Source organism: Corvus cornix, chromosome 10 (assembly GCF_000738735.6).
Source record: "Corvus cornix cornix isolate S_Up_H32 chromosome 10, ASM73873v5, whole genome shotgun sequence".
Classification (NCBI taxonomy): domain Eukaryota; kingdom Metazoa; phylum Chordata; class Aves; order Passeriformes; family Corvidae; genus Corvus; species Corvus cornix.
In genome coordinates this window covers 6,708,266-6,974,597 of record NC_046340.1, presented here as the reverse complement: position 1 = coordinate 6,974,597, position 266,332 = coordinate 6,708,266, and the positions used below count along the sequence as shown (strand labels likewise).

The 266,332-nt window shown below is 44.6% G+C and overlaps 1 protein-coding gene across 1 annotated transcript; it reads right to left on the bottom strand.

Annotated features, from left to right (window-relative positions):
- Positions 1–44,216: 44,216 nt before the first annotated feature.
- Positions 44,217–181,912, bottom strand: SLCO3A1 (solute carrier organic anion transporter family member 3A1). Its single transcript, XM_039557597.1, has 10 exons — positions 181,526–181,912; positions 158,222–158,687; positions 79,974–80,072; positions 76,828–77,091; positions 68,133–68,297; positions 65,996–66,194; positions 64,988–65,126; positions 60,459–60,634; positions 57,772–57,836; positions 44,217–53,330 (listed from the first exon to the last, which is right to left on the bottom strand). Exons 1-10 carry the CDS (start codon positions 181,697–181,699, stop codon positions 52,951–52,953), a joined length of 2,127 nt encoding a protein of 708 aa, XP_039413531.1. The 5' UTR covers positions 181,700–181,912; the 3' UTR covers positions 44,217–52,950.
- Positions 181,913–266,332: the final 84,420 nt, after the last annotated feature.

Below are 266,332 nucleotides of genomic sequence, written 5' to 3'. Positions count from 1 at the left end.
ATATCCCTGTTATCTGTTAGTCCAGTGCCCGGAGAGGAGAGGCCAGCTGTGTCAGGGTTTAGGCAAGGCCAGCCTGGCAGAGCGTCACCAAATCCAGGCACAACTCTTTCAGACCAGAAAGTTGCTGAAAATCAGAATATCTGGTGATATATGCACTGCTGAGCTGGAGAGGGACGAGATGGGTTTATAATGCAGCAGAGAGAAGCAGCACAGATGTGTTGAGAGCGAGAGATACTAATTGCTTACATATTTAAAACAGCATCTTTAGTCTGAATGGGAGGCACCATTAAGCAAAACAGAGCTATTAACTGGGGCCACTTGGAAAGCTGCCATTTTCCCTTCTGTGCACGGCTTTTTGCATCAATTCAAAAGTACAGTGTGATACACTGTCAGTGTTGTGTGATTCCTGCCGAGGTGCCTTGCACCAGGATAAACCTGTCCATATGTACAGGGATGCCTAACACTGGCATTGTGTATGGGAGGGCAGACTCAGCACAAGACTTTTCTCTTTATCTGGATTAAATGGTGGAAGGAAGGTGTTATGGCCCATGTGCTTTCCTGGGGATTCTGAAACTCTTGTAGAAAGAGGAGACAAACAAATCACCATTACATTTATAGGTAAAAAATACAATGCAGGTGAGCCTGGTACAATTATACTGTAGTATATATGGCAAATCTACACTCCAGTATACAGCTTTCATGATACAGCATATTAAGGACCCTGGGGAGAAAGTGATTTTAGGTGGTGTAAGTAGCCCCATAATTTACCTTCTGCATAAATCTGAGAAAAGCCTCATTTTCCTTCTGTTTTATTCATCTTGGACTCCTTTTGCCCACCCTGTTCTGGAGTTTCACAGCAGTGTGACTGGCCTGAGGATGAGGAAACAGGCTTTGAGGTGACCTTGCTGGTGCAGGGACTGACATTGGGGTTTCCCGAGATGCAGCGGGGCAGAGCACCAGTCCCCTGTGATTCAGGAGCACCACACTGCAGCTGGCTTCTCGTACACATCCTCGAGAATACAGATGGAGATATCTGCTCCTGCATCTTTTTCAGCTCCATCCCAGGTGGTGTTTCAGCCTCTTTTGTCTGATCTTTGTGTTTCAGTTGCCAATCACAGTGGCGATGTGCAAGAACAGAAATCTCGATGGAGGCTGAGCAATAAGTGGGGGGATTGTTCAGTGCACAGTGGGAGTTGGTTTGCCTGGACAAGGACTCTCAGGGGCAAGGGCATCCTATCTTCTGAGATGCATCTTCTGCTGAGGAGTAGCTTTTCTTAAAAGACACTCTGGGATTTGGCTCTGCTCCTGTGTAAGTCAATGGAAATGCTGCTGTTAACAGAAATTGAAAAAAAAAATCCTCCTTGCAGGGTGAGCTGAGAGTTAAGCTTGATGCCCTCACTGGAGAGCTTCATTGCTAGAGGCTCACACAAAGAGCTCTGTGAATCCTCTACTTGGTGTCATCTGTTGCTTTATTTCTCTGAAAGATGTAGGTGAAAGAAAAAGGTCATTCTTCGGCTGATTTGGCTTCAGACACGGGGACCAGGACCTTGAAGTGTATCTGGTTTGAGGTGAGGAGGCAGCAAGCTGGATGGAAGATGCAGGAACAGTGCAGCTTGCTGAATTATTTTGTAATCAATTAACAAGGCTGTATAACACCACCAAGTGTGACTCTGTGACGAAAACCTCGAGATCTTGTTGCACTGCTGAGGGCTAAATTCTGCACAGTCAGGAGTCTTACTGCAGTGATAAAAGGAAATTAATATAATAATACTGACTACAGAGAGGACAGTTTACTCTGCATTCACTCCAAGTCCATCCTTTACAGCATCCTGGCCAGATTTGGGGGAGGAGCAGATAATCCACCCTGATAATGCACCAGTTTCATGCATTGCTCATTATCCTGAACTGCAGACTGCTTTGGAGCAATTACCATAGTTCCTCAAGTGTTAGTCATTCTGCACATTCAATTCACCATGAATCTTTACATTATTCAGCTTAAACAGGTGCATAAATGTTGCAGGATTGGGTCCATAAGCATCCACAGCCTCAATTTTATGTCTCATTTGTAAGATGGGTTGCAGGAAGATGAGAGCAAACTGTCGCAAATAGACTGTTGTGGTAGAGTAATATATTCTAAAACAGAATAAAAGCTGATTATATCTTCTAGTTCCTAATAATTTGAGGAAGTAATTCTGTATCCAGAACATTTGCAGTAAATACAATAAGGTCTACTTAAAAAAAAATAAAAGCTTAGCATAACAGCTAAAGTAACTGCACCAGAACAATATTGCATTTTCTGCTTTGTAAGGAGAAGAGAAAAGAAATGGCATTTTTACGTTTTCTTTTGACCTTTGAGAAATATCAGGAATATGTAATAGCCACGCTCACCAGCAATAGCTCAGAGGATTCAGAAAATAAGAGTTAAACACCTGGGGACATTTACAAACAACTGGCAGAGAGGTGATGAATTTAAGATGTGGGTATGAAAGGCACAGATACACAGAGAGTGCAAAAATAATACATATTTTAAATGCTTTTAATCTATGTGAGAAGCATCATTGAGGTGGGTAGTGACTCCTGAACAAGCAAAGGAGAGGCAGGGAAGATGACCCATGAGGTCCCTGCTACGCTGTGGCAAATGCTAAGACTGGTGCAGCGAGAGGTCTCAGGGGACCTTTCTCCATCAAATTCCTAATGCTGTAAAGCACACATAACCTTTATCGTATCTGTCAGCCAAAATGAGCAAAGTTTACAGCCCGTTTTATACAGCTGAGCACTGCTCTGATGTGACGCACGGGCACAGGAGCCTGTGGTACCCAGGGTTGTCATTGTCCATCGTGTCACTGCTGACACCAAACCTGCCTCTCGCTGCTTTCGCCAGCACAGCCCTCCCACGAAAGACAGGCGACTCCCAAGGGCCATGAAGTGTCTTTTCCTCCCCAGAAAGTTCACTGGCAGGAAGGAAGGATGCTGATTCAGTAGGTTTGATGCACTTATCTACTCCTGAATGCTCTTGCTGGTCTCCACACTGACAAAGGTATTGGAGACTACCACCCCAGCAGCTCTGCTCATGGATGGAGGATGCTGGTAACAACTCAGCAGCTTCCAGAGCCATCAGTCCCCTCACCTGGCTTAATCTACCCTTGGGTAGATGTTTTCCAGCTGGATCCTGAAGTGGCTATGTCCCTTACTGAAGTGCATTCACCTGGCTCCTGGAGGAGCTCCCAGACACTGGACAAGCTGTTTGTCCGTGGTTGGGGAATATGAATAGGGCTCTTTTTTTTTTATCAGCAGAGGGCACTGAGATGCAGCTCCAGCAGAGGGATTTACACCTGTCCTAAAGTCAGTGAATCTGAATTTTGCCACATTACAGGGGTCCATAACTTTCTGTGGTCCATAACTTTCTGTGGTCCATCCCCTATTGAAATGGGTAAAGAAGCATCCCCTGGTCCTCATCTTCTAGACAGGAAGGGAGAGCCTTTACATCATTGGATAAAGAGCCAAAACCCTCCTGATTTTCTCTTTTCAAGGATTTTTGCCATTAGAAGGAGGATGCCAAGTCTGTCATCTTCTTTGTACCCAGAGTGGTGTAGCAGCAATAAGAAAGCTTTGTTGTTCACAAGAAAGGGAGAAGAAAATTAAACAGTATTAATTTCAAGCTCTATTAGGATTTTAAGAAAGTAAAATCAATAGAAAAGGATGGACTCAGTAGGGAACGTGACCTTATCTTCCCAGTGTCTGAAGGGGAAGTGCACACAATAGAGAGATAAAAATACATATATAAAACCAGATCAGTGTCTTTGATGTTGTTAAAAAAAAAGAAGTTAAAATGCTTATGTGAACTTGCATCACTTGACTGGCATTTAGAAGCATCTTAAAGATAAAAAGAACAAAACCAAAAAAAACCAACCCCAAATCCATCAAATAATCCCCAAACCCCACCCCATCCATTAGTCCTTTCTATTTCTTTCTCTCCTGCACTAAATTGTAAAAATGGTGTGATCCATGCAATATTTCATCAAATATGACTCGCTGTTGTCAGAGCAAAATGTTTGATAAAAAACAAGAATGATCTTTCTTTTCTTTTTGGTCAGATAAGCTGGTTTGGATTAATAAAAATGCCACATTCACAATGATATCAATAATTTGCATGTGAAAAGCCTTCCACCTGGTAATGAAAACAATTTTTCAGTTTTGCCACCACTAGTCAAGAGAGATAAGGTCTGCCGTCCTCCCCCTTGCAATTAACCACAGACACACAAAAAAGGGAAAAGGGAGAAAAAAGGGAAAAGGCAGGATATGTGTGACAATTGCAAATTGCCTGTTACCTGAACCTGATGCCAAGGAATTGATATTTCCACCTGCAGCTGCACAGCTGGCTCACTCCTACAGCCTGGTCCTGGTGCCTGCCAAGCCGGGCACCTCCAGGCTGGGAAGGCAGAGCTGGGTATGTGTTTACATTAAATTTGTCCACCATGTTAATGGCATTTAGGGGAGAAAAAGCCCTCCCTAAACCAAGTTTGCACCCCCCCTTTGTGGTTAGCAAGCCACTGGGTGGCAGTGCTGTGTGCGCACGGGTGTTTATGTACGCACACATAATGGAGGGGCCTCTCTTTTTGGGGGGTGTTGTGAACCTGGGTATGTTTTGCTCATTCTGTGAAGCCACTGTGATGCCCAGGGCAGAAGGCAGGAGAAGAAAGATGTTTCAGCTTTGAAGAGTGTGGACAATTGCTTCATCTCCATGGGCCTGTGCGAAGCTCCGCAGCCAAGGAGGTGTGAGTGCCCAAATGCCACTCCCAGTGTTGGCATTCCAGACTATCCAAGCTGTCCCAGCCTTTCCTTCAAACCTGCACTTGCAGTGTTTGTCTGGCACAGTAACCAGAGGAACAAAGAAGCCTTTTGCTGATAGTCCTGAAACAGAAAAAACACAAGACTCCTCTCTGTTCTCTGCTTCTACCCTTACCCACATGCTTCACCCTTTTTTTCCCACCTCACAGAGAAGTATTTAACCCAGCAAGGCCGTGTTTTCAGGGACTCAGAAGATGCCCACGTTCTCGGTGTGTATGAAGGATGCACATTTCTTGCACACAACCAGCAATGATTTGAATTTAACAACACATCCCCCCCGAAATAATTCCAAACTGATATATAATTCTCACTTGTGATTCTAGATTTCAAGTGGCTGATAAACAGATAGAGGGTTCAGATGCCAAACTGAGACCTTAACAGTTTTGAATTTTGTTTTTTATCTCTGATTAAATCTGCTAAGACGTGGCATTTCTTTCAGCTTTGTTTCTGCAGCACCTCCAGCACGGTATTCCTGCATTTCATGGCCCTCAAAGCACAGGTCATATTTGACTCTAGTTTTGACCTGTTTCAGGCTGGCAGGTTTGATTAGTCTTGTCCTATACTTGACAGAAAACCAATTACTCTCTACAGCCATGTTGAGGAGGTAAATCTACCTAGTTTGGATAAACAATCTTACACGTAGGATGAAGGAACAAGCTGTGTATGGGCACTGCAAGGTGTGGGAAGGGGTTTCTTGCAAGAATAATTTGAGATTTCAGATTGTTCCCACCTGTGAGAAGTCAGAGTGAAAAAGAGGGCTGGAGGTGACAACACAGGAATAGATGAAGGGAAATCTTTATAACCCTCCTTTGGGCTGTCCAAGACAGCACTGTTAACCACTCAAAAATCTATCACCTTAGTGAGGAGGCTTAGTGAGGAGTGACCTGAAGCTCTCTTGCTTTTTCCTGGGTCTCTAAGGGTGTTTTGGAAAACTTTGATTGAAATATTTGCAAAATGTGCAGGTTACAACAGCAATTAAAACAACCAAAAAAAGAAAAGAAAAAGGAAAATTCACATGCACACATGGTCCTTTGCAAATGAGAACTTTTCTGCCAGGAAAACACGAGATCTGACAATATGTTCCATTTAGCAAAGATGACAAAACCTAAAAGGGTAACATTAAGAATGTAACTTTTTCTTCTCTCCACCTCTTGCTAACAGCTAAAAAACTGCTGTGCAAAAGGCCTTTAATGTGGAGCCTCATTTCAGCTCTAGAAAGGCACTTGATTTCTGTAACTACAGTGACTGTCGTTCTGCCCCCCATCAATAATAAATGCTTTTTTTCCTTCTCTTTTCTGCTAGTATTTCTTTCTCATCCTTCCTGGCCTTTGTGGTGGGCAGAGCCACCGAGGGTATTGCTTAGGCTTTGAAATAAAGGGAATTTTGAAAGAGTAAAGTAGGGCAAAAGGATTTCCCCTGAAGAGCTCTAGCCAGAAGGTGCAAGGAGAGCATGGCCCCCAGGTTAGATCCTCCTGCAAAGCAAGAACGGAACTTCTTGGCTAGGACTCACCAAGAAAAAATCACCTATATTGATCCCAAAACCTCTTAAGGAACTGCAAACACCCCAGTCACATTAGGAGCAGCCAGGACAGGATTTTTTCAAGAACATACTTCCCTTCTGGGTTCCAAAATTGAACTTTTGAATACCTGATCCTCGTCGTGCAGCACCACACACTTGAAAACCCACCTCTGTGGGAATCTGATTTGTCAGCTCAGCGAGCACATTCCCTGGGAGGGAAAACTTCAGTGCAGCTTGTGCCAAAATGTGATTTTTGCTCTGATCTGGGATCATTAGTGTCCTCTGTGGTGAGGAATATGAATGACCTGCTGCCAGATCACACCTAGCACTGAACACCCGCAGCAGGGGGGCTGCATGTAGCACTCCTTACAGGCTGAAGTGCTCTGTACATATGTAGAAGGAGGAAGGAGAGAGAAAAAGAGCCAGTGTGGGGGAGAGCAACCACAGGCATGTAACAGCCTCCCTGACCTAGTGATTTATTTATGGCAGTCCTGGAGGGGAAGAAGCCATACAAAGATCATGAGCCTGCGTGCTGCAGTAAGTGGTGTATATGTGCTTGCATATATTTAGCAAGCAAGAGTACAAGGCACAAAATCTACAGAGGATGGGGAAATGCTTCCACTCCCTGCAAGGTTTTTGAATGATTCGAGTCAAGCAAGGGGAGAGGTTTATTTGGAGGAACATGAGAGATTTCCCTTGCTTCTTCCTATAAATGAATTACAGAGAGATTCTTGGTTTTACTTCCTTGACAAGCCAGGGTGTTTCCTCTCCCAGCTCACACCTCACCGTGCCTCACTCTTGGGCTCGCCAGCAACTTCAGGGGCTCTGCAGGGAGTTTTGGGTGCTGAGAGCCCACTCAGGTCTATAAAAGAAAAGGCTCTGCCTGGAATGAGGTGCCTGAGAGAGGTATTTCACAGTGAGCTACTGTCTCCAGGGTAGGTAAAAAACAAAAGGAGCATTGCAGGCAATAGGCCTCCAATACAGCACAAAAAAAGCAGAATCTGTGTCAGCTGAAACCAGTTGCAATGTTCATCGGCCTGACAAATACCTGCTCTGGCAGGTGGGAAGCTTTATGAAGTACAGTATCACACGAGGGGGCTGCACAAAGGTTTACTCTGCACTCACTGGTGCTGCCTGGTGCTGAGGCCCTGCAGCCCTGGGGAAGAGCCCATCACTGTGGGCACCATAAATAGATGTTATCAAAGTGGTTCTCCTTCACTTCCCACTGGAGTGAGCCCTGATTCCACCAGGATGCTGCAGCCACCAGTGGGACCTGGAGCAGCACAGCAGGGGCTGCACTGTGCATGGGGAGACCAGGGGGAACACGGGGTGTTTGGTAGCACTCATCAGACCTTGCACACCACCAAATATTGAGCCCTAAATGAGAACACAGTGTCACTTTAGAGCTCTTGGCTCTGTTGTCTAAATTAAACCTCATCAGAAATAGGATCTTAAACAAAAGCCTGCAACACCCTCTTTGGTTTCTGAATTTAGCTCCTGCTTCAGCTTCAGGGATTTCAGAACCCTGGTGGCCTGAGCTCCTGGAGATCTGTGGGGACACAGAGCACCATGTGTCCCAGCTGCCTCTCCAGCTGTGTAAAGCTGAGGGTCTGATGGGTTGAGGAAGGCTCATAAGCATCATTAGGCTTATCCTGTACAGGGCCAGGACTTTGATGATTCCTGTGGGTTCCTCCCAACTCAGCATATTCTATGGTTCCATCAGCATTGACTTGATTTGAGGAGCTGGATTTGATTACTCCAGGAGTGGACTTAATGCTTGGACTTGCATCTCAATCAAACTTTTCTGTCATTCATAGATTCTAGTGGAAAAAAATAATCTCTGTTTATATATGGGAATATAACAATCAATCAAACTTTATAGCTCCTGTTTCCATTCTAGCAGCTTATAACCACATAATAAAAGCATATAATGAAAACATCATAAAAACACACAGTAAAAACACATTCGCCATGCAAGTATTGCCATCTTAACACATCCTGGATAGAAATGCTGGAGAGTTCTTGAGGCTTCTGGTATGTACTAATAGCCTCCATAACACTACATCACACTCACCCTTCCCACTTGAGGAGTGCTCTCTATTTAAACAGCAGTGGTTACGGAAGATGCATGTAAATGTTTGGATTCAGCAAATTAAGAACATGAAAGATCTCCAGAAGAATTTTGCCTTCCTGGCTTTACAAAGTTAGTTAGAAGATTCTGTGAGAAAAGCCTCTTCAGCTGCTTTTGTTGTATTATAGCCCTTATTGGAAAAGCTGCATGAGGTGGGTGTTGCATTAACACTCTTCTTCCCTGTGGTTTAAATTAAAGTTCATCTTCACAGGCAGTCCTCTACTTCACTTGAAGGATGCAAACAGCTTGTTCTGCCTCCCTGCTCTTGCTTCATTTCCCTGACACTTTTCCATAAATCCTTGCTCTAGCAGAGCATGGTTTGCTCACTGTGGAGGAACCAACGCCCTGATCCTGCAATAGGGGAATGATTCTGCACCCTGATAAAAGGTATTGGTCCCTGCTAACTCTGCCTTGCACCCAAGCTGCTGTGATTCATCCCAGCTGACTCTCGGTGTGTGGCATTGACGTACCAGTGGTAGGGCAGTAGCACTCTTGGAGTTCTTTTCCCACCCCATATAGCAGAGACTCCTTTGTCTGGGGAAATCTGCTGAGGTCAAAGCCTTGTGTGGCTGGCCAGTGGACTTGCCCACTTGTCCCTTCACGTGTTTTCCAAGTTTCTCACGAAGTTATTTCAGTGAGTGAATAAACCAGAAATTAATCATCAGTCCTATCACAGTGACTTTCACTTCAATAGTGCCAGAATAGTCACCTCTCACTTTAATAAGAGCCTCTTGAAATCTTCTCACTTTCAAAGATTTTCATTTCAGTTTGAAGCCAGCATCACAGTAACACTGTGGACCTAATGGCTCAGCTGCAGGTTGATTTTAGTATTTTTTTTAAAGCCACAGATGTTACTGTAATATCTAAGCTGACTGAACCTGTTTATCTTAGAGATTAAAGGCAATATAGTTCCCAGTTTTTCCCAGCTGCTTATTTTGTGGCTTTGGGAAGCACTTTGTACTCACATGGCTTTGCTTTTTTCCTCCATTACTTCCCTCTCCTTTGTTTGCTTGGCACTTTCATGCAGAGAAAGGGCAGAAACCTAAACTGGGCAAATGTGATTTGATCACGGAGCTGGTGGGGGGCAGGTGCAGTCAATCACACTGCCATGAGCGCTCTTGTGTGCGATCAGCTGGAGCTTGTCTGGGGAGAGCCCCCTGAAATGATGCCGTGCAAAGATGCCACTCCAAAGCCTGTGATCCAGGGATACCTTTGCATGGACTCCGGATCTGGTGTAGCGTGTCAATACTCCCCCTATAGTTTGCAGATGTGTCAAAGCTAGAGGTTGGTTTACCAAAAACTGCAGATTGATTCAGCCGCAGAGCAGAAATTCCTGGCCCGAGCCCTTCAGTTCCTCTCATGAAACACAAAACCACCATCAGAGGCACTTTTTTTTTCCAAGTTCTCAGCCTCTTCAGAGACACACACTAAATTAACCTGAACTCCCTTGGCTTCCCTTAATCTTACAAAAATGCGAGACACAAGCACCAGCATTACAGACGAAGGCAGCGAAGCTGCCCCCCTTACCCCAGCTCAGAAGTTGGTCCCTGGGATTTTAACTGTTCCTTTATCTACTGAAAAGGAATGTTGAAAAGTTTAATTGGCATGTAATGAGATAACTATAACAAGTTAATTAGTTCTCAATTAAATTGCGTTTACCATACGTTCTGAATATGTTGTTAGCAATTAACAACACCTAATGAACTTGCAATAGTGACTGAGTTTACAGCGATAAGAGAAATAATAATAATAATTCTCACATGTGGTTTCATAGAGCATTAGAAGCAACAAATGATTTAATAAGTATGTGGTTAAATCATCGTATCTGGTGCAGCCACTGGAAGGGAAACATCCAGGAAATTTATTCTGGCACATCTAGCAGGGTCTGTGAGGAAACAATTGGCTTTCAGGATGGGTCATCTTGGGGAAAAAAATTCCCTGAGAACTATAGGAGAACTGCAGAGGAAAAGGGAAAGCAGAGCTGCAGGATAAGGTGTTTCAATTTAGATATAAGAAATCATGACAAGAAGTTCAGGTTGGACAGGGCTTTGAGCAACCTGGTCTAGTGAAAGGTGTCCCTGACCATGGCCAGGGGGCTGGAATGAGATGATTTTTGAGGTCCTTTCCAACCCAAACCATTCTGTGATCCTGTGATGATTTAATGACAAAGAAAGGTCATAGAAAACAAATGGAATAAGGTGGAAACCCCTGCAGATGAAAGAAAAGGGTTAAATTATTTTCCAAGATCACTTCAGCAGGTGAGTATACTGAGAGCAATTTGTCTCTGTGCTGCCAGTTAACCTCCCCTTAATGCTTTGTGCCATTAGAGTGTCACACTGAACAGGCATTAGAAGGAAAAAACCCTACAAAGTAATTTACATTTTAATGAATTTTTAATTGAACCAAAATCTGTTGTTTCTGTTTAAAGATGCAGTGTTGACTTTGTGGTCTGTGCTGCTGAGAGCCAAGTGGGATCTTAATGTGATAAAAACAATGATAACGCTAAGCTTAATTAGGTTTGAAAGAATCCCTGGTAAAGTGGTGGGGAATAAAAATGTTACCTTCCCACATGGAAGCCAAGGAGGAGGCTAGGGAGAGCCTGGACCACTTGCCCAGCCTGGCTGCCATGAAGCAAGATCCAGAGCTGCTACTTCTTGCCTGTGTAAAGCTCAGCCTGTGGCCTGAGTGGGTTCAGAGAGACAAACCTGACACAATAACTTTAGTTCCTCCTTTTCCTGCCATCAGATCCAGCTTTAATGACTGGCAGGACGGACTGGGGTTTCTCTAATCACTTTCCCCTTCATAACAGGGTATATCAAAATGCCAAAGCCTGGCAATCACACTTTCCATGGCTGGGGCTTGGAGGCATGGGTTCTCATGCCCTTCTCCATCCTGAAGCATGTCCTCAGCAAAATAAACATATCCTCCTCTATGTATCCAGCCGGCCTAGAGCTTGGAGACAAGAGAGCTCACTGCACTTGGATTTAACCAAAAATGCTCCCTAGCATTGAGGTGCATGCATTTGCTCTCTCTCTGGGGTACCTGTGATCCCAATCCAGACATTATGAGGCATTTTGTTGTGGTTTTAGTGTCTTGCATGGAGCGATTTGCCAAGCTGACCGTGGCACACACCTAGCCAAGGAGCTCAGTGAAATGGCAGCGAAGCAGCTTTTTAACACTAGTTGCACATCCTCTACTTTCATCTTTCCTCTGGCTGCCTCTGCTCCTGGGAGGATTGCTCTGTTCATAACATGCTCACAGTTTCGCATAATTAAACCTTGGTTTTTTTAGTTATCATTTATTAGGTTATTGTTGATTTGGTTGTAGCATGAGCACAAGCTGAATACACCCCTCACCTCCACAGAGAGCCCGAGCATCTGACACTCTAACGAGCCCAAATAAAATCACAGCAATTGAAAACAAGCTATGGCAGCAGGTTTCAAAACCTGTTAAAATCACTTTGTGAGCTTTGTCTTCAATATCCTGCTGCTACTTAGCAGGTCCTGCTTCTTGCAGCAATTTGCTCCACTCTTGCTCTGTTATGACACTGAATTCATACTGCACAGGAGTCCCTAGCCTCAATGCTCAACTTTGAACTTTGTATTATATACCATGTTATTTCTGGCTTTTAAAAGTAAGGGTTCCCTTGACCAATTTATTTCATACCTCCTCCTGCTACCATGGGCAGTAATTTGGTTCCCTGTTAGCATGGGCTGGAAGTATATTCCTTTCTAAAGCAAGCAAGTTTGTCATTAAAAACATCTTTGCATGCATAGTGGGTGCAGAACAGTTAAGACAGGGACCTTGCACCTCATCACATGCCTGAAACTCTCCTTATTTCTAGTTGGAAGCAAGGAACTTTTCACTGCTACATCAATTTTTCAACTGCTGCTGTTTTCGCCTTCAGAGGCATTAAACTCCAAACTCACTTTCCCTACTTTGCCGCTGTATCTGAGCTGCTTCTCTCTGGAGCTACTGAACAGAGAGAGCCACAGCACTCCTCACATTGCCTTGGCCTGGGAAATTATTCCTGCTTGCCCTTCCGTGCTTTGGAACAGCAGGAGTTGTCAGTGCAGGCTGCTGTTGCTGGGTGTGATCAGCAGAGCGGTCCAAGAATAGCCCTTGGTCCTGACAGAGCATAATCCCAGAATAGCTGGGGTGTTAGGAAGTTAGTAGAAGGGGAAAGAAGTCACTGAGAATTTTGACTTTCAAGCAGGGACACCAGGACTCCCAAAGCCACGTGTACTGAGAGAAGCAATGAACTGAGCACAGGACTCAGCAGCTCTTGCCCTCACACATCACAGAGGGGATTCACCTGCCTGAGGGAGGTTATCAGGACCCCTCTGGGCAGGGAGGTGCTGATGCATGTTACCTCTCCCCAAGAGTAGCTCTGGAAGGGGTCAGAGGGTTTCCAGTGTATTGTGGTCTCTCTAAACTCTTTTTTCATCTTGGCCACTGAGCAAGAGCAGCTCTAGAGCTGGAAGGCTGGGTGCAAACCCAGTTAGCAGGGCTGGGAAACTCTCAGGGGACAGAAAAGATGGAGGAGAGGCCTTTTTACTCATCTCTCTGCTGTACTTGTACAGGAACTGTCACTCTCTAGCCCATAGGAACAAACTATCTTGAAATCCAGGAAACAGCTGTTAAATGACAGAGATGTCTTTGCATTTATACGATGATCATTACTTAGCTCCTGCAAATAAGCTCCAAGTGTGGGAGGGTGCCACTTCATTTTGATTCTTCCTTCAGAAAGGGTCTTTCAACAAATTGTGTCCTCCTCCCCTTCTTCTCTTCTCTTCTCTTCTCTTCTCTTCTCTTCTCTTCTCTTCTCTTCTCTTCTCTTCTCTTCTCTTCTCTTCTCTTCTCTTCTCTTCTCTTCTCTTCTCTTCTCTTCTCTTCTCTTCTCTTTTCTCTTCTCTTCCCTTCTCTTCCCTTCTCTTCCCTTCTCCTCCCTTCCCTTCCCTTCCCTTCCCTTCCTTCCTTCCCTTCCTTCCCTTCCCTTCCCTTCCCTTCCCTTCCCTTCCCTTCCCTTCCCTTCCCTTCCCTTCCCTTCCCTTCCCTTCCCTTCCCTTCCCTTCCCTTCCCTTCCCTTCCCTTCCCTTCCCTTCCCTTCCCTTCCCTTCCCTTCCCTTCCTTCCCTTCCCTTCCTTCCCTTCCCTTCCCCACTCCCTTGCTGTTGCTGTGGGAAGTTAAATGTCAAGTCAATGGAATGATTTTCCATTTTGCCCTGACAGTTGCAGACTCTTGAGGCCATCTGGATATCCTGTGGCCCCAAGTGATGGACCAGGCCAAGGGACCACTGTCTCCCTCTCAGATGAGCCTCAGTGTGTGCCTGGCAGGTCCTGGTGAGCGCCACAGCAGAGTCTCTGCTTTTGTGATGAGATGAAAAATAAATGAAAAGGAAAAAAAGCTGACTAATTGCCTTTTTGCATATTTAGATGACTATGGCCCAGGTCTACAGAAAAGGCTTTTCTGAAGTGAAGCATCTCTTTGAGATTGTTTTTTTACCATAGCTTTATGTAAAATCTCTCTGCTTCTCCCCCAGAGTTGAATCAGATCATTGATCTTACACTGAGAGCTTTGCCTCTCCCTTTTCACCTGCTCCTGCCTCTGTTCCACATAGCCTGGTAATGATTCTGAGATACAAAAGCTCACTGCCTTCCTCATAATGAGTCCACTTCTGTCACAAAGCCTAATTTTGGGTACCTGGATGGAAAATATTGTCCAGATCCCATTTATGAAAATGTCTTTAATTCTGAAAGAAGGATGATTTTGCAGTTCTATTAAGGAAAAATGAGGACAACAAAGGGAATTTAGTGCAGAAGGGCCTAGAAAAGATATATTCCACATGCTGCAGGCCACAAAACACTCTCCATCTTCTTTGTCTAACTTAATGTCTTCAGGGAAGAATAGGCTCACAATGCCTTGTGCTGCAGAAGGTCTCCCACCCTCCTAAGTCAGCATGTTTGGGAGAGAAAGGTACCTGAAAGATGGATTTATGTGTATGTTGCTGCGGTGGTTTAGGCTGTTGCCTCCTCCTCAGAAGGGCACAAGGACCTGGACCTCAGTTGCACCCAGGCAGGCTCTGGCATCCTTCTTCAAAGCCACCATTGCCACGTGTGAGAGACAGACCTGTTGCAGAAGAGGCTGAGGTGCTGAGCTTTGGCAGAGAGGCAGCAGAACAGCCAAAGGCTATAATGTCTTAAGCTGCTGCAGCAGGAATTCACCTGGCAATGCTCTGTAACCAGGAGGTCCCAGTGAGTAGGTGGCTGCACACCCATGTCCAGCAAGACTTAGGTCAATTGTGATAATTTTGTTCCCCAGCTCTGTAATGTGATTAGGCATAGAAAAGCTGTCTTTCTAAGTGGATGGATATAATTGACACTTACAGACATCAAAAATTCCTAGGAGACTACGAGTATGATCTTCTTTGAATGCAAATAATTCCTAGCACAACAGCCCTGACTTTGGTTAGGCCTAATGCAAACTAATAAGCAAAAGAAATTATATAACGGATGGAAGAACTTCAAAAAAACACCAAGAAAGTAGAAGTGATTTTTCAATAGCACACTTTCCAGGTTTTCACCAAGCTTCAGCTGCTTTTTGAATAATGAAAGAGATGAACAAGTGAAATACATATACTTAAACCACAATCCTAATTGAAATACATTATGGTCAAACAGGGTATGTTCTACAGAGGCAGAGATCAGTGTGATAAAACCAGGAACAAGATGGAATAGCGCTTCAGAAGTGTTTAAAAGCTCTTCCCATTCTGCAGGAGTGGCTCACATTTGCAAAACATTTATTCAAGTCTCGGTTGAAAATAAATCCTCGAACGTAGCTATGGTACTGAGAGGTTGCAGAGTGGCAGTGGCCTCTTTAATCATTGTCCCATTCAAGTCCTAATCAGGGCAGCATATGCAGGAACGAGTGGAAGGAGCTGAGAATTCACCTCCTCAGCAGGGTGAGTTTGTCTGTCTCTTCTTTCTAATTAGAAGCTCTATTCAAATGTTAATCAGCAACCCCATGATTAAGGAGGATTAAAGAGAACACTTGGCCATCACTTCACTGATGTGGCTAAAGAGGTTGTTTTTCTTTCTTGTAACAAATAAGGGTGTTCTGCTCCTGGTGGAAGTCAGTGTTGTTTGATTCCACCTTAGCATCAAGGATGCCACCCCTACTCCAGAATGCTGCCGTGATGGAGGGCAGTTGTTTTACTTCCAAGACCTTCTGCCAACCATCTGAGCCGCACTGGTGCTTGGTAAACACTGCTGATGTGTGAGGAGTGATAAGGCACTCGTCCACCACAGCTGAGAGGAATTTAGGAAGTACTCAAGACAAAGATGGCCTGAGAGAAGGTCACAGGAATAATCTCTGCTCCCCTGACGTTTGTTTTGAGCTCACTCTGCGGTTATTCCAGTGCTTTAATAGCCTTCTTATCCTATCTTCTCTGCCAGTATAGGCTCCTAAATGGTTCTGTTTGGATTTTTCTTTAGAGAAAGGAAGAAAAAAATCACTGTCAGGGTAAGATGAAATCAAATTGATCTGAGACAAATGGGAGAAGCCAGTGAAGAAGTAGTCTTAAAACTGATGGAAATGGACATAACCCTGCAACTGGAAGGGACAAAACCACTGGAGAATACACCGGGATGACTCCAGACCAGGCAGAATAGAGATGGACCACAGAACCAATGGGCACTTTTCCACCCACAATTTCTCTGCTTATTCGAAGGAAAAAGGTGCTACATGATTAGAGACCATGTCCTTCTCCAGTATCCTCTGCTGAGGTGCCTGCCTCACATGCCATGCCTTGCCCAGTGACATCACATCATTCCCAATGCCTTCCCCTGCCCATAATTAGGAGAAACAAAAAGCTCTCTTGTGTTTGTTTCTTCTGAGAAATAAGATCAGCTGGCATAAAAGGAAACCATTTGTCTAATGGTCTTGTATTTGGAAAAAATCTTTTCAAAGAGACTGTACTGGAACTGGTTATTCTTCCAAATACATGAAATGAATTAATTAAAGGTGACAATTTAAACAGAAATTTTAGTGCATAGTGACCTCATTGTAAGTCTGTATTTTGCTTTTATAAAGAGTTAGCTCCAGGTGAGGCTGCCCTCCCAAATCAACTGTCAAAATGTAACCAAGGTCCTAACACAAAAACCTTTCTCTGAACTCTGAGGCCAGGGGGAACTCCCTGTATTTGCATATTTCAGGAAAAAAAAAAAAAAGCCAACAAGAAAGAAAAATTGAAAGCAATCAGCTCATTTCTGATAGAGAATTTGGATGCTGCCTCCTGCATCCACGAATAATCCTCAGCATCCATTAAGCCCTGATGATTCATGACTGACTTCTCCAGCTGAGACACAGGATGGGTTCAGCCCTGAATTGCCCTCCCTGTCTGGAGGCATTTAACTCTAGGGGTGACAACACAGACAGCTGTGAATATTTTGAGGCTGGCTCTGCTCTGCAAATTTAACTGTTGAGTTCAGCTGTGTTTCTGACAATACCAAAGCAGGCAAGCAGGAATTTAATCCTGCACTCCATATTGTACATGAAATATGATTGTTTGGGCCAAAAGAACTACCAGGGTCTTTAATTCTTCTTGGTATTGTAGAGGAAAGAAAAGTGGTGGCAACAATGGGCTCTGTGTTTGTAGAGTCCTTCCAGGCTGGAGGTTAGCTCAGAGTCATCAGGGGCTTCTGAAAATTAGGGGTTTTCAAAGCATCCAATTCCCATGCTGAGATGCTGTTTGCAGTCAATATCCAGCCCAAAACTTCAAATATCAGCTGGGCCTTCAGCATGCCTTTAGTCCCACTGATAGACATTCACATCTCAGACACCAGCACTGAAAGGATGACTCCTTGAACTGGAATCCTGTCCTATCTAATGGAGATAGGCTGTAGTCTTGGGAAGCACATCCAAGCTGGATACATTTGATGTATCCAGCACGGACAACAACAATAGTGGAGGTCCCATGGAATAGACAGCTGTGTAAGCTACACAGACTCACAGTCTACTGACCCATGGCAACATCCACATCCCTCCACTGTCACAGCTCACTGCTACCTGCACTAGGTAGATTAAGCACAGCGCAGCTACACAGAAAAATCTGGGGAGAACTGGAATTGTAGCAAAGTGTGCCAGAGGGAAGGTGAGTAGGAAACAATTATTCGCTGCTCTTGCAGCAGAAGAACAAGGGATCATTACGTGAAGCTCTGAAATTGCAGAGTCAAGCAAATGAGCATTTTGCACACAGTGAAACTGGAACATACTGCCACAGGATTGCATGGGGGCCGAAAATATTCATGACCAGGAAAACCTGTCAAGAGTCATTAAAAAGAAAGGCTTACACATTGCCTGAAGAAGTGCATACAGTACTACAGCCTGAAGGTGAAAGGGCACAGAGAGATGTTTCCTCTCTTCCTATAGAAAAAGCTTCTGCTGCTGTTCATTGTCAGACAGAAACAAGAGCAAAGCTGATGTTTGGTTCAGATGAGTACAGCCATTTTTATATCCTTGTAAAAAATTGTTCTGTTCATGGACTTGTCCTTCCTGGGGAAGGTCAGGATCTCCAGATATCTTTTTGACAAATTTTGGAAACTAATCAGATAATCAAATATGCCTTTGACTGATGCTGAACAAGGAGCGTCTTCTTGGCTGGTGGCAATTAATCCCAAGAGTCCCTCCATAGCCTAATGGATTACCAGGACTCCTAAAGGTCATCTCCTACCAGCAGAGCTCTCGCAGGATAGATGGGCCTCACGTCAGCAATGCCATCCATGTCCTCACACAGCCAGGGTAGCAGTGCCTGCTTCTCCTCACACTCAGGGTCCCCGTTCCTGTCCCTCAGCTCGAGCCAGCAGACTGAGAGGAGCCTGTCTCAGCCTCACACCTGCCCAGGTCCCTGACATTTTACTGCTGTCACCATGGCCGTGTCTAGGCAGCATAATTCAGCACTCTGCAGAGCTGTCTGAGCCAGCTCAAGCCAGGCAGAGTCTGCACTGTTGGTATCTGAACCACAGGCACGTGGAGCTCCCTGGCACTTCCCACCAATATTTCTACCCACAGGGCTACTTTGGTGTCTCTTGCACCTTTGCTTGATTTTAATCTCACAGTGATGAGGCCTAACATCCCCTTTGCACATCTCTGAGACTGCAAAGAATGACAGTGTTGGTCTGTGCCATCTCTGCACATCTCACTGCCCTCCCTGCCAGCCTCAGGGAGGCGAGGAACGAGCCTGGCAGGACTGACAGTGCACCAGGAGCGCAGACTGACAGCTTCAGTTGTGGCACAGCACCAGCCGAGTCAGGGGCAAAGCTCTGCAGGAACCCTCAGGAGCCCTGCCAGCCTGTCTGGTGCCACACTGGTCCCAGGTAGTCCAGTGAGCATTTCTGGCCACATCAAAAGCCCATGCTTGGAGATGCTGTGTCTGCAGCTTAGCTGAGTCATAGCTTGGGGCAACCTCAGGCCTCTCCTTGTGCTCACTGTGGCCAAGGGTGAAATACTCTCACTAAGGAGCTGGCTCTTCTTACTGAGATTGAGATCACCTGGTGCCACTTAGCTTGGGACACCCAGTAGCTAACTTTAGCACTTTCCTTAGGAAAGAGATTGGGAAAAGTTGAATTTCCTGTCTCTGTATCTTTTGCTTAACACATGGCTTTGCATCAGAGCCTTTCCAGTGTTGGACACTTTGATCTGGCAATAAAATTCTCTTAAAGCATTTAAAATAAAAACATCACAGAGTTACAAAACACCAAGGTTTTGATCTGAAATCATTACATTCCCACATGCTTAGTAACATATTCATATTATTCTTTCTTGCTTCTTTCAGCTAATAGTATCTCCAGAGGGGTTCTTCCAACATCACCTATTTCTTGGCTTGAAAAGAAATAAAAATCCTGATTGATGATTGCAGGCAGACGTGATGAAAGCATTCCAATCAGAGGCACAACCCTGGTGCCTGAGTAATGGGTTTCCCACGCCCACAGGAGGCACAGCACGTACCAAGTGATGAGGTTGCTCTTCTAGCAGGCAAAATCCTGCACCATCAGAGCTACACAAACTGCCACAAGTTCACGTCACTGGACCAAAGAAAGCAAGTAGATAAAATACCTCCCTGCTCTTGTCTTTCCTCTTGTTAACATCCAGGCGGGAGCAGTAGCCTGTTGCAGTAGGTCATTTGTTTTAAGATTGCATTTGGCTTGACAGGGAGTCTAGACCGAAGAGAACTCAGTTAATCTGTCAAATTCCCATTGCTCTTCCATGCATCAAGCAAATCTTGGATGAGCTGGTGCCTCGAAGGTGAAGCAAGGAGGCTGAGGCAGAGGCTTTACTGCAGAGTAACCCAGAGGAAAGGTCCTGGCAGACCATGCCAAGACTCCTCTGGAAGCAGGGGAGGAAGGAACTCATTTTCCTCTGGAGCAGAGCTGAGACCTTTCAGGTCTCAGAAAGGCACAAAACCTTTCTCCAAATCATGAGTTAAAGGACTGGTAAAGTTAAAGCTCCTCAGGCTGGTGTGAATGGATAGGCTTCTTTTTAGAGCAAGACTTTGCTTTACAAACGTTATAAAGGACATTTCTGTTTAAGGCACTGGGTCCTACCTAAGCCCAGTGGGACCCAAACTGGGTCCCTTTGCTGCTTGCAAAAATCAGCACTAAGAGAAAACAGCTGCATCTCTTTGTAGTGCCCTCCATGACGCTGTAATTCTCACTCCCAGGCTCATCTTTGCCACCCTCCTAGTGTGTCATTTTTTGGCACCAGCAGGTAGCCTCTGCCATGAAATGCTCACCACGTGGCTGCTTTCTTTTAGAAACATCCATTGCCATAGTCCCAGACAGCTCTGACCAGCCAACACAAACCCTTTTAGGGGTCACCAGGGAATTTGGATCCCCATCTTGCATGCATGGTTAAGAAACAGTCAGCCCACCAGGTAGAGTGGTTCCACTTTTATGTCAGGCTCCTAACACTGAATCTGTAGTTCTTACAGCAGCAATAATCAGCCACAGAGCCTTGGAAAGACAGGCAGACCAGGTTCATTTTAGATAAGGGAACTGTGAAATATGACAGCATGACAGACAACTGCACGAGGGAGAACTCTTTCCACAGTTAAAGCTTTACTGACAAAATGCTGCAACTTCCCAGCAAGAGCTGCTCAGTCAGCTCCAGAGCTTCATCTGCTGTTATGCCTCAGCTGACACCTTCCAGGTGGGATTCTTCTCCAAGGAAAAGGAGATGGGAAGTGGAAGTTATGACAGATGTAGCTATTTTGGGGTAGAGAGCTCTGAAGGTCCTGGAAGTAAAGATGAACATGCCCATGGCACTGTGAAATCTGGTTAGGGTTTGTATTTGCTTCGTTGGAAGATGCCAAGTGCACCTTCAGCGAGGTCAGGAACAGGGTGTTCATCTACAAGCACCCATCCTCTGTCTTCTCACCCCATTTCTCCCCCCCCCACACAAAAATGCACAAAATTTTCTAAAAATGGCCAAAGCCTGCTTCTGGGGGACAGTATTAAGTCCAAACCTCTGGACATTGCACAGGGCAGGGTGTACCAGCTTTATCCAGCTACTCCAGCTAAAGGGCAGCCTGCAAAAACTGCTGAGCACTGGTTCAGGCATGATGCTGGCTGAGAAGCCCACGCCTCTGTCCTGTATGATCCTGGTCATCCCTTCTCTGTGTGAGAGCCAGAGCTGGTGTGTGCTGCTGCACTCCTGAGGGAATGTGAGCAAAAGAGACCATGGAGGCAGCTCCAGACAAAGATTTTTGGCTGCATCTCTGAACACTCCTCTGCCAATGAAATATTTATGATGACATGTTGCCTAGCAATGACCAGATTGCCCTGAACAGGCAGGAGATAAAATATACCATGGGATGTGGGAACCAGGGAGAGATTGTGAAAGGGGGGAAAAAAAAATCAAAATAAAACCAACTCCAAATGGGCACGGATTTTGCTGGGCTTAGAACCTTTTACTAGTAAGAGATGAAAAATAGGTTTTGTTCCGTAAAGAACTGGATTGGTCAGACTGACTTCACCAGCTAGGTAGAAGTGTACAGGGATAAAAGCAGGCAGTCAGGAAGCTGTTATGTAGCTGTTATGCTACGTTATGTAGCAAAATGGTTTATTTTTGTCACTGCTTGGCGATGTGTGTCCAGACAGCACTGTCCTGTAGTGTTTTCCTTCCTCTCCTTGTCAAGGTGCCAAAGCTAATTAAAGTGAGCTGGGTCTATCTGTGAAGTGGGATTTACTGAAACAAACTAATCAGGAAGGCAAAAATAGCATGTATTTTTGTCATTTGGAGGGAATTGGTTGGCTCAGAAAGAGGATGGATGGGAGAGCTGAGAGCTACCGGATGTCGTCTGGTTTGCCATCTGATTCTCCTCAATCATCCTGCTGTATGTGCAGAGAACTCTCAGGTTGTTTTCGTGTTTTTCACCTCCTAGATTTAACCCCATTTCCAACAAGGTGGAGAGCCAACAGGTGAGCCAATAGTGTTTCTGAAAAACAACCACTTAAAAAAAAGCTGGTGGTGCATTTGCTTTTTTGGTGGTTCTCAACATAAAGAGGAGAGAAGAGGAAAGAGAGGAGTTCTTTTCCTGTAGAAAGAGATCATCTTGCAACAGCATTTGTTTGCTGGAGCCCTTGCAGAGGCCAGCTGTTAATAGATGGGCTACATGAGCCTTCTCATTCAATTTATCACCAGTCTTGCACAGAATGATTCTGCTGCTTTCACAAGGGCAGTCAATGCAACTACCTCACAGATCTAGAGCAGCCCTGATTGCTTGACCTTCCATTGCCTGGCAGTCTTTATTCTTCCCACATCCTTGTGGGGAAGGGATGCTTGCTTGCTCCATTTTGCAGATTTGAAGAGACGTAGTGCTTAAAGCCAGACAGGAGCTTTGCATCACCCAGCCTAACACGGGTCAGGACAGTTCATTGCTCACCTCAATTCTTTGTGCATGACTGATACCATCCTTCCTCAGAGCATCCCATCCCACCACCAAGCCGTGGAGACTCCTTGGAAAGCTTGATGCTTTTGGTTAAACCTCCTGGAAAACCTGTTTGATTTCAAATCAATGCATATCTAATTGAAAAAGTATAAAATATAAAGGGCAAAGATGGACAGCTGCAGGCAGGTGCATGGCAATGTGCCAGGGAGAAGTGTGGGCCCCTCTCAGCAGGGAGGTTGTGGTGCACTGAGAAATGGTCTCCAGAGAAGTCAGAAGACCCAACATGTGATCCTCACTGTAATAATCACTCTGGAAGCACACCCCAAACAAACCCCCAAGTCTATGGAAGGGACTTCTCTGGCCAGACCAGGTGAAGTGCTGTTGGGGGGATCAGTGTTCTCCTTGCCAGGGCTTTGGCACGCTCATGGGCTTTGGTTCCAGCAGGCTCCTTCAAGCATTTTGTCAACAGCTTGAATTTCTGCATTGCTCTGGCTTCATGAAAGCTTTTTCAGCTTTGTCATTTTGACATTTCTCCTTTGCTGGGTTTGCCAGGCAGAGGTGACACAACACTCTTGTCTAGCTCCCAGCACTGTCTCTGCACAAAGTAACCCCCAGGCACCTGCCTGGGCTGCAGCAGTGTTTGCCAAACTTGCAGTTTTTTCCCTCAGCTTTTATCCAAAGCAGCTGCTTAGCTGGGCCCTTGGAGATATTCAGTCAACTGCTTGCACTTTGGGAAAAAAAATCCCTTTCTCCAAGGTGGGTGATCACTGTGGAGCCGTACAAAGGCATTGGGGTGTTTGTGTTATCCTCTCACAGCAACTTTGGGGACAAGGTTACCTCACTCCCTCCCAGCTCTCACTAAGAGTCAGCGTGGGGGAACTAATTGCTGCCACCTTTAATGGGTAAACCAAGGGCTGTTTAATCTTTGATGACTGAGCAGATCTGGGAAATAAATTCAACAATCTTAAACACAACAAATTATATGGTCAAAAAGACGCCGAATGCGATGGCAGGTCCACTGAGCTGCTGAAATTGAGGGGCCAGAACGTGACCCTCTCTCCTCCATCCAGATAAAAGGCTGTCCATGAGAATGGGAGTTCAGGGTGCGGCGATCACAGATGGCACATCTGTGTCAGGAGCCAGGCTCATCAATTACCATTGACAGGCTGTCACCAGCGAGATATTCCCCTCGACACAGAATCAGATAATGCTGAGTCAAAACCACGTCCTTCAGGAGACTTCAAAGGCCCCCACTTCCTGCCCGATGCTATCGCTGTTATGAGCAGCTGGAAGGGTGAGATGCAGTGAGAAAGCACCAGCTCCCTTGGGTTCAGTGGCTGGCTTGGCCAGTGATTTGCTGGATGCCCTTGGAAAAGCCAATTAAGTTTTGCTGCCTTGGAATTCTCAGTTATACAATCCAGAGCTGTACTCAAGCATAATTAACTCATGATCTGACCGCAGTTTCAGGCATGTGGTTCATAAGAAGGAGGTGTGATGGTTAAAAAAAGCAGGAATTGAAAGTATTAATAGATTTTTAGGGCCTGAAACAATGACTGTGCTAATTTATTTATAGAGCATTTGTTAACCAGACCGCAGAACCTCTTCCAGCAGTATCTACACTGCAGGCATGCCTGTGAGTCCTGCCTGTGCATCCAAAGAGATGCTGAATCTTGGCTTAGACATCTCAAGTGACAGAGACTTCATCACATCTGCAGGTCTGCTGTTGAAAGGCTTATTTACCTGCCCCTCTAACACACACCACATTGGCAGTCTGAGCATATCCAGGATCAGCTCCCACTGAGATGGGATTAAAGAGCCGTAAATGTGAGCAATCTCTAACCCAAGTGGAAGGCTGCAGGCGGTGACTGAGCAAGCTCTTTGCATTCTGGTGGATAAACTGAATAGATTAGGGTTTAAGCCACTCACAATAAAGAAGGTTTTGAAGGTCTTAAATCATTCTCCAATTCTCTCCAATTGGAATTCTCTCAATTTTCCCAGCATCTTTCTTTGAGTTTTAGATACCCAAACTGAAGAAAGGACCAAACTCATCTCACTGACCTTTCATTTACAGGTAACATTTCTGCACTACTTTTAATCTCTTTCCTTATTCATTCATGGCTTATATTTGTCCCTTTAGCTACAGCTTTGTGCTGAGAGTTTGTGTTTGAATGGTTTTCTACTGTGATGCCCTATTTCTATTCCAACAGAGTTTTTGAACGCTCTCAGAATATCTGTTTTACAACCTGAGCAATGTTTAGACATAAGGGTAGGATGAATAACTTGATATTTTGATCTAAGATAATGTAACAAGTGCCCCAAAGTCAGTCTGAGTTGGAGAGAGGGAGTCAAATTCACAGCTGGAGTTGTTCAAACAAGACTTGAAAGGATACCCTGGATGGAGACTGGAATTAAATTTCAAGGTGGGGTTTCTGTTGGAGCACATCAAATCCGGCATTAAATGTGCTTTTTTCCTTTTCCTTCACTGTGGCTTTGAGCAAGAACCAGCTCAGGGAATTACAGGCAAAATGTTGCAGACATTTATTCTAAACTTTTTTTTGCTGAAATGGAAACGTAAGGAGGATCCCTGACCTGAGAGAGTAAACCAAAATATAGCCAGGGGCAGGTGAGTGTGGGATACCCATAGAGGAGAGAAGATGGACAGGGAGAACTGAGTTTCACTGGTGTACATGCTACACCTGTTCTTTGCTGGCATCTTATTTAAATAGAAAGTTGCTGTGGGACCACCAATGACCTCCTGTATATCCAATAAGGACCCATTTCAAGTGCCTGGCTGTGGGGTCACAACATAAGAAATTACCAAAAAATCTCTGTGTCACCAGCCTTTGGAAGTAAGTTAGAAATAAAACGTGTCCATTAAAAATCAATTTAAAAAACCCCCGCTGCTTCAACATGATACAGAAATTATGGCTCCAAGGAGCATCCATCAATGAAGCTGTTGTCTGTGGAGGAGGGCAGAAATCAGGAGAAAGGATGCAAGAAAGATGCAGGACAGTGGAAGAACATATTGAGGAATCGTCTCTGGGAAAAAATTCTGTGGGAAGTGAAGGGTTTTGGCAGGTAGAAAAAGGGGTTTTCACTAAACAGAATGTGAATGGTAAGTACCTAAAATGCCAGGACTTTCTCTAATGAAAAAAACAAACAACAAACAAACAAACAAAATAAAGAGATGCTTGCAGAGAAATCTGGAGCTGAAAACTGCTTGCTTACATGAATAACTAATTCCGATTAATAAATCCAAGTTAAGAATTCCATTTTCTTGTCAAGTGGATATATCAGGCTAAGTAGGATGGACAGTGAGGAAAGAGAGTGGGCAGAAAATAAAAAAAAGAAGACAGCATACACCGAGTGTGAGGTGTCGGATGGATAGACTAGAGGCTACACCAAAGAAACAACATTTGAGTGTTTGCTTTTGAAGTGAATAAATGGGAAACTGGGGGAATGGAGAAATAGAGATGAGAATTGTCCAAACGAAATGATGGCTGAAAATCAGGAACTGAAACCAGTGGAAAGGGAAGCTGAAGGGAGTAGGGACAAAATCCTATTTGACAATCAGGGAAAGAAAGACACAGTGCTGGCAGAGGTGGAAGGGAGAATTGTTGGCAAGGGTGAAAGGGAAGTTCCTCTGCAAAATCTTGTACTCAAAAATCACAATCAAAGATATAATGAAACATTTCTACCTATGGGAAAGTCCCTGAGGAGCTTCATACAGACTTTCAGCTGCTGTGGTCAGATAAACAAACATCTTCTGGGAGGTTTTGCATTGTATATTTGTATCAGGTGGGACAGAGCTGGACAGAGCAGGAGGCAGGGCCGTGATTTACTGTGTCATACATTAATAGTATCAAATTATGGCTCTGTGGTTATTGGGGTATATGGTGGAGTGTGTTTTACTCCTGGCAATAAATGTAGCGTTTGCCTTGGGATGTCAATCAATAAACTATCTGCCTTAATTGGTATCGATTTATTCATTCATTATAACATTGTACAATGAAAACCAACACTCCTGCATCGTCACAGCCCCTGCAGCAACAGAGCTCTCACCAAACCCGTTTTGCACAGCAAAACTCAGGGTTTCAGATGGGGACAAACCTCTGAAACTTGCGGTGATTCCAGCTCTCCCCATGGACACCAAGGGGCTGCCCTCCATCACTTCTGATTGCTACAGACAAGAGGCTCATGTTCAATTTTGCCTTTTCCATGATCCGCTGCTGAATGGGAAGAGAAAACCTCTCTCTCCTTTCTTTCTACCTCAATTCAGCAGTGGAGAACAAAGCTCTCCCTAAGTGGAGGTGTAAATGTGGATACCCTGTGGTTCCGAGGCGCGTTCGCAGCCTGCAGAGATGCTCAGCCGTGCAGTGATTGGCTTTGCTTAATAATGGTGACAAAAGCTCCTCATCCTGCCAAAGCAGCACTAAAACCTGCCCTGCACACAGGACTGGGTGGCAGGGGCAGTGCTGGGGGCTCATGGTCTCTCCCAGGAAGACACCTGGAGTCTGCTGTGCCATCTGTACAAGGTGAGTGGCTTTCATGCTACTCTTGGCTCAGTGGGATGCTGCCACTGTAACAACATCTCCTGTCTTTTACCTGGGAGGAGGCAAAACACTTGAGTCAAAAGATTAACTCTGACACAGCTCAGAAGCTGCTCCAGAGGGGCAGAAGGGATGCAGCAGTGCATCCAGCCTGGAGAGCATGGGCTCAGGATGGGGTGAGCACTGTTTGCTCCACTATGGCTCGCTTTCTTTTAAGTTAAAAATGATGACTGAAAAGCAGGAACCGTAGAATCAGTGGAAAGGTAACAGGGGCAATACCCTGTATGACAACACTGAAAGAAAAGAGGACTGATGGCAGTGGGGGGAGGAAGAATAGTTTCCAAGGGTTTTAGTTATAATGAATAAATAAAGAAATCTTTTTTTTGCTAATTCCGTACTTTAAACAGTGCTCATATAGAATACCAGGCAGTCCCAGAACTTATGGCATGATACAGAAAGAGGAACCTCTTTTCCTGCCTTGCTGGTACCCTCAGTCATGGCTTTGTGCTTTGTTCTGGGGATGCCTCTCACAGACAGGAATGTATGTGCTGGCAATTAGAGTTAGCACAGACAATTACACTTCTGGGGTTTCCCTCTCGTCTCACCTCATCTGAGCAAGTCAATTAATCTCCCTGCTTCTCAGTTTCTCTGCCTGTAAAACAGATAATCATGTGGGCACCACCCAGAGTGGCTTAATCGAAGTGCTGGCATCTCCCCTGGCCACAGAGGTACTGTGGATTCTTTATCTGAAGCCAAGTAAAGCGCTGCTGTCTGACTGGTCATTATACCTGCCAAACCAGCAGCAGCCTCTGCCCACCCCTGGGATTTGCTGGGTCACCTCCCAGGACCTCCTGCCTGCTGTGGCTCTGAGCCATGGGAGACCCTGCTAAAAATAGCAGTGCTGGCACTTCATCTCTGGATGCTGCAGTTCATCTATTTTTCTTTTTTAAAGAGCTGATTTTACTGACATTTCTTTTGGGGAAAAAAGTGAGGAAGGGAGAGAAAGAAATAATTCAATTAGAGATGAAAATAATGGCCCCATTAGGCGGTCAGTGCTGGATCAGGCAGGAGGGAGGTGAACATGCAAAGTTCTCATGTTGGGAGGGAGGGTGTGTGGGGTGTGAGGGGCTCCCTTGCAAAAAGTGCCAGCGTGATGTGAGAAGAACAAGGCTGCAAAGGGAAACAGCCCCAGAGTGATGATGGAACTTGCCCAGGGTTGTGCACCACAGATAGGAACAATATCCATCTCTGCTGGGAGGACAGACCACCCCAGATCACTCTCCACAGCTCCCCCACCCTCACTGTTATTCCTCACAACGCTACAGAGCATTCCTCTGAGCCTCTTGAGCAGTGAAAAGCCACCCAGTTAGGTCCCAGGATGAAAATTTACCAACTAAACAACTTTTCTACTGAGGAAACTGCTGCAGACATGCCACATCCCTTCAGAAGGAGATGTCCACTAGTGCTGAATGTGCTGGTGGCCCTGGCAATGGAGACACTGGCCTGTTTGGAGGGGGATGGACGAGCTTAATCTGATTTCAGTTACGCTACCAAACGGATAGCGGCTGTTAATTACTTTAGCCACTAATTATTTGTATCACAGTATAACCCACGACCCTGAGGGGAAAAGTTTTGTACCCCAGTATCATATCTCTTGCATCAACTAATGATTCCAAAGATAGACATGTTTAAATTACAAGTAATTTCTACGTGCTTTGTGACAACTCTCTTTCCAGCATACGGTCTTTACATGCTCCCCATTTTTATGCAGAAAACGTATTGTGTTAAAGCTGGGAGAGCTTTTTATTGGGTATTTTTGGTATGCAATGAGTGCTCTTCTGGCACTAGTCCATCTTATGCCCACTTGGATTTTGAGGAGAGACTAAATGGCTCTGACATGAGTAGAGGAGGGTGAGCAAATGGAAGAAAGCATAATTGGAGCGGATGAACTTTTCAAGGCTCAAAGAGGACTGTAAGAAGAACCACTCCAGAGTTTGGAGAATCTCCACATTTCCCAACAACCTACTCCAAGAAAAAGGCAGTAGGTCAGCAGCTAGTGGTGGGTACACAAGCAGCACATGGGAGCTGTGTCAGGCTGGAGCCCTTCTCTGGAAAATCCTTTGTGCTCTCAGCAAACATCTCCTTCCACACAATACATCAGCCATCCTCCCAAGATTTCAAATTTTCATTGGAAAACCATAGTTTTTTTATGGAAATCAATTGGTTCTCATGATTTGTGGTTTAGGGGTGGGGAAACATCGATTTACTACAAAACAATAATAAAAAATGTCCAAATTCCCACCTCTTCTCATTTTCTCATCCAGCTCCCATTAGTCTGTGCTCATCCATCTTAAAGCACAATAGGAAGGGTTCTTTTGGGTGGGGTTCATCTTTTTAAAATGCAACCCCAAAACAACATTCGAAAATCAGGTGCTGACGTGTCTGAATGGGCGTGCTGAGCCTTCAGGACAATTTTTGTAACAGGCAGACAGGTGAAAGGGAGAAGTCACAGGAGGATTCAAACGTCTCATAAAACGCAAGAACCAACCTGAGAGCTCACATGGTGCTGAAACAGATGGCTTTCTGAGAGGTAATCTGTTTTCTCAATTTGGTGCTGTGGAAGGCACATAAACATTTCCTAAGGAGAAGATGACTCCTTGTCTTTTGATAAAAGGCACCTGCCCTCCATGCAGCCACTACCTGAACAAGGACAAAGAGAGAGAAAACCGAAAAAAAAAAAAATTATATAAAAATCATGTTGTGTTTTTCAAGTCTTTGTTGGAAAAAGGATGTAGAGAGGGTGAATATTCCTAATTATTATCTGAGCAGCATTCACAGGCAGTAGCTTTGGGGAAGCCTGTGGCAGGTTAAGAGAGCACATCAGCAAGCGCACACAAATGAGAAGGTACCTGCTCAAAGGAAAACAATGCATAAAACATCCTGCTTATGCAAATGTGTGATGATGACATTACCAGGTGCTGATTAGAAAATAAATCTGATTTGCTCAGGGCCCTTTTTTTCAGCAATCCACTGTTTTTTAAAAGGTGTCTGGTGGCTGTAACCTTGGCTCGTTCCTCCATATTTGTCTGTCCCCTGAGGTGAGGTCCAGTCATTTGGAAATCAGCAGAGGAGGGAAGGCTCCTGCTCTCAGGGTGTCCTGCAAGTGAGGCTCCAGGCATGGCTGGTGAACAGGCCAGGGTGGTTTTTGTGCTTGCCACAGAGGAAATGGCTCTTTATGCATCCTGTAATCTGAGTTCCTGCTCCTAAGGATGCTCACACACACACCAATTCCTCTCCAGCCTCGCCCTGAGCCTCTAGTCATGCAGCAGAGGGATAAATACTGAAACAACTTATAGAGTAGGCTGGTTAGAAGTTCACTTCTAGCTGTGTTTACAAAGGTTTAGAACTTTCCTGTTTTCTCTGCAGGGGCAGAGACATCAGGACATGGCAGGAACGCTCCATCTGTATGGGCTGCTGTGGTCCCGGTCACCAAAGAGCAGCACTGTCTCCTTTGATGGCATTCATTTCTAGCAAGATTTTTCTGATAAACGCTGGCCATTAGCACATCCTGCAAGTGCCTTTTCTAAGCCCATCTCTTCTTGGCATCCATGACCTGCAGAGACTGGTTCCTAGCTCCACAAATTGGCACCGGATCACATTAACAGATGGCCCCGAGTACGCGTGTGCCAGGACTCATTATGCACCTCTTTTTTTCTAAGAGCTGTGTATGGACTCTGTCCAAGTATGTGGCAACATCTCTCACATCTGGGATCACGGTGATAGCTCCTTTCTTGTATAACAAAGGTGTGTCTCGTCTGTGATGTGCTCCACAGTCCTCACACTCGAAGGGAGAGAAGCATCTGTCTGACTGGAGTAAACAGCTGTGCATTCCTCTTCTCCAGGGGTGAGCTGCTGGCGGCCACAACAAAACGCAGCTACTGGGATCCATCCAGTCCTCAGTCCACCCCCATCCTTGGTAGCTCTTCCCAGCCAAACACAACCTCAAATGTTCCCTCATCTGATATTCCTGTGGAAGCCACAGCACAGGGAAAACCGGGCACAGAGTAGGAATTTTCTGGCAAACAGCAGCAGGTGGCTGACAATGGAAACGGCAAATGGAGCCTGCAGCCTCCTTCCTTGGTGATACTCAAAAGCTGTGTGGGCACAATCCTGAGTAAGGTGCTCTCAGGGATCCTGCTTGAGCAAGGAGGTTGGACCAGAAGGTTTCCAGGTCCCTTCCAACCTTACCCATCTGTAAACTTGTGATTTTACTGCTCAGGGTGCATTGCTGGGGTTGCCTCCGCTGCAGAGCTGGTCAGGGAATGTCTTTGAGGCGGCAGCTAAAGGGCACAGACACCACGGCCCCATCCTGATCCAACAGACACTGGTTTTGAAGCTTTTAGCTTAATTTGCAAAACTTCAGGTCTGTGTTATTTACCTGATGGAGAAAGACTCATCCCTTTGTCTTCCTGAAGATCATCATGACTCTGCTGCTGCCCCTTTGTGTCAACCACAATTTTTTTTCCTTGGGAAAAATATGTTGTGCACTGATCTGTCAGTCACTTCTTCAGGGATATGGAATCTATAAAAAAGAAAAGCCTGGTTTTAAATGACATGTCACACTAAACTGCCTCATTACCTCCAAAGTGAGATGAAATGCATTCTTTCTACGTATTATTTTTTCCCCTACTTCTCAGTATTATTCTTCATTCATGGGAATGATGTTTAGCCTGGAAGATTATAGACTGGTCATAACCAAAGAAAAGGAGAGAAAGATTTACTCCAATCATGTCAAAGGGACCTCAGTGAGTATTAACTGATAAAGCATACACAGGTCTCAGCACCCCCTCACAGCCTGCCTGTGAATTTATCCAGCTTGATAAATGGGAGCAGTTTACAGAGCAGGCAGAAATTGATACGGGAGAGGTTTCTATCTGGAATGCTCTGTATAAATTACTGGATGCTTATCTGTGAGTAATTCCCTTGCATATGCTAACTGTCCAGACACTTAGAGCCCATGGCAAAGACATTAGATAACCTTCGATTCGCAATTGCTGGGGGCAATCTTCAAGCTAAATAAATAGTTCATCTCTTTCAGACCCAAATGATGTATCTGTTTGCAAGCACCACAAATACTGGTCTAGAAATGGATACTTCAGCTGTAATTTTTGAGCTGTCCTTCCTTTTGTTTTGTGCCTGCAATTTGTGCCTGCATTTTATGTAATTTGGCAGCCTGCTACTCCTGCCTTGCCTATTTTATCCATCAGGTTTCTAATGTCCCCATTCAGGTGTCTGTCAGGTAGATGGACAGTTAAAAAGATGATTTTTGATCTTTCTCTTTCTTGCCATACATGCTCTATTGAGGCCACAAACCACCCCAAGCACCTTCCTTTATTTGCCTGCTTGGCAATTTTGCCACAGCTCTTCCTTGCTACAAACTTACGTGCTGAGCTGAAAAGGAAATATTTTTCTACTGAGCTTTGCAGTCTTGAGATCAGAATTCATCTGAGCAAAAAGTGAGGCCAGGATGCAGGCAGGGTGAAAATCAAGCAGTCAGTACATAAAGACAAGAGCATTTTCAGCACTCAGACAGGTGAGTGACAAATATCATCCTTTTCTGATATAACTCCCCCACCCCACCCTAACACAGACATTGCATAGTGTTTGTTCGGCATCAGCCGAATTTATAGCTCTATTTTCTAGAAAAAAAATCACTATCTCTGCCTGAAAGTCAAAGCAGATTTTTTTTTCCCCCAAAGGAATTGCATTGGCACTCTCAGCCCATCTCGCAGCCCAGGGCCAACCAAGTGTAAATGAACCAGGAGGAGGAAGTTCATTGCACAAAGAGGAAACTTCAGGCTGCTGGCAGTGTACAGCAGCAGATCTAAACCAGATGGGTGGAAGCTGCTACTTCTCCAGCCACCAAGAGCCAAGCCAGGGATGCCCAGCCTGTTGTCACCCAGCTGCTGAGCCATGGAAAGTTTGTGCCTCACTCTGGGGGTGAACTGGAGCTGTGAACAGCACGTGGCCAAAAGCCACGGTGTGCTGGGACATGAGTCCCACATGGAACTGCTGTCCCTGCCTGGAGAGACACAGCCCTCCATGGAGGACAAGCACAAGACTCAGGGGGTCCCAGCTGCTGCCTTTGATTTAAATCTGCACCTTCAAGCTGAGCTGCAATAAGTTGAACAAGATGGTCCGTACCAGCTTCCTCACCCCAGCCATGAAATAAACTGGAAATTATTAAAACCTTGAGATACTCTTCACCCAGCAATATTCTTTGCTCTAACTTTTGCTGCCTAACAAGCTGTGCTGGTAAGTCCAGTTTCCCAGTGAAGCTGGCTCTGTGTGTGTGCTGGATTTGTATTTCTCAGCTCTGGAAGAGGTGCTGATCCCATGCCTCATTCTTGGCATTGCCAGGGTCCCTGGCAGAAAGCTGTGCACAGATCCTTCCACAGGGGAATACTTCATTAATTGAGTGCTGACAGTCCTTCTCACTGGGCTTCTTTTCCACATGATAGTCAAACACATAATTTTTGCTCCTGAAAGACATTGCCTGCAATCCTGCACGGCTCAACTGCATCACACAGGCCCTAGCAGTGGCAGAAGGTCTGGAGCTCAGCCTGTACCTCTGGGGAAGGGAGCAGTTCTTCCCAACATGCAGCCAGGATCTTGTACAGATGCAGAGACAGAGATTGTCTTTTGATGATCTTCTTCCACCTTGTGGGTTTTACAGCCAGTGACAGCCCATCTCTGCTGGTCAGAGCCCTTGAATGCTGCAGGCTGTGGCACCATCTCCGGCTTGGCTGCCCTCTCTCTCAAAGCCAAAACTATCCCTTCCTTTCCTCAATTTTCTGTGTGAAAGCAGCACTCAGCAGCTGTCCAGAACTGCAAGGCACAGCTAAATATCCGGAGTCCATACCTGCAACGAGGGGTATCCCACCCCCAGAATGGGGGTATCCCAAGGTTTTATATGGAGGCAAAACAACTCTCTCATGTTCAATGGCATCCCTGATATTTTGCAAGCTTTTTTTGGCTGCCACTGCACATGGAGCTAATGATACTGGAGAACTGCCAAAACTGAATCCAGCTATGCCCAGTCCAAGCTCAGCACGTGCAGAGATGGCCCAGATTGTTTCTCCCCACATCCATTACGGTCAGTTACACCGGTGCTCAGATTTACCTATTCACACAGATTTCTGAAATCCTTCGGAGCTTCCCCGCTATTGGGATGGCATTTGACTGCCCAGATGCCCAGAAGACCTGAGATCTTCCCCCTCACTCCAGCTGTGTTGTGAGCAAAGGCACAGCTGGAGGGAAGTCCAGTTGGGATGGCTATTGGAGGAGCTCAGCCCTCTTTGGCCTCTTGCCCACCAGTTCTTGCTCCTAAGAACCTGAAGGCAGACTTTACTCCACAATTACTTTTTTTCATAAAAAGCTGACATCATTGATTATTAAAGGTCAGTGAAAGGAAGAAATATCTTTGCATTTGTCTCTTTAGCTGAAATCTGGGAGCTACTGCCCATCTGCCAGGGTAGTGCTGGACATAAGGCCAAAGTCCAAACTCAGCAGCAAGCTACAACCCCTCTAGATCTGGCCAGAGCAAATAACATCTCTTGCCACTGCTACATGCCTGTGATTTGGGTCAAATAAACCTTTTGCTGCATGCTTGCAACAATTTGCATGAATTTCTTTAGACTCAGGGTCCAACAAGTGTTCTGTGCAGAAGGGAATTGGGCACAAGTTTCTTTTCTCTGTCTCAGCAGAAACATTTACATTTCCATCTCACAGAAGAGAAAATCTAGATGCTATTTTTTCCTCCTCATGGCTTGTTGCAACAAGGACTCTCCCTACTACCTTTCCCAGAGGAGAGAAGAGTTGCCTTCATTTCTAAATTTAGATTTAATGAGTGCAAAATGAATAAGACAGCAGGGGAACCTAATCTGGTTAGCAGAGCAGCAGCAGAAAGCACAAGATGCTTGAGTACAGTGTTGGGCTGTGATTTCCTGTGCTGAGCCCACAGGAGCACTGGTTTTGTGGATAAACAGCTAAGTATGAATTCTGCAGGCAGTCCTTACTGCTGGTGATGACAGCAGAGCTGAAGTTGGCCCTGGGCAAACACGCCTTCCTGCTGATCCTGCTGCTTGGATGCTGTTTATGAAGGGAGAAATAGCACAGGCTGGAATATATAAAGTTCTGTGTAAAACCAGCCCCTTGACACAGCTTGCAGATGTACTTGGCTCCCAACAGGCACCCTCTGGCCATCCCTGCCATCGTCCTGCTCTTGGGTCTGGGAGGGCCTAGTGTGGTGCCTCTCTCCTCCAGTCCTGGAGCACTATAGAGCTCAGATCATTCACTGATTTAAAGCAAAATTATTTGCTGCATTCATTCAACTCCAAGATCCCAAACCAAGTCTATCAGCACACCTCAGTTTTGCTCCAGACCTGATTTTCCAAGTCCCTACTGATACCCTTCACTCCTGACTTGCCTTATCCTTATTATCCTTCCCATCCCTCACACCCCAAAAGGAGAGTGCTGCTGAGCTCAGCTCTCCTGCATGGCTGTACTGATCTGCAAAACACCTAAATGGGTAGGATGTCCTGACTTTTGCAGCTGGGGTTTAGGATTCTCAGAAAATGTTTCCTCCAAGAACCCAAACATTACAACCCCAAATTGCTTCGTGGAGGTCGTTCTTGGGGAGTAGCTCCATGAGGAAAAAAAAAAAAAAAAGAAAATTGCCACCATTGTAGCCAAAGTAGCTTCACTGCCCAAAAGTACAAAGAAGAATGTGTACACAGAGATAAAATATTTGGATTCCACTGCAGGGCATTTTAAGGCAGAATCAGCACCTGGCACTCGTCAGAAATGGCAGAGGATGGCTCATGATGTTAAATGATCCAGGCACTTGCTTTGGTCTCATGTGAAAGCCGAAACTATCTTCAGAAACCATAAATTCTGCTAATCCTGTGCTGATGCCACCACTTTCTGTGGTGTCCTGGGGCTTCCTTAGAGGTCTGTGGACCAGAGACGCATAAAGGATGCACAGACTGAATTTCAAAAGCATCTCTGCTCCCACAGTTTCTAGTGAAGTCATCTGCAGAGACTGCAATGCTCCAATCCTTTCCTAATTAGATCAGCAGTCTCATCACCTCCTGAGAGGGCTTGGTATATCCTCTGGCTTTTAAAGGAATTCTGTATCAAAAGCAGAGATCCAACAAATTGGAGCCTCCTTAAATACAGAAAGAAATGTAAAGAAAATAAAGAGCTTCCCCCATCACAATTTTGAATAATGACAGCTGGAGAAATAACACTTGTTTGTAAATAACCCATGACCCTTTTCATCCAAAGGGATCTTGGTAGCAAATTAATCAATGCTTTTCTCTGGACATAGAGGGCATTAATAACATGCTTGGTCAGTTTTCTCACTTGAATTTTAACTTTTTCAAGGCTGTGACCACACATTCCCAGAAGAAGAAATAGATAAGGTTATCTTTAATTTCTCACTAAATTACAATGGCCTTATTTTCAGGGGATGGAGCCGATACTATTTATTTTTATACACACTTTATTTCAGGGGATGAATGCAAACAGCACCATCAATTATTCAATCAAGCATGGAGTTGGCAAATCAGCTGCATATGAGCAAACTGCTCATATGACCACGAGGGTCAATGATCCCCCTGTATAAGATATTTCTGCAGTATATAAATTAATACAAAAGGATGGATTTGTGTTTCAGTGTTCTCACGTTGCCTGGTGTCACACAGATACTGCATGTTGATTTGTCATTGTTGGGATGAGGGTTCCTTTGTACCAGTGGCTGTAAAGATGACCCTGGATCTGTGGCTTGTAGCATTTGCAGGGTGAGCTGACAGGACAAGGGAAGGGAAACTGAGAAAAAGGAATTGTTATTACTCCCATTTTATGGGTGAAGAGTGAAGGTCTAAGGAAACAAGGCCAGGTGGAAGCAGGTAAAGGGCCGAGAGGTGACTCCTGTGCTCCAGTCACAGTGTGTGTCCTCTCAAGAAGCTCTACAACTCAGAAATTCAGTGAGCAGCTGGGAAACTGCAGCTCTGTCCTCTCCACCTCCAACAAAATGAATGGGATTAGAGATGCTCAGAGATAACAGGTGGCCCAGAGGTCACCGGGAGCCAAATCCTCACATCTGTAAACCCTGTGAGTGATTTCTGTGCAAGCCAAAATGAGCAAAGAACGGTAAAGTGTTTGTAAAGATTTATATAAATGATGCTTGAATGTTTTCCTTGGGGATGTTCCTGCCCTTTGCCATGAATCTTCATACAAATGATATTTTTGTGTACAAGACCAATTGTACAAAGGCAAATGCTCAGAAATACGCATCTAAGTGAGGTTTCACTACAAAGAAATCTTTGTGGTGCATAAAAGTTGCAGTCCCTCAGAGAGAGAGTTGAAGAAATACAATCTAGGTAATACATTTTGCAGACCAGAAAATAGCAACAAAAGGCTGGCAAATAGCCAGGTGCCATAGACATGAACTTGAGGACTGAGATACATCACAGACTGTGTTTGAATAAGGAACACTGTCATAAAAAACAGGCCTGATCATTCATGAATAATACAGGACCAAGGGACAGGTCTGAATTTGTCATGTAAATTATTTACTGTAACTATGAAATGGCCACCTGTCTGGACTTGTTGCAGCATTTGAAACACAGCCCATTTAATAAAAAAAAGAAAAAGTTGATTAAGCTGAAGAGGAACTTCTTTGGTCCTGCGGAGTAGCTCACTCCCGGCCTCGTGCACTGAAGTGTGACTGGGGGTGGGACCTCCACTGGGCTGAGCTCCCCTCGTTATTATGCTGGGGAGCACCTTCAGGGGGACTTTTCGCTTTGCTCTGCTGGTGAGGTCAGTGATGAGTTTGTCCATGGGGCCCAAGTTTGGGGCCAGGCCACCAAAGTGACCCCAAGGTATCCTAGACCCCTGAAGCCACGAGCAGGATGGTGCCAGGAGGCAGTGGCAAGACCCAGCTTCAGAGAGGAGTCTGGGTTTAGGCTTAGTGAGATGGTAACACTTAATATAGAACAGTTGTGGATTTGGGGCAGAGATGTCTTGATTTGCAGAGGCACGTCCTCAGTGGGATGGAGACCCGTCTGCCAAAGCCAGTCTGACCCAAAGCTGGTGAGACAGCAGCTCTTAAAAACACAGCATCTTCAGGGCCAGCATTAGCAGTTGTTAAAGATGGGATAAAATCTGCACTGGAAGAAGTCTAAAAGACATTTCTCTGGGTTCTGGATACGCCCTTCCATGCCTCCCCCAGCCTGTTCCCACCATCTCACCTCAGTCAGCTCCTCCATGGGGACAGGCAGCTCTGTGCAATCGGAGCTGGAAGACAGCTGAGCTGCTCAGGATCTCAGTGTGGTCTTTTGTTTCTTGGTTTTCTTTTCTTTTTTTTTTAAACCTTTGGCTCTATAAAGTGCTTCCAAAAAATCCCAGCAGATCAATAATGAACAAGAGTTACTTCAGAAAGCCACTCGGCATTCTTGTTTAAATAACTTCTTCTACTTCTCAATTGCCTTGTTTTTCTCAGGGTTGTCATAGAGAGGAAGATATTGATGAGTTGGTGGTGTGTGAGGGAGCATGGATGAGAGCAAAGTCATTTACTCTGTTCTCAAAAGCATTTATTTTTGACCTATTTATCTCGTCTGTGTAGCTACAGCATCCCTCTGCTCCTTCATGTCAGTTTGTTCATTGGGAAGAGCATCCTGCAGCAGAAGCAGTGCACAGACATGGTTAATGTTGCATTTTCTGGGGACTAGAGGAGTGTCTGTCATGTTTAATACATCCTGAGAAAGCAGACGCCTTGTAGCAGGCAAGTCAATAGGTTGTTTAGTTAGACACAGCTTCCGGAAGGCAAAACCTCATTTTCACCTCTCTAAAGAAAGGAGAGGTTTTAGGTGTCTGTGCATTAGATCTTAAGAATGTCCCATCAAAACACAGGCTGCTGCAAAGGTTGCTACCTTGTAAGAGAAATGTCTTACTGAAATCAGCAAGGTCTCTGCTCTCTCCTACGAGAAAGGAGATGAATGAAAGCAGGCAGTAGGTTCTAAGACTGCTTTCCCCAGGAATAGCCCGAAACTTTTCTTCCTGGTGCACTGCAGCCTTGTTTGCACTTACCTAGAAAACTGGAAAAGAGCTAAAAGGTGAATGATGCCAGGCCAGGCTGTCTCTGAGTTTTAACCATCAAAAGGCTTCTTCAGCAGCAGTAGCATTATGAAAAGTGCAAGACAGAATGTATGATGTGGATCAAGAGCTACCCACAAACTCTAGTTCTCCTGGAAGCTACACTCTCTGTTGAAGACTTTCCTCTGGATATTTTTTCCTGCCCTTGCTGAAACAGAGCTTTATTTCCAACCCACACAACACACTTGTCCTCTTCAGGTCTCACAATTCCTCTGTTCACGCTGAAAGGCAGCACTGCCAGCGGAAGAGTACAGTAGCAGAGAGAGAGAGAGTGTAGCAGTACATTAACTAAACATCCTAATTAACTGATTCACCCTTTTATTGTCTCACATCTCCACTATCACTGGGCCTGCTGTGCTCTAACAATGCTTTAAAATTCTAACTTGTTTTTTTCTCCCCTGGCTTTTAAACACCCTCGCATTCCCATCTGCAGCTTCGTATGGGGATACACATGCAAAAACAAATAAACATGCTTCTAGCAGGCTCCTTCTTCTGAACACAGCCCCCAGAAGGCGGCTGCCCTACATGTTTCTAAAGCTTTAACCCAAACTATGACCACATAAATACAGCTACAGCGATACCAGGTAGCTAACAATGGCAATAAGAGAGCAGGGAAAAGAGGGAGGGAAAAGGGAACCAGCTCAAATAATATTTTCTGAAAGATGATCCTAAATGTTATTAACCTGATTCTCCCCTGCCATCAAAATTACACCAAGGGATCTCTGGTTCAATGAGATTCAGACCATGAAAGACCAACAAAATCCTTTCTGTTAACAAGCCCATAAACTAATGGCACTTGAAAAACTCAGCACACCAGGCTTTATGACCCACGGTGAAACGGATTAGAAGTAACACAAGGGCAAAGAGGGTTCCCTAAAACCTTATCTTTAGCTACAAAGAGTGTTCCTCTGCTGAGCAGGTTTTGGTTTGCAGCTCAGCACCCTCTTCTGTATCTTCAGAGGCATTTGTGGTCCAGCAGCATGTTTCCACAATACTAGAAAAAAGTAAAATAAATAAAAAAACTTGTCATTTCAAGAAAATATTCTGGCTTCATCCAGAAGTCTAGATGTTTCTCAAGCTGCTCTGCTCCTTTCCAGACGCATTTGTAAGTTGTGTGGGTGTTGGCACTGGATGAGTGCTGTTTTCAGTGGGGAATTAGTATATGTCCTGAATGGTGAAGATATGCTTTGTATACACCCAAGGCTTGCAGGAAAAGGTCTCCAGGATTTCAGGTGAAAGCATTCCTAATTAATCTAAGGGGAAGGGTAGCATTCAGCATTGTCTAAGGGCTGCCACAAACACATCACCATATCAATCATTCATATCACTGGCTCAGCAGTCCCTTTCTTCCTGCATGCAAAGGGAGGGTTGGAGAGGTAAGTTTAATTCCAGAAGCCATCTCTAAGACAGACAATCAGGATGAGGCTCCATTCCATCCCAAGGATTTCTTAGACTCCTAGATTTCTGCTTGCTGACTTTCTCTACTCATCTGCTGGCAGCAGCCTGAGGACCTCTGCTCATTTTGCACAGGCCACCCTGCAGCATTTGGGGCACGTTCACTCCTCACTGCCATCCCGAGTCCACCCAAGAATAAGATAAAAATTTCCATCCCCTCTGCTCTCCCATCTCTCAGCAGAAATTTTCCTAACTTGCTGTATAATGAGACCATTTTTATTCTTTCTGGCCATCTCCTAAAGGTGAAAATGGGCCCTCTGCTGAGCTTCAGCTTCCCAGGCTCAAGGCTTTTAATGAAGACCTCAAATTCCTTTATTTAAGGCCAGCAAGGTGACTAATGGACTAAACAGCCTGAGAGATGGAGGGCTGGCTCTGCAGAAAAGCACCGTGGCAGCCAGCAAGGTCCTTGTGCTGAGCTAATGTTCACAACACCCAGCTGGCCCCATGGACCTCAGGCAGGGAGCAAACTCCCCTGAGCTGCACTTTGTTCTCCTCAAGCAGCTCTTTCGCACCTACAAGGCCAGTAAAAACACCCTATTTCTACAGCTGCCCTTCAGCTTTATGGATTTTCACTCCTAAAATAAGGGTTCTCCTACAGAGAACTCTGCATGCTGAAAAATCCAGGCTGGAGCTCTGCAGCCTGTGCTCAAAGGCAGTGGGACACGAGCAGGCTCAGCCCCTGAACATGGTGCTGCCAGTCTGAGGATGAGCCCTGCTCAAGCATCTTCCCATCCCCTGCTGGGAGGACCAGGAAGGGAAGATGCAAATTTGCAAAAGAGCAGCCACAAAGCCAATTTTAAAACCAATGTTGGCCTCAAGCTAACAGGAAAAAGTGCACCATTAGCTTTGATTTTTAAATACATTAGTTATTCTCTCAAAGGCTGGATCAATGGAAAAAGGAAACTGAGCAATGGATAAACCTTTAATTGCTTATAGGATTCATCCTCACACTGCCTGGCCAGAGCATGGCCTTCTGCTGGGTGACTGTGTGCTCCTGCATTCCCTCACAGCAGCTGTGTCTGCTCCCATGTCCCAGGCGACCACTAGGCCAGTCAGGCACTCAAAGTATTTTTCTGGTGGGGTCTGGATTGGCAAAGAGGCATCTGTGAAAAGTTCCAGAAGGTTTATGTGCACTTGTGTTTCAAAATAGAACAAAACACTGAATTTCAGAATTTCCACAGAAGTGTAACGTTAAGCAGAAAATATTGCTTGAAGGCAATCAAAATATTTCATTTTGATAAAAGCCCAAATATTCCAATTTATTTTATATGCTGAGAGAATTCAAGCTACAGCTTCCCAAAGAAAACTTGAAATGCTCCAATTTCAACAAGATACTGTGAGCTTTTGTTTGAATGAAATAGCATTGAAATGGAGATATTCCCACAAAAAGTCGTAATTCCCTCACAGGGAATATTCTGACTGGCTGTATGTAGCAGTTTGGTTTTGCATTTTGCCGGCATAGCCAAAGGCATTTGTGTGGAAGGACACACATCTATCACAGGAGTGACAGGAACACAGAAACACCTAACTTTGCCCTGCTGTGAACAACATGGGATCCGTCCCGCTTCTCTGGCTGGCTGAGCAAGGCTCTTCAAAGAAGGTTTGTGGTACAGAGTCACAATCCTAAGGATGTGTTTTATCCATCCAACATTCTCCACTCTGCACCACCGGACTGCTCTTTGCAGTCACACACAACCGAGGGAACACCACAACCCAAAACCAAAACAGGTTCTCCCAAGCCCTCACAGCTCCTCCAGGCCACTCAGCCAGCTCAGGAGCACACAGATCATCTAAAGCTTTGGGAGCTGAGCAAACGTGGTGCAGAGCTAAGATCTCCTGTGGAGCTCACTGCCTGAACACCACAACCTTCTCCACTTGGAGCTCCCCAGAATTCACCACCGGTCACTGCCTTAGATCCAGCTCAGGATGGCCTGGGGTGGGCACAATAACATCAAGATTTACCCAAGGTCCTGGGACACCAAGGAGGAGAAAGATCAGAGAAGGTTGAAGGGGGCAGGTAAACTGATGCTGTTGATGTGACCCATCTGTGAGTCCTTTCTAATTAAAGCAGGGCTCACAGCACAGCCACACAGGGCCCTGTTGCTAATTAGGGAGGGCTGAGCACTGACACATTAGCCTCCCAGTCTCAAAACATTAACTTTACCAGGTGTAATATCTTCTGGGTGACATAAAGGTTAATAATCTGCATCCACAACAGAATTCAGCTCGGTAAATACCCAATTAACCAGATTCTGTCAGAGGTAGCAGCAAAAATGAAAGGTCTAGGACGGCTGAAGGGAGGCCCTGAAATGCTGGGTGTGATGTGTGCTGGTTCACCCACTGTGGGGGACAGTGGGGACCTGCCAGGAATGGACAGCAGACCAAACAGGAACGATTCCTTCAGAGGGAGCTTGCACAAACCTCAACACTACCAGGAGCTGGGCTGAGGGAAAGCAATGAAGTGAAATAAATAAAAGATTCTTCGCTTTCAACATTTAACAAAACATTTTTTTCCCAGCCTTCCTCCCTCATTCCTCCTGAACTATTCTCCAAAGCTCTTGTTGTTGGAAAGTGAATTCAAAGAAACAGTGGTTGGATTCAACTCGTATGCAACAAAATTGGTGGTGTTTTTTTGTTGGTTTTTTTTGGTGTGATTTTTTTTTTCTGACTTTTAATCTTTGTTTTGCTCACTGCCTTCCAGAAGAGGGAACTGGAACAGGGAAGGATGAAAAATGGAACAAACAAGGAATAACTGAATATTCAACTCAGTTGGAATGCAATTGCCTTATTTAACATCATTTTGTAGAAGCTCAGGAGAAAACTACCCTATGATACACCAGATTTGAAACATTTAAAAATAATGGGTCAAAGAAGTGCTTACTTTTATTCTGACCAGTACAGCAGCTGGAACAAGTGAAGTGTGTGTCACTGAATCCTCAGCAATGTGTCGCCCTCTCGGCCTGGTCCCACAGCAGTGGGAGCATTAATGGAGATGGAGAAGCTTCTGCAGCTGCAAGGGCTCAGGGTGCACAGCAGGGCTGAGCCACTTCACTCAGCTGTTGCTATTGCAGCTAAAAGCTGTTTTTTTTCTTTCCTCCACAGCTGAACTGACTCAAAGAGTGTGAGACATTCATCACCCCTAACACATCCAGCATTTTCCTGCCCAAATCATGTTCCTTCTGAGCTCCTCCTCATTTTAGTGTCTTCCAGGTGTTCAAGTTCCTCTGTCGTGCAAGAATCTAGGATGCCCTTGTTCTCTCCTTCCTTTCTCCATTAATTAGACTTCATCTTGCCCTTCCCCCAAACCTGCTTAACCTTCTCTGTCACAACCACTGCTTCACTGGACCTCCCCTCTGAAGGCACTGCACATGCACAGAACACAGTCACCCTCACTGTCATTTCTAGCAATCTTTCAACATCAGCATCAGAACCTCCAACCTGAACTCTCAACCCTGCTTTTACTGAGACTGAAAACTTTCTGGGACAGTCAGAACACCAGCCCAGCCAGCCAGCCTGGGAGAACCAAAGAGATCATCCAGTGAGACAGGAGAAGAATGAAAATAGTGTTTTTAATATCATTTACAGCAAACTTACAGTATGTATTTCACATCACATATTTCTAAACTGCTCATCTGGAAAATATAAGCTGCAAAAATACAGAACACAGTACTCAAAATATATCGAGCATGTGGCTTCTCTTTCTTTTTTTCTCTTTTTTTTCTTTTTCTTTAAAGTCAATTGTACAGTGAAACATTTCCTTTTCCAAACCAGGTTTTGGTTTACTTTGGAAGTGTTGCTAAACATCTGAAAAATTACCAGCAGTCAAACCAGCACAGTTCAAAGACCCTTCTGAGGCCCACTTTCCCTTGGGCACTGCAGGAAAACAGTGACCCCCAGCCCGAGGCAGGGGCAGTGGCACGTGGGCTCATGCAGGTCCCACGCACCGCTCCAGACTATTGGTGGAGATGCTCTGTGCAGGAAGAACCTTCTCCACAACCCACAAATGCTGCTCTGCCCAGGTGACTGTGAAGGACAGCAATGGTATGAGGGACAAACACCACAGACTGGTCTGGTACAGAGGCAGGTAAATAACTCCTCCAGTGCTGTGGATCTTGCCACAGCCAGGGCTCTGCAGGTGAGGTTTGAACCACAGCTGTGACAAACCGCATGCGGTGGTCTTGTTCTCCGACAAGACAACCAGTGTGGAAGCACCCTCCATGCACTGATGGAAGATTACATCCACACACCAGCTGCAAGCACTTGTCAGAGAAGTCCTGAGCTTCTGAAGCCCAGAGAAACTCCCACCAACAACCCTGCTGAGAGATGCATCAGGATTTGGAGGGCACATGGCAGGCCTGCCTCATGAAAATGCATTATTTTCTTTATTTACACCACAGAGAAAGAGAAGGATGGATAAGGGAGTGGGTTAAGGAACAAAGTAAGTTCCTAATATTCTTATTAGCTAAAACTCCAAGCCCCTCAATCTCTACCAGAGACACAGAGGAGCCAGCTGGTTAAAGAACAGAACTTCTTTCCCAATCTGCCTTGAATTTTAAGCTCTCGAGTTTGCTCATCTGTAGCTGCCATTAAGGGCTGTCAGGGGTGGGGGATAACCAGGTTACACAGGCAGGGCATGTGCTGCTGGTCAACCCCTGCAGGAGGAAAACAAGCAAAGAGAGATCAGCCAACCCAAAACCTCGCTGTTTCTCCACCATGCATGAGGCATGGCCAAGGACTGGCTGGGCAGTCGCTTCTGCTCACACACCACATCCAGAGCTGCTCTCCTCCTGCCTGTGTCAACTGCCCCCACTCCCTCCCCTCTGATTTCAGATGGTGCTCGTGTGTCTCATCTGCACAGGGCAAAAGGAATTTAAAAACAGCCTTACTGCAAACATGCCCCATCTATTGCCATTTATGCACTGCTACCTCACATGACTCCAAATGTCCCCGTGCCTGGAATGTGATATAAGTACATACAGCAGGGAAAAAAACATTTCTGCAGACTGCATTTGACTTGTATCAAAATCCTGACGAACACCACGTTTATTGTACTTGATTTACATGGTAGTCACGTATAATATAATACAACACAGCGTTCCATTTGCAGTGGTAGGCACTATGGGTTTTAGAAGGTCACAGCTCTTCCCCTGCTCCATCCCACCCCCTCCTCCCTACGGATGTGGTACCAAAGTGAACCAAGAGCTCCCTGTTGTGCGGTCCCAGCGCTGCTCCAGTTTCCCTCTGAACCTGCTCTGGGATGGCTCCTTCCCAAAAGCAGGTGAGGGAAGCTGCTTTCATACGTTAACAAGGAGACTCCAAAACTTTGGTGGTCACAGACCACTGGCAGCCCTTAGCACTTGTCAGGGGCAGTCATGTGCAGCCTCCTCACCACGCTTTGCACCAAAACACCATGAAGGCAACGTGGGGCTGTGGCTGAGCTGCAGACCCCTAGCACAGGGAATAGGCCACCCGTGATCACAGAGCACCGTTTGGTCGTGCTGCAGTAAGACTTTAGGAAAACAGCTGTGAGCCTCCAAGAGGGATCATCCTCCTCCTCTGATCAGGCAGGAAGCATCACGGGTGAAGAACAGGGCTCATTTCTTCCTTTCAAGTTCACAGTTAGAGTTGTGAGGCACCAAAAATATAGCACTGTTTGCACTGAGGGGTAAATGCACTGGTACTTGTGCGATGTCAGAGTACCCGGCTTTCGGGAGCTGAGATACCCGCGGCAGGGGAAGAGGCCTTTTGCTGTCCCACCCACGGGCAATTCAGTTGGGAAGAACTAAGATATGTTAGGCCATATGCAACTCTCTTGATGCCCGAGAGGTTTCTGCTTCTGATCCAAGAGCTGTGCAAACATCGCAAATAAAATTTACACCACCTGCTTCACCTCAATACCCATCTGGTTTTGTCTGGGTTCATACCCTTCTGGTGTTTGCTCTCAGTAATTACTCAAATGAGTGCATTAACCGGTAGGAACACTGGGAGAGGCTGAGAATTTCAAGCATCTGTGAGAGAATGTTCCTGGAAAGTGGACTGGGAGTTGGAAGCCAGCACTTTGGCTGTCCTGGAGCACTGTGTGTCCAGCGGCGCTCAGCCCACTGGCACCGAGCAAGGATCCTCTTACTCAATTCCTAATCACGTATTTTTGAACTAAATATTTTTACTAATGAGAAAATTCCAGCCTAGGTAACTCAAGGAGCAGAAATATCCCCTGTGAGTCTTATGTCCATCCAGAACAAATCCCTGTGTATGAATTACAAGAAAGCTTTTCCAACTCCTCCACACCACAGATGATACGCAGAAACGACCTTGCAAATACACTGGAGGCATTTTCTTGGTTTTCTCAGCAAGTTGCAAGGAAGAAATAAAAGGGAAAATTCATTCATGAAGTTGCTATAAATTATTTGCTGAGTTGGAGCCAACAAGTTTCTTATTGCTTTCTGCCATATGCAGACACCAACTTTGTGTAGAACAAGTCCAGCACTACAAACTGTTCAGGGTATGACAAATCTTTTCCTGTTTAGGGTTTAACACCCTGCTCTGCCACACTGAATCCAAATATAAAGTGGGGGAAACATCACAAACTCGTCCCATCCCAAAGACCCCATTCCCTGGGGTCACTCCATTCATCAAACAAATACAGACTGAAGCAAAGCTTTGACAAGCAAAACAACATAAACACTACAAACATCCTAAAGTCCTACTTTTGCAGCCATCTAAATGGATTGCATCCACATGGCTTCTCCTGAATTCCCTGTGTCCTTCTGGGACCAAGCAGCTCAGAGCCAAGCAGCTGTGGCAAGACTGAAGATGAAAGAAAAGCAGTCCATGTTCAAACTCTGCCCCAGGAAACAGCAGTATTGCATCTGAGCAGGCAGAGCTTCCATCTGCTCCCCTGGAGTCAGGGAACAGACAATGGCCAAAGATTTTACTTGGCATCACTACTTAATAAAGAAGTACCTCATGTCTAAGAACTGCCGAAAGGCCATTTTTCAGCAAAGCAATTGTATTAAGACTCAGATTAGCTAGAAATGTCAATGGAATAATAGAAAACATCGTTTGCAGCCTAGAAGTTATAGATTTAGGGTACATAAGCAGAACAAATGATAATATTTTGAACATATGTAAAACTAAGTGAGACCTGCTGGCATCCCAGGCAAATTTAAATGCCACTCAGTAATTCTTGCTACCTTGTATTGGCTTGGTATAGCCAAGCTGTGCTTTGTCATCAGGGGAAGGAAGAACTGTGGCTGGAGAAAGGAAGCTGATGGTCAGTTTGGAAGAAACACCCACAAACCATGGGTCTGGTGGAGGTAGGGCTATCCAGGAGCACAGAAGGGTGGATAATCCTTTCAGGGACACCGAGTGGCTCAGTTACAATGTTCCTTCTGCCTTGGATCAATCTCAACCAGATAACCATGGCTGAACCTGGCTCACACCAAAGGTTCCCATCTTAATAAACTGCTACCTATGTTCCCAGCAATTAGCTTGGCTGCCAACAAAACAGGTGAGTCACAGCAGCAGTGTGGGATGCTGGGAGAGGTGAACCCAGATTTAGGTAAGAAAAGCCAGAACCTCTAATGCAAATGGGAGCAGGTCAGTATTACTTCTTGTAATCAGGGGTGCTCTGCCCTGTGCACAGGAAGCTTGAGAGCTTTGCACATATTAATCAGATCTAGAGAGAGAACAACAACAAACCTACTCCTGTCTGCAAACACAGTTCACATGAAATTAGGGGGATAGATGAGCACGGCGGCATTTAAAGGCAGAGCAGGAGTAAGTCTGGAAACCCTTGTGAATAAAGAACAAAGCTGTTATCACATCAGTCCAGTGAAGCATCTGCATGGGTCTTTTACACTGACAACTCCCCACATCACCTGCCAAGAATAAAGCAAACATCACACCAAGAACACCCAAGTCTGAAGAAAATACCAAGCCCAACACACCCAGCTGAGACAAATTCTCACATGGCAGCAACAGCTGTGGCTGACTCGGGGGCTAAAGCTTCACAGTGCTGGTAGGGTTCAGGTTGTTGTGGGTTGGCTGTGGAGTGAAACTGCTGGTTGTGAGATGGAGTTGCCTTTCTGCGTCCCAGGACCTCACTTACGGAGAAAAAATGTGAGTCTGTCTGAGACACAAAGGTGAACCTTAAGCACATTGCCTCCACTGCAATGTGATGAACACAAAACTCTGATGGGGATAGGAGAGGGTCCAAATCTCATTCATTCCCTTAATTTAAATTTTTTTTTTTTTTGCCAGGAAAAAGAAGTCAATGCATCTCAGCCATTTGGAAATACTCCAATCACTTTCCAAATGTCTGCAGACCATCAGTTCAATTTGGAAGCATTTTGAAGCGTAGCTAACTCAGATAATGGAAGCTAATTCCTCTCTGCATCTTTCTCTTCTCACCTTCTGAGCAGGGTGAGACCCAACCACAATTAACAATAGCAGCACTGAGGAGTTCAGTGCATCTCACAGGGGAATGGCAGAGGAAGGTCACTGTTAGCTGAATTGCCAAGAATGGAAGGTTTGTGATATTCAAGTGATAATTCAAGTGATGGACTTTTCAGTCCCACTCTACATCCAAGATGTGCTGGGCAAAGTCAGAAAAATGGATGATTTCTATATATATTGAAAAAAGGTTCTGGAAATGCATCACCTTGTTAACAAGGATGCAAAGGAAATTATTCCAGTGTCATCTGCACCAGGTTTAGATTGGGGTCCCCTTTTGATTCCACTGGGGCTATGCCAAAGTGGGATCTGTGCAAGGGAAAGGAAACCCCAACCTGAAGTCATGCAAGGCAACTGGTCAATCCCAGAGAGACTGCTGAATCTCAAGTTTGTTTTTCCAAACGTCCCATTCCTTAGCAGACAGCCACACAGGAACACAGTGCTTGGAAACACCAGAATAACATTTCTGCTGAGACTGAGGCCTCAACAAACCCCTGAATTTCAATGCCCTTGAATATGAAGGAACAATATCCACCATTGGATCTGGACCACACAGCTCAGACCATGCCCCCGTTTCTGTTCCTGGGAATGGGCATCTTTCTAACTCCATCCTTGTTTTTAAGCTTCCTGCACGGTTAAGGCAGTTGCAGGATGGGGGTGAAGTGCTGACAGGTGAAGGCCCATAATGCCATTTGGGAAGCAGAAGGATGTCTGACACCCTTCATTTGTTCTTCTATAACAAAAATTGGGTTTCAGGCAAAAATGGCTTGTGGTTCTGAACCCAAAATGCCTGCTGGTGTGGATGAAGGGTTTGGTCTGTGTATTTTCTTTAAACTAAAGCTCCGTTCTTAAATCAGTACCAAAGCACTGACAGCAAAACCCTTCACGATGTAGGCATCAGACCTAACCAGGGAAAAAAAAAGCGTGGCATTGGGGGCAGGGGGGAAAGCTTTTCAAAAGTTCCATTACCAAAAGAAATAAAATAACAATCATGCAGGAGGAGTTCCAAGTTGCAGCTTAAAAATAACTAAGTAACCTCATTCAACTGCATCTCCCACACAAACTAAGAGAACAAATGAAAAAGGTAAAGAAAAATAAAATAGAAAATGTTATGTGCCCTGTTTCTATAACGCCAGTCAAGGGGGACTTTTGACTGTACCAACAAACCACAGCTTGAGAATGCTGGGAGTTTGTTTTACCTCATGTCAATCAGCATGCTATTCTCCTTCACCTTGGACTTTCAGAGGGGAAAATCATGAAATTGTGAAAGGGGTTATGAAATTTCAAGCAATCAGGCTTTTAGAAAGGTTCTATTCTGTGACATTTGTGTTCTAGTCTGAAAGTGTGTGTAGAGTATAAAATTATGAGCTAACATTTGCAAAGACAGCAGTCTAAGTAATAAATCTGCAGAATGAAGAGAACTGTATAGAATGATTTCAAAGGCTTATACTTGACAATTATATATATTTTATGAGACAGTTATGCACCCTGTGCCTTTTTTGAATTCATTGTTTTATGGATGCAGTATCTCTATTTTAGCAGACAGGATATACTAAACCCATGTAATGGTCTAAAAAGCATCATTTACCACCCAACCCAACAATGGCACTGCATAGCTTAATACTTTTTTTTCCTTAAACTCCTTCATCAATTGAGTGATTCTTAACATGGCTGAAAACCAGGAATTAAATATCTGCAGTTACAACATTTGTCGAGTATTTGGCACAGTGGAGTTTATTTGATACACCCTTTTTTCCTGCCCTTATTGTTGCTGAACATGTAATTCTGTGCATAAATTACAAACACACATGTAAAGTCAGTCAGGTGGAAGCAGTTTGATGCACCACACCCATGTTGCAAAGCCTGGATAAGAGCAAAGTCTGCTAAAAAGGTGCTGAACATGAGTGGTGAATTATTAACTCTCTGTAATTGTGCCAGCTCTGGGGTGTCCACTGCCAGCAATGGACAAGGACTTGGGGAAGATCAGCCCCTCTGCCACCTGTGTGGAAGTGACACCCAGCATTTGACTCAACATGCCAGGTTACTTCTCTAAACATCCTCAAGTCCACAACAGCTTCAAAATTCACACAGAAAAGGAACTTTTAATTATGATGCTAACCCTTAAAACCCTTCTGACATTTAGTCCATCAGAAACAAGTCTGGTTCCTGGGGAAAAACTCATCAAATGCCACCAATTTGTATTGCTTCCCAGCAGGAATGTTTTGGAAAACAAAAATATGCATGCAAAGTAAGTCTGACCCCCACGCTTCTTGTAATCAGATGAAAGTTTCCCCACGGTTTCTGCAGGTTTAGGTAAAACTGCATTGCAAGAGCCAAGCCAAATCTGCTCCTGCATGGATGCTTTGTGGGGAGCTGAATGGAAGTTTGAATTGCTCAGTGCTGGCCAGCCTCTGCTCCCATTACCCAGCCTTCCAGAGGAACACTATTCCCACGTGTAAGAGCAAAATGCGGCATCCAGGAGAGGAGATTATTCCATCTTCCTCACACAGCTTCCACTGAAAGTCAGTGGAATTGCTCAGGTGAAAAGTAAAATACCAATTGTGAGGGTTGAAGGATTAAGGTCAGTATCCCTCTCATCTTGTAAACACACACACACGCACGCACACACACACACTTACTTTAAAGAAAACATCCACCACACAATTTCTAGATTGCAAATTATATATATATATATCTTTAAAAACTGGAGAGAACATAAACAGCCTCTCCACATATATATGTATTCACTGAGTCACATAGAATATGAAAAAACTATATTATGTAAATCATCATATTATCTATAATTCTCCAACTGACAATTGTTTTTATAGAGACACAGTGCATTCATTCTCTTTTTTAAAAACATATTATGTGTCTTCATTGGCTTGGTAGCATATTAGAATGAAGGCGTATGGATAAAAATGCAGAGGATTAAACAAACCCCTTGAGTCACATCACGTTTGGGTGAATTAAACAGGATCCTTTCCCAAACTAGCATAAATAAATCCTCCTCATGGAAAAGTGTCAGCGATTTAAGGGTTAACATAGATTTGAAAATAATTTTAAAAAACATCTTATTAGAGGACTACACAGATAAGTATTTGGAACTCATCCCCCTTTAAAAATGACAGCACGTTTGGCAAGTGTGAGCAAATGTCTTGAACTCTACTGGGTTTGAGATTTGAGCGCAGCTATTCACAGACAGCCACAAAGCTGCAATCTGCGAATAAGCCTGGGCTGGAAGGACTTGGATACCCCTGACAGCAGTGCTCGCCACCGGGAAGGTTTCCAGCAGCTTTCAAGGTATTTATCGTGGACTCGTGGCTGGTGACAGAGTGTGACTGGTGGAAGGACTCCAGCACCGCTCCCTCTTCGCCATCGCAGACACAGCAGGTTGGAGCAGCACCCAGCCTGGCCAACCCTGCAGGGCTCCACACACCTCATCTCAACTGGGAAAAACCTATTGCTGTTATCACCTTGCTGTTATCACCTGGCTTTCTCTATGCCTCGTGCCCAAGCCTGTGCCGAGCTCTCCGGTGAACCTCTGCAGATGCCCTCCTTGGAAGCTCGTACTGTCATCAAAAGGGCTGGTACCCAGCCACAAGGGCTCCCTGCTTTCTACATCACCCTGCAGGATGTCACAAGTGATCCCACTGAAAGATGCTGTTCTCAAGAATCCTGGCTGGGTCTGACTTTGAGAAAAAGACAAAAGTTTCCTGTGTTGCCGTTGCTGTTTTGCAGTTGTGTTTCTTCTTTCATTCGTGCTCTCTCCTTGTTTTTATTAAAAAGGACCCTTGTATTATTAATATAGTTCACCCCTCCACAGTCACTATAAAACAGACTCCATATTTTCACACCACTCATGATCTTCAAGGTTATAGATAAATTTTGTCCTATGTGGTTGATTTTGGGGCACCGAGTCCCGCCCCAGATTGTCTAGGGTGAGAGTAGAGGCAAAAAACTCACTAGTGCTGAGACCACCTTCGTGGTTCTTGATGTATCTTTTATAGTTTTTCCTCAAGCACTGCCAGGTGGTTGTGTACAGGATGAATGCAAAGGACTTGAGGGCGATAGCAATGCTGACATACAGGTATCTGTAGACCACGTTGTCGTACAGAGCGCAGGCTCCTTGCTCGCCACAGAACGTGCTCCAGAACAGACACGTGGAGTCAATCCCGGCCCCGAAGATCAGCGGAGGTGGGATAAAACCTGCCAAAATAAGAGAGACAAATCATGCTTTTATGATCCCTGTGATAAAGAGAGAAGACGTGACTGCAGTGAGTGGAAAGAGGGTACTTTATCAAGGTTAATAGTGCCAGCTGCAGCCTGTGATTCTAATTTTTAAAGTTCTACATCAGCCTAAATGAAGTCTGTGGATGAGCTTTTAGCTTGGACTTAATGTCTACAGAAGAGATTCCTGCTGATATCAACACGCAGCAAGGATCTTATTCAAGTTTGAGCGGCTTTTATTAAGCTTCTTGTTTGCCTAATGAGACTAAGTGGAGGGGTGAATGAAAGAGGAGGAGGAGGAGGACAGTCTTGCAGCTCACTCTCTGTTTAAACACTGGCAATTCTGCACTTTAGGGTGTTCACCTGAAGGATCTCACAACACTCAAGCACCTAAACAGCTGGGGCACTGAGATCCAGTTCTGGACTGTACCTTGACATAGCAAAAGCTTTCCTCTGGGTCTAAGGAGAAGAAACAATAGCCTCTAATAGATGTCAAAGATGCCCTCTGAAAAGAAGGGAGAATTTCAGAGTGCCATTAAATGAAATATCACAGCAGGACTCTCCCACAGCCATTGCAGCTGACTACCAATGACTGTTTCTCAATCATAGTTTGCAGCAGAGCTGCAATCTTAAAGCAAAATAATCACTCCAGTCTCCTTTAACTAATAAATGCAATGTTTTTCTTCTCTACTTTTCCCCATCCCACAGGGACACTGCAGCAAGCCCCCATTTCCCATTAGCCTGATGGCGATTAGGACATCCACGTTCCAGCTCGAGACTCCCCAGCCAGCGCACGTGCACCGAGTGTGCAGCACTGGGAAGAAAATGTGAACATTCTACATAATGTAACCATTTCTCTACCTTCTGCTGTATTTATGGGCAGAGGCTAGAAGCAAATAAACCCTGAAAAAACCCCTGACTGATAAAGTCACTGCTGTGGGTTAAGACACAGGAGCATTGCATCTACTGAAATCCAACAGCAGGCAGGCACAACACCCCCCTGACAGTATCAATGCATCTGTCTAGGTGCTGTGATGCCTGAGACTCTATAAATACCTGTGAAAGCAGACACAAGGACTGCAGTTTTTAGACAAGAGAGTGTTTAATCTTGGATCCAGTTTCATCATTAACCTGGATTTCCAGGCTTAAAGAAGATACCTTCCTTCAGCTTGTCACGAGCAAAGTAGTGACATTCATGACATGTATCCTAAGACTACAAATAAATTGGCTGTCTTCACTGTTTCCCTGTGGTAACTGAGATCTCTTTATTTTATTTTGTTGATGACTGGGGCTGTGCAGATTTTGTTTGATCTTCCTTTACGTTGATAAATGCAGGAATTAAGAAAGGCTATATGGGCTTTTGGTGCTCATTTTAACCAGTCATTAATAGCACAAATGTAGTAAATAAACCAGATGATAAAGAAGCAAGACAATCTGTTTGTTAGAAATACTAGTCTCAGTCATCATATCTAAAAACATGTCTACCTTCTGGAAAAAAATATCAGCATCAGCTCTTTGTTCATCATTTCAATGACTGGAAATTCCAGGCTGGGCTGGTTCTGCTCCTAAGTTAAAAGATGCTTTTTTTGTTGAAACCTGTGAATAAATGCACACTCAACCTGGATTTTAAAAATTCAGCTGGGCTCCTGCCACAAACAAGCAAGAGGCTGTGCTGCTGACTGCAGTTTGTGTGCCCAGTGCTGCTAGATGGCACCTCAGGGGTAGCACCCAAATGTGGCAGTGACTGAGGAGCCACCTTCTTTCTGGAATAGCAGAAAACCGCATTTGGATCATAATTTTGAGTTGAGAGCCCCTACTTGTTAACATGCTGAGACATGTTGACACAAAGCTTTGGAGACGTGCAGGCTGAACTTCAGAGAGAGCTGCCATCCCCACCTGCTGGCTTCAGCTGGCCTGCCTGGTGTCCACGACAATTTGGCCTGGAAAGTGCTCCTCATAAGACTTGAGAAAGGACTTATTTCCCTTGAACTGCAAAGCTACTCCCATGTGAATACAGGCATGGATGTGGATGTGAAAAACTTTAGCAACCAGTGAGTATTTCAGGTTGTTTTAGCAGAGGAGAGGACAAGAGACTCACAGGAGTGACTTGGTGCCCAGAACTCCTGAGACACGGGAGCTGAGGGGTTGCACTACACACCAGAAACTCCTCCTGGAACACTGTGGGGTTTTGTTATGTTAAAATAAGAGGCAAACAACATGAGCTTGTAGGAAAGAAACCTAAGGAAGTGCCCTGGTAAGCAGAGGCTCTTTTAGGATGCACAGTGAACACCACCCAAAAAGTGATGCACCCAGGATCTTAAAGGCCTGAAACTCTTTGCCATTCCAGACAATTCCATTCCAAACCTTTGGCTCCAATGGCACTGCTTTACTCTCTTCTCTGGGAAACTGCAGTAATGCTTTTATATGGAGACATTGTTAAGCTGCCCTCTCACAGCAGAGTTCCTATAAAATAAGATAATACATGCAGGAGGATACCAGGAGAATTCAGTCATGTTTCATGTTATTACAGTGAATATTAGAGAGAGTCAATCATGTTCTACCTCTTACTGCAAAGTGTTGCAAAAATTTCTGCTATATATATGTGTATATATATATATATTTCATTGCAGAAACTGTAGGGCTGCATAAAAAAAGGTGCTTCTGTCTTACTGAAATCTATTAGCTACTATTGCACCTTCAGGTCTCATAGCTCTTCCATTTAATTCTCTCCTTTGGTTTGAGAAGCAGCTATTACCACTGTCTTCTTAAGTCAAAGCTTAAAGGTGAACTGAAAAGCTTTTAAAATAAATCAGTAAAGCTATTCTCAAACCTCAGGTTGATAGGGGCACAATTTGGGTACCTTTGCTCACATGGAAAAGTATCTTTCTCTTCATTTTCTGTGCGTTCCAGCTACCTTGCTGATATGCTGCAGGATGTATTGTCTTATTTCATGGGAATCCCGTAGTGACAGAGCAACATATAAAGATGTGAGTTTAAAGTCTCACTACAGCTTCTTTACTGGAATGAAAAGAAGAAATTTGTTCAACTTAAGCATACATGTCTGAGCCTGGTTTTAGAGGAATTCAGGATGCTGCTATCCTTGAGAGGCTTCTCTCTTTTGAAAGGAAGAAACGAAAGAGAAAAATCTCTCCCCTTAAGTATTTTTCCTTTGGAAACAACAGCCCACAGCCATCCCCCTTGCACACTTGCCTGCTGACACTCCACATCCAGTCAGTCAGAGCTGAAGACAGGCCAAAATCCATGAGGAGCAGCACCAGCAGCTAAAGAAAATGCTGCATTTGCAAGGTTTGAACCACAGCTGACCCAGGTCATCCCAGAAACTTCCCTTTGAGTTATCTGAGCTCTGGGTAAGTTAACTTGATGGAGCTTTTTGTATGACTGCAGGTACTGCACCAAAACCAATGGGCATCTAATTGGCTTTGTAAACTGGTCTGGGAGCATCATTTCCTGTTCAGCTAACAGGGAATAAGGTGTTAAGAGAGTAAGTTAAAAAATGAGATAACTTATTCAAAGCAATGTCTGGTACTGCTGGATTTTCGGTCCTGTACTTGCCAGTGTCTTGCTGTAGCCTAAGAGATGGCACTTTAGTCTCCAACTCATTCCTTTGGGACCAAGGGAGCCATGCAGGGAAGATGCTCCCTGTGCCCTGCTAAAAAAAGTAAATTCCACTCCCACAACATGCAGAAACCCTGGGCGTGAGATGGACCCACACAATGACGGATCAGAGCATCCCTGAATCACTGAGACTAATGAGCTGAAATAAAAGAGCTTAAAAATAGGAGCCACCTCTTCCAGAGGAGAGAAAAACTCCACCCAGAAACAAGCAGCATGTGAACAACAGCCTGGTGTGTTCCCTTTAATTCATACCTGAGAAGCACATACTGGTCCGGAGGAGGAGCCATGTGCATTTTAATGGGATATTAACCCACAGGAGGATACAAGGACTCAGCCTGTCTCATTTTCCTGGTTTCCTTTCCGTGACACCCAAAGGAAGGGGCAAGCCCACCATGTAACACAGGTCCTGTCCCTCAAAGGAGGGTGAAAATCCATATCCCTCTACTTCAGCAATATGCAATACAGCAATAATTCTGCAAGCTGCTGACACGTTAGTAACAGCTACAGAAGAGAAACTGGTTGTGTGGGACCATGGGAGAATCAGTCATTTCTCATGCAACACTGCATTTTCTTCCATTAGCACAACAAAATAGCAGGAAAAGTGCCTTCAGGAGCCTTGATGTGAAATTCTTCATGGAAAGGTCTTGGGCCCCAGTGTGTCAGACCCCACTCACGGCAACGACAGGTCTACAGGGACTAGAAATCAACTTCTTCATGTTAAAAAAAGAGTCTTCCATGAGGGAGCAAAGGTTAGGAGAGAAGGACATACAACTTTTGTACCTACCTAGCAACCGGAGCAGCAGGAAAAGCACCCCCAGAGCGTAGGACTTGAGTTCGGGGCTCACGGTTCTGCAAGGAGGAGGGAGGGAGAGAGAAGAGAGAGAGAGAAATCGATTCCTGTTGCTCTGCTTTGATTAACACACCCCGTGGCCATTCTGTGCTGTCAGCCAGGATGCCACCAGCACCTCTTCAAAAAGTCATTAATGGGGCTTTTCTTCTGCCTTCTCCTGAACTGCCTACAGCCCCAGAAGTAATTGCATCGGTGACAGGTTAGGAATTAGCCAAGTCATTAATAACAACAGCTAATCTTGTCACTGGATGCGGAAAAATGGAATTCCCATCTCATTAAATCATTGTTTACAAGCTCCCTATCATGTTTTCAAGGCTCCAGATGTTGAGAACTGGAGGGAGAGAAAACTTTTGGTTCTGAAACTCCCCAGGCAAGAACAAGAGAGGGAAGGCAGGATGGTGGGCCAAAAGGTTCAGCCTGTTGATTCAAGCCTCCCAGTGAGAAGTGCTCGACAGTAGTGACTTTAGCATGACACTTTTTTTATCTTGGGAAGACAGTGTTTGCAATGTCTTCTGCTATGGACACAACCACTGTTGCATTAAGTGCCATCCTTCAAAGGTGCTTTAAAAAAACCAGTCATGGCAGGGGTGGTTCTCTGTATAAATACACTGGAGGGCCATCAGCCAAAACTGATAAAACAGAACCAGCAAGAGCTTTTAAGTTAAGACAAGACAATTCTGATCACCTGCCCTCCTTTCACACACTCATGGGCCATACCACATGGGTAAGACCACGCCATGGCTTCTGCATGAAGCCTGTGACCTTGGGATGAATTTCATCAGTTTTCAGGCAGACCCCCATGCTCTAAATAAAGCCTTTTTGCCAGGAATTATCTAACCTTGGAAAAATGTTCCAGTGGTTAATGGCTTGGCTCAAATAGGATTCTACAGTTGAGTGGGAAATGAAGGAAACAGAGCATTAAAAGTTTATTTTAATGAAAAAATAGATTACCACATGAAATAGTCACAGTGGGTTTTTAATTGGTGGTGGTGTCCTTCCATCCACTTTTCTGTATTTAAAACCAAAGTCAATCCCCATACCTTAGGGTGCAGTAAAAATTGCTACCTGAAGACATCTCCTTTCCTCACCGACTACAGCAGGTGACTTGCTTAGACAAGACATTTAATTTGTAGACACTGAGCTCATTTTTAAATGACTATGGGAGCTGCCAGTGTCACTTGTCACTGCTCTGGACACCGAGAACACACTGATATGCCACAACTTTCTTTAAGCAATGGAAGATGGCAGCTGCAAGAGAGCATGAGGTGGTATCTAGCTCAGAGCTCTCCCCTGTACATTTGCTAGCTATCAGTGATTCTGAGTGAAGTTACAAATCTGGACATGTGAATTGTTTACTTCCTACAGCTTCCTTCCCCCTTTGCTTTCCTTATTCTCTGGTATTCTTCTTCCAGGCTGGTGCTGGGCTTATCTCATTTGAAGGCAACACTAGGATGTCTCCATGCAGGATCCTAAAGGTGCTGGCAGCTTCCTTGAACAAAGAACTCTTCAAACTTCAAATTGCTTTTGTCACAATATTTATCATGAGGAATTTGATTTCCCTTTAGCTAGCGGAGATGCAAAGAGAGAAATGAACTAGTAGGTGGAATATCTCATTTTGTATCCTGCAGGGAGACATGCCCTCACAGAACTGTTCTGTCCAAAATCTACTCAAGAGTGTGTTTCTAATACAGACCTTATTGATTGAATTTTATTGGAATTTTCCAGGCAGCAGAATGGATCTGCTATTTATGCCTCTGGTTATTATTCTCAGTAAGTGACAGCTTGGACAGCTAAGTAATTCTGGATAAATGTGAGCTTATATATATATGTATATCATAAGGTGAAGTGTTCCATATGTCTGGAAATAACACAAGGTCAGTTCTTTGAATAAGCTACTTTTGCCCACCTATTCACATTGGTTTAACTCAGACATGTCCTTCAGACTTCCAAGTTCCTTATGTTCTTGGACTTGGTCCAGGGTGAGGGAAGTTAAACTCCAGTCAGGGAGGTATTCACCAAAGCTAGTCTTTGCCACAGCTTTTCATTTTTCTGTGGTTTCTATGGTCTTCAGGCCATCTCAAAAGGTGAGCCTAAGCCTCTTTCTAAGCCATTATGTGCTGAGAACATAGGGGGGCAATTCTGCCCCTCTCCTGATGCAGCTGTAACTTCCTCGCTTCCTGGATTGGAAACTGCACATCTGTATTTCCATGTTAATCCCAGAAGAACAACCCCTGCCACCATTTTCTGCAACGTCCCTGCAGGAATCTTGTCCACTTGCAGGCCCAGTTCCACCTCACTCCCTCACTTTACCAAAGGAGAGCTCGAGCAATTCCTGTTTTCTCTCTAGCAACTCCATACTGCAGGCTCTGAACTGGGGCCACGCCATGGCTAAACCAGGTGCTATAAAGTGAAAAAGTGGCTTAGGGAGAAATTGGCTTGAATGCAGGCTCAGTATGAAATCATGGATCTGGGGACAGCAAGTTCGGTGTAAAGGGCAGAGGCCAGGAGCTGCGTGGGACCCTCAGCTCCTTGCAGCTCCTGGCCGTGCCCTACAGTCCCTCCAGCTCTGATCCCATGCCAAGAGCAGCCCCAGCTGATGAGGATGGTGACTGGAGCCCTACCTGATGAGGATGATGACTGACGGCGTCTGCGCCATGGCCCCGATCATGCTGCAGACACACATCACACACAGGAATGTCAGGAAGGCCTCTTCGCACCCAGGGCTGGGGCATTTGCCAGGAACGACGGTGGCGTTTTCGGCAGGGACCGAGGTGAGGCACGAACAGCCACTGAGGTTCTGCAGAGGAGCAAAACGAGTCAGGAGAAGGGAGAGCTGTGATCTCCACTGCTGCCCTCTGCAGCAGGGCTTGTCAGCAGCAACGCCTAATCCTCTAATGGTCAATTAAATAACTCCTAAGTGCTTGTTGGAGGGGGGTTTGGAAATAATTTCAGGAGCGTCAGAGCTGACGCATGTTGCCAGCAAGGGAAAGCTGTCCCTTGGCTTGTTCCTTTCCTTCTGCTCCTTTCAAGTCTCTCCCATAAATGTCACCGTGACAAAATTATTACCGAGTTATACCTCTTTGGAGGAGAATAAAGAAACAATCTGTGTCTCTGTGACAAGGAAGATCCCCCCATTATGGTTCTAATTACTTTCTTATTTACCTCCGTCCTCTTGGCTGTTGCAGTTAGACTGAAGTACATTAAATGCAGGTAAATCTGCAGCCCTGTTCTTGGCTGCAGGTTCGGAGCCTGCTTCCAGCACCTCAAACCCTGGGAAGCCGCCACCCACGATGGGCACTGCAGCTCACCCCGAGCTGAACTACCACAGCCTGGCAGCACGGACACTGCTGGACTTCAGTGCACTCCAGGGCTAGTAAATGACATCTGGTTCAGAAGGATTTATGTTGAGCTAAAAGCTCAAGTCAAGCGAGGTAAACTTTATCAATATGTGATCAGAAGGAGGGAGGAATGACTGCATTTTGCTTTGATCTCTCCACCAAGTGCAGGATGTGAAGAGAAGCTTTGTTTGCCAGTCACAGATTCAAGGATTTACTTTTTTTTCTTATTTTCCAACTTGCGCTCCTGAATTTCTGAGTGGGGGATGTCAGTGCAATTAAGGCACACAATACTACCAAGAAATCCCTTAACGAATACAGAATGAAATGGTCATAAATGATTCATGGCTTGTCTTCATATACCCGCTGGGTTTGCAGGTCACGTGTTTGTGTGAGGAGTAATGCCATAAAATACAACGTTGAAAAGCAGCTAAATCTCCTCCCCTTCCCCTCTACCATGTGCAAGCAGAAATTCTTTTGCTTTTCTGCAAAAGGGGTTCCCTTAGGACCATACAAAAACACACTTTCTGGTTCACTGCATTCAAAGATAAGGATCAGCAGGGATACTACTCCAACCTTTCTGACACCAATCTCTTTCTTCTACATAGGAGTCAAATCATTTTCTTCCAACTAAGTGCACAGAGGGCAAGAGACACCATGGTGCAGAACTCCAGGAGAGCTGGAGCAAACATGCAGGTGCCTTTCTGCTGGCAAGCAATAATTAATGTAACAAATTCCTGTGCCGTTAGAAGCTGACACCTGAAGGCTCCAGAATGGTGACAATTAGCACCACTGAAGTGGTGTTTGCACAGACAACAGGAATTTGTAGCTCCTGGCTCCTACTGCAGTGCACTGCTAGCCACCAGCCTGGACACGGCTCTGTGGATCAAAACCCAGGTAAGTCTGGAAAAGTATATACCTGCACTGAAATATCCTTGGACAAAACTCCCATCACAGCAAACACGCAGAACTGGGTGCTTATTTCCCATGGCTTCTCATCAAGGGACATAAAGTACCTGTTTTGGGCAGTGGTGGGGCAGATTCTCCCTCCACCAGGGTGATTTTTTTACAAAGCACAAGGCAGATCCCACCTTCACTGCCTGAAAATTTGTCCCCAATTCCAATTTTTTGACCATTTTGCGTCAAGATGCTGGCCCGAAGCAGTGTGAGTGGTTTGTACCAACTACATCAGCTTGCTTAGCACTGCACCTCATCCTTACCTGGGAGATCTTTGATCTTTTATTACTGACACAGTATGCAACTCACAGACATCAAACAAGGCAACATCAAAGATGGAGTTACAACTTTGTCCTGTGGAGAGGCAACTTTTTGCTACCTGTACCAAACTCTTACAGATTCCCCTTGTCTGCAATCCCACTGCATCCAGCCACTTGTTATCAGAACCTTCTGCTTCCCAGCAAGCTGCACACCCAGATTTCTGTGTGCCTGTGAGGCTACACAGATGCAGAGTTTACACCTTTAACAGCATCCTGAGTTTGGTGTGATTATCCATGCAAATTACCCATGGTTTTAATTACTCATTTTTTAAGCCCTGGCTCTGACAGGGAAGGGACAGGCTGGTACTTCAATGCAAAGCTGTGAGGTGCCAGCACAGTAACTCCAGGCTGGAATTCATGTGTCTCCAGCCAAAATGCTGAGAGTCAATGGCATCAAACAAACAAGATGCACAGTCCAACATGTGGTATGCAAGGGTCACTCCCAGGAATGGCTTGAAAGAAAAGTTCTTGGGGGTGCCAGAGCTCTGCCTACCAGCACTACCTATGGCTTTTTGGATAAGTGCACGTCTGGAATCACCTCAGTATGAGAGAAGGAATGAAGAAGAAAAAAATAACTGAGCTACACATTGCTTTTAGAAATTGTTCACAGAGGAAAAGTGAAGGGAAGCAGTCAGAAACGCACAATGTAGTAAAGTTAAATAAAGCATTCAGAGAATTTTATGTCCCAGTAAAAAGCAATCCTTGGCTCATCACAAGCGTATAACGTTCACAAGACCCTCCAGACAGGACATTACCTGGATTATGGGTTTAAAACTTGGTTTGGCAATTTGGCTTTGCCTCAAGGCCATTGCATGGCCAAACTGGTCCATAATTCTTCATAATGCCCTTTCCAGCAGATGCTATTGCTTCACCTGTTTGTGTTCAAAATGTTACTGCAAAAAACCCCCACAAAACAAAGAGATGAGAAGAACCCCAAGGATGACAACGAAAAGGCCAAATAAGAAGGAATGAGTAAGAGAAAGCGTGAGGGAGAGTGAGTTTTTTGCTGACAGGTTTGCTCTTGCAGAGCAGGAGGTCAGGCACCTGCAGACTGAAGGGGAAGAGCTGAATTTTCATTACCATGCTCCTTCCAGAGGAGCCAGAGCTTTGCTCTGAACTGCGCAGTGAGGAGATCGCTCCCATGCTCCTGCCACAGACTAACACCAGCTGTACACTTGCTGAAGGCTTGGTGAACTGGTGAGACACAATTCTGTGTGCCTGAAACAAGCTGGTTCCTTGTTAAAATCATCCTGCTCCCTTCTCAGGTGTTGACTTATTGTGAGGAGGAGGAAGAAGAGGGGAGGAGGTAACACCTTCATGTGTCACACACTGATGTAGATCCTTGCAGGGCTGCTGAAAGCTCAAAACTGTGGTGTTTCAAAGGAATGCCTGCATCTCTGAGGCTGGGGAGAGAATGGAGGAGACAAGATGTTTAAGCAGGACAACCTCAGGTGATCTGGGCAGGGCTGCACAGCCAGCAGCAAGTGTCTGCTCAGCAGCACTCACATGTGCTTTGTCTCCAGGGCAGGAAGGGAGGTTTGATGTCTCCTCGAAGAGGACAGATGAAGCCATGGAGGGATAATTGCATGTGGTGAGCACTGATGTCCCTGCAGGCACAAACAGTCCCTGTGACCAGGCTGACCTCCCACAGACTCCACACAGAAGTGATCACCATGCCTGGCACAGCCCCAGGCAGGGAGCAAGGAAGCAGGAATCCCACCAGTCCCACCCACAGGAGCAGCAAGCACTCATTTTCAGTGTAACCCAGAAGACATTAACATTTTAGCAGCAAAAAATGAAAAAGCTGACTTTTAAGATATTCCCCACATCTTCTTTATACAGAGATAGTTTGGTCTTTAAGAGTTTTCTGAGGGAAATAAACTCTTAGATAGAGAGAACTGAAAAATGCAGAATGTCTTTGGATGGAATGTCTGCTCCCCTGACAACTGCCCTTGCTGCCTCAGAGCAAAGCAAGGAAAGAGAGAGAAGCAAGAGGAATTAAAGGAAAGCTTACACAAGGGTGAATAAAACCAGAATCTGCTCACAACTGTCTAGGAACCAGACCAGGGAAAGAGCAAGAGGAAAAAGACTAAAAGGATTGGGCAGGGCAAACATGGGCAGGTGGAGAAGAGGGGAGAAAGGGAGCTGCAGGATAAAAGAGAAGCTGGTTCCTCAGCTGGTCCCTCCTGGGCTAGGAATCTCCTGCAGAGGATGTGTTCTGCTACAGGACACTTGTGCAGATTTCCTATCATGTTCCTTGCTTCTGTGCTGAGGAGGAAGACCAGGGCAGGAGAATGTGAGATCCCATCCTGCTCCATGGGTGACCCTGGCCCCTGCTGCCAGAAAGAGTGGGCATTTATGGAGCAGAGTGAAAAACAACAGGGGCTCAGGCCCACCTGAGATGTGAGGTCAGCTTTGGGGGTGCAGCCACTGCTGGCTGTAGATGAGATAGTCTGTACCAGACACGCATGAACCTCACTCACTTGAGCTCACAGAACCGTTCCTACAGGCAAGAGGTCCTCAGGAAAGCCCACTCACCGTGCTGCTGCAGCCAGCAAAGCAGGCAGATAAGTATGTGACCCCATCTGCCCCACACACTGGAGTGAAGGAATCAGTTTGGCATTCACAGTTGTTATTGCAGGGGGAATATGGGTCCAGAGATGAGGTTGGAGTTGAACTGTAAGAGAAAAAGAAAAATAAATTAATGGACAGTGTGGTATCAGTCAACTTTTCCAATTGTTGGCTCACAAAGATGGCTTTGAGGGGGACAGTTAAGGCAAACACATTACAAAAAGGCAGTGGGCAGGCTAGCTGTGTTCCAGCTCTAAGAAATCCAGGCTACAGCCTCTCCTTGGGGACTGAAATGCCACGGCCAGTGTGCCTCTGCAAAAGAGAATCTAATGCAAGGCTTGGGCTGCCCTGTAACCTCAACAAGAAGCCCCAAGGAAACACAAAGAGATGCTGTGGAGATTGCTCTGTATTTTTCTGGAACACTGCAAGGAGCTGACAGGCTGAAGTTGTCATCTAAAGAACTGCCACTGCATACAGGAGCACTCAGAAGGAAAATACCGAATAACTTTCTACAAGTCCTGCAGGGTTATGTGGGCCTCATTTCTCACAGTAAAATGGGCTTGCAGCCACAAACACTCTCTCTTCACCATATCTGTACTTCCAGGCATCTAAAACCTGGTTCTACAAATTCCCGTCAGGGACTTAAATCAATGTACAAAGCAGTTCTCCCTTGGTGCTGGGAGAAACCAGACAGTGCCATGGACCTAATGCTATAGAGGTGGGTAGAGAATTAGGTCTGGCACCTTTTGACTCAGTTTGATTATTTTAGTGAAACTCTGCTGTCATCTGCAGGTACTGAACTCTCACAGTTGAGAGTGGCATGGAAACATCCCAAACTAAGAGCCCCATACAACACTGCCTTCTCTGTGCTTGCTCTATGGTTGTCTGAAGGCCAGCACTGCCTGTCGAGGACAGTAACATGAATTTATGTTGGTAAAGCTCCCTTCCTGCCCTGGAAACTCTCTGTGGACTCACTTGTTTCCATAGGGAACAGTAACCCCTGCCACAGGTCCTGTGTCGCAGCCCAGGAACAGGAAAGACACATAGCAAGCTGTGGACACCAGGTTCACCAGCATGGCCATCCTGATGGCTCCCAGAGCAGACAGGCTGAGCTTCTTCACCAAGAGACCACCCAGGAATATGCCCAGACACGCACACGGGATTGCTGTCATCCCTGCAAGAGGAAAAATCAGTTAGCAAGAGGCATGAGCAAGGCCCAGTGAACTACACTGTGACAGGGTTGAACTCTCCAGCAGGCAGATCTGTGCACTGGCATGAGGAAACCTGGTAATGACCAACTGCTGGAGTAGCACCAGGCTGGGGTTGCCCAAAAAAAGGAACAGATGCAAACGGGCATGCTGCTTTGCACAGAGGAAGCGGAATCTCCTGCCAGTTCCCATCCATGCTGGAGGGAATGCCAGACTTGCTGAGATTGGCCCAGCCTGACCTAAGCAGCAGCATCTCTAATGCTTCTTGCAACAGTCAGCACACAAATAAAGTCAAGAATTTTCCAAGGTGTGTGGAGGCTTTGGATGAGCTCTGCTGGTGCGACTCTCAGAAGTCTGATCTTCAGAGACTAGGCAGGAGCAGCATTTGAGAATATAAAATCTTCCTAAAAGAATTTTCTTTAACTGTGAAATGCAAAATCACTGCCAGAAGAGACTCCCATTCCAGCACAGACAGGAACTGCTCTAAGTGTCTGGGGTCACTTTTACCCCTTTGCTGCAAGTTATACTCCAGATCTCACCCGCCTGAACTGTGCTTAGAAGAGAAACCCAGTCCTGGCATTTCTAGACTCCCTTAAATGCCATGTGAGAAATCTGGTAACAACTTTGTTTTAACAAGTTGCTGTGAAAAACACAGAGGAATCCAAGTCTCCTTTCCCACTGTCAGGTCAGAAGCAGGATGTGCTCTGGCTCACGGGTGATGCCCTCTCTGCTGGCCACCCAGCTGTACTCACATGCTGACTGCCCAGCCAGCTCCCACCAAACAGCTTTTCTCCTTCTCCCACTGAGTCAACAGTGAAGCTACTTTCCTTTGCCAAACTTTTAATTTTCAGGAAAGATGGAACAGCCTAACAACTTTGAGATCTCTGGCCTTCTGTCAAATTGTATTAAAATTCACTAGCAAATTCCTGTGTTGCTGGGGGAGGCAAGGCTGACTGCAGGGGATTGATTATTTTGGAAAACCAGGCCAAAACCAAAATATATTGATGAGTTTAACAGGAAAATAAACAACTGTCAGGAGAGGAGCTTGCAAACTCCTTGTTATGATATGGAGATCCACCCATTTCCTGATGTCCCAGTTTTTGACAGATCACTGCCAGCTGCCCATCTGGCGAGCTGTGGTCGCAGATCATCCAAGATCAACTTGCAGATATCTTTATTGGGTGCTGCTGATAGAAGGGCTGTCATAAACAAATCGCTGGGCCTGCCTGGGATGAGCAGCAGCAGAAAATAAATGAAGGTCCTGCCATCAGTGTCCTGACAGGGAAAAAATGAACACTGAGAAATGTAGAACGTGAAATCATAGCAGCATAGAACAGTCAGAGAGAAGGGACGTTTGAAAGACAACCAAGCTGCACTAACTCAGGTACTTGAACTGCTCATTGCAATCTCGTCATTTCCAGGCCAAGGGGAGAGGAGTGACTAACAGGAGAAATTGGGCTTCCTAACCCAGATGGGGATGGGGTGCAGAACTGCACCAGAACCATGAGAAAAGCAGTTCAATGGGCCCCAGGATCACTTGGCAACCAACTGCAGCCTCAGGCAATCAGATGGCCCATTTCTGTGGCATGCAAGGCTCTCACACTTTCCTATCCTGGCTGTCCCATACCACTTCCCACAAGGGGTTGGGCCACAGGGGAAGTGAGGGCAGCAGGATGCAGTGGAGAGCACAGTCAAGGAGGAGGGATGCTGGAGGTCTGCTCTGGGCTCTGCAGCCATGGCACAGCTGAAGCCCAACCCTCCCACTCAGAGACACATTTCTACATGTCAGACAAGTCACTTCTTGGGCAGCCTAACCAGTGAGACTGGCAGCAGTTACCAGCCATGCTGAATGCTTTTAAATACCTTTGGATGCTGGAGGTTTGGTGCCCCCTGTGGTTACTCACCCAGGAGCTGGTTGGCAGATGAGGTGGTGAGGTTGAACTGCTGCTCCAGGTACTTCCCCAGGAAGGCAGCGAAGCCAGCCACCACCGCGATCTCCATGCAGGCTGCCAGGATGATGCAGGTGAACACAGGATTGGAGAGCAGGTGCTTAGTCACTTTGGGGATCACTAGGAGAGAGGAAAAAGGGAGAGGTGCTTTTGTGTAGACTTTACTTGAGGTGCTGGAGGTGCCTCTCTCCTCTCCTGAAGGGTAAAACTCACTTCGCATCGGGAGTAATTTCCTGTTCTGCACAGACAGCTGCTTGAAATGTGAGAACACCAAAACAAAGTGGAACACCCAAACAGTGCCATCTAAAGATTCAAGCACCAAGAGAGTGCAAAAAGAAATCACCTGCCATTATTTACTCTTACAGACAATTTTGAAAACTGGAAGAATGAGCAAAATTTCCATATTGCTATTTTGTTTCCCCCATAGGGAAGTCAATCAAAACCTGGCGTGCTCTTTCTTCCCCTTCTCCTTTCCCAACCTGCCCCCCATGAATAACGCTGAGCCAGCTGAAGGGTGCCATCAGTGCTGTATTCAGCATAAACTCTTGCAAGCTTTCAGACACCAATGAACCCAGCTCACATCTGGCTTTTCCTTCCCCTGCCATCCAGATTTGCTTCATTTTCCTATTCCAAACTGGCTCATTCGCTGATGGTCACCTGCTTGCAGCACACAGGGGTGTTCTCACAAGCTGAAACTCTCTGGCTTAACACGGCCCATGGATACCCACAGCACAAGGGTCCTCCTGCCTGGGACAGGCATATCAGTCTGAGTGTTCCCATAACCTAAAGCTTCTCCAGCCAACCAACGCCTTCCATGTAGACCCTCCCATCCTTGTTGGCTGAGAGGGTGGAAGAGGATGCGCTGAGCTGCTCACTGTCTAGGACACACACACATGGCTCTGCCTTCATAATCCCTTGGCTCTCCCCTTCCAAATCATCAGTGTCCAGAATCCTGTTTCCTCCAAGCCTGTCTCAGTTTCCCAAAGGCAAACATGGGTTACCCTACAAAAGGAAATCTGGCTAATGAATCAGATCGCGCGTTTTCTACTCCAGCGAACATTTTAATTATTGTCGAGATAACACAGCTTGAAGAGGAGAGCATCCCAGTACAGAAGAGAGCCTTGCTTTGTCTCAATACCTGGTGACTAATTTCTCCCTGAATTAAATGTGAAAATCATTAAGTTTGAAAATTACCTTGATGTAGTGTAGTGAAGCCTTAATAGACCCCTATTTTCATTTTGAAAATCCACCCCCCACATTCCCTATGGTGCACCAGGGGCTGGCAGATGATGTTTCTCTGGTGCTGGCTTCTGTTTTCCCTCAGGGATTTTTTTGCACTGGCCTCAGCAGAGAATGCACAGCTCTTTGTCAAAGCTCTGCTTGGGTGCCCTTGGTTCTTTCTTGGGGACAGTGGAAAAAAGGGTTATAATTAGGTTTGATCTAACCTTTTCGGAAGAGGTCACTCCACTGTTTCTATCTCTTTATATCAGAAACGTTTTCCAAGCTATATAAAATTCTTGCTTCCTGAAGATTTACTGAACATAATTAAGGTGCAAGAGGCATAGTACTTTTTAGTAGAACAGGGGAAAAAAGAAAAGAAAAAAGAGAAAAAAAAAACTGTGTGGGAGGAATGGGGATGGGGGAATTCAGACATGGATAAATTTCAGAAGCCACCTGCTGCTTCCTTCAGTTCTTTGGTGGCCACCTACAGAATTTCCCCTTCTTGCCAGGAAAAATATAGAAAATGCAAAGGTGGACTTGGCAGTACTGAGACTGAAAAGCCATATTTAAGGTATTAATGCCTGTTGTGCCCCGGCAGTTCAGTTTGTTCAAGATTAATGGACTCCTTGAGATGTAGCTTTGTGCCAATTTAAATCCAAAGACACTAAGGTCTAGCTCTAACTTCATCCACCAAACAATAGTGATGACAGCCTGCCTTTTGCAAGAGGGAGTTAAAGATCACGGACATTTATTTCTGAAGTTGGCACCCAACCATCATGCACTACCAAGGTCAAAATCCATCTTCTGTGCTTGGGGTGGACAATGAAAAATTTGCAGAGTTATTGCAGCATCTCACACAGGAGAGGAACCCCTCACTTGCCTGGCAGTGCTGGGCTGCAAGTCACAGCACTTCATCACCTAAAGGGGCTACAGGAGAGCTGGAGAAGGACTTTTTGTCAAGAGCTTCTAGTGACAGGACAACGAGTAATGGCTTAAAACTGAAAGAGGGAGGGATTAGATTAGATAGAAGGAAGGAATTATTTACTGTGAGGGTGGTGAGACACTGGCACAGGTTGCCCAGAGAAGCTCTGGATACCCCTGGAAGTGTTCAAGGCCAGGCTGGATGGGGCTTTGAGCAACCTGGTCTTATGGAAGGTGTCCCTGTCCATGGTGAGGTGTCAAGATGATCTTTAAGGTCCCTTCTGACCCTCAGTGATTCCACGATCTTTACCTCTCCTCCCTGTGAGTTTTCTGGGACAGATTCTGTCCTCCCCTGCATGCCTGACCACTGTCTACTGCAACAGGACTCTGTACCAGCAGGCAGGTGTGACACAAAACCCAGTGCAAAGAGTGCACAGACAACTCAAGCAGTGTCTGGCAGCCTCCACCATCTCCTCAGCCAGGGCCAGCTTGCTCTCTCTTTCATCTTCTAAGGCAAATGACAGGAGAATCCCCATGGAATTGAATACCCTTTCATCTTGCTACTGCCATTCGTTAAGATCAATCATTTGACACCTGCTGCTGCCTTATATGTCTCAGCTCTTGGGGTGAAATACCTCTGGGAAAAAGATTAAAAGTCAGCAGTGAAGTTTAAAAATCTTTCTGTGGACTAGAGTGACATCCTTTCAGCTGCCTGGCATATGGTGCTGGTATGGAGCAGGAATGGAAACATCTGATGAGGGACAGTGAAGCCCTAGGGAACACAACAGCTAAGGATGGTGCTTCTTCACTGGACTCAACCCAGAAGGAGTCATGGTAAAAGTCACCCTACACCTTACGGACCCAAAGGTTACGTGAACACTTTGGAGCAGCAAATCTCAACTGAAGTCCATTTGCCAAGTGGGAAAAGTCTTTTGGAGTCCAAAGAGTCTCAAACATCTACTCAGAGAACCCACAGGCTGTACCAGACACAGCACACAGACAGACTCATCCTCCCACTCCCAGAAGGACGAGCTCATTTAACATCCTCATGCTGCTGCACCCAATATGCTCCAGAAACGGCAGCAGAAAAGCGATTCCCACTGCCCTGCCAAGATGCACTGAGGAGAACATGACACCTTTTTTCACTGCTGAAGTATTTTCAACCCAACTCTTCAGACCATCCATGTGCAGCGTTTGGTCACAGGATCATCCACAGGCTGGGAGGGACCTGGGTGGATATCCCGAAGCTCTCCAACACCCCCCACCAACCCCTTGACTTCTGACCTTCTCACACTCCAGCAACACCCGTGCGTGCCAAGGCATCAAACATCCTTCCCTGTCTCCCTCTGTGGGGCCTCTGAGGGTGACAGGCCAGGGGCTTGACAAACGCACATACTTACATACACCAAGTAGCTTTGATTTGTCACTGCACATCGGGGAGTACCGGGGATAATTGGCAACCTCATTACACGAGGTTTAACTACTCTCCAGAAACGACAAACTATAATCATCACGTTGGTGCTTGAAATGAATTGTTAGGAACATTACAATCACCAAGGCCCCTGTTTCTGGTTGGAGCACCCTACAGAGACATGTTTTCAATTTGCAGTAAAGATGAAGAACACAGAAAGCAAAGTAATAAATTAGAGGGAGGTTTACAGCCCAGTCCACCTAGGACAGTGTGGTGAGAGAAAGGCAAAATGTAGCATTGAGCCAAAATACGACTTTCTACTACCCATGTCAGCAGCAAGCCTCAGATCTGAAGAGAAAACAAAAGGCAAAACCTCCACCTGGCTTGAGGAAAAAGGGATGAAGAAAACAGCATAGACAGCAAGAAAATACATTCTGGAAAGAGGTAGCTCCTGTAAAAGAGAATATGGAGTAAGGCAAGAGGTGCTGAAGATATCTTAGATAAATTCAATATGCTGAAGTTCCATGTAGCCTTGGCAAAATTCTCATGAAGGATATGAAGAAAAAGGAAGACAGCTAAGTAAAAAGAGCCTTCCTGACAAGATCCAAGCTTGAAGCAGCAGTAACATGCTCAAACATGGAAAGCAAGTCCCTCTAGTCCATCGTCTTCCTTGCAGGAACCACATTTACTCATCTTCAGAGTGGGATATAAACCTCCCTCACCTGTGACACAGAAGTAATGGGAAAGCATTTTTTGGAGACAGGCTCTGCCAGCCTTCAGCTGCTGCTCAGCTTGGGCCCTGAGGTGTGCAGGCTGAATGGTGCTGACAACAAGATGCTGGTTTGGAAACAGCCACGAAGAACCCGACAACAATACCTGCACTCTCATGAAACACAAGCCAAAGGAAACTCAGAGACTGATGGGACTCGATGCCTTTTTTGATCACCTGCCACCTTCTCACCTCAGACCTGGGTTTCTCAGCAAGCCTTTAAGATGTTCGCAGGGGGACAAGACCCAAATCCAAAAAGGCATTGAAGTCTAAACCTGGACCAGAGCCTCACCACTGTGGCCATGAATGTGTAAGATGGAGCCCTCTCCAAAACGTTGTCACTATTGCTCATGAGAGTCAGCAGTTAAAAACTACTCCTGTTAGCCTTTAATCCTGCCCAATCCTATGAACTCCCACTGAGGATTACAGGCTCCCCATGGTCCAGGCCCTCCCTGCACAGCTGGGAGCTTTTGGCCTAGCACTATGTGTCTGCTCCCAGAGAGCACTTTGTGGGAGAGAAATCCCAGATTCAGAGCGGCTCCCCCCCTTAGATATTCAGCAGACTGGTACACAAAGAAGGAAGGAATCGAACAGAAGACAAGGCAGCTGTCAGCTGTACATCCCAGCTCTCCTACACTCTTGAAAATGAAGCTGGAAAGAAACCAAAATGTTTCCAAATCTAGGGAATTTGCAGTTCTGAAATTCATTTATTACACAGCGAGTTTGCTTTCAGTTCCTTGTGAATGAGATTCTCTTTCCAAACCTGGAGGATTCCATATAAATTTCAACCCTTTTAGGGTTTTAATCTCTTCTGCTAGACAGAGTGGCAGAATGTAATGAATTTCTGTTTTAAATCATTGCAAAACAGAATGCATCTAGGGCAGAGTGTTTCAGAGGTGTTAAAGATCACACCAAGGAAGCATTCCGAAATCAAATTTCATCAGAACTGGCCGCTCAATTTAATAGACATGACATTTCTGTTTAAAAAAAAAAAAAAAAGGTTTTAATGAACTATTTCCAAGCACGTCCCAGAGCAGGTGGTGTGTCAGAGGCAGTGAGTGAGAGGGCAGATGCTGGACAGACACGAGCAGAGGGCACAGGTGCCCCGACACAGCAGAGCATCTTCTCTGGCCCCAAGGAGCAGAGAGGTCCCCAAGGCACAGCAGAGGCAGGAAAGCAAAGCTTTTACCCCAGGAGAGCAGGGACTGCACAGCTCATGCCTGAAGCTCTCTCACAGACCACACGGAGAGCGCAGGGCTGGAACAACCCTGCCAGGCAGGAGCAAAGAGCAATGGCAGCATTTATCCAGACTTCTGCTGCTGTTAATCCTTCACTTCTCTGTGCTCCCAAATGGATTTGCTCTGCTGAGCTGAAATACTAATTAGGCAAAGCGGTGCAGCAGTCACGTGCCAGTTTAGCAACGGGAAGCAGCTCTCAGGACTGTCCCAAAGCTTTCCTGCCTGAGCTGCCATGCCCCAATGCAGAGCCCCCTGCTGCCTCTGCTACCTTTGATTGCCTCTCCACCTTGTGCCATTCAAAGGCACCACTTTCATTTCAAGTTTGCAGCTCCTCTTAAGAATGTTTCTTTTCCTGGCATGAAAATACCCCACAGGAAGAGATCCCAGGGCTTCCCAAAAGCTGAGCCCTCCCTCCTGCTTAGACCTTGACAGAGGTGTAAAAGATTGAGCATGTTCCTTTTATATTAGTCCTGGCTTTTTTTGCATGCTAAGGCTAGAGAAAAGCCAAAGAATCTCAGCCAGCCCTCCATCTCACTGACTTTCAGCAGAACTTGTGGTGTCTGGAGCATCCTCCCACGTGCCAGCCGTGCCACGTCTCTAGCTGACAGCCATGACCCAGCTCAGAGCATGTCCCCAGCTGACACTACCCTGCTTCCTCTCCTACCATGTCCTTTCTCTTGTGGCAGTCACTGCAAGGGTTGGAAAAAATGTAATAGAAAATGATAAAGCTCATTCAGTAGCAAAAAAGGAGACGCAGTTCATTCTCTAAGGATGTGCTTGATACAGAGGGTGTTTGCATAATCAATCCAGAGAAACAACTCTTCCTCCCCACACTTGCACGAGAGATGGACAATCTGCACCTCCATGCAGACATGGACTTACAGCAGGAACAGCCCTGCCCGGGACAAGCTGCAGAGACAACGCTTGCTAAGAATGAGGCACGGTTATAGCCATACAAACACCAAGGAGCATTTCTGGTCCCAGCCCCTGGTACAGATAAGAAAAGCCCAGAAAAGCTGTCGTTGTCCCATCCCTGGAAGTGTTCAGGGCCAGAATGGATGGAGCTCTGAGCAACCTGGTCTAGTGAAAGGTGTCCTTGCCCATGGCAGGGGGATTGGAACTACATGATCTTTAAGGTCCCTTCCAACTCATGCCATTCTATGATTCCACAGATTCTGTTCAGCTTCACAAATGCATGCAAAATCCAAGGCCATATTAGGACAGAAGACATGACTATGCATGCACATGTATACTTTTAAGCTCTGTATATAATTAAAAGTCCTTTTTATTCTAGGAAAAAGCTTAAACAGTCTTGACTTCCTCCAAAGGAGAATCAACAAATAGATTACAGATACTAGGAGCTGCCACAAAGGAATGCATACAGATATTCCAGCTGCTACGGAAGTAATGTATACCCACAGGAAGATTTAACCATCACCTGAAACACTGCTCCTCAGGAAGGACGAGGTGTGTTTGCCTTCCCTCATGGAATGTCTGAACATCTCCAGGCAGGCACTTCAGCCACACGACTCTTGACCACATTCCGACTGTGACAACAGTGGCAAGGGACTTGAAAGGAGATGTCAGCTACCAACCCCGTGTTGTCTGTGACAACCTCAAAGGAATAACTAAAAAGGTCATTCCTTGTCTTATTTGATGTGATGTAAATTTTATTTCAAAGTCCATCTACAAAGAGGCTCCTGGAATACCGACTGATCCAAAATGGGGTTACCTGCAGAGAGAGGACTAACATGGAGGACTGTGGTGCCTCCTAATGCAATCAATACTTGAAGCATATGGACGTGGCAGTTTCATTTCTCTACTTCAATGAGCAACAGATGCTCAGTGAACCCCCCATGGCCTCCCTGTGTGCAAGATGCTCAGCATCATCCTCAGGCTGAACTGCTGCCCCTCCGTGCAGCAGGGATACGTCATATTCTTTCATTTTTCTGTATGAAAACCTGCAAACATTTCCAGTGTGTACTCCAAAAGCTCAGTGGCCACAAGCAGACACTCTGATGTGTACACAACAAAAGCCACAGAACTATTCATATGGACCTACCATGGGAAAAGCCCATGCAAGAGAAAATCCTTGCAACAAGGATGAAAGGATGAAGAAATTAATTTTACTGACAGAGTTTCAAACTATTTATCCCTCTACCTTTCTTTTGAATTTCCTCATCAAGTCAAAATTTCACATCTTTGACCTTCCCTTAATGAACAACCGCATCAACTATTCAAGGCTTTTTTTTTTTTTTTAGACAACACTTTTTTCCCCAAAGTCTCTTCTTCCTTCCCACCCGCTCTTCATTCAACTCCCAATTAAGGTGACTGCACAGGGAGTAAGTGATTTTGTCCTCGTTTATCTAAATGCATCAGGCAGTAATGAAACTCGCTCTGCCACAGCAACAGGGAGTGGGAAGCAGCCACCAGTGCTACAGAAACACCCTCTCAGATGAAGGATTTTCCAGCGCAGCCTAGAGAAAGGGTATTTGCCCACACTCTCCCACGAAATGCTGGATCCTCAGCTGACTTTAATTAGAGTCACCTCCATTTCCATCACTGCAGGACATGATGTGAGGCTTTCTCTCTAATTTGCTACAAATCACGCTCTGCCCTGCCATTTTGCTGCTATTCTGGGCTGGCATCTCCCTCTTCCCATTTCAGTTTACGAGCTGTGGTGATGCCCAGCACTCGTTGCTTTGTATCTGGGATTGCACTAAGCTGAAGCTCAGATGCTGGGAGCTCCCAATTTCTTTTAAGTGCCCTTGCTGGCTCGCTCTCTGTTTTGGGAGGCAGATGGGAGCAGGGACAGCACGCTGGAGAGCAGTTCACAAATTGCTCTGGCAACTATGCTGCCCTTCATTTTTTTACCAACTCTATAGGACTAGCATACGTTTCTGAAGCTCTGCAGCTTAAAAAAACCCAACGCCTTCAAGTGGAACAAAGTCTCTCTTTCAAATGCAGACACCACCAGCGATAATTAGAAGCTGGGGACTGAAACTTCAGGCCACTGATTTTTTGGAGGACTTTTGGGGGGGACAGAGGACCTGCTGCTGAGCCTCACAGACAACACAACGAGCGTCTCACCTCTCAGCTGCTGGAAGCAGGTCGTGCTGCTCTCCCCATCCAGCGGGTGCCGCAGGACCCCGTTGCTGGGCTTGGGCCGCTCGTATTCCCGCTCGGGCAGCATGGCCTGCTCGCTCTCCCCGGCGCGCTCCGGCCGCGGCGGCAGCGACTGCGGGAACCCGAACATCGGCAGGGACGAGAAGAAGAGTAAGGCACCACAGAGCAGGAAGCCTCCCCACCACGCTCCGATCCACCGAGGGTCGTCCGGGGTTATGTCCAGCTTACCTGTGGGGGGAGCAAACACCAGTCAGGGGTTTGGCCATGGGGAGAGGAAGACAACGGTGTGAGGATCCCGTGGGCTGCAAGGTGGTTGTAGGGGCCTTTGCTGGCTGATGAGGAGCATGAGACACAAGGTGGGAGCCCACAGTGCACCCCGCAGCTGTAGCATGTAGCCACCAGTGCACAGTGACCTCCACATCCAAGATCACCTCTTCTATCTAGATGGTACTTCCAGCTTCTGCAACACCCTGTAATCAGAGCTTCTCTCCAGTGTTTTTGGCTCTGCCAGCTCTAGGAAGCTGCTGTACACCAGTCAGTGTCCCCTGTGCTGGCACTGAGGTTTTGGACATCCCTGTCCCAGTGTGTCACACTCCCCTGACACACCTGCACAGAGAAGCAGCAGCACACACAAGGACACTGCATCTCCATCCCTGCTTACCCTGTTTTCCCAGGAGCTCAATGCTCCCCCTGCTTTGAATTCACATGTCTTTTCAGCAAAAGAAAGATTGGCATTTGGGCTTTAGGGACACCTGTGAATGTGTGGAGGGTGAAACAGTCCTAAATATTGGAAAAGAAACCCACCCACTGCATCAAATGGGCTCAGGAAGGTAGAGAAATAATCAGAAAATGAAGAAAAGCAAAATAAAAGGCAAGGGTATGCTGTAGGCCACCACTCAGTAGAGATAAGGTATAAGAAGGGTCTGAGTCAGTGTGGGGAAATAAAAATAAACAGCAGGAGAGGAAAAACTGTGTTCCTAACTGCTGCCTTGCTGCCACAGCCACAAGGGTGCCCTGTGCTGGAGCTGATTCCTGGGGGAGATCCAGGTCCATGGGGCTGGAATAACAAGTTCCTCTGTTCATGGTGACTCTCTGGTTACTGCCACTCTGAAAAATCTGTCTCAAGTGAGGCAATCGAGTTGTCTCTCAAGCAGAGACAGAAGGAAACTCTTTTCTCCTTAGGGAAAATAACATGTAGCTCTCAAACACAGATAAAGTTTGAAAAATAGTGTTGTGGAGGGACTGGATTCTTGTGCTGTCACTTCCTCCTGCCTGAAGCGCACTTTTTTCAGGTTCTTGGGAACACAACAGTGTGAACAGTCAGGCAAATCAGAGTCTTCTTCATATTCCCTTCCTAAAATAGCTGCTGGGTGACAGCGAGTGCAGCACCATGCCCTGCCATCCCACACCTGCCCAAAACAGGACAAGGCTCAACCCCCTGGAGCTTGTTCTCCTTGTGCCACCTTGAGCTGCAAGGCAGAGCCAGCTGCAAAGTGGAAATTCTTTCCCATACATAAATCAACAGAGGCCATGTGTGCCCCCAGCTTTTGCATGACAGCAACTGACCACGGCCAAAGCCAGCAGGACCTGGAGCTGGGCAGCTCTGCACCCTCCCTGTGAAGTGGCTGAGGCACAGCCCTTCCAGGCTTCTCAGCAGTAACATTTTACAGTTCTCCTCTGTGGCTCTGTATTTGTCTGGGCTTTTTGAGCTGTAAATACTGAGAGCAATGTCTTATGTTAAAAATGGCCAGAAGACATCAAATTAACTTTTTAGCTAGGTCAGCGTCTTGCCTCTGATGGTAACCAGCTGCAGCTGCCCAGAAAGTCTACAAGAATAAAGTCAGCATGTATTTTTCTTGTGGCTCGGGGGCTTTCTAAGCTAAATTTGGTGTTGTGTTCATTTTTTGTGTATATAAACTTGTCCAATTGCTTTAAAATCCATTTGGAGATTTTTAGCACCTTATGGTGAGGAGTTCTACTGGGAGATAAAGTATTTTGCTATGTACATTCATATTTCAGTGTAAATTATACTAAATGGTCAAATATCTAACAGGTTTCACACAGCTCCTCTGTCAAACAAGGCTTTGGTAAAGCCAAGGAATGAAAAGGGGCCGTGTGGTGTTTGACCAAACTGCAGCCAAATGCTTCAGCCATCCCAAAAGATACTTCTTTCTCATTTGATGTTATTTACAATTCTTCAGCTGCCATGTGCACGTGAGACCAAAAAAGGCAGTAACACTTTTGCAGATTTGCACAATTCTGTTCTGAGTCCTGCAAGGTTCAACTCCATCCAAATGCACCCTGTGACAATGTATTTGCAACATTACAGAGATGAAATGCACCCTCAAAGGGACAAAACCCCTGCATAAGGGTCTGTGAGGTTCAGTGGAGCTGAGAACTGTGGAAAAAGCATCTGAACAACTGAGGAAAGGAATGAAGCATCAGGTTTGCTGTGTTGCCAGAGGGCCGGGGAAGCAACGGAGAACAGCCTGTTACATGTTGCCCTCTCATGGCGAAGAACACATAGTGCAGGTACCAATAAGAGCAGAATTCGATCTAAATGAACGAAAGGACAATTTGCAAACAATCTGCTTTAACCCGAGTGAAGTCGAGGTGAGCAATAATTATTTAGTGCTTTGGAGAAAAGCGATAATGCTGTGGGACTGAAGCTACCCATCCAAGCAGGGTCAAGGGCAGAAGGTGCTGGGCATGGGTCTTACTGGTGTGCCTCCATCGGAACGTGGATGGTTCCCCCATGCCCTGGGATGGCAGCTCTCCAGTTTTCACCCCACAGCTCTGGACACAGCTCCCCTGGTATGACAATGCCACAGTGCTATTTCGAGGTGTCCTCTAAGAGCTGGGCTGAAACCCATCTCACAGCAGAAAACCCACAGAAGGGAATAAATTTTAACCACTACAAATCTGTTATTTATCAGGACAGAGCTGAAACCTTTTGAATCCCAGTCTTAAAACCCTTCTAAAGTGATGCTCATACATGCAAGAGGCACTCAAGATGGAATGACAGTTTCCTGCTTATGAGCATCTACATTTCTGTCCTGCTGGTACAACTTCAGCGTATTTGATTTGAAACCAAAGCCAGTTCTCCTTACTTGTGTCAATGAAGACCGCATCCACATAGATTTTGGTACAGAAGGAGCCCAAGATAAATCCACAGGCTGGTCCAAATACCAGCATCGTAAACAGGATGCCTACAAGGAGAGAGAAAAGAGAAGATTAGTACTAGGCTCTGGTTATTCATTGCAAGTTGTTCTGCTTGTCTCCTGTGAGATGGCATCACCTTACTGATGCCAAATAGATAGGGATAGTCTCTGTGTTGACTGCTCCAGGCAAAAGAGCACCCTAAATGTGTTTTACTTTTCCATATCTCTTCTGGAAAATGAACAGATGGAGGTGTGATAATGCTGAAGGATTTCTATTGAGCTGAGAAGACAGTGTGGACATATGCCGTGTTTTGGTCGGCTGGCTGCTCTAAAAGATGTCTTACTCAACAGCACAAGGTAAAGCAAACCTGCCTTCTCCCCACAGGCAAGTCTGTCTTTGCCACCTCCAGCTAAAATCCTGGTAGACAGAATTTTCAGACATTAGGGACAGCAAATCTATGAAACGAGCATTGTCACAGACTGCTGGATAAAGTCCCTTTACAGAAGTAGGAGCACTTTCCCAAATCTGTGAAGCCCTTCTCCCCATCAGACACACACGGAAAATATTCATGAAGGTGTGTGGATCTTCCAGCCTCTCATAACTGCTTGTTCTTTCTGCAAAACCTGCATGAAATTGCCAGTGTAATGCCAGGAGAAGAGCTATTATGAATAAATTACTTATTTGTTTCCATACAGTACTTAGAAGCATTTATTTTCACTCCCATTTTGGCCCTGAAACAGGAATGCTACAGGCACAGTGCCAGCTCTCAATTATCCAGGGAAGAAAGGTGGGGGGACACAAGGATAATCCAGAAAAAGAAGCAGCAAAAATAAAACAAAACATTTTCAAATTAGACAATAAGAACATATTTGGTACCTTCACATTTGGGATAACAACAACATTTGGGAAAAACAACAAAAAGTCCCCCAAGGACCCTTGTAAATGGATTTCTGAAGGGAGCAGGGACAGTCTGAGCAGTATGGAGCAGAGCAAGAGCCTGCTTGTTCCCTCTGAGCAAGGCATTGCTGATGGACTCATGCGCCTGGTGAGGGGGGGACCCCAGCAGAGATGTGCCAGCCTGTGCCAGCACCAGTCTTGGTGTCACTGCACTTCAGAAATGGCCCATGAAGGAGCTTACTTGCATCTGGGTGCTTTGCTCACTCTCCTGATCTCTCTGGGGGTGTTGCCTGGCATCTCAGTGCATTTATAATGCACTTCAACACAGCTATCTCAGCCCTCAAGTTCCTTATCTGGAAACTTTTAATTCCCAAGTTCCCTCTCTGTGCATTTCTCAGGAGCTGGAGAAATCATCAGAGCTGCAAAAAAAATTCCCAGACCACCATCCCCAGGCAAGGCAAACCTCACCTGCTGATGATGGCGTAGCCAAGCAGAATAAACTGGTATGGTGAGAAGCAACTTCACCTTCATTTTTAAAATGCAGGGTGCAAACTAATTCCTCCAGGTTGCTGGCACTGGGACTTGGCTGGATTAATAACCAGGGGCAAAGCAGAGGTGCCTCCAGCCAGCTGCTCACATAGGAAGCCGGCACATTAATGCCTTCATGGCTCTCACCTACAGCAGCACGAGGGACAAACGAAGGTGGTGGGAGGGAAAGAAGTGCCAGGTTGTATGAGCTGCAGTGAGGAGTCACTGCTGTCAGGGCAGCAGCAGGAGCTGCCAGCCCCAGCCCTGTCTCTGCCAAGCTCAAAGCTGCAGCAATGGCACCACACTGCAGCCCATGCTTAAATCAGTCCCCAGGGTCTCTGCCTGTGATGTCCATGTCACAAGTGGACCAGCCGTCTCCTCTCCTGCAGTCACCTTGTCCTGGGGTGCTGGGTTTGTGCTCCATGATCCAGCATTAATTGGGGAATTTGTGCTCCTCGAGCAAGAGAGCTGCTCAGGAAACCCGTGCCTTGCTCCTTTGGGGATCTATAAAGCCTCATGTGGGATTTCCCTGGTTACCCGCAGAAATACTTCATGGGATGTGAAATGAGGCAAGAGACCGGCTGGGAGAGCAGAGAAAAAGGGATTTAATTTCCCAGCACACTCAGCCCCATCTCCCCTCCTTCCCAGCCCTGCTTGGGGCTATACAATTTCCAACAGGATTTTATAAAATATCCATGTCACTTTTTTTTTTGTCACTAGATGGCATCAGTGTTTGTCATTCAGCCCCCAAACGCCACGTGGAGCAGGCTGGGTAACAGTGCTGCTCATCCTTGTTCCCAAAACACGATGGTGGTTCCCGGGGTCCTGCAGCCCCATGGAGGATGGCACTGACACAGGGCACTGTTGTCACCCACGTATCTGCCAAATACACACTCAGTCTGTGCCCCTTCCCGTTTGTGTGAAGAAAATCACAGGTTTTAGGACAAACTGTTCTGTAACTGTTAAGTTTTTAGTCACAGAGTTTAAGGAGACAGCATCTAGCAGAGATTGCCATGGCTATTCCTGTGATGAATGAGACAGCATTCAAATATCATTGAAAACTGAACATTAATTACAAATTTCTACGTAATTATGGTCAAGCACATAAAGACATGCTGGGCCCCATATCATCTGGGGAGATGACAAATGGAGCTACTCAGGCAGAAGGACAAGGGCCAGTTCTACCCTTTAGGCAACACCTTTGGATGCACCAGTGTTGGGTCAAGGAGGGCTGGAAGTCTGCCCCGTGATCTCCAAAGCACAGAGCTGTCTGACCATGTGTGTACAGGGAAAACCACAGAAATGGTGTTTTTTTCATGGAGCAAAGTGCCAAGACAAAGAACATGGAAAAAGATCATCCTTCACTGAAACCAAAAAGGAATTATTTCCCCCTTTTCCCAAAGCAGAAGAGAGCAGGGACCTGTGGCTGGTGATCCAGCAGCAGCAGGGAGATGCTTGCAGACAACTAGCTCAGAAAAAGGCAAACATTGAGAAAGCCATGGCCAGTGTAGGTACAGGCACAGGTGACAGCTGAACACTGCCCCTCCTCACACTACTGCATCTCAAAATCACTATGTAAGAAACAAGCCCTGTCCCCAGTTATTAAAATACCACATTTTACATCCTCGTGGCTGCAGGAAGGCACGATTTGCTCTGCAACATCCTCACTAGAGGGCAATGTGGGATAGAGCATCCACTGAAACACCTATCTAACATCTTACAAAAGCTATTAAATTATTATTCACCTCTAGGCTAGCTTAAAAAAACCCTTAATTGTGTTTTATCTTTTTCTGTAGTTTGTCCTAAAATCAAGAAAACAACCAGTTTACCCCATGCCCTTTTTTACCGTTTTTTAAGACTCCAGCAAACTCCTAGGGTTGCAGTAATAGTATTTTACACTTTAATTCACTAATCAAGCAGATTGTGGAAAAACCCAAGGCATGGAATGTCACAATGAATAGTCCAGGGTCTGTACAGAGCAGGAGCATGCTCAAGGATCAATGGAGCATGCTGCTGGGCACAAAAAGTAGGCTATTAAGCAATTGTGGATAGTGCCTGTGGTTGAACATTTATGCAGAATTGAGGACACAAGGGGAAATTAGGCAAGTTAGAATTAGCTTAAGACATCCTTCCCTCTTTTGAGAAATGCTGCACAACTGCTACCACCCTGGCTATTAGGAGAACACTTTCCACATCACCCACCTCGTCATGCAACCACAAAGCTGCTGCTTAGTGGAGAAGGAGTTCCTGCAAAAGCCCTCTTCCCAGTGCCGGGGCTGCTGCTACGGATTAAGATGTGCTAAATTTGTGGCTGGCTTTAATACCACTTGCTTCGTTTTTTACCATGTTTCCCTCTGACTTTTAGATCAGTCTGATTTAATGGAGCCAGAGGACACTGATACCCAGAGAGAACACATCAAAGGTCCTATCCTGGCTCCACGAGGCTCTTGGGAAATTCCCACTGATGCCAATAAAACCAGTGATCAAGTATAGGTACTGAAATTTCATGGTATTTTTATTTTTAATCTCAGAGTTGTTTTTAAAATTCTTTCTAAATTATGGCAATTCTTAGAAATACTCCAGAGAAGTGAGTTAAAGAACAAAGCAACTCTCTTGGGACAATTCAAATGTTTTGTTTGGTAACTCTCAAATACTTCCTTCCAGTTTGTGTCCTTTTAGAGCACAATTACATCTCAGTTTGAAAACAGCTAACAGTTTTCAGTTTAACTGCTCTACCCCCCTCATCAGTCTCCCTGCCTCCCAAAAAGGCAGGAAAAAAAAAAAAAAGTAGCAAGTAGGGCTGCACTGAGAAATCAGAACTATCTTCCTCCCCCATCTTTTCAAATGGAACAATTTGCTAAATCCTACTTTGTCCTGTCAACTGACATTTTCCAGGGGCTGAGGAAAGGATTGGGACAGAGGGAGTATTAGATCTGACATTTTGTGATGAGATTTTATCACTAGTAAGGTCCAAGAGTGATGATGCAGTTTGCCATCAGAGCAAAGGGAAGGAGCAGCAGCAGGTACCACATCTGTGGAGAGACAGTGGCACAGAGATGCTCAGTGAGTCATGCAAAGTGCACAGGAACCCAACTGCAGACACAGAGTTAACGGCTGTCAGTATTTCGGTAATAAAGACCTGTCCCTTGGTGTTTCAAGTTGCTTTCCAGTAGCAACAGGATCCTGAAACATGAGCAAACCTGTGTTGTTTGCAGGGTAAAACAGGTGAAGCATCAACTCAATCCCTGTAATGAATTAACTGGGGACAGCAACTCCCAGGCTGGAAATAAGGTGTCGAGGGAGACACTGCAAGGCTTGCCAGTCTCACCGAGGTGCAGCCAGAGGCATCTCAGGTACAGTTCACTGAGGAATGAGAGCAGGTTCAGCACAGTCATGGGCTCAGGAAAAAACACACGTGGGCAGCTAAACAACACCAAGTCATTTCGCTTCAAAGCCTCAGCCCTACCAGAGGCTGAGGACATGAGGAAATTTATTTTGGAGGGCTGCCAACATACTCCAGGCAAAGGTGAGCTGGGTAGGTGAGACAGGAGAAGGAAAAGGAGCATCTCCCACAGCGGGGCTGGCTATCAGAGCAGGAACCATCAGCAGTGACTCACACAGTGCTTCCCAACCATGGGCAAACCCCTGGTGCAGCAGAGAATCCTGTTTTATTTTAGCTATGGAGTTGTCACTGGTATCTGCTGGGTCCCCTGGAGCCAGGTTGCTCCTGCCTTGGCATTTCCATGAAATTGGAAAGTGTAGGAGATTATTCACTGTGCTCCAAAGGATCAGCACACCTTCAGCAAAGCACATGGTCAGAGAAATGCCTCCTCCCCCTTGCACCATCCCAGGGGACAGCTTTGGTGGGCAAAAAGCTGATCAGTTTGGAAGATGTGGGAAACTTTTGCAAAACAGTTTGTCCTTGCATCAAGTAACTACATCCCTGTAGAGGAAGGGATCAGGGAGCTAAATGCGATCTCTGTCAGCAACTGGGTGTTAAAGTGACCATCACAAAACACAGGTTCTGGGGTGTGTGGGGGAGGGCACAGCACAGACCCCACCTGCCATGGCCATGGGAGTGCTGCTGTGGTCATGGGACAGCATCCGGCCAGGAATGTCACCCCCAGGCTCCTGCCTGTGCAGGACCAAGCTCTTTCTAAAAGCACAAAGGGAACTGGCTTTGCAAAGCACGAGATAATCTCAAAACCCTGCTTGTCCCACATTTCCCGATGCGTGGAGGACCAGGCAGGCCAATGGACAGGGATTACTGGAATATGGTAATTCATGTGCTCTGTGACCTGCCCTTAAAGAGACACCAGCCCAGCACAGCCTGTGGGAACCAAAGGCATCCTGGTACAGACTGGGGATGCTGCATCCTCCTGCACACCACGTAGCGGCTCTCAAGGGCTTGGGATAAAGGTTCCACACTCACACCTGGTGGGCAAAGCTTCAGTGGGTTTTCTCTGACTTCTATCAGTTGCTGTAACCTCAAAAACGCACAGTAAGGGTAGAGGGAGGCTGTTTGCTACACAGATGGCTTCTTTCCACAGCAAAACCTGCTGGAGTCATCCAGCACTGCCCAGCCTCCCGGGCAGACAGCGTGCCCATGAGCTGCCCATGCCCACAGGAGTGCAGGGATGCCTACATTCCTTCTCAGCCCTTGGTCTCTCATTCCCAGCTTTGCTCATTTACCATGGAAAGACATAATTTTTCCTGCCATTCAGCTCCCTCTCTACACAACCAGCTGCCCATCACCACCTCCTGTTCCCTTATGGCTCCTGCTTACTTGCACCGGCTGTAGGAAAGGTGAAGAGGTGGTGTTGGACCAGTGGCGTGTTTTGATTTGTTCTGCTTCCTCAGTGCAACCATTGAAGCGAAGGAAATGTTCAAACAGTCTGGACAGACATTTCCAAGTGCCTGCAGCTGTTGATTAATGAGGAATAACGTTGGGATAATTCACTTTAATGTTTAGCCTTTGTCCTGATGGGGATCAAGGCGGTTCCAGCCCTGTATTGGCATGAGGTGGGGAGGAGTGAAGAGGTTGGGGGTTCATCCCATCTGTACAGTAGCACACATATTATTTATTAGTTCTGCCTTCAGGAGCTCAACACCAGCAGACCCCTCAGACACCTATTTAGGGTTGCTCAAGTGACGCCAAAGACAGGGATGGATGTCCTGCCACTCCCAAGGCATGAGAGGCTGGAATCCCTGCTCAGCCATCCCCTTCCCACGGACCATTCACTGCATCTCATTACTTTTCTACCTTTTACTTGGGACGTGCTGCAAGATGCACAAATACTATGCATGCTTTAGTAATCAGGAACACAAAATGTATTAGAATAAACTGCGTTTTAGTTCTGAGCTCTTCTCATTGATTCCACCGTTACAGCTCACTGCCTGCATCTGAGTGTGCAACACAACACCTGGAGAAAGGTCCGACAGCACTGTCCCAAGACATCCTATTTCTCACTGACAGACTTGCAGCTGCTTTTGGGCCAGTGGAGCAGCTCCAGAAAGCCTGCAAAGCAAAAGTTTTGGATTGAATCTGACTCCTCTCATTTCCATGTGACCATTTGTGATGCGAGAGCCATGGTTTAGTTCTTTCAGCCAGTGAAAAAAATTATTACAGAGTTTGAAACCAGGCAGCCTTGGACATCTCCCATCCTCCCCTCTTCGCTGATCAAACATTTCCATCAATACAACAAATCAGTTTCAGCAGCCTCTAGAATCTGCTCTTGCTTCATGAAGATGTGGGGGTTTAATGCAAGCCACCACTGCATGGAAGTGCTGCAGACTTCCTTATTTACCTCCAAGTTTAATAAGACTTAGTAACTGTAGCTAAGCTGGTTGGGGAGTTTCATTTACTTATCAAGATGCAATAAAAACATGCACTCATGCTACAGACATAACAAACTTCTAATATGATTCTTCCAGGGCTGCAGAGAGAGCCCATGGAAGTGGCCTGCCTCCTGCCCCCTGGAAAAGACTATTTCACTAGTTCAGCACAGTTTTTGTTCTAGCCTATATTTAACATTCAGATGTTAATCCCTGAAGAGATTGCTTGCACTTGAAAGTACATTACATGGCAGTCTCTCCCCGGACTATCAGGGTCCTTTTAAATATTGATATCCATCAAAATTCAGGATTTCTCTAAGGAAATGTCTGTTGACTTTGAGGTGAAATCTGTTTTCTATAAGCAGGTACTTTGCCTGGTGAACCACCGTGCATTTTCAATTATTACCAAGCCTTAGGTTTGTTTTATCAGCAAATCCCTGTCCCCAGCACTATCAAGGCTACATGTGAAAGGATCAGTGTTATACCAACAACTGACAGTCCCAGGGGATCCTGATGCACACATGGAATGTTTGCAGAGTGGCACAGAAGGGGATTGGACTTCTGCATTTAGGAGCACAAGCTCAGCATCCAGCCCCAGATTTTCCATAATGACTAGGTGCACTTGTGGCAGCTCAAAAGCACACTGATTAGCTAGTTTGTGCCCTCATTCTGATGAGCACAGAAATAAGGAAAACCCAAGCAAAACAAAACCAACACCCTCCCCCCCACAAAATAGAAAAAACTCTCACAAAACAAAATACAACCCCAAATCAACCAAAAACGCAACCCAGAGCCCTAAGTCTATTGGCTTTTAGGTCCCTCCTTTATCCAGCTGCTGAAACAGGATCACCAAAAAGATGGCAGAGAAACAAATCACACGATGAAAAAAGCTCCACAACCCTCAAAACTGCGTTTGCAAGAAAACAAAAATTAAAGCAGCCAATTTGTGAGCTCTGCAAGGTAAACTATGGGGATGTGCTCCCTACAGAAATCTTGGGATTAATTTGGTTGCACCAGTTAACACTGGGAACGAACTGTTCCCACTCCAGTTTTCCTCCCCAGCATTCCAGTCCCCTCCTAGGCAGCGGAGGGACCTCTTGCTGCATTTCTCTCCTCACTGATGGGAAGCTGGAGAAGAAATTTGCTTATGCTAATCAATCCCTGGCACCAGTCACACGAGAGCTAATCCACTGGCAGTCTCCATCAGTCTCTGCATATTTAACCAAAGCAGCGAACACTCACAGAGGATTATGAACGCAGTGGCATTGTTGTAGCAGTGTTTTCCTACTTAAGCTGCAATCACTCTGATGCTCTGTCTCTTAATATTTATACACACTCTACACACAAACAGTGTGCAGAATCACATCAGTGCATGCATGCATCCTGGTCAGACAGTGCCTACGAAAACACACGCACCACACGGTGATTTAATACATCTCCCTGCACTCAGTGCTGTCTCCGCCCTCTTCCAAAATGCTCACCTTCATGCTTGTTATTTCTATAAACCAGCATCCCTTAAGATAGGCATATTGCTTAATCCTCACAAAAGATTTGTCTCCTTCTGCAAAGGTTTTACAGGTAGTTTGGACATACATGGCAAGAGATTAGAGACTCAGGCTGGGTTAGGAGAAGTCTTGAGAAAGAAGCTTAAGAGTCAATTTTTCTGCCACTTTCTGCAAAAAGGAAACAATGAAACAAACAAAGTATGAACCCATGTCCTGTCCAGTCAGGGGTGTCATGAAAAGCTGGCGCTGAGCGATCTCTGAAAAATAAGGACGAGGCACTTGTTCCACCTACCCTGCTGGCTCACATTCCTGTCCCTGAAACTTGCTTGTTATCACATCAGAAGAAGTCAGCTCAGTTTAAGAAGTGGGTACAAGCACGTTCCTAACTATAGCGTGCAAATCCAGGGCAGGCTATTTACACCCTGACGCACGAGCCCACGAGCCACGGATTCCACACCTTCAACATACGGTGCAAACACACCAGCCGTAGCCGTGGGCTTGAACCAGCAATTTCCACCTTGCAAGCAATTTTCCCCTTGTGCTAATTACCTTGGGAGGCAGCCACCAAAGAGACTTTGGAAGAAAAGAAGCCACATGCTCCAGCGCCAAGTACGGGTTTTTGAAAGGCTGAAGTCACACGCCTTCGAGCTGTGCTCGTCTCCTCCCAGCAGTTAAACACAAACACCTGTTCCACCAAATCCACGACGCCTCTGTAGCTACAGACGGGCAGATTTCCTTGTGCTGTTTCCCAGGAATTGTGCCAACTGTAGGTTTGTATGGAAATATACTTTTAGGGCACTTTCCTCTGTCTCTACAGGACTGCAACTCTGCTCTGAGTTTGTTGACTGATGTCCCCTTTAATACTGGGTGGTTTTGATCCTACAGAGGAGTGTAGGGATACATTAAAGACCTGCACAAAATTGTTCCCAGCCTTCTCTCCCCTGCTCAGATGAGCTGTCCACCCCACCTGCGAGCACAACCTGAGTTTGCTCAACAGACATGAGCCCCTTTTGAGGCTCTTGCACATTTTGACCTCTATCACCTGAATTCTGCACAAGTCAGCACCTCCTTATACTCTAAAATACACTAGGGGGGAAAAAACCCCAACAGCTCATACATCTGAGAGTACAATGAGCTATTCACACATACGATTCTCAGAGCCTGTAAAATGTGAATTTTGGCACTTGGAGGTTGGTGTAACACCACCTTCCCTTTTTATTTATTTATTTTCAGCTGTGTACTGAGTTCAGAACAGACACAACACGTTCTTTTGAGGAAAGAGCTGCCAGAACTGCCTCCCTCTCTCTCTAACCTCTGCCTTGGGGGTATCCCTTCCCACCCCACATACCTTAAATGAGAACACGTTCCATTTCTAACTGAGCTTTTATGTCAATACAGACAGCTTGCTTCTTTTCTTAGCAACGATGAGTGAGGAAGAAAAGTTCAGCTCTGTTTCCTCCCTGCTGGACTTCCTACATGTCTGTCTCACCATTGGAAGAACTCTTCCCTGCAGAATTCCCCACTGCTCCTTCCCACCTCTCACCTGACTGCAGCAGAGGGCCACTGCTGCATTTCCAGTCTTTTTCATGTCTGTAAAAGCATTTGCCATTTCTTTCTTGTGCTGACAGCACCTGGGATTTCAAGACCTTTCTTTCCTCTTAGCATCATCATCCAGAGAAGGGATTTTTCAGGGTTAGAGGACACAGACTCATCAGGTATGGTGCTGGATACCCCAACAGCCCACAGCTCCTCAAATCCCACTCTCCTCCCAGTTGATCAAGCTGTTACACGCACATCCATGAGTAATTCTCCATCCCAAACACAGCACCTGCCACAGAGTGTGACGCTCTGAACAATGGGTGAAAAGTTCATATTCCTGCTGTTCAGGCATTTCCATGCCAAGCAAACCCTCCCACTGGCCCACATCACCCCTGCTCCAGTGCTTCTGGCTCAGCTGATGGCTCCCTGGGAACATAAGCAATTCTAATTTATTTTTCTCCTTTTGTTTCATGTTTTTTCAAAAGGTCTTGAAGGAAAAACCCAGAACAATTAATGAGCAACGCAATATATGGTTTGTTCATCTGTGAAGGAAAGCAGGAAGAAAAGAGTGTCCAAAAAGCAACAGTTCCCTAAGAACTGCCTGGGCAGCTCCTGCCCTCCCCAAAAGCCATCAGCAAAGCTTTCACTTTTAGCAAGAGCAGTTCTCACACATTTTCAGATGTCTCTTCAAACCTCCCTTTGCTTGGCTGCTGTGCAGGTACAGACTATGCTGCACCGTGGAGGATGACTCGCAGGCAACTGGCACTGGGTAAGCCCATCCCAAATTTCTGAGGCAAGGAGAGGCCTGGGAATCACCAATGATGTCAGGCAAGCTGCTGGGAAGCCAGTACTGATAACAGTTATCTGTAGGCACCATTTAGGAAAGCGCCGCGCTTTCCTCTGCACAATAGATTTAATCTACTCTGGTAATGGCTGAGCTCTCAGGAAGGAAAGGAAATTAAAAACAAAACTTGTGTTGTTCTGCTTCCTCATATTGCAAACGCCATCAGAAAAAAGCATTTGCTCTTGACAATAGTCATTCTTTGCCCTGATCCAAATCTCACTGAAGTTTAGGGGAACTCTTACACTGATCGTAACTGGCTTTGGATCAAATCCACCATTTGCTTCTTAGAGCAGATAAATATTTGTTCTTACAGACGTTTAGGGTGCTGGCCTGGGACCTGCCAGACTTGGCTTGACGCAGGTGTCTCACACCTCCTTCTCACCCACCTCCTCCCTTTGAGGTCCCTCACTGCAGAGGCTGCTCAGCCCTTGGCCATACAGCTCCACCTGCTTCCTTTGGACAGTGGCAGGACTAGGCCAAGGTGTCTCCAAAGCATCCATGGGGATCCCCGTGGGAAATGTGGGGTTGGGGCTTTAGCTGTGCTTTGCTTCTTGGCAAGGCTACTTCTCAACAAGGTCTATGTAAACTTCTCACCAAAGGAAATTTGGGAAGCCTAAATACATATCATTTATGGGTGGGACAGCACTACGCTCCCACTAAACCTTCCAGGGAAGGCAAGGGGGGGGATCCAGTCTGACAACCCCCTCCAAACATCCCCCCGCACCAATTACCCCATGTGGGGAAGTCTGAGGGATGCCAGATGCCAGTCTGTTCTGGGGGATGGGGAGACTGGCTCGATGCAGGATAATCCCCCAGTCTGACTTCCAATGTAATTGTTTAGCAGTCGCTTGCGCTATCAGCACAAACCCTGCAGACTGCATCCAGAGGAGTGTGTTCCTGAGAGAGTGTTATTCAGCATTTCATCCCTAGTGCTCAGCCCTCCTTCCACTTGCCAAAACTACAGGCCACATGGGTTTTCCTGAGGTTTCTTACAAAGTCAGAAGCCATGGGGAGCTGCCAGCCTCTTCAGGGCTATTTTCATAAGAGTATTTCCTTTTGTGCCAAGGAGGACCCTGTCCCTGAAGTCTTTTTCCGCCCAGGGGAGAGAACAGCTGCTGCTATCATTATGGGCTTGTCTCCCTTAATTAAGCATCCACAGTCACAGCTGAAAGATGAAACAAAGCCCTTTTCCAGCCCTTCAGGAAAGGGGTTGGATGGAGGCTCTGGGAGAGGACAGCAATTCTCCCACAGTAGACCTGGAATTGCCTTTTAAGTTGAGAAGGGAATTAAAAGCAGCTGAATATCCCATCTAAAATCAATCACATCAGAATGGCCCAGTTAAGGGTGTTTAGTGGGAGGTCACCCTTGCCTTGGGGAAGCAACCCTAGTTGGCTAGGTAGGATGAACATAGGAAGGTCCATGATGGCCTCTAATTACTGAAACAGATTTTTCAAAATTGTTTCTATTACTCCTCCTCACTGCCCTTTCATGAGTTGGTGTGACTCTGCAAGGTCACTCTTCTGGGAGTAATGGCTTTAAGGATAAATACTCAATTTCTACTTTGTTCAGAGATGTCCATCTCTGAATTTGCTAACTTTTTGATGGGCTTTATGTTTTCAAGATGGTGAAGGCGTGGATTTGTTCTGCCTTTTTTTTCTTTTATTTGCTGGCTTGGTTTAAAAAAAAATAATTAATTTTTAAATTAATACGAGCATCTTCATTCCAAAATCTTTGGCTTCAAGTAGATTCTCTTTGTAAGCATCCCTTCATCCTGGTTAGATGACAAATGGAGCTGCAACCAACCAAATAACTGGCATATCTCTGAGTAGTATTTCTGGTGCTGTCACTCCTTCTCATCTCCATTTCTCATTCCTCTGTTAATGAATTCCTGGTAACTCTCTTATTTTTCTGACTGTTTATTACCTCTCTTCCAGCAAGCACCTCCTGGAAGATGTTAACCCCTTAAGACTGCATAGGCAAATGAGCTGCTCAGAAAATGAAACCAGTTTCAGACCATGCTACTCTGGCTGGACCTGAGCTGGACTCAGAGGTTTACAGTGCTTGTTAGCACCCACATGCTGCAAGTGCTGCCAGCTGAGCTGCCAATGCTGCCATTTCCAAGCCCAATCCTGTGAAGCAATCCAAGTTAAGATACTCATACTTTTAAAATAATCCAGCTAAAAAAACTGCTACAGGGAGGAATTCTAGAGAGCCTGTGACACGAAGCTGGAAATGGCAATTTCCAAACCAGCAAATACAGCTGTCTCTTATCGTCATTTCACAAGGTTTATCTCTACTGCAAAGTCCTGGTAAGTGGAATTGGTCAGAAAGCCTTTGATGGACCAGTGTGCCACTGGAAAAATGCAGTGGACGAAGCCAGGAAGCTTTATGAGACTGTGGCTACTTATCCTTACTTTAGTTTTTGGGAGGGGAAAGAAAAAAGACAGGATGTTAAAAATTCTCCCCAGAAATTCAAAACGGATCACATTATTATTTTTGGGGCTGAAAAAACACTGTCACTTCTGCGTGATGAATTTCCAGAGTGTGTGATACAGAGCCAAACAGAAAAACCCGAAGAGTTAACAAAACCACTGATCTCTCAGACACTTGGTTCTCAAAACATTCTGTATGGAAAGTTTTGAAGTTTGCCCCTTTTCCCTGCTCGCAGAGGAAGGCAGAGCTGCTCCACGCGGAGCCAGGCCCTCGCAGGCCGCGGAGCCGCCGCTCCCGCCCCGGCGCTGCCAAGCCCCGCGGGATGCGCTTGGCCGGCCCCCACAAACTGCCACATGTTTCAGCTGGTGTGGCTTTGGACGATGATCTACTTTCATTATTTTTGGCAGAGTTTGTCGCATTCTTTTGGACAGTAATTACATTTTCCAGGGCAGGCTTTCTGCCAGAGCTTGAAACGATGACCAACAGGCCCTTTTTAACCACCTGCTACAATTCCAGCCTTGATTAGTTATTAATGTGCTGTGAAAACCCATTGCAGAAACCACCCTTTCTGGTTATGTTACCAGGCTGGCTTCAGGAGAGGGAGGCTTGAAAGGAGAACAGGGAAATACCATAAGCAACAAAGACAGAAATTTGGAAGGCCTGAAATCATAGAGACTTTGTAGAACAGTACATGAGTGGGGACCAATTCGTAAGTGGGAACTTGCTTTGTCCCCACTGTTCCCACATCAGCTAGGACTGAGCAGCTGTGATATGATATGAGCAGCCCAACGCTAATGATACCTAAAATTAAGAACAAAACTCCTTGTAAAAATCTGGGATCTTTTTCACCCAGCAAGTATCAGGCTCCCATCTTCTTCTTGTGCTATAGCTGACTGTGGGAAACAGGAGGCTTGAAAGCATTGGGTTTCTGCAGATGTATTGGCACCTTCTGACTGCTTCCACCCAACAAATACCAGCTTCATGGGCTCATTCAAATTTGACAGAGAGCAGGGGTCTTAAACACACTAAATTATTATGACTGGAATGAATACGTGGTCCTGGAATAGCTGTGTGCTAGCTCCAAAGTAGCAACAGCCTGGCCACAAATGTTGTCTGTATTTATACGTATTGTAGATGCTTATTATGGGGTATCACAGAGAGATTTCAAAGCACAGAAGTTAATCTGTGGGCTGGTAGGATGTAGCAAGTTCATCCTGTCAGGAAAACTGGTCTTTCAGTCAGAAGAAAACCTCTAATTTCCTCCACCTTTTAATTTCTACCCTCTAATTTTTACCATCTCCTTGTTTCCAAAAAAAGAAATGATGGTTCCGTGGCACATGGGGATCAAGCCTTACATGAGGACAAATCACACTGTCTCTTGCTGAAGGGAAGTAAGAGGCTCCTGTCACTGCATATCACACAGTACAGGTACTTTCTTCATTAAACCACAGAAGACAGAGGATTGAGGCACCAAGAGGCTAAGGCATATGACCAAGGATACTCCAAGGGTTTTAGGGAATGATGATCCTAATCTTCCACCTCTTTTCTCCAGAGCTGGTGCCCAGAAATGCCCAGATTCCACATTAGATACTTTAAAGTCTGCTCTGATGGATCCCGTCTCATAGTTTGTGCAGTCACCCATTGAAGTGTATGTCCTTCTCCTTTTAATAATCAAGTCTTAATTTAATTTTCACTCATCGAGCACAGAAACAAGTCAAGGGCTTGGCACACATCACAGGCACAAAGGACACAGGTACCTGGTACCTTCTCAGTGCAGCAGTCCCAAAACAAGTAATCACAATTACACTCAGCAGGAATTTCTATTCTCTAGAGGTACCAAATTTTAAAAGAAACGTGACCAACAACATTGCTGGTGTCCTGCATAGCATGTAAAACCCAGCAAAACCCCCATTAATCCTGATTTAGGCCCACTTAAATAGCACATTTCTCTGTAGACTTGGTCATGAGTATGTATTGTCCAGGGTATATCAAGCTCCCTGACAACTCTCTTACTCCTTCAAAGCCATCAGGATTTCTCCAGCCAGGCTTTCCACAGCATCCTCCCAGCCTCTCAGGCTGCAGCTGCAGGGTGCCAGGGCTGGTTTGCAGCTTCCCTCTGAGTAGATCTCAGTAAAGCTACCCACATGATCTTGATAAAAATTAATGTGAAACTCTGCCATATGCCACCAAATCTGCATCCTGGGGGGGATACAGGAAAACTACAAACTTGGTTTCGTAGTAAAGCATCACCAATGAAATGGCCATCTCAGGGGAACATTCCACCTTCACTTTCAGTCTGCTCTTTTATCCTCTCCCCGAAGTTTTTATTAATAAAGCCAGCACTATGTTTATAAGGATCCAGAGCAGACACACAGAAGGCACTCTGTATGTATTGTGATGATTTCTGCTTTGCAAGACAGGCATATGTCTGCCAGAAAGCTCCCTGCTCTGCCCTTGCCAGTGTAACCTGAACCACGGGGAGGAGAAGGGGACTTGGTTTTTCACATTATCCAGGTTCTGCTCCTTTTCTCAACTCTAAAAGCATTTAAAGTTAATTCTTCTCATCACTTTTTTCCTTCACCTGATCAAATCCATGATTTAATAAGGAGACAAACATCTACAGACACCTTGGAGGTTCCTCAGTGCACGAGAAGTTGCCAAGAGAAGAAAAGCACACCACTGCTCACAGCTTTAGAGGCTTAGATTGTTCTATGGAAGGTTTGGCAAAGTAGCACAGAAAAAAGAAAAGATTTTTCCATCCCTGTGAAAATAATTCCTTTAGTCCAACGTTGAGACAAATCATCAGCCCTTGTGATTTATTTTGCCAAAAGAAACATTCCCATGACACTTCACTGAAATTACTGAAACATTATGTGTTGATAGAGGGGAAAAATAGCTACTTAAAGTTTGTTTCATCTCAATACTAAGTTATATAACAAGATCTTTTGTCTCCACCCAAATAACACAATGTTGGCAATCTCCTGTTGAGTATGTGGATAAATTTGATGCAAAACACCTCAGTTTGAATGAAGTGACCTTATAGAACACGTGCCACAGTAAGAAGTGTCCAGCAGACCTAACCCAACAATCACCCTGCAAGGTTCCCTCCACAAACCTGATGTGCCTTATTTTCCCAGCAGTAAGGTGCAAAAATCACAAGGGGGTTTCTGATCTGGATGTGACCTTTATGAACATCCTTAAACATGGACGTCGTAGCAGAAAGTTTTAATCACTGCATTTTGGCAGTGCACAAGACTATAGCAGGGCATTTGTTTGAAGGAAACTACCTGGGCACTGAAGTCATAGAGTGTTTTCATCTCCAGTGACTAACTGAAGCCTTCAGGCAAATTATTACACCTTTCCACTTAGGAAAGAGAAAAGTTTTCCTTGACACTAAATGACGATTAAGCACATAATACTAATAGGGGACAGTAGCCATTCAGAATGGCAATTAAAGTGTGTGTGCCACAAAGGACAGTTAGGAAATATGCAATTTTCACAGTCTAAATAGGTTAGAGTCCATCTAGTTCATGACTTCAGTAAGTGTATCACTGCTCTGCAGTATTACAGCAAAGCTGCTGGGTCACATCTACTTTTATCACCACAGTCAGTGCAGGACTGTTCCCTGGCTTTTGCAAGGGGATTATTTTCAGGTGTCCAGATGTACAATTTTACTACGTGGAACCGAGCATTCATGCTCACTGTTAATACCGAACTAGCGAACAAGGGGAGAAAATGTAGATAGGGAAAAAATGTACTTGATGCTGCATGTGAAAACCACCATTCCTTTCAGTAGCAGCTGTAATACAAAAAGAGGTGCTGACTGACACAGTCTGAAATTTGAAAATCCTTCTGGAGACACAGAGATCTATGATACTGTTAATAAAGGACCCTTCATCCATCCTGAAGTGACAACACTACACAGGCACTGCTGCCAACAGCATGTTTAATCCTGCCTTTTGAGTTCTCTGTAGCAGTGATCCTGCTTTCTACACACTGCTGGATAAGAAACGTGCTCCAACCTCCCCATCTGGCCATGGCAGGCAGTGAACAGAGCCCTGTTCCCCAAACCACCACTTTGTGCCACCCCTCCTCCTCCACAGCTCACAGAGGAAAGCGTTTGCAATCCTGTCACAACAAGAAAAGATAACGTGGAGGAAACCAGGTTGCCTCTTGGTACACAGAGGAGACAAGCCATTCCACAAACCTTTATAGCCCTTTAATACTGGCATTTGGAGTAACTGGGCTTGCACAGAAGCGCTGAAGAGAGGTTTTAATTTGTTTGAAAGGGGAAAAAGGAACTTGATGAGATCCATGCTGCACATCCCAGATACAACACCTACAGCTCTCCTCACCTGTCCCTGAGACAGGCACAGAAAGCCCATCCCTTTGCATGGGGGAGCTTGCTTTTGTTTAACTGTTCTCACAGCTTTTGCCATGGGTGATTATGAGACCTGAAAAACCCTCCAGACTCAGCAACTGCACTTCAAATCTCCTGGATGCTGCTCACCCAGTGCCTCCAGAAAAAAACTCCCAGTGAGGACTACTTTTTTTATAACCTGCCAAAGGATGAAGAGGCAACATCACCCAGGTATTAGAGTATTCCTCCCTCATCTGCCTCCAGGAGACCCCATCTTGATTGTTTCCCTTGACAGGGAAGTACATGCATCACTCCCTGTCTGATCCCAAATTTCACATGTGACTGTTCCTGAACTGGAAGCAAGCCAAAGGTTTCCAAACTTCTCCCTACCTCATATGCTGTCCTAGGGTTTGAACTTAATTGCTCAGAAAGCAAACGGGGGAAAAAAAAAAAGAAAAAGTATCAGGAGCAGTCAGAAAAATCACATTTGATACACACTAAGAATCTACCCCTTTCACTAACGAGTGCTTCTCTCTCCACAGAGGTTCTCAGACACATCTACATAAGAGGCTTGATTGAGCTTAGCTCTCTGGAATATGTGTCACGCCAGACCCAAATCACAGCGCTGTGATGTCACGGCCAGCAGCAGAGCTCAGTTCCCAAGACTTGCCTTTTTTGCACCAAAATAGCAGTTAAGCCTGAACAGGAAGTTCTGAAATATTCATAACGATGGAATTAGAGGTAACACTTAATCCTCATTACTCACTATTGGTATTTAGGCAGCATACTGTCTGGCTCCTGAATAATCCAGAGGCAGAAGGCAAAAGAAGTTAATATATGTGAACAGGGCACTGTCATTTCTGAAAAGTGACTCTGCGCTGCCTGTTGGCTCTGTGTAATCTTTGTGGGCAGAGGCAATGCAAATTCCTCTCCCGTTATCTGTCACTGTAAGAAAAATTAGAGCTGGCATGAATAAAGAAAAGACTAGACAGTTCCATCATATTCTGCTTGCAGCTACCTGGAGCTGCATTTACAGCGTACGAGTCGCATCGAAACTCCTCAGATTATTTAAGAACATTTTGGTGCGGGGCTCTCCATGCCTACACCACCAGGTCTGCCCAACAGCAGTAACAAATGTTGCTCTAAGACTTAAGCCACAGATAAATATTCCCTCTCAAGCGCAGCCATGACCTCTTTTTTACTTCTCATTATTCTTTTTGCTAGCAGTCAGGGCAGCTGGCCAAGCTGTCAGTGCAAAGGCATCCTACCTCCTTCTAGTCAAGAGCAGCCAGATTATCAAAGACCTGTTCATATGCTCAGTCACCTGTCTCATTTTGGTTTAGGGACAGATCAGAGGAGCAACTCTGTTCGCTGGGATCAAGGGTCAGCATCTCCTAAATACCAGCTAGAGAACTAAACTGCAGCTGACACAGCAGAGGCTAGAAAGGTCACATCTCTGTGGCCTCGGTTTAGCAACAACACTCATTTCAGGGGCTGCACATTCCACAGTCCTTGATCTCAGATTATTTTGGGAAAAAAAAGGTCAAAATATTGCCTTTCTTCCCTCTGAAGAAAGAACAAACTGAGAACAGAACACCTACATCGCTTTCCACTGCTGGCCAACAGCAGAGAAGACAATACAAGCCAAGACCCCAAGTTCTGCGGCCTCCCCAGCACCAAACATCTCACACACCTTGTGCTGGGTACCATCCTACCCATTTCTGGCTCTGCTGTATCTTCCCTCTTCTTCTACAAGGACATGAAAGCAGCAGCCAAGCTGAGGGTCCATCTGCCCCCATCACACAGATTTCCTTACCCTTCAGCCATGCTTTCCTCTCTCTCTCTCTCCTAGATGAAAGCTCCTGTTTCATCCCACTGCCATGACCAAGGCATCCCACTTCCACTCAACACATTAAAGCCCTTCAAGAATAGAGGTTGCTGCCTTCTGATAAAGCCAGCAAGCACCACGGTTTTGAGCAGAAACTTTGAGGTCACCGTCTATCGTGTCAGAGGGGCGAGGGAAAGAGGGGACATCCACAGAGGCTCTGTACCAATAAAAAAAGGCCTAAAAATGGACTGTCAGCTAGTAAAGCCCTTCAAAGAACTGCAGGAAAAGCACTTCTTACTCTCAGGAGTATAAAGATTCATGTTTCAGTGCTGCCACTGTAAATGAGGACACGTTGGGTACCACCATGTACTTCACAGGTTCTGCAAGCCATCTCTGTGATGGGGTGACTAAGGCACAAATTCAGGATATTGCCACCACAGAAAGGGCTGTGACAAAGTTTTGACTGGAGCACAGTCACTCCAGCTGGCTTCCAGCCTGCCAAGGGTCAGAGAACTGATCTCCAAAGCAACCTCAGTGATGAAAGTAAAACCTGATTCTCAGCTTGTGAGTCGTGGCTTGCATCAAGCAAGTTTAAAGGCAGTTCAGCTACCTGTCGCATTGCAGAGCAGCCTCTGTCCTAAAATGACAGGTGATGTGGGTCAGTGCTCAGGTATCTCCATCTGGTTGTGAAATGCTCTACAGATGTGGGAGAGCAGGCAGTGTGACAGCCCTCTGGTTTGCGTAGAGGATGCTGCAAGGTAACAGAGAAAAAAGAAAAGGAGATTCACTCATCAGCAGGCAAGAGTGTCAAACCGTCAGAGCCTGTCCTTTCCACCACTGGATTCTGCCCTGTGGAGACAGAGATCTCTAAGTACAGAACAAAGCAGGATTTTCACCTGTGACATTACAGAAAGAAAAAGAGCAAAAAGCCTGCTGCTTACTCACAGCTCCTCTAGGCCATCCCTGTTGTGTGGGCAGCAAAAGCTGATTGCAGATTGCTAACAGTAGTTGCCACCGCCATCTTCAAAATTGCCATTTGCAACTGATTAATTAATGCTGCCTGGGTACAGACTGTATTGTTAATTAAGCTAAGGGGGACTTTTCAAAAGCAATACTGATGAGTGCTACACTGTGCTGTAAGGGGCTGAACGTGGTTGTCTTTCCCCTCCAGAAACAGGGAAAACAAACAAACAAGTAAAGTATAGACCTGAACAAAACGGGTCCCAGTACATTTTTAAACAGATCACATTTGGTTAATTTCAAATAAATGCTATGCAATTTAATTTCCAGGGCTAGAGGCAAGAATAATACAGTCCTGCTGTGTTGTCTTCATCTGTCTTCTAATAAACTGATTAGAGCCCAACACGTTAAAAGCCCTGTGCACCATTATCTATTATTCAGGTCCCTAAAAGATGTTAATTAACCCGCATGTTCTGAGGAGCTCCATTGTAACACATACAATAGAGAGCCACATGGCACAGTCAAAGCACGTGTTGCTTACTCGTTTTGACTTAATTACATGGGCATGATGCCAGGGTGGTACTGGAAGAAAAAATACAGTATGGCAGAGACAATGTCCAGACAAACACGTCAGCTTACAGTTCATTATTTTACCAGGAAAAAAAAAAAAACAAATAAACCCACCTTTCTCTGTTCTTAGCAACAAAAAAACTCCATGTAGCTTAGTCAGAACTAGGTTATGTCAGGAAAATCTGATACTAAACAAGACAAGTTTGGGTTCAAAAAGCAGCACTCAAAAGAGTTGATCCTACCATGAAGAAGATCTGAAAGAAAAGTTCTTTTTAGGTCAAAATGCAAACTAAAAACTAAGAGAATTGAGAGAATTGTAGAAGGAGATGAATGGGGTTTTGACTTGGCCCCTGGTCCCTAAGCCACTGAGAGATGAGTGGAAAGACTAAGAAAAAGAAGCCTCTGCATTAGCTCCTGGAGCCATGTGCATGCCCATCACAAAGGAAGATCTGGAGAAGATTCATTACTCAGACCCCCACCAAGCATATACAAAATAGAATCTTTCAGAGGTTCAGCACAAAATAAAGCCTTTCAGACTGCAAAGTTCAGCATGCCTAAGTGACTAAAAAAATCCTCCTAAGGCAACAAAACTCTCTCTCACCGGACTGCAAGGCTTGGGAGTATGTGATAACTAAGAATTGTATTTCTATTTGAACATGATAAAATAACATGTGTTCAACCAAAAACACTGAGCCACAGCTGTTTGCACTGCAAACTGTATTTCTTCCTAAAATCTCACCCTGAGGTAGACACTGCATGGAAAACCTTGGGTCAAGCTCTGAAAGTTGGAAAAGCTGTAAGCACTAAAGCCAACACAGTGCAAAGGGACACAATCAGCTGTAACGCTGCTTGATCCATCTCCAACACTGCAGAGCCAAGATTTAACAGGACATCAGGTAGGCACCCAAGCTCCTGCAAAGCCCGAGGTGCTTGAATGGTGTCTTTTAAGCCCAGTCCTCAAACACAGAGGTAATCAATGCACACGGAGAAGGTGTTTGAACTGCTGGTGACTGGTTTCCCAGCGTGGAGTCCCTGCTTTATGTGTTGGGCAGTTGGTGCTGCACTGGTGAGAAAAACACTGTGCTGAACACCCATGCACTGCATGGGTTAAATACCTAACCTGTGAAACTGAGGTTCTGGGTATCAACATAAACCACTGACAGGTGTACACTGATGATTTCGGGCCAGTCCAATAATCAAGGGATAAAACTAACATCACCCCATACACCAGATCAGAGGGGATGACAGCCAGCACTTTGGACATTAAGCTAACTCACCTCTGTCTTGCAAACCTCTCCCTTTTTCTTGTTTTACAACACTTCCAGAAGAAAGTAAAAGGCAAAAAAAAAACCTCCACAAAACCACAGACTTTTCCTATAAGGCTTCAAGGATCATGGGCTGGTGAGGTTGCAGGAGAAGCACTGCAATCCCTGGCAGGAACAGGTCCTCCCACTGGATGCACCCAGAGTAACTCAAGCAACTCGGCAGGACTTGGGCAGGAGCACACGAAGCTCTTGTTGGAAGGGGTCACAAACAGCAGCTGGCCCCACATGAGCTCTCTGCAGCCCAGCACCTGGCTCAGGGCCTGCTGATAAGGGCAGGACTTTGCTCAGGGGCAGGAACTGACGCTGTCCCCCAGGGCTTCCATGCTCCGTTTCCCTGCCATAAATCTAAGCCAGCTCCATAAATCTGCTAACACAAACTGCTGGTGGGAGCTATGCAAACACAACACATGCAATGGGGAGTTTGGAGGGAGCCTACCTTTTGTTCATCTCCTAGTGCTGCTGGTATGTTTTTTTAAAGCTGTTTCAGAGCTGCTCCATCTGCCAAGCACTTGTGATTTCAGCCAGCATAACCACCCAGCCACTGGGAGCATATTACTTTGTGCCATACAAGACTTGTGGTGGACTTTCAGATGTACATGGTGCTGGGATTTTGTACTTAACAGCAGAAGGACAATTTTTTCCTTGCTCTAAGGCAAATGGAACTTGAAGACATGACAAAATTTGTAGAAGAATTTAATGTTAAATGAAAAATCTGCAAAGGTTACTTAATCTGTCCTTAAGCCCTTTTGTGTTCTAGGGAACCAAGTACCAGGATCAAGTTATCCCACGTGAATTTACCACAGATCTCATTCTTTCCTGACACACATAGAAATTTGGAGAGGAAAAGGCAATTTGAGGTTCTCTTCCCACTTATCCTGATGAATCAAAGATCTCTCTTTACCTGTTCGGCTCCTGCTTTCTCTAATACAAATGTTGAGTTCTTCCTGTGCTTCCTCTGAAGTCTGAACAGTGCAGCCTTTAGAGAGAGGCCACTGGACAGATGATGGGTTTGACCCCTCCTTTTTTAAAAATAAAAGAAAAATCAAACAGAAGAACTTAGGAGGTGCTGAAGTAGCTACTCAGCAACACAGAAAGTTCCCATCTGAGGTTTATTCTTCTGGAAGAACTGTGAACGTGGAGCAGGTCCCCTGGCAGGAAGGGTTTGCACCAGTACCACCAGGATTTTATTCTATCTTATGTTGACCCTTCTGCACATCCACCCAGCAATTCCTACTGCTGACAATGGCAGTATTTTTACAGCCACCCCGTATCAATGCAGATGCCATTAATATGTCTGTATCTATCAGTGTAAGTAATAACACAGTGTTAATTGAACAGCTGAGTGTTCCTTTCATCACACATTAACACTGTTAAAAGTTATATAATTCAGTTCCCAGGGAACATTTTACCATACACTATAAACCACCTCAAGAAGAAAGAAGGCCAAGACAAAGCAAACCAGCTCCTAGCGGCTTTTCCCCTCTTGGAGGGCTGTTATTTAATCAGCTTTTACTTCCATTATTTATCATGTGGAAGCAACTGTGCCATTTCAGTGGCTGTTGCTTAAAATGTAATAAAATATGGTTGTGACACAACAAGACCTGGATCCTTCAGCCAAACCCCGCATTTCAGTGTCAGGATGTACAAAATATTAATCACCTGATGCAGCTGCTGCCGCCTTTGTGAACAGAGCATATATTTCACTGCACCCTGGCACGTCTCTTCTCCTGAGGGCTTTTATTAAAAAGAGCCTGTGAGTTACTGAACCATTAAGGTTTCCAAGCCAGAAATTTGACCCAATATCCAGGTTTATAATGCTCTTGGAAAATATTTAAATCAACGAGCAGACCCAGACCCTTAAATAACAGCAAAATACCACCCGACACACCATTATACAACAAATCTTTTTTAAGAAGAGGCGGCTGATAAAGCTCAGCTCCTGGCATCATTCTTTGCAATGTTTTATAACCAAGGAGGCCAGGTTCCTACTTACAGATTAGGTCACCAGACAGAGTCAGAAAACATTAGGGCTGACAAACCAATTCTTAGACTTCATCTTTGAGTCATGAGTTTCACAACACTTTAATTAAGGAGAATGTTAGCACAATGCAACTGGGCAGTAGGAACAATGCTTTGCTTGGAGGGGAGCACTGAAGGGCATTCTCTGATGAGGATGATGATGAGGACAATGACCATGCAGTTGGGCTGCCAAGGCTGGGTCAAGGTTCTGCTCTTGCCTTGGCCTGGCACAGCAGTAGCAGCCCAAGAGAAGCGGCTCCAGTTCCTTGGAGCATTGCAGCTTTTGGACAAAGCTCACGTGTCTGTTCAGCCCAGACTTTCAGAAAAAGGAATACAGAAACACAAAGGAGGATCAGAACACTTCTTTTCGTGCCAGCGTCACTCCTGATGAGAACTGGGTCATTCAAGAAGAACTATTTCAGCCATTATATCCAATTACAAAAAGGAATCAGCATCTAAAAATAAAGCTTTGGGTGCCTGAACAGATAATTCACAATCAAATAGAAGAGGCCACCTTCCCCAACATGTTGAATCTCTGCTGAGATGTCACTGAAATGCATCACTAACGTGGGAGCTGCAAGCAAACGACAACAGCCACAGCTCCTGAAGGATGACACCACTATACAGGAACCTCATTCTTGGAGATTTTGAAAACAAAGAACTCCACGGCACTTCTGTAATTACTGCTGCTGAACAGAACTTGTCTGCTTTGAATTCACTGGTATAACTGACCCATAAATTGGCCAGATATCTGTTACCTGTCTCCATCATCCCTCCTGTTTAGACATGTAAATGATATATCCACAGATACTCCATCCTCCAAGGAATAAGAAACATGCTCAGAGGCAAATCAGTCTACTGAAACACAAACCACCCTCTGGCAATGCCTGAGTCTTCCCACAGGCTCCATACTCAGCCTTCTAGCTCTGAAAAAAGTGCCATTGTCTCTCCAGAGAAGGATGTCTCAAGGCCACCCTATATCCCAACTTAAGTGGACACTGCCAAGCTAAAATTTCTGGTGGAAGTCAGGAGCAAAATACCTTTGGAACAAGAACGTGGGAAACTGGGTGCACGATTGTACAGCCAGCAACGGGCAGAGCCTCAAAGCTTGTTTGATATATGCAAACATGCCAAAGATCAGACGTAGATTTGAAACACTTGGAATTGCAAAGCTGGATTGAAGTTGCACAAAAATAATCTTCATGGTACATCTTGTTCTTCCTATTTCTGAATGTGATGGAAACACTGCGAGAACAGCCTCTGCCATCACAGAGCAGCATATTGTATTCCCAGGCCGCGCCGCAACGGAAAAGCAGACGTGAATGGAGCAGAAAAAAGCATAACACTTTGCCATTATCATCCCCAGAAACACTGTTTTTTCTTTTCCTAGTATGCCATTTGAAAGTTTTTTACACCTGTTTTATCCTGAGAGAACTCCTCTTGAGGGCAATTTCACAGAGAGGACCTAAAAGTGAAATCAGATTTGAGAAATTCATCCATGTTGGGGTGGATACCCCACCTCTTCTCCAGAAAAGTGTGGATGCAATTTATCTGTGCAAGCTCAAAAAAAGGGCAGGGAGGACAAGAGGGAGGGTCCCAGTCCAGCTGAAGGAGGGACATCAAACACAATAGGAAGACCAGAACAGCACTGACACTGATGGGGCATCATCAACTGATGGGGCAGTTCTTGCTCACACCTGAGGGAGTGCAAATTAAAAAGCTGCCTTTAGAGGATCATCATCTTACATCCTTCCCTCTCTTGCTTTTAGCCAAACTCCTTTCATTCCTCTCCACCTCCTTCTGACACACAACTTTTACACACCCTGTTCACCTGTCCCTGTATCACACCTTGCTCTGTGTTCATCCCATCTCCTCAGATCCCAACACTACAAAGATGCTCATTACATCACACTTGCAACATTAGCCAGACTTTCAAGAGCTTACAAGAGGGATTAAATAGCACCCAGTAGATAGGGAGCTGTGGGAAATCAGCAAGTTTTTCACACAGGCCCAATTCAGGGTAATTACTAATCACATGTTCATTACAGATGCAACCTTTTCTGACCCAATTCTCAACAGGCAACATCTGTCTGCCTGCAAAAATGTGCATCATTGTGCTGTGACTCTTGTATGTGTAAAAAGAAGTCATTATGTACAAAAAGCTCCCCTTCTGCTCAGACATGTTTCTACAGATTGGATGGGTTTTGCCAGTCTCTGCCTTCCTTCCTTTGCCAACAGTCAAGGAACTTGCATCACTTGTCACTGCATCTCTTCATGGCCATGGGCTGTCCTGTCCCACACTTCACTGCTTACCAAAAACTTGCCCTTATATTCTGTGGGATGCTCCTTCCTGGGCCTAAAAAGCAGGACTGTCAGGGCTGCTTCTGAGGCTTAAAGCTCTTGAAGGTAGGGAAGAAGCAGAGGAGGGTTGTTTAGCATCTGATCCTTTCTATTTCTCTGCAAACATCTCACAGCTCCAGCCAAGCTGCTCTGTGCTAGCTACCTGCTAATCCAAATTTGCTCACTGCTCACAGGTTGGCCACCTCCTCCAGGATCTGTTCTAACAGATACTAAAAGAAAGATGAAACTAATGTGTAGCCATTTTCTCACTGGTTAACACAGAGCAATTACCACAATGTTCGTGCTCCGTAACAGGCAACAAACTCTTAACAAAGCGATGTTGTACAGAAGGCTCCTGTAGATCACAGCTGGGAGCAGGGCTGAGAGCTTGGAAGCCCTCCTGGTTAAAAATAGGACAGTGCATGGAAGAGGTAGGATTTGTAACTTCTAAAAATAGTCTTCCCTAAAAGGATGCTTTTTACCTTGCTCACAGATCCCATGCGCATCAGGCCTCTTGCTAGTAACAGCTGTTACATCAGGATTTTTGCCTGGTCCGAACTTATTATTTCAGAAACATGTAATCCTAACTTGCAAACTTAAAAAAAGGAAAATATTTACCATAATGACTCGTTCTGAGAACTACATTCACAAATGCTCCCTTCCCCCTACCGGGAGACACATTCCAGGACCATGTGAGCAAGGAAATGCAGTGGCAGTCTCCAAACAACAGGCCTCTGCTTATTTAACAATTTTGGCAAGCCTCTGTTTCCTGATTCGGTGCTTCAGATTTGCAACAACAGAAGTGAGAGATTACCGAGCAGGTTCGTGTGGAGGCTGGGATAAATGTAGGTCGACCAAACTGCATTTCCTATGAGGTGCAGGAGAGCAGTGTTGTCACACCATAATGGTCTCCAGCTGTTACGCCACCAAAATACACAGCTAACACTTAAAATACACGCATATAGTGCTTAACAGCATGTACAAAGCTGGCTCATCTGACAGCAGGTCCTGCAGGGCAGAGTCACTAACACAGGACCGGGTATTTATAGAAAGCACAGAGAGCCATCACTGGGTGACACTGTTTACATGGGGCTGATTCTGCTGTGGAACTACCTCAACTAAATCATACAGGGATGAGCAGGATTAAATGAAACTATTCTCCAAATTCCTGCCTCCTTCTATTGCTCTGCCAGCATCCTTGCTAAACCTGATGTTAATGCATAGCATCAAAGCTGTTATTCCACAGGAGGAAGGAAAGCCCAATCCGCACCGCTGGGCAGTGCAAAAGGGAAGGGAATGTGACCCAGCAGACCCAGCATGAAACTAGCAATGGAGCTGCTGTTCCCAGCCCTGCCACTGGCCCACAGTGCATCCCTGTGCAATGAAATCTGCCTTTTTGTGCTCTAATTTCCCAATCTCCAAAGCCAGGCTTCTCTGTTAAGATCTTTCAGATCCATGCATGTTCAAGAGCTAGACTGGTTTCTAAAACGAGGGCAGCAAAGCCTCAGGGCCAGTAAAGACACAGGGACCACCCAAGCAAAATGCGTGGGTCAGTGGAATTCCTCCAGTTTTCATTTGTCCACAGTAACCAATGAGCCATGATGCTGGCAGGTTGCCACAGGACTCTGACAGCAGCCGCTAAAAATTATGGGTTTGGTTTTTCCCTTGGTTTGGGCATAATGAAGTAAGAGCACTGAAGGTACTGATCTATTTTTAAGCCAGTACAGTAACCAGCAACATCTGACAAAAGTGCTGGGCACCACAGATTTCCAAAAGGAAAAGCTGCCTCAGTTTGGACTGCTCAAATGATACTGCCTTTCTCTCTGTGGGCTCCACAGCCCTGGCTACAAGACAGGTAGGATTCCAGAAAACACGAGGTATAAAGGCCACCAGAATTAGTATCTTCCAAAATATAGCTCTAAAGACTCTTTTTATAGGTGCTTTGACTTAGCCTTTGGCAGAATAGGAAGGAAAGACAAATATAAGCACTTCTTTCCCTACTACCTCCTGTGCTGGCTATATTTATACTGCCACACAGATTGCTGACAGGTTGGTTCAAATGTCTTAGTAGGAATACCTGAAAAAGCCTCAATTTTCTCAACAGCCTCCTTCAAGCGACAAATAAAGATAAACTACACACAGTGATACAACTGCTGTGTAACCAGGACTCGAGGTTTGCACTCCTGGTAGACAAGAGATGCATTTGCACTATTTGTTACTCCCACATGAGCTCTAGGAGGTAGCTCAGGAAAAGTTTACCTGGTAGAACTTGCCTCAGGGGTTTATGCTTTAGCATTTTACAGAGTGGAATGGCCTGGGAGCAACTTCAGACACAAGTCTGTCTATATGTTAGTGACAGAGCACTGAAAGGAAAAGCGCTGGCAAAGCTGACGTATTATGAGCAGCTGTCCTGCTATGCAATGTCCTGGCTCCAATGGCCAGTCTGGCAGAGCAGTTTCTATAGCACCTAATTTTACAACTTTGTCCAAGAGCTGAAAGATTGTTCAGGAACAACAAACAATGGAGATCTGAGGAAGACACCTGCAATTGAGCTTGCTCATTGCATTATGTTGGAAAAAACCCCAGAGCTATCAACTCCCATGTGGGAGGAGACATTTAGCAATTCCTCTATACTGTGTAATAAGCTGGAAGAATCAGAGGGAATTTTTGTTGACCAAAGGAAGTAATTGCTTGTTCCTGGGATAGAGGTGTAACTGAGGGCCCATGTTTGTATTTTGAGACTGAAAACAGAGCAGGTGTACTGTACAGGTTGTACTATACCTGTGGGCAGAAACACCTACTGCATCTCATCAGATCCACCACTGAGACAGAAGTGACCATAAGGCATCAATATTCAGTAGAGTGTAAAAAGCAGCAAGAAGATTTCTGTATTTTATTTGCCTTAGTTACAGCAACAGGCAAGTGTTTGGGCAAGCAGCTCTGGTGCCATGCAAATCTGTGGCCTCTCCGTATATCTGAAAGAAAGGAATTTATTAAAGGATACAGTGACATGCCTTTGATGCTTCCAAAGCTACGCTGTCTGCCTCTCTGAATAACTGAGTCATAATCACAAAGGAAACTCTTCTGAAGTTTATTTCTTCTATAATTTGCATCCTGTTTTCTTGCTCCTCTTTTGTAAGTTGTGCTTTGAAAGCACATTTCCCTGCCAGCAGCAGAGCAGAGCTGGGAGGCGAGAAAGCTCCCTCCCACCACCGCAAGGATTCCTTGCTCGCTGCCTACGTTGTCTCCCATCGCTGGGCTGACCCTGCCCACTGGTGGGAAGGGGAAGCTCCCTCTCAGAGCTCACCCACTACCCACCTGCGAGGGCTCTGGAGAGATCTCCATTCCCTGTGCTGCACCGCAACACTTGTGAATAAATTGTGCTTCATCAGAAGGACACAAATATAGATGCTTACTGTTGATTCACATGCACCCCATCACTGTTATACTCCTGTGCTTTCCTTAGCCTGGTTTCCAGGAGTGTGGCTGGCCTAGAGCAAACTCTGCAGCTGGCTGAGATTGCTACTCTGAGCTCAACTGTCCGACCATGACAGAGCATTACATTCTTGGGCCACAGTCCTTGCATTTGATTGGAAAAAATAAAGTATTTATTTATCAAGATATTTAGTGCATAAGGGCAGCGAGGTACAGGTCTATGACAAAGCGTTCCATTTATCTGACACCCTTTACACAGTGTAATGTGCTTCCATTACAAATTCCAACATCTCTCTAAGCCAGAAGTTTCACTTTTGCTCTTTCCAAGGGGCCATGTTGCAGCCCTGAGGGTAACAGGGTGGTCCTACTCTATACCCCAACCCTTGTCCTTGTGACTGTGGCCTGGCAAGATGTGGTTCAAAACACATTCACTGTTTTCTGAAGGGATTTTAAATGTAACAGCATCTGATGCTGACGAATTCCAGGGGAAAAAAAATGCAATGGACAGGCATAATTTTTCAGTATCTCTACTACTGCAGGCCTCTGCTTGAACCTAGAACTCATTTTTATAGGAAGTTATTAAAACAACCAGAAGACCATGACAGAAAGATATTTCAGTCCTAACTGTCTGCAGTTATGCCCTGCAGGACTGTCTATGCTGACCTTCACACTCCTCCTTCAACGGGCAACCCATGGGCTGGACAGAGCTGTGCCCACCTCTCCAAGATCAGGGGCGACCCTAGAACTCAGTAAAATTGACAACTCCAAAATTATGCTAAGTTTTTGCCTGGGAAAGACAGCTTTATCCAGTTTCTCAAATCCCATTAATGGCTCCTTGACTACAGTCTATGTGTTTAACTCTAAATGCAGAAAGAAGAGGAAAAAAAAAAAAGAAAAAGAAAAAAGAGATTTAAAGAAAAAAAAAAAAAAGAGATTTCAAGGTCAAAACTTTGTGTTTAATTTTTTCATGAATAATGCAATGGCAGCAGTATGACATCGTGCCTTCTGCCCCCATCATGGTTTCTCAATCATCAGAATTCTAAAGGTGTCTTTCCATCTCTCTCCAACATTCATAGGTAGATAACTTGACAATTCAGTAAACTAAACTGAAATGAAGGCTCAACAGAGCACAAAATTTGAGGCTAGTTGGAGCCTTTGAACCAGACCATTATGGTATTTTGGGTCAGTGAGTAGGAAAACAAGTTGGGATAGCAAAATGTCAAAGTGTAAAACTGTCAGAAAAAAAAAGATGTCAGAAACAATATACTTTCATTCCTCCCTGAAGATGACTCTGTGATACAATACCAAAATCATTTTACACACCAGAGATCCATGAAGTCCTTTTCAGCTGGAATGGCAGCAACTGATATCTCCCTCTGGAGTGTGCACATTGAGCTTCGTCACTCCTGATCTTGTGCTTCAAGAGCTGACTTCGACCATGAAATTTTCTTGGTAGCACAAAAAAATTCTTCGACAAAGCTAAACTGATGGTTTTGCACTGCTGAGAAAAGGAGATGTGTTTATTTTGATCATTTTATCTCCTCAGAGATAAAACTAAGAATTTAGAGAAAGATGCAAACATCAAATCACAGATCTTCTACATCGGTACCTTGAAAGTTCCAGTATTTTCTTAGCTAGGAAAGACAGAAGTGCAATTTGATGAGCATTCAAGACTTGCAGCAGTGTGTTTTATTTTTTAATCAACATGAAATATAGAAACTACAGTGCCATTCCTATAAATATTCCTCTAAAAAGGTAGCAAAGATACTTGTTAAACCCTTTAGGATAAATTGGCACTCACTCATGTATTAAAATCAATGACAAGAGATAGAAGCATCTGAAGCGATGCATGAAATAACTTGGCTGAAGTTTCTCCAATTAGGCAGCGCTGGGATTCAACAATTAACTTCAGCCATTCATTGTGTGAAGTATCTGGTGTAACCTCACTGTAAAAGAGCAAATAATTTGTAATTGGAGCAAGAATGTGTCCCTTGACAAACAATTATGAGTACATATAATATGAGGGGAAAAGACAGCTTGAAGACTCTTAGAGCCTCAGAAAATCATGAAAGATGGAGGGTTTCAGATTTCAGACCCTGATCATCAGTGAACACAAAGGATCATGATCATTCTATGCCTATTAATGGATTTATATAAAAACACCTGTGAAGGGCTCCTACCAGAGCCCTATGTGCCCATCCCACCACAGTTTAACTGGAGTCTTTGCTGAAAACTTGGTGTCAACACCAGAATAAATCTGAAGAGATGCAAATTTGAGTTTGCCATGGGATGCCCAGTGAAGGACCACACAGAGCAACATCAGAAGCTGCACATGTGGGGCTCTCCTCACCACCAGATGGAGAAGGACACTCTTCAGGTCAGACAATCTGGCACTAGTGACCATTAAACTAATTTCAAATAGCTTAAAATGACAGCTTTAAGTTAGGATCCATTTTCTTCTGCACACTGACTATAGAAATGAGTAATCTCCTTCTTCAGCTCCCAGGAGAAAGCCAGGACAAATACACTTTGTCAATCACAATATATCATTCTGCAGCCCCAGCTTCCCTAGAGAACCTCAGCATACGAGCCATTTACTGGACTGGATGGGCCATGAGCGTACACACTGTTGAAAATCATCTTGCATTCGACCCTGAGAGGACAATTGTAATAAATATTTCCAAACTCTCATTTCTGTGGTTCCACTCCATGTACTTCTGTTAAAAAGATAAAAGGTAAGAGAACAAGTGGAGTTAAAATAGCCACTTGCAGGCAATGCCTAGCATGATCCATCCAGGTCAAGGATCCTGGAACATAAATACAATGCAACAGAGGCTACAAAATAATGGACTTGATTGTTTTCAAGTGGGTCTTTCTACCTCTAGGAGAACTGCTGTTACATAAGCCATGGAAATGCAGGGCCCTCCATCAGCAGAAGCAGCCTTTGAGTGAATCTGTTGAATTTAATCTCAGATCTACAAGTCTGCGCTTTTCTCATGCTTATTCCCTAATCTGATATGTTATTCAGAAGGAGAGACCAGCAAAGACAATTGTCAAGTGTTTTCATCGGCAGAAGTGATGCCTTGGAGATGACCTCCACCCCATCTGTAATCACACAGCCTGTCACCCCCTCACTGTGCCAACCAAAGTGATGCCTTCCCAAGAAAAGAAACGCCAGGTATGTATCTGGCAAGGTATTACAGGCCACTTAACTAAGAGGAAGACCAAACACCAAGTAATCAAGCAGGGATGAGTCAGCTGCTGCTTGCAGGTAGCTCACAGGGAACAATTTGGCCAATTCTAGTATTTATTATATACATAATACTAATGTATTCCCAAAGATCTTAAACAAATGGAAGAAAATACGTTTTTGCCCCAATTAATTTTGAAGTTGTGGAACTCACTGTCAGGTGATGAGAGCCAAAAGTTTAGATGGATTCAGAAAGCAATTGGACAAAATAAGCAATCTCTCTTCCTGTCAAATAACACAGTATATGTGTGCAGACAGGAGGGAGCAGGGTTTCACTTCCCCTGCTATGAGATGCGGCCAAAGGCAATTCAATGAGGAGTTAACAAACCACCAGCATTCAAAATCCCAGCCCTGGTCAGGATAGGAATTTGAAGAGACAGACACTCAGTTTCTACAACCCAAGTGTACTCTGTTGCTTTATATTTGCTCAACATTTGGCCCATGGATCTTCCATCATGGGGAAGCTCTCGTGCAGCCACAGGAATGTGACAGCACACACAAAGTGGGCTCCTCCTAGTGACCAAGTCTGTATTGATGGCATTGAGTCACAGGTTTGCTGACATCGGTTCTGACAGACACTAGAGAACCCCAGCAAGCCCCCAGACAGCTTTTGGGAACAAAGAAGCACTAGTAATTTTGCACATACACGTACAGGTGAGCTACAGGGTTGCAAACAAGCAGTAGCACAGCAACAACCACCCAGATCCCAGTCCAAGGATCCCCAATCCAGTAATTTAGACATACCAGCATGAAAGCCCTTCGAGTGGATTCTGGCTGCAGCCACCACGCTTAGAAGCTCTTTTCTTTGTCATTCCCCTTTAATCAAATGTTTTACTTTGCAGAGACAAATTACATTCCTAGCTTTTATTTACTCAGGAACTGCTGTGACCAAGCAATCAGCTCCGACACTCTCCTGTCAGGTTTAAAAATGCTGATGGTCAAATAACACAAGGGATGATTCATCTTTCAAATACATCAAGCTGCTTGCAATTGCCCGACTGCTTTTCACACAACAAGGAATGCCTGGCTTAAGGGGTCTGTTATTCACAACAAACAGGGTTCCTCCAAGTGACTTTCCCATATGTTCACAGTTGTCCCACACTGTTATATGTAGGCTCTTCTTGAGTTGCATTGCACAGGGGAAGGTATGGAAGTCATACATCAACAGGCAGCATCCCTGTGAAACAGTAAACAGGTTCCAGGAGCAGTTAGATCCAAACACCTTTCCTGTCACCCCCTGTACAAGATGCTGGAGCAGCCTCTTTTTGCTCCCAGCCACAGTCAAACTGGAGTCACACACCACAGCTGACAACAAAGTGGGTGAAAACCAGGCTACAAGTTGGCCAAAATTCTCCCGTATCTTATTTAATTTAGAAGAAGTTTTCCAGCAAAAAGGTAAAAAAATAATTTCAATATTGCCTTTTTCCCTAATAAAAACTTTCTGAGAGACAAAAAAAAAAAAAAAAAATCAGGAAATTTGAGAGGGGAAGAGTGACTGTCAAAAAACTGTTTCAGTGGCAGAAAGAAAACTCAGTTTATCCCCTTCCTACTACCATTGTGGGAGCATGATGCAATTCACTGGGAGGCCTCAGTCCCACACACTGGCTGCTCATAACCATTATGAAGAACATCCAAGCTCAAAGTCCCTCTTTCTGTCCCAAGTGCTCCTTCCACCACAGAGGATGAAGCTGAGGCACAAAGATCTGGATAGATGTCTTTGTTCCAGCTGTTCAGTGGATAAAGAAATCAGGGCAGGTAATTAGTGCTGGCAGCTGGCACAAATGTAACTTTTTTTTTTTTGAGATGTGGACTATATATTAGACAGGTTACATCTCCATCCCAAATTCAAACCACTGCAAAGGATGCACATCAGGCTGTGGCTCAGCATATTCTCTTAAACTTCTGCATGTGAATAAAGAGGGTTCAGCACTAATTCTTGTCTTTATCAGAAGTCAGTGCAGACCATATGTGATCCAACTTTCTGGACTCAAGACAGCCACCTGGCACTAAAGCACTGCATTCAATTAGTGTGATGGATTGATTTCTCCAAGAGGCCAAATTAATGCAAAGCATTAGTGTTATCCAGCTTGTATCAGCATCTCACAGTTCACAGAGCAGGTGACACCAGCATGGCAACACTATGAAGATACAGGGAAAATGTGCATCCCTAATGCTGGCCAGCTGGTCAAGCCCACAGCCAAGATTTGAGGAAACCTCGAGAGGCTGTCACAGGACCTGTGCTTAGGTAGGAAACTTCACTCAGCCCCTGATGTCAGCAGCCCTGACTGCAACCTGCAAGCAAGTCATTTCATTACCCTCTTTCTCTTTGCCCAGTAAACCCCATGCCTTACCTCACACACTGCAGCATCTTGCCAGAAAGGCCACCTTTTCCTTCTGCCATTTATGTACAGACAACACATTTCTCTGCTTCTCATCCTTATTACATGCAACCTTGGGGTCCCATGTTTTGTTCACACAAGAAGTGCTTTCTGCAGACAAGGGAACTGGGTAAATTCATCTGCCAAACCCTCACAACAGCCGGAACATGGATCATACTTGAAGAGACTCCTAGCAGGTCACAAAGTTTTTTCAAACTAGAAGCAAAGAGCACTTCAGAAACTCTCACTGCAAAAATAGCCCAGGAGACCCAACTGCTGTAACAGACTCAACAGCTACAGCTTCAAAAATTCGGCAGAATTTTACATTTCCATAAACCTAAAAGCATATTTCTTTTTTTCTTTGTGAAGTCAAAAGTGGAAGCAAACCATACAAAAAGGAGGCAAGGCAGTACAGTGAAGCTCTCCTCTGTGCTCAAGTTTGTAGGCAGTGCTGCAGTAGACTTCACTGTACAAGAACAGTAGACTCTTCTTGTGGTAGAAGAGTCATTCATTTGGGCTGCTGCAGCTTTAGCTGGAGTACAAACATGTACTGAAAACCAAATAAAGAATAATGAAAATAAATCATTATTTTTTAAAAGCTGAAAAAAATCAATTTGCATATGGAATTCGTGTTTATTTTAATTTAAAACTGCGACAGCTGCACCAGCAAACTTATTACAGCCTCTTCACGAACAGGTTCAGGGCAACCAAATGTTAAATTATGACCACAGACCTGCAAAACTGCAGGTGCTAAACACACACTCAGCGAGCCCAGTTCACATTCAAGAGTAAAGCCCTACAGACATAGCTATAATTTAAAGGAATAACAGATTTCCAAAGAACATCAATAAAAAACATACTTGTTTTGGTTTTGATGGGTACATTGGGCCAGATCTGCAGGTCCAGTAACACTGAGTCTTTTACAATAACTGATGCTGCAAACTGTACAGCACAGAGGCATTTTGCTCCCACCTGTGAGCTCCAGGCTCCCCAAAGTGGCTGCTCCAGTGTGATTTTGTAGCTAGCAGAGCATCAGAACAGACAGTGCAGGAACCAGCTTGGTCCTTTTGGAGGAAATTACTTGGTACCTTATTACAAGAATCAATTCAAGGGTAAATCAAGAGTTGTATCAAAAGCCTGATTTACTGATAAATCGGTATTTTTTTCCTATATTATCTTTATGGCACAAGAAAAAAGGAAGAAAAATAGGAACTAAATAAAATAGGATTTCACAAGTAGAATAATTTACTCAGGCAAGTATCTTAAGAGACACCCATTAACAGAACGGCTTAGCAAGTCCAGCCAAGCAGTGATCACCAAGCCAAGCAGAACAACCCCTAACATGAGGAGCTATGGTGAGGAAGGGAATAAGCATCACTTAAAAATGGACAAGGGAAAAAGTATTGATGGTTTTGTAACTCAGAAAAACATGAAGAAGGAAACATCTACAAATTTACGCATGGGTAAAGGTCACCAAGGCTTCTAACTGCCATGTTTCCTCCTTCCTTCTCCTCTCCCCTGAGATCCTTGCTAAAAAGGAATTTACAACCTCCTTTAAGGGCTTTGTTGTAAAGTGGCTCCTTAGTTTCCTCTTTTTAGGTTCCTTCTGACAGCCCTGCCATAGGGCATGTTGGAGCAGCACCTCACTGACAGCTGTTGCTCTGGTTCCCTTCTCAAGCTTGCAAAGAGACATCAACTGCATTAGCAAATACAGATGGGAAGGTGCAACCTACAGGTATAACCTCAGTGGCATCCCTTTTATAGGTAAAAATAATAAAAACAGCCAATGTGCAAACTCCAGTCCCTGCCTTTTTACAATACCATGTTCTGGTAACACCTTAGCCACTTCTGCTAATCCTTTGTTCTTTGGCAAAATGGAAAGCAGAAGCTTACCTACAGAGATCATAAACCAGAAGGCTTTCATCTCCTGGAAACTATGCATGCCACGAACAGTCATGACTGAAAAATCACCCAATGACTGTTTGCAGAGCACAAAAACCCAAGTTCAGCCTTCCCCACAGCACCATTTGCAGAAACCTCACTCTCAGATGCCAACCCCTCAGCTCTCAGCTTGACATCACCAACATCCCATCTCTCTTTTCTGCTAACAAGATGCCCACATTTCCCTGGCAGGGAATTCTTCACAAAAGAGGCAGCTCCCTACTTCACATGAGACTGAGTCCCACCATCACTGCCCAGTGCAGATGCCACCTTCCAGAAACAGTCTGAGGGCACAGCGGTGACTCCCACACTCAGATGTAAGGACTGAACTAAAACTGGGTTTTGGAGGCAGCACCTGAGTTGCGGTCTCAAAGCATTTAGGTGCCTGTCCATGGGACTGGGAGTGTGCTGCTCAACAGCCAGCACCAGGAGCAGGACAAAGAACAGCAACCACAAGCACTGATGTGAAGACAGACGGACAGAAAGGCTGTGGTCAAGGCTGTGGAGAGTGTTAATGGGGACTGATGGGAGTGCCGATGGTTACACAGCAAAGTTTTGCCCTCTGCTGGGGATAACAGCATTGCCCTCTGAGCAGCTCCACTGCCAGTGCAAAACCTGTTCTTGCTCAGGGTCTTGTTGATGAATATTTGCACCCTGGTCCTCCCACACTGGTGCCACGTAATGATGCACAAGCCCAGCTGCTGCAGTGGCCACAGGGAGGGGAGCTCTCAGTCACCCACAAATAAAGTGTTTGTCTTGCAGTTTAGATCTAAATAAGCCATTTGGAAACCTGCCCTGGTGATTCTGGTATTCTGTACACTCTGTCAAATGCCTCAGTGAGAAGGCAGGTGCCTGGTTCCTATGGATGGGAAAGGTTTGCCTGCATGTGTCTGTGCATACAAGCACGGGATGATCCAGGCAGCCTAAAATAACTGCCTTAAGCACTGGCAGTCAGGGGCAGATGTCTCTGATGACCTTGATACTGAATTTTTTGGAGGTTATGAAAAACCCGTGTTTGAGTCTTAAGTCACTGTGAACCTGAGGAATAACTGGAGAAATGGTCCAGTCAGACCAAACTTACACAACTGTAGATACAGGGTCACCAAAACAAGTCCCTCCACACCACAGGATCTGTGATACCAAAATACCATTACTTTGTCCTCCCCGATCACACCCAAGGCCAAGCTCTCAGCCTCTGGTAATGAGGAAAACAGAGGAAGGATTATCCTCTTGCCTTGATGCACACAGATTTGGGCTGCCATGTCAGTGAAAAATCACAGAATCAATCCACTGCAGTAGTATCATTAAAAAATACTGACTCAAAAAGCAAGTTCAGTATGTGAAGAAAAATATTTGCAGCATGTCAGTGGGGAATACATCACTGCTCCTCATGCACAGAGTAAATGTTATTCCCACCTTGCAGTTCTCCAGCACAAGAATTCCCAAAGCTTCATCCCCTTCTCTAGGAAAGGCAGTGAACAGCACATTAAAATGGGCTGCTGCTCACAAAAAATCCCAGGCAGAACTTCCAGCTTCTACATCCACGTTCATGCACTAATGACACCACAGCCACGTGGGATGTATAAAATTACAGCTCTAAGATTACAGCACCAGTGATGATATAAATAGGTGGTGATGCACAGATGACGACAAAGATGAAGGGTCAGGGATTTATGGTCTGTCAGGTGTTGCATGAGCAGATGGTGGCCAGGCAGCAGCAAAGAAGCCCACAGCCATGCCAGACAGTTTTGTTCCATTCATATCTCAAGCTCCACATCTGCTGTAAGAGTTTCCACTTCCTGAGCAGCTTCCCAGAATTGGCACGGTGGTATTTCCTGTCCACACTATTCAGAGATGAAGCTGCTGCCTGACCTCACACATGGCAAAAGGGACGTGTCCAGACCCCCAGCACGCACTCAAAAGCCCAGTGCTGTGCAGTGACCTACATCAACCAGCCTGGCTACAGAGGTAGGCTGCTTAGAGCTAAATGAAAGGCCTAAAAACTTGAAGATTTGGAGGATTACAAGGGAGATGAGGCTGAGTCAGGTCCTAATCCTAAGTATTTGCCCGATTTTGTGTGCTAAAATGAGATCTCTGTGACACTATGTACTGCAAGTTTTCTTTCTAGTTTGAATTTGTTCCCAACCTTTTAGCATTTGCCACCTCAGCGTCTCTTCTTACCATAAATTTCAGCACTGGAAGACGACACATCACTGGAAGACTAAGCAGTATGAGTAGGATGCCCTGGTTTGGTCCTCTGGATTCAGTGTTATCTTGAGATAGAGACCCGAACACGCAAATCCTCCCTTTCCCTGCTGCTCTGACAATAGTGCTCCTTCATGCCAAAAGTCAAAGCAACAAAAATCCCCAACTGCTGAGAGAGGTATAAAAAAAAAAAAAAATTGTTTTTTCACAACATCTTCTCGACCAGGTACATGTAGAAACATCTTAATGAAGAAAACCAGGATCTTGAGCTGCATTCCAGAGGTGCTGGCAGAATACTGACTGCTCAAAACATGTAGAAATGGATGCAGCGCCACATGGCATAATCAGTCCTGCCTGACACCAGGCAGTGGTCAAACAGTCCTCGGACTAAGGAAATTTAAATATCTTAATTAGGCACTCTGCTTACTCCCACATATGTAACAGGACATGCAAATGCAGGTCAGTGGCATGGAAAGAGGAGGAGGAAGCTCAAGGGAGGAAGGAAGAGTACACTCAACCATAAACTGCCCAGCTAAGGACAAGAAATTTAGAAGTGTGAACTTCAGTTTAAGCATCCTATTTCCATTACATTTTCATGGGAAAAGAAATATCCATGCTCTAAAGGTTCAATTACTGACAGGACAGCATCAATGTAGGAAAAGAACTCAGCTTCCCTGAAAAGTCAGGAAACCTTAACTATGGTTTAAAAACTAATCCGCCACCACCACATTCTTAAGACCCCGATGAAACTCGTACAGGGCTTTAAGGCTTTCAAGGGAAATTTTAGACAGAGCACTAGCATTTCATGGATCAGACAATCCAATTTAAGGGTTTGTCTAGGCTAGAAGTTCACTGCTTTTACCTGCCTGCAGTGGTTAGAGCGGCATCCTGCTCAGCCAGGCACATGCCCCAGTATGGGTGCAGTTGTGCATGTAATAGTAATTGCATTTGTAGGGCTTATTCGCTTTTGTAGGCAAAATAAACCATTCCAAATAAGACAGTGTTTCCCTCAGCCCAGCACTGCGAAAACCACAGGTACAAAAATAAAATTCTATCTCTGACAACACCGTTTTTTATCAGTCCGTGTTTTCTAGTAGGCCAATATCTGAACACTTGCAGAGACAGGAGGTGACCAGAGAACCAGGAGAGAAGATAAAATACCTCCTTTCCAATTTGCATGGATTTACTAGTGCCCCAGTGGTGATGTTTCACAGCGTATTTTCTCCCAGGAATGGAGCAAATGGGCTGACATCCCACTGTCTTTTCCACCCTGTGCTGTATCACCTCCAAATTAGCCCTACATGGGAATAAACTCTCTCCTAAAGCAAATAAAACATTTCCTCATAGCACAGTAAGTTTTCTTCTAGCTCGAGACTCTGTAATTTTAAATACAAACTTGCTCCCTTTACACCACTTTCTTGACATTTATGGTGTGACCCACAGGCACGAAACAGGATTCCCAATAACACCAACTCTTCATGCAGCTTTGACCCTTGGTCAGGATGTCCTACTAGCAGAGCCCAGATAACTATTTATTTGAGCCATTTTCACATGAGAAAACTTGGTTTCTCATGGTGCAAAATGAAAGGGAGAGTTTGAAGTCCCTTCTCTTTCCAAACAAAGTTTGGAAATATTTTTTTAATTGCTCCTGTATTTTCTCCAAGATGCCTTCAAAATGAGCAATATCATCTTTTCCAGTCTGACACAATGTTCTGCCCAGAAATTCCAAATGAAAAGAAAAATTTAACAGTAAATAAACATTCAAAAATATAACCTTTGACTTAGTATTTGGAACCTGCTTTTTTCATCTCATATCTCACCAAGTGACACCTTCATTCTGGAGGATGAAAGCAAGGCAAGCCAGAAACACCACCCTCCTGCTGACTCCCTGCTTTATCCATTTGGTTGCATTATCTTCTGCAACTTGAGGTTTTGTAGGATTGGTGTGTGTTTGAGTCCAGGCAGCATCCTGCCTCCCTCCTCTGCCGTTCCCGCTGCAGCACGAGGGTGCCAATGCTCAAGGAGCAGACAGAAATGCTGGGTGCCACTGCCTAGCCCAAATGAACATGTAAAAGATATTTTATTAGCCAACAACGTTTCTGCACTTGAGCTGTTAAGCTTATTAATCTTACAGTGCCTTTCCCTCTCCAAACATATCCATACTACTTCTTTTGCCTGCTGCGGCTTCTTGGATCCATGCAAACCACTCTTCCCCAGGAAAACCCAGCCAGCAGGCAACACGTAACCTACGGAGCACCATCCTGCTTAGCTTCCTTCTGTGTTGTTGAACTGCTCTGTGTGTTTGTGGGACCCAGTACACCCTGTTCATTAAATAACATAATTAGCTGTTTGGATCTGCAGCACTATCATTAGTCCACAGCTTAACAACACAGATCAGGGAACACGCAGTTTACAGCCAGTGCGGCTGTGGGGACTCGGATCATGGCTCAGTCTCAGGGCAAGCTCAAGTACTGCAAAAAGCATCCAAGCTTCCTGAGCACCCCAGTTCTGCCTCTGCCACAGAGCTAGATTCACGCACTGCTCACCAGGTAGAATTGCCATGTGCACAAAGGTGGGCTGGGACAGCAGGAGAGCCCAGGCCCCCACAGCAGACCCTGGCACAGCACAGACAAAGGGCTAATTCAAAGTTTTCACAACGAGAGCTTCGTTCAAGTCCAAACTTCCTTTTGTGGCTTCTCCTTCCACCCCATCTGCTTTTGGGCAAGTGCAATTCTTCTTATCTAGATACCCGTTCTACATGAGGTTTCATCAGGCTGGTGGATGAGGTTTCCTTATCCTCTGCAACCTGCCGGAGTGGGGAACAGAAGTGGCACGTGAATAACGGACACTCAGGAGAGGGAAAAAAACACCAGAAAACCAAGCCAAGGCTCACTTAGCCTGTTTGGGGTTTTTTGTATTATTGAAGTAGGTTTTCATTAGCTGATAAACACTCTGACAGTGCGATTACTCCAAGAGAAATCATCACGCAGAACAAATCAGTACATCCACAAGGCTGTCTCCATTCTCCAGCCTCCACAGGGACCACTTCCCCCATCGATAAATGCAGAAGGAAAGGAGATGTTAATTCTTCCTAGTAATACTTTGCCTTTCATCTGAGATTTTCAAAGCACTCAACACTGAGCATTTGTTTTGTTAATGTTTAGAGGACCCAGGAGAGTGGAGGCCTCATTAGGAAATTGATACAGACAAAGCAGCATCATCCTTGTGCTGAAGACTATGGTCTGACCAGGCTGGACAGACCAGGTGCATCAGCAGAAATGAAGGCAAAGGAACTCATGTACAACTATCCACTGAGGTGATCTGGAAGCCAATTCTGTTGCCCTGAGCTTCAGTCTTACTCAATGGATCAGACTGAACATCACAGCCCAGCTCCCCACACCAGAGGCAGAAAATCCCTATAAAACAGACAGAAGAGGCCAAAAGAACTTTGGTTTCCAGGAAGCTCAAAGAACAGACATTTATTTCCCTGGCTGGCCCTAAAGGAGGTGCCCAGCTATCTCCCTGATAAGCTCAGGCCCAAATACCTGCACAGAGACAGCTCCACCATAAATGCCAGCAAAAAACGTGTGGAAAAGCATATATGTGAAAAACAGCCACTTCTCTTTTCCTTTACAGTGCTCCCTCCCAAAGGAGAATGTCGTGTGTATTACTCGCATCTATAAATAATTTATGTGTCTGAAAGAAAGAAGGCAAGGTCTTACAAATTTAGGTACCATATGCCTTCATTCACATATTTATGTATAGAAATATATATATATATATATGCACGCACAACACTCTGCTATCCTGGCACTCGGATTTCTACAGACAGCTCATTTCTCTCCCCTCTCCTCTCCTCCTTTCCAGGATCACAGTAATGAAGTTAGGCCCGGCAACATTAGTGAAGCACTTATTTAATCCACCCTTTCAAATTCAACTGATATCTGCCCAGATAATATCAAGAGAGCAGCTGAGGCCCCTTTGTCAGCAGCCTTGAAGGAGTCATAAGCAAGAATATAATAAGAAATCTTATTACCAGCTTGGAGAGAAAGAGAAAATAGGGATTTGGAAGAGACATATAAGCCAAAATTGACCCCAGGCAAATGCAGGTGACTAAGGCTTTCAAATGCAGTACATCAGGAGAGCCCTAAAAAAGGGTTTTAAATGTGTACAATGCACCCAACCAATTAAAAAGGCGTTTTATCAGATGCTGGGCAGCTCTGTCTCTGTCAGGACACAGAAGCAAATATTTATCCTCAGCTGAAAAAAAACCCCAACAATTTAGCTTTCTGTTTCACCTCCAGGACATGAATTTTTTTTCATTCTCTCCCCTTCTGCACTACCAGTGAACAAAAATGGCAATCTTGGTTTATGTATCTCCTCAGAAACACAGAAACTCTTTGCATATATCTGGAGATGCCACCTAAATCTTAAAATTAATCTCAGAAGTTGGTTTCAGTTACAGGATGTTTTTGAAATAAGCAATCTTGAAGAGCAATAGCACTTCATACGTGCCTGCAAAGTAACCTAAGTTACTTTATTTCTTGGAATTTCTTAAGAACCAGAGACATAGCATATTTCATATGAATTATTTATCAAGTATTTCTCACAGAATATTGTGTTTTTGGCAAATTTTGACCAATTTTTATACTTGAAGCTGGATATCACTTCGAAAAATACAAAGGTTTTGTAGCCCTGCAAAGAAGAGACAGCCACATTAAGGAATCGCAAACTGGTCACCTGATCTGATGACCAGAATGACCTGCACAAACCCTTCTGGTAACTATTAGGTCCAAATTAGTGATTCCTTCACCTCTGTTCTCTTCCCCTCTTCCCTTAAAATAGGGCAGACACTCCAGCATCCATCTCCCAGCACAGTTCCAGTACACCCTGGTTTCACACACCCAAGATGGGAGAGGAACCTCGGCTGGTGAAGACACAAGGACCCCTCACCACTGCATCTTCACAGCCAAGGCTAAGCAATGCTTTGAGGAAAACACTTTCACTGAGATGAGCCTGAAAAGGCAAAGGGAGAAGCTGATGGCCTGCTATTAACAACAGATGGCTCTCAGTAGCAGATCTTCAGGGGAAATTGTATCATTTCCCAGTTCGGGGGCTTGGAAACCTGAGACACCGTGGAGGTGAAGTGGTTTGCCAAGGGGCACTCACAGTGACTCTGCTCCTTCTGATTTATTAATAACTCCATCTACACTGACTCAGCTGGAAAATATGATGGCCTCTAAAGGCAGATGAAAGCTGCTTTATGGCCCAGAAAGGTAACGTCAGTAGAGCATATTTCTAAAACGAAAGTTATATATAAGCACTCACATGTTACAGCTGATCTCGACCCAGAAGATAAAGTCTATTGTGCTTTGCAGGGTGTCCCACCGGAGGCAGAAACAATTATGTTTGCTTCAGTTTGGTTTTTAACCTCAAAAAGAGAGTAAGCAGCATTTTAAGTTGACCCAAATACTTGGCTTCACATGACCTATTTCTGACAACGATAACTGCACAGACATCATTTACAGGTCACCGAAGTGTGACGTGCAGGGAGGAGCACAGCAGCTGTACAGCAGCCTAGAACCCAGCCAGAAATATCCTCCCCTTGTGCCTGACCACACAGAATCCAAAGCCTCCTCATCCTCACCAACTTTGGTGCAGAATGGCCATTTCCAATGGCTTCATTAACTGCAGATCAAACATACAGTTAGGACACGGATCCATCTGACCCATTGGCTTGGATTTGACAATTCTTTATAAGCTTGGGACATGCTCACTTGAAGAATCTCAGCCTAGCCTGCATCAGTTCTCCTTTTGATTGAATCTAACACCAATAAAAGATTAAATAAAGTGGCCTCCTCTGCTGCTCTGGCAAAGACCAACTACAAGCAGCAATGGCTGCAACGAGCACAGCTCACCCCTGCACTTTCATCTGCCCATCCAGGGGAAGGAGTGGACTGCTGAAGGTGACAATGGATCTGCTCCACATCAGGTTTGGCATTTAAACAACAAAAGGCTCCAATTTGCAATGGAAGTATGGACTGAGACTGCAGGTCTACTAGGCAATGAAAACATGGCATAACCTGTTGCAACAGGGTCCTTATAGGGACTGCTATGCAGCCCTGTGCTGTTCCAGTTCCTGCACCAGCTCTACACCCGTGTGATCACGTCTCTGCCCGGAACACACTTGGGAGCTGCGCTGACTTAGTTCAGCTCTCTGCCTAATCAAAATTAAAAGCCTCTTAGAAAGACTGCAGTCTGCCAAGACTTCAAAGGAATGGTTAGTTAAACTGCAGGACTACCTGTAGACCCAGAGGGACAAGATTTTCTTTTACTGTCATAACTGAAAGTCAATGCCTGTGTGTCATGGCAGGAATATGTGTAAAGAGCTCCTTTGCCTCCCCATGTTCTGCCCAGCACTGAAGAGTTATCCCTCCCTCCAGATATATCTCCCTAGCAGTTCTCTCCCACAGCTGCTGTGACAAGAAGGTACTTCTCCAGCCCTGAGGATCTGCTTCTCCTCTTTAGTCTCTACAGTTCAGAAGCACCAGCTTCAAGCGCTGACAGTAATGGTGGATGTCTCCTTTCTTCACACACCCATCCCCAGACCATGCCTCACCAGCCCCCAGCACTTCACGAGGTGCTCCCTGGGATCAGGGAGGAAGGGGACTGCAGACCATCGTGACACTTCTTATCAATCACATTTGGTCCTGTACGTGGATGTTTTTGAATGGTATTTGAGAAGTTACTGCATTCACTGACACATTTTGATATTCTTCTATCGACATCTAAAGATGAAAATAGATGTAGCCTAACTTTCATGGACATCACTCCATGGGCATCAGATCCCAAAGGGAGGTGACATTTGAGCACAAGTCAGTGTAGACAGTAGGTGCCACAAGCCTCCCTTATTCTGCTGGAAGCTTCATTCCCTCCTGACTTTGCACATCCTTGCCTTCCACAGGAATTCAGCACGTGCCCATCCTAACTGGAGCCTCCCCGACCAACTCCAAATTAAATCTAATCACCAGCTCATGCCTAAATATGATTAGTGTCCATGAGTGGCAGGAAACAGGGAACATTCTATAAAACTGAGATCAGGGCCAGGCTTGGTAAAACTTGATAAAAATTATCTCTGGAAATAAGTGCGCTGAAACAGAGGCTCCATAACAGGGTAAAATAGCCTGTTTAGAGCCTCTGCCCTGAATCTTGTCCAGCTGGTATAAAGTTCTCTATACTACACTAGGAGTAAGACGACAGGTAGCAATTTTACCCAAAAAGCTTTAGATGGATGGATGATAAAGCCAATGCAGGAGATAAAGACAGGAAGAAAAGACAAGGCATAAGGAAAAGTAACAGATCAGCTACCACATCAAAGGAGCAGCCCAGCCACGCTTTTCAGACAAAGGATCCTCTGTCATGCACAGTGTTTCCAAAGGCATGGATTGCAAATCTGTGCTGGTGCCACTGGAGCATTCAGGGAAGCCCACTGATACCAAGGAAGACCCTGAGCAGCTGCATACTCTGTCCTCATCAATGGGAACAACATTTGGGAATTCCTGTCATGGAATGAGAAGCCATCACACCTTCATCTACATGGAAGGCACTCAGCCTTACTCTCATGGCCTCCAGAGCTGTCCAGAGAAGAATGCAGTTGAAAAAACGAAAATAAACATCAGCTTTTCTGTTCTGGAATGTGGTTGTTTGCACAGCTAAAATATTTTTGGCCACACATACAAAATTCAATTTAGATGTTCCTCAAGTTCAGTTCTGACAATTGGAGGACTTACTTTTATATCCTGACTGAACCTGTATTTTCAGGGAGGGTTATATTAGTTTTGGCTATAAAATACTGATTATCAGCTGTTGATTGCACAAGCGTGGACAACTATCCTACTTTGCTAAATTATCACTGGATCCCTGGGAAAAGCAAACTTGCTTTTACAGCAGGAAAGGAGACACACAATAGTGTTGAAGTCTTGTCATGACACCAAGGAAAACTGGTCAGAGTTAAGCTGGCAGTCTCTCCAAAGCTTGAGTAGAGCTGAGGTGCCTGGAAATGAAGCAAGGAGGGGCTGGTTTTTTCTGTGCAACAGCTGGGAAAAATGCTACAAGCTTCTTTTCAAGGCCAGCCCTCATTTAACTGAAAAGATTAGAACAAAATCAAACAGTAAGCCACTCTCAAACTGACAGAGCTGGAGGACGACACATGCAAGCGAGCAGGCTGCATGCAAAAATAAGACAGCTGAAGAAACAATGGCTGTATTTGCGTCCTAGAAAGCAGCCTGGGAATTTAGACATAGATTGGCTCTGCAAAACTTCGGAGAATATCATCTCCCACTTGATCGGCATCCTTTCCCACACCTCTCCATAGCAGAATTGAAGAGCAGGTTTCAGAGGATTGCTGTGACACTACAGGGAGGCAGCACGACAGAAAGGCTCCAGCCTGGATGGCAGAATCCCCCCCAAATCCCACCCCACAGCCCAGCCGGCCCTCCTACGTGTGAAACCAAACTGGCTGGCAGCTCTGGGTAGAGTTGTAGGAAGCCAAGGAGAGAAAGAACCCATTTATAAAACACACTGTTTAGGGAGAGCTATAGCATCTTACAGTGACACCATTTCACAGAATAACTGATTAAGCCCAGGCAGGATGCAGGAATTCTGCTCCAATCTCATCCTCTGTGCCAGTACTACAAAGACAGAATTAAAAGCAGTAAATAGGACTGCTCTGCCTCTTTGGCATGAAGGATGCCCAGCTGGGGGACTGTGCCACTAACTCATTTGGCACCAGGGAATGTGACTCTTGGGCAGATGACAGCAGCAAAGGCACTGACTGCTCCCTTCTCCTCAGGGCGGGGTTACAGCTGTAGGACCATGGACAGCCCAGTGGAAAGCAGAGCGTCTTTCTTCTGCTCGCTGGATCAAATGAGCGGAAGGATCTGATCGAAAACATGGCCCTCAGCAAGAACTTTTTGGATTTTCTCCCACTTTTACAAGTCTTCCAAATCACATCAAGTGGCACATCTCTGGTTTCAAGGAAGTGCCACATGTTGAAGCACTTCAGGGTTTTTTTGCCTTGACAGCAAGTAGAAAACACATGGATAAACTGAATACCAGTCATTGCCATGCCCATTAAAGCATTTGACAGTATCCTAAATGATAGCATTTCACCACCACAAATAAAACCTTCACTGAACACAGGAAATGTCCAGCCATAGCCCATGACAAGCAATTAGTAGCAGTGGTTTGACAGACATTTCCATCCTATTAGCAACTCTCGCTTTTACCTCTTTAAAAATATTACTCAAAGCCCATAACACCCTGTGAAGTTCTGTAAACAGGGAAAGCATAATTGAAAGAATTCAGCCAGGGCCTTGGAGGAGCAGTGCAACAACTGGACTACAATCCAAGCAATTCTTCTCTAACCCTCCTCCCCAAACATGAGCTCATACTTGGTTGCTGAGGATTCAATAACAATTAATTTTTGCACCACAAAAACCTAGCTGTCTTTGCTGACAGAGCTCCCATTCTGCAAACTATATTATTGTTGTAGAAATGCAAAGGAAAATATCCAGTCAAAAATTAAACAGATTCTACCAAATGCCTCAGCTCCATACAAAGAGCAGATGTTAAAACCTTCAAGTGGTGTCAAAATATCTCTCTCAAAAGTGGCAGGTTTTGAATGGCTTAGTAATTAAAAACTCTGAAGATTGCTGGCTTTAGTTCAGCACACTTCATATTCAGAGAAAGCCTTATTTCTTCCCTCCACAGTGCCAGATATTGATGTACCAAGATATTTAAAAAGGCAGTCAGCCACCAACTTCCATGAGAAAACGGCAAAAAACCAGCAGTGCTAAAATCCCAACATCTGCAGAGACTGCTCACATATCAGTCTGCCTGGGTAATAAAGAGACAGAAATTTGCAAAATCACATAAACCCACAACCAGCGTTCACACCTTGTAGGTGAGGGCAGGGTTTCTCCCTGTGGGCACAAAACAAAGAGCAGAGGGAGCCCAAGCAGGACATGGAAACAACCAAACCCCAATCACCTCAGGAGCCAGGTACTGCCCAGGGGGAGCTCTGTTTTGAACATACTGAATAGGAGGCTCCAGAGCTGTCATACTTTGGCCAAACTCCATCGCTATTTTAAGAGGAGATCTGTGTATATTCCTTACAGGATATACAGAGCATACTGAAGCATGCAAACTCCCCCATAAATATGCTATAGATCAAGGACAAAACCAAGTCCTTTTTTAACACCAAAAATGTTTTCCACACAAAAGCCATGTAATTAATTACAATTTTTTCCTAAAGTGGCTCACACCAAGGGTTAGTCATATACCTCCCATTGACTCTAATGAGAGCCTTATGGTTAGAACAGCAACAGCTTTTTCCAGAACATGGTGGGTGGAAGCAACTTCTATTTTAATAGGCCAAGAGTAGCAAGAAAGACAGAAAATCAGAAAAAAAATTTCCCCCTGCATGTTTGAAAGGGGAAGAGATATGGCATATGTGTTCTTTGCCTCCTATCAGGGACCTGAAATGCATCTTCAAATTAGTTCTTAAAAGCTTTGCACCAAGACAATAAAGTAATTCTCAGAAGAGATGTTGACCTGCTGCTTCCTTTAGGATGAGCAACTTCCACACTGAAAGGACAACACCAAGATACAAGCAAGGAAGCTGAAAACACATCTTGGGTTTCAGAAAGATCTTACAGAAAACTATATACATTGCCAGTGGTTCAAGGCTGGCATATCTAGATTACCAGAGCTAGAGAGAAAAAATAAAAAGCTTCTCCAAAGAGCCATCACATTTCAAGCAAACTTGAATTCTGAAATGGAAACTCACCCCCTCGAACCTATACTTAGAACAAAAATCCTTAAAAAGTACAGTCTGAAATTTCATTTAGGAAAACTGGAAACAATCTTGTAACTGGGGATTTTCAAAACACTTCTGAAGCTCCCTAAAATGCCTGAAACTCAGCTGTTTGCAAGCTGACAAGCTGGGCAACAGACATGAGAACTGGGTTGTGAAGGGTATTTTAAAGCAGAGGAGCCTCCCATGGTGCACACCTTTGAACAGGGACACAGGAGCTCTACAAATCCAGAGCAGCACACAGAGTGTGAGCCTGGAAACCCACACTGCTGTAAAGCATGAAAACAATTCAACTCAAGCTTCTTTTTTTTTTTGACAGTTCTGTTATTCCACAGGGCCTATTAAGAGTAACCTTAATATTTGCATAAGGTTTCAAAACTCTGTCCAAACATCAGTTAATCCTCTTAACAAATCTGTGAGGTAAGCAAATGAGTATTATCATTTCCATTTCATGGATGACAAAGCTAAAACACATAAAGGAACTTAAGGCCACTATTTCCAAACGAGCAGGTGAACAGAATGAACAAACGAATGAGCAAACAGAGCATCCCGAAAGTTCAAAAGAGATCTCCTCCTCCAAACAATCCCATCACTTGCAAGTGTGGTTAGATATTCAGGTTCTTGAAGGAGCAGGGCATGCACACCTTCATGTAGAGGGTGATACTTGACACTCATCTTCACGTGAGAGGTAAATTCTGCTTGGATTTGATGGCATTAGGCAAGAAGCTGCTGGGTGAGTACAGCAAGAGGTGGGTCCCAGGATCTTGCTCCCAGGAAATACTGAAAATTATTCCAACAAGCACCACTTCAAATCTCCCTGGGAATGATTCACCCCTTAAAACCCAAAGCTCCTATCTGTTGATACACCAGTTATGGCTGGGATGGGATGTTTGAATCTCACCCAGCAGTGCTCTTCAGGACAGACTCCAGTGGTTCCTTCCCCAGGGCAACCGAGCTCATTTTCCTATTGCTGTACACAGCAGAGGTGGTCAGCAGTCTTGTTTTCCTATCTGGCTCGTTTTGAATATATTTGTAAGGGCACTGAAGTATTTGAGCTGGGCATTTTATTGTCTTGCTCTTATAAATCCAAATAAACATCACACCTGCTAGAAAAATTGATTAGTTATTAAAAAATACAAACATGAGCAAACAAGAATTTACTTTTTTTTTTTAAACACCTTAAAACATGTCCAAAAGTCCTTAATGCCTGAAAGGATAAAACCCCAAAATGAACAGTACACCAGAGGCATCACAGGCTAATTTATATGAGCCAAAAACCTTTTGTACAGAGCATACAGAACTGTGAAACAGGTTTGATCACGGGCCAAGCTGTGTTTCCTGGGCTGGTGTGTGATTATCCAGCATGACTTTGCACTATAGCACAAGGGCACAGGTGTGAGCTACAAGAGGGTGCTGCAGAAAATCACAGGTGAAGAGCCAAAGGCTGAGCATCTTCAACAGAGAAAAAAACCCTGCATTTCAAGTATATGAAGCTTTGAGTTAGGCCAGAGTTTTAAATTGTGGTGACAGGGAGGAGAAGAGTAAATTAATGGTGGTTGATTTTTACTAAGAAAGAACCTCGTACCCTATATGCTTTTATTGCTGACATAGAAACAGATTAGATATATTAAATTGATGACAATGACACTTATCTTGAGAGTCAAGACACAAAGTACCAAACACTGACTTGCTGTCAGAAGCACATAGAGCAACCTAGATTTTCATAAATCTCAGCTGTTGCTCAGGCAACAGCCACTTTTAAACAGCTACCATGCAGAGAGCATTTCCACAAACCCAGCCTGCAGCATCTCTGACTCAGTTTACTTGCTGCAAGCAGGCATGGGAACCTCAGGGTGAGAGAAAGCAGCGTTTCATAGTCCCTGAGTGAGGAAAGCTTCCCTGGGGCCACTGTAAAAGCTGATGCATCCCAGGGAAAAAGCTTTGCTGTTCACTGTGTGAGGAATAAACACCCGGATCAGGTCTGTTACCCTCCCTGGGTAGCGGGATGATGTGGCAGGGCTGCAGGGAGGACCTGCCCTGTGGCTGTACAGCTTCCTGCAGTTGCAAAAGCACCACAGACCAGCCCTGCCAACTACAACAACTGACAGACAAGAAAAAGTTCTTTCTGATCCCTGAGGCTACAGAGGCCCTAGAAAACAGCTACCAAGCAGGAGGAGAGCTTGCATTCCCAATTCCCTGCCTCTCACTTTACTGGAGTGTGGCCTTTCTGTCCTCCAAACACATTAGCTTGGCTATTTAATTTTCCGCCCTCCAATTCTCACTGCCCATGGAGAAGCAGCTCCTTCCCTGCCAGCCTGTTCCCACTCACCTGATCCTTTTGTTTCAGCTCATTATGACTGTCTGTGTGGGAAGGAGAGCTCAGTAAATGAGTACCAAGTGTGTTATTCTCAAATTTTTCTTTACATTTTGTAGCAAGGTGGCACATGTACATCAGCACATTTTCACTTTTCTTGCTGAGCAGTTTGGACACAGCCTCAGAGTTCTTTGGGATGGAAACCTGGTAGCAAAGCTCTGTCTCAGCCTGTTCTGCTCTCAGAACACAAAACTGATTTTTTTTTCACATTTAAATACTGTACCCCAAAAAAGGTATTTCTTGCAATAACCCTTAATGCTCAGTGTATATAGTGGCCTGCTTTGCTCTGCTCACTGTAACAACAAAACCCTCCCATCTTTATTTCTTTCCTCTGATCAAATAGCAATGGAGGTTTCCAGACTTGGACACCATTAAAATCTGTATTCTCCACTAGTCAGGAAAAGGTGCCCGAAGAACTGAAAAGGGTAATAGGGCACAAATGATTTTTAGGTGGAAAGTCCCACAGGTCTGTACAAAACAGAGACAAGATTGGAAACTGTGCGACCTTATATAAGGGCTGTAATTTCAAAAACTGGAACAAGAGCTCTAAATAACATTTGCAGAAGAAAAAGGAATTGCAATCAAAAAAAGGACTAAGTGTCCCTCTTGCCACAGGTGAGACTGCAATAGGCTTGCAAAGCAGCCTTAGGCTGAGGCCAGGAGACAGAAGGAGAAAGGGATTCAAATGTGGAGCCAAAGCAAAAATACCCAACAAATGTTACTTTGATTTGCCTGTGCAGCAACACTCCAGTTACCTGGAGTGACCCTGCCAAAGGAGCCCAGCAGCAACGAGGGTTATGGGGAGATGCTGTGGCCAGATTGTCATAGAAATGCAGGGTATTTTATCAGGTTGAAAAAAGCACAAGACAGTGCACGACAGTAAAGCAGCAGCCTCCCTGCTGACCCCGCAGAGGTAAAAAAGCAGAAAGGCAGGGGGTTTAGCTGAAATTAAATAGACAGTGGATTAGTATGGGATTTTTATCCTTGACCTGGCTTTCTCTCTTGCAGACAGCTTACACCCAAACACACTGGCAAAAGAGAAACCGTCAGACAAGTAATACAGTTTTGCTCTGGCACAATTAGAGGAAGGAAGGAAGTTATCCATGCTTTACTGTACACAAGGTAAAATTAGTTTCTTGCAGTTATAGGAAAGCTTGTCCTTCCTCCTTTCCCAAAAACACCTAGAAGTACTCAGTGCAGCAATACCAAGTCTTGTACAAGTTTTCTTTCACTTCCTCAGGAATAAAGAAGAAACTAAACAATTAAATTTCTTTTTTCTTTTTAACCTCACATCTTCCACACATCCAAGACTTACATTTGAAAACAAAGAGCTGCAGAGAGCGCTATGAAGGCTTCTCCTCAGCCACTTCAGAAACATGCACATGAATCAGAAATGAGCCCTAGGAAGTTTGCTGCCATCCTTTCATTCACAACAGGAGCCTTTCCCTTCCCCAGCACCTTTTCAGAGACAGAAGCTGCATCAATAACCACTTCATCCTACACTCCAGGATGAGACACTGTGGGCAGGAGTTGGCTTTCAGTTAAACCCCCGTCCGGAGCGTTTGCTGCATTTATCCTCGCAGCAGAGCCTGCAGCCCACCCTGTGCTGGCGGCCTGTATGAGCAAAGCTTGCCTAAAATAGTTGTGTATCTTATGAACTACAAACCAGTTTTGCTTCAAGTGCTTCAGAGACAGCAGCTACTTCAAAACTTCTTCAGAGTAGGTTAAACTTGCAAGGTCAAGTGATAACTCTGGGATTTTTTTTTTAAACTGTGGCATACAAGAAAGCCTCAGGCAGCACTCCTTTTCCTTTCCCCATCCCAATCCTAGGCTGGCTCTGCATCCCAGCAGGATAAGGCTGGAGCAGCCCCAATGCTGCTGTGTTCTGCAGCAGCCACCTCAGCACCTGTTTGGAACCCCAGGGACCAGGAGGACTTTGAGGTTCCCCATCTCACCAGGCACAGCAGACTCGTGCAAACGGAGTAAGAGGTGGCACTAGGGCAGCTTTCGGAGGCAAAGCTCTCCAGCTCCAGCACCACAGCGCTGGGAGATGGTGACATTTCTGCAATGTGAAGGCTGATGCAGGTGAGAGGAACAGCAGCAGCAAGGCAGCCCCTCCATCCCATGACTAAAGATACACCTCATTAATTGCTGTGCAATGAACTGAGACTGTCCCTTTTCATAACGTCTTTAATTTTGAAACAAACCCCAGAAAAACCCTTGCTGCTGCCTTGGAATGTTGCAAGCAAACAAAACTTTGACATACTTCCTTTTGAAGCTTTTTTCCTCCCCTTCTTTTTTTTTTTAACCCATGAAATACTGACTTTCTACTCAGTAAGAGTGCTTGGTCTTGCACATATTCCCAGCTACAGTCCTTCCTTATTCCCAGCTTCTGTGCTCCTGATCAGTCTGAAACTCCACCAGTGTTTCTAGGATGATCCAAAGGAACAGCACAAAACCATGGTGTGACCTGAATCTCAGCACAGTGTGTTCTCTGAGCAAGCTACACCTGCCTTTCCTGAGAATTTGAAAATAAGGATGACTTTGCTACTCTGTCACAAATCCCTAGCCAATATTTCACTTTAGTGGACTTAAATTGCTCTGGCACACAATGCAGCTGAAGGAAAAATGCTCCCCTGAGCAGCTGCAGCTGCTTGTTTTAAAGCAGAATAATCCTGTGTAGCTCCTCAGGATGGATCACAGGAAACTGTGATTCTGGGATGTTAACAACCCATCCCAAGATGACACATATAATCCTTTGGCCCTAAAACAAAAAGCAAACTGAAGCACAAAGGCGACACTCTCCTTCAGGTTCCGTCATCCTCTGCAAGCACAGTCCAGGAAATGCTGTACTCACTTCTGCATGGCAAACACCTCTACGAAGAAGTGAAGCAGTAGATGAACATCCCATAGAAGCATCCTAGTGTGATTCTGAGGACAAAATATGGCTCTAACATTTTTGACAGGGGAGGTAGCAGAGAAGGAGAACTGCACAAGCACTCTTCTCTAGGGCTGTCCCCAAAGCAATGGCTCAAGATTAGCTCACACAAACTGCTGGAGCAGCTGAACTTTCTGGGGTCAGAGGAGGAATTTCAGTCCTTAAGCCATTCTGCTTATGTGAGTCAGATGCTCTTGGAGCGATCTGTGCACACATGTGCATTTTCACATGCAGCCCCTTCCCTGCACATTGATTAGCAGCAGCGTGTTCTGTCCTTCCTGCAGCTCTTTAATGCCAACACTGTGATTGCAACTCAGCCCTGTGGAAAAGAGGAAGCTCTTACAAAGCAGGGGGGAATCGATACATGACAACTATAATTCTCTGCTCAATAATTACACAGAATTTACACTGCTGAGTAGGTTCCCTCCATTGATTTTTACAAAAAAATTTACTGCAGCAGGAATACACGTGTAAGGCTAAGTTTTGAGGCTCTGTCTTTTCAGTGCATTGATTTCAAAATAATAACCAATTTCATACTGTACAATGCTTTAATACCTTCCTTCAGAGACACACCTCCATGCAGACCATGCCTCTGCCTACAGTATTCTTCTCCCTCTCCATTTCTCTTCCTTTGTTCAAAAATCCCAGTTTAGCAACTCTTAAGTACTTATCACGGTCTCAGTAAATGAGTCACGTTGTAGAAGGCCTTGGGTCCAACAAGAAAGGACAACATCCCTGGAATCCTGTCAACCAACTCCACCCAATGACACAACAGAGGGGCTGGGAAGACGACTGCACAATTGCCAGAATGTCTCAATGCTAGACAATGCTCAGGCTGTTAATTACACTGTCATAAGAAAAACAAACAAATCCATCCTGATACCAAAAAATTTCTCCAAATGTGTTCTGCAAAACTTGGGAGGCGAGGGGAGGAATTAAGAAGGGAAGAAATCATTGTGATGTCACCATCCAACTCCAGAGCAAACCTGTATCATATCAAATGTGAACATCTGGCCATCCAGCTTTAGAAACAATAGAAAAGAACCAGACTAGAAAAGAAAGACAAGACGAGACAAGGAAGCCAGAAATATGGAATGGAAATATGGAAGGAAAGAGCCACTGGTTTGGGAACTTAAGATGAAGACAAGAGATGACCGAATCGCATGGAAGAGATGAACAAAACATAACTATTCTGCCAGGGCTTGTGGGTGCCCGGCAGAAGATATAAAAGAGATCTAAAAAGAAGAGTTTCATTTGTGGAACTTGCTGCTGCAAGATATTGCAAGGCCTAAAATACAAATCAGCCTAAAGTTAGGTTAGATGAATCTGGAAAGTATAGACTCACTCAATATGGCAATGGTCCTGATGGAGCCTCCAAACCAAACCACTGCACAGCCAGAACTGGTTGCAAATACCCATGAGAGATCATCCTTGCATTCTTCCACACTTCAACACTTGTTGCTGGTTACTATTTGAGACAGGGCACAGGCCAAGAGGGACTCTGGCCACAGCTGTCTCTAAGTTTAATGTAGCACAGAAATCCCTGAGCTACTGCCAATGGCAAAAATCTCTGTGTGAGAGGAAGGGCAGCTCAGAAGCACCCGAAAAGGTGGACACAAACTCCCCTCAATTTCAAGGAATAAAGTCATCATTTAATTACTTCCTTGCTGTTGATGCTGTCCAGAAGGAAAAATGAAGATAGGCCAATAATCTGTGACTGCTTTTCCATAAAACACCAGTGTGCAGCAGCTTCTGTGGACTCAACAAAAGATACTGACCTTTCTACTTAAACTGAGAAAGGAAAGTGTAAGCCTTCAAACCAAGACCAGAAGTCTGGACCCAAACTAATAAATCCCACTGGTACATAGAGATGAAGGGTAGGTAGCTATACGGCACTCTGTATTTTCCTTTTCATTGCAATCAATTTCATTTTCTAATTTTCCATATGCTGTAAAGAAACTGTGGTTTAATTCCATGAGAAAACAAAGACAGAAGGTCAATACTGTATAAAAAGTCTCACTTCTCTTGGTTTTCTCTCCTGAGAACACTGATGGTACTTATGCACCATGAATTTCATAAGAATGACTCATTATCTAAATAATGAAAGATTAAGTTTTTCTTCCCCCTCCTTAAACTTCTGCAAGAGAAGGTTTTTCAGGAGTGTGATCAGGGTGACTCATTGTGGAGGGCACAGGGGCCACAGCTGGACATGCAGCGTTCCCATCTTGGAAACCCCTTCCAGGTGCTTTGCAGAGCTGTGCAAAGATAAATGGCAGATTAGCATCTGACATGCTAGAGGAGAGCTTGTAATTACCAGCAAAGTAGAAAGGCAGAGGCAAATAATTGCCTCTCTTCCAGGAGACAAGCATTATAAAGGTTTACTGAGCAATGTTTCTTGGGGTGGCAGTGGCCCCCTTCAGCACCTCCTGCAAACCCTTCTTCAATTTTCCCCGTGCTGGGGCCACTCCAAAGCCACAGGATAAACTGTCACACGAGCAGTGAAAGAACAGTAAGAGGAATGAAACCTGGATCCAGGCTACAGAGTAATAAATATTTATTGCCTTTCCTTTCTGCACATTGTGGAAACAGATGCAAAATGAAGTTCAGTGACTTGTGGGAAGCGAGCCAAACCCAGCTTTGCTGCTGCTGCAAACAAGCAGAGTCACAGGAATGGCTCCTGCTTACCTTGCTAGTGGTGCAGAATCTGTGTGTCCACCCAGGACCTCCTGATCTCTAACATCCCTGTTCCACTCCACATGTACCAGTTCCCCCCAGTCCCACATGCTCAAGAACAGCAGATCCTCTGCCAGGCAAGACAACACACTGACAAGTGGCCCTCTGAAACACTGGTACGTGGCTGCTTAGTCCTCAAGTATTGCAAAGACACAGTAGCTGTTGCTGCTTTGTCAGGAAGCCAAAATTTTAATAGCTTCTTTTGTCCAAGGCCCAAACATCAGCTCCTCTTCTCATGTGATGAGAACCTCTCTTTGTACCTTCACTCAACGTTTTCAAGGAAGCCTGTTACGTTCTCTGAGGCCTTTTTCAGCACAACTGTGCACTGCAGAAACTGTTTGTTCTCGTCACACTGCCAGAAGCATGCGAGTACTACAAAAAGCCACACAGAAAAAACCACAACTGCATTTTATTTGCTGGCTTTCATATTTTTTCCCAGATTAAAGACAAGTCCCACCATCCAACGTACAGCTTAAAAAAAAAAAAGGCAACTGCAATAGATAGGGAAGTGGCTTAGGACCAAATGATGCCACAAAGTTTAAATATAATAATCCCAAAATCAAATTTATCTCATATTCAGTAACCTGGCTTCAAAGGGATGGGGAGGAGTTTTAATTTCTATCCTTTCTCAGTGGATTTTCTTCTGTGTAGTCACTTCAAAATTACCACTTCCATCTAATATCTTAAGTTCTTACTGGCTCCTACCTCACAGGGCGACACAGAGACACAAATGGGTATTTCCAATTATTTAGCTGATGATGCATCAGGCTGGCATTGAATCTGGAAAACTCTTTGTGAGCAGCTCAGGCTTTGAGCACCCCATTCATCAACAAGGTGGTGAAGCTCAGACAAACCCCACAAAAGAGATGGGGTGAGGGAGAAGGATCCTTCTCCTGAGCGGCCATTCTAAACAGCCTCACTAAGAGACCATCAGGGAACAAGAAGTTTGCTCCCAGGATATGATATTTCCTCAAAGCAAAAGCAGGTGGGGAGACAAAACAGGCTATATGTAAATTGTTCAGGATGCATTTCTTTCCTTAAATAAATGGCTGAAGGTCACCACAGGTTACAAGAGGACATCAGAGAAGCATGAAATGTGAATCAGTTCAAGAAAAGAGAGAAAAACCTGGGCCAGGGCTTGGCAATGCAGACACCAAGCAGGTCTCTGGGCTGGAGAGGAGGAACAGCTGAACATATAAAAGACTTATAAAAGTCTGCAGGTCTCATGGGAGCAGCAGGTGAGACAGGTCAGTGCAGTTTCACATGCTCACAATGGGCCTCTGCAAACAGCAGCACCTGCCAGATGCTGGGAGCTGCTGCTCTGTCCTCATGCACACTCTGCCCACATTTTCCTAATGCAGTTTGGTTTTTTTTCCCCCTCCTCCATGTCTGTAACATCTCCAGTTGACTTAAAAAGCCACTTTCTTTTTGTGGAAATATGAAAGCTCTCCATTATTCAGCACTTATTCCACATGGATGAAGGTCAGCAGCCTCCTTAAAGAGCTTTCCCGCAGCGTGTAACATTAATAGCTGCACAAAGATGAAATTAATTTCATTTTCCGAGATCTTACTTTTGACACTGAACAAAGTGCGTGGGGTGGGAAGGAACAGGAGTTAACAATTCCTTGCATGACTCAAGGGGAATTACACCTCAGGCACCAGGACCAAACCCCACAGACCATTTCTGCCCTCTCCTCCGGGGCATGCAAAGGACTCTCGGGAGAACTGGTCCACGACGCTCAGCCCCAAATCCCAAATTCCTGAATACTTGTAAGTCATAGCCAGGACCCTTCCGGAGTGACATTCACAACATGTGAGTGTGTTGGCAGAAGACTTGAGGAAGTCTTAGAAATGCTTAGGAGCTTAATGAGGTTAATTACTAGGTAAAAAAGTACTTTAGTCATTAGAAATAAAATACAAGAAACAAACTGTCCACTTAAAGGAGGGGAAAATGAGAATAAATTGAAATGGCTTCAGCATTCAGAGCCTTTGTGAGCCCCATGCCAAACCAATCCCTACCAGCTTTAACCCTTTAAACAACTGACCTTCTGAATCTGGGTGTTTTAGACTGAATAAGACATGGTGACACCACCAGCTCTGCTGGGAGTCCTGGTGGGATGGGACATCCCCCATTAGTCACCCACAGCCAGAAAAACAAAGAGCCAGACCCGTAGTCATGAGCAGCTCTCCAGGAAGGCAACGACAAAGCCACCAAGGTTATGAGGCCAAAGCTAAAACGCACTTGGGGTGAAAAAGGAGAGAGTTTGGCAGCAGGGAGCTGCAAAGGAAAGAAGACTGAGCCAAAGCAATGTAAAGATTAAGAGGAAGGTGGAGATTAAGCACTGCTGTGACCTGCCCATTCTACTGTGAGTTAAGAAAGGGTACAAGGAAATACAACACCAGTGCCCTGCTTCCTGCTGTGCTGACCTGCTCCTGTTTAGGCCACCAGCATCAGATGGTATAAAGAGCCCAAAGGAGATTTCATCGTGTAGAAATCATATGCCATTTAGAAGCCCTGGAATTAAATTGACTTTGCAATTCAACAGCAAGCACAGAAGGAAGATAAATAAAAAGCCAATGGGTTAAAAGTCAGGATCTCCCTCGGTGCTGGGAACACAGTTTGATTTTAGCTGCGCTGCACAGTTCGAAGACTAAAGCTTAAGCCGTGATATTAAGGTTCATACGGCTGAGAAGATATTGGCATTTGGGCAGACATCAGCAATTCTTTCAAGCAAATTACAGATACCAAGGGCTGGAAAGTCAGAAGCATTTCTGCTGTGTAAAACACGACATGCCAAGATACTTATTCTGTTGTAAATGATGCTCCACATGAACCTTGAAAGACTGGGCTTCTTGCAGCTGAAAAATAGACACCCCATCCTCCACACACACAGGTTTTGGTCCAGGTGTATTGATGTTCCTGGCACCTGCTCCCCCAGACTGTGCTCCCTCACAGAGCATTTGGGAACTCATGCAGGATCCCAAATTCCTAACACCATGTGGCTCCAGGGAGAAAAATGATAGGAAAATGCCTCTACATTAGTTATAATAAGGCTTGTGAGCACAGACTGGGTGATGAGTGCATTCTGCTAGCGCTGAATACAAATCAGAGGCAACATACAACCACGGATCGCCCGTTAAGTGATCAGCTCATGTTTGCACTCCCTGGAAAGGGCTTCTTGCTCCTGGAAGGGCATGTGGAAGAAGCGGGACGGGAGGAGGGCAGCCCAGGACACTCTGCCCACTGCAGAGCTCCCAGCAGGAATGCTGCCAGTTCCCACGGCCGGAGAGACCGCTGCCCGCAGCAGCTCCACTTCAGGGACCTGGGCACGCCGGGACCCTGCAGGCCAGAGCTGCCCAACTGAGGTTCCTTTTAACCTCACTGAAAATAACAGGCCTTGTAGCTCATGGCCAAATGTTAAATGTCACTTTCATGCTAATTTTCAAGCTTGGACATGAGTGTTTGTTTTTCAGGGAATGCTCCAGAAAGCTTCTGCCTTCTGCACAGATGGGTACAGCCAAGATCTAGAAAGCAACCCACCAGAACTGATGAGACTTGATTTTCCTCCTTATGAAATTATTATATCTGTGATTTTGCTGAATATAAAAGGTTAAGACTTAAAATTTGGGATAATGAAAGCAGAAGTTGACTTTCATTTAAAAAAAACCCAACAGAACATTGCAATCACTTCTGCTACACACAAAGCCTACTAAAGGCATTCCTTTACTCAGAAATTAATATTCAAGTTAAGTATTTGACTTGTTAAATTCATTTTTTGTAAGGCTTGTTTTATTGAGTGTTCTTCCTTTCTTAAACTCCCTCCGATTTGCTGCTAGAAAACCCTGAAACAGTGGAAATAAAAGGGAGCCAGCATATCCTGGTAAGGTTTAGATCATGTCCAGCTGCATAAGAAGTGTAGATAAACAGGAGGGAGGAACTCAGCCAACAGGATTTTGGGCCCATGGGATGGATGTCATATGTGTGAGGAACGCTTTTTGCCTTCTTGCCATGATTCCAGATAACACAGAGGGCAGAAGAGAAAGGCACAGCTCCTGCCCCATGTGCTCAGGGCTGGATATGCAAGGACACAATCACTCTTATCTCCACTGCACATTAAGCTCTGTGTCACCCTTGAAATTGGTCAGGACCACAAAGCGCTGACGAACCTTCAGTTTATTAATAATTTGTTTTGCTCCCTAGAAAAATTACACTAAAAATACAAAAGAGCATTTTAATTTCCCTTGAAGTAACTTGGAAAATGATCATTCTGATTTAACTTCGGCATTCTGATTTTTTTTTAGTCGTCTACAACTTCCCCTGAAGGGAGTAGTAAACTTGTTGTCTGTCAATGGAGGTTTACTTGGTAACCAGTTGTATGCAAGTGGAATTAGACCTTCTTCGCCATTTTTAGAGCATCCTGGGGATATGCACAGCATTGCACAAATGAAGAACCGCACCAGACAAATAACAGGTTGCCCACCCAAATGGGCTTACATTAATTATGTTAATCCAGTAGAGACAGAGCAGTGTGATTAAACAGTCTCTACTGCCTGGGATTTGGCTGTTATCCAGTGGTAATCCTGCACAATCTGTGTTTGAAGTGTGTGTATAAGGAGGATACTCTAACCACCTATATTCAGAATCAAAGCCAGTGACTTGGGTAGGTGACGGCATCCCTAGATGCAGGAGCAGTTCCTGGAGAGCAGCATCTCCAGAGGTGAGCCCAAAGCTCCAAGCTCAGCTCCAGAGCAGCCAGCCTCTCCCTCGACTACTGTGAACCCAAGGGGCACTGGGGACTTGAAGCTAGGCAGTAACTGTAATTAAACCCCAAAAGCCTCGTTAAGGAAGAGCAGAAGTAGACACCAGAAACAAACCTGGTGCCAAACCCTAACACTCAGCTGTTCCCTATGCACCTGATAGGGGAGGAAGACTCAGCTACACAGACCCTCATTGCAGTCATTCGAGGTTAGATTTGAACTCCCTCTCCCAGAGAGGGGAATCTCTGTACAGGAGGTGGCTCATCCTCCTGCTGCACAGAGGAGTCTGTTCAACAACAACAACTGAAGTGTCACCTCCAAATCTCCCCTTCCTTCAGCTGTAACACAGCAGTTATGAACACAACTGGCTGAAAAAGGGATACTGATTCCCATGCAGCAAAACAGCCTGGGGCATCAGTGGAGCTACAACACACAGCCCTACCAAATCACATGTTTGTGACCAGAAGAAAAGGAGAAGTCCCTCCAGGCAACTGCAGCCACTCTGTGCTGAACAGACAAGTTGTGACAAAGAAGCCCATAACCTCGGCTGGAGGCAATGAGCCTCAATGGCCAATACTGGACCTCCTGCTTCTCTTCCAGTGCCCTCCCACAGAAGGCCATAGGTTACACAAGGAACAGGAGGTGCAGACCCTGCAAAACTGAGCCTGTGCCTGCTCTGTGCCAGCTCCCCACTGCAGCAGTATGCCAGCCTCACCCCAGCAATACCACCAAGTACACTCACTGTCCCCAGAGGCATTGATGGTGGCATGTAGTGTGACACAGCCCCGACTCTTGCTCCTGCAGCAAAAGGTGATCTCAGCTTCTGGCCCAGCTGGCAGCAGAGCCTTGGCACTGAGGTGAGGACCCTGCTGATATATTATCCACTGCTGTAACCACAGCTTATGTATTCGCTCTGTCTCTGCCAGGCTGTCTCCCGTCCAGAAGCATCTCCAGGGAAAGGAAGCAAAAGCCCCAAGTCACTGCTCGCAGGCACAGGGAGCTCTACCCACTGAGGAACCTTCCCCAGCCCATTCAGTCCTAAACATCACCTTTGGCAAGCAGGCAGCAGTTCTGTGCCACCTAGCACTGCTCCAGAGGGAAGCTGGCAGCAAAAACAATGAATCATCTGCTGAACTTTAACTCATGACAGTGTGAGCGTGGACTCCGCTGTGCTGGATACAGCTCTGAAGGCTGTGAGGAGCAGAAGCAGAGGCACAACTTCTGGAATGTGAAGTGGGAAAGGTCTGCTTGTAAACATCAAAATCCATTTCTACACTTGAAACTGACAGAGAAGCCAATCCTTAAATCTAAAGGGATCCACTTAAACAAATTCCAGTCCTCTCACCTGCATCCTTCTGAGACAGAAAGTCTGCAGGATATTGTGGAAAAATCAAGACACTCTCAGAACAAAGGCTGAGGTCCCAACCCTCCTTTTCCCTGCTTTGCACAACAGAAGATGACAAGTGAAAACTGCAGCTCTAGAGAAATGCTCTGTTTCCAACCCTCCTGGACAGAAAGCTGAAGTAGTAACTTCAACATACGCACTCACAGAAGATGATAAACATGTCTACAAGCTATTTCTAAATTCTCAGTCTCATTTGCCAACTGAGATGCTACAGACAGCAAGTAATTTCTCTGTCTCAACAGGGGAGACAGGGCACAAATCTGTAGACAATGCAATGAAATGCTGCTCAGTCAGGAATCAAAGAGCCAATCCTTGCTAAGTGCCTGAATAACAAAGTGCAGATCACTGCTACAGAAGCCCGGTTTGCAATGTGTTCTTTCGTATCATAGTAGAAAAACCCACTCATACAAGCAGGAAATAATGTCCAAATGTACCTATTCTGCTACTCACTTCATGGTGGGTAAACCCACTGCAATCATAAAACCTCCAAACTTATGGGTTTGCTGTACCTGTCACTCCCACAACCTCAACTCAAAGTGCTCTTTGATGATCTGCTGACAACTCAATTGTTCAAGGTTTGCATTTAGTTTGAAAAGCTCAACATCCCCAGCATGAAACACATTTTCCTTGGGTCAGCAAAACATGGCAAATGCAGCTTTTATATTTTTCACCCTAACCCTAACTGGGAGAGGCACGGCTCACATTCAAAGGCACAAGTACTCTCTGCCACACGGCTGGGAATGAGTGTTGCTCTGCAGCTCTGTAACATCATCCAATTCTCAGCTGGAGGTTTTCTAGTTAATAAAATGGCCATATGGGACATTAAAAAACAACACCAAAAAACCAAAAGCATTTCCTTCCTTTGCAACCTTCAGTCTCAAAAATCCCTCCCAAAAAAAAAAAAATGCCAGCCAAAAAGTAAAGCAGCAGCCAGTGGTACTCTTGAAATTCAAGAGCATCTCCTTTTTTTCCTTAAAAGCCTTTTACCCAGCGAAAGCACTATCAGCACCTCTGATCGGTGAGCTGCGGGCAGAAGACAAATAATGATGGGTTGGAGGCAGCAATTAGCATCTTCAGTAAACACTGGATCTCTCTCTGGGAACAAGGCTTCTGGCACACTCGCTTCCGCTCCTGACACCACCCACACTCACCATCAAAACACACTGTTTATTCACAAAACAAGCTTGCTCTGCAACAGAACGGACACCGTGAGCAGCCTGTGGTCTAGGAGGAGGCACACAGCAATACCCTCGTGAATCGTGCAACAGTTGTGACCCAGAAAGGCAACGTTCAGCACAGATTCCACTTAGACACCTGATTCCCATGGGTGTCAATTATTTTAAGAGCCTGAATTTTAATAAAAAAATGGAGTCTTTGGCTGTGAGGATCCAGGCTTCTGTAGACTTAATGGAGATGGCCCATACCATGTTTCTCTTGTATTGGCCGAGCTCCTGTCTTAACTCTGGTTCCTTCAACATCTGCCCCACCACAACCTTAACACGCTGCTGCTCATGTCAACAACTCCACTTTCCCTTTTGCCAACATCCTTATTCTTGCCTCTGCTGAACACAGCAATCGCTCAAGCAGATTTCCCAAATCCTTACCCCATCCTAAGCCACCTCCAACAGCTCCCCAGGGCACTGTAGATTTAATTTCCAATTGCCTTCCTGGGCCGCAGTAAGCAGCAAGGACTTTCTCGAGCATATCCTTAGCCAGCACTACACCTCCTTACTTGCCTCCTCCTTCCTCTGCTCCTCTGGCTCAGCTCTAGAATTTACTGCCCCTCCAGGGCTAATAAAACCCAAACTTGCTGATTTTAAGGCACAGAGTAAGTCTCATCTGTTTACTCAGACTTCAAGTACCACAGGACAGCAAGACTAATTTATTCAGGAAGCTTCACTCAGCTGCTCTCATCTCCATATTAGCACAGTTTTGGGGGGTGCAGAACATGAGATGAACTCAGGGAGCCACACATGGGAGCATTTTACACAGTAATGCTGAAGAGCAGTACAGCTGCATTTTCACTTCTCTTGTTTATCTGAAATTTTCACTTCAACATGTCTTTTACGCATTGGCAAAACCCATTTAAGACTGTATTTTTCACCTAATGGGATAGCCTGTCCTGATTTTTGCCAGCTGTGCCAGCCTGTGCCTTATCTTCCCTGCCCCAGCACACTTTCTCACCAGTCCAAGGAATTCCCAGTGCATTACTATCCGTGATGGGATGCTGCAAGATCAGAGTGGTATCATGACTGCTAATTCAGCAGATTTTTGATAGGCAGATGCTACTTCTAAGACATCTTTACTCCAGAAGAAGTTTTGTGCCTGCTTCACCACCTTCACAGCCTTAAAGCCAAAATCCTAAACATCCAATCAAGAAAGCAACAGTCTTGGGAAGAAAAATACACAACCTAACTAGGAGATAAGAAAAGCCACATGGAACTGTGGAATTTGTTACCATTTTGGTTGTGCAGGCTGTGAGTGAGGTTCAAAGATGACTAGACAAGTCTGGGATGTGCATCCCTGTACTGCTGGCTCCTGGAAACAAGTTACAGAAGAGTGAAGAGTCTTCTTGCAACTCGCCAACTCCTATCACAGCCTGTGCTGGAGGGGACCTTAAATTCCAACACCCCTGCCATGGGCAGGGACACCTTCCACTAGACCAGGCTGCTCAGAGCCCCATCCAGCCTGGCCTTGGAGACTTCCAGGGACTGGGCATCCACCAGCTCTCTGTGCAACCTGTGCCAGTGCCTCACCACCCTCACAGTAAAGAGGTTTTTTTTCCTAATATCTAATCTAAATCTCCTCTCCCTTTGAAGCCATCTGCCCTCATCCTGTCACTGTATGCTCTTGTAAATAGTCTCTCTCCACTATGCAAAGACAGTGCTGGTCTCAGTTCAAGCATCCAGCTCCTGGAAGCAAGTTAAACATAGCTTGCAGAGGTGGAGCAGGCTAGTGCTAGCAGACAAAAAGCCAGGATCTGTAACCCCTCTGACACTGAAAAGAAAGGAACGTTTGCACCCATGGAAGATGCATTGCTTTGCAGGAATGTAGTGAAATGCTTTAGTTCTCAGAGCAATTGCAGAGCACTGGAGCCAGAATTCCTGGGGTCTATTCTCACCCTCTTGCTAACTTGCTTTATAACCCTGGAGACATTGCTGAGTAGGAGTATTTGCTTAACCTAAGCTTAACTTCAGTTTTGTGCCTGCTTATAAATCAAGTACCTCCAGGACTCTCAGCTCCTAATGAGGTGTGGTATACAATTACAGAAGAGACTGTTTCCATTTGATAGGGAATTCTCACCAACACATGAAGTTAAACAAGGTTTAAGGAGACAAGAAGTTGTTTAACTTTTTGTTTCCTAGTTGTCACCTTATCTGGTAAAACATTCTCGAGTATGATTAGTCACACTGGTCAGAACAAGATCCACCAAGCACGAACATGCGTGTGTGAAATAGGTGTTATCTCTCCCTGCAAACCTCTTACCCTCTGGCACTTGTGGGAAACTCTTCACAGAACTCTTACACAGAACCACCACAAATAATTTAGTTTCCTGCAAGGCTGCTTCCTGCAGTCTACAACGCAGCTCGCTTGTCTCCCACCAGTATCGCAACAGCACATTTACAGAGGACATGAAGATGTGCGTGGAGATAAAACAGAAGCGCAATAAAACATCTGTATGCTTGCATTCCAGCAGTGTGAGTTTTTATAGAAAATGGGGAGAGGCAATACTGAAAACACACACACATCTCTACACCACAAAACCAACAAGTGCCCAGAATAAACGAACGCTCAGGAGGAACAGACAGCTCAGGCCAGTAAAGCATTAGTCAGTGCTCAAGACACCTCAGAAGCATGGCCAGGGGACTCTGTAGTTCACTTCTTGCATGCTACCACCCCTTTCAGTCTCTAACCCCAGCACAAAGTTTGTAACTGCCTGCTGAGAAAAAGCTCTCTAACAAGTCTTATTCTTTTGATGATCAGTCTGATTGAATTAGGACATCCATATGTTATAGCTGATGGCTAACAAGATAGAGGTGGTTTTTCACCACATGGGTAATTGGTCTCTGCAGCAATTACTAATACACCAAACTTGTCCCAGTTGGCTTTTCCTCCCCCCTAATATTATTTCTTTCGAACTCTAATAAGCAGTATCACTGTCTTGTACAAACAGTTACAGTGGTTTTGTCTAACACTGAGGGCAGGAACATACAGAAAACTGCAGGGAAAAAGTGAGGTAAACATAGGGAGACAGAGAGGAAAGAACTGGTGCACAGAGCATCTTGCTCTTCTACCTGTTTGAACATTCAAATGTTCACTATTTCTATGACCTGCTACCTTTAGTCAGATCCTGCTCCTTGTCACAGACACAGCTTTGTTTGGCTGCACTCAAGTGCTCTGAGGTATTAAGTCAAAGAGCAACATCACATGCTGTTAACTTCTATCCAAGAAACTAAATCTCACATTTTAATTGGTTAATAAAGGGCAAAATTTGAATAGTCTCCTCCACACAAAATCCCTATTATTGAAATCAAAAGGGGGCTTAGTGGGAGCAGGCCTCCCTCTTAGGAAAAGCCAAATACCTCATTAGCAGCATAGTTAATGGAATGGCTATACCTTGGCAGAAAGAAATCTGATAAAAGACTGAGTCCTTTCAAATGAGCAAAGTTTGAAGAAGCAGTTTTGGGACCAGACACCAACTTTGACCCAAACAACCAAATTTTGAGGAAGCAAAGCCAAAAGGATTTGTCCAAAGACAAGGGGGTAGTGTGTAGCCTAATAACCCCAGATTTATGCAAACTTTCCATTTACGCAAAACAAATAAATCCTTAGTCATGAACTTTCAACATTCACCAAACCAAGGAAGGGCTTCCACTCCACTGGCTCTTCTCATGGCTGCTAAGGTGACCACAAAGCACATTGAGGAATTTTATTTTTGTTTTACAAGGTACCCATCACTTGTGGCCACACTTTTTCCTCCAGGCTGCATCAGACAGTCATAGTTAGAGAGGGTGCACGGATGTCCCCACAGCAGCTCTGCCCCAAGTCTCACACTGCTGGGCCATCTCACACCCTCACAAGGCCTGTTGGGATCATGGTTTTGAACTACTACAGGGTCAATTCAGACTAGATATATGGAAGAAACATAGCACATGACACACTGACAGAGAGTTGTGGAGTGCCCTGCACAGTCTCCAATGCCCAGCAAAGCCAGGATAAAAACACACTTTGGCAGCTGAGCGCTGCCAGGCCCTGTGTGTGAACAGAGCCACGGGTTTGTGCCATGGCACTGCTTGGGACTTTGCAAAAGCAAACACTTTTAGGAGCTTAGTCAAATAGCACTTACTTGGCACCTGAAGGGTGTAAGCGTCAGCTTGCCCAGCACCCAGCTCAGACCTGCAGCAACCTCTCCAAAGGGCAAAACAACTTGGTCAAGCCCCTCACCCAGCCACAGGAGAGGCAGTTGTGAAAGAGGGAAAGCAGGAGCTTGTGTGAAAGAGCTTTGCATTCTCTTATACACTCATATGAGCACCTTGTCCTGCAGATAAGTGAGTAACACCCAGCCAGCGTTCTGAATTGTGCTGGCACAGGGGGAAATTCTGTGCCTTGCCCCACCACAGGAAACAGAGCCCCAGGTGTCCTCAGTGCCAGCCTGTAAACCGTGACCAAAACATCTGGAGGCTCCTTATGTGCAACAAGTCGGGGAGTCTCGGTCAAGTCCCCAGGCAAAGGGCCAAGATTGGCACACACCACTCCTGCTTATGCCATCAAGGAGGCACAATACAGCCTTCAGTTTTTGACATGGGCAACTCACCACCTTTCAATCTATTTAATTAATTTTATGAACTTTAGGACTCTGCATATGTGCCATTTAAATGACAAGGGCACTGCACTAAGGAGGCTGCCCCAGGAATGATGTACCTCACTAGGCCCTCCCAGCTGACGACAGTTTAAAGTACATTACAGAAAAAACCCAACATGCTCAACAAATGGACTGATTTTACAAGACATCAGAGTCAGCGAGTCCCAATTAAGCCAGAACTCAGCTGCAGAGTACACAGAGAGCACAGACTAACATAGAAACAGCTCCCACCCTCAGTATGCTTTCACACAAAGTCATTTGTGTTGGACCCAAGCTTTATTTACTCTGCTCATAACAAAAAAAAAACCAAAAACCCAACAAAAAACTATTAGCAGAAGGTTAAGGTAACTGAAACAATTGCTGTAAAATAATGGAGCCCAGAGCAGTTACGACTTTGTGCATATATTTGTTTAATTGAATAAATACATCCATTCAGCTACTGCTTTTCACAACAGCCTTCCTGCCTGCAGTGGGAAAGGTTATTCCCATTAATTGATTTGTTACTGCTCTAATACACCCTACACTTGCTTGTGTTTCCATTTAATTTTCCAGGGTATTACCACTAGCACTGTAAAAGGGGACATGTGTAACCAAGCCAGCCCCACTGACACACAGCAAATGAGAACACCCATCCCTCCCCAAAGGGGCATAATTATAAAAGGCTGCAGGTTATCAATGGATCAGTGGGTTAATACTGGGATATCCGCATGAAGCCATGTAATTTAATCTGATCACAGCCCACGGGGAAGACAACCCAGTGAATCTGATGCAAAGACACCTTTCAGTAATGAACAGGCATCACAGCCCTAGCGCTGGCAGCAGCACGACTCGGAGCTCAGTGCTAATACTGTGTCTTTCTCAGCCCATGGGAGACTGTGATAGAAAGGAAAGGCTCTCCAAATCACCCGTAGGAGGATGCATTTACTGAACAAAAGCATTACAGAATTCCATCAAGTCTTTAGGCTAAAAATATTACACACCTATAAAACTGCCTATACCAGCAAGGAGAAAAGCAATTCTTGCTTCTGTGCCCACGTGGGGGTGGACAAACTCACCAGGCAGCTGATGGGTATGGAGTGGGAACAGAGTAAATACAACAGATAGGAGTCAGCTACAATCCACTACAAAAGACCTCACAGGCTCTTAAAGGAAAAAGAGTAAGGAATGCACAAGGCTGGCAGAGCCTTAGGTGGTGAGCTCAGAGAAGCATGCTCCAGCAAGAAGGGCTAACGTGAATATAGTACCTATGTTGCTTGCAGACCACAAATGAGCACAAAAGGAAGGAGTGTGGCCGTGTGGGAAATGCTGAAGCATTTCCAGCCATGTGAGGAGTGAAAGGATAAGCAGTCAGGATGGGCAGAGCTGTACAGGTGGGTCCTAAAGGCTTTCCAATCAATACACATCAACAGACAGCCTCAAGAGGCTGACAATATGACCTGTACGCTATAAACACACAATTATTCCACTTGTGGTTTAAAAATGTAGGTTGAGACATACATGTCAAGAAATTTGAGAGATTTGGAATGGGCAAGACTGAGCAAAATACATTCCTCCTCCATGTAAGAGACTTTTCATCTGGTAGAGACGAAACTAGCAACCCTTGAACATACAAAATGTTGACCCAAACTCTGATTTCAGCAGCTTATAACTTGCCATTAACTCACCACCATAGATACTAACTCTCAGATTTAATTCTTGTCAGTCGAGAAAATGTTTCTCCTCCAAAGCACAATGGCTGCTATCAGTTTGACTGACGTAAGCTAACATAAGTGATTTCTTCAAATGGACAAATTTATCCCTGGAGACAGCAAGATTCCAAACAGGGCATGTTTGTCTTCCTCTGCAGCAAATCTTGAGTTGGTCCTTAAAGTAAGAGAGAAGGCACCAGAAGCAAGAGTGAGCTTTCTCTCTGTCATCACAAAACAAAAAGTGCTTCTACTGATGCAAAATAAGCCCACCCTAATACAAAGGTCAAAGCCAGCAGGGTCCTGTTCCTCTTACAGGATTAGTCCCATCTAGGCAGATGTGGAAAGAACACACCATTCTCTTGAGTTCTCTTCTTACACCAAGGGTAGGAGCTGCAACGACCACATAATAAAACCAAAATACACACAGAAGAGGCCAAACAGAAGCCCAGGAGATAAGACAGAAGAAAGCAGCTAAACAGAAGCATCCAGCAGAGCTGAGTTATCCATTTTTCCATTCCTGTGCCCTGCCATGAAACAGACCAAGGACAGCTCTATGCCTCAGAGGATGCTGTGCTGAGACACACCCTCGCACACCAGTAACTCAGGAGCACTCCTCAGCAACGCTCCTTGACTCAAGACTTGTCCCTTCTGGGATTTCCTTTAAGCCATTCTTCACGTTACTGCAATTCAGCGAGGAGCCCCAAAGTCATGGGTCCTGAACATGTGGGGCATGTGCCCATGATGCCAAACACAGAGACAGCTTCAACAAATATAAAGAGAAACTATGAAATGCATTAAAGATCAGCACAGCATTCTTCTGAATGAGCCTCACAATCTGGCAGGGCTCCTTCCAATATCAATATCAATTTCCTCCATCAACAGGAGACAGAATAATAGCAACTTCCTCTGTTTAATACAGCCCTTAATTGTCCCAGATCAAATACTGGCTCCCAGAGGCTATTAATTCTGCTCTATAGGTAGCCGTGTCCTAGACAAGATGCAAAAACTTTTATCAGCAAATGTTAAATGCAGCAGGAAGGCCAGAAGGTGTGTCTCAGGACTGCTAACAACACTAACCAAACACATCACTGCACTGGTTCTAATGGAACTCACAAAGCACTGCTGGGAGCAGCACGGGCACCAGACAACACTTGCAAGCTCTTGCTTATCTGAGAGGCAGCAAATCCATACAGTCACTGTCAGATCAGGGGTTTTTTCCCCTCTTTGTATCAGCCACAATGCCTCTGATCCCCCTCCTAATGACAAAGTCCTCATTGATTTCAGGAGAGCTCAGCAAGACTGAGCAGAAAAACTAAAAAAGGAAATGCCAAGTGAGTCATTAGTGGGTGGAGGAAAGAACCGTATAGTAAGTAGTCTTCAACTTTTACTCCTTTAAAATAAACAGTGCCACAAATTGAAGGAATCCTTTGACACTGGTGAAGATGGAGCAATAACAAGCCCTGCATAATCTGTAGGAATGATGAATTCCTCCACTAAAAGGGGCTACTTATGCCAATAAGCACACAGGTAAAATTAATCTGCTTGTCTGGAAGCCTCTAAATGGGAGTTCAGATATTAAATACAAGAGGGAAGCAAGCAAACCAGCACCAATTAGAACATTTTCCCAAACTTCAAATAGCTAAGAAAATTCCTTTATTTTTTCCATCTTTTTGCTGCTACTGCCAGCATTACAACCTTTGTGTTGAGCAGGAGCTCAGATGCTGAAATGGGAGGAGATTTTATTCCCCATCATTAGGTTTTACTTGACCAGCAACCTGTTCAAGTGAAAGATGTTCCTTGCCCACTCCAGGGGGCAGGAGCTGGATGATCTTTGAGGTCCCTTCCAACCTGAACTGTTCTAGGACTCTACGATTAACCCAAGCAGGCATGGTGCCGTGATCTTTCTAACCCTGCTACAGCACAAATGCGTTCCCTTTTGAACATACTTTGGTGTGTACTTTCACACACTCATCTCTTTGATTCATTTTGCCCTGGGTTACTAAAACACAGCCCTTTTTCCTAGACCTGGTTACTACAGCAACGGAATCTTTTTGAGTTTGGTAGCAACACATTGCAGGCACCAAAAAAAAAAAAAAAAAAAAAAAAAAAAAAAAAAAAAAATCTGCCATTAGTTCAAGAAATGTGAAGCCGCAAGTCAGCAGCCCATGCAGAGGAATATTCCTGTAGTATCTCACCTGCCTCTCTAATTAAGAAACGCTATGAATCCCCACCTCCTTGGCAGAGCACAAGCCTGAGCAACCTCTGACTTCAAAGGATGCACAACAGAGGTGCACTGCCCACAACCTCCTGTGTGCCTGTCACTGCAGAGAAACCACAAGAGAAATCTGATGGGCTTCATAGGCAGAAGAATATTACACTCCACAGATGTTATTAGTTCCACTAATGATTAAAGCCAAAGCACCACTTTAAACTCCATATGGTACCACATCTGCATTCTTCTGCACACACGAGTATTAACACAAAAAAAAAAAGCTTGGGGGGGTGTTCTTGGGGTTTGGACTTTTTTTTAATAACCAGAGAAGCCTTCCTGTATTGTCAATTCATTGCAAAGTGACTGTATTAGATATTATATTATTACTCCACTTAACTCTTACTCAGAACAATAAAAAAACCCTCTCAGCACACAAAGTTATTTCTATCCAATTCACTGCCTTGGGACACAAGAGGGTTTTTACTGCAGAGGTGAACAATGACTGGTCCTTAGCTGTCAGGTTCAGAGACTGCTGCTAACCCTCAGCTACAGTCCAGCCCAATGCAGCACACACTCAGCATAAGCAATACATTGAAGACGGCACAAACTGGTCAATCTGATCATTTCTCAGCAGCAGCCAGTCATTCTAGAAAGTTCAGCCAGACTATTATCACTGTTATTAATTAGTTCCTGTCCTGAGAGAATGATCTATGCCAGATTTGCCCCTAATTTCAACTGAGGGAACTTACCCAAAAACATTTCATCTGGTCACACACAGCCCCCACTGAGTGAGAGTGCTATTATGAGAAAGCAAACTGATAAATATAGCACGGTGACAGTATCCACTCTGCAGTTATTTCCTCTGCGAAACAGAGCAGAATGAAGTGGGTAAGCTGCTCAGCTAGCTTTCTTCTGAAGCCACTGAAAACTGCATTGATGATATCAACAAAAATAATCAGTGAAAGACAAATCTGAGCAAGTAATTCTCAAACAACATTTAAACCGAGCAATCTGACCTCCTCTCAAGTATCCACCAACATAAGATGACACTTCCACTAGTTTCTTCTCCATTTATATTCATTCATGTAATAGATTTTTTTCCTGTTAGCTTTTATTTTCACTAGCCAAATTGATTGCAAATTGATAGATTAATTAATCATCCAGTATCTGAAACCCTACTTGTGATAGATAGGCTAGGACAGGGCACAAATTAAACTTCATTGCTGGTTAAGTGTGCATACACAGGCACTCTTCTGCAATCCGTAATTCAGATGTAGAAATTCAGCTTATGATTTCCATAGCTAAAGCCAGAAAGCAAACAACCCCAAAATGCCTGGGGTTTTGTGGTGAGTTTTTTTGGTGTGGTTTTGTTTGTTTGTTTTTAAACTCCACATGTAGTAATGAACATGGTTAGATAACATCCTTATCTCTACAGGAAAAATAAAAAAGCAGCCTATAATAAGCAGAAATAATTTTCTGGAAGTATTTTCCCAGCTACAGTTGAACTGCCAACTTTAAAGACGTTATTTTAGCATACAAGATGAATGTAGCTCAGGAAGAAGAAGAATCACTCCTCCTAATCCTTCTCTCATACACCCTCCTCCAGCCCTGTTCTCAAGACATGAAGCATTGCCTAAAAAAATGCCCATGGAACAGACCGAAAGAAGCTGCTGCTCCTCTATATAGTTATATATAATAGATAATCTTAGAATCACTCTTAATTCCAGCTCATCATTTATGGTGTTGGCACAGTTGCTTCAGTGAATTCAGTCTCGTTATTCACCTTTGGGTTGTACAGCAACTTGTATTTCATACATCATCCTTCTTTGTCCAGTGGATCCCTCACAAACACTTACAGAACCAAGTGAAGATGAATAATGACCCAAGGACAAAGCTAAATGCTGAAATACTTTGATTTTATGGCCAGCAACAGAAAAGTAGGGACATGTTTTGAATACAAAGACGAAGCTCCAAGTGAAGCAGCAATACATCCAGGAATGCCACGCTATGTAGTGACTTTCCACCAGGCTTCTGCGCTGTCCCAAGACAGTGAACAGCACTCAGAAAGTCAGCAGGACTGCTTAGCTTTGCTGTCTATGGCCACACCCAGAATGGAAACTTGATAAAAATGTCTTTGGATGAAAACCAAACAGGAACAGGATCGCTCATTCAAAGTCACGCCAAGATGGGGATGATGGGACAAGTGCACACTTTTGGTTACCAAGACTATACTAACAAGTGCAGAAAGATCTCAGTAATGGCTGCATGCACTCCACTGATTTATTGCATTGGTGCAGCTTATCTAGTGACAAGTCCTGCAGAAAGAGGAATGTGCCAAGCTGGAACATTTTTTCAAAGAAAACTTCACCAACAACATCCTTTTCAAACCTGCTGGGAGGGGGAACTACTGCTGAAACCCATAAGCACTTTACCCCAGTAACTGAGATGTTTCATTGGGTAATCAAAGGCACATTTCACAGCTTAACCATCTGAAAGAATTTTGCAACATGATCACCAGAACCACAAGTTCTACTCCGGGCTCACTGCATCTCAAAATAGACCTCATCAGCTTCCACATCCTGTTCCGTTACAGGGATCACATTAGCAAGGGTCCTGCTACAGCATCCTAGGTCACAGCACCTACTCTGTAACTAGCACTTCCTTGCTAAAATGTGACAGTGGTAGTGAGAATGCATGTGTCCTCTCAGTCTCCTTAGACTGCAGTGATCACTCAGACACATGCTTTGGAACAGGAAGAGAACTAGGGTATCTTGTGGGAAAACAAAAACAATATAAAAAAAATCGATCATCATCACACATACCACTTGAAAATTCTTCAGCTAAAACCCAGCCACAAGCCAACAATGTAAGAATTTAAAGCAATCTGGGCAAACACAAAAGAAGGAATGAGCATCTGCCCAATCACCCAGTAGTAATCACCAAGGCTGTCAACCTTTACCACTGCTACAATATGAGCAAACAGCATTGTGTTTCCCTGCTGCTTGATGCAGAAACCCATGCCAAGTTACCTTCACAAGCACAGCAGCACACGGAGAAGAGGCCTTGAGGCATCCCTTCCACTGGCACCAAAGAGGGAACAAGAGCCAGATGCCAGCCCACAAGGAAAACCTTCCGTGAGAAGTTCAGAGAGCCTTACCTATGTACAGGGAGGAATCTTTCCGTCTGACGTGGTCATCGATGTAGGAAACTCCCAGGGGCTGGACAGGGGTAGCACCAATGCCCAGGAGGACCTGTGCCCCGATGAGCAGCAAGTACATCATGTTGGTAGCAGTCCTATTCCTGCAGATAAGGTCCGGGTCTGGTCCCTCATCGCTGGTGGACCCGTTGACAGCACACACATCCCTCCCTTCAGCACCCCAGCGTATTTCTCCCGATTCATATTCGTACTGGTGGGTCAGAAATTCAGGCAACGCAGAAAGGAGGGCACCCAAGGCCATGACTATCCCTCCACATCCTATCAAGCGTGGCCGGTGTCCTCGGGCTCCAAAGTAGCTCACGAAGAGGATGAGGGCCAGGTTGCCAATCTCAAAGCTGCTGGCAATGACGCCCACGTCAGCACTCTGGAGGTTGAATCGCCGCTCCAAGGTGGTTAAAACACTCACCTACAACAGAAATCCAGAGAAAATTACATTCCATGCCTTCCATTCTCCCCATATGTACTACTAAAGTGTAAATCTCCTTGACTTTTCCTTGGAGCTGAAAACATATCCATCAAGGACATCCAAACCACAGTATAGTAGCTGACCTCCAAGCATGACCTGACTGTTCAAATACAGCCACATCAGAAGGTCCTAATACCAAGTGACATTTCACAGCCTACCACCTGTCCAAGCACACGTCCACTTCCGAATTCCTGTGCCCATCAGTGTGTATTTTGGATGCCTGCAGACACCCATGATTCCACGATTTGTCAGCCTGTCTTTGGGCTCCCTTTCTGTTTGAAGGCAGAACCTTCACAGTGCACTGTCCCACAGAACCATGGCACAAACCACACTGAACTTCACATCCTGCCAGGCCCAGCCTTTCCCTTGGAACAAAGTGCAGTTAGGGAGCAGCAGAAAACCCTGCAGATACTTTGCTTGCACAGCACCACGAGGCCATTGAGCCAGTCAGAGACAGCGATGTACAAACAGGCAGTTTGGCTGCACCGAATGGTTTTACTGAAGGATATAAATAAAATGCTGATCAAAGGACTTAAACTGTTTGTGGATAAGTTAATGACTGGGATCGTCACAGAGTATTTTTGAGAAGACAGGCCAATCAAGGTTTACATAGAAGATTTAAATCCACCATGAAGAAGGGATGACTTAAGAAATTGTGGGTGTTTAACACTAAGAAAAGAGAAGCCCATGAATAGTCTTCAAATATTTAACATTGCTGCAAAAAGAAATGACCTGTTCTTTGAATTCAAAATGGACAGGACAAGAAGTGACAAGTTTAAACTGCAGCAGAGATGATTCAGGTTAGACACAAGGTGGTGAGATACCAGATTTTACTGGTAAGGATTGTGAGGCACTGAAATATGCTCCTGGAAAGGCTGCAGAAGTCTTTAACAGAGACTTCTAACAGCATCCATCAGGAAAGACACAGGTATGACTGATCTTGCCATGGGGCAGGAAAATGAACGAGATCATCTCTTGAGAGCTCTTCCAATCTTGATTACATGGTGCAGTGAAACAGAGTGTGGGTTTTCTTCACCAGTCACAGCACTGATCAGAGCATGAAGGATGAACCATCAAGTACCTCACTTGCTGTCAGCCCTGCTCAAGGGGAAAACAGGGTATTCTCATGTCTATGGCAGTGTCCCTCTTACACAGTAAAAAAAAAAAACAAAACAACAAAAGAAGTCTTGAACACATCACAGAAATGCCAGAAATGTTTACCTTGAATAAAAAACTATCTAGTTTTTCAGACTGCAAAAGATGAAGGTATTTAAGATTGTCCTAAAAGAGGCAGGTTTCTCTAGTCTAAAAAAAATGTGATAAAGACCTCAGAGCAGAAGGTAGCCCCTGGATAGAATAAAAATAGCCTCCCACTGGAGGCACTGAAAATCTTTGCTGATAAACCTCACGAAACAGGAGCCAGCCTGACCGACTTTAAAGTATTCTGACAGCAGTTCTTCTCCAGGGGCAGTTTGCCTCTGCTAGGGTACACCAGGGCACAGCTGGACAAAGACAGCCCCATCGGCAACAAAACGGAAAGTGGAAACAACCCACCCCTGCTGCTTTGCATAAGCAAAAGCTCCCAAACCTGACTCTGGTAAGTGTCCAAGTCAGATCTCCAAAACTAGACTGTTTTAATGTTTCCTGAAACTCCAGCCTTCTTCTCATACAGGCAGCTATCATTTTATACTACCAGTGTAATCCTCCCCCATTGAAGAGCCAAGAGCTGAGGAAGGCAGGGAGAAAGAAACCTAAAAACCAAATCCTATGAATAAAGACAGCACCAAGAGCAGTAATTCTTCCCATGCCAAAGCCAGGTGCGTGGGTCAGAAGGAGAGGAGATCACCACTCTGCCTGCAACACCAGGTGCAGGTCCATGTTGGGATGAACAGCTCCATGACTCACGAGGGACAACGGTGTCCTCTGTGCGAAGGCACAGCACAGCCTGTCCCTGCTCCAGCAGCCTCAGTGAGCAGGGCTGGAGCTCACATCCAGCAGGGACACTGCTGCTCCCAGCCCTCCGTGGGAGCTGTGACAGCCGAGCAGGTGAGCACAGACACTGCTAGAAAACATTATGCTGGTGTTTTCAGAGCAAGGCACGCCAAGGAGGAGGGATATAGGCAACATCCCATTGCCATGGGCAGATCCAACAAGCACCTGCATGACAGAGAACCACAGAATGGTTTGGATTGGAAAGGACCTTAAAGACCGTCTATAGTTCCAAACCTTCCACCATGGGTAAGGATTTACCATCCACAACAGTGGTTTTATTGCAAGATGTGGTCTAAGGGGGCTGGTGCTGGGGTCCCATGAAGACCAATTTTGACAGACTGGGGAATCTCTCCAAGATCAATATATAGCTCTGAGCATGCAAAATTATGTCTATGGTGCTCATTTCTGAGCTGTACCTAGATGGAAAACTCATGATTACTCATTACAGCTGTGTAAACTGAGGTAGAGAGCCAACTATTAATGAGACAAGTACAGTAAACAAAATTAATTTCTGATGGAATAATTTAGGCTGGAAGATTGAAAGCCAACAGAAGTGATTTCCCAAGGCCAACTGGTATTAACTAGCTTTGGAAGTCTCCCACATTTTGACCTGGCTGCCAAATTTTAGGCTTTTACCATACATATATACAAGTGGCTAGAAAGCAGGATGGTGTTTAGAAACACATGGATGCCAGATCTCAAAAGGGTCAGATTTTGGACAGCTGGATTTCAGATACAAAAACCACACCACTTTCAAGTGCAATTCACAGTGACAGAGACAGTAAATTGGTGACAAACCAGGGAACTAAAACCAGAGTCCCAATTCTCATTCCACTCTTATTTCAGTGGGACTTCAGCCATTCTTTCCCTTTCACAAAAGCTAAACCACTCACAGTAGGGAAAAAGAGTATCACCATCCCCTAATAGTTTCTTGCTTTACTTTGGGGAAAAGACTGAAACAAAAGTAGAAGGAGGCCGACAACACAGGGAAAATTCCAACCCTCTTGATAAAAGCTGGCAGTTCCCCTCATTCCTCTAGCCAGACCACACTGCATTTCCCCAGTTTGCTCCTTCTGGCTGTAGCACTGCTACCCAGTGCTACCAGCTCTGCCTTTGCTAAGTGGGTTATGAGAAGCAGAGGGGTATGGTGAAAGAACAAATCCATCATACCAGCCTTGAGCATCCAGAAGAAAATAGCACTCAAGTACAAAATGCTGAGACCAGCATCAGCAGAGTAGCCTCCAAAACTGACAGTCTCAGTCAGGGGAAAAAAAAATCCCAAAATAAAAATAGGGCTGGGAAATAAACTGTCAACATGCAGATTTTCAGCCAGAGAACAACAGGAACAAAAATGCATTTTATCCAGGGTGGCTGCAGCCCAGACAGCACACTCCAAACTCTTACTATGACATTGGCTGTGACCTTACAAAGACCAACTACAAAACCAGCATTAGCATAGGAGAGATGTTACCTGCATTTATGCAAAATAAACCCCTGCCCATGGCTAAAATAATTCTCTCACCCTCCATGCTCCACTTTTATGGGACTTCCTGCATATAAGGTACAACCTGACTAAATACTTGCAGTTTCCATGTGGGATGCCCATGGTGCCCTTGTAACTGCGGGATAAAAACACCGTACTGCCTGTATTTCCTTTCACAATCCTGTTCCCCAGCAGATCAGCCATTGCCATTCCCAGACACTAACTCTATTTACCCAGAGTTACATAAAATGTTGCAAAAGACAGATCCTTGTAAAATACTGATGTCATGCAAAAAGGCTGTTAAGGATTATAAAAAGTCCCTGTGTGCTGAGACCAGGTTGGTCACTCGAGGGCACAGCTCATATGGATGCTGTTGAAGAGCAGGGATGTGGACCACGGGACGGTGCAGCAGCACAGCAGCTTCAGATGAACAACCTCCTACTAAAACACAGCAGGGAAACACCAGCAGCCCACAGCTGTGAAGCTGCTACTTCCTGACTCCTGTCAACTTACACAGCTGTTTAGTCAGGGATGGAAAGAATCGACTAAGAGGGTATTTATTCAAAAAAAGCTTCTAACCCAAGATCAAAATGCTTACCAGGACACAAAGACAGCACGCAGCAAAACTCATGCAGACAACATAGAGCAGATCACGCGGCCTGACCCCAAGATGTTACTGGTGTGAAACCACCCACAGGACCCGACAAGTCCAGAGCAGGCACAAGGACAGAGGCAGGGCCAGTGTTCTAATCGTGGCACATGCCAGTGCCCAGGAAAATGGGAACAGCACTGAAGCTACAACTTCCTGTGGGAATGTGCCTGCCTGCTACCCTGATGTGCTCACATCTGTCCCTTAGCAGGTCACTGGGGCTCTGACCAGCAAGTACTTAAACTGCAGCACTGTACACAGCCTTCAGTCGTGCCAGCCTCACTGCCTTTCTCCATGACTCCCATTTCACCTACTCCAGACATCTCCCACCTGGTTTTTAACAGCAGATCCACTGAGATGTAGCTCTGGCATTAGAGAGATCAACCGTGTGGCTGTTGTTACTCCACAGGCTCATGCTCCTCCAGACTAGGTCTATACCAGATCAGTCAACTGGACCACCAAAAACTACACCAGTTGGGCACCAGCACACTTTGCTCATGCAGAAAGCAGGCTGGGCATCTAGAACAGATCATGTAACCCAACCTTCTGGCTCTCTGTGAACACACTGCAACATACAATAACAAGAAGTGATTAAAACTTGTACCATGCTTGCTTGCACCATCTCCTCCTCTGATTGAGCCACAGCAGGCTGCACACATGCATTTGTATCAGATGACTGACATCAAACAGGCCTGGGCTAAAGGGGCCTCCTAACACCACCCTAAAACACTCTTCGATGATTGAAAAAGGAAAATATCTCACGTAATGCACACAGTGATAAATGACCCACATCAAAAAAAAAAAAAAGAAATCAATCACCACCTTAAAATTTTCCAGCCAAAGCAATTTATATTGCAGCTTCTGTAACTAAATCCATGGAAGCTTATGCCATGCCATTCTGGACTTATTTCAATAATACATACTCACATTCATCATTCCTGTCTGTCCCAAATCTACAGACCTTGGCCTTTCTGAACCAAGGTAAATTTGTTTTCTCTATAGGCTGTTTATTTTATATTAGTGCTCAGCAAAAATACAATCCTGCTTCACACTACTGCCCCGCTTTATGACTAAGAAATGAACTGAAGGCTGGAAACACCATTATGGAGTCAGAGACACAGTACATTGAAAATGAGTATCATATTGTTCGTATCTCCAATGATCAAGTCAAATTCACCCACAGAGTCTACAGTTAAGTTCACTGTATTAATAATACTGGGTTATATATAGAAAACACATTGACTTTATGCCTGAAGGGCCTTTTCAAAAGGCTTCTTTTTAATGTAAAATACATTTTCTCAGTTATGTGGTAAGAGATTGGACTTGAAGAGACATGTCTGCAGTGCTACAGGGTGTAAAGTAATTGCCTGGCAACTACGTTCCCAAAGGAAAACAAACACAAACCATCTCCCACAGTCTCCATTACAGAGCTGGGAAACACAAGATTCCTTGAAGAGCCAAAGGGACCATGCCAGAAACGCCACTGCTTCCAGGTGCTTCAGGTATCACCTTGTCCTCTCTTCCAGCAGCCGTGCAGGATGGGACAAACGGGATCCCATCGCTGGGGTCAAGCTCTCCTCCTGTAGAGCTGGTCCCCAGGGGTACAGTCACCCTCCCTCCCACAGCCACTAGGCTCATGCTTCAAGCCCAAGGAATGATGCTGATCCTGTGCTCAGACGTTTTCCTGCTCCACAATTCCGGTGCTGAGATGGATCACTCGTGGTTGAGCCAAACTTTTAAAAAGGCAGCCACTTCCATGGCATTTTGCCCACTCCTTCCCTTTCAGATGGCTGGGAAGAGAGCAACACCTTAACACCTTTTGCCCAGCCCCAAGCAACAGCACTTCTTGCTGCTCCTCACCCCAAAGAGGTAGTGACGGCATCAGGATGTTCTGTCCTGTCTCAGGCAGCTGATCACTTCTTTGAACACCTTTCTTGTTCCAATGAAGTCAGTCAAAACTTAAAATACATTTTCACTGCAGATGCCAACACCTGTGCTTTGGGCACATGAACATAAGGGAAAGCGAAAAAAAAAGGCGGCGATATGAACACACCCAAGCTGCCTCTGCTCAAGGCCTGGAAATCATCTCTGCATTGAAATTTGCATTCACATGACAGGGATAATAGACACCACAGCTGAACCCCCGCTGAAAGTAGGGTGTTATTAGCTTGGCTCTTGCTGCATGTGCCTGTGCTGTTTCTAGGACAGCACTCAAAAACCTGCAAGTTACTGTACTGGTGCCATGAGGAGTTTGCAGCTTGGATCTGTGCCTCACTGGTGTGAAAAATTCATTTTATATTCTAGTGACCAGCTCTGAGGTTACTGACACAGTTCATGTTAACCATATGTTCAAGGTCAGGATTTTCAGGGCCTGAGAAGAAATGGTATTGCAGCATGCAGCAAGAGAAATAGCACATCACACTCCTAGTCAAGGCAAGGCACATATTTTTGGCAACCTCTTCTCTCAAGCAGAAAACTTTCCTGCCATCTCTTGTAGCCCACTGTGCATCTCCTTCACACATTTCAGCAGTCACAGCATCCTGTGCCACTGGCCCTTGGCCAACACAAGGCACAAACCAAGGGTACCTGGACACCTTTTGCAGGGTTTCACAGCTGCGCCACAAACACAGCGATGCTCCAGGCTGTTGCACACAGCAAACAGAGCAAAGAGCACTCAGCATCCGTGGAAGATATCCTGTTTGGTCAGAAGCTGATACATCAGTGAAAGCCACAGTTCGTTTCAAAATAGCTTAAACCAGAGAAAAGCCACATGCCTCTGAAAGGTGAACATGCATTTTCCACTACTCTGGTGAAACTGGGATCCACACTGACCGAACATGTTGCATAAAAACCTAACCTCTAACCCAGGCACTCAGTGCAGCAAATAGCAGCGCAGGCAGGGCTGTCAATACCTTCCTCATTTGCTTCCTACGGATCCTGCATGGGACACAATGGGCTGACCCTCTTTCCCAGCTCCCCCGAGGAAGGCGCAGTGCCCCATTTAGAGCGGTGTGAACAAAAAGATCATCGGGGTGTTATTTGCAGCTACCCCCTCACGTTCATCATGGAAAGTGAGCCTGAGTCACCAAGAGCTCAAAGCAGGCCCAGGTACAGAGCCAGGCCATACGGAACTGCCTAGCGAAACTTGAAAGGCTTTTTCTGTTGTGCTGAAACAGATGCACACCACAGCCAAAATCTAGATTTTTACCCTTTTAGAGTCCCAACCTACAGTGATATGATAATCACAACCACAGACTTGGTGTCCACACAAGCTTTCTGCCTCCAAGTCTGCTGTTTAATACTGACCTCAGTATGTGAAGGCAGGTGGTATTTTAGTCCCTGACAAGGTATCTACATAAAAACACCCAGTGCCAGAACCCATTTTTAGCACAAACTTTCCTTGAGCAGCACACTTACAATGAAGCCAGTGGATATTTGAATCCTTACTTATTTTTAAATGTTATGTCATTTTCACTGGCAGCCAAATAACACATCACAAACATGCAAAGAAGTACAAACCTCAACCCTCTAGCTGTATTTCTGCATGCTTTAAAAATTGTAGCACAGAACAGCGCTGCCAGCACATTTCTGACCTGGAGGATGAAGAATTCCATGTGGAGTAAGTGTGCAGCAGCAGGGGCTGGTGAGCAGGGGCAGCCAATCTCTCTGTCAAAGTAAACAGCCAAGGGAAAGCTACTGGAACATCTTTTACACATTCAGAGATGGATCTCTTTTTTTTTCACGTGGCCAGCAAGTAGGTGTACGAAGCCAGATGAAGAGGAATTCAAAGTGTGTAATTTAAATGTAGGCTCCTACAGCACTCCTAGCCACATACAGAACTGGCAGCAAGATTCATACCTGGGTCTGGAACTCTGCAACCTGGTCACCATCATGCTAGGTTCCAGCTGAGAGGAGGAGATGAAATTCATACTGCTGGAAGACTCTTAACAGGAAAAAAAACGTTCCTATATACTATCACATGGACTATGTACTACCACTGGAGAGGCGCGATCCCAAGCTGTCACACTGCAACACCCTCCCTTCTCCACCTCCACAACTGAATGCAGGTTTGCTTGTTCATCTAATAAAACACTTCCGAACACAACACTTCCATGCCTGCAGAGAAGGGTTTTCTACTATAAACAGGGCACTTACCACGCAGAACCCATAATGCAAGCCTGACAAGGAAAGCTATCATGCGAAGGGCTTCATGTTATCGTAATGTATGATCAAGAGCTGAACTCGGGGCTAAGGGCTGCACCCGAGTTATGCCACAGTGCAGATGAAGCAGCAAGGCCCGTAGAGCTGCTTGCAGAAGCATTCCCAGCTGTCAGGCATGAACCAGGGCAGAAATGACACAGGCAGGACACTCTGAGGCAGCATTAATAAAAGCTTTGAAGGAAGAGGAATTCAGTTTTCACGGTTGGAGGACAACGGTGATTGTATAAAGGCTATATACTGGGAGAGGAGCTTTTCTGACAAGTCCTACTACTTTTCTCCTCATCTGCTCTGCCTCTACTGATTTCTCCTGCTCTACTCTCTATCCAGCAGAAAGGATGCCTGGTTGCAGCAAATGGGAACTCGGCTTAGGGAGAAGTTGAGGCTTTTCTCATCAACCAGTACATCAAATGCTTTAATTTACTAAGCCTTGGGACACAGGAAGCCATTTAAAAGGGAAACAACAAAATGGCCACATTGCACTGCCATTCCACAGCATTTTGTAACAACTCATAAAAGAAATACTGAATTACTGCAAACTTCTGCACGTGGAATTGGGGTCTCTCTAGCACCTAACTAGCAACACCCCAAGCTTGTCCCAGAGCCACATGTGCTGCTTGCTTATCCCCACCTCACACCCTGCAGCCCACACAAGCACTGTCCGTGTCATCCTGCTTACTTGCTAAGTAACACCCTCCTACAAAGCTGTTTACAAACGACTCATTTCTCCTTTCACGTTGTCTCTGTGCAGTGCCAAGGGTACAAACGGGAGCCATGTGCTGGCTGCTGCCAAACTTCCCACTAAAGGGAGAGGCAGGTTGGGAGGAGAGCAAGGAGGGCTATGGTATAAACAGACAAGCCAGGGCTTGAAGGTGACCTTACTGTAGAACAACCAGAGCCTGAAAATCTTTAATGAACACATGCAAGGAAAACAGAAGTCCCCACCTCTTCTATTTACCTATCAGAGTCTGATGTGAGCAAAAGCACAATAGGAGAGGGGTTCCCATGTAAGACCACTGTGCCTACAGCAGGGAGGTACCGAATTCTGGGAGGAATCCATCATTCAGGCACTAGAGAGTGGGAATTGTTTTGCATTCACCATTCAACACAAAGCCAGAGACAGACACTAACTAATGGTTACTGCACCCAACATGAGTGCTCTCGCTTCTCTTTCTGTACGTTCCCAAACTGGGTTCTCTCAACCTCCACAGCCATTTCAAATCCCATGTTTTCATCTCCTTCCAGTTCTTCACTCACCCTTTGCAGACAGCTTCTACATGAAGTTACTTCTCTTTTTATTCATTTTCTCCCTGGTTTCTGCCTCCCCAAGGTTTATTAGCCAGGCACACAACATTTAGGCTCTAATTTTGCCCTGCTTTAAAGGAAGCTAGACACCACTGAAGCAGTCTACTGCAGTCAGTAACAGAGAAGGGGAGTTTTCAAAAGCACTTTAGTGGCTTTGGAACAAGGGTCCCATTTTCAAAGAGACACTTAGAGTAAGTCACTTCTGTCAGCAACAGCATGGATCAGAAAACATCCTTGAAAATAACACCCTTAGGCTCTTTCAAAATCCATCACTTACCAAAGAGTAAGTAAAGCAACCCCAAGTAGTCTTTTCCACTGAAGCTTCCAAGAGCAAAGAGCTAAATGTTTCAGCCCTGAAATTTCAGGCAGGTGTGAAGGAAAGAGGGATAGCATTCAGCTGGCAACAAGGCTGCATCATAGGTAGGATCATCACAGGTAGGATAACACAAAATTACCACCCCATTAATTAATTTAGTTCAGCTGATTGTGATAATTGCTAGAGATCTGGTTCAGGACCCTCTTTCATCTCAGTTACCATCACTGCAGCAGCTCAGTGCCCATCATCCTATACCACACGTTGACCATGGAACCTGACAATAACACAGCTAGCACATTTGCTGATTGAGAGAGAAAGCCCAAAGAAGGCCTGAAGATGTCCATGACAAAGCCAGGAAAAGAGCCCAAGCATGCCTGGTCTGCACCTTCATCACGGAATACAATTAGTAGTTGTTCCTCAGCCAACAAGCATTACTCCATGAGCTAAGCTGTCCTCTCCCAAGTCTGCCACATGTCACATTGTCCAAATGGGAATAAATCCAGATTCCTCTGGGCACAAATATTAGTCTTAACTCATGAAGGGAGTCAGTTTGGACATGACTCGGTGTTGGGGTCCCTCCCCCGCCGTGTAGCCCTGGGAGAGGGGCCCTGAGGGCACAGACACGGGGCTTCCCTGCCCCTGCTCAGCCTCATTCCCATGGGTTGGTTTGTGTTCCCTGCGCGGGCAGAAGGACCCTTGGTCCCGTGACTGGAACAGTTCCTGGGCAGAGCTCCGGCCATGCGGCTGGGGAAATAAACATCTCTGAAACATCTAGCAAGAATCTGTCTGTCCATATATATTTCCTTTCCACGGGACTCCTGGTTTGATATATGCGTGTTGCAGGATCCCCACTGCAACAACTCTGGAGCCAGCTGCAAAGTAAGAGCTTGGCTTGAAAACATTACCTACGTGTGGCAGGACTGTTCCTCTGTTCCTGCTAAAATGCCACCATCAACAGAATCTGCCTTGCCAGTATCGGTTCAGAGGAATCAAGTTGCTGTTCCTCCATCATTTAATCTCTCACCTCCTTGAATAGTGGGTGCAAGGAGGAGGTCAGGAAAATACACAGTGACAGGACTCCCAGAAACACTCCATGAACCTAGTATTTTGTGATGCTGTCTGGATACCAAGAGTTCTGAGCACAATCAGGATGCTGAGAATCAAACTGCAAGTGTCTGAATCTATGCACTATGCACTACAGGGGGCAAATAAAGGAGAAACCAAAGGTCATTTTAGTTTCATTTGCACTTCCAGTGTAGCAAAGTTCTGTGCACCTCTTAAAAATCCCATCCCTTGAAGCCTCGGTGTGATGCCTAACAGAAATCCATGAAAACTTGATCAAGTTCAACAGTAGCTTGAGTACAAGTGTTGGAGTAACCATACACACTCCATTCACGTCAAAAGGGCTAGTTAGCTAAACCAGAAGACCACACTTTGCCACAAGCCATTTGCAGAACATTTTTGTCCATTTTGGCCAACCACTCCCCCAAACTGTAATGCCAGCTCAGAGCAAGTAATTTTGAAGATGAGGATACAGAAGTATTGGTTTGGAAAAATTGTAGGAGAGCCTGGGAAAAAACTTCCATGCATGAGACCATAAAACCTTACACCAAATCCCAGAGAGAACTCTGGTAAACATCCAGGTTTACCTCCAAGTTGTTACCCTGCTAACCAATTGCTCACTGGATACCTGCCCACAGATACCAAAGATGAAGTCCATTAATGTGGGAGAATCTGGAAAACTTAGATAATGTCAAGGGACCCTGGGCACTGTTCAGGGATAGACTTCAAAAGTTTGCAATCTGAAAATACACAGAGCTGATTCTGGAGGCTGCATCCAGTATTTCCCAAGAGTCATTATATACGACTACAGTAATTCATTAGGGATCTGTTTTAAGAAGGAGGCAAAATAAAAATTCTGGCAAAAAGCTTGTCCAGCATTGAATTAAGCTGATCAAATCAGTAAATGCCATCTCAAGTATGGCAGGCTACATCATAAGCCCCAAATGCTTCCCCCAAGAAACGGGAAGAAGAAATTTGAAACTTCTGCTTTCTTGCTAAGAGCGAGCAAGAACTGAGATTAAGTGCAACACAGTAGCCTTGATGCACCCTAATCCATGGAAAACACTGAACTTCTGCACAGGGCCAGCGTCTGAGAAAGCTTGTGCAGTTGTGCCAAATGACACAGCAAACCCACAAAACTGGGCCTCTAGCACATGGCTTGCTGGTGTGGCTTAACTTCAATAGCCATCAAATAACTCCCGAGCTGATTTTGGAATCCATTCATTCACACTGTGGTTTGTCAATGCAGAAGCGGCCTCAATTAAGCAAATTAACTCATGGAAATGAACAGTTTATCTAGCTCCATGGAATACTTGAATACTTTCAGCCTTTGCTCTCAAGCTCTCTGAAGCCATAGGTTTGAATCCCGAAGACTTTGGGAAAGCTCTTCGGTAACACTAAGCAGCTCCCTTGAGTTACAATTCTTTAATAGCATCAAATACACAGACTATAGAAAGAGAACTATCAAAAACCAAAACCCAACCTAGACTAGCATCATAGCACTGTGACCCAAGGGCTCAAGCAGCCGTGTGGTTTTGATATCACATTTTGATATCAAAAACACAAACTTGGGGTCAAAGCACCCCTCTTTGGGCCAAGGCTGGAGAAAACAGGTTCCTGCAGGAACACAGCTGAGCTCAGTGGGCAGTCCTTGCAATGAGCACCTTGGATGAGACCATTTGGGATCACCCAAACAGCCATCACCGCCCTTCACAAACAAGCACCCCTAGACAAGGCATCCCTTCAGCTGAAGCTCCTGTCCCTCAGCCAGCAGCTGCACTGACTTCAGACAGAAGGACCTGCATTATAACGAGCCATAGGCAGCAGGAAACAAAGTGTGCATCTCATGCAGAGGCTGAAAGGCCCATTGTAATTAACTGTTCTCAGCCCTGTACGCTGGACGAGACAAAAACAAAATCCCCAGTTTTCCTTTGCTGGTAAGCCCTAAAAACACTGCCCACTATTTCTCATAAAGGGCCCATACGTCCAGGACTTTCTCTATCACAAACTAGAGCACTTGGCGCAGGCTATGGGAAGGTTAATTCCCACAAAAATCCCATTTTACAGACAATGCCTGCAGGACAGAAAGAACACCACCATGTTTTAGTCACACAGACACGCTTCTCCTTGGGCTGAACCCTGCTGCCCAGTGGGGCACCACAAAAACCAGTGACCGATCAGCTGCAGAAAGGACCCAAGCACAGGGGAAATCATTTACCCAACGGCAGCCAACATTCCTGCAAAGAGCGTGTCAGTGCTCAAACATGATTAATGGTTTACTTTAGCTCATGGTGAGGGTGGATGCTCTCCCAGCAGAGCACAGTGAGGATGTGATAGACATACTCCCAGAGAGCCTAGGGGAAAAAAAAGGGGTAGGATGGGGGTAAGATGGGTATTTTGATTGTTGGCTTTGTTTTAAACATCAAAACCTATTTTAATTTGCAATAAAAATTAATTTTCCCAGATCAAGTCTGTTTTATCCCTGACAGTAATTGCTTTATCTCAACCCACAAGATTTTTCATCTCATTTTCTGCCCCCACTGTGTTGAGGAGGGAGTGGGAGAGAAGCTGGGTGGGCATCTGGTTGCAGACCAAGGTTAACACACCACAACATCTCACCAAGCAAGGTGGATACCCTTTAACAAGAAAAGAGTTAAAGCCTGAAGAATAACTTGGAGAAAACAGCTTTCCTAAATCACAACAATTACAGCTCTTCCTGCAGCTCAGAGTGATGATGAGAAGCAAGCTGTAGGACTGAGAAACTGAAAGTCTTAACTCAAATTTTTCTCTTTAAAAATCAAAACTTAGTTATAAATTGTTATTTTTCTGTTGTTTCCAAATTACTGGGTAAGAAAGGATCCATCCCTAACTTGGCACCTCAATGCATCCATCATACAACACTCAGACCATGCCAGGATGAGAAGTAAGCATGTTTCCAGCAGATAAAACTCATTAGCAGGGCACAAGAAGCAGCAGGACACCACTGGGGGCATTCCCCCTTCATGTTTTTCAAAGTCATCTTCTTTCAGTCAGTATTTCAGCTTCTCTCTTGGAAAGTTTTAAATGCTTGCCCTCTTCTCTCTTGGCATTTCTCAGTGTAGACAGCACATGTGTTCGTACAGGTCTGGTATTTTTCAGAGGTACAGGGGCTTGCCCTGCTACTGTCCCAAGCAAGGCACATGCCAGTCCTCCAGCAGCCTTTCAGAGATTCCTTTCAAGCCAAAGCGTGAGGTTTAGTCCACATTCCAGTACCAAAACAATCCCAAACATAATCTCTGGCCTCCTGCTAATGATGTGCCAAACTATGCTTGCATGAAGCTGAGAAGTGGAAAGGAGTAGCAACTATTTCATATCCTCCTTTTAGAAATGAAAAACAAGAACTCCAGACAGTCTTTCTGCAGCCCTTCCTGGTAAAGTTCTACCAGAGAAAACAAATACCATTCATTGTTTAACAGGACAGGTTGCAAAACTATTACGTTATGTTTTTTTCTCACTCCCTGTTATTCCTTTGGAGAATTAAAGGGATGAGGTAAATCTGAAACTACAGAAAACTCAGAACTCTGTCCTGCTATGGCAAACAGGCCCACCACTGCTATCCTCTGGCCATGCTGTGTCTGAACATGGGTGCTCCCTGCCAGCTGAAAGCATGAAAAGCTCCATCTAATACACGTTCCAAGAAGACTCCAGGAAAAATACTTACTTTTCACCTTAAACATAAGTTCACAGAGTAATTCCTCTGTTTTAGGAACGCAGAGGGCACCACTACCTGTCACCCCCCACTGTAAAACAATTCCATACTGTTTCATGCAATTTTCCAGGTATTAAAATGTTAGCTATCACCCTAAAATACATGTATACAACATTCATTTTAAGGCTGTTTCTTCTATATTGACCCAAACCAAATCCTGATTTCAATTCAGCCAAAAGTCTTTCAGTAGGGGACAAGGAAAAAGAAAGTATACCACAAATATACCACTACTTATCTTTCAAAATGAAAAGCGAAACATTTCTGAAAGGTTTCTGTATTCTTCCACACCCACACTACACATCTCTTCTCAACAATCTAGCTTTCTTTCAGTTTCCTTACAGCAGTTTGTAGTTGCCTTTCAAAGAAAATCAAAAACAACTGAAGAAGATGTTGGATCCAGATGCAAACATCAAAGCACCAAAAAACAAAACTGCCATAGTTGCTTCAGAAACTGGGTGAGTCATGAAGACCTCAATACAATTGAATTATCCAGGTTCTGTCAAAAACTTCACTGTCATTTAATAGATCACCATAAAACTTTTAAGTCTTTTTTCACTTTCAGTAAACTAAGGCATTATGAATTATACAGGTGAACAGCATGGTAAGTGTTTTAAAAGGACACTTAAATATTAAAAATAAGACTATTCCAGCAATCCTTGCCCAGGAAACAGATGTAGCATGGAATAACAACTCCTGTGCTCCCACACTGGCCCTCACAGCCACTTATCTAAGAGCCACGGTGCCTGCAAGCATGTAGAAATCATCCAAGTGATAGCTGGAGACACCAAGATGGGTGTTAAAATACACAGGGAAATCAGCTGCCTGCTTGGTGAGGAGAAAGGCTACTATGAAGGGAGAGGCAACAGAGGGGAAAAGCAAAAACCAAAGCAAATTCCTTTTCTTCTTGAAAATAACAATGATAAACATTCAAGCAAAACAGAAATAAATATTCTGCTTTTACACCGCAGTCACCTAAAATAAATTCAGACACTGCTGCAACAGAAGCTCAGTAAAAGATCTTCAACTTCAGTAACAGTGGGCACTGTGCAAAAGCAGGTGGGGGCTGCCTGCCTCTCTTCAGCAAGGAATACTCAGGTGGCAAAATGCTGAAGCACATCAAACCAAGAATAAGGCTGGAAAAAAAAAAAAAAAGTTGCTAACTGGAGAACTTAGAAAATCTGATTTTAGTTCTGAGGCATTTTCTAGATTTGCTAAATCCAAACCTGTGCTCCAAGTCGTCACTCTGTATGATTACAACTGCATCCCTCTTTAACATCTGGGAAAAAGGAACATTCCTCTTCCCCATCCTCTCCAACAGAAACAGCTTGGATGCAGGGACCATCTCTCTGAACACTACAGAATGCTTCCCATAACAGGGCAGAGCCCTCCCATCACTGATGGGAGAAGTGACAGACACTCCAGAAGCTCCCTGAACAGCCTGCAATCACTATTGATCCTACTGACAGCGTATGGAGCAGGGCAGTGTAAAATCTCTACTCAGTGGAGCAGGCACTGCCATTTGCGTTGCACTGCCTACCTACAGACAGAGAGTCTAGTGGTTGTTCCAAGGTGACCTGGAGATGGGACTCTTGGGGTTCTAGTCCTGGTTTTGCTGCAGAGCTATAATGAAGCCTTGTAAATCAAAATCAGTGGCCCATTTTCCTGTGCAATAGGAAAAATTAAGTCTTCCAAACTTCAGTGGAGCACTTAAAGGAGTTACTACACAAAGTACTATCACATTTATTTAAACTTCTTTGGATGATGCTTAAAATACAACACTTGTAGTTTCATCTGGTGTTGATCAGAAGAAGAAGCTACACTAATTCATCCAAGCTGCAATCTCACCCACTAAATAGTTTGCCATTGTTTGATCTTCCCGTGAAGGAATAGCTGGAGACCAAGGAACCTACAATTAAGGATTACTATACACAGAGGACAAATTCTTCTTGATGAATTGCAGAATAACCCTTCTGAAGCAATAAATTTACACTGCTGTAGCAGGACAGAAGTTGGCTTTTGGTCCTTTACAATATCCTGAAAGTAAGGGAAAAGAAAGCCCATGCAAACCTGATACACACCCCTTTCTGGGAAACAGGGAGTATCTGCTCTGCCTTGCAGAGGAGGGGAGGGATCACAGTTCCACTGAGCTCTCTCTGGGACAGGGGCTACAGGACCACTAGAAGAGTCACACTGCATGAAGGTCGTAAGCAAGAATGGCACAGCCCTTCCGACCAACGCATTCTCTGCTCTAATTCAAGATCCCTTTAAACCTCAGCTGCAGGAATACTGGAGGCCATTAAACCCCAGAGAGTCTGTCACACAGGCACCCTGCAAGCGCTAGAGGGATTCTGGAAGCGAAGGCTGGCCAGAAGAAATGAGATACTGGTTTTACGATGGACCATAACATTTCTAACAGGCTGTTTTGTCTTTCAGGGCTTACAACACAGAGAAATGGAAGAACTGCCAAGTTTTCTGCTAAAAAACAATACAAACACTAAAATCAATTAGTCCACATTTAGACACCAAATGCATTTTGCCTTTAAATGCCTTTAACCAAGAAGACATCAGATTTTAAGTTGCAAATTGCACATAATACATAATGTAAGAGATAAGCATGTTATCTCTGTACTGTTTCATCTATTAGTCGCAGATAAAAAAACCCCTTTCTCCTAATCAACGTATAAATGCCAGTTACAAGTTTTCTTGGTACTCAAATATGCAACCTACACTGGATTGGAATTTGTTCCTGTAACTTAAATAAAGTTTTTATGTTAATGTGTCCATGCCACACTCCTGATGCACACCCCACAGGAGTCTGAAAGCATCAGAGCCCAGAGCTGGATCTGGTTTCTGCTCCACTCTGCAGTCAAGACCCAAGGAAAAAAAAAAAAAAATATATATATAAATAAAAAGGCTTCTTAGAGAAGAAATATGAATGTAGTCAAAAGAGCTAGTTTAGAATAACTTTCTGTGCAACTCAGCTGCAGAACAGACAATATTCTCTAATGGGAAAGGCATACTAGAAACAACTTTCCAGAAATAACATTGCCAGCAAAGATATATTAAGGGAAAATGAACGGTAAGCAATAACCAGCCAATGCTTGGCAATATTCATCCCCACTAAAATGTTTATTTTCACTCCATGGGTTTTTTTACCCCTTAACTACCCCAGTGACAAATAAATTATGAACATTACAGCTAATTTATTACTCAGCACTGCTGAGGATGGAGAGAAAAAAAAGACAGCAGTATTTTAAAGCCGATTCGTATTCTAGGAAAACAAATACTTTATTAAAAACAATAATAAATTAAAAAGGAAAAACTCCTCTTGTAGTTACGTCTGCCCATCCCTAAGCCATTCAGGCTCTGGTGCTGTCGACCAATCAAAAGCTTTATCAATAGCTTCAGAAACAGAACCAAGCCTTAATCTCTGCCTCAGCTTCCCTACCTGTGACATTTCTCCACCCAGTCCATTCAGACTGCAAATACTCAGAGGGAAATTCTACTGTAAAGCACCAAGCCCAATAGAAAGCACTGCAGTATTCCCAAAAACTGACTTTAATGACATCCTCCATGCAGATCTTGCCAGATTTCAAGGAGGGTTTGACCAGGTACGTACCACAGAACACAGTATTGTATTTGTTACGTTTAACATGGGAGGGGAACGGGCTGAGCACCAAAACAGCTTAAAAAATCCAAGAGCCAAATTCTACTGTTAACCCCTCGCTTCCCAGGTGTTCTACCACACAGGGCCCCTATTTCTGTTTGTTCCACCAGGAACCCTTTGGTGATCAACTTCTGTATTTACCCTTGATACTTATCTTCTTCCTGAAGATGGAATTTCAAGATTTTCATTGATATCCCAAACCCCAGAAGCAATAAAACCACACAGATGGAGCCTGTCTCAGAGACCACATACACACACACACACACTCTCACCTGGAGTCACACAGCACTAATTTTACTGCAGACATTTAGTTAAGAGAGTTTTTACAGGCTGCAGTCAAACACTGCTACATGGGCAAAGCTCTCCCCAGGAAGTTAAGCACGGCTCAAAAGTTTTCATTCAGCAAAACAAGAAACAATTTGGCATTTATTCCCACGCAAACACCAATGTACCCTCCTTGGGAGGGACCAATTATTTTCCTTTCCATCCCATGCTCAGGCCAGTCATCCTCTATCACTTGATAAAACACATGAATAGCTGCATTCAAAGCTGTAGCAAACAGAGACAGCTCAGTAAAGCTCTGTAAAAACAGCTCCCCAGAGCACACCACAGAACTGGTTCCCAACGCGCTTCCCATATGCACGCCCTTTATCTAAAGAAGCCCATGACTTTGGCAGATGTTGCATGCTTGCAACTAGGTCAGTTTGAACCAGAGTGAGTCGAGGCTAAAGGCTAGGGAGAGAAATTAAACTGCGCTCCTGCTCCACAAACTGTGGCTGTCAAACTGAGAGCTCTTTGCCTTCTGCTCAAGCAATGATTTCACCACTGGCTAGGCAAAAGATTTGACTGGCAGGGTGATGAAATGCCTCAGTGATAAACCGTCAGGAGCACTTGGAACGTTATCACCAGTAAAAATATTCCAAAATATAGGGCACAGAATAGGAATTCATGGGGAGGGAGGTGGACAGGCAGGAAAGTGTTGCCAAGGTATGTGAATCAGCCTTATCGAAATCCTCATCGCTGCACGGCTGGCACGACTGATCCCACTGCTGCATCCATCCGAAAGGCACAAGGCTTCAGCTGGAGAACGGAGGCTCCAGCCCTTCCCTCCTGGTGCCATCTGCACCAGTCACCCTCAGCTCTTTAATCCACTGCCCAGCGCTGCAGGAGAGCAACCGCGGGTGGAAATCAGCTGGGCTTTTAAAAGTTGCTGCAAAAATCCTGACTAACTTCTGCAGCAGGAATCCCTGCAGACTACAAGCAGCATTTTCCCCACTGCCACTGCAGTTGCTGGGAAATTCAAGTTTCCAAAAGCACGCAGGAGTAATTAGATGAAGCCAAATAAATGCATACACAAAACCTTACACGAATATGCAAATAATAGGGTGTATTCAGCAGCCCCAGAAACCAAAGAAGCAGCGCAGGCTTGTATTTGCATAAACTATGCAGGATATGGCACCAAGTAATTTTGGAACATGTGCATTTTGCAAACAGCAAGCATAATAATAGACAAATATTTTGGAACGTGACATTGATCAAATACTCCCTAAAACTTCACATGAAGAACCTCAGAGACACTGCACTATTTAAACACAGACATCTACTACTGGCATCCTGGGGTATTTTCACTGCTGAGTTCTGTGGGAAAAGAATTGGACTTTATATAGATTTTTATCAGCATTTATTATTTATAAAGCCCTGTTGGCAAGCACAATGTTTTATGAACAAATAAAAGTGACTGATCCTTGCTTAAAAACCACATAATGAATGAATGTATACTTTGTACATATATTCAAGCGGGTGCTGCTAGTCGATTGTACAGTGAACATGGAAAAGGGGAGGTTTTTTACATCTCTAAAAAGAAATAACAATAGCCACTTCTAAATGTACTGACATGAAAGCCAAGCTCAATCCAAACTGAGCTCTTCAATCACTCCTGAGAAGCCGAGCCCCTGGCTTGTCTTCTTAACAAGCTCAGTTTCTGCCCTCATGGTCTCCCTGTGCAGAACAAGACAGACAAAATCTGAGGAAACCAACTTGTCACCGTATAAGGCAAAAAAGGGTTTCTTTTTCTGAATTACAAATAACTAGGGAAAGTCACACATGTGGCTAAGGAAAGCAGAAGTATGAATACAGAACTCCCTCACTGCCAACAGGCTAAAATTAGTAGTTTATTCAACTGCCCAGAACTACACACTGTGCCTGTCCTACGCAGCATCTCCCTACTTGTCTGTCTTTCTGTTTGCTCTCTGCTTTGTCTCGCCTGCTAATTTGTCCCTCGGGGAGCAGCCCAGCAGCCACTGCCGAGCCCCGCTCATCCCAGGGGCCTGAGCAAATTACACCTGGGCAACTCTGCAGTGCCTCCACTGATTCCACCCCATGACAGCACCTGAGAGCAGCACTTGGCCCCATGGGACACTCAGTCTGCAAAAACGATTAAATCCTCCATGCTTTCCACCAAGCATCTTTGCTGCTCCTGCTCTCACTCCCCTGCAGCACCTGTAAGCACAGTGCTGGGCAGATTCGCTTTAAGCACAGATTCACCCTGCAATGACAATTCCACATTTGTATCTGTTCATTGTACGAAGAGCTGTATGGTATTTGTAATGACCGCAGATAAATTATACAGGGAACAGAGGAACACTTGCCCAGTGCAGCTGGGCCACTGCTTATGCATGCTAGGGATTGTTTTGAGCTTAGTTTGCTTTTTTCTTTCCCCCCACTTGCCCAGTTGTCTGTTACTGCCTGTGGATCCGGCTGGCCATAGGGCACACTGTCATGCTGCTCAGGATACAGACCTGGAGAAGGGCAGAGAGTAGAGACAGCGGCACCTCAGTTGAGCTCACCCCTTGGAGGAGAGAGGACTCTGGGAATCGCAGTGCTCATTTCCAGACGGTGGGGCTGGGGTGCGTGAAACACTCTAAAGCAGCAGCAACGCTACTCCGGTACAAAGCATGCCCCAGGAGTTGGGGAAAACAGGAAAATAAATGCTAAACTGGTGAGGAGTGAGCAATGCAAAGGAGTTTGAGGGAAATGCCACACTAGGGACTATTGCTGCTGATCCTACGCTCAAACACCCCAGCGCAGCGTGCTGATACACAGTCCTCTAGCAGATCCATACATTCCTGGCACACCGGTGCCCACTGGGTGACATCACCCGTGGGCTCTTCCTTGGCTATTACTTTGAGGAAGGATTATCCCACACTCGTTCACACTGACAGCTCATTTTGCAAGTAGCTCATCGGAAACAATATATTTACTTACTAAGGTGTTACTCACATAAAACAGGCATGCTCCTGTCAGGCTCCTACAATTAAGTTGTATCTCCATATACTCACCTAGAGTATAGAACTGCTGAATTTATCTCATCAGATGTGATGCAGTTTCCTTTGGAATTACAAGTATGTCTCAAACTAAACTTATGTTTTATTATATGGAGATGAATTCTAATTTCCATTTCATATTAACCGAGACTATTAACCATGGGTAGTTTAGTCACATACCTTGAAAAATTACAGATCACGTTCAGTACAAATTTGCATAAGTAGTTTGAGCATGTGAGAGAAGCAATGCTAAATACTGAATACAAGTACCAAATGCAGAGTTCTTACATTTACTGTAGAATATATTACGGGTATGGCCTCAAAAAGCCTCAGAGATTATGAATACATTTCTTTTCCATGGAAACTATAATTCTCAAATCCAGCAAGCTATTTTGAGAAATTTAAATCAACTATACACTTACATCTGCTGGAAGCAGAACATTTCCACAGGCTGTACACTTCAAGGCACAACCACAGCCGTATGGACATCTTCCCAACTCTTCTACTACACTTCTGCCTCTGACACCCATCTCACCATGCAGATTTAGTGCTAAAGTCTTATTTGGATTGTTCTGTACCCAACACCGGGACTTTCGGAGCTGCTGCGCTTTGCACCGCTGCATCACTTAAGAGGATGAGGAAAACCGGTAAAGCGGGAGGCACGAAGTAAATGCCCCACTAGATTCAGCCGGTATTTATTCAGTGTGAAGTGGAAAGGCTGGCGCTGGAGCCGAGTGCCCGGCCAGCCGCGGACCCGCGCTGGGCACGGCCGCGCTCCGGGCGCTCGGGAGTCCCGCGGACCGGCCGCACAAGTTGGGAGGCAGCGGGTGGGTGACCCCTCGGCACTGCTGAGTCATTTCAGCCGCCGAACGCCGGGCTGCCGTGACCCCCCGGCCTGGGGGGCTGCCCGCAGAGCCGCCCCGGCGCCGGGGAAACTTCCCCTGCGCTCCGCCGCGCATCCCCTCCCGCGGCTCAGCCCCGCCGGCGCGGGGGAGTACCGGCCGGCCGCACTCACCAGGTACGCTCCCACCGTGCCCTGGGCCAGCATCAGGGCGCACTCGGACACCAGGAAGAGCTGGATGCTGGAGAAGCAGGAGACCTTCCTCCGCCGCCTGCGCTGTCGCGGCGCGCCGGCCCCCGGGAGCTCGCTGCCGCCGCCGCCGCCCGCCGAGCCCTGCTTCCCGGGCATCCTCCCGGGCACCGCCGCTCCGCCGCCGCGGGATGGCGGGCCCCGCGGCTGCTCCGCGCCTTCCTCCTCCTCCGCCGCCTCCTCCTCCTCGGGGTGCCAATCACAGCGGCAACCCGCGGCTGCCTCTCCGCCCGCGGGCTGCTGCCATGACCAGCTCGCCACCGCCTCCGCTGCCGCCTTCTCGCTTCTCCCCTCCCCTCGCCCGGCCGCGCTCCCTCTCTCCGCCGGCTCCGCGCAGGCCGAATCCGCGTCCCCGCCGGCGAGGGGCGGGGAACGCGCGGGGCTGGGGCTGGGGCCGGGGCTGGCGGAGGCTCCGCGGCGGGCGGGGCGACCCCGTCCCGGGCTCCGGGCACGGCGGGGGGAGCGGCCGCAGCGCCCGCCCCGACCCCGCTGCCCCCGGCTGCGGCCCCGCACCCGCGAGCGGAGGGAGCGGGGATGCTGCCGCTTGGCGCCGGGAGCGGGGATTCTTCCCGCAGGTTGAGGGCAGGATGCCCCCGCATCGACCGGGCCGGCGGCTCCCTGCCAGCGTGTGTCCCCTGTTCCATTGAGCTGTAGGGACCCCTTTTCAAAGGGAAACGGAGGCCCCACAAAAATTAAATGTAAGAAGAAATGAGCGGCTGGAGGTGACCTGCGTCGCGCTGCCGCTGCCATGTGCACCAGCCTTGGCCGTGCTTCGTGTCCCTGCCACCTGCCTTCCATGGTGCCCTTTGTGGTCAGCCCCACCTCGAGTTCTAATTTCAAGAGATATCTTCTGTTAAAAACCACTAATCTTCACTTCTACTATTACAGATCACATTCCTTGTCAGCATAATTGCAAAACCTGATCTGTTTCACTTTTCACATTCAAATCTAGTTCATTTCTGGACCCACACTGGGGGCTGCTGTTCTACTTCCTTGTGTTATTAAACTCCGAGCTATGTGGAGCTTTAAATCCATGATCCATTTAGTACTGGGATGCTCATGGCCTTTGACAGGAAGAATTGTCTGTGGAAACACAGGTTACATTTTTCAAAAATACCCATAATTTGCATCCTAAATTTCATTTTCAAAGGTAGAGGAGGCCTTGAAGCTCCTGAACACATCAGAAGATACCTTTGAAAGTGGCACTTAAGACCGTTCTAATTTTCAAGGCATAAACCAGTCATCACCAGAAAGTCAAGAGAACTGATATTTTGAATGAGCCCTTTTTTCTTCCTGTACTCTTTTTGAGTTCCTTCTCCCAAAATATTATCACCTTTGGGGGCTTTTTATTTTGCCCTATTTTTACGCGAGTAACCTTAGTACACACAATGCTGAAAATCTCTGAGCAGAGTCTCCACCCAGGTTAATGAATCTTTGCTCAGACCAGCTGGTGCACATTGCCCCAGCAGAACTGCAAACCATTGCTTGGAAAGAAAAGGGAGAGACCTGGCACAGTCAGTTGCTGCCCTTTGCTCATCAGCTGCCAACAGGTCCCTCCCATCTTGAACTTTGTCTTGCTACAGCTATTCCAGCAAGTCTGCGCCACATCAATAGGTGTCAATAATCCAGTCTACCCCAGGGACACAGTCTCCCAACATTAATGGCCTGAGGCATAGTTATCAAACAATTAGTGGGGAGAGCAGTCTGGTGCTTGTAGATGAGTGGTCTTCATTTTAATGAGATACAGATCAGTCCTCCAGACATTGCAAGCCTCACAAGATGCACGTTAGAAACTACCTGAGGCCTCAACTGCCAAGGTTTTTGCATGAGGCCATGAGAAACTGGCTCTTCCATACAGGTTTCTGCCAGTTCATAAGGTGTTTGTTTTCTATCCTGAAAAAACTGGTTCTTCCACCAAAGAAACCCCAAAAAGGCAAGTTTTCCGGAAATCTCTTTAGACAAAAAAAGTGCTCATCTCCTTCCTGAAATGTTTATTTAGGCATCTCTTCTATGAAAATTCTGAAGTTGGGAAGCTAGCAAGGTCTCTATCTCTAGATGGGTGAATTCACAGACTAATTCAATTAGCATGGCTAGACCGATGCTTTGCTCTAGGTGGATGCTGTAGTGCATTATGAACAGGATGGACAAGCTCACAGACTTTTAAATAGGTGAAAACAGAGTGGTGTCTCTTAAAATACTTGAACATACAGAATTATGCTAGGGGAAGTCTTAACATTTCTTGAAAAAAAAAAAAACAACAGAACCAATACACATTTTTGGGGCATACTGCTCTTTCCAGTCAACTTTTGCCTGCTCTAGGTTAGATGCTAAAGGCAGAAAAGCTCTGAAAACTCATTTAAGTTTCAAGAATATATCTGGAGGCAGAAGTGAACTTTTGCACGTGCTACTGCAGTTACCAATATTCAAGTTGATGCTTTAAATCTCTTGAGAATATATATATGTAATATATGCAAATGACACCTTGTGTCTTGATCACGTCTTAGACATCCTGTTGGAAGAGTTTGTCCAGGCTGATACACTGCTTGTCTTTCAAAAGGAAAACAGCTGCTAGAAAAATTTGACTCTAATACTAATTATCTGAAACATCTGGTTGCTTGGTTTATTGCAGCAGAATACAATTTTCAGTTCAGTTTCTGTCCAAAAGAGAATGCCTGGATTTTTTGCTCTTCTTTATGTTGTAAAGAAGAGCAAAACACTTAATTCCTTTAGAAAAATTCCTCCTAGGTTGCTCTGCTGAAAGAAAGAGTGAGGGTCTTGCATCTCCACTCAAGTACATTGGTAGACCTGAGTTTGCTTTTTGCCACCTCTCAACAGACCACATTCCTGAGACATCTCAGTAGAATGCTTCAAGGATGGACAAGTGACCTGGTTGGATTTAATAGTTAATTATTGCTATACCCAAACAGTTTTTCTGGCCTAAACTGACTCAGCTTTAACTACTAATGTGTGGAATACTAATGTTGTTGGATTATCATTAGCCTAGAATGAAAAATGAGTCTATAGCTAGAATAGTCCCATCTCCTCAGGGCTCAGCAGTTCTGCCAGCACAGTTCTCAGCTGTTTCCCCAACCAAAGCAAGCATTTCCGCCCGCAGTAATTTGCACTAAATATCTTGCAGATACCTTGTCAGGTTTTTATAAACACTCCAACGTTCATTGCTGGGAGGCAGCGTGCTGCCCTAGATAAGGCTGGTCACTCCAATCTTAAACAAGCCAGCTCCCCTAAGACCACCTCATTACATCTTGTCTCTGGACATCTCCTTGCTGAGTTCCTGTGGGCTTTGTCCAGCATTCACCTCTGGGTAACCTTAGCAGGCAGAGTTTTCTTAATCTGTCACCACGCTGAAACAATTTCTGCTTTAGTTCACTTTTTTCCCCTCCTGTTCATGGTTAATATTACTGCAAATTAGCTGTGTAATCGTGTGTCTTGATACTAGGCAGGCATAACTTTTTTGATCCATGTGTAGTCATTGCCTGTGGTATATGGGGTGTGTGGCACTGAAGAACTGAGAGGGAGCTGTGAAGGTTGAGGACCTTAGTGCAGTACTTGACTGGTATCTTACACCTCAAGGGGTAAAAGTGCAAACTGAAAATCTAAGCTGGAGCATCAGCAGTGTGGGTAACAGGAGAAGGAACAGGAGAGGATGATTTCCCTTCAGCAGAGCTGGTGGAAACCGCTCCTGTGAAATGTGCCAAAGCAAGCAGCTGAGCTGTATCATTAGGCATCTCTACAATTGCCATTGGAATTGTATTCCCAAACCTTCCAGACATATTTTACAGTCCAGGGAGCTAATGTGTGCCTCACCCAGTACAGCCTTACTGGAGCAGTGTACCTATTCTTGCTGAGGATGTAGCAGGGAAAGCCAAGAACAGGTGCTAAGAGAAGACAATGGTCTTACAGAAGACCTGTGGTAAATGTTAAAAAAAACTCCAACCAAGGCAGTGGTGCAACCATAACTATTGACTTCTGCCACCAGAACTGCTTTGGATGTTCTCTACAGGGTGACTGCACTTCACTGCTCTCCTTTCCGCTGCTGTAGGTCAGGAGCAGCTATTGCAGTCTGACACTCACCCAAGTGTCTGCATCCTCACCCCTCCCCATGGCTATGGTTTTAGACAGGTGTTTGGGCAGCTTTGGGGCTGCTCTCCTGCCCTGTGGCCCTGGGTGCCACCCCAGCTGTAAATCGCTGCTAATCTGACATAATTGCAAGGGTGACTGAGGAGCATCATCGTGAGAGCCGCCCTCGGGCATGCTTGCCTCAGTCTGCCGGGTTGACACTTGTTCTTCCCCTTGCTCTGGCAGAGGAGATGCTCTCACCTGGTTGTGAGGATGGCACAGCGCTGCATTAGGTACAGGAAAATAATGTTCCTGAGAGGTTTGCATTCTGCTCCACTCAAAATCCCACCAGTGAAGTTAAAAATCAGGCACAGCTGTCTCAGATACCAGTCTCTGACTACAACCATTTGGGTTTCTTTCCAGGACAGTGTATCCATGTTCGGGCCAGTTTCCATTTTCTTTAAGCCATTTGGATGAAAGGAGAGCTCATGTGCTGCCAAAACAGATTTGCATGTAACGTAAATCATAACCCCTTGGCACCAGATCTGCCCCCCTGACTGGTCCTGCTTGGTGCATTTGTCTGAGGGAAGGCTTACATATTAAGAAAATAAGGAATAACTTCAGATATGTTCAGAGTACAAGGAAGAAAATGTAGACAAATAAAGAGATCCCAGGGCTTTAGCCAAGAGGCTTTTCCTTGGGATGGCTTTGAAATTATGTTTTGTGATTCTCTGGTGTAAAACCCTGTGGATCAGCTGGTACAGGAGGGAGGAGACAGGAAGGGATTTGTAGAATGGGGGTATAAGTGTGCCCATCAGCCAAGGGTGTATGGCAGTAAGGAGAGTGAGACTGGGGCAGCTTGTGGTTGTATCAGCAGCTGTCATTTCCAAGATACCATGACAATAACAGTTTTAAAGCAATTTCTTTCTATAAACACTTCTGACTTTACTGCCTTGCTATTTTGAGTCCTGCTGGAGACTTGGACTCATTAAAAAGGCATTTCCTTCAGACAAGCAGATTAGATAGCTGTTCCTTCCCCCACATGATGAAAGGACAGGGAACACCTCACTGAAGCTAAAAACTGCAGAAAATTAGGACACATTAGTTTAACAAGAGGTGAAAGTTCACCTTGAAATCTCCATCTATAAAAAGAGTTAAAAAAGAGAGTAGATTCTTAAATGCAGGAATTGGGTGTTTTGTCTAAAATCCACATTGCATAAACCTGGCTCTAACCTCTAATTACGATTTCCCAAATAAATGAGACTTGGATCTGAAGGCAGCTGAATAATCTCTAGTGCCAGTGACTCCATGAGACCTGAGGGCATGCGACACTTTTACAGCAGAACTAGGCACCCAGCAGGATCATGGTCTAAATGGAAATCAGAATGACTTTTGAATTAAAGCAATGTCATTTAGCAAACACAGTATAATTGTGGAGTACCTGCAAATATTGACATCAGCCTAACGCCTCATTTAGTAGGAAAGTTAATTTGCAGAATCAGAAAATGAAAAGTAAATTACTGGACAATAGACTGCTGCTTTCCTATTAATCAGCATCTCATAAAGCAATGCTTGTCCAAACTGTAAGTCAATATGCAATAAAAATATTTAATTTCTTTATAATAAGGATGAGACCTTGAAGCTCTAATTCTAGAAGATAATTCCATTTAATCAGTCAAAAAGGGAATGTCATGGGTATTTTACACATTGATGTGCATTTGTGAAACAATTAGGATACTTACTCATGGTAGTAACGCCTTATTACAAATATTCTGCTTTCCTGTCACTGTCACACTCTGGAAAATATTCTTGGCCAGACCCGTCCGTGGCTGATGATGCGGCAGAAGGCAGTGCTCCCTGGAGTCTGTACGAATTCATTGTCCAGGTGGTGGGGTAGCACAAGGAGTGATGGTGGCATCTTTTATGTAGCAAGTCACACCAAGCCCTCACACAGTTGCAGCTGCTGGTGACACACAGACACTTCTGCCCAACTCTGAGCATCAATATTAGTGGGTCAGCCCAAAGTTCATTGCTGTGATTTCATTTTGATGCCTTACTCTGGGGTTTTTTTGTGTTAGCTGGACACAATTTGGGTCCTTCTACATGTCCACCTTGTAATTAACTTCATTTAAAAGCAAAATGTAGCAGAGCTTTTATATGAATGTTTGTGAAGTTCTTTGGACCGAGGGAGCTGTAAACACTTTGTAAGCAAGTGGAGTTCCACCCAGACACTGAACACTTGTGCCCTGACACTTCGTGCTAGAGGACTTGATGGACCCAGTACTTGTAAATCAGACTGTACCCTTAATAAAGAAATTGTTTACAGTGATACTCAGTGGCATCTTGAAATCCAGCCATGGGTGCATGGGCTGACTTCTGGAGCCTTTTATTTACTGCCCATGACCACATTCTCAGTGGATCCTGCAGTTTGGCATGAACACTTTCAATCAAACATTGCTTGCTTTCAGCGCAGTCATATTTTTTCTCTAGACATAATGTAAAGCATGTATTTGTCTCATGATACTGGTTCCTGGGTTTATTGAAATGACTGTTGTATCTCTTTGAAGAATAGATTTTATTAACATCTCTGAGCTGGTAAAAACCTGGCTTAGGGTTTTTCTGGGTTAGCTGTTTCTTTCCAATGGAAGAGACTTTCCTGTGGTGATTTTGTGGTGAATCTGTAGTACCAAGGTCTCTCTAAGACACACTGTAGTCACAGATGAAGTGAGCCAGTGTGGAGGGTGTTCCGTCTCTCAGGCTGAGGTAAAGGTGTTCATGGGAGAGTGGGAAGCTGAATGACGATAGATGACAATTAAAATAGTGGCCTGTGTTTTCCATTAAAGAATCGAGGCAATCAGCAAACACAAAGTAGGACAGTGCAGACAGAAAAGGGAGGAGCTGCACTGACAGCATTGTGATGTTGTGGAACAGCTCTTCAAAACAAAAGCAACTCCCATAAATGAGAATTTTTATTGCTTTTTTTTTTTTTTCTTGGCCAGAACTGAGTTCTCCCACCCCTTCAACTGATGCATGACCCTAGTTCAATTCAGTAAGTTCATCCTAAGAGCAGCTAACTGTGTTGTTGGGTGTTACCTTATATACTTATGTAATTTCAGTTGGGTGAGCTTGATGTAAAAGAACACCCTTTTGTCACCTTAGCTGTACCAATGCCTCTGGGCACCATAAGGTCAGTCACAATCTTTTTGGCTGGACACATAACCCTGAGCTGAGTTGTAATCTTTTAGGTTCATACTGATTAGTAACAATGTGTCTTTGAAAAATGGCAGCAATATGAGTATATAGTGAGCATTTTGGCCAAAATTAAATGTTTTTCTTCTGTCTTGTACTCTACTGTAATAGCCTGTTAGAATTGAGTTTCAGCATTCTTGACAGCATTTGGTCCTCAAAGGTTTGCACACAGACTAATGGAAGCAAGAAGGAACTTCAAGAATGGAATTGAGTTTTTTTTAAACTTATTTTATTGAGGGTTTAGTGGTTTATTGTGCTTTATTGGTTCAAGCATTTAGAATTAACAGAATCCCTATATTACTTCATGTCTATGTGAAACTGAAATGTCCTTACCAGCCTCTTGTAGTAAGTAATGTCTGAGTACACAAACTGATATTTAAGGCAATGGTCATCTGATATGAAGACTTGAGTGTGAGGGAAGCCTTTACTGAAGTCATTGCAGAAGACTGGCTGAAGACCTTGCAGAGCATTCCTAAGGGTCTGCAGGCAAAACTTTATCCAAAGAGCACCAGAGTCCTTCTGCATCCTTTTCATCCCTGTGGTCCTAGAGGCTGAACTTCCCCTTACGAAGGATGCTTACAATGTCTGGTATGAAGGAGTACAATATCCCTGAAGCAATGATAAAAATGCAGGATGGAGGAATGCAGGGGAGAGAGGAGTTGTTGACCTCCCTGGAACTTTGCTAAATCACTGAAAGATAAAGGGAATTCACTTGCTCCTGGCCTGACCTCCAGTAGGAAAACAGGGCAATGCTATGGGAGGTCAAAGAATAAAACCAAGTTATTTGAGAGTGCCTCAGTAAGGCAGCAAAGAGTTGCTCTACTTGACCTTGAAATAAGCAAGGCCCTCAAGGAAAAAATGTCCTATTCATTTACTTACTGTGAAGCAATGGAGCCCATATTTTGGCTGATGTAACAGAACAACTCTCCTGTAAAAAAAAGTCAGGGTATGGGAAAGAAAGGTGTCATTAAAGGAGATTTGTGAGCTTGTTATCTTGATGCTTCTCAAGCCTTGCCTGATGCTAATTCTAGAGTGTTCAATAAGCTTGGAAAAAATGGAGCAACAAGGAGAGGCAAAGCCTGACAGGTTCTTAACAACGTTACGTTCCTGCTCCACTTTTCATTGCTATTTTAAAAAGAAAATAATTGGGTTACAGGAAATATCCTGAAAGCTCTCAGATGAATGTTTGCTGTTTGGGTAGAGTGGCCTGCTGGTGAGCCCTCAGCAGTTATTTTTCATTGAGAAAAAGACAGTTTCTATCTCCTACATTTTTGCAGTGTGAAGGGCTGTCCTCAAGGCAAGAATGGCATTCTGCTAATGCTGAGGGGGCAGCAGTGGCGATTTGGATGCTAATTATTATCTCACAGCAGAGAATGGGATGGCTAGTTCAAATGGATTGAAAAATAAATAATCTCTCACTACTCATTTAAATGTCCTTCCCCTCTAAATCAAGAAAGTAGTTCTGTTTTTTTAAACTCATGATGGGACATCAAGAGATGGGATTCACTCTGCCACTAAAATTGTTCATCTTCCCAGAGGAGACCATATGCACTTACACAGGAAAGTTACAGACAGGACCTAATCTAGAGAAAGAAATGACCTTGAGATGTTGTTTTCAGGGATATTCCCTAGCGCTCAGTGGGATCTGGTGCCATAAAGACACCACGACCCATATTGACACCACAAGGATGGGAACTATTTCCCACAGCCTAACAACAAACACTTGAAACTATCATTCAGGATCTACCTTTGCACCCACACCTTAGCTCCCTTTCTAACTTTCAAAGTCCCTTTTCTGAGAGAAACATCCTAACTGTCAATTATGAAGGATATGTTTGGCTGCATAATTAGGATGAAGGACAGTTGTTTGGAAGGCCACTATTATTTTTATGTATCTATGGTAATATAAAACTCTCCTGTAAATCAATCATAAATGTCTCTTCATTGATTTATGACCAGTATGTGAAAACTGAGAGATGGCTTGAATGCAGATTTTGTTATAAATTAGTTCCCTGAATTTTTGTCCCAAATGCAATAATTTACTATTATTAATAGTCTGTGCACATCGCATTGAAGGAAAATGGAGCATGGCAGCTTAAGACAACCAGTGTACTCAACCAAACTTCCTTGCATAACTTCCTCCCCGTGGACATATATCATTAATCTTTTGACAAGAAGCATCTTGATTCTTCTCTTTCGTACAAAATTAAAAATGCCTTTCTGGAATAGAGAACTGAAGTAGTACATCAGCTGAGAGAATGAGAATCAAGGTCTTTACAAAAGATACAGCTTTTTAAATATTCAGCTTTGTTGACTTACATAAATTGCAGCAATGCCTACGTGGTCTGTTTTGGACTGAAATTCTGGAGGTGCTGCTTTCTCCTGAACCAAGGCTCAGTCTCAGCTCTCCTCTATGTGGAGATTGTTTTACCACCTGGACAACACAATATGATAATGATTATTCAAGAGAGTGACTGTCACCCCAGTCATTCCATTGTATCAGCATGCCTTTTCTCAATCAAGCTGAACAGACCCTCCGTGAACTATTGCTGTTGTTTGCTTGAGAAGAGCTCATTGCCAGAGCTGATCAAAAGAGATGCTTCAGCCAAAATAAATACACGTATTTCTGTGCAACTCAGCTTTTTATGTCATTTTTTATTAAAAGCAGTATGCTTTGTTTGCTGGATTTTCTATCAGAATTCTCCTTTCAGTAAGTGAAAACTACAATGACAATTTTAACAGCTTTATCTATAATTTTTCTCTGTGTTTTTCTGGGAAGGTCAATAAAAGTGTGAAAATATGTCCATTTTAAGTTTCAAAATGAAAACGGAGACATCAACATATCTGTCAAATTGCTTGCTCTATCTTGATTATTTAGCCAGCAGAATGCACCTTACCGCTCCTTGTGTGTTATGAATCAGCCTGGTAACACTGACATTACCACAGTTTTCACATCCTACAGAGCTTTTTGTGGGTTTAGGTTTCCTAATAGAAGCATTAGAGGGACACATTTACATGCTGGCTCTGATTTATGAGTAGGTTTTATTTGTGGGGAGATTAAATTGTGGTAGGTTGGGTCTGTTTGGGTTTCCTCAATAGCCTCTGAGTAGTTTTAATACAGGTAGCCCTCACAGTAAATCAAGTGTCCCAGCTGATTACAACAAAGTGAAGCTGTGACTCATTACCTGGTAGAGGAGCCTTTCCTCAGACTGTAACTCATTAAACTGAGGGAGTTATTTATGATCCTTGCAGCCACCCCAGCTGATGGTGTCGTTTAGGAAACCCGGATGATCCATATGGAATGTGAAATATTTGATGGTTTGTAGATAACTCATTAAGGTCTGGACAGATTCAAAGTATGCTTTCCCGAGGAATGCTCATCTGGGTGATGAATGTGGCCATCACTGGGCTCCAGAGGTCACCTGGAAGCACAAAGAATGTCCCCTGCCTTTGCCCAAGGTTGAGGTACATAAGGTTTTCTTGGAAACTTGTTAACTCTGTAACCTGCAAAGTGTAATGAAGAAAGGATTTTTTTTCCCAAGTCAAGCATGTGAGTCCTGCAGAAACATCACAAGAACAAGCTTCAAACTGGAGTTGTCAGGAGCGCCGCTGAAAGAAAGACGTTCTTGAGCTTAGAAGCATGGCTAATGCAAGCCTGAGGGCTTAGACACTGCCCAGGCCTTGCAGAGTATCTGAACCCAGGCCTAAGGATGCGGTTTACAGCAGCACTTGGGTCAGTTTATCATCTCTCTGTTATTCAGCATCTGCAATATATTTCATTACACTTCTGTCTTTCTGTCACTCTTTGGTGTCTGTACTAATGAAGTTATCAGTGCTCACAATCGTTCCTTGAATTCATTCACCATCATGCCATTCTTGAAAACTCATGGCTGCACCATCATATTTACATTTCAGCAGCAAACCCAACCCCCAAATCCCTCTGTGTCCACCAGCCAGCTGGACCCCCTCTCCTGAGCAACCATGCAGTCATTCCAGGAGGATCCTGGCCATCCTCTTTGAAATATGCATTATTGTCCCTTGGACACCAGTCTGTCACTTGGATGGCAAGCAGTCTGAGACAAGGGCTGCACTCGTGCTTTCTGTTAAGTGGCTAATGCACAGGGGAGGCAGAGGGGGATATTAAATAATAATGACAATAATAATACGTCTGATAGAGTTCTGTTCCACTTTAGCACTAAATGGAAAGCTGAAAGCCTCCCTATGGATCTTTTCCATCTCCTGCACCAATGGTTGTAACAGATGCATCAGTTTAAATTTATGACTTGCATGACAAATAAGACTGATACATGTGTTTAGGAAATCTGTGCCTAACTGGCATGTTTTGATTAACTGCAAATGATGACACTGCCGTGTCTGTAATGCAACTTATAAAAGGCATAGATGTGGTCCACTTTTTTAGTTGGAGCAAGACAATATAGATCTGCTAATGTGATGTCTGTCCTTTACCTCCAACTTTATGAAAACCTTATGAAATAAAAATAAAAGCAATGAACAAAAGAACTTTCTTCTATGATTTTAAAAACGCATACAAACAACAAAGAACTAGTAAAACCCAAAAGAGGAACGAGGAAACACTGAAGATGAAAACCACTGATCCATTTAAACACAGATGAAATGATTTGACAATGTACTGGAAAGGAATAATACACAGATACAAGCTATCAATTTCCACTGAGGGTCAGCGTGGGAGCTTGAATGGCACCTAAGATTCAGGTTAACCCTTCACAGTGGGGAGGATCTCACCATCAATCACAGCTTCTTACTCCTCTGGAGGATGTTGATACAGCTCATGTAATAACTGCAAAATGTTTGGACAGGTGATAATGTTTATAGAAGGGAAGGATGGTTTGGAAGGTAGAAAGAGTTCAAAGATTACAAGGAAGGCTAACAAATGGAAGAATTAGCATGGAAAAATATCGATCCTTTCATTTATTTCTTACACATGGAGGACATTGAGGGGTGAGACTGGTCTCAGTGGAAAATAGTTTGTGCTATTAGGGCCTCTCATGGGAGCAGAGACCTTCCAGCTCATAGGTCAGCTGCTTGTATTGCAAACTCCCTGTGGGCTGGGCTCTCCTGGCCATTTTTAATATCTGTGTGCTCCCAGAGTATTTGAGCATCTTCCATCTTGAGTGTAACAAACATGAAGCTTTTACAGGACTTCACAATGTCACTGGCTCATCCCTCATTTTGAGGTTCAGACTCTCTGCTCTGTGCTTCTGGAGGGGAATGAAGTTGCTGGGAAAAGCTGTGCAAGCAGTTAATGTGAGGAATTTCAGCCTTGATACCTCTATTCTGAGCACTCCTTCACCTAAAACGGAGCATTTACCTCCTCTCAGCTGCCTCTGCAGGAAACTTTTTTGTCCTTGTCCTAAAAAAACCCCCAAACATTAAACTGTACAACAAATCACTACACTTGTCCACATGGAACAATAAATGCCACTCTACTCATACCTTACTCCTTCAACAACCCTTTTGCCAGTGCTAGAAATAATGATGTGAATACCTCTATATCAGCGTTTTCTATCATGATTAAGGTTATGCCAGTCACCATAAAGGTCACCATATGATAGACTACAGACCACAGGCCCCCACAAGCCAGCGTGACTAACACATTAAATAATGGACTGCAGCTTGGTCAAGTGACTAGTGTAGTGTGGGAAATGAAATCAATACTCTCCCTGGTGAGAAATGATAGAAATGAGCATTCACCGTCAGCCACGTTCAGATGGCTGCGAGTCTGGAATGCCATATTTTCATGTTTATAACCTAGATGTTGCCTTAAAAATTGCCCTGAAACTCAGTAGTAGTGGCAACACTGAGCACTTATTCCTCCAAGCCTTTCTTCAACTTTATCAATGTCCTTGATTTTTGAAGCACCAGTTTCCTCCCTGGAGGTCTTGACCCATCCTGCCCCAGCCAAGAGGGTCCTGCTCTGCCAGGCACCAATTCCAACAGAAATAACTGTACTAGGGAAGATTCAGCTTGTTCTGCCTGTTAAAAAAATACCCCCAACAAAACTGTTGTAGCTGTTTCAAGGAGATTGTATTTCTGTCCCTCACAAGAGAAATATTCCAGGTATAGAGAGATGCATTTTAATGACTCGCACATCCTGTGGGACAAAAGCCTTTATTCCCCCCAACCTTTCTCCCTTCCCAATCTTCCCCATTTTTAACATGTTCATTACAATTATAAGTATTATTGTTATTCTTGTGGATAGTATTATCAGTATATTTTATTTTCTTTCACTTATTAACCTGTTCTTATCTCAACCCACGAGTTTTACCTTTTTCCGATTCTCCTCCCTATCCCGAAGGCAGGACCATGATATACCATGTTACATTTTGTTGAATTGGAATTAAACAGAGACGTTTCTAGAGGGAAGGTTGATGTCTCAGTATCTTCTCTATTTGGTCTTGAAAGAAAGTTCAATTTTATTCTTCTACATTTTATTTTTGTTTCAAAGGTGCATCAGTTGAACAAATGAATAGGCTTTCACATCGATCTATTTGTTTACAACAGGCTGGTCTTGAGTTCAGAATCACCACTGTCTAAAAAAGCATTGAAGTTGTAGTCATGAGTATTTGAATGTGTTTTATGTGCAACCTTCTGGTCTTGAAAGCAAAAAGAAGTGCCTCAGCTCCTTTAGCATATGTGCTCCTTGAATATCTATTTTCCAGGTCAGTCTTAAAAGCAGCCTGTTCTTTACAAGAGCAAATCCAATATTGAAGCTGTTAAGTCCAGGCACCCGCTTAAAACTTGGCCCTGTCTGAAAAAATAATAAGAAGAAATAAAATTGTATTTGTGTAACCTTTCTGTAGAAGAAGCTGCTAATTGGTACGGAAGTCAGTGCAAAGAAGCACTTGGAAGGAGCATTGATTACAAATCCCGCTGGGATATGGCTCGCTAAAGGTCAATCACTCCTTCTATTAATTGCTTTAAAAATAAGGTTTGGAGAAAGCTGCCTATGAAATAATTGTGGGATTTTGGCAATCCCTGTTGTAAACTATGGCAGTGCTTCCATTGGTTTCAGGAGGAGAAAGTTGTGCCACAGCTTGGATGGGGCCTTTTATTCCACTTGGGTTTGTTTGTAACAAAATTGGCTGATGAAGAGGTGAGCGTGGCAAAGAAGTGCCAAAACCACAGGTCTTGTTACTGACTGCTGTACAAAAACACATTCATTTCAAACACCTCAAAAAGCGCAGGAGAGAAAATTAAGTCTGGGTATGTTTCATTTCTCCAGGCAATTTTCCTTCCTGGGTTACACGAATCTATTCTTTTTGGTTGTTTAATAAAAAAAGTCACAGAGTGTAATTGTTAAAACAAGCGGTGGGAAATGCAACAGCCGGACAAGAAATTACATGTCTTATTTATCTCCACTGAAGTTACTCCTCCCGGGACTGGGTGCTGGTGGAATGTATTGCATTGGAGCATGTGCCTCTGATGCTGGGCAGAGGTACTTACCCCAGCTCTGCAGCAGTTTCCTCTCCATTGTAAGTCCTAAAGGTAAATGCTAACCCAGGTCTGAAATAACCTATGAATCTTGCCAGAAACTGATGCCCCTCTGCGCCCTTGCTGTTAATGCTGAGGCAGAAATGAAGCAGGTCAGGCAAAACTGGAGCTCTGTGGGTGGCCTCCTGACTGTAGGAAAAATTAAATCAAAGCTCAAGGAATAGTTATCCCTGGGGAAGAAGGTTGGTGCTTACAAGTTTTCTCTGTAGATGCCTGAAAAACTGCCCAAGCACGATGCACAGTGCACAGCCCCAGCACAAGGAGCTTTGGCTGAAATAGAGATGAAAATAGATAAGACAAGAAGAAATAATGTTTGAGTACGTTTATTTCATGGAAGTGGCAGTATAAAATCAGATCCTGTTTAACCAGATTGGAATTCTTCTGTGCAATGATTTAGCAGCATGCTGATGTGCTGATAGCATTTGCCATCAACTTCGCTAAATGCTGGTACATGGTGCTCCAGTCCTACAGAAATTCACTCGTTTTCACAGATAGCTATCCAAGGGCATCAAGGCTCTTCTTAGATGGATGGCTTCTTCTTTTGAGGACCCTAGCTACTATTTTGATCAGCACAGTGTAAAAAACCCGAAGGGAATTTAAATTAGATTTAAATTATTTCTTCATTTTGCTGTCATTATGTATATTGGGAGGAAGGGGAATGGGCAAATTATGAACAATATTGCAATTATACCTTCAGAGGGTTTGGCTTATGTAGGGTAACTGGGCCAACAGATGGTGAAAGCAATTTGATGTATAAAAGTATGAAATAACTGATCTGGACAAAAGGATTAAAGTCGGGTGTGGGTATAAATTGAACATGGATCATGAAAAGTATATTGGACTATTATGGGAAATCACTGAAGCCTGAGCACAGATGCTGTGAGCAAATCAAACTGCACTGGCACAGCAATAGAAACAAAGACAAAAGGTGAGAGTGTTATTGTTTTAGTCCTTTGTCAGTTGTGCAGGCTTTGATCGGCTGGAAGGAGAGAGCTGCCTTGGGGGAGAGGTGCTGAAGGATCTGGTCAGAACCAGAATGTTCACAGGGGTTGGGCCAATTTGCACGACAAACTACAGGGTGATGTGCTGATTTTAGAGAAATACCTTTAAGGAAGGGCTCCATCAGGGCATTGCATTTCTTAAACTAGCATGGAACAAGACAGAATATCTTATTAGTGTTGGCAAAAGGGCCTGGATGAGGCAAAAAGGCCAGGCTGCTTCTTCCAAAGATAACTGCAAGCACAAAATAAGTAAAATGAGGACACATGTTTGAGAGTACTTAATGGGAAGCACCAAGTTTTCAGTTGATAATAGCCACTTAATCAAACAGCCTTCTGTAAAGTCCTTCTAATCCTAGCTCATCAGCAGAAGCTATGCATCACTGGGGTATTCCCAGGGCAGAAGTACAGTTCTGCTGACAAAGAAGACTAAAAGATAGCAGGAAATTCAGGCAGTGCTTCTGTCCGTGCTGCTCACTCTCTAAGGGAATGTGTGCACCAGACACAGGTGAGTTGGTTGGGATCCCCAAGAAAGCTCTGTCCCAGCTGCTTCCCGGGGTGGGCTGGGCACGGCACACACCAAAGTGACTGCACAAATTTGGGAGTCCCATCCTGCATCCCGGCTCCGCCCTGCGTTCTGTGCAGCAGGACAGCCTGGCTTGCATATGCCTCTGGGATGTCCACATCAACCCAGCTTACACATCTCTGTTGAAAGAAGGTGTTACCCTGCCTCAGGTGGGTGTTGTGAGGAAGCTGTCTGGGCTGGCAATACAATCCCTCCCTGTTTTTAGGAAAGAATGCCTTATGGTATCCCCTTACTGTGCAGGGGACTGCAGAACTGACAGCAGAACACAGGCTGTGGGTATCTTTTGCTGTGATCCAGGGGGAGAATTTGGGGGTCTACCACTGGACAGACCCATACAGAAGGATCCCTGAAGGATTCCCCAGAAGGGAAAGGGAAATTCTGTGGGATATTGAGTTGCTACGGTAGCTCACTATTGCTCTGTGTATGTTCAACAAATGATAAATTGAATATGCTGCAGCAGAAAGCCATGACCAACCCATCTGTCCAAACCCAGAAACACTCTCGTGTTCACTGTAAAGCTCTTCTAACACAAGTGTGGTGCCATGGAACCCCACTGATCTGAACTTTCATGGCATTGCCTTCCTACCTGGGGAGGATAACAGCATATGGCTGCCCTGGACCAGCAGGACATCCCAGTTTTCCTTATTTCCTAGCTGGCTAAATTGCTTTTGGCTGGACATGTGGTGGGTGGAGGATTGCTTCAGTTGATTTCCCACCCATAACCGAGCGAATCAACTCATTTACTCTTTGAGCTCCCATTAGCAGAACTGATGGAGGGGTGTGAGGAAGTTCTTGTTTGCTTTTTCATCCACTCAGTCACACAGTCCAAAACCAAATTAAATCTTCACCCTAGAAATGTGTCCTATTGTGAGAGGCACTTAATTCCTGCAAGGCCCTTGGAGTGCTGAGGAGTCAGAACAGCACAGCCTGAAGGGCTGAAGCACAGTAAAACCCTGACTTTGGGATTTAATGGCAGAAATAGAAAATAAGAGTGTTGGAGAAAATCAGTTTAGAGGAAGTAAAAATGCATTTTTCAAAAAAATAGTTTTCTTCAGCTTTGGATTATTTACCATTATAAACTTTTCTCTCTGTTAAAAAATCACTTCTAGGTCAATTTTTCAGTAAAAATTCCTGTCTCAGCATGAAGAGACCAGTTTTTTCAACTTGAAAACATACCCCTGTAACTGGCATGCATGCACTGAAGTATGTTGTTTTAAAAATGTGAACATGAAAATTAGGACATAAAAACTGCTGCACTCACTTTTTCCAGTCTGTATTGTTAGCCTAAGTCGACTCACATGCATTGTCTCACTCCATCTGAATTGCTATTTTTTAGGGAAACTTTCTTGCTGAAAATAAGTCAGCTGGATCCTTCTCTGGACCAAAAATCAAGGTTCTGATTTTTGTTTTGTTTTGTTTCTTTATTCCCTTCTTTTGGAAATTTTGGGGCTGGTAGACTGGAGAAATTTTCTAATTTGTTTGACCATTGTTTACTCCTTCTCCTCTCCCTGTCTCACAGATGATCTCCACTCCCCCAGATCCTAGAACCTGCCCCATCGGGAAAGGATGCGTCAATCTGGAACATGGGCCAGCAATATATAAGCCAGGAGTAGGAGTAAAGTTATAGTAATTAAGGCGGAGTCCTTAAGGGATAGATTAGTGTTAGCTAGCTTTGAAAGAAATTGCAGGAGTGTGTTCCGATCTTATTAGTAGATATTCCCTGGGTAGAGAATATGTAAGATACCCGAAGAGTTAAGCTGAAAAATAAAAGCTTCAGCAAGGGCTACTTAGGTCTTAGGAAGGACAAAGAAGGATTTAATTTCGATTTAGTCTAGTGAGAATTTTCTGTTGGAGAGATTCTACCTGCTCTCTTTGCTCTCACAGCAGCATTCCCCAGCATGCCAGCTCCCCATCCCTGTCTGTAGGTGGTACATATAGATCATGACAAGTACAAGCCAGGCAATGACATGCAGGACAGAAATTCCACTGTTGTCACTGAACTGAGGCTGAGGTGCCTACACCAACAGAGAAAACCTGCTGCATGGGTGCCAGAGCAGGTACTGGAAGGACTTTGAATGGCTTACATAAGGCATCAGAAATGAAGCAGCAGGAAAAGGCTGGTGGCTCAATGTCCAGCAGACCAGAACTTGTAGCAGAGAAAAAATAGACAGTTGTTACATTGGACATGCAGGCTCTCACTTAATTTCTGTCCCTTCATCCTGAATTTGGAAGATAAAATAGGATGTAGCCCAGAAACTGTGGGCAGTTCTTGATCCAATGTCTTTCTCCCCCTAGGGAGGTGCTGAGGAGGGCCCAGTGGCAGCAAAGCCATGTGGATATGCTGCAGACCCTGAGCAAACAGCCAGTCCTTCCCCAGCCCCAGGGAAGGATGCCAGCGTCCTGAGCTGGCCTTGCTGCCTGGACACAGCTAAAGCCTCTCAGCATGCACAGTGTGGATGCTTCTTTAGCTCTCTCTTTGTGCTGGATTGACAGTGTCCTTGTCTCCAGTGTAAATGCCATCCTGTTCCAGCAATGCCATGTGTCCCAGTCCCGGGGGAGAGGCTGGGCACGTGCTGGGCACTGTATGGGGTAAGCAACAACGAGTGTTCATCCCCAAAACGCGGAGGTGGGGGGAGCAGAGGAGAAGATGTGACCTCAGCAGATGCTCAAGAAGGAGAGGGGGAGGATGTGCACTGCAACGAACCAAAGTTAGCACAAAAGAGAAAGTGTTAGCCTTGTCAGGGTAACAAATGCATTCAAATCTGGACTGGGGGCTGACAGCAGCTCTGCTCTCCCAAATGCCTCAGCACGCTGCCCTTGAGCTCTTCCCTTCAAATCACTGCACCTCAGCACTGCCTCCTGTGCAACGCCACAGACCTGTCCTCCCCCCGGAGCCTCTGAGTGTGCGTCCCCACTGTTCTGGTCCTCGTTGGAACAAGCAGCGTTCCTGAAGCGTTCTGCATCATCACAGCATTTCACAAACTCCAACATACATCACCTCTTCAGGCCAGTCAATGCTCTTTGACAGAAATTTTTGTCTTGCAATTTTAGTAGGAAAGGTTGAAATAAAATTATGTTGGCCCAGTGCATTTGCTGGCAGAAATCCAAATCAAGTGTGGAAAATCCAAATTGGGTATAATGAGAGGGGAGGATTTTGTGCCCATACTGTTGGTGCAAGAATTCTGGTTAATTGTTAAGAGTTGCTTATGCAATGTTTCTTTTTATCCATAGAGAATGTCTTGCAAAATGTGACTCTTTAAAAAATATAATTAAAAAACCACACAACTTTTTGCCTGTGTTCGGTATCAATAAAATAGTCTACACAATCCTACATGACCATACTACCTGATGTCAACCCAGATAAAGCACCTGTCTTCCAGAAGAAACAAAATGTTGTCAAATCTATCACCTTTAGCAAACAGAGCAGCCTTTTTTTTCCCTGCTGTCTCATCTCTGAATTACCTCTCGCCTGAATGACTCCAGTTTTGATGATTAACCAGCCCATTTTCAAACACCTAGAAAATGCCTTTCCCAAACAGGGAAGGATCTGGATATTAACTCCAGCAGTGTTGTGCTCAAATACAGACCCATTACTGCTGTTTGTTAATCATCTGGGGCGACAGTGTCTGCAAACAACTGCACAGGGACTCTCTTCAGGGTTTACAGATGTGTTTATAGCTTCTTCTGTACCTTCAGTGAAAAGCAAAATCAGTGTTCATTGATACATGAAGTCTTCAGGCTTCGTTTTGGAGTTTTCTGCTGCAGCATAACAAGATGTACCAAAAGCACTGTTGTGTGCTCTGCTGTACCTCCTCAAACTCCTCTTCCCTGGCAGATCAGATGGATGGGGGGCTGCAGCCATTTGCATTTTTAAATAAAGTCAAACACTGTAAACTGGAGCTTGGCTTTCTACAGCAGTGTGCTGAGCAGTTGATTTTGGTTGTATTTTGAGAGGCTTGAACTCTGCTCCAGTCTATTGCTGTCTCTTTTCTGAGCGGACTCCCTAGTGCTCTAATAAATATTAAAATCATGGTTGTGCCTTTTCTTCAGCTGAAACTTGGATTTAGCTGACAACTGGCAGAATTTTCGCCAAAGGTTTGACAGAATCATAGAATGGTTGTTGGAAGGGACCTTAAAGACCATCTGGTTGTAACCCCCATGCCATGGGCAGGGACACCTTCCACTAGACCAGGTTGCTCAGAGCCCCATCAAGCCTGGAGGTAGTTTGGGGTCAGGTTTGGGGCAGGTATGTAGATATGAGGATATGCAGACAGAAAGATCTCAGGAACCTTCAGAAGCTCCGCAAGAAGCAAACGGAAAATAATAAAATAAATAAATAAAAGCTAGTGAACAAGTGCTAAATTCAGAGAAATGAGAATAAATGTGTCCACAGGGGTCAACACAGGAAAACCCCACATAACTGGAGGGATGTTCCTGCCCTTCTCCTTTCACCCCTTATTGTTTTGCAGCCACAAGAAATTATCCTCCCCATTCCCCAGGCTGAATTCAATCTCCCACCATGTCAACAGCTGGCACCTCCTTGGCACTTACAGAGGCATTTTGGGCACTGCCAAGACTATTTGCATTGCTAGAGGAAGGATTATTATCCACTGAATCAATGAAACCTGTGTCAAACTTAACTGTCCTCCCAATATTCTGAGTACTTTACCTCTTCATGTGTCTGAGGGAATGGGAGCTATTTAGTGTCAATGTGGCACAATCTCTACACCATTGCTGCAGGTTTTGTGTGCTCTAGGTTGGAGTCACCTGAATGGGAACCTGAAAGAGATGCAATAGATGTTTGAACTTGTAGATGGATGAATTTTGAGCTGGTGAAGTAGAGAAAAACACCCTCCCTGTCTGGAAATGTACGGACAGTCACAAAGGTTAAAAATTCTACAGTGGCGTCATTTGGGCTCGAGTTATAGAACAACTACAGTGTTAGAGGTGTGTGTGGAAATTTTTCAGGTGAAAAAAAAAAAAACCTCAGTGAAGTTTGCAAAAGTTCCCTTTCCAGTAATGCTTCATCCAAACACATCCTCACACATGCTACACAAGTTCTGGCAGTTAGCCTCCTGAGAGGAGAGGGCTGAACACATGGCAGGCACCATGTGTGTGGAGTATACTTTGCCCCAAGCTGCTTGAAATCCCAAAGATTTCCAGAGAATTGCAAATGTTGCACTGTAGGTTGGCCCTACACAGTAATCTGAGTTCTGCCTCCAACTTCTGCCAGTATTTTTAAACAGGGCTGGAGCAGCCCCTATCTATAAATACTCTGCTTCTACACCAATATTTGAGATTCCAGCTGATCAAATTCTGTCTGTTAGGCCACTGTTTTGTTTATTATGTATTAATGCTTTTCAGTACCCATTTCATTTCTTTTCCCTCTTGTCATTGCTAGGTGGCTCTTGCTAGGACACATTCAGACTATGGAGATTTACAGAAGAAACCTGTCTTTTTCCCAAACCAAGGGTCCTGTAGCTCACAGCCTGCAGCATTTCCAGGATGTGAAATAACACAGTCAGCAGGACAACATGTCAGTCACTAGCACAGGCCAAAAATAACACGTGTAAGGCCAAACTCAAAGGGCTAGAATGGTGCTCTTAGAGCAGATGTTTAAAAGCTCTAGGCTTGTTAGCCAGCCTGGACCAACTGCAAAAAGCCTTTGGGAAGGATTAAAACTCTTGGCTAGTACACACACTTCTCTGTTGGAGGCACTGGAGATATGTTTTACTGAAAAATAAAAGTGGTAACCTGGGCTGAAGTCTTGCTCAGAGATCTCCTGAGCCAGAGATCCTGGCACCGTTCCTGATTTGGGCCAAGTACTCATTAAGGGCAACAGGAGTTTGATCTCAGAAAGGGCTAAACAGGGGCATTAGTGGCTCAAGAGAATCTTGTCTTAAGGAGGATGGGGTAGAAACAACTGCTTGAGAAATGGAGAAATTCAGAAAGTAAGTAAGAATAATAGATGGGAGGTTTTATAAGTGTAAAAGACAATATCTTGAAAAAACATCTGAAGGAAGAAGACCTCAAGATTCCTGGTTGACATAACCCCAGTGGCAGCACTCAGCAATCCCAGCCTCACTTTTCATCTACTCCAATGTCTATGGAAGCACCAGATCCTGCCACATTCTCTGCAGTGAAAAGGCAATAGTGATGACTTTGTCTTTTTTCCCACTCCATCTACCTGGTAGCCTAAAAACATTCCCGGACAAACAATGCATCCACCTTTACTGCTTCTGCCATAGCCTTACTTCTGTACGTTCTCTGGCTACAACACTCTGTCTTTGGCTTGTTACCATGGCAAGAAGGTGCCCTTCTGTGTCATTCACAGTGAGAAACCAGAGGCCCTAATGCTCCACATAACAATTTTATAGCCTAATGTGTGAACACACATGAGCTCATTGGGAAGGAGAAAGCCAGCATTCACCCTGAGCTGCGGATGATTTCCTCAGTCATGAAACCTTTGGCCAAGCAGCACCACTTTTTTTTTTTTTTTCTTTTTTCATCATCATAAGGAAAAATAGCATTGAAGTTTTTCCCAAGTGCCAGATTCTACAGGTAACAGGCTGGGAGTTATTACAGGTCTCATTAGTCTCCATGGCCTCCTTCCCACACCTATAAAGACCAGCACATTATAAAAAGGGTTAGTTGGACTCAACAGTGAATGAACAATTTAGCTGGGTAAAGAACAGAAAAGAAGTACATTGGGGTATTATGGTGGAGGAAAGCAAAATAAATTTATTTCCCCCAGCCTTAGCTGAAATTAGATGAGTGCTTGGATTGGGTACCCACAAAGGGAAACCCCATGGTGGTGTTTGCTCTTGGTCCTATGAAGAACAAAGATTTTTTTTTTTCTGATTAAAACCAACCTCTGTAGTATTACAAATTCCACCCAAAGTTACAGAATTATTTTTTGTTCTATCTGGCATAGCTATGTGAGAGCTCTACCAAGGGTAGATCAGAGAAGGCAGGGTATTGTAGAGCTATTTTCTTTCAGAATAAGGCAGGAACTGAGAAATTATCTCTGTTGTGTCTGAAAAGATTAGGTTAAGTGCTGGAACAGAAATCCACTGAGGAATTAATTTGTGGACTTTGCAGAGAGTAAAGAAATTAAATCTAGCTAAATGAGTTACTCATATTTTTTCCCTTAACAGTAGTAAGCATTAAATCTTGAATTGTGAATACAGTGAGGCACTGACACACCATCACTGTGTTAACTGGCTCATTCATGCTGCAGGAAGGCCGTGGGTAACAAGGAGCTTTCATTAACAGCTGATCTAAAAAGGAAGCAGTTTTAGTCAGCATTGACCTTTTCCAGGCACTCCTGTAACTTGTTTGAGCTGGGAGGGATGTCCTGGGATACCTGGTGGTACAGCCAGGCCAGGAGGTCTGTCCCCTGGTGGTGTAGATTCTAGGAATGCTGTCTATGGATTTTACTCCTCGCAATGCATTGGCTCTGGGTTCTTGTAATCATCTGATCTACCTACATTATTCTGATTGGTTTGGCACCTGGAAAAAATTGCTTTCAGGAATAAGGAACCAGCAGTACAAGGTGGTGCAGCTGGTGTCATTCTAGGAATGAGAAAGAAGGCTGGCAGAAAACAAAATTTTGACCTATATAGAGCAATCCATCTGTCCAGGGAAATATTTCTATATTTCCTAGAGTCAGTTTCTTCCCCTGTGGTGTTCTGACAGAAATTTTCAGTGTTTTTACCAAAAGGATATTTTTTTCCCCCTGCTAGAACGCTTTTCCCCAAGATTATTGCCCCAAGCATGGTGCTAGGGAAGGCTTAGCCATCCAAACTTGCCATTCTCATGTGGTTTTCAGCAGCCTCCTGGGAGCTCCCTTAAGGCTGTCCTGCTCAGTCATTTCATTGCCTTCCTGGCTGATTTTTTCCCTCTTTTCTTTGCCTTCCAGCTGCTTGCAATTCACATGAAGTATTGTATTAATAAACAGACCTTTCACTTCACCAATCAGACAAACATATGGGATATGAAGCAATAAATGACAAAGCAGCCCCCCATCTTTCATACCGTCATTGGCCTTCATGTCTTGCAGGAGAGGAATTTCATCCAGCTGGTTTCATCATTGTTGAGTGATCTTTAGTATTAAATGCAGGGCAAAAGCTAAAGATCATGGCACCAAAGTCCTTTGTACGTAACGTTACAAATGACTTGCCTGCAAACGGAATGAAATGTCAGAAGATGATCTCAAATAAATGAAGATATCACCACAACCACTCATGTGGAGCACAGTGTCCCAGACCTTCTCTCTATTATTACAAAAGCACTCACATTTCAAAAGAGAGGGGATTTCTTTTCTCTTCCTCATAGGGGAAGCTGACGCTGTAGAATTGAAAACACGATTGTGGTGTATGCTGTGTGAGAAGCAGTCACTTGCTGCCTTGGAAACCTTGAAAAGGCCGTGTCTCTGATTCTAGTTTCTCTTTTTCTCACCCTCTGATTATGTAAGCCCCACTCATTTAGGTTTGGACTCAGCCTGCTTTTCTTCCTGGTATCCATTGCACCATTAGGCTGTTGCAGTGACACAGTAACCTGGTGGGAGGGTAAAAACACCTTATGGGTTAATGGAGGAAGCAGGATGTTTTCCCTGGATGAGCATTGCTGTAAGTGGGATACAATGGAAGACATTCTCCCTGTCAATGATGGTGCCTGTGCTACAGCAACAACCACCCCTCCCCTCCCTACCTCACGGGGGCTGAACTGGTAATTTAGATGTAATTGGGTACCTCTGATTCCGTTTAATGGGGCTCCTGATAAATGGCTCTCCTGCCTAATTGGTACAGTTACCATAGGAGGGACTGGCCCAAAGTGTGAAGCAATGCAGGCCCCTAACTCCCACTGAAATCAATTACACTGAAATCAATGAGAGTTAAACAGCTGAACAGCTTTTAAAATCTGGCCCTCAATGCCCCCCAGGGCTATAATTTATCAAAACACCAAATAAATAGCATGCCTGGTTGATTTCAATGGGTGTGATTGGTTTATAGGAGTTATTACTGGAAAGCCCCCAGCTTTTGATACATGTCCCCTGTTATTTTTCCAGAATTTCAGTCTGTTGATGCACAAGTGCAAAGCAAATGAGTTGAGTTTGACTCTGTTCCAGGAAGTCTATCAGGTGGAGTCCAGCATATCTTGATTTTGGCCATGATGAGGAAGGGGATAGAGGATTAGACAGACCTCTGCTCTCATCCCATGCAGCCATTTGTGCAAGTTCTTATCAGGGCAATTGCTGTGGGGAAAAAGCTCTGCAGTCTTTGCCCATCAAAACTCTCCTGAACATCACTGGGCATAAAATCAGCAGTGACCTTGAGGATGGAGCCTTTTCTGCACACAAAACCAGGAGACTGCCACGAGGGCTTCATTCTTCAAAAGATAATTCGATTAGGGTGTTCTGGTGCTTGCTGGCATGGCCTTATTGCTCTGTTACAGCTTCTAAGCAGGGTACCTTATCTCTTTGTAACTGTTGTGAAGTGCTTCACTGTTCTGCATGTTGCTGTGTTTCTCAGTAGTACCAGATATTAAACTATGTCTCAGTCCCTACATCCGTGAGAAATGGAGAGTTGCACCAGGACTGCTACTAAAAGGGCATTTACCTCTGCAGGATCAGTATTTAGGAGTATTCTGCAGTGAGTGGGACGTTAATCAATATCTGGTTTATGTCCCAGCAGTGTAACACATGACTGTGGTGTTTGATAGGTTAATCATGGGACTTTTCAGCCAATATTCTGTCTACCCTCGTATTTCCTATGCGTGTTACTCCTTTGGCTTCAGGGTCTTCTCAGAGGTGTGAGTTGAGAGGACATTAGAAATTCTCTTTCCTGATGTGTGGGTTGGAGTGCAACATGCCAGGTAGCCTTGGAGGATGACTGTCCAAGCTCACCTTTTGGAATCCCAGAACCTCCAGGATGACAGAAGTGTCATTTATATACTCTGATGGATGAACTGAATTTCTTCATTTACAAGGGTGCTTTCATGGTGCCTCGTAACCTGTCAAACCAGATGTCAAGTGTCAGTCTTTCAGAGTGTGACAAATAATTTCCGTTCTGAGATGGTTTTATGTTGCTGATTAGACTGTTGATGGGCCATCAAAGACATCAAAGACATCAGATTCTGGCATCTATTCTTGATGACAATATGTAAACTCTTCAGTGATCTACATATGGGCTCAGGGACTGACTTTGTTCTTTCCTGCTCAGAACAGCAGTATTTCCTCACCCCTCCAGAGAATGATGTATTTTGCACATTTTTTTTTTGTGGTGCAGCTTGGTCAAAAGGCTTGAAGGTGTGAAAGAAAAGTAGCAACAAAAAGTTGCATCACTCATTCCCAACATAACTTGTGTTGGAAGTGTTTGTATTGTCCCAGTTAAAGATGCCAGCGCACACTCGAGTTTGTCACACTGTGTGGCACGATCTGCTCACAGCTGTCCTGCCAGGGGCAAACCAGGCTTTTATCCTCTCATGATACCCCAAATTGTTTTTAATTGTACCAGCCACGTAGTTTGCTCCAGCCTAGAGCAAGGCACTAAGGAGACAGTGTGGTTAGTACTGAGGACCTGTTCAAATGCCAGCTGCAATAGAGGAGTCCCCAAAATATTTGTTGAATGGAAGGCAGATAAAGGTGCAAGTAGTCTCTAGCTGTATTGCTTGAAAAATCAGAACACTTCATTCCATGTGAGAAGAGATGCAGGTCCTTGGAAAAGAGAGAGACTCCAGTCTCTCTGGAAATCACTCTTTGAGTTCCTGCTGAAATACTCTATGCAACCGGTACTTAGCTGCTGCCAGGAGCTGAGATCACAGTTCACCTGGCTTTATTTTCACAGAGGTGCCTGGAAGTGGCACATTTCAAACAATAGCAGTGTATGTTTGGACCCACATGCTTTTCTTTCTTTCCTTCTCCACCCTAAATTTGTTTATGCTTCCTCAAGACAACAGGCATGGTCTTGCATATAATTTGATCTGCTATTCCACAAACAAATCTAGGTCACACTCTTCCAGTGACAGCAACTGAGAGGTATCCATCAGTATCTTGCCTGTTGATGATAATTACACCTCTGTGAAGTTCCTTCAGATCCTCCCAACCTGTACTTACAGCAGACCCCATGTGGTGCCTTCTCTTGTCTCTTTTTTTTGCTCCTAAGCTGATGCATTTCTGATGCTGGGAAATGGCTTGGTGAATTTCTGTATTTCCTAGAATGACCTTGCTGGCATTTTGACCACAGTATGTGAAAGACCTGAAATGCTTGCAACCCTGTAAAAATGAAGTTAATAAATATGTAAATCAATCTATGTTTATTTATAGCCTGGCAGAACACAAACACCCAGATTCCAGCCAAAAACTCTGTGCTATCTATGATTCCAAGTGGCTTAACACTTCAGAATTTCAAACACTGGGAGAAGATGAACACATACAAGAAGGACTTTTTTTTATTTTGTTTTTAAAAAACCAACTAAATTACCCATAATTTCCTTTCTTTATTCTTTTTACTTATATCTTTACAGGGCACTAAGCAGCACAATATTAATTACACAGAGGTCATTCAATAAAAGAAGATGTATCTCCATTCCTCTCCATGGCAGTTCACAGAAGCTCCACTCAGGTGGGAGTGGAGCACATGTTAAAGGTGCTGCCATGAGGGCCACTATGTATGTGTGAATTTATTTAATTCTTTATTATAAAGTATGCCTGGATCAAAGGATTACTCCAAGGAGTGAAATTGAATCAGCTTAAAAAAGGAGAAAATCAGAAGTCTCAAAATCAATGCAACACAGCCCTTTCAAATCCTGTTTATTTACTTTTTGTTTGTGGGTGGTATTTCCTTCATTCCCCATCAATCATGCCAGCTATTGATATTTTTTCTGTCAGACACTAAGAGTATCAGACTGACTGACATTATCTGTCTATTGACTGCCTCAGTTTTCAACCTTGTTGGATTTGCAGCCCCCCTGAGCATTTTCCAACTGAGGAATTTAAGCCAACTGACATGGATCATTAGCTTGGGTTACTCTTCTTAGACCTGTCAGAAGTAAACTAGAAACCTCAGAAGCCTTAGGTAGATAACACTGATGTATAGGATAGATATTTACATAACACCATTGATGTCTCAGGTATAACCAGTCTCCAGCTGGATGAAATAATCGATAAAAAACCTGGCAGAAAATTCAGAAAGAGGTTGTTCTGGGCATTAGGAAGCCAGACCCACAGGTGGATCCATTTTCTGTCTCTCTGGCCTGAGACAGAGTTTCTGAGGGGGCATTCACCCACTCAGGAGGACAGTAGCGATCCAGGCATCATTTACACCCTGGGTGGGTGGATAAGGATATAGGACAGCCCCTACAACCTCTTGCAGGCATGGGAGATGAGGTAGGAGACTCTAGCTCAGGTGGATCCAGTCTCTATATTAAGGACTTACCTCTTGGGCTTTATTACACTTTGTTTAGCACCTGAAATCATGTTGGAGACATATTCTCCTGGGTCCCTCACTTGAAACTAATAATACTCTCATAAGCATGCTAATTTAATGTGTGCTGCCAGCCACTCCAGGCAGGCACCACCTGATGTGCAAGTTATGACTTGCAAACACTTGGGGACTTAATTTTCAGAGGTACCTTTGCACCATGGAAATCAGCAGGACACCTCATATTGCTCATTTTTGTCTTCACATCATTACTCAAATAAATACAAGAAAACCGTGTAGTCATGTGTAGAGACTCAGCATTTCTACATTGCTCAAATGTCAGTCAGATTTGCTACCTCTGCTAGACTGAAGAGTTTTTTCCCAGTCAAAACCTACAAGCTGAAACTTCAAGGGAGATCACGTCCAACAATTTGATTCAGGTTCTTCACAGTCGAGAAGTTCAAGGGCATGTGGATATATGAAGTTGTGTTGGTTTAATTGATAGTTTAACCTAGGTTTATCAAACTAATTATGGTATCTGTGAAAGTTTACTTTTCCTCTATTTCATTTAAGATTAAATTGCTAAGTAGCTGATTTAGGCTAGAATATGATAAAAAAAATTCTAAGCAGAAAAACTATCTTGATATGGTAGGGAAGAGCTCTGCAACTTATATCTGTCTTGGTTACACTATAGAAATTTGTGTGTAGACTAATCCTGGGAAGTTTAAGAGCCATTCCTTTGTGGATAGCATGCCTCAGTGATGAAAGAGGAAAGATGCTGTCCGCTCGTGTTCCGAATGTTCTTATGAGGTGTTAATGAAGCATTTCATCCTTTAATGGGACTGCTGGGATTGCAGTTATCTGTATTTTATTTTAAGTGTTGTTCATTTTCCAGGGATCAATACCTAGTTCCTAGAAAAGATACAAAAAATTCCAGTAATGTAAGGGAGATAATTACTGTGTACCTTGAGGGCTGATACATAGGTAATGAAATATCCTCTGCAGTGTGAGCCAATTTTAAATTCTCCACAACATTGAACTTCCTTTTCAAGATGCAGAGCAGAAAGAAAAATCATGGCATGTAACATAAATATCAAGACAGAAGCGGGGCCCAGTAGCTTATTATGTACATGTTTGGGACTCAACCAGTCATTTAACAGCTCAGCTTCAGTGGTGCTCTGGCAAGTGAGATAAAAACCCAGTGCAGAAGGCAATCTGAGAGGCCACTAATATCTCAGAAGGTGATGCCAGGATTTGTTGCCTCCTACTCTCCTTGATCTTCTCCAGGAGAGACTTTGTGTTTATAGAAGCAGCAAGTGTACCAGACAAGATTTTTTGGCAAGATCTTGCTTGGGTCGGTTTGATATCCAGTTTCCATTACTTCAGGGCTTGGCATGAACAAAAGCTGCAGAACTTAAACGGTTTACAATCCACTTGTTGCATTTTTAAAAAACACATATATTTTCTGTGCTGTAGCAGTCTGGTTTTAATTGTCTGGATATGTTTTAGTGCAACAGGCTCACATGGAAAATTTTTACCCAAAGAGACAGCTATAAGAACAGATCCAGAAAGTGCTATGGGAAAAGCCATGTTTTCCATGTGTCATTGCTGAGTCCTGTCCCCAAACCAGGTTCATCTCTATCATCTGACTCTGTGAACTTTCCAGTGTCATATACCAAATGTGCTTTTCCTTTCCTACCTCAAACCATCTGGAAAAGCTGTTCCCAGCTGCTGTATAAAACATAATAGGACAGACTGGGAATTTTCAGACAGACTTTTTTCCCCTGTGCTGCTTTTGGCTGGAGTATAGTTCATTTTCTTCACAGTAGCCAGTATGGGGCTGGTTTGGATTTGTGCTGTTGATAACTCAGGGATGTTTTGTTCTTGCTGAGTGATACTTAGACACAGCCAAGGCCTTTTCTTCTTCTCACCCCACCAGTGAGCAGGAATGGGGCACAAGGAGTTAAGAGGGGACACAGCCAGGACAGCTGACCCCAAGTGACCCAAGGGATATCCCAGACCATATGGAGCCATGGTCAGTGTATAGAGCTGGGGGAAGAAAGACAAAGGGGGGACATTCATAGAGATGGTGTTTGTCTTCCCACATCACCATTACATGTGATAGAGCCCTGTGCTCCTGGGGATGGCTGAACACCTGCCTGCCCTTGGAAGTGGGGAATGAATTGCTTGTTTTGCTTTATTTGCACACACAGCTTCTGCTTTACCTATTTACCTGTCTTCATCTCGACCCACAGGTTTTCTCACTTTCACTCTTGATTCTCTCTTCCATCCCAGTGGGTGGAAGGAAGAGGCTATGTGGGGCTTAGTTGCCATTTATGGTTAAACCACAGCATTCCCCATCAAATAGTTTCCAATTCAGCAAAAAAGAAGCACCTCAATCTGCTGACATTCCCATGCAAATCCACAAGCTATTCAAACAGACCTTCCTTACCAGCCATGTCCAAACCCTGCCTGGTTTTGTGTAGGGCTGGCTCATCAGAAGGCCTTCTGGCAGCTCTGGTAATGCTTTGCTTGGCAGCATCTCTATATTAGAATTGTTTTTATTAAAAATTATGGCACACACCCCAGAGCGAGAACTTCGGCCTCTGAATTATGGTGCTGCACTGATGCGGTGGCTGCGTTTTTGTAACTCTTGTAACAGGATCCTTGTACATGTGGTTGGTAAAATTTTTTGTAAAGATTTTCCCCAACCACTTGAGATTTCAGAATTGGACATATGATTTTCCTACACTGGTGGTTTTTTTTTTAATATTAATAATTGCCTGATTGTAGTTGACAATGTGCTGGATCCTGCTCCACATATAGCGAGACAGAAGAGCTTGTAAGGTGTGAAATGAAACTAAATGGGTATGGAAATACAGCAGAGATATGGTCTGCTCCTCTATGCTGGGATTAGAAATAACGTGGGTGTGATAACCTGAAAGGAATCCTGTCCCCCTTATTTCTGGATGACAAATGAAATAATGGTGTTCTCTATAGCGTTCTAAAAGACTCAGCTTTGATCCTACCAAACTGAGCTCATGGTGACAACCTGGCATTCAGGAGAGAATGGGGGGGTCTGTGAATTCTGATCATGAGGGCACGTGGGTTTTGGTGCAGTCCAGGGCATAAAAGGTGGAAGTAAGAAAATCTAAGACAGGTTTAGTAAGATCCCATCCCAGCCTTCTCCAAAAAAGGCAGAGTCCCACCACAGCTCAATGCTCTGCATCATTTTCCCCCTTCCTTTCTCCTAGCAAGGTGAGCTCTGTTCCTGCTTCCCCACAGGAGGAGATGTAATACAGCATCTCTTTTAGGCCCAGAGATGGTTTCTCATTGTTGTCTGTGAAAATCAGATGATTTGTTCCCCTTTGAAATGGAAATAGCAGAGCGATCGCAGTGCTCCAGCAGCCATCCAAGCCCAAGAGGAGAACTGGCAACTTCCCCCTGACATTTCCAAAACAACTTTCTGTATTTTCATTGCTAAATGATGCTATGGACAGAAGCCCTGAGACCATTCTTCCTGTCAGTTCCAGGGATGGGCAATTAATCACTAGTGATTACAGGTTTTTTTCCTAGCCAATAATTGCGAGGCAATTAAGTTTGGGGAAGGGAGAGCAGGGTGGAAGCGTGGATGGCTGTGGAGAAGGGCACCATCAGCCCCTGGCAGTGTTAAACTGTCCCACATCACCTGTGAATTTCAGTTATCAAAGCACTATATTTTGATACACAGTAATTATGCTTCCACCTTGGTTTTCATCCCTTGCATTTGCTGCTTCTATTGAATTTCAGGCATTATGTGTCACGGTTCAGAAAGACTTGAGAAATCCATTAAAAGCTTCCACAAAGAGAGCAATTTTTCAGACAAATGTACAATGAAGAAACTGGTCTCTTCTGATGATTAATTCCAGTAACTATTCATCAAGTCAGGTGCCAGACTTTGCAGTAGGGTAGGAACATTAAGAGCTGTGATGAGTAAGGTCTTCTAGCCCTGAACCTGTGAACTAAATACATCAGCAAACTACCAGGCAGCAGCTAGCAGAAATACAACATTAGTTTTAGTCACTGTACTGTTAAAGCATGTATTTTCACTGGCAGGCTGCAATTGCCAACCCTTCATAAATCTTTCCACGGAGCCAGTGCCATAAGCACCACTGGTTTAGCTCTAATCCTTTGGGTTGTTGTAATCTTTCACCAGTGGGATTTCAGTGATCCCACACCCAGACTGTGCCTGGCTGATGTCAGTGGGAGTTTTGGACAAAACCACTGGAGAGGTTTAGTCAACCAAATATGTAGCCAAGCTGTGATAACTTCTAGCTGTAGATAGGTGCTGGTGGTGAATGTTTAATCCACAGCGACACACAGTACAGCGATCAGGAGTTTATTGCAGTCACTCTCGTGCAGAGCTGGTTCAGCAGCTCAGGCTGTGCTTTGCACTGGAGAGCAGCACTGGTTCCTTGCTTTGTGTGTCATCAGCAGCATGGTGACCTCCCAGTATCCAAACAGAAATCCTCCTCCTTGAAATGTCACTTCTTGTCTCTCTCTACTGGACTTAATTTTGTACTGCAGAAAGGGATGCCCCAGATTTCCAGCTCAGAGTATCCGTTCAGTCAGAGCTGGAGCTGGAGAATGGACTTTTTGACTCTGGCTAGGATGAATGATCTGTTTGATGAAATGTTTTAAGTACGTGTGCTGTAGGGTTTTCTCCCTTTCCTTCTCCTTCCCAGAAAAAGGAGCCACAGGGAATGAGGCATCCTGCCAGCCTCTGCTCCTGAGCCTCCTGCCCTGATTCCACATAAGCCAAATTCCCCTTGAAGTTACACTTGGGTAATTCCATTGAAATGAATAAGATTTTTACAGTGTGATCAAGAAGAAAACTTGCAATACAAGTATTTTAACATTAACTTACTTCGTTCTCTTTTTTGCTGGCAAAAGTTGTATTTAGAACATTCTCTTTCGTTTTTGCTCTCATGTGGGTGTACCTCTTGTGAAACTTACCATTGTTGGAAATGTCTGTGAAGAAAAGACAAAAAAGAGATAAGCTGAATTACTTCTTTTTTTCTTGCCTTAAAAATTTCCTCTGCGGAAGAGCTTGCAAGAATTGTAGAGAGAACATGAGATTTTAATGCTGCCTTTAGCCATATGCAATTATAAAGTAAAGGTATGGGTGCCTTTAGGGTATCAGCCTACAAATGAATGGCATTGCTATCAGAGTGGCAAAAGGAATGTTAACTGTTCCCTAGTGATGGAGACCCAAGATAGAGAGAAATTAAATGATGTCTGTGAAATGAGGAGCACATGAGCACACACACTGGATCACAGAGAGCTCTGGTCACCAAGCCGTGGATTGGTACATGGGCCACTGGCAAGTCTCTATTTGTAGTTAGCCAGCTGCTACTGGGAATAAGCCAAAATACCCATTCCCATCCAGAAGACTGTAGGAAGCCAGTGTTAATCTTGAGCTAAACTGCTGTGTTTGATCTCTAACTGCAAAGAAAGGTTTTGACATCATGTTGATCCAAACCATCTCACCAGCAGAAGGCACCTTGTACAGAGACTGTGTGTACATTAGAGCCCAGCAGAGCCACAGCCCCAGCAGTTGCTGTGTACTTGATTGGAACAACAGCAGCAGGACCCTCCTCATCCAAATTCTCACATGGGAGGGACCCTGCATGGCTTTGCTGAAGGCTGCAATGTGGCAATCACACTGCTATCAGAGCCCAGGATAACCAAGCACGGTAGGAGGAAGAAGAAAGCAATTACCCATGAAAGAAACCAGGAAGAACAGGGAAGTTGCACACCCCTGTTACATTCCCGTACTCACCAGATAAAATTAACAGTAAAAAAGAAGTTCTCAGAGCTTTACAGCTAAGTGCACAATATTGAAAATGGTTCTGTTAATTTAGAATAAAATTTATAATTTTAAATTCCAAGTCTTGGAACGATAACCATGCAGTAAAATCAATCTTTCTTTGCTGTCTAAAGTTTGAGAGCTATAAACCCCAGGTAATCATCAGCTTTCTTGATGTTTATTCTTAATTGAAAAAAGGAAGATCGGGCTTTCAGGAAAAGCAAATTCCATCTCCTTCCTTAGAATTTTGTGCCAATGTCTTTCTTCTACTTCTCAATATTAATCTGTCTCTAAAAAGTGAGATTATTTGTTTCTGAGGATCCAAGGATATTTTCTCCGTAGTCTGACCTGAATTGGCACTGTATTTTATAGATCAAGCTCAATGCAGAGCAAAACCAGCTCATTTTTCCTAAAAGTTTATCCTTTCTTCCCAGCACAGTAGAGCGTATCTTTTGCAGCTGAGCCATGTCAGGCTTTATCCTGGGACTTCTCCGAGTTTGCCTCTGGTTGTCTTATTTGCTTTCTTGCTGACTTGTTTGTTCTTCTGTGAACACAACTCTTCATACTCCTCATTCTTCATCTGTGAAATTGTCTTAAAAAAAACAGCATTAAGAGGACATTAATATAGTCCAGTCAAGTTCTCCATGTTAAGAGATGCCTGAGTTAAGCTTGCCTAAGCTATCCTAATTCAGTCCCTTATACATGTGTTCCTTCTACAGCCTATAACCCTCTGTTCACTATTTCAGTGGATCTCCAGGGAGTGCCCCGTCTCAGGCTGAGACTGGGAAGCTGTGCCAGCAGGGCAGTGCTAATTGGAAGATGACAAATGTTTGCTGATGGACCTCTGATGATGGTCGTGATCCTGGATCCCTGCCGTCTTCTAGGATGACCAATTTATTTAGGCTGACTCAGATAATTAAATGCACGAGTAAATTTCTCCTCACTCAGCCTCTATTCTTTCCTCATGAGACTGCAGGTCTGTGAACTTTCCTTGCATTGTGTTGTCCCAGAATTACTTATTTTCTTCGCTTAGGAAGCGCCAAATAAAGTCAACTGAATATTTGATATCTGTGAAAACTCACAAAGGGGATCTGTCATTCAGAATACCAGTAGCTATTCCCTACCCATGATGGAAAATGCACTACCACGTACAGGAGACACTGCATGAGCAGATCAAAAGAAAAGTATTTGATCTCAGGAGTGCAGTCAGTGAGTCCACGCCAAATGCTTTTGGCAGATTAGCTCTTGCTTTGAGGAACACAGCCTAAACACTTTCCTGTAAGATCAGGGAAATAGTGCCATGATCATAAAACATAACCTCGCTGCTTCCCTGTTTAGCAGCTCTCTTTCCACCCTAGGCACAGACACTGCCTTCATTTCAAAGATGGTGAATCAATGGAGATATGGCCTCAGTTCCAGCAAGCAGACATTGCTGGGATGGCATCCTCAGGATTCTGTCTGCTCTGCTCAGAGCTCCAGTCCAGAGCTGGAGTAATTTCCTCAGGGAAGAGGAGAAAGAAATATGCCACCTCTACAGAGCTCTAGTGACAGAGCAGCATGCACACCTGTGGCGCTTGGGTACATCTCTCTGCCAAGAGCTGCTCAAACCCCCCTTTCCTTACTGTGCATCACATGAACTTTGCCCATTGATTTGCAGCAAACTGAAGAGAGAGGAAGAGAGAAGCTCCCCATGCCTGCCAACCCACAAGCAGCCCCTTGCTCTGCCTCCCACCAGCCATGCACACACCAAGGATATTCCACAGACATTACTGGGTGAGCCAGAGAAGGAAGATGCTTGAGAGGACCCTGTAAACAGTTTACAGGAACAAAAGAAGGGAATTCAGCTCTTCAAATAAAATAGCCACCTAAGAGAATAAAATTGTTCATTAATTTATTTTGGGTTGAATTTCTGTACAGGTTTATGCACTTATTTTGCCTCACAGAATCATTTCAAGCATCATCAGTTCTCAACTAACAGGAGGTACATTTCTACCAGTGTTGGGAAGTTCCTCCCAGCTGCACCAAAGTGTTCACAAACCATCACTGGTCTTACACTGCAGTCCCTACTCACAGCCAGTACCTTCTGCTACTCATCAGCTCCTGATCATTTTCCTTTTCTGCTGCTGTTGTGCTCTTACTTCTTCTCCAGAGGTACCAGAACATGCATGGGCAGCAGGTGCTGGTCTGAGCTGAAGTGCTCTGGAGGGACCAGCACAGGTGATTGGCAGCAGTGAGGGTTTGAGATTGCCAGCCTGGAGCAAGCTCCTTTCAAAGTCCCCTGTGCCCACCCTGCAGGCTCCCTCTCTTCATGGTGACAAGCAAAAACCGATGAGAACAGCACTCAGGTCCTCTGAGCCACAACCTTCCTTCTCCTTCTCACTGCCTGGTTCTTACAACCAGATGGACTTCAACGTCCTGACACTTCCCTTCCAGCAAAGAAAAACGCTTAATATACAGAACCCCTGCACCAGCATTTTGAGAACGTTTTCCAATAAAGTAAATCAAAAATAGAAGGAAATTTCCAACTGATAAAATTGGCCCAGCCTGTAAGTGCTGCTGCCCTAAAACAATCAGTCATACCTGGGAGCTAAGCTCCCATGAAAGGCAATTGCATATCTGTGCTGGTAACGCTTTTTGTCACTGCAGTATGTCTTTGAGGTACCTCCGGCCCCACTATGGCTGGTTTAACATAATCTTTTCTGATAGCAAATGGGAATTTTAGCTGCAGTCAAAAAGGCTTGGCAGTGTTGCTTTCATCTTGGTACCATCCATGCTAAGGATATAAGCAGAAAAATATCACTAACAGTACATCAAGCTGGGCTTATATTGTCACAAAAAATTCAAAAAAGACACTACCACTTTCTGATGACACTGTCATTAAATCCAGCTACCCTGGAGCATGATTATTGAACACACAGCCAGGACAACACTGAGGATAACAAAATGAACTTGCAAGAGCTACTCTTTGAGTAATTCTGAGTCATCACTGATTATCTGCTGCACAATTGAGGAAGGAAACAAGCAAAGCCACGTTGATTTATACTCCAGATGCCACATACTCTGCCAGGCTCAGGCTAATGTGGCTATGTTGTCCTCAGAACTGACTTACAATCAGGAAAGAATTTGGATTAGCATGTTGAGAAATTAGTGCTTGCCAAAAAGAAACAAAGTAAAAACTGGGAAAGGCACTATTTTGATCCATTTTGTGATGTGACATTTTGTAAGTTCTCTCAGAAACAGTTTGGTGTTTGACATCTGATGCTTTCTAAATATGTCGCTGTTTGTGGCATGTTCAGAGAAAACCTGTAATCATCACAACCTCTTTAATGGAACACAATGAGATCTGACTGTAGCAATAAATCATAACTCATCCGATTCTATTCTTATTGATTTTGGTGGAATAAAGGTTTTGCCCAGAGGAATAAAACCACATGAATACTTTGTTAGCTTCTCATCATCTCTTTCTCAATTCATTATTACTTTGCTTTCTCCTTTGATGACTGGTCATGGAAAGTAATTCAGTAAATAATTCTGGTGGTGGATTCATCTTGTTCTTCTTATATATGAGAAAACTATTTGTGATGCATCTACAACGAGATTAGCATGGGTTTTAAATCTTACCAGATTTGTAGACAACAGGATATTTAATCTCTTGATTGGCTGAGAAAAATATATATTATTTACTTTCAGGTACAAACATTTCCATCTGCATCAAAATTTACTTGCTGGAAGGCTCCATGTGTACACAGTGCTCCAGGGGCACAGGCCATGGAATGGCACAGCTTCTTATATTAACTCTTTCTGGTTATCTTTAGCTTGACCCTGCCATCCCTGTCACAGCTCTATTCACACATATTTCATTAAACTGTTGAGGAAATATCAGGATGTAATAACAGAATTTTGCTTCCAAAATGAGTTTCCCAGCAGCGAGGAGTGATGCAGCTGGCTGAGCTAGAAGTGATGGCTGCCACAGTAAACCTATTTTAATTTCCTCCACAATTTCTTTTTTCACTTTACTGGACTTAATGCTCTGGCACAGAAAGACAGATTGTTGGGAAATAGGCTCAGGTAGCCAATGAGAATGTGGAATGGGTTTGATTAGGTTTCTATTTAAGGAGGATATTATTTGGGAAATTGAGTCTCACTCCAAGTTAGAGACTGATGCAAGCTTATCAGCTGAGAAAAGATTTAGGTAACATTTCAACTAAACAGCTGGAAGTGGTACAATAACCCTTGATTTTAAAGGAATAATTGTTGCATCCAACTTAGACTTAAAAACGGAGAAAAACATACTTACGGGGCACAGAAAAGGAAATCTCATTTTGTTTTTAATTTGAAAGCAGCGAGGAGAAAACATGATGTCCTGTAGCTGTCAGTGGGATCTCAACACCTGAATCAGAAAGACTTCAAACACTGTCACGAAGCAGCAGCACCAGTTCTGTACAAACCTGCGTCTCTTGGGTGAGGAAGGGAAGAAGAGGCATCTGGTACTTCCCTCTCCCCATTTCCTACAGCCTGCCACAAACCCTCTTCTCTGCTGGTCAAGACAGAGGCCATGTAGATCAAATGAAAATTAAAAGGTGAATGGTGCACCTTTGCTTATCAGTTGTCACCCCAGATCTGGAGCATGGGAAAGTCTCCATCAGGGTGCAATCTGTCTCTCAGAGCCTGTGATTCACCAGGGAATACATTGACATAAGGAATACCCTAAAAGTACCCCACTTAGCCCAGGTGTTAAGCTGCAGGTGAGCAGTTCAGAGGAACACTTGAAAGCAGAGCAAAAAGATTTAGTGATGGAACTTCTGTTGACATTAAATCCCACACACTGCTTTGAAAATTTACCACCTGAGAGCTACCTTAAATCTATAATGCAGTAATGGTATTAAACAAGGCAGGGACATTAAAGCACTGGGTTAAATCTTAGATTTCCATAATGCTATAAAATGGGACAATAGCAAATCTAGTGCTTGGTCTTAATTAATTATGTGAGAGGGATATGCTGGACTGACCAGCACTGTCATAGGCAAATTGCTTATCAAAAAGGTTATGATCTTTTCTTTTCCTTCCTAAATACCTCTTAAATGCTCCATCAGCTCCATCTGAATAGACAGCAGGTACATCATGGAGGTCACCTGCAGGGAAGTGTTCCCAGGAAAAGCAGGACCAATCTTCCTTTCACCCAAGGGAATCAAATGCTGTTTTCATAAAGTAGAGAAGACCTGCTAAATTCTTTCAATTCTTTAGAAAAAGTTGTGTTCTTTTTCCCTGAGAAATGCAGTTAAGATTGGTTTAAAGCTTCTGAGAAGCTTAATGAACCGTGGCTATGCCTGTAGCTTTTTCCCATTTGAAAACTTTTGTTGCTAATTAACTTCATTAATAGTACTTAGAGGCACAGTGGCCAATATTTACCGAGCTCTGGCATTACTGCAAAGCACCAATGGAGTCAGTGGCTCAGCAAATAGATTCCCTGCAGAAAACTACAGAGCTGAACTCATCGTGGTCAGATTGTTTCTCCTCTGTGTAAAAAAATGAAAACCTCATTGATGCCGTTGTTTAAAAAACCACTGTGGTGTTAAATGAATAGACGGAACTTCCTAATCCTGCTGGGGTTGTTACTGCGAGCTGCATTCCCACAAGGAATTCAGAGCGTGCACAGGGAGCTGGCTGCAGGATCACAGCCTCGAGCTGGACAGGGCTGTACAGAGCAGGGACCCTCAGTGCTCAGAGGAAGGTCATCCCTTTCCAAATAAGCCCCAGACAGAGAGGTGCTTGGTGGCACTGAGGGACTGAGGAACCATGGCTGGTGTGGTTCTCGATGCCTGGATGACTTCAGCATCCATCCAACAAAGTTGTTGACATCGTAGTGTCCACTGGGCAGTCACTGAGTGCATCCCCTGGGCACAGTGGGATGGGGGGTTTTAATGAGACCACCCTCACAAAAACCTTCTGCTTTCCTGCTCAGCTGAAGAGGGAGGTGCACCAGACTCACTTTTCCATGACAGAAGTGCCCTCTGAATAGGCAGAGAGGTTTCTTGGGCACAGCTATCTGAAGTCCAGCTAACTGGACATCACTGCAGCAACTAACTGATCTGGAAAACTTCAGAACTGTGTAGTTGTTACAAGAAAAGTACCCAGAATTATTTCTCCAAAAGATTTTCACAGACTTCTCCCTATTCTTTCTTTTCCTCTGTTTTTTTGTTTTGTTTTCTTTTACCTCTTTCATAACCTCTTTTATTTACAGTGCATCCTTCAGGGGACACTGTTGAGCCATCCACTATAAATCTAAAGTATATACATCTAGGTTGGTATATATGGAAATAGATTAATCTCTTTGACTTATATTTCTAGTCAGTCTGTCCAGATTATTGTGCTCTACCAAGGGAAATCTCCTGAGCTGAAAAATGTTTAAACTATGGGTTGTTTTTTTAACATCATAAGACCATTTCTATTGGTATGATGGCTCCTAGATGCTTCTCTCCAGCCCTTTTGGCTTTTACTGCACTGACAGGATTTGAGTAGGTTCTGGAAGCTGCTAGAAGAATTGCTGAAAGCCCCTGGGAATATAATCATCTCTTTCTGGTTTTGATACAGCTCTTCTCTCTCTTTCTTTTTTTTTTTTGGCATGAGAGCCCAAATCACAGGGGATTGCTGAGATGGTGAGACTGGAAAAGGAGGAACACCTTAGCAGGCAATGGCTGCAGAAGATTTTAAACACTTTTCTTATCTCTGTGCTGTTATCTACAACACCAGATCCTCTTGGGTTTTGTACCAAACAGGGTCTCTCTCAGGAATTCATCCCCTGGTGTATTATATTGTGGATGGCTGAATTTCCCTGAAGAAGTTAAGACTTTCATTCTTATTGCCCGTGAGGATGGGATATGGGATGAAGCTGGAAAGAACAGGGGAAAACATCCTGTTGGATGACATGGTTTTGGGCATTGCTGAGGGTCCCTGGGTGCTGATCTGGAGGAGTTTGGCTCAGCCCCTCAATCTCCTGTGTTCTCTGCAGATGATAATCTGTGCCTGCAGGGCCATGTCAGCATTTCCCAAGGTCCCTTAACACTCCCTTCCACTGCAGCTGGGATCATATTCCACTCCTGCATGAAAAGCAAAATAGGCCTGTACACAAATGGAAGGTTGGATCTCTGGGGAGCAATAAACCTCCGAGGTTTGCAGTGGGTATAAACACCAACACTCCCCCCTTTTTTTTTTGTTTTGCTATTGTGAAAAGTTGGAAGGGTTTAATATTTTTCTTTTCTTCTGCCTGTGTCAAACACATTAATAACTTAAACCTCAGGGTGCATGCTGGTACTTTCTTAGGCAAGAAGGGAAAGATCAGTATTAAATACAGTTTGAAATAATCTAAGAGGTATGTGGAAGGAAGAGAGGAACAAAGCAAACGACAGTAAAGTATTGAAATGGACTACAAAAGGGACTGAAGAAGAGTCCTTATGCAAAAACCAAAAGGGGGAAACACTTGAGCTACCATCTTGGGGCCCACTTCTGCTCCAAATTACCAGAAAGTTATTCTGCAATACTCTGCACAAGGCTCCTCTTTTCTCTCTGTGCCCAGTGGTGCTGCAGACTGCTGGGAGCAAGATGGGTCCACAGCTGTCAGGGGAAATGAGATGAGCTGCTGCAATCACAGGGGCTGAAAATGTGCCTGATGTAAACATCAGCAGGACATTTGGTGCACTCCTAAGGCTTTTCTATCACTGGCCAACCTCTGTGGGCTGTGAACAGGTCTGAGGCTTTGGAATGGGTTAGCCATCTCTAAAGGGCTGTAGGGGTTTTATCCACTTCAGCTCTCTAAGCCTTTAGTGCCAAATCCTTGTCCCTTGTAAGTCTCCAACAAAATCACCAGTAGTTTCAGTGGGTGCAGGATCGGGTCCCTGGAGCACTTTAAGTAATTTAAACCACTCTAAATCCTCGAAGCAGCTTAAGTGATAAGCTACTTGTTCCAGAGTTTTCAGCTTGCAGACCGGGCTTGTAAAATACTCCAGGCAGCTCATCATGCACTTGACTGTGAGCACACCCAGATGCATTGCTTTGGAACACAGAGATAACGTGGTGAGACCTTGCTATCAAACTCTCAAAGTGTTTTACTCCTAGAGAAAGTGGGACTTCTGTTATTTTTAACGATAGTAAATAACTTCCAACAGCTACCAGATGAGATGCTGCTCCCTGCGCTCAGGCAGCGGAGATGGTGCCAAAGGCAGTGGATTCAGACCCTGCTGGTGATGCCATTTGATGCTATATTCCCAACCAGCCTTTGTGATTCCAGGAGCACCAGAAGCCCTTTATGTGCCCCTGCTTTTGAATGATGACTGGAAAATAAGATAAATCTGGGAAACACTTCACAAAACCCCTTCTGTTAAAAAGTCCCTTTGCATGACATACTCCACCTGCAGCAGCTGCAGCCACTTTGGAAGTCCTAGCAGATCATCAAGCAGCATTTGGACAGGACTGCTGCAAACAGGTAATTGTCTCAAAAGGGAGGTAGTGGAGCCAGACAAAAATTTCACTGCATTCCCATCCTTTCATTTGCATGACAGCACCTGTTTCACACTTGTCTTTTCATCTATTTTTTGCAGATCTGCAAATCAAGGCAATTGTGGCCAGGCCTAGTCAAGGGAATATTTTAGGGAACTTATTAAGGCTTGCTGAAATCACAGCAGTTTGCTACTTAAGGCATAATGAAAGTGACTGAGATGTCTGAGACTTTAGCCAAGCTGTCTCCCTGGAGATGGATGTTTTCCTTCCCTGGTGAAGATTCAGTGCTCCTGCAGTAATGTGGGAGGCACTGATGGTGCCCAGCTCATATCTTAGAGAGCTCTAGGAGCAAATACAAAGACTGCAGCTCTCCACTGGCTACCACAGCATGAAATCTTTGCTAGCTGTGTTGTACAGCACCATTCCTATGCACCATCTCCTAGTTCTTCTGTCTTCTAGCCCATCTCTGCTCCACTGCTGGTCCAACCTCCTTTCTTCCTCTGACTCCTACTTACTTGAAGACACTAGAAAATTACCTTCCAATCTTGCATACTCCTTTGCTGCCCCTCTTTTTCCCTTTCTCTTTCCTTCCCATCATACTCATCACCCTCTGCCTTCCTGCTCTCCTGTTTTCATCAGCTTCTCCCATGCAAACTTTTTGGGTGCATAGGTAAATATCATATACTGAATTACAGCTGCAGACCAGAGCCCAAGACACTTGGGTCTGATTCCTGCCAGTGTTCATGAGCTTTTGTGACTCAGCCTATTTCTGATGCTCCTTCCTCATCAATGAGGTAAAGCTGGAAAAAATATAAATAGGGGCCATGTGTTCCTTGGATTCAGGGCACCATATATATCCAGGCTATGATTGCTATTAACCTCTTCTGTGAGAAGTTGAACTGGCCCAATTTTCCAGTGAAGACCACTGGCTGCCCTTCTTGGCTGTAACATGCCATTTTCCCTGAATTTATTCCCCCCTTTTCCCTCCCAGGCTGTGATGTGTTTGGCACAGGAGCTGCAATCCATGCAATATTATCATTAGGCAATAAACAGTGTCAGTGAATGATTTAAACCCAGGCAGAGCTGCTGATATTGATTTTTTTTTAAGCTCTGTAAAGAATTGCATGGAGGTTTTTTTTAATGGGAATTCTTAGGTCATCCATGGGGGAATCTTCAAAAGTACCCCTCTACAACAAGTTGAATAGTGAAGCTTTTGATTTTCAGAGGCTCTTTTGGGGCTCCATGCCCTGGGCTGCCACTGCCAGCAGCACTGGTAGGGACAAGGCACCAGCTCTGGGGGTGTAATTTCTCTAATTTCCCCCCTATAATGAAAACAAAACTGCTGCCATGCTGGGAGGAGCAGAGAGTAGAGCCTGCAGAGGGGATGAGGAACAGACTGTGCAGACACTGATCGATGTTGTAATATTGTCTGCTCTTCTCCCCGGAGTTTCATGTGCTCAACAGCTCCTGGCAGAGTCCTTCCTCCTCTCCTGCCTGCTTCCTGGCCCAGTGATCTCTCTCCTTTCCTTCCTCACTTTCTTCCTGTCCTCTGAAGCCATGCCTGCTGGCCTGATGTTTCCAGCCCTCCACTTTCCAATTCTCATGATATCTCCACATCTCATTAGTCCTTCAAGACAGAGAACATCCACCTGACCTTCCTTAACAAGCAAACCTGCACTGGTGGACTTTGCTCTGGGTGAGGAGAACTCACAACTCTTCAACTCATGCTTTATACCTGGTGCCTTCCACCCTTCAAGCTCACAACCTTTCAGAAGGTGAAAGCCTCCACCAAAAACTGGTAACAAGCAGGCTGGTTGACGGAAGGCTCTTTAACCACCACTGCTATGTCCATAGCACTTGTCTAAGTGGGGTGCCTCTTATCCTCTGACTCTTGTCCCTAAAGTCTAATAAAATAACAAGAAATCCACTTTTCATTCAGGTGTTCTCTGTTCAGATTAATTTACAAGGGGTTTTTTTTGTGTGCAGAGAGATAAAGAAACATTGCAGAAAAATGCCAAAGTTATATGTTGGAATTGGATCCCCAACCCTTACTAAAAGTCAGCAAAACTGGTGCCTAAGAGTGGTTCATGTCTTTGAAACTCTCTCCTTTTGATTGCAGGAGAAGACAAAAATTAGTGTCTCCTCCTGCATTGAAATGTCTTGGTGAAGAGAGAAGACATCCAGCTTTCAACACACCTTTGTGACTTAAGAACAGAGATTTAGAGACCAAATCCCCTTTTAACAGTCATCTACACACCTCCAGGTCCAGCTTGGAAAACTGCTCAGAAGGTGCCTCTGCACGTGCAAGCCCCTCATCCTACACAGCTTTTGGAATTGAGAATTTAATGCACTGGAAAGCAGTGATCCTCTGGGTGTTGGATGTAATCTCACAGATGCTGTCCTTTACTCCAATGAACAGCAAAAAATAAAAATAAGCTCCTTTGCAGAGTAAGATATCTGAAAAGCAGGCCTAAACCCCAGACTGTGAGCAAAGCCGGTGAGAATTTGAGTTATTCACATGTGGAGAGAGGAGCAGGAGTATGGGAGCAGGAAATGGGAGCAGGAGAAGCCCCTGGCACCACATAAAAGAGGAGAGACCTGAGTCTCTGTGGCCAGAGCCACTTTCAGTTCCCAGGGGTCACTTGAAAAGAAGCCTTTTGTAATATGAAGTTAATTTAATTAATCTTGAAACAATCAGAAGAAAAATCACTGCCAGCTATGTTGCTTTTAAATAAGGATTTCAATGGGCCAAGATTTAGCATTCTTTATAGACCCATCTGCCTAAAGGCCTGTATCTTATCTGATCATTTCCATGGCAACAGCTCTGGGATTAGAAAAGGATGAATGTTTAGGAATAGTTGCTGGAATTTCATGGAAGATGATGAATTGAGGATTACTTCACTACCTACGTGTTACCATGGAAATGCACATTTACAAATTGCAGAGGATTTAAACCCCCACCATTATTAGTACAAATTTGGGCTGCTTTTTGAGAGAGCTCCAGGAGCAGAAGGTGCTTCTCACCTCTCCAGCCCCACTGAGCACACACACAACTGTGGAGTGAGAAAGGAAGGGGAAACAGGTGTCAGGCCTTGGGCCCAATTCCTCATACCTAAAAACCTCCTAAATGAAACCCAGGCAGAGAAAAAGGTTAAAATTAAAAAAAAAAAGTGTACTTCACACACAGAAAAGCCACAAATCAAAAATACCCCACTCCCCCTAATATATATATTTAATGGAATCTGGTAAATGGATGAACAGGGTTTTGAATTACCACCTGTGACTTCATGACTTAGGAGACTTTCAGCCTTGCAAATCTAAGGTAATTTTTAAGACTGCTTTTATTGCTTTTGTGAAATTCTTATTTTAAGTGTGAAACAAATCTACACAGTCTGTTTTGTAAACTATTGAGAAAATGTTCCATATTTTAGTAGCCTGCTCTGCCCTATCTCTGGGACCAAAGTAGAACTTGAGACTAACTCTTACTAAAGCTTCAGAAAACACAGTTCCCATCTTTGAAGCCCAGAGCAAAAACAGAGAGAGAAATATTCCCCATCCATACATAAACCGTGAAAATTCAGAGGGTCAGAAAAATAACCCCTGGAAATTCTTTCATCACAGATGCACTTGTTCTTCATAGGGCCTGAGGAAGCACCTTACCATACAAACAACTACAAATACCAAAATAAAGAATGGCATAATAACTCCAGGAAGGCTGCTGCAGCTGATCCATGAATTTAATCTAAAGGGGCCAGAGCATCTCTGAAACAAAACTGAAGATCTGCAGCATGTTGAGAAGGAAGTGTTACTCATTTTATCTTTTCTATCAGGAAACATGAGTCCAGAGAAACTACCCTGAGGGTCAGCAGCCTGGCTAAGGATGCAGCATTACACAAAACTCACTGGTATTTGCTGGTTGTAAGCCTTCAGTGAGGGATGGGCGTCATAATGATGGATGGAGTAGTGATGCTGCTTCTTGGGGGAGAAGCAAAGGTGTCCTCTAAGGAGCTGTGTGGATGAGACAGCTCCAAAACAAATTCATCTGCACTGACAGTCCTGTCAGCAGCAAGTCTGTATTTAGACTGACATCCCCACTGCCTAAAACTGGGCAGAAACACCCAGGGCAAGGTGTTCCTGAGCGAGGACAACCTGTGTTCATCCAGCCACTTCCTGGCACTCTGTTATTCCTCATGGCCTTTCACAGATCCTGAGCTTGCTGCAAATACACCATGATGATCCAATAAGCTGTGCTGGCTGTCTTAGTGACCTGGAACTGGGATGAAGGGAGAACAGCTTCCCCATGGATGGCAGAAGAGGCACATCAGCTCACACCCTCTGCAGACATGCCTGTGCTGCATTTTTGGTGTTGAGAATGAGTCAAAACCCAGGAACACAGAGGCTCTGCAGTCACATTCCCCACTTAATCTTCCTATGGCAGGGTGAAACACGCAGTGGTGACCCAGGCATGAAGTTAGCTGTCATTTTTGGAAAATGTCATGGTGTGGATCTCATCTGTCCTTTGCACTGAGGAGGTCACTGCTAAGGCAGCACCTTTGCAGAGCTCAGCATCCTGCCAAACTCACTGGTGTGTGGAGGGGAGACCCTCATCCCTGGGTTTAGTGACAGATTTGGGTGTTGGCATTGCATTACACCGAGCAACAATTTCAGATTTTTTTTTGCCCTGTTCTCCCTTCCCACTTCTTTCTTGCAATCTTTTTGCTTTCTTAAGCTACTTCTTTTTTCTTTCATTTGATTTTTTTTTTTTTTTATATGAGGCAAATGAATTGTGGGCTGTGCCTCTCTGGGAAAAACAGGGGGCAGATCTCCCCGCTTGCCTGAAAGCCCTGCTCCCACCCCTGCCACATTCAGCCTCCTGCAGACTTTCTCACAAGCAATTTGGAAATTGCTGGAGCAGTCAGAACTGCAAAGAGGCAGTGAGGATGCATGGCATCTTCCCAAAGGTGAGAAAATCTGAAGTGAATCAGCTGTTTGGAAAACCTCCACCCTTTCCTCTAAGATAAGCCTCACAGCTGGACATAGAACCAGACAATGAAGGAGAACAGCCTGGCTGAGGTGGGGTTTCCATCTGCCCTCGGTCCTGACCTTTGGGAATGGCATTTCCCAAGGGAAAGGCCCCTGGCTGGCTCCACTGCTCCACTTGGATATGCTCAGACACCCCCAGTGCACTAGGGCCAATGAGTTACCCCAGAATCCAGACAGCCACCAGCACACTAACCCACTCCCTGCTTCAATGCCGCTGCCACAGCTCACTCTGCAGAAACTGTACAAGATTTTAGGTGTCCAGGAGGAGAGAAATCCTTTCAGCAATGAGGTTTTTGCCCGTGGAAATGGGTGGGTGCCGGGCACCCCACACCCACTGCCGGGGGGAAAGGGAGTGAGCAGCAAGAAAAGTTCCTTGCACGCTTCTCATTTGCCAGCTCTATTTTCGGCTGCTACAAGCTGGAGTGCCACAGGAAAAAAAAAAATAAGCCTCATTAAAACTCAAGCAATGAGATTCTTCTGATTTTCTTAGCAGTTTGATGACAGTTTCTAGCTGCTGAAGTTTCAATATTGCAGAGCAATAAAAAGGATATTTTGAGGGTGGGGGAAGCAGTCAACAGCTTGAAGAGCTTTTTCCTCCAGTCCTGCACAGATAAAACATTTGTAACTTTCCACACACAGGAACCAAACAGATTTCAATTACTGAAAACATTGGCTTTGAAATCAATGAAACCAAACTAGGAGGCAGACTGTCCTAGGGATGAGGGGGTTTCTCTACTCTTAGCAGGGGTTTGGAACCAACCTGAATCCAATCATGACATCTCCAGGACTTCTTGAAGTCTTGGGCAAGGTCCTTCATGTCAGTGTGCCACACTGCTGCTTGTAGCACAGGGACAGTGACTACTCTGCACCTGCCCTCTGCAGTGGGACCTCAGTGTCACACACACACTCCCTCCATAAGACAGTCAATCCTCCCTTAGTTACACGCTGATAAATAAGCAAACCTCCTTTTTTTTCCCTCTGACTTGCTTTGTGCAGAAAAGTTCTGGGATGAAAATACGCATTTTCACAAGAAGAGGTGATCAAATACCTCTAAGATGTTTAACCTTGGAAGATGAAAGAGTTCCCTAGCTGTTGTCACCTTCCCTAAGTCGTTATCAGAGCAATTATATGTGATTTAGTAGTTTGCTCTGTTGCAACACAATTTTCTATATTGTCTGAAATGATAAATGGAACTGCAGACTTGGCCCCTGTATGACTTCTTTGAATCTGCTGCATGGGACAGGTGAGAAATATTGCAGCAGGGTAAAAAAAGGTGCAGGATGATACATGGGAATGAGCTGATTCCTCCAGGTTTCTCTACATGTCCTTAGCAGTCAGGAAATTATCAAGAGGGCAAGAAGTTATCCACAGGTGAAACAGGAAAGCTGTCTCTGCCACTGTTGAACAGATAGGATCAGAGTGCTGCTTGGGCACAGCATTTTTCCTTATCTGCCCTGTATTTCTGAGGCAGTTTCAGGGATTTGTTTGTTTTTCCAGTCCTTAGCAGTTTGGAATTTAAAAATAACTCCCAAGTTCTGTTTGTTCCTTTAAAGTCCTCAGGACACCACTAAGAGCTTTGCCCCTCAGCCAAAAGGGCTCAAAATATAATTTTCTTTTCTACTTTTTTTTAATGACATGACATTCTTTATGTATCATAACTCCAGGAGCTGGATCCCACTACAAATTTCAATGCTCAGGATAAAACTGTTGTGGATTTCCAGTTCTGGTAACCTCAACCAAAGAGAAATCCCTCACTGAATGACCTGGAGACACCCAGCAATGCAGAGCAGACAGGGTTTGGTTTTGGAAATAACAAGGAGACACTTGGCAGGAAAGAACAGCCACCTTGATATTTACAGCTTCAAATTTCCTTCCTTTCAAACACAGACCTCATGCATCCCACTGCAGGTTTCCCATACTAGTAACACTCCTACAGATTTTGGATTACTGCTGCAAAACAGTCTCACCACCACAGGAATGACTCTACAGTATTTTGAGGTCCTTTACATCCATGCAGAGAATCTGCTACATTTAGACAATGACATTTTGTCCCTGCATGACTACACAAGAGTGGGGATACAGAAGCCAGGGACTGCAGGGAATTGCCCTGTTCACTGAAGCAGTACAGAGCCAGCTTATAGCTCGTATGTGAAAAGTCCCTGTTCAGTTCCTGGGGAGAACAACAGCAAAAGAGGATATGGGGTTCAACACACCCCCCAGGAAAGCCAAAACATACTGCAGTTTGCTTTGGAGTGCTGGAGGCAAATTGAAGAAATGAAAGACAGTAATAAGGGCTCCCACTGAAATGAATGGCAAAGCTCCTGGTGACATAAGGGATGCTCGACTGAAAAAAAAAAAAAACCAACCTAAACCTTGCTCTTTTTGTTTTCTCCTTTCTATACAATTCAAAAATAGCCCTAGGAAGTAGAAGAAACACGACTCAAAGACAGACTTTTCCTCTTAAGGCCCAACTTCCTTCCTTGAACAGTTTGGAGAAATTTCAGCTACACGTCTCCCTGAGCAAGGGCTTTATTTGAAGCTCTCCTATTGTTAGGAAAACCCCACCAAAAAGCCTGTGGCCTCTACAGCAGACATCCTGAGTCAGACAGGTCAGGCACAGAGTTGAGGATTTTGTTCTTTTGGGATGCTATTTTATCCAAGAAAGCAGGATGTGAGATTTACTCTGCCCTTTTTCTCTCAAGGAAGACACTCTGCAAGATGATATTCTGAGAGAGGCAGTAAGTTTAGATGCAAAACCCAGCAGAGGCAGTGTCTTCTGGCACAACCTGTGTCATTTGGGCTGCCAGACAGGGCAGCCTGAGCCTTGCTGAGTGAGGCTGCCCAGCAGCAGGCACAGCCAGGCTCCACCTGAAATGAGAGAGGGCAGGAACACCACAGTGCAGACATCCCCAGCTGGGGGTGAGAATCCTCCAGGGGTGTTTGAACAGCTTCAGACAGATCCACTGAATGAAAAAAACAAAAGCAGGATTTTGAAACAGAATTTGGGATTTCAAGGTTGAACAAGTTCAAGAGCTTCTAAGAGACCTGGTTTGGGGTGAGGACTTTTTTGGTGGGAAGGCTTAAGCCATTTCTGAATTATTACTAAAATATCTTCCATTTTTGCACTGAAAACCTAGATTTAAGTGATGTAGAAACGTTGGAAGCCCTTGAACAGTGTCTTGGAGCTCAGGTGAAGACAAGAATAGCATTTCAGCAGGCATGCAGGGTTTTAGAGATTACAGGGGTTTCCCATTCCTCTTCCAGACAACTCATTCTTTTCTGTATTTATTACTTCTGGTGTCAATTCATTCTCCTAGTCAGGCCAGAAGGCACATCACAGGGGAGCTGGAGCTGCTTTGAAGGAGCAGCAGCTGGAAACCATGGACTGATTCATCTCTGCACAGGGAATCCCCAGCATTTACATCTCTGAGACTAAGCAAATGTTAATTTCCACAGGCAGGTTAAATTCCCCATAAGTTAAAAAGACAAGTAATATACTGTCTCAAGGGCTCTAACTCACCTGGAAGTGTGAGACCAAGCAGAATTACACCAGTCAAACACAAAGTGCTGTTTCCATTTTTGCCCAGCAGCTCTGGTCCTTTTCTCATTTCATCTCTGTTCTCGTGGGCTTCACAACTCTACCACAGCTCCCACTAAAAGGCAACATTTTATCCTTTAAAGAGTAAAATCCAGTTGGCAGAATCCAGTATTTGTAGGAATAGCAAAATTAAAGTCAGATGACCAAAACTTCCTGAAAATGTACAAAAATCAAGAAAACTTCATGTTTTTCAAGTCATAGCTTACTCCAGCTTGCTAGGTTACGTCCCCCTCTACTCGAGATCATAGGCAAGCATAAGGATTCTGTAAACAAAATATCACACTGTTCAAGCTAAAAATGCTATTCCCAGCCAACAATGGTCATTACAAGCTCTGAGAAAAGCTGGATCATCATAAAATGTGCCCAAAGGATGCAATAACAGGCTTAGCAAAGGACACCAGAGAGAACCTTAAGTCTTAACTTTCCTGAAGTTGAGAAACCCCTAGGAGAATCTGCAGTGATGCTATTATCCAAAACAATCCCAAATCACTTGCCTAATGCTGGTAATTACTGTTCCTTTTGATTTATAAGGTATCTCACAGGCTGTGACAGGTCAAGGTCACTTTGGAGTGATAACATGCTTCTAATTGCAGCAGTTTGTCACTTGAGGAGGAGCAGAGGTTAGCTCAGGATAGCAAAACATCACCAAATTCTGGTGTTTGTACCTCTTGAAGGTGCCATCTGTCTGTCAGCAGAGCTGTGTGCAGCCACTGCTCTTCCCCTGCAGGCATCCCTTTCCACCAGCATCGAGGTGTGGGCATTTGACAGATGCCCACAGGTCCCCCTGCTGCTGTGCAGCTCCTGGGATGCTCCAGGGACACCTGCACGGGGTGTGACTTTGATGGGAACAGACATTGTACAGTGCTAAACCTCCAGAGGCCACCTCTGCCACTCTCACTTTTCTTTAACATAACATCCTCTGCCTCTTTTTGTGTCCCTTGGCACAAAGCGAGTTGGAAATTAAGAGTCAGATGCAGTCCTGTACCAGATGCCTTTCCTTCACATCCCAGACTGGATACCTGTTTAAGATAACAACTTAGGAAGGGTCTTCAGCCCTTTTTCCTACCACCCTGGGGAGTTTGGATGCTGTGAACAATCAGTTAACAGACACATTAAAGGAATAAAAACCTTTAAGACCAGAGCTGCAATCAGCTGAAATTAATTTTTAGCATCAAGGGTATAGCTTACTGTGAAATAGGGACATAACACAGCAATGCATCTCTCAGTCCTTCCCTAGATCTGTATCAGAAGAAGAGAATTCCTTCTTCCTCAAAACTGGGGCTTTTGGCTTTGCTCCCTGCAGTAGATCCCTTCTCCTTGCTGTGGACCTGAAGCATAGAGCCAGAACATCTCAGGGGCTCCAAGAACAACTCTAGAGGGTCAAAAAACCTTTAGTACAAAGATAAGTCATCATAATATTGCTGAGGTACTGAACAAGCAAACAGTGGGATTTTTCCTTTTCACATCACTTTTCTAATGCCTTTTTTTTTTCCCCCCTTCCTAGAAACACATTGCAAAAGAGAACAAACATACCATTCTCACAGCTGAGGTGCCAGTCCTCAGCTCTGTTATTTAGAACTAATTTTGTTTAATTTACATAAAATTTTATGAAAGGTAGTTGGAGCTTTGGACAAATTGGAAAAAAAGCATTTATTTTCCTGTTTACAGCAATTTCTTTTCCGAACACTCACTTGTGTTTTTCAGTTGTACTGGTGCCACGCTGAAGAAACATGAACATTGATTGCAAAGAAGAATTATCTGAGCTTTCCACAGCAAGGCAAATCTAACGCTGAGTGTAGGATTTGTATCTATACAACAGCTCACTTAGACCATATCTCCTTGTAATGCTGTACAGAGGGCTCAAAAACTTCCTTCTGGGTGGGTAGAGAAACTGAGTCATGTAACATAATTGCTATTTGACTCTGTATTCAGCAAGGCATTTAATGAGATGCTTAAGCTATTCTGTTTCATAAAGCATTTAAGATGTCCTGTATGGAATAAGCCATCAAATTGTCAGTTGAAGAATGTATTTTCCAAAGCACTGAGCACTTGGGAAGCTCCAATTGAAGTCAAGTGTGGCCTTTAAGATAAATGTCATCTTTTTATTTCCAGCCTTGTATTTCCACTGTAGTGAAGTGAATAAGTGAAGGCATGCTAAGCCTGGCAGGGTGTACCCAAAGTTTGAGGGCAGGGAAGAACACCACCAAGAGAGTCTCAAATGAAGGTGTAGAAAGTCTGCTATCCACATAAGCACAAAGGGCTTTTTCTGATCTGAATGGTGACGTGAACCGAGAATTGTAGAATATCCTGAGTTGGAAGAGACCCACAAGGATCAAAGTACAACTCCTGCCCCTGCACAGGACAGCCTCAAAACAGGAAAGAAAAAATGAAAAGCAAAACTCCTTTTTACCAGGCTTTAAACCTGGAAAGTTCACTCCAGCTTTTCCTTATCCTGTCAAGGCTAGCATAGTCTAATTCAGAAGTTACATCTTTCAGCAATCTCGTATTTCCTTAATAAGCACCACAGGGTGATGGACCTGTATAGAGTAATAATATTTTCTGAGGTGGTAACTCCACAGCTGAGCACAGCCTATATATCCTCTTCAAAATGTCAGGTGGGTAAAATACCCCCAAATTATATTTGTCACTACCAAACAAGACAGTGTTTGCACACTTGGGAATAAAGTGAAGGCAATTAACTTTTCATACACTTGGAAAGATGTTCCACTGCCACCTGATTACTTTATCATCATTATTTTTAGCGGTAGAATTATGTAAATAGCAATATAGAGAGCCCAGAGGATTCTGAAGATTCAGTTTAATGACTTGTAATTGTTTAATTGGACTGTAAACTGGCCTCTGTGGGGAGTTGAGCACAGGTACAAGTATTCACATCCCCACCAAAATTTGCTAATTGCCAGCTTTTGTGCAAGCAACAGCTTCTAAGTTCTCCCAGCAGCTCAGCACTGCTGAGGATTGAGCCTGCATGAAGTTTAGCCAAGGAATGGATTGCAGAGCCCGTAGCTTCAGATGGGATGTGCAGGAATTCACTGGTACAGAATCCAACCACAGCCTGCATGCTGTGAGCAGAGGGCAGCATGTGAGGGGAAAAGGCTGTTATTAGTGAGAAAGGAAGAGGTTTAGCTCAATTATGTCTCAAACTCTATTGTATAGAAACATCATACAGCTATTTAAAAAAGGAGGAGCATGCTTAATCCAGTTTCTGGGATATGTACCCAGTACTTTGGAGATGTGCTGTGACAAATCCAATTCCAAACAGAACTGGAGAGGTATTTCCTAGATGCTGGCCAAGAGCCCCCTGAAAGAGAAATCTTTAGCTTCACCACAGAAGCAGCAAGGATCTCAAACCACAATCTCAAACAGGGGCAGGGTTTGCCTCTGAGCTCAGGCAAGTCCAGAGGCAGCACTGAGCTTGCCTCCAAGCACAGGAAGACAGCCCAAACCATCTTTTCTGCCCTCCCAGAAAAGAGGAATGGGGCAAGGAATAGGGCAGCAGATGTCCAGAGAAAAAGAGGCAGAGAACCTGAGATTATTCCTGCAGCAAGACTAACTGGCTTGACAAATGAAACATAATGGAAAGTGCCAACTCTGCTCCACTCTCTGTCCACCTCTCCCCTGCTCATTTCATTTGCCCTTCTCCCTCTCAACAAAATAAAATGAAATGCATATTTTACTGTAAGCTTCTTTACAGTGAAGGCTGCAAGAGGCTTGTGGACTTCCCTCGGGGGAATGAGCTAACCAGTGATTGCTTCATCCTTTAATTCCAAAGGCCAGAGACTTGCATTTTCAGTTTCCCTTTATCCAGGGTTTCTTATTATGTTCAGATTGCTCCTCCACACCCTTTACTGAGTGACAAGCATGTGCTGGAAGGTGACAGACAGACACCACATCTGTGGCCAGTGGCAGAATGAAACATCTCAAAACCTGCTTTGCAAACAGAAAGATATCGATGAGTTTCTGGTTTGTCTGATAAGGTTTGTGTTTTTTGAGCCATACAGCTGGGCATCTCACTGTCAAATGTGATTAAAAATATCACTCAAAAGCACCAAGGGTAGCAAGAAGTCAGGTGGGGGGTTATCAACATCCTGTAACCAGTTTTTATTAAACAGAAAACAGAGCTGATAGTTACATTGCTGATGGTGATGCCATGATGATTTTTTGCCTTTTCTTTTATACCCCTTTTATACCTTTTTACAACTTCTGTATTCTTAGTGCTTTTTGCCTACATTCTTGGACTTGTTTGTCAAACTGAGAGATTAAACATTTTAGAAGCTTCCTAGCTAGGGATCAGTGTGCCCCAGATCCCAAGGTCCTCTCCAGAACAAGTTCTGTAAACCAAGATAGAACCATCCAGGGGAAGGTTCCTTGGGGATGGGGGCTCACTCAAGCCTCTCATTGGGGAATTTTTGATAGATCTGCTAATTGGTAAGACCTATAATGTTATACCAGATCTTTTGTGGGATAGGCATTACAGTGGGCATTGAGGTGCATTCAACCTGGACATGGTGCACCTCAGGATCCTTAAAATAAATACCAAGGTAAAACCCCCTTTTCCCTTCTATCCGTGTTTGACTCTTGATTTTAAGACCAGGAAAAGGCATTTGTGATCTTCCTGGGACTTTATGGACCACTTCCCCCCCCCCACTTCCATCACCTGGTTAGATAGGACAGGGCAAGGGAATTATGTCATAGGGATACAGGAATTTGGTCCTTGCATATCTGCTTCTCCAGAGAATTTTCCTTTTCAAACTACCCATCTTTGCAAAGTATACATTAGCTCCTGGTGCAGCCTGACTGAGGCACTTCAGAGCCTCACAACAGGAGGCTGCAGAATCCCTTCCCAGCAGGGACCAGCTTCCTTCCTTTCTGTAGGAAGCAGCATCACAATTTTAATAAAAGGAAAACAACCATAACTTAATACCATTCAGTGTGCCTTATCCTTAAATCCATTATTGGCCAGGCAGGCCAAGCCTGAGGATAGTGTGGCTCCAAGACAATCAAGAAGTTTCCCTCTGAAAATTCCTGTGACAGACTTCTGGCTCTGAGCTGAAGTGTTGACAGAAGACCATTGCCCACTGCAATGCCATAGGATGTCACACATACAAGCCATCACCTTCCTCTCTCAGTCCTGATTGGCAACACCTCCTCTTATCAGGTGGGTTAATTATCAGTTAACCTCTAGTGAGAGACTGGTCTTTTTTCTCCCTTTAATATATCAGAGACCTCCATAATTTATTTCATTCAAGAGTAATAGTCTCAGGAGTATTTTGAAGGGGGAAAAACAGAGTATTAGAAACTCTTGACTGTCAGACAATACTGTGCTGAGATGCAAGTTCTGAGATAGAACCACTTGAGAACCAGCATTGGAGACAGTGTTAACTTAAAAGGACACTGTAGTCCAATCCTGCACAACAATTATGGACTATATATAAATGTATATACATTTATATATGTACACACACAATGAAAGTGTAATTTTACAGGGGTTATTGTATTTCTCTGTTGACTTGAGTCAAGCAGAGGTCAGCATCATGTGCTGTCTCCAGAAGCTCACAGGCATGGCATAAGTATGCAGAGGGGAGTTCTTATTGAATGTTCTTTCCATAATTAATTCTCAAAAAAATTTTTGTTGCCTGATAATCATGCAATTATTTGTAAAACAAAAAAGGAAGCTACAATCAAATTATATTTCCATGAATTGAAGATGCAATGTATCTATTAGTTTACGTTTAAACAATAATTGAATATGTAAAGAACTAATCATTGTGATGCTGAAAACATCTGCAGCCCAAAAACTGAAATCTTTTGTTTGTGTACAGAGAAACTTGGACTTCCCCTATACGTGGGAAGTGTTTTTTAAATTCCTTTTGGTTCCCCCTTTAAACATGTTATAATTATAAACATATTGGCTTGTTGTGAGTTTTAAGGAAATAACAATTTAACAAAGTCCAGAAGATTTTGCTTCAGATTTTCAGGCCTTTAAATATTTCAGTCAGAATATTGGAAAGCCCATGAAAGCCCTGAGCTTTTTTCAGCCTTCACTAACACACTCCAGCCTGACACTCAGTGTAACCGAAGAGACTTTAAGCAGCAAGGGCAAAGGAAGGACACCATCCAGTAAATATGTAGAAATGTGTTCTGCCTTCCAGCTCTGCTCTCTCCCATGGCTCTGGACCTGTTAGACACAGCTGAAGAGCCAAACTTAGCTGGAGCCCACCTGGCTCAGCCTGGATTAATGCCACAATCAAGCCAGGAACATTTCCCCTCCAGATTCCTTTCAAGACAGTGAAAACATTGTGCAAATGAAGAGACCAGAAGTGAAGTTGTTTGGTGGCCAAGCTAACTCCATTTGCTTTCAGCTCTCAATTACAAGCAGCCCATCCAAGAGCCAAGCAGCAGGAAAAACAAAAGCAGCCAGCCAAACCCTGCCACCAGTTTTCAGAGTATAAATCCTGAACGAGTCAACAGATTTATACCAGTATAGTCCCTTTGTGAATGATCAAAATAGGAATAAAAGGCTGAAATCTTCCATCCATTTCATCACTAAATCAGAAACAACTTGGGTGCTCATCACAATGATGCTCCACATTAACACAGCAGAGGATCTGCTCCACTTTGTGTCCCAAGCTCTGTGACACCCCCAAAGTCCCCACCAGCTGAGCCTGCCAGGATCACTGGCAAGACTCACAGAGAAACCATTTAAATGAAATTATTCTGGTCTCACTAAGTGAAGGAGGAGGAAATGGACAGACTGTGCAGCCATGCCCTGCCTCACCTGTGCAAGCCTTTGAGTTTTAGCACCATTTCCTGATTTGTTATTGAGCTCCTGACCCAGCAGAAGCTGCACTAGAGCAGGAAAGCACTGCCCTAAGAGCATTAGCACTAAATACTACAGGCACTACAATCACCCAGATCCTCACTCATCAGCAATGGAGTGTAACTGCGAATTCCTCAAGGTTTTGTGGCTGCACATGTGCTCTGATTTCTTATACCAGGCCAGCACAGCTGCATTTCAGAGAGCAATAAGCAGAGAAGTAATGAGGGTTATTCAATTTTTCCATCTCAGATCAAACCTTTGATCATTCTAGCTTAGGACAAAACTGGCTCACTGATGCAGACTCTCGATATTTTTGGTCAAACACCCATGATGCACCATCTTGCAGTGTTTACACAGAAGCAGGCCTGCATGGCAAGGCAGTTCCCTGAAGCATAAGATCTGATTAACCTCGTTAGCATGCCTTGCAGAGCTGCAAATGTTGTTAGACATCATGAAGTTATCCAGCCCTATTTAAAACCCAACTGGAGTATTTGGCCTGCTGACCTCCCCCAGCAACAAATTCCACAAGTAAAATTAAGCACAGCTTTCACAGCCCAGAGTGGCTCAGTCCCTGATGCCAGCCAGGAGCATCTCTTTGAGCTTCACCTGTGGGAGCACAGGGTTTCTCCTGCCACTTTACCTTTCCCCACTGAGTCCCCAGACAGTCTCCATTTCAGTCCTTAAAAGCTAAGTCAGTCCAGACTGTCATTAAAATTATTAAAGACAATAGGCAGCACCATTACAATGATCACAAACTGCACATTCTTGGAAGGTAAACACAGAAGAATTAAAAGCATTATTCTCTGAACCCTCTCTCAAGGGTTATCCAGCATTACTGGGGCTGATGTAAAAGATTTCATCTGCACTGACATCCAAGGAAATACAAATAAGACCAGGCACCCTGGTAATGTGAGCAGTCACATGTGTGTTGACTTAACTGGTATATAATAATGAATTCACTACTGACAAACTTCAGCTCTGCTCTAGGTGGAGACCCAAGCAGGTGCTTCACAAGGCAGAACAGTAGACTTCACCTGAGAGCTGGAGAGTTTCTAACCTAAAGAACAATCCTAGAAGTCATAGGAAGTTCACAGCTGGGCTTGATCTTAAGGTTCTTTTCCAACTTAAATTATTGCATACAGTGATAGAGGACTGCAAGCACTAAAAACACTCACAGCTGGACACTTCCACATAACTAGGAGCCAGTCACTCCCCAGCTCACTGATTTTCACTCCACAACTTCCCCACCGATTTGCCCTGGATTCAGAGCTGCCTGTTGCTTTCCCTGGCTCACAACAACAATAAGCATTCAAAGCCCCTCTGCTGGAGGAACACACAGTGTCAATTACAGCAACATCATCCTTCTTAATCAAGGTTAATTTCAGTGGGTAATATTTTTCTCTGTTGGAATATTGTCAGGTGTTTTTAGATCTCCAATTTTATATAAATTTAGCCTCTGAATTCTCAAGGAGAGAGTTGCTAAGGTAACCAGAGCCAGCCATATTGCTGTATGTTCTCCCCATGGAGCTTCATTAGGGCCAATCAGTCATTTCCAGGGTAATAGAATATGTTGCTTTCAGAGATAAGGATACAGCTTTTTATAGTGACAGAGTATTTTTATTAAGCATGTTAACCCCTTGCCCTCTTAAGAATCAGGCACTGGCCCTTTCCTCAGAACTGTAATACCCAAGAAATGAGATTCAGGCAGACTAATTGCTGACAGTGGAGCACCTACGGCCAGATCAGAGGAAGTCAGCACGCCTGGAGTATGTTGCCTTGTGATAAGGAAGCCAGGGGTGGTTGGGGATTGTTTTCTGCTGGCAGGGAGCCAGATCAGCTTTATATCCCAGTAGCCAGGCACAAAGCCTGCTTCTGAAATAGATCTGACCTGCATGAACCTGGGGGTTTGGTATATATATTTCTTGTTCCAGTCTAGACATACGGACTACCTGCTATGTTTGGTTTCTCATGAGGGCATCCTCATCTTTCACATCTAAGAGCTACTTTACACCTGTTCACAAAATTTATTAGCAGCTACTTTGGAAGACTGCTTAGAAAAAAACCACTGGTATCAGATCAATTCCTAGAGATGAGACTTAGATCTACTTTCCCCAGAACCTAGAAACATCCCAAATTTCAGCTAGCTGAAAGCAGCACAGCCAAGGTCTGCACATTCTTTAGTCAAAAAGACTCTGTCTGTTGTTCTAATTGTCCCTGCACCACTCATTAACTATTAAGACCAACTTCAGAACACACATTCTCATTTCATATGCATGCTAGCTTCCAAAAGTCATTTTCTCTAAACTTTCCAGTCAGTACTAAGGAAACACCACTGTACCAAACAGCTGATGTTTGTGTGAGTCACACTTGCTGATCCATCTCCTCAGTCTGTACCTCCAGCATGGAGCTGCTCTAACGCTATTTCTTCAACTCTAAGTACCAACACATTAATCCATGTGACTCTTGCTCAGGAAGAGTATCAAGAACACCTGAGCTGGACATGTCTTGACCTCACTTTGACAGAAAAATTTTGAAAAAAATAGTACTAAGAAAGAGAACACATTTGTTCCTGAAGTGGTGAAAAAAACCCCAACTTACTAGCAGCTTTGTGCATCTCGGTGTTCATCCAGGAGGACTCCTCCAGAGTCCTGCCTGCAGACCAAAAGCTGCAGTCATAAGACACCAGAAACCCAAAGGAAAAATCTTCCCCTCCTTCCTCCTCCATTAATCTCTCTGGAGGCTCCTCCTGGTGCAGAAAGATACAGTTACACCACATCACTCCTGCTCTCCTGAACATCACGTCCATATTATTGAATAATGGATATAACACTGCAGTCAGGGAGGACAGCACCTGTCAGCTGATACCATGTTTATTGTTTTCTTTTGAAAGAGGCCATTATTGTAGTCCTGTAGCAGGTTCATTTACAGACAAAGAGAAGCTTTACTTAAAAGAGGCAGGATCTTTTGTACTGGAGAAGTAGAGACAGCTGGGCACTGGCATATTTTTGTCATCTCATGATTTTTTCCTTGCTGTTATATATTCACTAATAGGATAGGAAAAGTAATTATGTGGAATTTGAATAAAATTAATGAGATAATAGCAATACTTTTTAAAAGATTCCTGAAAAAAAGCCCCAGCTTTTGCAGCACAGAAGTATTTAATAATCATTTGAGTAAAAACTCAGCTTGTATCAACTGTGAATTCATGTTGGGACAAGCACACGGAAACAAATGAAATTCAGAGCAATCACCACACTTACATCTGGTTTGAATGTTTCTTTGAAAAAGAAGGGTAGGGCATGAACACACATTTGAATACAAGAACAGCAGCAGTGATGGATGACACCCAGACAAAAAAGGAAAATGGGCAAGGTGTTTTATTTTGATAATGCTTTCCTTTTCTTTTGTTCTTCCTTATGACATTGTCTCACTTTCCTCCTAAAAATGGAACCTACCCCTGTAAGAGAGGCTACAAAGAGCCTACAATAGTGAACCTAAAGCATCATTCCAAGGGTCTTAGCAGTCCATTTACCTGTACATAGTTGTCCCTGCAATGGAGGACAGGAGTGGTGTGTCCATTTGCAAGGGAAGGATCAGCTCCTCACCCCTCCTCTAACTTCCCTTGAGGTCAGTCCTGCAGCCTGCATGGGGTGGGCAGTAAGGAGGGTGAAGATGAGCACCTTTCCCATGGCTTCTGCATCCCAGCACAAGGTGGGAGACAGGGCTGGCAAGATGTGGATGCAAGTTCAGTACCATCCCACCCCTCTTTCAGTTTTCCAGAGGCAAAACCCACCAGCAAAGAAAAGCTGAGGCATCTTCCTCATCAGCATTACCCGTACTAATGAGAGCGTTTAGCTTGCAAAGCTTGGCTGCAGCTGATGTAACACAGAGCTCGACTCAAACATAAAACCCAGCAAGCTGCAGGGAAGGTGCTCCCAGCCCAGGCTCCAAGGGAATACCTCTCCATTAGTAATCATTTAGCACTGAAGGGGGAAATTAGAGAAAGAACCCACCCTGCTTTAGTCATCGATGCTCAGCTCCCTGATACAATAGCTACCCAGGTTCTCTTTAGCTTCTTTTCATCAGTATTCCACTGATCTCCAGACAGGCATGGAAATCCCAGGCAGGCTGCAGCTGCTTGTGGGGAGCAGTTTTGTGAAGTCTCCACTCCCTAGGACTGTCCCCTTCAATAGCAGGTGATGGCTTTTCTGCTTTGCAAACCAAAACACCTTTCTAGCAAAGGAAAAAATAAAGCAATAAGAAGGTAAATTAACCCCCTGCAGGAAAAATCTGTGTTCCTGGGCCTGAACATCTGCCTTTTAAATGCTCTGTGAAGCAGCCAAGTACTATTATGAGCATAATCAGCCTCAGAAGCTTTGTAGGGTGAAGCTGCTTGACTTGAACTTGAATCCTCCCATGAAGCCCTCAAAACTCACATTTGAACCTGTTACTGTCTCTTCACATCTTCCTTCCTGACCACCAGCACTTCCCATTTGTCTTTTACCAAGGGCTCAATTCAGTGCCCACCTAACCCCATTTTCCCCCCAGGACTGTTGCCTCCCACCTGAGGCACTCTTAGACATCCCACACCACACCTTGGCTGCCTGTTGTAACCCCTTTGAAGCAAGGATTCCAGGCCCCTAAAGCTCCCTTCCCTGCAAAGCCACCTCCCCTCCAGGCTGCCTGCAGACTTTCCCATCAGCTATAATATCTGTTCATCATAAGAAAAGAACCCAGCATAAATATAAGCTAAAAAGTAGCACTTCAATACAAAATGCAGCACCTCCTACCCCTCATTTCTCCTCAACCCATCCATCACAAAAACCCTTGGGACAATAGGATGTTCTTTGCAGCTTGATGCTGTGGATCAGGTAGCAAAGCTCACTGTAATGATGTGATTGACGTCAGTTATCTTGGAGAGAATACCCATTAAAAGGGTTTTTTTTTCAGCCCTGGCACAAAAACAAGTCATCTCTAATTGCAGTTATGCCTTACCAGCTGGGAGAAGTGTACAAAAATCTCACTGCTTTACCATGTGAAGATGATTTATCTCATGAGGCCTGAAAAGTAAGGTGACAAAGATAATAGCCAAATGCAGGCAGAGGAGAAGACAGAAGTGTTTTGAAGAAGTTTAATTCATTGGAGACAAAGAAGAGAAAGTAAACTACTCTGTTATGCTTCCTCTTTTCCAGATGTGGAAGTAAAAAACCATCCCACTTTCTGGAGCTCTGCATATCACAAATGCAGCTTCTTAGGCACTGTTACTCAGCTAGCAGTTAAGAACAACTCAACAACTGTTTAGGATTTTGAGCATCCTTCAGTCCTGCTGGAGTTAACATCATGCTGATAAGCACCAAGAAAGTTTGAAGGTTTATTCAAAACTTGCCCAAGTAAATTATCTAAACCTCCTTTGATCTGCAAGCCACAGCAGGAAAATCATAGCGAAATCAGTTTTTCTTATATTCCAGCATTTGTGCTTCTGGCTGGAATTAGAAAAATGCATATCAGCAGAGCCTCCTCTAACCTCGAAATATGATACCTGTCAGAATAAGTGCCACCTTAGGCCACCCTCTTGTGGCCAGGCATAATTTTGCAGCAACCTTGTCCTGCTTTTCCCTCTCCGTCACTCTAATGGCTCCCACTCCTCCAGCAAGGGGAGTTACTGAACTCATGCTTTGGGTTCCTTCATGGATCCCACCCCGCTGCAAAATGAGGCTCCCGAGGAGATGCATCAATTCCAGCAAGGGATTGTATATTAATAATGCCCGTGCTTGGGACATCAGATTCCCTGGGGGAAGGTGAGTGGTAAATGCTGGGAGCAAGGGGAATCCGTGCTTCCCTCCAAGCACATCACTGCACCCTGAGCCAAGCCTCACCACACCGCCCCTGCCAGCTCCAGAGAAGCCAAGCTGCTCCTGCCTTGGCTGGTGCTTGTGAGCAACCTGCTCCAGGTCAGGATATTCCATGACTGCCAGCACACATTCCACCCTGCAGCAGGGCATTAGGCTGTGTGAGGCAGATCTGCTCCTCTAAAGGCTCTTCAGTATTGCAGGATGTGCAGCCCCTGAGTCAGAGTCAGTTCAGTGAGCTGATCTGACAGGAGGAGGAAGAAAAAAATGAAAGTTGTCATCCAGGAGATCAGTTTCTTGATCTAATTTGCCCTGAGTGGATGAAAGAGAAGCAGTGGGAGGGTGATGCTGAGAGCAGGTAGGAAAAGGTGGTGGCTGCACTTTTCTGTAGCAGGGTCCTGGTTAGAGGCAGCATCAATTCACATGCTAAACCTCTGCCAATGTGTGTTTTCATGTCTGGATAGCACAACCAATGCATACCCACACATCATAAATACGTGCCTTTAGCCAAAGCAAATTAGAATTTAGGATAAACAGCCCTTATTTTTATTTAAATCTGTTTATGTACTTTTGTAGAGCAATACCAACACTTCAATCCTCTGCACAAGATACTTATTAATAGCAACAAAACCAAGTAAGCAAGGCAGGAGAAAAAAAACCAGGGTGTTTTATTGCATCTAATCCTCCTTTTGCATCATTCATATTTATACAGGCCAGAGACTGATTTTCTTGGTCTGCCAAGCATGGCTGATAGATACACTGCAAACACAGAACAGACCCTTGCTCACAGCCAGGTTTTTCTGTGTCTCACTAGAGTGCTTTTGTTTTATCTCTCTCCACACCTTTGCAGCAAGACAAAAGATTATAGCTCAGATGGGTGGGCAATTGTTAAAGGAAGGAGAACAAAATAAGCAGTCAGGCCAATCTGAGAAAAAGATGTAGGCAGAGCTAAGGCATAGAGACATCTATGTTGGATTTAGGCACTAAGGACCAGGTAAAGCATTTAGGCACTAGCAGCCACTGGAATAGGGAATTAATGCCCAACTCCCTTTGAAAAATATTAAGCCTTTCCCAAAATAAAGGGGTAGAGAAAGGAAAAACTTTGTGATGATGATAAAAAGGTGATGTTGCATGACTCAAGACAGCTTTTTGCTCCCTAGTACTCTTTGCACCTAAGGGGACATCTGGACCAGGGCCCTGCAAGTAGCCAGAGCTCCATAAATGCCACTCCAGTCAGAAATGGTACCTCAATGCAGTGGTGCATGCAACTGGGACCTTCTCAAGCCCATCCAGCAGCAAGGTCTGAACTTGTATCTAAATTCATGTTGCCTTTTTCTTGGTTTGCAGTTACTCACCCAGCTGAGATGCTCTCCAAGAAAGCCTTAAAATAACGTTTTATTTTCCCCCAGAAGCAGTAATCCTACCTTCTTTTCACCTTTTACTGCGTATCCTTATGTGCTCAAGGCACACACAGTTTTTAAATACTGAGTCTTTAGGAATCTGAGCAGCAAAAAGCAAAATCCTCTTCAGAGATGTGTAACTCAAGATGGCCTCAGTCTGATTTTGCTCTGTGTTTGATTTAAGCCCCTCCCCAGACAACACAAAGTGAGCTGCCTGGTGCTGCAGAGATGCATAAATCTGTTTGTACAGGACTTGGGCAATTGCTCAGATAAAATCTTTGTCAATACTCTCTGTTGTCACAGCTACCTTGCATGCAGAAATAAGTCCTCTCTCACTGGCCCACCTTTCCCTTTGCTATTATACCTGCTGTAAGGATAGAGCACCACGTGCTTTAAAAGAGTCTACTGCAACAAACTTACACTCCCAAAACCTAAATTCTCTGAGAGAGGGAGAGAAAAAAGCTAAGCAAAAAAAATCTGATGCTTTACACCTCCTCAGTGCCCTCTCAAGAGCACCTGACGCCAGTGGAAATTGCACACGTGGAGCAGAAACCTTGGCTCTCATGTCAGGAGGCCAACCACACCAAGTGATAACTCTGAGGGCAGCGTGTCCTCAGAGGAACAGATCCAGGATTTTCCTGGTCCAGGGGCAGCAGGGCCATTGTAGAGCAGGCTAACAGGATGCTCTGCAGAACAGAAGTAAACCTGTGTTACACCATTCTTCCTCTAGACTTCATTACTCAGGATGGAACATGGGGTCACTTTTCCTGATGTGAAACACAGCCGATTCTGTTGGCACTGTTAGTGTCAACTCCACATGTAGGGCAAGCAAGCACAGGATCTGCTCTCTGCTCTGTCAGGATCACCTCTTTAAGGGCTGAAGACTCAGTCTTCAGGAGCAAGCAGATCTCCCTGGGAATAATAGGAAGGAACCACCCAGTAGAGAAGTTGTTCAGGCCTAGATTTAATATAGGAATATATTTCCTATCTCCTCCATCTCAAGTGCCCAGAAAGCAGACACCATATCCATTACCAACCAGCCCCAGGAAGATCCTGCCTTCCTGTCTCTGTCCTTAGGGAAGAGGAACTTCTTAAGAGGAAAGAAATATTGATACTCAAGAGCTATAGCATAAAAATAACTTGGGCAAAGGTCTCTGCTTTTCCCTCAAATTAGGTACTTCCCATTACACTGATTTATCCCTTTTGCCAAGTCTCACATTCTCATTTTTCTTAATTATTCCTGACAAGTCAAAAGAGCTATGAGGGCTTCCATAAAGAAATCTAAAAGAACTTTCTCATACTGAAGAAAACAGGTTAAGTTCAGCAGGCCTGCAGGCTTTGCTGCTAGGAAGGCAGGGAGGGGATGGAGGAATTCCTGCATTGCCTTGTAGCACCAGGCACACACTGTGAACATGAGACCTGATCCCAGTTCTTTAGAGCATTATGACATGTGGGGAGATAGTAAAAACAAGGCCCTGGCACCAGGTCATGGCTCACTCCTACTCACAAGAAGGACAAGAAGGTAGTGACAGTCAAACTGGCTTCACCAAACATCTGCCCTGATAGTATGACAGCCCAGAGTGGCACAGAAATCCCAATCCCTGGCTCTCCAGTCTAAAAATATCCATTCTCTGGAGCTACTTTGGTCTAATTTGCCAGGGGCAAACTGCACCCAGCAGCATTGGGGCAGGGGGGGACTGAGCACATCACTCTCTCTGTCCTGAGCTTGTTAACACAGGCAGGCAGCACACACAAATCAATAGGCAGTGTCTGAAGTTTCACAGCAGGTCATCATTTGATCTGGTAATACATCTTCTATGGTTTATTACTGGGGACAATAGAAGTAGAGGGAAAACACAGTTTTCATCCCAGCCATGACCAAGGGATTACAGGGAAAGAATGTCCAGAGTGAGGGACTGAGTTATTTCATTAGGGCACACATTAAACACTGATTTTGTTCTCTGCAGGAGGGATGCTGTCCAATGAAAATGTCAAATCACAGCAATATGAGTTCAAGAAATAAAGTAACCTGGAAACAGGGAAAAGGATCCTAAACCAGGACTGTTAAAACACTTTGGAACTGTTACCAAAGAGTACCAATCCATGTCCCTCTTTCCTGCCCCTTTTGAGCTGTGGGGAGAAGTAGTAAGCTGTCCAACCCTCTAACTTTGCAGCTTCAGTGGAAAGCAAGGGTTGTTAGCCACCCCACTTTCCATGCTGTTGCTGCAGCCCCTGTACTTGCATTAAATTGGAGCCACAGCTGGGCAGTCTTTCCCCGCTTTGCTACCCCAGAGGGTTTCAGTTCAAGGTTGAAGTCACCCACGTGTCACCCTCCCTCACAGCAGCAGCCTACCTGGCAGAGTGTGCCCAGCCCCTAGAGCAGCCCAGGGCTGAGCACAGGATTCTAACCCCACTGAAGCCTTTAGCATCATAAGGTTCTCACTGCTGTTGCAGTTGAGGGCTGATAGGAGTCAGATAAAATTTCCACATCAGCACACTGACCAAAAGCCCCTTGCTACTCAGTTCAGCCACTGTTAATACTCTTCCTACAGACTCTCACTCAGGAGCACACACAAATCCCAGGGAGGCAAGGCCCTCCAGCAGCACCAGTGCTCACACAGTAACAGCACATAAATGCTCAGCTGCATGGTGACTGCTGCTGTTCCCAAATTAACCCAGCATGGGCATTATCCTGAGCTGAGAATAATCCTTCATTTACTCTTTTAGCCTTCCCTCAGTGCAGAGGAAGGCACAGAGCCAGATGGGGAACAGGTAGTTCCCCCATTGATACCAAGAGGAAGAAAAGCACCAAGAAAGCACCACTTTTTTGGAAAAGCTTCCCAAACTAAACAGGAGCTACTCACCAAAGGTATAATACAGCAGTCCTCTGCTCTCCCTAGCACCCTCCTGTCTACTGATGCTCCAGAGGTCACAGCTTTTAAGTGGTTACAGGTTCTTTTAAAAGCACTGTGGTGTGAGCTGGTTTCCTCCCTCCTTAATTGAAGAAAGCTGGGGCAGCACCTGAGACGAGTCTGTAGCTGCTTCACAGAGCAGATGGTATCACTGGTCCTAACAAAGCCAATCAGGAGTGTGAGTTTTCCAGAGGGGTTGTGGGTGGTATCCCTGAGAATGGCAGAGACAAGAAGTTATTTTCTTTTATACAATTGCCCACCCCCACCATTGAATTTTTAGATATGATTTTTTTTGTTGTTGTTTTTTAAATACAAAATGCTTTATGATCAGTGAGCTGGAGATAAAGAGTTGAAATCTCTGTTTGTCCAATACCTGTCCAGAGAACATGGAAATCCCAGACATGTTGCTGACACAGCAAATCACATGGACCCATTAAAGTGCACAAGCTAGATCTTAAAGGTTTTGGGAAATCATGGCAGAGGAGAAATTTTGACCCAGTGACACCTGAATCAAATGATTTCAATGTTTTGTCTTACACTTCTCTTAGAAATTGCCACAGCAAATAAAAATATTATAAAGAAATTATCTTCCTGAAGTGTTTGCTCTGAGTTTAATGGAACTGCTCTCATTTGGAAGGTTTCCTGGCTATAAAAATGTTTGCTAAGTCCTAACTCATGGTCTATGGCTATTGCAAGCTGCTCATTGTCAGAAAAACATCTCTCCCATTAGCGAATAACCCAGAACCCTCACTGAATCAGTTTTCATCTCCTCGTGTGGATGCAGTGAGAGTTGTTGGGAACTGGCACCACACATATGAGAACACAGATGTCCCAATATTCCTCCCAACAGGTGCGGAGACATTTCACAGACTGATGAAGACCTAGACATTGTAACAGTATGAAATTAATGAAATATTTTTATTAACTAGGGTAGAGGCTTTCACTCAAAGGAATTCTGAAATGCCGCACCCAGCTTGTATGCTAGGGATAGTGTGAGGAAACACAAATTTTTACAAGTTTTATTGTCTCTGGAAAAGGGTTTGTTGTACAAATCTGTGTGTGTGCATAAAGGTCTATTCCTTATTTAGTTCTTTAGGCTGCTTTTAGCGGGAGACACTTTACAACCTTGTAATATTGTGACCAGACAGCTGGGCAAATACCTTACCTTGGGAAAACCCCAGCTGGCATTTCCTGCCTTCTCTCTGCCAATAAGCAGGAAGTTTTCCCAGGCTGGTTCTCCATCTCCAAAGCTGCTTCCAGCCTTGCACTGCTCACACAGAGCTGCAGAGGAGTTGCAGACCCATGTGCACTAGGGGGTTAACCAGAAGCCCGGCTGTAAAAGCAATTCCAGCCCTAACTAATCCCATCCACTGAGCTGTGAGTCTGTTCCCAAGCTTTCCCAGCACAGCTCATTGCTGCATGTGCCTTTATGTTATAGCAGAGCACTTTATCTTTTGGCTGAATTTTTGTAGGGCTGTTGAATATAGTGATGTTTCAAGCTGCTCTGTCCAGATAAAGGACTGGGGCTGGACTTCTTGAAAATGAGGGATTTGTGTCCCCAGTCAGAGTGGTTTTCCTTCTGGCATGTGCTCAAATTGCCTGTAACCTGTGAGAGCAAAAAAAGTTTCCAGAATAGGATGCCCTAGATTTTATCATCACAGCTTGATCTATGCAGTGGCCTTTCTGCTGCTGACATCAACATAGTCTCAGATATTTAGGGATGGTCCTTTCTCTTCCAGGTTCACTCCCCTGGGACTTCTCTGGCTCACTGTTGTCTTGGAATCTCCCTGACTCCTGTGCCTTCTGGACATCTCCTCTGTTTGTCACGCATGGGAGCTGCCTCAGGGTAGATGTCCTCTGGCCACCTTGTACTGGTGCAACTGGAATAACCGTGCTGAGGATGCTGATGGTCAGACTCTGATCTGTAACTGGGAAATACTGAGGGACCCAGGAAAGTGCTGTGAGGGGGGAACAGGCTGGTGACTCTTTCTCACCCAGTTGATCTGGATGCTGAGGACCTAGATTGGCTCAGAAAGCTCCCAAAACACTTTTTCCACCTTCTTATTCCCATACCCCTGATTGCATCTTAGTCATGGCTGAAAATGCTGCCTTCCTTTCTTCCCCAAATATTCCATTAACTCTAACAAGACATGGATTGCACTTAATTGTTTATCTGAAGCTGTAAACTGTTTAAATGATTCATCCATTAATATTCAAGGTGGGTGCTGCTTTCACACGTTGCACTGTGCAGAAAAACAAGAGATGCACGTGTTATTTTAATGAACCAATAATTACTGCTCATAAAATGTTATGAAGGTAGGGCACACCACTGTTTATTAGATAGTTATTTTAGGTTGTTTTGCTTAATTTGGTGACAAACACTGGATTTTATCTGTGAGAGGAAGGTGCTTCTCCCCAGCCCATTGTGAGTTTGTTTCTGGTACCCTACACAGAGAGCGATGCACTGTAGCATCGTTAGGAGAGGCAGGATGCCAGCCCAAAGTACTGATATGCAGACCAGCATTTTGCCAACCCAGCCTGCAAATAACTTTGTCCAGACCCAGTAGTTTCTGAAAAATAAAAAATGGAAAACCAACCCTGATTGCTTTCTCAGGCACAGTGCACGGCAGCTGGACAGAAACTGTCTCTCTTGGCAGAGCATCGTTTCAGCTCCACTCACCCTTTCCTGTGCTCACTCCACACACTTGCAATGGGACCCCTCTGTGTCCTGAACAAGAATCAATTCATCATGTGAAATAGGAAGGCATGAAGCCCACTCTCAGGAGTAATTGCTGGGAACATGGGGATTGAATGACTAAAACCCCATTTAAGTGACAGGAATTCTGCCTTTCATTTCAGTGTGGCCAGGATTTACTTGCAAGAAAAGAAGGGAAAGTTCCTAAGATTTCATTCAATTTGGATAAGTACCAGCAGTTTGTTTGGTTATCCCAGAGCCTTTTATCTGCAGTAAATACAAAAAGAAAAGGCCTTTGAGAAGACAGATTGAGAGGGTGTTAAATAAGTTGTTACTCTTTCCTTGTTCCGAGTGCAAGCAGACAGTTTTCATGGATAGAGGCTCTAAAAGGCTGCCTACATGTGATCAAGAAGTAAATCGTGTTTAAGACTTTAATGATGGAAATTTAACTTGCTGCTTCTGGCTTACCCTGGCCAAGCCAGTGGATCGATGCACGAGGGTCATGCATTATTTCAGCTGAAGTGCTGTTGACAAATGATGATGAGTTTGCAGAAAATTGTTCAAGAGACATTAAACAGCTACACATAAGGAGTGTTTTTTCTTTATAAGAACTTGCCAAAATGTGATTCTGAGAAGCATGTGCTTCAGTGAAACTTTGTCTCCTGACTTCTCACCTCCAAAAGTCTCCAGTTTTTGCCCAGAACAGAACTCTTGTGATACAAACAGTAGTCTGTTTCAGTGTAATTCTTCCCTGCTCTGGTGCCAGAGAGGTTTGGTAACAGCCAGGAGACTGAATCAATATTTGCAACAATTACAAAGGAACTTTACCTTCAGGCTTTCTGAGTTCAGCTAGCTTTTAAATTTGTCAGAAATAATTCTCCACCATCTCCTTGCAGGTTTTAGCAGTAGACCTGAACATAACAGTCATGTGGAATAGGCAGGTGGTCCAAGCCCAGCTACCTGTGCAAAGGTGACTCTGGGTTTGCATGATGCCACTTTGAAAAAGAAGTACAGGACTTGTGAGAACCTGAAACGCATCTACGTAATATCACTTCAGTCAGGTGCTCTGAGCAATGAATATTTTCGTGCAGCTAATTTATTCTCCTTAAAAAATGTCCTATGGGAAAAAATATCATATGGTTGATTGTTCATGAACATTTAAAGAGTTTCCTATCTGGCAATTCTTTCTCCTCCTGACAGAATATCAATCCAGCCATTCTGTCAGCTCCCATGCTTTAGTTTAGTTACTACCACAGTTACTGCTACAGCAGTAAAATTTATTGATCAGACATTCTTTCTTTACAAGGTAGAAATGGAGGGCTGTGACTGCTCATTCCCTCACAGCATGCAGTAACTCTCTTTGAAGGTGAAGAGCTTTGAATGTTTATGGAGCTGCAGACTGTGTTTTCCAAACTGGATGCTAGGAATGACAACCAAAAAAAGATTAATTGAGCAAGCAGGAAAGGAAAAGAAAATAGTGTTGGGGTCTCACTAACCACTGTTCAGATATTGTCTGCTCCTGACTAGTGTAGAACTGGCAGTGAGCTCCATGGGATTCTCCCTTTCCCTCCCTGCTTTAGCTGACTCTGTCCCTGCTGCACAAGCCCTGTGAGGCGGCTGGAAAAACCCATTTGTGTGAAGTAACACAGCTGCAGAGTGGAGCCATTGGGGTGAAGGTCTGTTCTGCTCCCAAGGCCAGGGGGCTGCTTTGCATCCTGACCCTCAGCACCACCACCATCCCCAGCTCTGCTGCCGTGCTCCTGCTGCTGGCACGGAGAGCGGGAGGGAGCGAGGGGCACTGCTGGCGTTTGGCAGCTGTTGTCTCATTAGTTCTCCATTAACTATCAGGAACAACATGTGACGCATTCCTCTACCCCTCTGGCTGTCAAAGGTATTAAAATGCCCAGTGCCATCTGACTGGGAATGCAAAAGGCAGTGGTGGAAAGACAGGACACATTAAGCAACTCAGAAACCGAGGGGCCAGCTGGTATCTTAAGAGGGTGTCATTTGTAAGGCACAAATGGGTCTAAGTGAGCACAAGGGAGGCTCTGACCCTGAGCACTGAAGCACGTACTTCTCTTTAAGCAGTTAGTAATTCCACTAAATTCATTGGCAACAATATTTTTGACCAACTCTTTTCTGTGTCTAATGTTCCCTAGATAAAAAATAGAAGTGATAATATCATCTTGCCAGTTGTTGAGGCTTACAGGCTAAATATGTGCAGAGTGCTTTGAGATAGGAACCTAGGAAACAGGCCCAAAGGGGACTCCAAGGGTACCAAATCTCTTAGGCACATCCACCACTTAATATCTTTGATAAATTTAGCAAGCTCCATCCTGAAACCTGTTAAATTTCTCATCCAAAGTATTTTGGCTAGCAAACTATTCACAAATGTTACCTTTCTGAGGATTAGAAGCAGGGCTGTTAGTGTGGGCAAATGATGAAAAGAGAAGAAAATGCATTTAGGAAAAGATTATCAGCTGCATTATGAGCCAAAAAGAACAAGTGTGCTCTGAACAGTCCATTTGCTTCCTGCCTGCTCTGGGCATTGTTTCCCTGTCCTCTTCCATGGTTTATGTCACTGTTCTCCCTCCAGCCGTTACTGCCCCATTACTCCTTTCTGTTGTCTGCAGACACTGCTCCCTCCCCACCTTCTTCCTACCGATTTTTGGATCCTCTCCTCCTCCACCACCTGATTCTGACTATCAGAAATCCAGTACCCCCTTATGATCCAGGAACATGGGCTTTTACCCTTTTGCACAGAGCTCCTGGAACCCTGTCAGCATTCAGCCACACCCCCAGGCTGGGGTCAGGAAAGCCTCTGGCTGCAGAGAAGACCCTCTGCATTCCAGGAGATAGCATTTCTTCCATTCATGCTGACTGATGGAATGATCTGTATGGGGGAAATGGAGAGCCCAGTGGAGGAGTGTGGGAAGAGTGGCTGTACCAGCACCCCCAGGCTGTCAAAAACCATCAGGATGATGGTGACTGAGCCAGTGTTGGGAACCACGAAAGCAGGAAGGAGCCAAACATGCAGCAGTAGAATATTATTTTTCTTCTCTTTTCAGTAATTATTTCCTAGGATGAGAATTTGCTTCTGCTCAACATTTTAAAATTGAGGCCATTCTCTGTGCAGCGGTCACAATCTGCCCAACATTCACATCTGACAGTGGGGACAGGACCTGGTTTTGGATATCATCCATCAATGACAGATCCACACCACCGTGTGATGGAGGGCAAGGCAGGGAGGAAGGAGGGGGGGAATGGGAGGTGCAGAGGGCTGGTAAACAGCACACAGAAATCTCATTTTCAGTTGCCAGCTCAAAAACAACCCCAGCTTGCTGTGGCCCAAAGCCATTTCCTGTTGAGTGTAATGACTTTAGTACTTGCTCTGCACTTATTAGACAGGCAACCAAGAGAAAACAACAGCAAAAAGCTGTCTTTGAAAATGAAGCAGGCATTGCTAACAGCTGCTATGCATCTTAGTCTCCATTTCCCCCTGGAAACAGATCCAGCAATTAGCAGGACACCCGCATCTTTCATGGAAATTAAAAAAAAAAAGTTAAATAAACTCCAAACCTGCTTCTGTCTCTCTGTGAACATCAACAGAGGGAATGAAGGGACCCTTCAAGCCTATGTAGTCCAGCCCCTCTGCAGTGAGCAGGGACATTTTCAACTTGATCAAGTTGCTCAGAGCCCCATCCAACCTTGCCTTGAATGTCCCCAGGGATGGGGCACTGGGCAGCCCATGCCAGCGTTTCACTACCCTCACTGAAAAAAACTTCTTCCTTGCATTTAATCTAAATTGACCCCTTCTCAGTGTAAAACCATTTCCCCTTGTCCTCTCACAACAGGTTCTGTTAGAAGCTTTTTCCCATAAATACAGGTTTGTGCCCAGATTCTGAGTTCACAACAAACCCACTGGCACCCCAAAGAGACAATTTGCTCCTTGGCAAAAACACCATGACCACCCTGGTGTGGAGCCCTCCCGCAGCAGCAGGAGCCGCCCTGTGGCAGCTGAAGCAGCTGAATTCTCCTGCAGTCGGGAGAATTGCAGTCCCACAGCTGTCTCCTTCCTGCGTGGGGTTGGATCAGGACAGTGAAGCAAAATACCCTTAATTCCGACCTGGCAGTATTTGAGGGAGGCGCTGTGTGTCTGTGCAGTTTTGCACACAACACCTCTACTTTTTCTCCACCTGATGAGCTCCAAACTGGCAGCCAAGAGTGACGGTGGATTCTTTCTCATCAAACAGCTGTGCTGGCAGCGCTGATGAATGTTTCAGGGTAACTAACATCCTCCTCATCTCGGATTCCTCTGCACCTCTTAGCCTGTTCATGTGGAAATGGCTTAGCCCTGGATTTAAGCAGCACTTCTTCTGCAGACTCACTTTCCCTGGTATTTGTCCATGTTATGGCATGTATCCATGTGAAAGAAAAAGTATGTTGAGGGTAATGGAGCAGAAGGACAGAGGGTCATCATTATTTTTTTAAGCTGCTTCGAGGATTCCAAAGAAACTACTTCCAACTGACAATTGTGTAGACATTTTGTTGTGGCTGCCCTGTGGGAGGAAGTTTGGCTCCACCACACCTTCCCCTCACTCAGATTGCTTTCGCCTGAATTTTAATGATCCAAAAGACCCTTCAAACTTGAGAAAGACAAAATCAACAAAATGTTTAATGTGGAGAGATGGCACAGGATGACCCTGAGTGCTGCTCTTTGTGGATGAAAATTGCCTCATTTAAAGTTTTTCAGTTTGTGGACCTCCCCCAGCAATAAATTTGGTTTCCTGTCTTTTGCATTCACTTTAAATTTCAGGAGAAATTGGCTCCCACAATCAGGGCGGGGAGATGGATCTGGACTGATTTTTTCCACAGACACTTCACAATCACCAAAGAGAGGTGTAGCTGTAGATCTTTTTCCAGCAGCACAGATCAGCTTCTCCATGAAGAGGAGAGCTGTCATGATGAATACTGAAGCTTTCATCATTACCAAAACATCCACAATAGTCCTTAATTCCTTCCTAGCTGAAGAGGTGGTGTGTAAAGGACTGGAGCTCTTCAAGTGATGAAATGATATTTTGTCCCCACCAGAAAGCAGCTGATAATGAAATAGAAAAGCACAGACCACAACATGCTGAACATCTGCATTTGGATTTTAATTCTCCATCCCTTTAGAATCCTGTTTCAGTGTTGTCCAAAGGGAGATTAAAAATTATGCCTTCTTTTATTATGTCTGTGAGTTTTTGGCAGTGAGGAGAGCCTGTATCTTGCAAACTGATGTTCTCTCTGATGTGAGGAGTTTGGCTGCTTTGGGCTCTTGTAACTGCATTTGCTTTTGCCCCAGAAGAGGCAAGAGCAAGGGAAAAGGACTCATCTTTCTGTTTCAGGTGACTGGGAGCTAATCAAACAGGCTGGGACCCTGCCCAGAGCTTTTCATGGGGACCCTGCCCACCCAGGGCTTGGTGCTCTCCTGTTCAGTCAGTGGGATGATCTCTACCACATGATTCCAAACCACTTGAAATAACCTGACTGGATCCCTTACAACAGAAGTCTCCCATATTTTTATACATTGAAATACCATAGAATAGTATTGCAAAACCTGCATCCTGAGGGAAAATGATGGAAATAGAGACTTTTCTTCACTGCCAGGATGAAACTCACTGACTCTTATGATATGTCCTGTTTTTCTCAGGACTGAATCTCCTGCAGATGCATGATTAGACAGAAATCTCAGCTACAGAATTCCAGAGAAAAGCTTGAATTCAATGCTACAGTTTAGGAAGCAGAAGGTGCACTAAAAAAAAGTTAAAATATCACACTTCCTTGGAATCTGACTCATGCGTTAGGGATGGTAGATTCTGGAAATGGTTAATTAGTAAAAACACTTGGGATATTTTCAGCTAGAAAATCTTCTGTGCGAGGATCACAAAGGGCTAGGGTTTAATCTAATACACAGCAGCAGTGGGAATCATGCTCCCTGCTGTATTTCAATATCCAGTGAGCCATTGCTTGGGTGTGTTTGGATACCTCCATAGTCTTGCACCTATGAAGCACAAGGTGATTTACTTGCCTCTAAACTTGATTAATCAGTACCTGTGGAAGGCACAATGGATTTCAATACATTTTGTTGATATATTAAGTGTCTTTTTTTGTTTTTTACTTATTTTTGAGCAAGTGAGTACCCTCAATACTCACTGCTATTGCATTTGGTTAACTGTGGTTCCTGCCTATAGAGAAATCACACAAGTGCTGAGCACTGGACCATTGGTTCTTGGGTGTCCTGCACCAGAATGTCCCTCCTCACCAAAGGGTTGTCCAGCTGTTGTTGAGAGTGGTAGTTAAAGATCAAAAGAGATTCACTGAATCTTCTTTCTATTTTCTCAGAAGAAGTTCTGTGTGAATAATCAAAAATCTGCAAATGCAAGAGACTCATATAAGAGGCTGAGTGACTCCCAAAGCTTTGGATCAATTAAAAAAGTAACCAAACCCATAAAGAATGGGTAAAATAATTCTACTCTTTTCTATATAATACCAGTTTAAAAGCTAACTGGAGCAAGTGAAATAGGAAACAAAATCTTTGACAGTTCATTCCAGAGTTACCCTTATGAAACATGAATCCTGTCATTTATTTGCCTTGTCCTTGATAAATACACACAAAAGAAGGGAAGATTTTACAGCAGAAAATATCAATAATGTCTTAAGGGAGTCAGGCAAAATGGGTTTGTCTATTTACAAATCAATACATAAAACCCTCCATGAAGCTGGTACTTACTAGACTTTGATGCCTGAGCATTACTGAGGGTGTCAAGGGTTGTTCTCTCTGCTGTGTAATGGCACAGAGAGGCAAAGCTGCCCTGCTGTGCTGGATTTCTGGTTTCCCACGTGTGTCCTTGTGCCAGCACAAGCCAAGAGGCCCCATGGGGTCATGGGCTGTGGAGGTGTGCTGAGCACTGCTCCTGATGGGAATCCCACAGGGATATTCTTTGTCTACCCTCCCTGCCCCTCCATGCTGCCCTGGTCATTGCACTCAGAAGTGAAACAGAAGAGCTCCAGCCCTCCTGATATCAGCATTTCCTGGAATATCAGCAGGATTTTGTAGAAAGCTGTTTTCTCCTCTGCTGTATTCCCTAGGGCCTGGAAATAGGTGGGAAAGGCTATGCAGGCTCAACTGGGACAAGTGAGGTGGGTCAAGACATTTACATGAAAACACAGGGAAGATATTAGCTGTAAACTCTGCTTCCACTTCCCTCAGCAAAGGCCAAGATCTGTCCCTGGAAAAGGGGTACTTTTATATCCATGCATGACTTTAACTGGGAAAAGATGCCCAGAAAGCCCAAGGGCATCCCTCCTGCACTTACCAGTACTTGGAAATGTTTCCCAGAAAAGGAGTGAGTGAAGATGCAGAGGGAGAGATGATGCCTTCCATTAATCAATGGATCAGAGCAGTTGTGGAGCAGCAGAGGAACAGCAAAAGACAGGCAGCCCTTGTGCAGGGCTGAGACAGCAATGGCAAACCACATATACACAGTCACTAAACACAGCCAAGACCCCCAGCATCAATCTAAATGCTACAGTTACGAAAATATTGCCCTTAGCAATTTGAAAACGTCACTTGCAGGATGTACAATTAACCCTAAGAAATCAGCGAGAGAAAAACTGATTGGGTAGAAAGTCCATAAAATGGGGGTCAACACCTTTTCTGTTTTCTCCATCAGGATTTAAAAAGACATAAAATCAGGAATATAAAGGCCAGCAGCAAGAAATAAGACTTTTTTTTTTTTTCCAGCCAGCAGTAAACAACACACATCTTTCAGAAAATGAGACATGTCCCAAGGAATTTTAAATGGATCATTGCCTTTTATGAAACATTAGATGTGTCTGGAAGTTAACACTGAAAATTAGAATGCAGAGAATAGACAGACCACAGAAAAACATCATTAAGTGCAACGTATTGACTTTCCTTTCACAGTGGGGATAAGAGCATTATTGTTTAGGTAAGTGAATGGGAATTCAAATGGGAGACCAAAGCTACCTAGTTTTGGTTTGGTTTTTTTTATTTTACAAGATGAAATTTGCTGCAATGTCCTGTATTACTGTATTATGCATTAGTGCCTGGAGGAAAGTTTCTCTCTAAACAAATAGATGAAAATATTTTGAGAGAGATCACAAAGAAGCTTAGAGCAATGAGCAAAAACCAAATAGGCAGTGTAAGCATGATTAATTTGTTTCTGCCCGCTCCTCCATTCAGAGAGGGATGAGCTGGGGAAAACATGGTTTATTTGCAAAAGAAACAGATTTCTATCATGAAGAGAATGGGGGAAAAACTGCTTTGAATTCTTTTTGTTGTCTTTTGTGCAACAAATTCTCTGACACAAAGATGTAAAACTTAAATCTCCTGCATGCTGGAATGCTCTCGCACTGCTATTTCCAGCAGTGGGCTGTGCTCAGATGTCTTTGTTCTCCATATCTCTCTTCCCATCTTTGTGGCCTCTTTATTTATGGTCTTCTACCTATTAGTTAACAAATTCCTGTGCTACATGAATGGGAAAGACTGGATCTCTGATAAAGGACTTCTACGAGCAGAGGTAGTGCTGGTGGCTAGTTCTACAAGGTGCTTCCGAAGCAATTTACGACACAGCAGGAGCAGCCTCAGGTTAACATCCTTCTTTTGAGCCTTAGATATTGCTGTGCACGATGCCCAGGTTAGGGAGATGAGGTTGGAAGGTGAAGGCTGTCTTGACTCTGCCCTGCTGGCACAGCTGAGAGGGCGGTGGGTGGTGGTGAGAGGTCAGGGATTGACTGCAGTGGTACAATTCCTCAGCCTGGTTTTGCTGCTGAACTGGAGGTGTAAGAACCATGCCCTGAATGCAGGAGCAGGATCTCAGTGGTTTCAGGTGACCTACTTTCCACCCACCCCTGTTCTCATGAAGGAGAAGCTGTGGTGTCTGACTTGGACACACTTTGTGTGCAGTCTGGCTGTTGAAGGAGTTTACCTGAATCCGACCCTCAGTTTTGCTGTGCTGCTGTTCCTGGGTGAGCAGTGGAGATGCTGCTGCTCCTTCTGCTGCCCAATGGGGCCATGGGCTTCCAGGGCAGCAGCAGCCCCATCTCCCTGTTCCTCAGGACGGACCTGACCTCAGTGTCATTTTGGTCTCTTTCAGAGCTTTGTAACTCTTTTTTGTCCCCGAGAATAAGTCCTGATTGTGTTGATGGTAAGTCCAGCAAGGGCAGCTCCTAGATGAATGGGAAAACATGTAAACACCAAAGATTTGAAGACAGTAAGATTTTTCTTAAGGTTTGTGTGCTTTTATGAAGTGCTGAACACCAGTAAAATTTTTATTTTAAACTATATTTAACCTGTATGGGGTGAGACAAAAAGAGGTTGAATGCACCAACCACAGGACTCTAGGTTATGGCATTTTTGTTCTTCAAATCCCAATGTAACCAGCTCTAAAGAAAACAGAAACACTGAAAACAGTTTTCTGGGGACAAAGTGCATTGCTTATTTCTCGGCTGTGGTTTAGGAGTTTGCTCCCTTTTCCTTCCCCCATTCATTGCTAAATTATGTCTTCCCTCCTGGTAATTCACAATAAACACCTCAGGGATGGAGGGAATGATGGAAAAAACAGGAAAACATTTGAAAGCCTTGACTCACTGCCAGCAAACCACCTTCCACTGCAGTTAAATATCTGTTTGCATTTGAATATTTGATGGAATCTGCTTGAACTCAAATGAAACTATTGCTGGGAGAGAAATAATGCTACGGCAATCTATAGTAATGATCTGAAGTGGTGCCATTTGCAGCAATGGCCCTGCTATGGCTGCTGCATTGTAAATGAGACCACAGAAGCACACAGAGCCCATTAATGACAGGGAAAAGCCTGCAGGGAGCTGGGCACCCGCAGCTCCAGGAGGCCCTCAGCTCCCATCCTCTGTGCCAGCTGTGGAAATTTCCAGTCAGCCCCTGACACGCAGGTTTTGCCAGCCCCTCATGCCTCCCAGCTGAGGAGACGCTGAGAGCCTCCCTAACCCATTCCAGTGTGCAAAGACTGCGATTACTGAAAGCCTGCTCCTTCTGCAAGGGGCACACTGAGGAAGAAGTGGAAAGGTAGGATTTCCTCCCTCCTCTGATGGCTTCTGAAATGAGTTTGCCTGCAAACCACAAATCCCTTTGCTACTGAACAGTTTCACTCTCCCATACTGCAATGGTTTTCCCTCCTGCTTTTCTCATACAGCTACCACAGTCAAGGATGGATCAGTTATAGACTCCCTTGCAAAACATAAAACCCCAAACAAAATGAAAAATTCACTTGACTTAGTTGAAGATTCTAAGATTAAACCTGGAGCTAAAGCCAAACCAGAAGTCATCTCTGAACTCTGCAATGGCTGAAGATGTGCATCATTCACTTCTAAGCTGGGTGAGATGCTACAGAGGTCACTGAACCAGGGGAAAGCACAACTGGTGAGGTGACAAATGGTGCCAAAATTCTTCCTCAAAGGAAAGAGGAGCCAAAGGAGAAGGGTAATCACATCTTTCGAGCAGCTGGCTTCACGCCAAGGGAAAAAGAGATGTTAGGCTGTCACCACTTCCTGCAGCACTGCTGAAGGGGTATTGGCAGGGAGAAGAAAGCAGGCCTTGCCTCACAAGCTCACCTTGATCTTCTGAGAAATTGCCTTTCCATGAAGTGTCACTTCCTGCTGGCTCACAGGTGCTCCCATCTGTGTTTGCTGCCTGAGCACTCGATACCACCTCAGAGGGGGTGGTTGTGGAGGTCCTTTCATTGAGCTGTTGCCAGGCTGAATGCAAAAATTCTCATTTTTCCCATCTTTTCTCCCTGCCTCCATTCCATGCATGGCACCACCAGTTAAATAGCTGGGAAGAAAGGGGGCTCTTCCCGTTTGGTTTTTTTTATTGGCACTGCAGATGGATGTGGGGAGTTTTCCACTCCAGCTTTCCCTGGATGCAGGAGAGGATTTAACCAGCACAGTGACTGCCCAAAGGGAGATGATCTTACCTCACATGGCAAAGAGCTGGTACTGTACCTGGAGAGAGAGTTCATGAATAGGTTACTTACAGATCTGCTCCTTGACAGGCTTCCCTGTGTCTTCTTCTGAATTACCAGGCTCTGCCCCTCACCTGGCAGGGGATCTGAGATGAGACAGGTCCTGGTCTAAGCTGATCTGGCTATTTGGGCACTGGTTTCCAACAGCTGAGGCCTGCCATCAGAACCAAAGAATGATATTTCTTTCAGCAGTGACCATTTAAACCCAAATTATTTATGCAGGGAATTTATAAATTTAAAGAAGAAATTGTTAGTGGATCAGATTCTGAGAAATAGCATTTACTCATGACTTGCAATACTGATCTCATCCTTGTGCTGGCGTGTGGGGTGTTTATTCAAGCTTGGCCCTTGAAAAGGGTCACCAAGCCCCTGTCCCAGGGTATTTCTGTTTGCTTTCAATTGCAAATGAACATTGTATAAGGACTTAATCTCTAGTTTGCCTTGTAGAAATTGATTTATCACTTAATAACACCCTTGCTGTGATGGGGCGAGAGCAGGCAGAGCCTGAGCAATAGCTCTATTGTGCTGTCAGTATAAATTAGGGCTAAAGATGGGTTTTTTTTAACCACAAGCTTTGGGGTTTCTGTGTTTTTTTACAAGTGCAATTTTCAGCTGACAAAAGGCTTCTTGCACAACAGATTCTTTCCTGTTTAGGGTTTCATCCCACACAGTTTTCACAGCCTTGCTGCCCTCTGAATCTCCTGCAGGCAACAGCATGCAGAGGAGAGGGGATCAAACTACAGGAAAGGCAGAGCCTGCTTTCTGCGCTGGAAATTGCAGCGTACAGCTATTGATGACAATTATAGGGAAAAGGCTCATTGATTTACACTCAACTTTCTGAAAAATTGAGGTTTCAATAGAACTAGGGAAAGGAAAAAGTAATTAACTAAGACATCTGTTCTACTTTATCTGTTTTTAGAGAGGGTAGAGCTGGCTTCAGGTGTCTGAGAGTCAAGTTAAGCTCCAAGACAGAGTTAAGTCTGAAGAAGGAGCTTTACTTCTAAAGTAGAGACTGGATTATTTTTACTAGGATCTCACCCCAGGCTGAGTAGCTGAAATCTGGAATGAGAGTGCATCAGCTCTGTAGAGATGGCCTTGTCCTTAAACAGAGGTTCAGATGGAGCCAGGAGTAAGGGCAGGGTGCAGGGACCATGTCTGGGTTTCATCATTTGGGAATAGCCTGAATGTGCTGTCGATCTCCTCCTCTGTAAGGAGACTAAAAAGATGATACAGTGAGTAATGCTCAGTCAGTAATATTGAAATTCCAGATGCAGATAGATGGAGTGGTAGCAGCTCTATCTGGAGCTGAGAGTTGTTATCTCCTGCCTGACTGCAGATGGAAGGATCCTGCTGTAGCTGTTGGTACAAGCTGGACATCCAAGGGAACAGGGAGTGTCACTGTTTTCATGCAGAGGAGCAGAATTAATACAAGTGGTGGCTATGAATCAGGGAGGCCAGGTCTAGCTCAGGGGTTTTCCATGTCTGAAAACTCCTGCCTCTTTTTAATTCTGCATCTTGTTAACATCAGTTTTGTCTTTTGCATTCAGCTTCTGAGAAGCTCCCGTGAATTGTAGATTCCATAATCCCTGATTTCACCCAGTCCAGGATTTGAGCATGGCATCAACCAGCTTGTAATTCCTTTGGCATAAAGAGAAACTCTATAAAATTATATTAACCAGGGCTTATGGGGTTAACTTACTATGGCATAAAGACTCATAGAGGAGAGGAAGATTTATTTATAAGTTAACATTTTTATATACACACATGCATATATATATATATTCATTAACTTGCTAGAATGTATATTGGGAGCATTTAATACATTCTTCAACAGCTGAGAAATTTCTGTTCAGCTCACGAATTCATCACCACAGTGAGTGATAATGAGCCTTTTGCTGTAGGATGCAAATCCTACAGCATCCCTGTATCCCTGGTGAAGGAGGGACTAGGAAACCAGGCTTTTCCTGATGTTAAGGTTAGACAGAGAATGGAAAAAATAAATTAACCCTTGTCATTTTTGCTGTGTCTATAATGAACCATATTAAATTTGAAAGGTAGAAGTATTTTTAAGAGAAACTTAATTACTATTAATCACAGATATAATTGCATATTTATTTGCCATTATTTC

Coding starts and splice junctions, on each gene's coding strand:
- SLCO3A1 (XM_039557597.1), bottom strand. CDS start 181,699: ATGCCCGGGAAGCAGGGCTCGGCGGGCGGCGGCGGCGGCAGCGAGCTC. Junction 66,195..68,132: donor ATCTGCCAACCAGCTCCTGG/GTGAGTAACCAC, acceptor TTCCTCTTGCAG/GGATGACAGCAATCCCGTGT. Junction 65,127..65,995: donor ACTGTTCCCTATGGAAACAA/GTGAGTCCACAG, acceptor TTTCTCTTACAG/TTCAACTCCAACCTCATCTC.